This window comes from Microcebus murinus, chromosome 13 (assembly GCF_040939455.1).
Source record: "Microcebus murinus isolate Inina chromosome 13, M.murinus_Inina_mat1.0, whole genome shotgun sequence".
Classification (NCBI taxonomy): domain Eukaryota; kingdom Metazoa; phylum Chordata; class Mammalia; order Primates; family Cheirogaleidae; genus Microcebus; species Microcebus murinus.
In genome coordinates, this window is record NC_134116.1 from 80,451,616 (window position 1) to 80,722,980 (window position 271,365).

The 271,365-nt window shown below is 39.0% G+C and overlaps 4 protein-coding genes and 1 non-coding gene across 10 annotated transcripts; 2 read left to right on the forward strand and 3 right to left on the reverse strand.

Moving 5' to 3' along the window:
* The first annotated feature begins 10,150 nt into the window (after window positions 1-10,150).
* XPO4 (exportin 4) lies at window positions 10,151-126,724 on the forward strand. Of its 3 annotated transcripts, none has more exons than XM_076009559.1 (23): window positions 10,151-10,276; window positions 38,279-38,384; window positions 43,805-43,946; window positions 50,936-51,074; window positions 61,593-61,709; window positions 62,430-62,583; window positions 79,503-79,615; window positions 84,387-84,544; window positions 84,791-84,965; window positions 100,406-100,582; window positions 101,142-101,284; window positions 101,784-101,929; window positions 102,745-102,922; window positions 108,068-108,227; window positions 108,734-108,903; window positions 109,736-109,910; window positions 111,963-112,256; window positions 112,666-112,846; window positions 117,062-117,180; window positions 118,659-118,789; window positions 119,356-119,473; window positions 119,901-119,993; window positions 122,055-126,724. In XM_076009559.1, exons 1-23 carry the CDS (start codon window positions 10,208-10,210, stop codon window positions 122,250-122,252), a joined length of 3,456 nt encoding a protein of 1,151 aa, XP_075865674.1. In that variant the 5' UTR covers window positions 10,151-10,207; the 3' UTR covers window positions 122,253-126,724. The 3 variants fall into 3 exon arrangements, with proteins under 3 accessions (XP_075865674.1, XP_075865675.1, XP_075865676.1); XM_076009560.1 differs by lacking the exon at window positions 10,151-10,276 and adding an exon at window positions 43,540-43,694; XM_076009561.1 differs by lacking the exon at window positions 10,151-10,276 and adding an exon at window positions 43,524-43,694 and having other exon boundaries at window positions 38,298-38,384.
* A 4,416-nt stretch (window positions 126,725-131,140) lies between these two features.
* Window positions 131,141-148,659, forward strand: EEF1AKMT1 (EEF1A lysine methyltransferase 1). Its single transcript, XM_012778679.3, has 5 exons — window positions 131,141-131,175; window positions 139,709-139,869; window positions 142,260-142,342; window positions 146,178-146,458; window positions 148,479-148,659. Exons 2-5 carry the CDS (start codon window positions 139,726-139,728, stop codon window positions 148,613-148,615), a joined length of 645 nt encoding a protein of 214 aa, XP_012634133.1. The 5' UTR covers window positions 131,141-131,175; window positions 139,709-139,725; the 3' UTR covers window positions 148,616-148,659.
* A 3,019-nt stretch (window positions 148,660-151,678) lies between these two features.
* Window positions 151,679-171,808, reverse strand: IL17D (interleukin 17D). 2 transcript variants are annotated; one of them, XM_020290482.2, is made up of 3 exons: window positions 171,695-171,808; window positions 170,760-171,055; window positions 151,679-155,312 (listed from the first exon to the last, which is right to left on the reverse strand). In XM_020290482.2, exons 1-3 carry the CDS (start codon window positions 171,707-171,709, stop codon window positions 154,994-154,996), a joined length of 630 nt encoding a protein of 209 aa, XP_020146071.2. In that variant the 5' UTR covers window positions 171,710-171,808; the 3' UTR covers window positions 151,679-154,993. The 2 variants fall into 2 exon arrangements, with proteins under 2 accessions (XP_020146071.2, XP_075865677.1); XM_076009562.1 differs by lacking the exon at window positions 171,695-171,808 and adding an exon at window positions 171,425-171,528.
* A 6,882-nt stretch (window positions 171,809-178,690) lies between these two features.
* IFT88 (intraflagellar transport 88) lies at window positions 178,691-260,390 on the reverse strand. Of its 3 annotated transcripts, XM_012778654.3 has the most exons (26): window positions 260,235-260,390; window positions 252,541-252,636; window positions 248,066-248,128; window positions 241,338-241,394; window positions 240,129-240,182; window positions 239,458-239,521; window positions 238,635-238,704; window positions 235,456-235,546; window positions 233,863-233,967; window positions 232,331-232,433; window positions 231,477-231,591; window positions 228,282-228,513; window positions 226,486-226,556; window positions 222,283-222,369; window positions 221,433-221,532; window positions 216,219-216,305; window positions 212,655-212,841; window positions 210,416-210,524; window positions 208,578-208,728; window positions 207,978-208,093; window positions 201,648-201,700; window positions 198,871-198,936; window positions 193,467-193,573; window positions 188,997-189,063; window positions 179,250-179,360; window positions 178,691-179,003 (listed from the first exon to the last, which is right to left on the reverse strand). In XM_012778654.3, exons 2-26 carry the CDS (start codon window positions 252,628-252,630, stop codon window positions 178,882-178,884), a joined length of 2,478 nt encoding a protein of 825 aa, XP_012634108.1. In that variant the 5' UTR covers window positions 252,631-252,636; window positions 260,235-260,390; the 3' UTR covers window positions 178,691-178,881. The 3 variants fall into 3 exon arrangements, with proteins under 3 accessions (XP_012634108.1, XP_075865678.1, XP_075865679.1); XM_076009563.1 differs by lacking the exon at window positions 241,338-241,394; XM_076009564.1 differs by lacking the exon at window positions 179,250-179,360.
* Window positions 225,236-225,425, reverse strand: LOC142875248 (U2 spliceosomal RNA). The gene has a single exon (XR_012922652.1). It is a non-coding gene; the product is annotated as a U2 spliceosomal RNA (small nuclear RNA).
* Window positions 260,391-271,365: the final 10,975 nt, after the last annotated feature.

The window sequence follows — 271,365 nt, forward strand, 5'->3', positions numbered from 1 at the left end:
TACTTTGTGTTTGTTTCTTACTGCTCTGTGCCAGGCCCCGTGCTCCGCACTGGGGATGCCCGTGAAGAAGGCAGACCTGCTTCTTACGCCCGCGACTCACAGTGGAGCAAAGCAGTTAGGAGTCATGATGCAAGTGTAGCTTGACTGTCTACTCAACGGTATGATGGGGAAGTGGAGGACGCTGCCAGCGCTCCCAGGGCAGGACCAGATCCAGACTGGGAGGCCCGGGGCTGACCAGGAGAGGTGCGGGCCGGGTGCAGCGTGGCCGGAGCTTCACGCGGGAGAACTGCGGGAGGGAGACCTGCGGCTAGAGACACAGGCAGGGGCTGGGTCCTGAAGAGCCTCCTGAGTCTTATTAAGGAAACTGGGCAAGGTTAGCCAGCGCTGGTTGCTGTTGCTCGCAACCAAAGAACTCTCGTGGATTCAAATTGAAGCCCAGAGCCACACATCTCAAAGCTAGCAGGGAACCCCGGAGACAGTCCTGCCTGGACCAAGCCTCTGGCAGATCAGGTATTACTGGCCCTATCTCATGGGCGGGGCGGCTCACTCAGGCTAGCGAGCGCGAGTGACCCTCAGTGTCACGGTGAGTGACACAGTGCGCCAGAGCGAAGCAAAAACTCAGGGCCCCGTCTCACAGGGTGGAGGGGCTCCTCCCTGGCACCTCTTTTTAATCCCATGTGGTTTCCAGCAAAATGCCTAGCTTTGAGGGAATCATTTCAGTAGAGATAGTGACACGCAATTTAAGTACGTCAGTTAAATACAATAAGAGAAGGGAAAAGCCACATCAGCTGGTGAGACAGTGAAGGTGCCAAACCACGTCTTCCAATACTCAGAACAACTTTCTTGGTTGTTTCTTGGTTGTTTTTTTAAAACAACCTCCTGTGTTAAGACATAGTTTTGTTTTTTCTTAACTTCCCTTTTCCTTGACTTAATCCTCCCCTTACCTGACTCTTCTTGTGTTGAACGAACTGATTTGAGCAACTAGCGCTCCATCCAGGCAACAGATCCTTCGAGAAACGGCGGGGGGCGGGCGCCACCTGGTGGCCAGAGTTGTGCAGACCGCAACTGCGTAATGAGGCAAATGCCTGCTTCGGTTTGAAAAAGGAGCAGGCTGCAGAACCGAGATATTTTTCAAAGTAATAAAAATGTATGGCCAGGGGCGCGGTGGCTCAGTCCTGTAATCCTAGCACTGTGGGAGGCAGAGGCGGGAGGATGGCTTGAGCTCAGGAGTTGCCTGGGTACTGTATTCACAGGGTCACAGTGGGCCATTTCAAATATTTCAGGGAAACATAACTCTGTCTGTTAGATGCCACTCTACAGTGTTAGCTCAAGGTAGTTCACAGTTTCAGCATCAGGACACAATACATTCCTTGCATTTACGTGTATCTCTGCAATGCTGGGATGTTGTGGTTATCACAATTCAAAGCGAGTACCCTGTGAAAGAGAATCAATTTGGGATAGAACTGAGGGTGGTGGCAGTGGCCAGTTCTGTTCCAGTGCTTACGGGCTTCTGCAGTGCCCGAGGCACATTTGTCCCATTAGCAACTGTGGTTACTTAAGAATGAAATAAAAACAGCAAGTTTTCTTTCAATTTATATGAGCTTTTTTTTTTTTTTTTTTGAGACAGAGTCTCGCTTTGTTGCCCAGGCTAGAGTGAGTGCCGTGGCATCCTAGCTCACAGCAACCTCAAACTCCTGGGCTCGAGTGATCCTTCTGCCTCAGCCTCCCGGGTAGCTGGGACTACAGGCATGCGCCACCATGCCCGGCTAATTTTTTATATATATATCAGTTGGCCAATTAATTTCTTTCTATTTATAGTAGAGACGGGGTCTCACTCTTGCTCAGGCTGGTTTTGAACTCCTGACCTTGAGCAATCCGCCCGCCTCGGCCTCCCAAGAGCTAGGATTACAGGCGTGAGCCACAGCGCCCGGCCTTATATGAGCTTTTAAACAAAATGGCTATGAGGTTTTCAGACACAAATACTCAAGTGGTCTGGAATACTTAAGTTGCAGTGGGAACTAGCTATATGATATCGGAATGTAGCTAGGTAGATGGCGCTTTTGGTCTTGGGGCAATGGGGGAATATTCCTGAGACACTGAGAAGGATTGGGAAGCTAGCGCGTGCCGGAGTCAGTAGGTCTCCATCCGCTTGGTAGGAAGAAATTTCTCAGTGAGCCCAGGGGTCTCAACGGCTCCAGAATATAGAATGTAGAGTTCTTAACACCTTTTGTCCAGGGCTTTGGGTGTCAGCCACAATTCTGGAACATGAAAAGAAAGAAAACCTGCATGAATCATTTGTTGTACATTTATGCAAAATACAGAAGTGAAATAATCAAAGAATAAAATAAAGATAACATTTTCCCATCCTCTGAGGCAGCCATGCGTACCAGTTTCTCGTGTGTCCTAGAGAAATATAACATTTACTTTGTGTCGAGCCCTGTTCTGAATACTTTGCACTTATTATTGAATTTAACCCTCTGTGGTATCAGTATTGTTCTTCTTCTCACTCCTCAGAGGCTCAGGGAGGCTGAGCAGTGGCCCAGATCCTCACAGATCGTGATGGCTTCAGGGTCTGAGCTCTTAAACTCACTCTGTTACCTGTCCACCCAAATAAGTGCGGAGGCAAAGATCTTAATCCATAGAGTTTGTTAAGCCAAAGTTGAGGAGGCGCCTGGGAAAAAATGAGAACCACAGGCAGACCTGTGCTTGTCTGGCTGAAGGGGAATTTGGAAGCGTCAGCATTTGACGTCATACAGAGGGGCCGTGGTGACATGTACAGGCGAAATGGTTACATGCTTGGGAGGCCTGGGAAATCTAAATTTTTTTTTTTTTTTTTTTTTTTTTGAGACAGAGTCTCGCTTTGTTGTCCAGGCTAGAGTGAGTGCCGTGGCGTCAGCCTAGCTCACAGCAACCTCAAACTCCTGGGCTCGAGTGATCCTTCTGCCTCAGCCTCCCGAGTAGCTGGGACTACAGGCATGCGCCACCATGCCCGGCTAATTTTTTCTATATATATCAGTTGGCCAATTAATTTCTTTCTATTTATAGTAGAGACGGGGTCTCGCTCTTGCTCAGGCTGGTTTTGAACTCCTGACCTTGAGCAATCCGCCCGCCTCGGCCTCCCAAGAGCTAGGATTACAGGCGTGAGCCACCGCGCCCGGCCGGGAAATCTAAATTTTACAAAAAAATACGGGAAATGTGAGAAGAGAAAACAGGAAGTAAAGGAAGCATCGGTTATGCACGCATCCCTGGGTAGGTGGAGGAAGGTCAGATCCTGTCGTCTGCTCTGTCACCTGCTGATATAAACCTGCAATCCACCATTGGTGTGGAGCGGAACAGATTGTAGTTTTAGGAGCTAGGCGTGGCCTGTGGACCTGAAGTTACATAGGCACGTCCTTGCCTATGGGAGGCCAGGAAGGAACTTCCTTAAGGAGGGCTGTGTGGCCAGCTCTGCAGAGGTGCCTGCAGCCTTTGCCTTTCTTTTGGCATAGGAGTTGGGGCTGTGGCCCTGAGATTTTGATTTTCTTTTTACTTACCTTTTTTTTTTTTTTTTTTTTTTGAGACAGAGTCTCACTTTTGTTGCCCTGGCTAGAGTGAGTGCCATGGCGTCAGCCTAGCTCACAGCAACCTCAAACTCCTGGGCTCAAGCGATCCTCCTGCCTCAGCCTCCCAAGTAGCTGGGACTACAGGCATGCGCCACCATGCCCGGCTAATTTTTTGTATATATATATTTTTAGTTGGTCAATTAATTTCTTTCTATTTTTAGTAGAGACGGGGTCTCGCTCAGGATGGTTTCGAACTCCCAACCTCGAGCAATCCGCCCGCCTCGGCCTCCCAGAGTGCTAGGATTACAGGCGTGAGCCACCGCGCCCGGCCTCTTTTTACTTACCTTTGTGTAGGCTTTGGGTCTTGTCTTCTAAGACACGTCAATCTGATAGGAATAAAATGTCAGCTGTGTTGATATTAGTGAAGTTGAACAGTTTCTGTATGCTTACTGGTCATTTGTAAATGCTTATTCTTTCCATGGCTTTCCTTCTGTGTGAACATTCGAAAGCTTTTAAAATGTCACCATTCTGGCCGGGCGCGGTGGCTCACGCCTGTAATCCTAGCACTCTGGGAGGCCGAGGAGGGCGGATTGCTCGAGGTCAGGAGTTCGAAGCCAGCCTGAGCAAGAGCGAGACCTCGTCTCTACTATAAATAGAAATTAATTGGCCAACTAATACATATATAGAAAAAATTAGCCGGGCATGGTGGCACATGCCTGTAGTCCCAGCTACTTGGGAGGCTGAGGCAGGAGGATTGCTTGAGCCCAGGAGATTGAGGTTGCTGTGAGCTAAGCTGACGCCACGGCACTCATTCTAGCCTGGGCAACAAAGTGAGACTCTGTCTCAAAAAAAAAAAAAAAAAAAAAACAAAAATGTCACCATTCTCTAGCCTCGTCTCTAAAAAATTAATGTGTTCATTATTTTGAACTACCCAATCAGTCAGAAAAGCTAACTACTGGGACAAACTGGAATCTTCTAAATTTCAGTGGGTCAAATCCCTTTTTTAAAAATTAGAATTCTAATTTCCGGAGACTGAAAACCATTCTCAAGCTTTCCCTTCTTCACTTCTAGATGACAATGGTTATTTGAGAAAAATAAAAAGAGAAGAACCTCCCTACCTCTTCAAAAAACCTTAAAACATTTAGTCTTTTGATAATCAGATTGTGAGTGCTGCAGGAATCACTTAATGCTACTTGGCTTTTTGTTGACAAATGATTGTTTTTTTCAACTCCTAGCTTACAGCCAACAGCTGGGAACCCGAAATGTATGCATAGGACGCAGTACTTAGCGATCATAAAGCCTGGGAAACAAAAGCTACGGGAGCCCAAAGAGTCCAAGGTTGCAAATCTAACTTGGACCACAGGCAGCTGCAGCGCGGGCACCCCTATCCCCCGTGTCAAGGACAAAGCTGCCCCTCCCCTGTCTCTGCAGGAGTTGCTCACTCCCCCTGAGAAACCCTCTGTAAAACCCAAGGCTTTCCCCGCCCTCATGGTGGATGCTCTTTGGCCTCCACCCATCTGCACCCAGATGTTCAAAATAAAACAGCATTTTGCTACACAGGAGGCTTCGTGTGTCTCGGCTCCGAACTTTACACTGGCCTCCATGATCCTCCCATCTCAGCCTCCCAAATGCTGAGATCACAGGCGTGAGCCACCGCGTCCAGCCGAGTTTTTTTCAAAGTGTGAGGAAGAAACAAATGTTAAGTGACGTTTTCTTGTCTAAGGATCCGTGATGTTTGTAACTTAACTTTGCTGATTATTTCTCCATATGGGGACCTTGCTCCGTGCCTTACTGAACTGAGAGAATTTTGAATTGATACTGCCAAGGCATAGATTTAGTCTATCCCACCCAGCCCATCTGAGTTCTGGTAGATAAAGTGAGCAAATGCAGAACCCAACAACTGTTGCTTTACCTAAAGATAAAAATAACTTAAATAGGGCAGGTGTGGTGGCTCATGCCTATAATCCCAGGACTCTGGGAGGCTGCAGCAGGAGGATTGCTTGAGGTCAGGAGTTTGAGACCAGCCTGAGTAAGAGTGAGACCCCATCTCTACATAAAATACAAAATTTAGCCAGGCATGGTGGTGTGCGCCTATAGTCCCAGGTACTGGAGAGGCTAAGGCAGGAGGATCCCTTGAGCTCAGGAATTTGAGGCTGCAGTGGGCTATGACGACTCCACTGCACCCTAGCCAGGGTGACAGAGCCAGATTGTCTAAAAAAAAAGAATTAAACAAATTCTCCTCAAAATACTTTTTTTTTTTTTTTTTTTTTTTTTTTGAGACAGAGTCTGACTCTGTTGCCTGGGCTAGAGTGCCATGGCGTCAGCCAAGCTCCCAACAACCTCGAATTCCTGGGTCCAAGCGATCCTTCTGCCTCAGCCTCCCGAGTAGCTGGGACTACAGGCATGCGCCACCATGCTCAGCTAATTTATAATATATATACTTTTAGTTGTCCAGCTAATTTCTTTCTATGTTTTTAGTAGAGACGGAGTCTTGCTCTTGCTCAGGCCGGTCTCGAATTCCTAAGCTCAAATGATCCACCTACCTTGGCCTCCCAGAGTGCTAGGATTACAGGCGTGAGCCACTACGCCTGGACAAAATACTATTTTTAAACTATCTAATGGACACCCATTTTTCATGTAATAGTTTCCTTTTATTTTAATACTGATCTGTCCAAATAACTAACTTGCAGCATTAACAATTACATATTGGCTATGGGCCAGACTTTCAAGAAGAGATTATTCTCACAGAGCAAGTTTTTTCATAGATAACCTTGCTCTCTCTCCTGGAATATGACTGCAGGTTTTCTTCCTAACTGAATTAGTGTGTGTGTTTCAGAATTTGGAATTTTTTTTAAACATTGAAAACAATTTTTTTGTTGTTAAGACAGAGTCTTGCTCTCCTGCCTGGGCTAGAGTGCCATGGCATCAGCCTAGCTCACAGCAACCTCAAACTCCTGGGCTCAAGCGATCCTTCTGCCTCAGCCTCCGGAGTAGCTGGGACTACAGGCATGCGTCACCTTAGCAAGGCTGATGGATGCATTTACAGAGATCTATCAGGATTCTTGTCTGTTTTCCTCTCGTGACTTGCAGCATTGCATTGGCAAGGCGCATGGCTGGATTTAGTGTGTAGACTGTGGCTGCAGACACAGCAAGGTGGATAACACAAGCTGGATGGCTCCTGACACGGTGACGTGCACACGGCAGGGCTCACAATCACAGTGGCTGTGGGTCTGCTGATGGCAGCTGGCAGCCAGTCCAGAGTGGCCTTTCTCAGGTTTCTCCTGCACTTGGGAACACTTGAAGTGTTCAGTTCCTGATACTCTTTATTTTTCAAGAGAGCATGTTAGACTAATGTTTTGTTTTGATCATTTGAAAATGTGGCATTTTAATTACTAGTAGAGAATCCTTAACGTATTTTTAGTTGCAAAGTCTTAAGATTCTATCACCTCAACATTCTCTTCTAGCTTTAAAGTATCATTATCTGTTATGCACAATAGTTGGCTTTTCCTTCTTTGTACTGTGATGTCAGCAGCAGAGATAGTAACTATATTTTTGTTTAACAAATGTTCCCAGAGAGCCACTAGTTTAGGAAAGACAGGAAATATAGTAAAGTTGGCTATAAAGCAAATCCCATGAGTTTCAATTTAAAAAACAAAAATACCCCAAACAAGCAAATAATCCTATATTTCCAAGGAAAAGTGTATATGATACTCAACTAATCACTTTTGGTGGAGAGTAAGTAGGAATGATTTTGGAGCCCATGGTATCATAGTTGTATAAGGAATACTCTGAAAATAGAGAAGATGTTATTTGCGAAACATGCCTGATTTCAGGAACCTTTTAACGCGAGGCATCTACACTTTTCTAGACTATAAACATTTTTCTCATGTCTAGTGAGAAATTATTTGAATTTGAACAACTTTCTCCTTCTCTTCTATTTTAGGATATGAAGAACATATGGCTATGCTGGAATACTACCCCCTCCACCCCCACCCCAGGAGAGTGTTCTTATTGAATAATAAATCAAGGAATAACAAGTCAGGCATTGAAGGGGAGTTAACTAGTAGGCAAATTCTAAAGTGCTTCTAATATTGAGATTCTACAACGTCAATTTTTTCCCTGAAATCCATGGCTCCCAGTTATAACCCACTTTATTTATTTATTTTGAGACAGAGTCTCGCTTTGTTGTCCAGGCTAGAGTGAGTGCTGTGGCGTCAGCCTAGCTCACAGCAACCTCAAACTCCTGGGCTCAAGCAATCCTCCTGACTCAGCCTCCCAAGTAGCTGGGACTACAGGCATGCGCCACCATGCCCGGCTAATTTTTTCTATATATATTAGTTGGCCAATTAATTTCCTTCTATTTATAGTAGAGACAGGGTCTTGCTCTTGCTCAGGCTGGTTTTTTTTTTTTTTTTTTGAGACAGAGTCTCAGTTTGTTGCCCAGGCTAGAGTGAGTGCCATGGCGTCAGCCTCGCTCACAGCAACCTCAATCTCCTGGGCTCAAGCGATCCTCCTGCCTCAGCCTCCCGAGTAGCTGGGACTACAGGCATGCACCACCATGCCCGGCCAATTTTTTGTATATATATTTTTAGTTGGTCAATTAATTTCTTTCTATTTTTGGTAGAGACGGGGTCTCGCTCAGGCTGGTTTTGAACTCCTGACCTTGAGCAATCTGCCGCCTCGGCCTCCCCGAGTGCTAGGATTACAGGTGTGAGCCACCGCGCCTGGCCTGTAACCCACTTTATAAAGCCTCAAAATTCAAAATACTGTTAATTTGAAAGGAAGCATACTCATCCTCACAATTGATAGCATTTTTTTTTTTTTTTTTTGAGACAATGTCTCACTCTTTGTGGCCTGGCTAGAGTGCAGTGGCATCATCATAAATCACTGGAACCTCTAGCCTCAGCCTTCCAAGTAGCTGGGGCTACAGGTGCATGCCAACCACTCCTGGTGAATTAAAACTTTTTTTTTTTTTTTTGTAGACAGGGGTCTTGCTGTGTTGCTCAGCTGGTCTTGAACTCCTGGCTTCAAGTGATCCTCCCACCTTGGCTTCCTAAAGTGCTAGGATTATAGGCATGAGCCACTGTATTAGCCCCTTTTCTTTTTTAAAGGGGTCTAGTTACAAAGTTCTTATGTAATTGCACAAAACAAATGCTTTGGAACTCAAGGCCTAGTCTGAAGCTTTATAAGCCTCAAACATTTAATGTCACAAACTATTCATTTATCTACACTTTTGCAGATATATCACTAACCTTTGGTAATTACTCTTTGTCTCAGCTAGAGTCATTTTGTAATCTTTTTGCAGAATGCTGTACTTAGTTGACTATTAAGTGTCTATGTTAGGCACTATGATTACTCACTTAGTTTCTAAAAAGAACCACTAACTGCATTTTGGCTCATTTTACCCACTGGTGATAAAAGGTACTTCCTTTGTTTCTCAAGCAATAAAAATCTTGTTAATTCACTTTCTCAACTTCGGGTTGTAGAGATGTCAAATACAAGAAACAGCATGTTTTTCAATGGCTTACTTACAAGTAGGCTGAAGAAACATAGGAAGATTTCAACAGAAGAAACTTAAAACACTGAAATAAATTTGACTCTCTGTGTCATTTCAGAAAGCAGAACAAGCACCAAAAGGTAGAAGTCACAGAAATGTAGATGGCAGTTCAAAACAAAACAAACTCCTGACCCAAACAACTTAACAGTTGCAGCTGGTTTGAATACTGCTGTCAGGACCACTGGCCTGGAATGTGGTGAAGGCAACGGAAGCCTTGGAGGTAAGGCTGGATTACTAGAAAGGCACATTCTAAATAATGTACCTTTCAACACGGATTCCATAATTGGCATTACTATTATGAATTCCTTAAACTCGACCAAACTGATCTTACAGGATTCAAGGAGCCAGGTAGTCAAGGTGAGGGTTTTCTGTCCCTGTTTTCTCCCTCTCCTGTGTGAAACAGCCCTTGGGAAGTGAAAAAGGCGAGAGACAAAGTGGGACTTTTCTGCCATAGTGTCGCAGCGGCCCGCTGTCCAGATGCATGTGGACAGCTCTCCTGCAGAAGGCCCTCCGTCAAGCAAACGAAGCGTCCCATCCAGAAATGCCCTCTCCCTGCGTCAGGAAGGCACCGAGAAGCAGGAGGCAGAGATGTTCTGAAAGCAGGGGCGCTCCCAGGAGGAGGAAGGGGGAACGTCCCACGTCTCAGAGATCCGGCGCGGCGCTGGAGCGAGGAGGGCTAGCAGGGGTGCGGGGAGGCGGTGTGGAGGGCGGAGAACCGAGTGAGAGGCTGGCGTCCGGGCCGCGCCGGCGTGCGCGAGCGGGTGGCTGGGCGCGGGCCGCGAGGCAGCGCCACCGTATAGCACGCATGCGCGGGGCCCGGAGCCGAGCGGGACGCGCGGCGACCGCCGTCGGGGCCAACCGCCAGGGTTTCGCCCGGCGCCGGCTGCAGCCGCCCCCGCCCCAGCGTGGCGGCCCGGCTCCCTCTAGTCCCGTCGCCGCCGCCCAGAACCCAGCGGCCCGGCCAGAGCCGCGGACGCCGCGACGCCGGCGTTGACGGCGGCTGCGACAGCCTCGGGAGCGCGTGAGGCTCCGGGGTCGCGGCGGCGATTGGCCGGCCGCGGCGCCCGCTCCCAGAATGCAGCGCATGGCGCGTCATTGAAGAGAGACCATGATGGCGGCGGCGCTGGGGCCCCCAGAAGTGATCGCTCAGCTGGAGAACGCGGCCAAAGTTCTGATGGTGAGGACGCTGCGCCCCCGGGGCCCCGGGATCCGCGGGCCTCGGGCTGGCTCTCCCACGCCAGGCCTTGCTGCCCGCTGGGCTGGCGACCGGGAAGGCCCTCCAGGGAGCCCTGGAAGTGGAGGAGGAGGCGGCGGTGGCGTGGCGCAGGATTCTCCATCCTACTTTACCTTCTGTCTTCGTACCCTCCTTCCTGGGGCTGTCCGATTATCCTGACTGCCCAGTACCGCAGCCGGGTGTCGGAATATAGTGGTGTAGGAAAGAGGGTTTCCTGTGCCACGGGCTTCACCCTGCACCTTTCTCCGTAGACCAGGTCGCAGATCTAGGCGCGGGGCGGGAGGTCAGGTTTGTCCCGCTGGGCTTGGTGTGGGGAAGGGCTGTGTGCGCGCTCCTGGGGGGTTGGTGTCGAGAGGCGAGGGATGGCACGGCCCGCGTGCTGTTAGCAACCCCTGCTCCCTTCGTGCATTCGGGTCCCCTAGAGCTTCCCTGACATGCTGCCACCTCTGGGGTAACCGCAGCCGGCAGCACGTGGATGGACCAGCAGGAGGGAGGGAGGGGAATCTTTGAGACCAAGGTCATTGGGGCAAAACTTAGTCCAGTACCGAGTTCTCTTCGCGTATTTTGGAGAACCAAATCTACAGTACTCTTTGATTTTCTTCTTACACTACAGTAAAGAGTTTGATTTGGTTGTTTACTTAGGGAGTTTGAGAAATCCGAGTCAAAGGATGAAAGTATTCCTTGCTGGGAGTAGAAAATAACGATAAACTACATTCAGTGTTTGTATTTGCTGGCTCAGCTTTGTTTTTGTAAATAATGACTTCCGTGTTTGTAGATATTTTTGGAAGTTAGAGGTTCATTTGATTACTTGAGTTGATTCAGACTAAGAATTGTATGCAGCCAGCTTTGTTGCCTTTTTGAACTTTTCTTTTCCTTTTGGTTTGGTGTGTGTTCGAGTGTCACATTTAAGAATATTTGAATTAATTCTAGCATAGTTTATAATTCTGTTAATCAGATTTTGTTTTCACACAGCACCAGATATTTCAACTTCTTTAAAAATCACAGTCTAATAAAATCAGGGTTTATTAATTTTGCTTTGTTTATGAGTGAAGTCAATGTATCATTTTGTCACAAAACTGAGGAGTAACGTTTTCAAATTCTTAATCAAGTCCAGAAATAACTTGCTAGTATCCCCATTAATACAAGGTTCTTAAAAATCCCTTATATACAGCGTTTCCTGAAATTTTCCTAGGAGCTAGGGGCCACATTTTCATTAGATTCTAGAAAAAGTATGTGACCCCAAAAACACCACCTTAGTTCTTACATTGATCAGATAAAATTAGTGTCCTTCATCATTGGTGTGATATAAATGAAGTATTTGTGCTTGCCAGTACATTCCCTCTCCCTGGGCAAAGCTGGTTTTATCACCTATAAGGGGACAGGTGAGAAGAATAACAATACTGTTTATTGAGTGCCAGATATTGGGCTTGATGCTTTACATACTTTAAATATTTTATTAATCCTTGCAGCAGCTTTACAAAGTTGAGAAAGAGTTTGAGTGACCTGGGTTACATAATTACTAAGTGGCTGAATTCGGTCTTGAACTCTTCTGTTTGGCTCTAAAGCTGGGTGTCTTTCCACTCTCCTCCACCATCTCTCATATATGTCTTATAGATAATCTGTTTACATGCTTTATATCTTTTCAGAGGAGAGTAGTGTTGAAAAAAATGTTATGAAAAGTAGGAAATTACTTTTTGGAAATTTCCACTTACTGTTCAAAAATGTATACCAAAGATGTATAAGAGTAGCAGTTACTATATTATTTCTCAGTACGAACACTGTATTCCAATTTATTATTAATAATGGCTAACATTTGTTGAGTATTTATTATGTTCAAGGAACTATGCCAACAACTTTACATATATTAGCATATTTAATTCTCAGTAACTCTATGAGATCATTATTATTGTTTTCGTTTTCATTTTATAGACTAAGGAACTCACACATGTGGATCTAAGTAATCTATCCAAATTTACATGAGAAGTAAAGCTCAAGTTTGTTACAAGTTTGTAGTTCTTAACATAGAGGATAGTGGGACCAGAAAGGAGGTAGTTTAATCCATTTGGGGATACTTAAAATTGTTAATACTCCTTCGATTATTAAGCATTAAAATATATATCTAAAAAAGTGATTTTAGCATGGATAAATAAATCTGTGGGTCTGAGGAAATCTTCTTTATAGAAAATTGCTATATTTTAATTGTTAATATATTTAACAATGTTTAAATGTTAATATGTTTTGAGATTCAAAGTATTAGTAATGTATTTTAAAATTTTTTTTGCTTAGTTTTTTTATTAGGTAATATAGTTTTTTTATGAAAATTGGCATAGTTTAGTGCACAGGACAATCTTCACAGATCTTTGATTACAGAGGTCTTAACTGACAGAGGCTAGGATGAATATCAGGAGGAAATTATATCAAATTTTTTTAGTGCAAACATACATTTTTGCTAATGGGATGTATAGCTTCTGTCGGCGTCTGTCAGGGACTAGGGACCCTGAAAAATAAGAGCCTCATCTAAGCATTCTCCCTTCCATTCTGCAAATGGGGAAACAGGTTCAAAAAGGTAGAAGTGACTTTTGCCCAAGGTAGATCACAGAGCAAATTAGTGATATAACTGATTCAGAACATAGATGACCAGACTTTCATTTCAGAACTTTTACTTTTTTTCTTATAATTTTTTTACTCTAGCATTTGCTTCTTAAAGTTCATATAATACCATAAATGTTACATTTTATTACTTAGTGGAAAACTTCTGAATGTGGTATATCTATATTCAGGCCTATTAGGTTATCAGATAAGCTACCAAATAAAGTAGTCCAGTCATCCCTTCGCATTGGTGAGGGATTAGTTTCCTGACCCTCCCCCAACACCTGCAGATACCAATACTTGCAGATGCTTGTCTCTTATATGCAATGGCATGGTATTTGCATATAACCTATGCACATCTTCACATATACTAAAATGTAGTAGGTGTTTTGATTTTGGAGACACCATTATTGAAAGACTTACTGTTCCTATAGTATTAATACTACATTCATTTGAAACATAAACCCAAAGAATGCTTTGTTTGTTTATGGTCCTGCATTTCCTTGGTTTTATTCCCCTGTTTCTATTAGGTTGTTTTGGATTGTCTGTAGTGATTGTGTGCAGTGATAATGTAAGATAGTGCACGTATGTTAACTGATAGTAATACATTATAGAAAAGTAGTTTCATATATATGTTTTAAAACCAGAATGGATTTAGTAGGCCTAAATCCAACTCTAATGAAAGGGATTCATGACTGGTTTTTGTAGATTTTATTATAGTGGAGTTTGGTTAATATCCATAAAAATATGTGCAAATTTGTAGTGCTATACAAAATTTCTTACTTGATTCTTACCTCAGTCCTGTAAAATAAATAGAGTGACGAGATATTCTTAAACCTTATAAATGAGAAAATTCTATATTCGGAGACGGTTTTGCCTGTGATCATATAGCTAGCTGGGTTCTGGAATTCAACCTCTGGCCATTCATTTATTTTAGAACATTTCTTGGTATGTATAGGTTATGCACTATGCCATGTATGCTGAGGAGACAGGAGAAGGACCTTCTTTTCAGGGAGTACATAATCTAATGAGGGAGAAAGCCAAAAAATATTAGCCATTGTTGGTTCGTTGGTAATGTTATGATGGAAGTATGTGCTAGTGTTCTGTGAAAGTATAGAGGACAAACATCTATACTGATGTGGGGATCTAGAAAGGGCTTCTTGGAATAAGTTACCCTTAACTGAGTCATGAAGGCTGAATTGGAGTTTTCCAGTTGCATAAGGGATATCCCAGGTGGAAGGCTGTATTTGTACGAATGCCCGAGAGAATAGTGTTTGGGGAAATACAGTGTGTTTGGGGAATATTTGAGCATTCAGATTTTTTGTTTATGAGTAGATATTTCCTGAGCCCCTCTTGTGTATAAGAAGGTATACTGCTTTTATTTTTTTGTAACCAAATGCACATATCATAAAATTTTTAATTGAAACAATTTATTTTTCCTATCGGAAAGATTCATTACATTGAGTGAGCATCTTTATTTCAACTGTCTTGTCTTTTTTTTTTTCTTTTTTAAGATGGAGTCTCACCTTGTTGCATAGGCTAGAGTGCCGTGGTGTCAGCCTAGCTCACAGCAACCTCAAACTCCTGGGCTTAAGCGATCCTCCTGCCCCAGCCTCCCATGTAGCTGGGATTATATGTGCATAACACCACACCTGACTAATTTTTTTATTTTTTGTAGAGACAAGGTCTGGTGTTGCTTAGGCTGGTCTCGAGCTCCTGACCTCAAGCAGTCCTCCTGCCTCAGCCTCCCAGAGTGCGAGGATTACAGGAATGAGCCACTGTGCCCAGCCAAAATTTGTGGTTTTGCATTTATAAATCAGGTCATTCTATTTCCACAGATTTATTTAATCATTGCTAGCTAAGCATAACCTTGTTAACAAATAAAAGGAAGAATGTCTTTTGAGTGAGAAAGAGCTAATAAAAAAACAATAAACTTTATTTTGGAGAAGAGAGTGGGATTTACTCTTTATTCATTTGTAATTGTAGAAAAAATTGGGTCTACTATAAAGTGACAGGATATTTTAGAGTAGGGACTTTCAAAATTTAATACATGGGTAATCAATTTTATGGTGATTTTTAAAACTGCAGATGCCTTTGCTTTAACTATAAAGGTTCTGATCTAGTAGGGTGTGTTTTGTTCCATTCCCTCGTCTTAAAGGGCTGAGTAGGTCTGAAAAGGCACCAGACTTGTTGGCCTCTGTCTCATATCCCACCTGTGAAGCTGTTCCTACGCACTGTCTTTGTTTTCCAGCCCGGACTGACTACATAATTTGCAGGGCCCAGTGAAAATGAAAATGTGAAGCCCCTTATTCAAAAAGCAGGAAAAAAATGCCATTAAAAGTTATAAAATATAAAGCATTTTTCTTTAAAAATATTGTATTACTTACAAAGTGTAGTAAAGGTAATAGTGATTTATAAATAACAACAAACTTATAAGTTATAAAAATATTTTTTGGTGTCAATTTTATATAATACAATAAATAATATTTTGTGTGTTGACAGATGATACAGTATTTCTGGTTTGCTTTTCTTTTTTTTTTTTTTTTTTTTTTTTTTCTGTGTGCTAGTCCTTATATCTGGTTTGCTTTTCAATAGGTCATCTATGGTATAGGTCATCTATGGTATAGGTCATTTATTAGGTCATCAACATTTTTTACTTGTAACAAGTGTATTTTTAGTCGGTATAATTGGAAGTGACGTCAGTTGCTCTTGCCAAATGCAAGATTGCTAATAATTTTTGATAATTTTAGCTTTTGAGAAGGATCTTTCTGCTAATGCAACTATTACTACAGTTGTTATAGTTTATAGGTTGTAAAAACACTATGATAAATTTTTGATTATTTTAAAATATAAATTTTATGCATTTAGAGCCGATGATTCTTGCAGAACATTTTTCTAAAAAGATTTGACGGTGGCTCACGCCTGTAATCCTAGCACTCTGGGAGGCCGAGGCGGGCGGATTGCTTGAGGTCAGGAGTTTGAAACCAGCCTGAGCAAGAGCGAGACCCCGTCTCTACTATAAATAGAAAGAAATTAATTGGCCAACTGATATATATAGAAAAAATTAGCCGGGCATGGTGGCACATGCCTGTAGTCCCAGCTACTCGGGAAGCTGAGACAGCAGGATTGCTTGACCCCAGGAGTTTGAGGTTGCTGTGAGCTAAACTGACGCCATGGCGGCACTCACTCTAGCCTGGACAACAAAGTTAGACTCTGTCTCAAAAAAAAAAAAAAGATTTGACTTTTCATCCAGATCAATTTCATATAAATTTGAATTTAATTTTAGATGTAAATTTTTTTTTTTTTTTTGAGACAGAGTCTTACTCTGTTGCCCAGGCTAGAGTGCGGTGGCGTTAGCCTAGCTCACAGCAACCTCAAATTCCTGAGCTCAAGCAATACTCCTGCCTCAGCCTCCTGAGTAGCTGGGCCTACAGGTACATGCCACCATGTCCGGCTGATTTTTTCTGTTTTTTGTGGAGATGGGGTCTTGCTCTTGCTCAGGCTGGTCTTGAACTCCTGACCTCAAGCAATCCTCCTGTCTCTGTCTCCCAGAGTGCTAGGATTACAGATGTGAGCCACCATGCCTGGCCTAGACGTAAATTTATATGATATTTTTAATGTTTCCTCTGACAATTCTTGTTACTTGTAGAGGTCTTATTAGACACCAAAAGTAGGAGCCAGGTGTGGTGGTGTGTGCCTCTAGTCCCAGCTACTTTGGAGGCTGAAGCAGGAGGATCACTTGAGGCCAGAAGTTTGAGACCAGCCTGGGCAACATAGCCAGACCACATCTCTTAAAAAAAAAAAAAAAGGAAAATTAGCTAGGCATGGTGGCACATGCCTGTAGTTTCAGCTACTCAGGAGACGGGCAGTAGGATTACTTGAGCACAGAAATTCAAGGCTGCAGTGAGCTGTGTTTGCACTATTGCACTCCAGGCTGGGTGACAGAGTAAGACCGACCCCATCTCTAAACAAACAACAAACAAAAAGAATCCAAAGGCCAGGTGCGGTGGCTCACGCCTGTAATCAATCCTAGGAGTCTGGGAGGCCAAGGCGGGCAGATTGCTCGAGGTCAGGAGTTTGAAACCAGCCTGAGCAAGAGTGAGACCCTGTCTCTACTATAAATAGAAAGAAATTAATTGGCCAAATAATATATATAGAACAAAAAATTAGCCAGGCATGGTGGCGCATGCCTGTAGTCCCAGCTACTCGGGAGGCTGAGGCAGCAGGATTGCTTGAGCCCAGGAGTTTGAGGTTGCTGTGAGCTAGGCTGACGCCATGGCACTCACTCTAGCCTGGGCAACAAAGTAAGACTCTGTCTCAAAAAAAAAAAAAAATTAAATAATAATAAAAAAAAGAATCCAAAAGTAGCTTCATGATTTGTATATACTTAAAAATGCCACTTCATTCCTCTTGCTGCTGTATCTTTAATTATAAGGAAAAAGTATTTAAAAATTGTTTTTCTTATTAATAATTGGTTCATCCAAAGCTTTGTATTACAATAGTATTCTTTTCTGTTGAATGTGATGATCTTTAAACCTAATTTCTATTTCTAAGCATGTAGAGCAGTTTTCAAAACCAGAGATTCTAAACTCTTTGAAGAATTCGAATAACTCCCTAAAGTGCTTTATTGCAGTGTCCCTGTATACATGTTTATTCTGTAATTCATTGGCAAAGTTCACTGCCTGCTTATGGCAGTTTCTCCTGTGGTGCTCAGGCCAGGAGAGTTATATTTGTGCAGGTGCCTCAGTGGCAGGCTCTGCAGATGGACAGGCAAGCAGGCCTCCCACTGTGGGTCCCAGCACTGTCCCCATATGCAACACTTTCTCCCTTTGCTTCTGCCAATCCGGGCCCAGATCCCATCCCAGCCAAGGACAGGGGGGACTGTGGTGACCCAGATTGCCCTGAGGCATGTGTGTGCACCTGGCCACCAGCCTGTCTTCACTACTCACACATATGCTGCATTGTCCGACGGGCTTCACTTAAAACACAAATTCAAAGATAAAATTCTTATGAATTCCATGTCGGTGACAGTAGAACATCACATTAAGCATGGGGCCCTTTTGAGAGTAGGGCCCCTACATGACTGCACATGTTGCATAGCCATGGAACTCACCCTGGGCTCCAGTATAGTGGGCTTTCTTCAGTCTGTCACGCTGGGTCTGCACCTTCCTTTCAGAACCTTTCACGTATGCATTCTGTTGGCATGGAACCCTACTCCCGTCTTTGCCTAGTTAGCTTCAGTTCTTCAGATCTCACTGTAGTTGTTTACTTTGTCAGAAAAGCCTCACTACTCTGAACTAGCATAAATTCCTGTTTTGTAGTCCCATTTGCTTTGGTAGCATTTATTATACCTGCAGTTTTACACTATTTGTGTAATCATCTGATAGTCCTCTACTAAATTGTAAACTCCTTGAATGTGGAGATTCTCTTTGTTTTTTGCATGTCACTGACTCGAATTTGTGTCCAAAGCATCTAACACATTGCCTGGCTCATCGTGGGCATTTGATAGTAATTTGTAGATTGAAATATACAAGCAGAAGGCATGCAGTATAGTGGTGGGGTCTACAGACAGATTACCCAGGTGTGAACTGAGGTTTTATTACTGCTTGCTCCTTGTGAGGCTTTAGATAAGTTATTACCTTTCCAGTTTCTTGTAACTTTTCTTCCATTGCTTTTTCTCTGCATCAGCCACACCAGCTTTCTGTCGATTCTTCTTCCTCCTGTCCTCTACCCTGCCACAGGGCCTTTCATGTACTCTTCCTTCTGCTTGGAATGCCCCTTTTCACTTTTATGTAGTCCTGCAGGCCTCTTAGTCACTTTCTCAGGAAAGCCTTCCTTAGCCTCCCTGAACAAGGTGAAATTCCCAGTCCTGTACTCAGATAACTGTGTAGATTTTTTATAACATCTATTACATTTAGAATCCTATGTTCATTTGTGTGATTGATCAATGACTCTTGGCCCCCTTCCTAGGTCCTAATAGATATTATAATACTTTAGGGACTTTGTTTGCTTTTCCTTGATTGTGTGTACCTAGCATGCAGCACAGGGCTTTGACACATAGTAGTTGCTCAGTAGTATCTGTTGAATGAAAAAAATGAGTGAATAAATGAGGAATGGAGTAATGTGAAATGAGCCCTGGGAAATAGCCAGAGCTGAGTTATCTTAAGGTCTTCTTAAAATATTTTAAAGTTTTTTGAGACAGCGTCTCGTCCATCACCCAGGCTGGAGTACAGTGGCACCATCATAGCTCACTGCAACCTCAACCTCCTGGGCTCAAGTGATCCTCCTGCCTCAGCCTTCCAAGTAGCTGGGCCTACAGGAATGTGCCACCACACTTGGCTAATTTTTCTATTTTTGGTAGAGATGGGGCCCTGTTCTTGCTCAGGCTGGTTTTGAACACCTGGCCTTAAGTGGTCTTCCCTCCTTGGCCTCCCAGAGTGCTAGGATTATCGGGTGAGCCACTGTGCCCAGTCTATCTGGAGATCTTATTTACCCTAATAATTTCCTTGAATTCATGCAGTCTACAACTTGTCAGATTTGTGGTTTCCATGTTTGACTGGCAGCGGTGTGAAAAATCTCATCTGAGAGAGGTAATACATGAGGTAGGAAGACCAGTTAGAGCTGTTGAAGTTGTTCAGCATAGAGATGATGAGATTTTGACAAGACCATGGTAGGAAGGAATATATTAATCTTCTTAATTTTTTTAAATGCTAAAGTAACTTTGGTGAAGGAGGATGAATTTGTATTTGAAGGGAGCTGAGGAGTACCCCCAAAACAGCTTGTATACATTCAAAATTTATTTTCTCAACTTTTATCATAAAAATTTATAGAAATTTCATTCTAATCTATAACATATCTATGTTTTAATATAAAATTATTTGCCCCAAAGTTTGAACAGGATTAATAATTTCAGAAAGCTGATCTATCTTTATTTTGTGGCTTTGTGGCAGGGATTAAAGAACTAATTAGAAAACAAATCAACAGTAAGATAATGACCTAATCAGGTGAGATTTTAGAAAAAAAGTCACTCATGCTATATCAGTACACACACATGGAAAAAACATGACAACTTTAGGAATTGAAAGGTAATGTAACAGCGGATCTGGACTGTCTTGACTCTTCTTGGCTCCACCAGTGACAAGCTGTGTGACATTTGGCAAGTTATGTAACCTTCCTGTGTCTGTTTCTTCATTTTTGAAGTAGGGGAGTGAGCCGGGCATGGTGGCCCACACCTGTAGTTCCAGCAACTCTGGAGGCTGAGGCTGGAGGATTGCTTGAACCCAGGAGCTCGACTTCAAACTGGGCAACATCGCGAGCCTCTGTCACTAATAAAATAAATAAAATAATAATTCTAAACTACCTCAGGGGGTTAATGTGAAGATTAAATGATTTAATTTACACTAAAAGTAAAGTGTTTAGCATAGTGCCTGGCATATAGTAAGTGCTTTATAAATGTTAGTTCTTATTTTGTACTTTAATGTTGCATCAAAGCACATAAATCAAAATAACCTTATAGTAAGCACTCAAATATTTGTTGAGTTAATTAGATTTTTTTCTAGACGGCTGTCTGATAGAACTGTTTGCACTCATGGGAATGTTCTCTATCTACTCTCTGCAATAGGGTCGCCACTAGCTACGTGTGTCTGTGGAACCACTTGCGACAGTGGCTACTGTATTGGACAGCACAAGTCTAGAGTACGGCTGTATGTCTTTTTGTTTCATCTTTTGATTTGTAAATACTGATTCCGCATTTCAAATATTTCTCATAGATTCTGGCGTATTACTTCTGGTTGTTGTATTTCCACCGTCAAAGTGCAATACTGATTCTAGATATTAAATGCATCTTTAACAGGTTCTAGCTTCTTACTTCTGGTTCTTTTCCTTGCTCTAGCATCATTAAAACATAATACTTTGGAAAACATTGATGGCATGCAATATTGATGAAGAGAGGATGGATATATTCTTTGTTTCATAATTACAAATAATTTTCATTTTTTGATTTATAAATTAATCTAAAATTAGAATGATGAAAACAATGAATTTTTTCATAACCTTTATGTACACCTACTTTTTTTTTTTTTTTTTTTTTTTGAGACAGAGTCTCGCTTGTTGCCCAGGCTAGAGTGAGTGCCGTGGCGTCAGCCTAGCTCACAGCAACCTCAAACTCCTGGGCTCAAGCAATCCTGCTGCCTCGGCCTCCCGAGTAGCTGGGACTACAGGCATGAGCCACCATGCCCGGCTAATTTTTTTTTTATATATATATTAGTTGGTCAATTAATTTCTTTCTATTTATAGTAGAGACGGGGTCTCGCTCTTGCTCAGGCTGGTTTCGAACTCCTGACCTCGAGCAATCCGCCCGCCTCAGCCTCCCAGAGTGCTAGGATCACAGGCGTGAGCCACCGCGCCCGGCTTGTACACCTACTTTTAGCATTTGACCACATAAGAACTGTGTCAAGTAATTTTTTTTTACACAGATATCGTAAAAGATGAAAGAATACTGCCATATATCCTTTTAACAGAACAGATTGGTTCAGATTCTTGTCATAGAATATTGGGTATTGAAGTAATTCTTGTGTAATGGCTCTGAATGAGAATACTGTATTTCCGTTTTGTCCTTGGAAGTATAATGTTCACTCATTGATTCCTGAGTTTGAGAAAATTCATGTAGGGCAGGATTTGTCAACCTTGTCACTACTGGCATTCGGGGGTGGATAATTGTTTGCTGTTGAGGGCTAGGCTGTGCACTGCCGCATGTTCAGCAGCATCCCTACCTTCTATCCACTGGTTGCCAGTAGCACTCCCCAGTTGTGGCAACCAAAGATGTTTCCAGATACTGCCAGGTGTCCCCTAGGGAACAAAATTACCTTAATTAAGAACCACTGATCTAAGATATCATCATCTGAAGACTCGAGGTCTAAGAATACACTTACATTTTACTATCGTCAATTTTGTTATCATTCATAGACTCTAGAGCAGCTGTGTCCCTAAGAACTTTCTGCAGGTATGTTGTACATCTGTGTTGTCTAATGTGATAGTTACTAGCCATGTGAAGTGCTTGAAATGTGGCTAGTACATCTGATGAACTAAAATTTTAATTTAGTTCTAATTAATTTAAATAGCCTCATGGCTAGTGGCTACTGCATTGGACAGCACAGGGAATGTCATTTACATTCATCTTCTGATTTGCCTCATGATTATAAGACATTTTCCGTTGTCAGTTTCTTCTCTTTGTCATTATGGTGGGAAGTGAAAAATTCCTAATTCTTAACATTATTCAATGAAATCTTTTAAAAAAAGACCACAAAGGCCAGGTGCAGTGGCTCATACCTGTAATCCTAGCACTCTGGGAGGCCGAGGCTGGTGGATCGCTCAAGGTCAGGAGTTCAAAACCAGCCTGAACAAGAGCGAGACCCCCGTCTCTACTGAAAATAGAAAGAAATTAATTGGCCAACTAAAAATATATAGAAAAATTAGTTGGGCATAGTGGCACATGCCTATAGTCCCAGCTACTTGGGAGGCAGAGGCAGGAGGATTGCTTGAGCCCAGGAGTTTGAGGTTGCTGTGAGCTAGGCTGATGCCACCGCATCTTGTGCACTCTAGCCTGCGCAAGAGTGAGACTCTGTCTCAAAAAAAAAAAAAAAAAAAGACCACAAAGATGGTATCTCCAGGTTTCTTTTTATACCTTCTTGAAAGATCATGGTATACTTTGGGCAATGTAATAAAAAAAAAATTGAAGATAATGTAATAGAGCTGATTTATTTAATTATTGCTTCCCTCTTCTAGTGATGTTGTCATTCTTCCATTTTATTATTATTTTAGTCTTTTCTTAGCATAGTTGGGAATAACTGATGAGTCTGATTAAATAATTCCTTGGTTCCTTCACCTGTCTAGTGACTGAAAAGAAAATAAACAAAACAAAACAAAAGAGAAATAATTCCTTGGATCATGAAATAGCAATATATTTCAAGATATAGAAAAAATAAAATCACTAAGATCCTGTTGTATATATTAAGCTTATAAAAGGGTCCAGTGGACCTGTAAGGTAACTTTAAGATAAGAGTTTTATTTTTTAATTAAAAAATAAAATATTTTAAAATTTTATTAAAAAAATTATTTTCTCTTTATTCTTTGGAAGACCTCTAAGAAAAAATAAAAGTCATGCATTACATGTTGTAATGCTTGATAAAAATATCAGATAGTTAGAAAAATATAGTTAGTTAGAACTGCCAAAAAAAAAAACAGCTTCAAAAATTAAAAAAATTTGAGGTTAGTGGACCCTGATAAACTGACAGTTAAGGGAATGCCTTTACTGTATCAACATTAGTAATATGTTTGCTATAGGATTTTTTTTTGAGACAGAGTCTCACTCTGTTGCCCTGCATAGAGTGTCATGGCATCAGCCTAGCTCACAGCAACCTCAAACACCAGGGCTCAAGCGATCCTCCTGCCTCAGCCTCCCAAGTAGCTGGGACTACAGGCACACGCCACCATGCCTGGCTAATTTTTTTAATATATATTTTTAGTTGGCCAATTAATTTCTTTCTATTTTTAGTAGAGATGGGGTCTCGCTCTTACTCAGGCTGGTTTTGAACTCCTGACCTTGAGCGATCCGCCTGCCTCGGCCTCCCAGAGTGCTGGGATTACTACAGTGTGAGCCACCGCGGCCGGCCCTATAGGTTTTTTATAAATTCTTTTTTATCAGGTTAGGGAAGTTTCCATCCATTCCAGCTTTGCCACAAGTTTGGTTAAGTATCTTAAACATGTTTGTTTAACATGTTTAGCATTTTTTTAAGCATTTTTATGATAACATAATCTCCTATACTATGTTAATATAATGAGATATTAGTTAATTTTTTATTGTTAACCCAACTTTGGCACAGGGCACATTATTATCTTTATTTAAAAAGTCCATTGTTGTATTTGGCTTATGACATATATCTTTATTATTAATATTTTAATTGACAACTCATAATTGTATGCATTTATAGGGCACAATGTAATGTTTTAATATACATATATAATGTGGAATGATTAAATAAAGCTAATTAACATATCCGTCACCTCACTCCTGTGAAATATCTTTAAGATTTTTTCATCTGTATTCACAAGTAAGATTGCCTCATACGTTTCTTTTCCTCCACTGTCCTCATCTGGTTTTGGTATTGGCATGTTTATGATATGTGAACCTCCTAAAGTGGCTTGAAGAGTGTTCCCACTTTGTAGCCTCTTGAACAAATCTGTGTAGGATTGTAATTATTAGTTACATTTATCATCAAAAATTTGTTTGCTATTCTTTTACTTTTTATTTTCTGAGACATCTGTAGGTTCCTTTTCTTTCAATTCTTGCTTATTTATGTATTTGTGTTCTTCCTCTCCTACTTTCCTCCCTTGATTAATCTTGCAAAAGTTTATCAATTTTTTAGTTATTCTAGAGAAGCAGCTTTTGGCTTTTTTGTTTATCTCTATTGTGTATTTATTAATAATTTATTTTGACAATTCTGCTCTTCTTTCATTCCATTTTCTTTGGGTAGATTCTGCTGTCACTAAGTTCTTAGGTTGGATGTTTTGCTTATTTATTTTACTGTCTTAATTTCTGATGTAAGCATTCATTTATCTCTATCTAGTACTCTATTAGTATTCTACAGATTTTTGATATGAAGTATTTTCAGTCAATTCTAGACATTTTCTAATTTTCATTATTTCTTTTTGCACCCTTGAATTTTTCTATTTTTTTGTTGTTAAGTCAATTTCTAATTTAATTTCTTTTGGTCAGAGAATGTATCATGTGCATACCAGTTATTTAATTTTTTTGGATATGTCTTATGGCCTAGTATGTTGTCAGTTTTTGTTCAGTGTGTGTTTGAAAAGAATATGTGTTATCTAGTTAAAGGTGCAATGTATTTATGCCCATTAAATTAAAATTGTTAAATTCTTTTGTCTATGTAACTAGCAGTTACCAAGAGACATGTTATGTTATTCTTCCATTTTAGCAGATTTGTTGGCAGTTTTGTCAGTTTTTTGTTTTATATATATTTGAGGCTGTGTATTATTATATACTATTTAGCTGACCCTTTTATAATTAATTATGAGATGGTCCACTTCTCTTTAGTAACCTTTTATCTTAAATTCTGTTTTTTTTCCCTGATAGCTACATCAATTTCATTAACTTTTTTCCTCTTCTTTTTGTTTTTTTAAGAGACAAAGCCTTACTCTGTCACCCAGGCTAGAGTGCTGTGGTGTTATCGTAGCTCACTGTAGCCTCCAACTCCTGGGCTCAAGCCATCTTACCTGGCTCAGCCTCCTTAGTAGCTGGGACTATAGGTGTGTGCTACCACACCTGGCTAATTTTTCTTATTTTTTGTAGAGATGGGGTTTTGCTGTGTTGCCTAGGCTGGTCTTAAACTCTTGAGCTCACGCAATCCTCCTGCCCAAGCCTCCAAAAGTGCTTGGATTACAGGTGTGAGCCACTCTACCTGGCCATTTCATTAACTTTCTTTTGATTAGAATGTTTGTCTTTTTCCATCTTTTTACTTTCAGCCTTTCTATGCCCTTGTGCTTTATATGCATTTTTTATGAACACATACATTTGGATTTTCTCTTTTATCCAGCCTTATAATCTTTGTTTTTTATCTAGAACATTCAGTTTATTTTTTTGTGATTACTGATAAATTCTAATTTATTTCTATTATTATTGTGTGTGTGATTTTTTTTCTTCTTTTGGGGTTTGATATTTTAGTTTCTTTTTTTTTTTTTTTTTTTTGAGACAGAGTCTCGCTTTGTTGCCCAGGCTAGAGTGAGTGCCGTGGCGTCAGCCTAGCTCACAGCAACCTCAAACTCCTGGGCTCGAGTGATCCTTCTGCCTCGGCCTCCCGAGTAGCTGGGACTACAGGCATGCGCCACCATGCCCGGCTAATTTTTTTATATATATATCAGTTGGCCAATTAATTTCTTTCTATTTATAGTAGAGACGGGGTCTCGCTCTTGCTCAGGCTGGTTTTTTTTTTTTTTTTTTTTTTTTTGAGACAGAGTCTCGCTTTGTTGCCCAGGCTAGAGTGAGTGCCGTGGCGTCAGCCTAGCTCACAGCAACCTCAAACTCCTGGGCTCAAGCGATCCTTCTGCCTCAGCCTCCCAAGTGGCTGGGACTACAGGCATGCGCCACCATGCCCGGCTAATTTTTTCTATATATATTATTTGGCCAATTAATTTCTTTCTATTTATAGTAGAGACGGGGTCTCACTCTTGCTCAGGCTGGTTTCGAACTCCTGACCTCGAGCAATCCGCCCGCCTCGGCCTCCCAAGAGCTAGGATTACAGGCGTGAGCCACCGCGCCCGGCCCTCAGGCTGGTTTTGAACTCCTGACCTTGAGCAATCCGCCCGCCTCGGCCTCCCAAGAGCTAGGATTACAGGCGTGAGCCACAGCGCCCGGCCGATATTTTAGTTTCTGATTACATAGTTTGGATGTCATAAACTACATTCTTAATTTTAATTTTTATTCTTTTATTGACCATGGTAGACATTTTAACATCCATACTCACTTTAGTCTATCTGTATATTCTATCTAAGCCAGAATTGAACAAAGACTTAAAAACATATCTCTCCTGACTTAATGTGCTATTACTGTCCAGAGTTTTAATTATCTTTTTTCAATTTCACAAATTAATCATTTGAAAATATAATCAGTATCTGTTTATACTTAGTCAACATATTTACCAGTTTCTTTACTCCTTCATTGTCCTTTGTGTTCAAGACCTTTCATCTGGGATCACTTTACTTCTTGAAGTATTTTCTTTAGGAATTTGTTTAAGGAAGAGTGTGTTAGTGGTATACTCTCTTGGTTTTTATTTGCAGTAGCATGTCTTTATCACTCTAATCCTTGAAAGTCATTTCCCTGGATATACATTTCTAAGTTAATCGTTATTTTCTTAGTACCCTGAAAATATTATTCTGCTCTCTCTGGTCTGGCTTCTCTTCTTGCTTTAAGAAATCCATTTCAATCTGTTATACCCTTTGAGGGTAAATATCTTTTTTCTTTGGCTGCTTTTAAGATCTCTGTGATTGTTGAATTCTTCAGTTTCAGTGTGATATCAGTACTATGATTTTCCCCCTTTTTATTCAGTTTGGGATTCACTGGGCTTTCTGATTTCTAGTTTTAGTGTTTCTCTTCAATTTTGAAATACTTCCTGTTATTGGGTTTTGAATCTTCATCTTTCCCCTTTTTTCCTCTTCTCCCATTGGAACGTCATGCTGTGTCAGGCCAGATCCTGGCACAGAACGCTGAAGGGGGCAAATGAAGAGAGTTAACGAGACTGTTGGCAGAGGTTTGGGGAGGGGTAAGGTGAAGGGGACCACGCAGGATGGTGAAGCCATTCTTGGGGCCTGCAAGGGCAGTGAGGGGGAACAGAGGATTTGAGAGAGCTGTAGCTGTGTGAGAGGGCAGCCTTGCAGGAATTGTGGCTTTCTCTGGGCTTTCCAGGAAGAGAGTGAGGTGGCCTGGGGGAGCCCAGGACACTCTGCAGAGAGCAGAGAATAGACCTTCACTTTATTCTCTAGGACTCTTCACATTTGTGCCTTTCTACATGTATAATAATTTTTTATATCTGTCTTCAGTTTTCCCAGTTATCTTTTCAGTGTGTCTAATCTGACTTTTCATCTATTGAAGTTTTTTTTTTTTTGGAGACAGAGTCTCATTCTGTTGCCCTGAGTAGAGTGCCATGGTGTCAGCCTAGCTCACAGCAACCTCAAACTCCTGGGCTCGAGCGATCCTCCTGCCTCAGCCTCCCAAGGAGCTGGGACTACAGATGTGTGCCACCATGCCTGGCTAATTTTTTCTATTTTTAGTAGAGACGGAGTCTCACTTTTGCTTAGGCTGGTCTCGGTCTCCTGACCTCAAGCTGTCCTTTCTCCTTGGCTTCCCAGAATGGTAGGATTATAGGTGTGAGCCACGGCGCCTGGTCTGTCTATTGAGTTTTAAACATATATTTGTATTGAAGTATGTTAACATACAATAAAATTCACAAATCTCAATGTCCACTTGGATGATGGTGTGTGATCATATATATCTCTGTAACTACCATCCAAACAAAACATGTCTATTGATATTTATATTTCTCTTATTGCTTGTAAAAGTTCTGTTGTGATATCTTGCTCCTTTTTTAAAAGAAATTATTATGGTAAAGTACAACACAAAATTTACCATTTTAAGTATTTTCACATTGCACAACTATCACCAGAATTTATCACTATCTCTAGAATTTTCCTGTTATCCCACACTGAAACTCTGTACCCATTAAATAGTAACGCTCCATTTCCTTCCCCAGCCCCTGGTGACTACCATTCTGCTTTCTATGAATTTTACTATTTTAGGGACTTCAGATAAGTGGGATCATACAGTATTTTTCCTTTTGCGTATGGCTGTGTTCCTTAACATAATGTTTTCCAGGTTCATCCACATTGTAATGTGTCTCAGTACTTTATTCTTTTTTATGACTGTATAGTATTCCATTGTATGAATAGCATGTTTTGTTTATCCTTTCATTTGTTGAACATTGTGTATAGTGTGTTAAAGTCTTGCTTTCAGTTCTTTTGGATGTGTACCTAGAAGTAAAATTGCTGGATTATATGATAATTTTGTTTAATTTTTGGAGGAACTGCCATACTGTCTTCCACAGTGGCTGCACTATTTTTGTTTGGCCTATATCATTTTATATTCCCACCAGGAGTGCATGAGGGTTCTAGTTTTTCCACATCCTCACCAACACTTGTTATTTTCTGTTTTTTTCTTATGGTATCCTTTTGGATGTGAATTGGTATCTTGTTTTGATTTGCATTTTCCTAATGATTAGTGATGTTGGGCATCTTTTCATGTGCTTATTGGTCATTTGTATATCTTTGGAGAAATGTCTATTCAAGTCCTTTGCCTGCTTTTCAATCAGCTTATTTTTTTGTTTTTTTTTAAAGAGTATATTTTATTTTATTTCAAAATATTATGGGGGTATAAATGTTTTTGGTTACATGGATCACTTTTGTACTGCTTGAGTCAGGGCTATAAGTGTGCTCATCACCCAGATAGTGTTCATTGTCCCCCTTAGGTGAGTTTTCGCGTATCCCCTCCCCTGCTGGTTTCTTGCTGAATTGTAGGGGTTTTTTTAATAGATTTTGGATATTTTCTCCCAGATTCCCTTTTTTGGATAGTCCCATTTGATGTACAAAAGTTTTTAACTTCGAGTCTCCTTTTTACATTTTTAGTTCCTCTTTTAAACATACTTTATATTCTGTTCCTGACATTTCCAATATTTGAGTTTTGTTCGTCTGATTCTTTAATTTGTTGTTCTGCAAACTCATAGTGGCCTGTTTCCTTGCGTGTTTAGTAAAATTTGTATATCAGCACTTGGAAGTATTTCTGGGAGACTCTAAAGCCTGGATTAAGATGCGTTCCTCCAAGTGCCTAGGTACATGAACAGCACAGAACTGCTTTAATTCTGTTGGCTTGAAGATTAGGATCACACGGGTCCTGTTGTAATTGGGCAAGAAAGTTATTTGTGGGCCTGCTGTGGTTATTAATCGTCAGAATAACTTGCCCTCTTTCGTTGGTCATTAAAGTGTAAACTGGCAAGTCCCTCTCTCCTTCTTTCGCTCCTCCCTTGTCCTTCCTCTGTTCCTCCTTCCTTGGTTGGTTATTAATTTAGTTTATTTTTATTTTTTTTTTGAGACAGTGTCTTAGTCTGTGAACTTGAGTACAGTGAAGTGGCGTCATCGTAGCCCATAGCAATCTCAAACTCCTCTGCTCAGGTAATCCTCTTGCCTCAGTTTCCCAAGTAGCTGGGACTACAGGTGCGTCCCACCACATCCAGCTAATTTTTCTGTTTTTGTTCAGACATGGGGTTTTGCTCTTGCTCAGGCTGGTCCTGAACTCCTGACTCAAGCAATCCTCCTACCTTGGCCTCCCAGAGTGCTAGGATTACAGGCTTGATCCTTATTTGGTTTTGATACAGTTTACTCTTGGGCTGAGGATCCCAGCTGTATGTAGAAGGGTATCTTGTTTGATCCCCACCTTACATGGGCCCTTGGCTTTATCTCCTGGGTCATACCTTAGGCAGCTATCAAAATGGAAATTCAAGGTTACTAGGAGCTGACAGTGTCTCCAGAATAAATGCATGAGTACTTGCTTTCATCTCTGGATCCCTGCTTTTGCTTCTGTTTTAGCTTCTCATGACTCCTTAATTTCTTGTAAGCTCAGCAATGCATTTAGAATAGAATTAAAAAAAATATTTTATCCACCATTTTTATTTGGTTTTACCACAAGAGTTCAGGGTATCTGGTCAGCTTGTACCATCCAGAATCAGAGGACCACTTATTTAAAGAAACACAATGTTTCAAATTTACAGAAAATTGCATAGAGTAATAGAAATAATACCTATTTGCCTACCTCTTAGATTAACAAATGTTAATATAGCCATCTTATAATCTTTTTGGAAAAATAATATATCATAGATATATAATTGAACCGCCTTTAAGTCCTTTTAGGCACCATTCTCCAGCCTCTGCTTCTTCCTCCACGAAGGTAATCAATCAGCCTTAAAGTTGGTTATCCTTCCCTTCCATGTTTTCATACTCTTCCTCCAAAGGTAAATAATATACTATTGAGCTTTTAAAATTTTATATATATATTTGTACATGTCTTGTCATTTGCCACTTTTGTTCAGAATAATTTTCAGTGTTTATCCAGGTTGGTAAATATTACTCTAGTTCAATCACTTAACTGCTTTATAAACCGCTGTATATACTCATTGTATTCTCTATTAGTGGAAATTCACATTGTTTCTCTCTCTCTCTCTCTCTCCTCCTCCTTTTTTTTTTTTTCTTGCTATTTTATGCTGTAGGAACATCTCTGTGGCCTTTATATGTATGTGGGAGAAGTACTCTAGGAAATAAATGGCTAGAAGTGGACTTATACATATCTTGCTGGTCAGGACTATCAACTTTTTCTAGATAATTGAATTCCAAGTGACAGTTCTGTTTTATAATGGTGCAGCAGTTTATAATGGTGCCCAAACTTCCCAAATACTTGTTTTTGTACTTAATTTTTTCCTAACCAATCAAATGATAGCCCCTTGTTTTAATTTGCACTTCTGTGGTTTCTAGTGAGGTTGAGTATGTTTTCACATTTATTATCTATTTTTCTTTTCTACTCAGTGAATTGTCTACTTTGTTGTTCATTGGCCACTTTTCTATTGCATTTTGTATTTGCTTTGGATTGGATTTGGCAGCATATAACAAAAATTCAGCAGTGCTTTTAAAAAGACAGATTTATTTTCTCTCACATAAGGTATGGAGCTATATGGTCCAGAGATGGTTTAGTGGCTCCAGGATGTCATGAGAGGCTCACAATTCTTTTATTTTTGTGTTTTACTATTCTTAGGGGGTGCCTACCATCTTCTAGATCTTCTTATGGTCCAAGATGACTAGTAGAACTACAGCCATCATGTCCATTTCTAGGGAGCAGGAAAGAAGATCCAAGGAAAGAAGATGCCTTTCTAGCTGAATCATCTCCCTTTTAGGGAATCCCACCCAAAACTTTGCTAACATCTTATTGGCCAGAATATATCCCACCGGGGCTGCTAGCTAGAAAGGGGACCAGGAAATGTCATTTAGCTAGGCACATTGCTTTGTAAATAGAATTAAGACTTTGTTACTAAGGAAGAAGGGGAGAGTGAAGCCTTGATTGTCAGTTTCTGCTATAAGTTGTCTTTTTCTTACTTTTTTTGTGAGTGTTTTTATGTTATTAATATTAATCCTGAATATCAATCCTTTGTTAATTATATGCAATGCAGTTATTGTCTTTTCATCTGTGACTAATCTTTCACTTTACTGTGGTGCCTTTAAATTCAGGAGGGTATAGTTTTAATATAGTTGAATGTACTAATTTTTTATTTTTAGAGACAGGGTCTTGCTCTGTCCCCCAGGCTGGAGTGCATTGGTGCAGTTGTAGTTCACTGTATACTATACTACAGGGGCACGTCACCACGCCTGGCTAATTTTTAATTTTTTTTGTTGCGATGGGGAGGTCTCACTATGTTGCCCAGGGTAGTCTCTAAGTTCCGGCCTCAAGTGCTCCTCCTGCCGCAGGCATAAGCCACTATACCTGGCCTGAATTTATTAATTTTTAAAAAGGAGTTTTGCTTTTTATTTATTACGAAATTCTTCCCTACTTTGACATTTTAGTCTCCTATGTTTTCTTCCTAGTGTTTTGTTAAAGTTTTGGTTTTCATTTTTAATGTTAAATAATATTAAATTAAATAATATTAAATTCATCTAGGCTTTATTATATTAATGTGAATAAAGATCTAACTTTATGTTTTTCTTTAGAAATGTCATGGGTCTTTTTCTGGGAATTGTCTCTGCTGCATTGTTTTTTCCTGTTTTAATACTGTCCTTTAAAATTATTATATCTTCATAAATGTTCATATTTAATTGGGTATGATCCCCTTTTAGCATTCTTTTTTAAAATTAATTTGACCTTCTTGGGCCTTTACTTATATGTGTGTTAGGATCACCTTGTTATATGAACTTTTAGGATTTTAATTGGAATTATATTAATTGTTATAGATTAATTTTGGTGAGACCTGTAGGTACATTTTTAAGTGTAGTTCTCCTGTCAATTATGAGATGAATTCATTAGCACATTTTGCAGAGGGGAGCCTGAAGTGCAGAGAGGTATCTTTGCTTGAGGTTTTCCAACTAGTGTACTGCAGAGATGGGATTAGAAACCAGGTCTTTCTGATTCTCTATCCTGTTTTTGTCATTAATGTGAGCTGTGAGATTGCTTTTGAAATAGGGCAGACCTGTTTGTAAACAGAAATAAGGGAGCCACTGCTAAGGACAACTTTAAGATAAGATAAAATAGAGAAGGGGGGGGAGAGAGAGAGAAGAGACAGAAGGAACTGAGGTTGTGTATGCAAGAGAGGAGGATGTAGATTTAAGAGACAGTTATGGGAGAGGGAATATTTTGCAATAAATTGGAGGTGATAGAAGGAGAACAATGGGATGTAGAGAGATTTTGAAAAGGAAGATATGTAGAGGAACTCATTATACTGGAAGGCTTTTTTATTTTTTTTTGAGACAGAGTCTCACTTTGTTGCCCAGGCTAGAGTGAGTGCCGTAGTGTCAGCCTAACTCACAGCAACCTCAAACTCCTGGGCTCAAGCAATCCTCCTGCCTTAGCTTCCCAAGTAGCTGGGACTATGGGCATGCGCCACTGTGCACAGCTAATTTTTTCTATACATATGTATATTAGTTGGCCAATTAATTTGTTTCTATTTATAGTAGAGTCTGGGGAGAGGGGGGTCTTGCTCTGGCTGCTTTCGAACTCCTGACCTCGAGCAATCCGCCCGCCTTGGCCTCCCAGAGTGCTAGGATTACAGGCTTGAGCCACTGCGCCCAGCCTGTAAGGCTTTTTTAAAAAACGACAGCTTTCAGATTTGAAAGAACAACTTTGAGGTATATATTAGTGAACACAAGAGATTAATTAGGGCAGTTACTCTTAAATTTGTTTAACTGGTAAGACCTAGTACCTGACACTTATAGTACTTTTTGTGGAATATCATGAAATATTGTTATGATAACTTTAAAGTAACAAAGTATTTCATTTTTGTGTTAGTTGATTTGAATTTAGATAGAAGCAGTGATACATTTCAAAGGTTTAAGAAAAGATTATGGAGGGAAAACTGGAAGTTGAACAAATTCTTATCATTAACTTAAAATTTTTAGTGAATGAGTCAAAGGCTACCAATATTCATGTTTTTTGGGTGGCACATCTGTCATTTTCTAATTGGACTATTAAACCATCTGAGTTCATTTTCTGCTGATGTAACAGAGTACCACAGACTGGGTGGCTCACAGTTCTGGAGGCTGGGAAGTCCAAGAGCGTGGTGCTGGCCAAGTCCAGGGTCCTCAGATGAGGGCCCTCTAGCTGTGTTATCCCATGCAGAAGGGCAAGTGAGCATGAGGAGTGAGCAGGGAGAGGGGAAGGAGGAGAGAGAGAAAGAAATGGGATTGAACTTAACCTTTTATCAGGATCCCACTTCCAGTTAATGATATTAATTCATTGATGAGGGCCAAGCCCTCATGACCTAGTCACCTCTTAAAGGCCCCACCTGTCAATACCATTACAATGGCAGTTATATTTCAATGTGAGTTTTGGCAAAAACATTGAAACCTAAGAAATCCTTAATATGAGCTCTGTGGTATGGTTTGCAAACATATTTTCATTTTACTTTTGTAGCTTATTTCACATCTACAATTAGTGCCTTATTTTCAATCTGACTTTATTTTTTTCCATTTTTACCCTATAATAGTTATAGTAAGCCAAGAATATTATTCAGATTTCTCCACTAGATGTCTGAGAGATTAGTCTGCCCAACTGTGTGTCCTCATCAGTAATACTTGAGGTTCAAATTATTAACTTTGTAATCTTGGGCATACCACAGTTTCTGAATCTTACTTTCTTCATATGTAAAAGAGGTGATATAATTCCTACAGGGATGTTGCTGGGATTAAGTGAGGTGATGTATGGAAAGCATTTAGCACTCTGCCTGGCAAATAAATAGTGCACGATGTTGTTAATGGTAATAAAAGTTATAATTATTGCTGCTCAGGGAAAGGAAAAGTCTAAAGGTCCTATAGGATTTGATAATTAGGATACCTGACTTTTTTGAGGAAAGGGTTAGTAACATGATGGGGCAAGAAACCAGAATGAGTCACTGTCGACAGAAATTACAGACTCATAGTTCTATATTTGTGTGACTGCTTAATGCCTGTATTTTCTAATAGAATTTCATAAGGGCAGGGACTGTTTTCCTTCCTTCAGATTCCCTAGCTTCTGGCATGGTGCTTTGGCATATAGTCAGCCCTCAAATGTACTTTTTGAACAGAAACCATTTAGGTACTTTGGTGTCTCTCTCCATCTTTCTCTCAAAAATATGTCTTAATCTGTTCATCAGTGAATAATCTTCAGAGTTCTAATTTTGGATGCCCCTGGCTCTGAGCCAGTGATTGTGTTCCTTAGGAGATTTTGTAAGCTGAAGGCAGCTGTGCCCAGCCAGTAACATGGTGAAGATTGGTGCTAGAAACCTTATTGTATTGAGTTAGGAATTTGTGAGCTCCAGGTCTAGAAACACATCTAAGTTTCTCCCCATTTCTTTCCTTTATTTTCCTGAATATACCCAGGATTCGTCATTGCTCTCTACTACCACCTCCTGTTGCTCATTGAACTCTTCTCATTTTTTGGATTCCATCTGTGAAGTGTGAACCCTTTTAAAGCTTTTAGTGACAATAGTGAGAACATAAACAGGGAATACAAAAAGGCCCCCTGGCTGGTTTGGTGGCTCACACCTGTAATCCTAGTACTTTGGGAAGGTGAGGCTGGAGGATCGCTTGAGCCCAGGAGTTTGAGACCAGCCTGGGCAATATAGCCATATCCCGTCCCTAAAAAAAATAAGGAAAATTAGCCAGGCTTGGTGGCACATGCTTGTAGTCTCAGCTACTTGGAGGCTGAGGCAGAGGAGGATGGCTTGAGCCCAGGAGTTAGAGGCTGCAGCGAGCTGTGATCACACCATTACACTCAACCCCCTGCACAAAGGAAGACGCTGACCCCCCCACCCCAAAAAAAGGCCCCTTTGTAATTATTTCTTTACTGAAGCCTGACAGGCTATGTAAAATACCCCAATGTCTATGTTGGGTCTCAGAGGAAGACTTTTAGGGGGAGATTTGCTTCCTTTCTACCTGCAAGCCTTAAGAATGATGAGTCTTACATAAATTTGAGCCATGTAAGTATAGTTTCTTTTAAGAGTTAGGACCCTACACGGGTTTAATTTCCAGCTCTGCTTCTTACTAATGTGTTACTTAATCTCTGTACCTCAATTTCTTCATCTATAAAATGGGGGTAATATACTTTCTTCATAGCGTTGTTGTTAGGATTAATGAGATAACCTTCCTTCCTCTCTTCTTCCTTTCCTTCATTCCTTTTTTCCAATGTATATATCTATCTAAAATTATGCTTTGCAGTGCTAAGTACTCAACAAATGTTAGTTGTTATCATTAAGTGCCTCACCCTTTTGTATGTGGCCCTAGGAATTTAGAGGTGAATAACATAAAGTCCCTGGTGTCAGAGAACTAATAAAAAGGGAAGGAGAGCAGATGCAGACTTGAAGCCCATCGTGCTGAGATGGGTGGTGGAGGTGGACAGGCGATCACGCGAGGTGGGGGATAGATAGGCAGTTGTGCTCAGTGCTCAGGCTGACTGGGGAAAGATCAGGGGAAGTTAACAAAGGGAGGAGAGATTGAAGCAGATTTTTGAAGGCCAAGTTCTGATTTCTGAAGGGTAAGTTTGATAGGTGAGGATTTCTGAAGGTTAGTACTCCCTGGGGAACTTTGAGGGGAAAATGCATATTTTTGGTTTTGACTCCCAGGCTATTGAGTCTTTGGGTGCTGGAAATCTGTTTGTTTTTAAAGTTTTTCAGGACTTTCTTAGGCAGATAACTTGCTATTTGGAAACTATTGCCAGTTAATTTCAAGAAGGAATTTAAAATTTTGGTTTTAGGAAACTAAAGTGAATACTAACCTATTTAATGTATTGACTTGATAATTTTATTATTTATATGATAATATTTAACTAGGTAGTTAATATAAACTAACTTTTAGATTATATTTCATTTATAAAATCTAAGTTTATAAATGGAATATCATTCTTTATTATAGTAACATTATAGCCAGACCTGTACTTTTTAGTGGATTAAGTATATGTAGATATGAGAGGATCTTTTGGATTATTAACTTTAGAAACAATTTTTGTTTATAGACATAACTAGCATATTAAATTGCATAATATGCATGTATATAGTGCTTTTCAGGGATGATGAAAGATAGAATGTATGATTCAGAAATTGCTTGGGTAATCCATAGTTGGTTTGTATTTGTAGCCTTGTAACATGGGTAGTAGTGTTTACTAATATGCCACATATGCAGAGTCAGAAATGTCAGTAGACATTAATGATGAGCTATCTTTTAAAAATACAAACTCACCTTGTTCAACTATAGAAAGTGGTGGGAATAAAGAATTTGAAAATGGAAGGGCAAAAATATTTACTTCTAGGATATAGCCACTGTTCATAATAATTTATTAGTAAAGGCTTTCATAGAAAGTATTAGAGAATTTAACACAATTCTTAAATGGAAATATTTTCAGTTTTATCTAGAGAACTGTAGAGGGTGCTATATCATAAGGAATTGTAGTCTGACCTAGCTTTAGCTAACTAAGAATTCTCTTAAGCTAGAGTTTCATAGGAGTTAGTTTTTCTTTGGTGTAAACCTTTGTTTTTATTATTTTGACTGAAATTAGAGTGACTAATGTTGCATAATGGATATAATTTATAGTGAATATTGAACTTGTTTACAATGTTTTTCATCTTCCAGGTTCTTTGATATAGTTGAAATTGTGATTTGTTCCCTTTATATTGGTTTGAATAATAAAGGTTTATTTTCTCATCATCCACTCCCACCCTCCCGTCCCAAATTAAGGATTTGTAGGTCTTAATAGGTCAAAAGACAACCAAACTATATAAGAGTAATATATTTTAGGTGGGTCTGGTTCCAAAGAGTATGATCTTTAGAACAAAGATTGTTACACCAAAATGGAGTTGTAGAAACCTGGGAAGACTTTGTTTTTGTTAAGATGGAATTATGGCTTTTTTGACTGATTAATATATTATTCAGAGAGGAGTTCTATAAATTTTAAACCTTTTAACTGTTACCTAATTTTTCTGGTTAAATGGTGATTTTAGAAAATTTGAGGTAGAATTATTTGATCCTCTATCTTAAAAGATTGCTTTTAGTAACTTAGATTCAATTTCACCAGTACTGAAGAATTTAGGAATTATTTGCACTAGGTTAAGTTAGACTGAGCGGTACGTCTTGAAATAAAAGGTGATGATAAGTTAGCTATGTTTTAAAAAATACAAAAAGTGTTAGATAAGGATCTCTTTTTCTTTTTTTTTTTTTTTATTTTTATTTTTTTAAAAACATGGAACATCACAGAACTGAAAGGATCTCTTTTTCTAAAATGCAAGCAACTTTAAAGGATTCTGACCCTAACTGTGCCAGGAATGCCTTCCTTTTTCCTGAAACCATATTTTAAATATTTAGTATCAAGTTTTATACAGTAGTTGCTTAAAAAAAGTAAGAATTTTTCCCTAATATCTCCCAAAAGTGAAACTATTTTCTCCTCTTGTGGATAAAAAGCTTGCTGTTACTCAAGCTTTTTCATTAAATAAGCATACTTTGTTTTTGTTTTTAATTCTCAAGGCACCACCTTCCATGGTCAATAATGAACAACGCCAGCATGCAGAGCACATATTCTTATCATTTAGGAAATCAAAATCACCATTTGCAGTTTGTAAGCATATTTTGGGTAAGTATTCACTTAAAAAATATTTTGGCATAATCAGATTTGGTGTTTCTGTCTTGAACGTTAGCTATTTTAAATTACCTATAAAAGTAAGCAGATCCATACAGCTGAAAATTTTCATTAATAATAATTCTACTGCAGTGGCTTTAAAGATGTGGCAGACAGGAAGCTTTGTTTTATTTTGGATTTCCCCCCCCAGACATAGTGTTCAATAATTTTTTTTATTATTGACCATAACATGACGGTGTTAATGGTGGTGGGAAAATTTAATGTTTTTTTCAGCTGTTTTCAAATGTCATTTAATGTAGAAAATGTACTATATCTCTTATCCCAGTGTTAGTTTTAAAATTAAGGTTGTTTTTGAAGGTGTCTGCATTTTCTTTCTTCTAGTTTGTTTCTCCATGGTGCATTAAAAAAAAACCATTTAGTTCATACTTGGCTTGCTTAGCGAATATTAGTCATTTCCGGGTAGGTTATCACTATATATACTAAAATAAAGCACTGATTTTTACTTTTGTACAATATGTTTTGTGAGTACCTTTTATCTGACACATGTACAGAAATGATCTTTTCTAAAACAATCATAAGAAATATAGCTCTCTTGTCCAAAGATGGCATTTTCTAAAAGTTATATATGATGTTTATCTTTGCCCCTTAGATATTTTTCAATGTTAGTAACAGAGATTTAATTGGTCATTGTTATTTTATAGCTTGATTACTGTTGGCTGTTTTTCTTAGTTGGAGCCATCTTTTATAACCAATATTAACGCTCCACAAGGCTGTTTGAGTCATTCACAACCATAAAATTGGTTAGTTGAGTATTAGGAACTAAAACATCAGACCTTTTATTCTTATGGTTTCATTTAATAGTAAGACTTACCTGTTACCCACCACCAGTACACTGGTTTCCAGATTGAAATAAACTACAAAGTTACGTGTTAAAAATGCTATACATATCAGGGCTTATATGAATGAGAGTTGCTCAATTGTAGCAGCAAGAGTGAACTATCAGATCTAGGTGCCAGTGGTGCCTGCCCCATGTTGTTCACTTGAGTAAATTGCATAACCTCTCTGGGCCTCTTTTTCATCTGCCATGTGGGAATGATGTACCATTTGCCTTCATGGACTTGCTATCTTAAGTTGTTGTGAGGTGCAAATGTAATTATGTAAGTAAAAGCACTTTGTGAATAGGTATGGTAAATGTCATGGCAACATTACCTAATTTTAAATAGCTTTAAAAAAATACGACCAGCTGAAATGCTATGTTCTGTGTTTGCAAGGAGGCTAGTACCAGTGGTGAAGGCTGTCTCATTCAGGAGTTAGAGGAATAGCTTTAACAATTACCTTTTAAATTCTCAATGAGGCCATTTAAATTAATTAACTTATTTGATTGGTCAGCTTTTATTCTTGGATCAATTTGTTTCTGGCACTAAGACAATTTATGTTATGTATGTGGAGGATATTTAACTCAATGTTAAATTGAAAGAAGCAAAACTAAGCATCAGCATAAGGAGTTTAAAAGAGCATTAACTCATCCTTACTGCCTTTAAATTGTTCAGCATTGATAGATTTAGAGAACCATTGTGTTAAACTATAAACCTAAAATAATTTCAGTCTAGTTTTCATGGCATATGCCGTAATTACTTTGACTAGGCATCAAACATCAGTGTTTCATCTGACTTTCTATTATAATTCAGTTGTCATTCCATACTAGTTGGGAAATAGTTGATCTGTGTTGTAAGTATTTTATTAGAGCTTATTTGTTTATATCACTCTTTCTTTTTTAGAGTATATTTTATGAAGTACTGATTACTTTGTTATGATTGAGCTTGTTTTGGAATACTTTTGTTTTCTTGATAAAAATTTTCTAAAGAGTAGTATTGCTAGTTCTGGCCATGCTTTTAAAATCAGTTTGGGTTTTGGGACATTGACTATTTAAAAGGTGGAGTGCATGTATTACAAGCATAATCATTAATGTACTGCAAAGCTCTGTGTTACATTAATGTTTACATCTAAACTTCACAGAAAATCTTTTAACTCCTTACTCAGTTGCCACCAGCACAGAAGGGTAAATTCCTCTAAGAAGACTTCTCATACAAGTGGCAGTCAATCGCAATTCAGAATTTTCACATTCTTATTTAGGGATTAAATGTCATTTTTATAGAACGTCTGGGTAATATATTCTAATAAAGGGGAGACTTTCTCTTTGATGCTTCCCTTAAGATTCTGGCCTCTTAAAATTCTTCCTTCTCACTTCTACCTCTTCAGTTTTATATGTTGCTGATTTTTCCTCGTTTCTTTCTCTTCTTATCCTTTTATTTTCATTCTAGTTTTAATTTTCTTTGCTCTTTTCTGTGTGTGTGTGTGGTGTACGTGTCTGTGTGTGCATGTTGCATTTGTGTGCATTTTGTCAGAAGAGTACTTTAGACTTCTTCACCTCAGAAGTCTTTGGCACTTAGGAATTTACTAGTTTTTTAGGGTCAAATCTTCCTTCCGAGAGACCTATGAGTTCTGTTCTTGTTAAGGAAATAGCCACGAACCATGAGGGATTGGTTTTGCCTCTTCTGGAGCTAACTTTGTGGCATTCTTTTGTCCTTCTCTCAGAGAGCAATGGATTTCATTCACTTCTGATCTCAGAAGTAGCCAAAACAAAACCAAGTAAGAAATCTCCCAAAAGTTGGTTATCTCTGGATATGGAAAATTGTTTTCTTAGGAGTTCTGTCAATTATTGGGAATTGATAGATCATCTTTCACCTGAGACTTTTTATTATTAGTTGGTGGGCATAGGTACCATTATGTCAAAAGAGCAGACTTTTGGAACTTATATTGCCTATGCTTTGGACAGAAATCTTTAAGGCCAGAGAGGAGATTGTAGTAGTTATACATCTGTGGCTTGGCTACTAGGGTTTTCTTTTCTTTCTTTTTTTTTAAATTTTCTTTCTTGATCAGAATGTAGTGGTTTTTCTCTCTTGTTATTTATTTTACTTTAACTTTTGTCTTCATGATTCTGGCTAGTATCAGATGGCTGACAAGATACAAATGAATTTTATTTATATAGTTATTATTAAAGAAAGTTACTATAGTAGCAAGTACTACAGTGGCCTAAAGTAGTTTATTATCTGGACAGTGTCCTAGTCAGTGGCAGATTTTCATAAATTGTGAATTCTTCATGAAGACCTTGCAGTTTCAAGCATCTTTATAGCAAAAGCAAGAATGAGACTTATGTGTACATGTGAAGTTCTAATCACATACTGTTAGGCTTCTAGAGTCCTTTCTAGCATCTCCTGCACACTTATATATAAATTAAGTTTATGGAGGCTAATAATCGTTTTCATGGAGAAAATATAATTTATTAGCTTAGGAAAATTCTTTCTTTTAAATTTGGAATTTGTCTCTTTTTTTTTTTTTGGATTGTTCCATTTTTAGACACAGCTTCTTATGGGAGTAGTAATTTAGAGATTGTTATTTAATACCACCTAGAGGTATTTAAGAAAAAGAGTGTGAAACTTCTTTGTCTCTTGAAAACTTTTGAACATTCATCTTCTGTAATTGTTCCCTCACCCCGCATCCCCCCACAAAGGGCAGAAAAAAGGCGAGAATACAAGCACAAGTGGATATGAGAAGGTAGTCTTTGCTCATGAGCATTGGAGGCCCTTATTTGGTCTTATCTTCAGTGGCATATGCAAAGGGGGCATATTAGTATTGCTCAAGGAACATTTACAATACATGTGACCTTGAATTTCCTTTCTTTATCTCTTAGGGAATCAGTTTCTTCAATTCCTGTAAAATGCATGAATTAATTTAGATGATCTTTGGAGTTCTATTTCTAAAATTCTGAGAGTCCCACAGATTTTGCTTCATTTTTAAAATCCACGGTTAAGGATTTTGGGTTTCTTGTCCTTAAATTTTTTACTATTGCAGTAGAAAATAAAGACAAGCAAACAGCTATCCTTTTCTTCAAGAAGAGGTTTATAATGAGTGATTGTTTGAATTACCTTTATGAGATAGTATATTTCTCCTTAAATGACCTATATAGATGTATGTAGCTGGTTTCTGTTTCAAATCCTCTTCCTTTTTATATACTCCCAGAACTTTAAACACATCTTTTATAATAGGTTTGCATTTTTAGAAGCTATTGTTTTATTTTAATTATTTATTTTAAGATTTCGAAATTTTTGTGAATTCTGATTATCATCTGATTAGAATTCATGATAAGATAGCATAGAATGATAAAAAACTTTTTTTTAAAAAGGTCCAGATTGATTCCTCTTATTACTTTTGGTACGTTCAAAATGCCTATGTAGTAGTCTAATGTGAAAGGAATTTGTGTAGGTTACACTTTGTCCCCTACATTTTTATAGCTAATTGTATCAAGACCATTTTTAGGATTTTTAAATGACCTGAGCTTGAATGGGAGAGAAAACAGTGCTCTCTTCTGATAAATTCTTGAAGGTGCCATTCTATGCCTAGAGTTAATTTCTCATGGCTTTCAGATACTCATGTCCAGTGATCTTGGCAAATAATTTGGAGTCTAATCATAGACTTTTCATGGATTTCACATGATGGTTATTTTTTAGTGCTTCAGAAAATTTCTACTTTTTCTTTACTTCATTTTGACTGTTCTCCCTATTGATAATGCTGTTTGGAAACTGATTGTAGTGGTATTGGTGAATAAAAGAAAAAATAGAAAATTAATATAAAATTTTTCTTAGGTGTGTTAATTTTCTATTTTTTCCCCTCAATTCAGTTTTTAGTTCAGATACTATAACTTGCTAGTTAAGGCTGGTTCTTTCTACATGTAGCTTTGGGATTTTACTCAGTTTGATCAGTATTGCAATCAGAAAATTCACAAGAACTTCTCACCTTGTGTAAATGTGACGTGTTTTGTTTTACATTTTGAGAAAAATAACCTAGACATGATTGTGTTTATTTCTGAACTTGCTATTGGAGATGGGTCATCCTGCTGAAAGTTTAATTACTTAAAAACCAAAATATTTTAACAGCATGGCTCATCACAAATGGTAATGTTCAAAGACTAGTTTCTTAAGATATTTTTCAGATACAAAGTTCTGTTTTGCACAGGGTGAGACTCTTAGGAAATTTTCTGATTGCTTTCTATTTTTATTTTTATTTTTTTTAAAGCTGTGTTATTTTTTAGTTCTTCATGCTTTGGAAGTAACAGTTGAAGAGAGGTGAGGAAAGTTTGTGAAAATTGTGATCGGTGATTAGCTGCCACCTGCCTGAGGTGTCTTCTGAGAGGAACTAACCTCTTTGTGGTGCTAGAGCAAGGTCACTGGATAAAAAAAAGAACAGGTAATCATCTTATTCCTTGTCTGAAAAGTTCTGTTTTAAAATTAATAAATGCAAAATGTTCAGCATAAAGTGAACTACTGTGTAAAGAAAGTTTTTAATTTTCTCCTCAGAAACTAGTAAAGTGGACTATGTCCTTTTTCAAGCTGCCACAGCCATAATGGAAGCAGTTGTCCGAGAGTGGATTCTCTTGGAAAAAGGTAGCATCGAGTCGCTGAGAACATTCCTTTTAACCTATGTCTTACAAAGGCCCAAGTAAGTATACATGGAGGAGGTACTGCTAAAATAATTTTGCTGGCTCCTGTGTATCATTTTAGAGCTTTTTAAATTTGCATTTTTAAAAGAAAATTTTAAATAATAGACATTGGTGGTTAAGCTTTATGTGGGCTTAAACTTTAAAAACTCATATACATGATCGTAGGTTATTTTGATGCTTAATGAAATAATACCTTTTATTTAAGGTTTTATGATACTAAGTTTTATTTCTTTGAAAAGATTGTGCTGGATATTAGAGGTTTTTTTTTATTGTTGAGTTTTGAAGAATTTGGTTATAAATAAAAGTTGATCTTAGACTCAGTTAAAAATCCTTTATCTTTACTTGTTCTTCTTTTGTTGCTTGTATGGGTGGTTCTTTCTTTCAACATGTTTTAAATTTAGAATGGTAAGTATTATAAGACATAGATGAGTATCCCAAAACAGGGTCGAGGGAAGAAATTAGGTACCATTAACAAACCAAATGTTATGTATATATGTACATAGAAATGTACATAGAAAAAGTTCTATAAGAAAAATTACCAAGTTCTTTAAAGAGGGGATCAAGTTTGAGGAATGGGGTGAAAGTGAATTTTCTTATTACATTATACACATCTGTATTGTTTTAGCATTTTATGAGATTGTGTACATTTATTACTTGAATGATTTAAAAAAATCTGAGGAAAATTATCAGCTATATAACTTTTGGGGAAGAAATTACTACTTTTGGGGAAGAATTACTACTTAACATTTTTTTAAAGTTCTCTAAATACCAAGTATTCTTTTGATTATAGGGAATGCACTTGTATATTTGCTGTTTGTGTAACTGAATACTTTAGACGTTCACTACCAAATTCATTGAAGAAAAAATGTGTTATGTAATCAGAAATGCTTATACTTAGGAATGGTAATTAATGACAATAAGCACGTATATAAAACTTTAAATCTAGTTCAGAGCATAATGTCATGCATTTGTTCTACTGGTAGTTCATAGTATTTAATAATAATTACTCTTGTGTCTACAGCTCTTTGTTAAAGGCTGTTTTACATATAGAAAAATGTGTGAGAGAAAAAAAGCCAAGGTTTACTTAGCCTATTAGTGTTACAAGTTTAGTGGATAATGTGTCTTACAGATAGGTGGATATACGTGTGCATGTGTGTGTGTGGGAGAGAGAGAGAGGAAGGCAGGGCTAATTTTTTCCAGTTTTCTTAGAATAAGGAAGACTTGATCCTGCTTTTAAGCCTTTGTTGTCTTCATGCTGGATTGATGCATTGATTTTTTTTTTTTTTTTTTTTTTTTGGGTGAGGTCATTTGGATGTGATACTAGCTTTCCTTTTTCTTGTTTCCATTTTACCATATTTGCTAGACCTGACGGGACTGTTTTTCTTTTGATTCCTGTGTACATAAGGTAAACATAAATACATGAGAATAGAACTCTTGAAACTGTCAGTATTCGTCGCATTATTTTGCGTATGCTGTAACTCACAAATATCAAAATTTTTATTACAGGTTGCAACCATGGAAGAGATATATTTTTTGTTGAATTTTACTAAAAATGATATTTTTTAACTTTTTTTCTTTTTTGGAGATAGGGTCTGACTGTTTTTCCGGGGTTAGAGTGCAGTGGCGTTATCATCATAGTTCACTGCAACCTCCAACTCCTGGGCTCAAGTGATCCTCCTGTTTCAGCCTCCCAGAGTGCTAGGATTACACGTGTGAGCCACCGAGCTGGCCTTGTTTTGATCTTTACCATAGTAAAGTAATTAGAAATCAATAAGATAATATGTGCTTATTGTTGAACAGAGGTTGAGAAAACCTTCATATTTATATAATGAAAGAAAATAAACCTTAAGGCCTCTGTGTTTATAGGAGTTTATGTGTGGGAAGGTTTTTTTAAAAAAAATACATTGGCCGGGCGCTGTGGCTCACGCTTGTAATCCTAGCTCTCTGGGAGGCCGAGGCGGGCGGATTGCTCGAGGTCAGGAGTTCGAAACCAGCCTGAGCAAGAGCGAGACCCCGTCTCTACTATAAATAGAAATAAATTAATTGGCCAAATAATATATATAGAAAAAATTAGCCGGGCATGGTGGCGCATGCCTGTAGTCCCAGCTACTCAGGAGGCTGAGGTAGAAGGATCACTTGAGCCCAGGAGTTTGAGGTTGCTGTGAGCTAGGCTGACGCCATGGCACTCATTCTAGCCTGGGCAACAAAGCGAGACTCTGTCTCAAAAAAAAAAAAAAAAAAAATACATTGGCCCCTAGGCCTAAAACATTAAAAAGAGTTTTCTAAGGGCAGGCATGATGGCTCATGTCTGTAATCCTACCACTCTGGGAGGATGGGAGGATTGCTTAAGGCCAGGAGTTCAAGACCATCTTAAGCAAGAGTGAGACCTAGTCTCTACAAAAAATAGAAAAATTGGTCAAGTGTAGTGGTGTGTGCTTGTAGTCCCAGCTAATCAGGAGGCTGGGGCAGGAGAATTGCTTGAGCCTAGGAGTTTGAGGTTTCAGTGAGCTGTGATGATGCCACTGTACTCTGGTCAAGGCAACAGAGTGAGACTGTCTCAAAAAAAAAAAAAGAGAGAGAGAGAAAAAGTTTCCTAAAGAGCAGTCCATTTATGTGATCTTGGGAAACGATCAAGAACAGGGACTTGGTACCTACCTTATAGGGTTGCTGTTAGGATTACATGAGATAGTTGTGAACACGGTGCCCAGTGGGGAGTAAGAGCTCTGGCTACCACAACCATCGCCATCTGGGCAGCCTTCTTTAAGGACTCAGGGTCAGCAGGAGAGCTTTTGGCCAAATAGATAGGTTCTGGAGCTGCTTATTTATCAAAACCTTTTCCCTCCTTAAACTTGGAACCTCTAAACTCTGGAGAGCTGGGAAGACTTAGATGTGTGACAAAATTTCATTGGGTATATGTGTCTGATTTCTTGCTTTATCCAAAAAAGTCTCATTCTTAAATATTAATGATTTTGATTAGTTTCAGAAGCTATTTCAGAGTTGATTGTAGGATTCCACATTGAAATAGTTCACTTATGTATTTTCTCCGAAATGCTTATTTTGAAAAATGTAAAAACCTTTTGGTAAAGTTGAAAGAATAGTACAATGAACATGAACATACCCTTTTCCCAGAATAGGCCCAGTTGACATTTTGTCCCACTTGATTTCTGTCACGTATCTATGCATCTTCTTCCTTGAACCATTTGAGCTTGTCCTCAGACATCTTGATACTTCAACCTTAGATACTTCAACATGTCTTTTCTAAGAGTATAATCTCAGTACTATTGATATAATTGGTATACTTATATTATCTAATATAACTCTGATTCCATATTCTGAGTTCCCTAATTGTCTGAATAATGTTATTTATAGTCTTTTTCTTCTTTATAGGTTACTTTTTTTATTTCAGTCTTTCTCTCCTTTCAGGTCTATTAATATTTGCCTTATATGTTTAGGTACAATAGGTTATTATTTTTTAATCCAGGATTTGGCCAGAGATTATACATTGTATTTAGTTGTCATGTCCCTATTAATCCCTGTTAGTTTTTCTCTCTCTTTTATTTATTTATTTTGAGATAGAGTACAGTGGTATCATCCTAACTCACTGAAACCTCAAAAATCTGGGCTCACGTGATCCTCCTGCCCCAGCCTCCTGAGTAGCTGGGACTACAGGCATGAACCACCATGCCTGGCTAATTTTTCTATTTTTTTTGTAGAAATTGGGTCTCGTTCTTGCTTGGGCTGGTTTCAAACTCCTAACCTCAAGGGATCCTCCCACCTCAGCCTCCCAGAGTGCTAGGATTACAGGCATAAGCCACCATGCCTGGCCTTTGTTAGACTCTCTTAACCTAGAATAATTTTGTTTTATTTTGCCTTTTATGACATTTATTGATTGATTGATTGATTGATTGATTCATGGATTGACAGTCTCGCTCTCTTGCCCAGGCTAGAGTGCCGTGGCGTCAGCCTAGCTCACAGCAACCTCAAACACCTGGGCTAAGGAAATCCTCCTGCCTCGGCCTCCCAAGTAGCTGGAACTACAGGCACTCACCACCACGCTGGGCAAATTTTTTATTTCCATTTTGAGTGGGCAGGCTAATTTTCTTTCTATTTTTAGTAGAGATGGGGTCTCGCTGTTGCTCAGGCTGGTCTCCAACTCCTGTTCTCAAGTGATCCTCCCGCCTGGGCCTCCCAGAGTGCTAGGATTACTGGCATGAGCCACTGCGTCCAGTGACACAGTTATTTTTATCTTATAGAATGCCCTACAATGTGGATTAGAGTCACGTTACAAATTTTTGGCATACTGCATACGTAGAATACTACAGCTTATGTAAATAGTATAGACTACTACATAAATAACTTTGTGTACTTCCCATTTACATGCACAGAATTTTTTCTTTCCTATTTTTTTCTCCTAATTGAGGTAAAATTTATATAGAGTGAAATGTACAATGCCCTCCTTTTTAAAAAAGAAGCATGAGAAAGGGACTTGCTCCCCACTTCTGCTACTTAGCTCTGTGACCTTGGGCAAATTACTTAACTTCTTTGTGTGTTAATTTTCTGTTTCTTAAATGAGGTGAATAATAGTACTGAAGATTATCATGAGGATTGAATGTGTTAATATTTGTGAAGTTATTTTATATAAAGTCTTGCATATTATAAGCACTTAGATGTTAGCTATTTGTTTTCCTAATTTCTAATTCTTGCTAGTAAAAATATTTAAAATTAGCTTTATGTATTTGTATATCTTCAGTTTTATGTACATTTCCTGGTAGTGGTCAGTATATATGAAGCTATTCTTATCTCCCCCAAAATACAAAAATTCCTTTGGGTCAACTAACATTCTTGTGCATAATAGGATCTCTGCATTTATTTGCTTAGTGAACGAAGGATGAATGGCTCGAGTCTATGTTTGGAAGGAGTGTTTTTCACTTCAGTCTTGACGTAGGGAGACATGTTCATTTGTATAAATGTCTAGTAAATGCCTGTTATGTGATGGGCCATGTCCTTGCATGTGTAAGTGTGCTTAGAGTGAGCGCTGATCTGGGAGATAAACAGGAGTAACAGGTGTGTCATGTTATGCGAGGGTGCTGTGGGAGCCCTTAGTAATAACTTTCTGGAGAAAGCGACATCACATTCTTGACAGAGGGAATAAAAATTAAGAGGCCCAGAAATGTGAGCTCGTGGAGCCAGGAACTGACAGAAGTTCAATTTATGTCCAAACTGGGATGGCCGCTTTTGAGAGTGAGAGGAAGCACTCTTAATAATTCTGCGGCAGCTTCTGGGGCCCCTGCTCTTGGGGCCCCAGAACCTCGTCCACGAGTGTATAATAAAGCCACGTGGTTTGGCCCCCCACTCTTAAAAAAAAAAAATAAATAAAAAAAAAATAATAATTCTGTTAGAAAGCCATGATGGGTCCAGCTGCTTAGGGGCCGTGTTAAGGAGTTCGAGTTTATCCTAAGGGCACATGGTGGTTGCATCTTTGTGGCATTCTGGAGGCTACATTATAAAATTCAGGGTTATGTTTTCTGAGCCTTACTTTTCAGAAAAGTTTATGAAAGGGCAAGTAAGTAAGTCCCTATGCTCTTGTGGTTGAATAGGCTCTGTAGAAGGCCTGGACTTGGGACGAGTGCATCTTTCATCACATTGAGGACTGGAACCTAGATAGGACATTTTTTAAAGTTTTTTTTTACAGTTTGTATCTTGCTGTAATATTGTATATTGGATAGTTAGCATCTTGCTTTTTCATGTTAAAAGGAAATGGGATTTACGATTAGGCTACTGGTTGGAGATGGAGGTGAGATCAAAATTTATCTCCAGGCCGGGCGCTGTGGCTCACGCCTGTTATCCTAGCTCTTGGGAGGCCGAGGCGGGCGGATTGCTCAAGGTCAGGAGTTCAAAACCAGCCTGAGCAAGAGCGAGACCCCGTCTCTACTATAAATAGAAAGAAATTAATTGGCCAACTGATATATATATATATAAAAAAAAAAAAATTAGCCGGGCATGGTGGCGCATGCCTGTAGTCCCAGCTACTCGGGAGGCTGAGGCAGGAGGATTGCTTGAGCCCAGGAGTTTGAGGTTGCTGTGAGCTAGGCTGACGCCACGGCACTCACTCTAGCCTGGACAACAAAGTGAGACTCTGTCTCAAAAAAAAAAAAAAAAATTTATCTCCAAATCAGTGGACTCTGAATATTAGTGATTTTTCTTTCCCCCACAAGTATTTAACAGGGAGCTGATTTATATCTATTAAACACTGCCTGAAGCAGCTAACACTTATAGTGCTTAGTATGTACTGGGCACAGTTATAGGAACATTTAATCCTTATAGTAACTCTGTTAGTATGACCCCCATTTTACAGATAGGAAAACTGAGGCACTTAGTGTTAACTGTTTTGCCCAGGGCTACACAGCCAGTAAATTATGGAGCCTGGATTTGAACCTAGGTCTCTGGCTTTGGTGTCTATACATAACCAGTGGGCTATATACTACTCTCAAATGTAAGCAGTGAGGCCGGGCATGGTGGCTCACACCTGTAATCCTAGCACTCTGGGAGGCTGAGGTGGGCGGATTGCTCGAGGTCAGGAGTTCGAAACCAGCCTGAGCAAGAGTGAGACCCCGTCTCTACTATAAATAGAAAGAAATTAATTGGTCAACTAATATATATGGAAAAAATTAGCCAGGCATGGTGGCACGTGCCTGTAGTCCCAGCTACTCGGGAGGCTGAGGCAGCAGGATTGCTTGAGCCCAGGAGTTTGAGGTTGCTGTGAGCTAGGCTGACGCCAGGGCACTCATTCTAGCCTGGGCAACAAAGTGAGACTCTGTCTCAAAAAAAAAAAAAGCACCTATAGCCAAAGTTCATGAAAGGTAACAAAAACAAACAAACAAAAAATGTAAGCAGTGTTATTAGTAGCTTCAGGCATAGTGAGAAATTTGAGAGTGTTTTTATATTAGATTTAGGTAAATGTTTTCACAATGACTTTTATGTTTTACAGCCTCCAAAAGTATGTTCGGGAACAGATTCTACTAGCAGTAGCAGTAATTGTAAAGCGAGGATCATTAGATAAATCAATTGACTGCAAAAGCATTTTTCATGAAGTCAGCCAGTTGATAAGTAGTGGCAATCCCACTGTGGTAAGTGTACTGTTTGTGTTTATAAATATTAAGAATTTATGTTTTGTATTACACAAATAGCATTATGACAACAATAATGGATAGATACATAAAAGAAAAAGTGCTCAAGTTAAAATCGAGCAATATTCATTTGTTCAGATGTTCTAGATTTTTTAAGTATGTGTAGGTAATATGGATATAGCGTACCTTGCCTTTTCGTTTGATTCTGTGTTTTTCATGTTGCCTTAGTGTTCATAATCATTTTAATGGTGGTAAAATATTATAAGCGAATATACCATAATATTCTTAACCATTTCTTTTGAACATTTTTTTTTCTATTTTTTTTTTTTTTTTTTATCTCTGAATATTTCAGTAATTTTTTATTGATTTTTTTAACTGATGAGTAATAATTAATTGTACATACACTATGTACCATGAGGTACATAGTGATGTTTGGATAGATATAATGTACAATGATCAGATCAGGGTAATTAGCATCCATCATCTCCAACATTTATCATTTCTTTGTGTTGGGAATGTTCAATACCCTAGCTATTATTCTAGAATAAATACTCAACATTCTAGATATTTGAAACTACAATGTCATCCTACAATTATTTAGAATTTATTCCTCCTATTTAGCCATAATAATGTTTCCTTTAACAAATCCTTTCCTTCCCCATACCTTTTCTAGCCTCTAGTATCCTCTCTTCTACTTTTTACTTCTTTTTTTTTTTTTTTTTTTTTTTAATTATTTTTTTTATTTTGGCATATTATGGGGGTACAGATTTTAAGGTTTCAATAAATGCCCATTTCCCCCCCTCCCCCCAAAAGTCTGAGTCTCCATCATGACCATCCCCCAGATGGTGCACATCTCACTCACTATGTATGTATATACCCACCCCCCTCCCCCCTCCCACCTGCCCAATACCCTATTACTGTAGCACCTATGTGTCCACTTAGGTGCCACTCAGTCAATACCAGTTTGCTGGAGATTTTTTTTTTTTTCTATTTTTAATAAACCTTTGGCAACTACTAGTGATTACAGAAATGTTTGAATAAAATATAAACTGATATCTGACATTACAAAAATCATTAAATGTTGCTGTCCTAATAGGTCGAGGTATACATGGCTTCCAGGAGTTACTGTCTGGGGAACAAATCCAAGGCCATTGTTCTTGACTGAATTACTTTGAGGACTATGATTCTCCCTCCCTGCCCTCCCGTCCAGATTCCTGTCCACCTTGTAGAGAGCTAGAGTCGTACCTGGAGAGTGGCTGTTTGTTTGTAATCACTCTATTGGAGGCAGGAGAAACTAGAGTTGTGTTAATGAGCAGCTATGATCCTTGAGCTGTTGACTTATATCAGCTGAATGATACTTTAACTTATGTAGAATTGTGATTGGTAATATCTGGCCATTCTCATTCTCGGTATTGAATCTTTAAATATTTTGGGTAGCTTTTTCACTTTTACAATTTCTTTTCCTTAGTCATTTGAAAGATATCTGTGTGAGACTATCCATATACCTTATAACTCTTTATGAATCTCTTTATATCTTCAGTGGCCCGTCAGTAGGGGGTGTGATTTTAATGACAGTTGATGCTTTGCAGTTAAAATGCAGTGGTACATTTTGGGAGGGCCATGTACATTGTCCGTTGCTTTCTGCTGGCTCGAATCTCTTCTCAGTTCCCCGCCCAACCTTTTTCCATACGTGGCTATGCACTCGCCTCACCGCATCAGCCGTCGGCCTCCACTCTGCCGGAACTTACTGTATATACCCAAAGTATTTGCTTTCCTTTAGAATTATCAGTGGTCATGTGTTTATGCTTCTTTCTTATTAACTTTATTGAGGTATAATTTACATGCATTACTGCATCTGTCTAAACTGTATACCTTGTTAAGTTGTGAGTTATGTAAACCAGTGAACTACCACCACAGTCAAGATATAGAACGTTTCTATGTCTTGATTCTTGATTGTATGATTCTTTTTTATGCCATTTTTGTGGCAAATTTTTTCAAGAATAGCACTGTCTAATATAACTTTCTGTGTTGACATAAATATTCTGTACCCGTACTTTTCAGTATATAGCCATGGCACTAGCCACATGTGCTTTTGAGCACGTGAAATATGGCTATGTGATTGAGGAACAGTTTTAAATTTTTTAAATTTTAATTAATTTAAATTCAAGTGGCCACATGTTGTTAGTGGCAACTGTATTGGATGTGTAGTTTTGGGGAGTAGGTCTAACTTTATACCCTTTTTACTTAATTTTGTGAAATTTAATTGTTTATATAAAACTACAAACTTCAAAAATGTACAAGTTTGAATTATTACATTTTTTAAGTCATGGTATTGTTTTATATAGTGAGATGTTTTCTTGAAAGTAATTCCCTAAATAAGAGTCCATTTAAAATTTTTGAGGTGAAAATTATTGGAAAGCTACTTTTTACTTATACTGCTCTTTATGGTTTCAGCGTTCTCTCTATTGGTACGCAGGCATGGTCTCCATTTCTGATGATGTGCTTTGCTTTTGACATGCTGATGCGTTGGGATGCCTGCATTAGATGGATAGTGGTGGATTTGTCATTTACGTGGGTTCTGTTAGTTTTTGCTTTCAGACTAATGGCTGTGTGCACAATCCAATGTGGGCTGTTATTGATGACCCAGGGAAAAAGAATTGGTGGATATAAGATGCTGCAACTAGTGTTGAGAAGGTTTGCAACTGAGGCTGTTTCTTGGAAATATTATCTTATTTAGCCCCTAATGCTCTGAATCAAGTTACTCTTCATATTTTAGATTTTATTTTTTTATTTTTATGTTTTTTAAGACAGAGTCTCACTCTGTTGTCTGGCCTAGAGTACCGTGGCGTCAGCCTAGCTCACAGCAACCTCAAACTCCTGGGCTCAAGCAATCCTACTGCCTCAGCCTCCTGAGTAGCTAGGGCTACAGGCGTGTGCCACCATGCCCGGCTAATTTTTTCTATTTTAGTTGCCTGGCTAATTTCTTTCTATTTTTAGTAGAGACAGGTTCTCACTCTTCCTGAGGCAGGTCTCGAACTCCTGACCTCAAGCGATCCTCCCGTCTTGGCTTCCCTGAGTGCTAGGATTACAGGTGTAAGCCACTACACCTGGCCTATATTTTAGATTTTAGATGTTAAGAACATCTTGTTTTATTTTGACAATCTGCAATAAAGGAGTCCAGCTCATTGTGATAGACAGGATTTAAACTTGAGAAACATTACTGATAACTCTGAGATATATTTATGACTAATGCCTTTCCCTTATTTGTTTGGTTATCATTCCAGCTGGGATTTCAGTATTGAGGTAGAATTTCTGCATTCTGCCCTCACTCCCCACAAGAAGCCTCATGGCACTGGGATACTATAGGCAACGGATCAATAGTCCCTTGCCTCACTCAGGAAGGAGCACGTACTCATTGATTGAGTTCTCTGTTTCTTTTCCCCTTGGGAAATTTGATCCAGCACAAAAAGTAGTCCCACTGCAACCTGGCAATTGGGGATTTTGAGCCACTGAAATAACTGATGTTCTGAGAATGATTGGAACAGGTGTAGCTATTTAGTTAGAGATTTGCTCTATTCATAGTGTGTATACTTTGTGAATAATGGATAGATTTAATATTCTTATGAAATAAAGATTTCTTAAAAGTCAAATGGCCAATAACAGGGCCAAACACTTTTGTAGTAGCAGGGAATCAATAGTGGAAGGCAGCATTTAGTTTCAAGATTGCAGGCTGAATTTATTTTGGTGACCACATTAAAAACATTAAACTTGGAAAAAGTGTTCTTTACATTTATACGGCAAGTTAAGCACACACACTGTGGCCATCCCTGTTTGTCCTTGCTGAGTAGCTTGACACTACCTCATTAGGCAGGTCTAAAAAAATGAGGTTAAGACATTTTTATATGTCTTCCTCTCTTATCTTCCTCTTGGACTGTTAAGAATTTGTGAGAGTGGTTCAAGAATTTCCTTAAGATGTTGTTAGTCAGCCCGGTGCGGTAGCTGATGCCTGTAATCCTAGCACTCTGGGAGGCCAAGGTGGGAGTATCACTTGAGCTTGGGAGTTCTAGACCAGCCTGAGCAAGAGTGAGACCCTATCTTTACTAAAAATAGAAAAAATTAGCCCAGGAACTAAAAACAGAAACAAAAGAGTAGCTGGGTGTAGTGGTGAGCACCTGTAGTCCCCAGTAGCTACTGGGGAGGTCGAAGCTGGAGGATTGCTTGAGCCCAGGAGTTTGAGGTTGCTGTGAGCTAGGCTGATACCACAGCACTCTATCCCGGGCAACAGAGTGAGACTCTGTCTCAGAAAAAAAAAGATAGTCTTGGAGACATGAATAGTAGTAGAAGAGAGTATTAAAATCTCAAGAAAGTAGAATGATAAAAAGATCAGAACATTCATTTAGTATTAGCTAGAAACTTTCTTTATAAAGGTGATTTGATTACATGAAATTTGAAAAGAAAAGAAAATTAACTAATGACTTTCTATAGATGAAGAAGTGTAACTTTTCTTCATACCTTATCTGTAATAGAATGGCGCTCCATCGAGAGCTTCATTGGCCAGAAGCTGCATGTAGCCTGGTTCTCTCCCAGCACTCTCAGAGAGTGTGGGCCTTCCCTGTGCTTGTCTCAGGCGTGCGTTTATGCAGGCTTAGGGGCAGTGTAGTATAGTCGAACGCTGATTTTGGATTCAGATTTGGATTTAAGTCCCACCTCTGCTATTTTCTAGCTACCTAACTTGAACAAATCGTGTAACTTCTCTAGGCATTAATTCACTAATATGTAAAGCAATGTGATGATAGTCATTTCAGGGGCTGCCTTTTCAGCAAGTGTTTGTGCTGTCTCCCCAGTAGCCTCTTCTTTATAGTCTTGGGAAGTGAACTGTAGTAAATCATCGTTTTCTGTCAAACAATATTTTAAGTATTGAAAAGCAAGAGAAGGTATTTATGCTCTTATCCACGAGTGAAAACTAATTATTTGTGTATTTAAAAAAATATAGATAACCAACATACTAGCTTTCCTTTAAATGCTTTAAGGACTATTGTATGGGATAGTTTTGGTTTTCTACAGATAGTTTTATGGAAAGATTATATCTAATTCATATAAAAATTTTTTGAAGGAGAGGATAATTTTTAGATATACAGTCTTCCATGTATCATGATATATTCTTAGTGTAATCATGCTTGCGTGATTATTAAATAGTGTCATTTCATTCCTGTCTTTGTGGGCAGGTAAAATGTTTTTCTTCCATGATTATGAAGGTTACCGTGGTTATTTTATCTCAGTTTGTTTAGTATCAGACCTGCTCTCAATACTAATTTGAGAGGGATATGGAAACTCTCCTTCCTAGGAAAGTAGTTAAATTTTTAATTTTAAGCTAATATTTAAGCTAAACTTCTAATCTTCTTCATGTTTGTCTTATTTCCTTTGAAAAATGGTAGGCTTAGGTTAAATCACGGTTAAAGCTGTTTAATTTAGTATTTAAGCTTCCTTTCCTCCTCTTTGCCATTCTAGAGAGAAGTGGGTGAGAAATTCACTTGTCTACAGCAGCCCTGCCCCTGGATGTGATAGCCAAGTTAATCTCTCTTATCACAAGTCTCATTGATGTTTGCTTAGAAGAGCAGCTGGAAGTCTGCTTTATGTATGGCAACCTTTCATAAAGTTTATTCTTGGTAATAAAGCCCCTGGGGTAAGAGCCAGGCTATTATAAGAGACAATCCTCTCTCTGAACAAGAGTATTTTATTTTGTCAGCTGGAATTAGTGTTTGAGTATCTTGTGCTTGTGACAGTAAGCTGGTGAGTAAGGCAAAGTTATCTCTGAAGGGCATTTTTTCACTAGCTTGAAATTAATGGCTTTTACTGGAAATGAAAATGCTGCTGTAAAACTTAATGTGAAGGCAGTTACTTAAATTGTTAACCAGTGAATTAACTTGTGAATTTCCAGTGCTTCAGTGAGAAAATGAGACAAATGCATTGTCTCATTTTGTTTTATGTATTTCTTGTTGAAATTTATAAACAGCTAAAGAAAATTGGGAACACATCATGTATTTATTTTTCACTTATCCTTTTGTTAACATAGTGCTGGGCATAGAAGTTAAGCATTGATTCATTGATCTAAGTAATGTTTACTAAGCATCTACTGTAGTACTTTAGTGATGGCTCTTTTTTTAAGCGATAAGGAAATAGGACCAAAAAGCCAAAATAGGTGATTTGTTATTTTTTATGATAATAAAAAAATACTGTTGCTACTTTACCTTGTCTTACCAAAACCTGCTACATTTAGATAGTACTTTTACATGTATTATCTAATTTAAACTTTAGGGAGTCCTGTAAATTAGGTCCGTTTTATAGATGAGAAAGCTGAGGCCAAGATCAATGCAGGGCTTTGCCCAAAGTTATCTGAAGTAGGAAATCTTGGACTGTTAGAACCCAGATTTTCTAACTGGTTCAAACAATAGGATTCTTGTACTGGACTCCTTCCTAAAAGAATCCTGCAGAGTGTTTTTTTTAATAATTTATTTTAGATATAATTTTAATAAATTTTGTTATTTGATTTCTAACTTGTTGGCAAATGAAAATAGTCCATTTAGAACTACCTGCTAGTGGTAGTCAAATGGCCAGCAGCAGTATCTGGTAGACAACAACAGAGGGTGACTGTGAAAAGCTGTGAAGGGAACACAAATCAGCAAGCATTGGGATCTGGCACTGATGTTGCCAAAGGGTCTTATGTTTTAGTAACTTCCCAGTAATCACTTCATTATAACATCATATAATAATTGCCATAGAAATAATTATTTTAGAAATACGTACAAGAAGTTTCATTAGAATACTTGCTGCATTTAGAAAATTAACAGATATTAACTTAATTCTTTATTATCTTGGATAAATGAAGCATTGTTGTGTTAACCTTTTAGAAGTCTGAGATTTGTAGTATTGTGGTATTTTATACCGGTCAAATCCCTGTTAACTTTAGTATGACAAACTCACATACTGCTTATCAGTCAGTCAGTCAACTTTGATCTGATTTCACTGAAATTATTTACAACAGCTTTTGTTTCTAACTCTGTTAAGTATCAGAGCCATTGTCTCTAACAGGGAATAATAGCTAGCCCAACTCTCACAAAGACCAGAGAGGCAGTGCTTGAAGGTAGTGGTCAGTGGAAGGAGAGCTAAGAGGTAATGCACTAGGGGTGGCCGTTGAGACCTAAAAGTCTGAAGCAAGCTCATAGAACCTTCTACAAGGGAAGAATCTTTCCAAGACAGATTTGATGCCCTCCCCACCTTCTCTGTCCTGAGAAGGAGCTGTCCTCTGTTCTCCCTTGGGAGTTTATTTTTGGCTTGCTTCCCTAGCTGTCTTCATTTTAAAGGGATTTAATTGATAATTAGATACTGAAAATGAGTAAACATATTTGGAAATGAGTGGTAGACATTTTATAATATGTTTAGTTCCCTTATGAATAGGGAGAAATAATTTGTTGATATGTGTGGAAGTACTTTGCTCTCTTAATGTATAATCAATGCTTAATTATTCATCATTCTCCAGTAATCACTTTTTATTTGGTATCTTCGAGCCAGACCAGTATAATATAATCAATGTTTCTGATACTAATCTCATATCCTTACAGGACTTCCAAATTAAGGAGAGATTAAACTGATACCTTTTAAGGATGATAGTACATTACTGAATTTTAGTTCTTTGAAAGCTGATAATTTTAGGCATGGTTAAAACCAGAATATTTTATTTCTGGTAAAAATATATAACCATGATGTATGATAATTTATTTTTATGTATTAAGTGGTATATTTGAATAGAACACACTTGTTTTTAAAGATTTCTTTTTATTTCATAGGTACAAAGTAGAAAAGTAGAATATAATACAATACATATGGATTGATAGCAGGGGTATATACAGAATATATATCTAGGCATTAAAAATTAGAAAGCTGTAAATAACTGTTACAATAATAACCCCTGGATGGTAGGATTGTAGACAGTCTTATTTTCCTATGCTTTTCTATACTTTCTAGTTTTTCTCAAATGAAGGTATATTATTTTTACAGGATAAAGAAATTATTTAAGAATAAAAGATTCTTTTATGGTCAGGGAGCTAAGTCTGTAATAATGCATTTTGTTCTTAATTCTTATCTATTAAGAATGTGCTTGCCTTTATGGGTGAATTTGTATTTCATTAATGTGAAAGTTTGCTGTTTTGGAGGGATACATTTATTACTACAACTTAAAAGCAATTTCGTGTGACTGGGTCTCCGTGTTTGTCTGATGAAGTTTATAGATAAAGAAGACTTAAAAATCCTTCATTTTTCTGAGCAGGAGTAGCCTCAGCAAGGCTGTCCCCTTTCATTTCTGTGCCTCTTTCCTTCGCTCATTTGTGTCACATCTTAACCATAAATATATGTATGCAATCTTGGGAAATGTTTATTTCAGATGAAATTAAAACTGTATGTAAGTGCATTTTTAAAATAATTGATTAAAGATGTGTTACTGAAATTTTGAATATGGTCATGGTTTTAAAATATGGCATTTTGTGGTGAATGCACTAAAATCTGGCAAATTATAAATTACTTATGGAAAATTATTGTAGATTATTTGTAAGAATGATAGCAGTTTGTGTTTAATTAGCACCTCTGGGTTCTTTTTAGTTTGCAGGTTTTTGTATAAGTTGTGCATGAATTCTTTTTTTTTTTTAATTCTGTTTTCAATAGATTGATTATCTTGTCTGAGATTCTGCAATTTCCTTATTTTAGTAAAACAAATTTTCTCAAACATTTAGGTACCTGTTTATAATGTTTTGTTGGCTGACGTCCAATTTAGAAAAGATAAGTGAAAAGCCAAGGCTAAGACTTGTAAAAATTGTTTTCAGAATTCTAAGACCTTGGAATTCATCTTGTTAGATCATTGTGAGTTAACTTTTTCCTCTGAATTTCATTAATTTGATTTAATACCTACTTTTCCCATCTTGATGTTGTTTCAGTATGTCTGTGAAGTGTTGATTACTGATACTTAAATCATTAGTCACCATTCTAAAGGAAAGCCACTTTTAAGAACTATGATTTTGTTAACTAAAAAATAAAGGGATTGTACTTGCTGAGTTTCTAAGATCCCTTTAAACAGTAAAATGACAGGAGCATGTGATAAACTGTTTTTTCTCTGAGTGCCTGCTTTCTCAGAGCATGTTCCTTCCTCTCCATGTGCCTGGAGCCATACAAAGGCAGTTAAACAGACACACATTTTTTGAAGATTTAGGGAGGAGTGGACATTTTTATGTTAAAGCAAATGTACATTTTGGAGTAAAATTACAAAGTGTGTATATGTAAGCTAAACCAGGAGCATTCAGAAAACTTTTGTCCTTGTAGCAGACATATTCCATTGATATGCAACAGAATTTTCATTTACTTTCTGTTGTGAAAAGTCTGGGAAGCAGCGTTAATGTATGGAGTAGTTTGTCTCCCATAAATATCAGCCATACAGTCATGCTTATTTTAGTTGAGATTAAGAGGCAAGTAGGAATTTAATTCTTTTTTTTTTTTTTTAACTTTTCTTAAAGGAAAATTTCAGACATATGTAATCACAGACACATAGTATATTGGTCACCGACAGAACCATCACTGTCACCTTCAACAGATATCTCATGCCAATCTTTAGGAATTTAATTTTATGTATATTTGCTAAGATTTGCCAAGATAAGCATCTGTAAGGTCAAGGTACTGACATCAGAAGCATTTCTGAACAAAGATGTTGCAGTTGGTGGGTGGGTATGACTGTGCTCAGCTGTTGTATAAGCTTGCATAAATAGTATCATCTTGACTTTAATCTTTCGGTTGTTCAGAGGTAGTGTGCATATTTCTGTGTAACTCCTGGAAACGTGCCAAAATAATTTGTATCCTCTCTTCATCCTTGGTACCTTGAGTCTAAATAGTCTGTGAATAAAATCAATGAGTTGACAGTAGGAGCTTGTTGGATAGAAACAATGAGAAGGAATATCTTCATATTTTATTTAAAAAACCTTTGGGTACTACCTGGTTAATATTTTGGAGACTGCAAAATCTGTTTCACTTTTCATCTGTTTGGGAATGCATTTCACAAACATCAGAGTCAGACAGACCTAGGTTCAAATCTTAGCTGTCTTTCAGTAATAACTTACCCTCTCCAAGTCTGTTCTCTCAAGTGTAAAATGGTGACATGGATTGTTGTGTGAATTAAATGAAATAATACATTCAGTGCTTATTATTTTAAAATATCATTTGAATTCTACGATTAAACAAGAGGAGTATGTCCTGAGTTCAAGTTTCAGATAGATTTGTATTGCTGTAATCAAGGACATATAGAAAGGAGAGCCAATCTTTATCTTGTCATTTCTAATTTTCTGACTGGTAGTTATAAGATCTAAAAATATAATGAATGAGATATCTAAAGATAGAAAATGTTCCTTATGTTTGAACAAATGTATTGAAACAAAGCACTGAAAAAATAATGTCTCACAATCATTTCTTATCAAATAATTACAGCAAACTCTGGCCTGTTCTATTCTAACTGCACTATTAAGTGAATTTTCAAGTTCAAGTAAAACTAGCAACATTGGATTGAGTATGGAATTCCATGGTAACTGCAAAAGAGTTTTTCAGGTATTGGCATTTTTGTTCTTGTGTTTTAATTATTGTATCATTCACTTTTTATTCAATCTGTTCCTAATGGGTGAGAACAGTTATTTTAGGTAGTTGAGGATTCATTTTGTGATTTCAGAGGATGTAGTAAAGTGATAGGTTTGGTGAACATAGTGGACAGTTTAAAATTACTTAATTCTAGTCTTAAAACAAAAGAGGAGTGCTACCATAAAGATCCTTATTTATTATTTATTTCTTATTATTTATTATTTATTCCTTAATTGTGTTTAGATATAACTAATTCAATTGATGGGACTCTGCTGGCCTTAAAAATAGGACTGGAAGAATGCCAAAGAGGGCCGTGTATTTAAAATGTTATTGCAGATGGTGTGGGCTCTTTGTCTCGTCTGTATTGTTTGGCTCCGGAGGAAAGTTATGTGAAGGCATTGGCTTAAATCCTGGGGCTCTGCACCGACTCTCCAGCTCTGCAGTAGTTGTCAAAGGCTCTCTTTTTTGTGGACTAGCATTTGTATCACAGTAAATATTCAAACTGGTGTCACTCGAAAGCATAGTGTGATGTAAATTATGAGTAGAGGCCTAAAAATGGAAGATATTCCTAAGGAAATAGTGTTTTCCGCTGGAAATATTAAGGTTTTTGTTGATTATATCTTATGGGTCTAAAAGGGAATACGCTTTGGGTAAGTTTTCCGTACAAAAACATTTGTGATTTATTGACTATAGGAAGAAGACCTTCGTCAGATCTTCATGTTAACTGTTGAAGTTCTGCAGGAGTTTAGCAGGCGGGAAAACCTGAATGCACAGATGTCTTCAGTATTTCAGCGTTACCTTGCACTCGCCAATCAAGTCTTGAGCTGGAACTTTCTTCCTCCAAATTATATCCTTTTAACAAGTGAATAGTTTATTTGTCATAATTTTCATTAAGATGACTTAATTATGGCTGAAAGTGTTTTTTATCTCCGCAGGTTTTATAATACACAATGTTGAAAGAAAATAAGAATTTTTAAAAAAAGAAATAGAATTTAATTTCTTTTATTTTATAATGCCACAATATAGTAGACTAATTAAAAGATTTCAGATTCCATTTACTGCATTGTGGAAGAAATTTGAATTATATGGAACCATTCAATGGATAATGGGGCCACTGCTAACTTAGGAATAGCAGTGTTCCTTGAGAAGGAAAAGGAAAAAGGTGGAAACTACATTTTTATTAAGAAACTGTAAATCATTTTCTTCTTGGACATATAATTACATTGGATTTTTTCCACTTATATTCCTTAAAGCTAGTTCGGCATACTCTAATCTTTATGGTCGGCAGTATTGTTCAAATGTATTTAATAAGCTAGTAATATGTTTATTCTTCAAAGGCCTTTACCAGTATAAAGAGATGAAAATTTCATTTTTAGGAAATTATTAATGCGAAGTAAGTTTGAATGGGTATATTATAGACACATATGTCTGCTTTTTTTTATCAGTTACTAAATTGGAGAAATTTGTAGCTTAGAAAGCAGTTTCTTGAAGATTATGGTTTACTTTCCAAGAGCGTTGCTGTCTTTTTTTTCTTTTCCCTTTTTCTGCTCAGACCTTGCAGGGATGACAGTAGTAGCCCCTAACCAACTTCTTTGTTGCATAGTTAAGTCAGGCAGACCCGCACTTATGCATATTATCTAACTTTTCCGAATCTCAATTTTTCCAAATGTAAAATGGGGATACGGATTGTTGTGTGAATTAAATGAAACAATACATTTAAAACCCCAGTTTTAGATTGTTTTAAATTTAAAACAATACATTTAAAACACTTTGTAATAACTGCTATTTATGGAGCTCTTAATAGCCTCCTTGAATAAAGTAGTTCATCATATAGCTAGCCATCTGTGTCATACTCTTCTTTCTTGATCTGATACCCTCCTGTATGGTATAGGAAATGTAACATATTCTAGATATCTTTAATCTGGGGGCTCTACTTTCTATTTAGGAGAAAAAGACTAATGATAAGCAAATAGGAAATAGATATTGAGCCATATCAGAGATTTACGGTAAGATACATCTTTATTCCTACATTTACATACATAGATGTTTATTAATTGTGGCTGATAAATTGTGCGATTTAAAAGGGTGTGGTGGGTTGCAGCTTTTCCTTCTATTTTCAACTAATTGCATTCATGCAGTAGAAAATTAACTGTAGAAGGATAAAGAGGATAAAGTGAGTCTGGCTCCCCAAAGCACAAATTCTCTGGTTTTCTTTCCCAAGGGTAGTCACAGTAAGCTGCTGCTCTATGGGTGAAGCTACAGTGAGGTTAATCACTTTTTCCTTTTTTTCCTTTTCTATAATCATCTTTTTCCTAATTAACCACCTTTATGTCTTCAATATATTAATTTAGTTATTCTTGGTTGTAAAGAGGTACATATTTTCTTAGGTTCGCTTTTTAAAAAATTTCTCCTGTGAGTGTTGCAATATTATTTTTGCTCCAGTTTGTTTGTTTATTATTTTTTTTAAGATAGTAAGGCAGAAAGATAGTAAGGCAGATTTATACAAGGGGCCCATGGCAATAGTGACCACTGCAATGGGATCTTACAGTGAAGGAGACAGACTGGACTAACTCCCTGCTCCAGTTTTTTTAGTTAAAAAAAAAAATACGGGGGGGCGGGTATATACATACATAATGAGTGAGATGTGCACCATCTGGGGGATGGTCATGATGGAGACTCAGACTTTTGGGGGGAGAGGGGAAATAGGCATTTATTGAAACCTTAAAATCTGTACCCCCATCATATGCCGAAATAAAAAAAAAATACGTTGAAAAGCCTTGAGAGATTTTAAAGTATCAGGCCATATGGAGCTATCAAAACATTAATTATATATGTAGGGAAAATCAATAAAAGTTACACTGAATATATTGTATCCAATTTTGAAGTTTCTGTTTTAGGGGAAAATACAGTTGGCGGAGAGTGACTATTTCACAGAGAAGCAGCTCTCTGGGCGTTTGCAAACAAAATTTGTCTGAAAGATACACACACATAAAATATTTTATAAAGTATTTAGATAAAGCTTTGGAAACCTGTCATCTGAAAATGATAAGCACTACTGTGGTGTTGTCAAAGGAAATAATCCCTTGTTTAAAGAAAGTATATTTTGGTCTTGACTTGAGGCTATTCTACTTCATGGCTTAAAAGTGAGTTCTTTTGTGACGATAGACGTTTGTATAGTGCCATTTGCTGGCTCACTGAACTACACCTAAATATTTCTTCCTTTGAGTGCATCAGCTTTAAGTGTAGGAGAAAGAACTTGGCAGTGGAATTAAACTAGACTACAGTTTTAGCACTAGTTAGGGAAACCATTTTCAAGGAACTCAATTCTCACTAATTTCTAATTTTGGCAATTATCTGAATATCTACCATTCAATCAGTAGGGAGAGAATTGAGTAATTATTCAGCTTTATACCAGGGAGAGGATCTAATAATAAAATTTAACTTAGTCAAAATGTGTTGAGTTGGTGGCTTCTTTTTTTTGTTTGTTTTAAGGCTGATCAAGTGAAGCAGTGGGAGTGGAGAAAGAAGAGTCGGTGGCATCTTAAAAGATGATTTACCTTGAGGATAGACAAATGAATAACAAGACCATGTAAAATGCGTTTATATCTTTTGTGTCTAATATATTTGATAATTTAGAATGGTATCATGTTAGATTAGGCTGTGTTAAACTGTCAGTAATTCCCATTCATAATTTTTTATAATCTGCTTTCTTTTTTATATCTTTTTAGTGCAATTTCAGACAAAGATATACTGAAAGAATAGCTCAGAGAACTCTCATATGCCCTTTGCCAATCGTTAATATTTTCCCCATTTATTTTCTCTCTCTCCCCACATGCATGTACAAGAACACATACATGTACATGTATTTATATATGTGTATATTTAGACTCATTTCTTTTCCTTGGAATCCTTTGGAAGTAGTCGTAGAAATTATACCTCTTTACCTCTGAGTACTTCATTTCATATTTTCCTAAGATCAAGAATTTTGAATTCACACTGTGGTTCTTATAAGAGATTGTCTTGCAAAACCATAGTATGATTTTGAAAATCAAGAAATTTAATATTGATACAATATTATCATCTAATCTACAATCTATCTTCAAATTTTGGCAGTTGTCTCAGTAATATCCTTAGTAATTCTGTCCCCTTCTCAAAATCCAGGAAACAAAACATTGTTATTGGCCGGGTGTGGTGACTCACGCCTGTAATCCTAGCTCTGTGGGAGGCCGAGGCGGGCGGATTGCTCGAGGTCAGGAGTTCGAAAACAGCCTCAGCAAGAGCGAGACCCCATCTCTACCATAAATAGAAAGAAATTAACTGATATATATAGAAAAAATTAGCCAGGCATGGTGGCGCATGCCTGTAGTCCCAGCTTCTCGGGAGGCTGAGGCAAGAGGATTGCTTGAGCCCAGGAGTTTGAGGTTCCTGTGAGCTAGACTGATGCCACGGCACTCACTCTAGCCTGGACAACAAAACGAGACTGTCTCAAACAAAACAAAACAAAAAGCATTGTTATTAGTTATTATATCGTCTAAATCTTTTTTGATCTAGAATAGAAAATCATAATGAAGAGAAAATATTCTTCATTAAGTGGAAGTGAATCAACATAAAGGGTGTCATCTTCATTGTTTTCACATTGTCTAGGCAGAGGAGGAGGAGGAAGAAGAGAGTTGGTCTTGCTGTCTTAGGGATAGCAGAGGTGGAAGAGGTGAGGAAGTGGGAAGGGGAGGCAGAGTCTGGCACACTTAGTGTAACTTTTATTGAAAAAAATCCACATGTAAATGGACCCACATGGTTCAAACCTGTCTTGTTAAAGGATCAACTATCTAGATAATGTACAGAGCATTGGCTATGATAGCCCAAGGGAGTAGGAGTTTGTGCCAGTGGAAGGTTATGTTTTGTACTTTCCCCCTAAGTTCTGGAGAGATGAACCTGTTTATTGCCTGAGGGGAGAAATCAGGATTTAGGAAAGAAAATATGATATTGTAGTACTAGGCCAAGGATATAGACATTGAGATAGCCCAGGGCTTAGTTGAGGTAGTGAGGAAGACAGGAAGGAAGCCCTGTTAGTTAATATGAGTTGCCTGCCTTGATGATCCAAGTTTCTTAGCTTTTGAACAATGATTTGATCAGCTTTGTCTAGGATTGTTCTGAAATGGAGGAAGAAAGTGGTAGAAATCAGTATCTGATGGAATTTTAAAGTATATACATGTAAAGCCATTGTGAAGTATTTTCTTTAATCCTCTCTTTTTTGAGCAATCAGTATTTCCTCCAATTATTGTCTCTCTTTATACCCAGTATTGTGCACTTTAAAAAAGAAAGAAGGCCCAGTGTGATGACTCACACCTGTAATCCTAGCACTTTGGGAGGCCAAGGCAGGAGGATCACTTAAGGGCAGGAGTTCAAAACCAGCCTGAGCAATATAACGAGACCCTGTCTCTACACAAAAATAGAAAAATTACTTGGACATGGTGGTGCGGCCTGTAGTACCAGCTGCTCAGGAGGATTGCTTGACCTGAGGAGTTTGTGGTTGCAGTGAGCTTTGATGATGTCACTGCAATCCAGCCTGGGTGATAGAGTGAGACACTGTCTCAAAAAAAAACCAAAAAACAAAAATGAAAATAGATCAGGACTTCAGGAGGCTGATGCGAGAGGATCCCTGGAGGCCAGGAGTTCAAGACTAGCCTGAGCAAGAGTGAATGAGACCCCATCTCTACAAAAAAAATTGAACTATAAAGTTATTAATCAGTGTTTGAAGTAGTTCACGTATTATCCCTTCCAGGGATATTTCTACTTTATAAGGAAGCTATCCAAAAAAACCAGTATGAAGAATTTTTTACTTTGAGCCATTAGGAGGAAAGGGTATTTGGGGAGCGGTTTCTTCAGTCTTAGGTCATAGTTGACTGTTTATGCTCTACCTACCTGTGTCATATTTTTACAAGTATTTTGTTTAACTTGGTAGTTCTTATATCTGTTCTGTGTCTCCTGTCCCTCTTCTCTTGCTTGTGGTATGCACCTACTCTGCCTATAGTTACACATCTCACTGTGCTACGCTGCAGTTACACGTAAGTGCTATAGGTGGTAGGCCTTTAGAAGGTAGGAGGGGAGAAATGAAACTGTTTTTCTGATGTTGCATTGCAGCTGGTTAGAGAGCAGAGAAAGGAAGATCTGCTAAGTAGTTTGCTGTTGCCTGACCTGTGATGCGACAGTTTTATTTTCTCTTTCTAAACCCACAGATTTTTTTACTTATTATATTACATAGTTTAAATTAGTGCAGGAGCAGGGTGGAATGGATTGAACATTAGAAAAAAGTCTCCCTAATGAGAAACTTGATTTCACACTTCTTAACTCTGAATCGTTCAGTAATTTTAGGGCAAAGGCAGCTTAGGAGCTGAACCTCACATGTCAGTGGCAACATCATTAGGTGCCCCTCACCTTTTGGCTAGTAAATTATGTCATTTATTCAGGTATCAGTTTGGGCAAGTCTGATTTAAATACTTTAAATATAATGTTTCTCACTAGAAAATGATTTGTTTAAAATGATCTAAATACTTGAAAATATTCTTAATTTCACAAACCAGTCTAGATTATTTCAGTTCAGTAAATCTTAACGAATGCCACTGTTTATGAGACACGGACTGTGCTCCGAAGCTGAGAGTTTAATATTGTAGTATTTGGGAAATGATACTGACGGGAAGATGGTAAGGGAGCTGCCTGCCAAATTTACGTGTTTTTCTACCATGTTAGGTTTGAGTGAGATGTGAATCCTCAAGAAATTACAATTGTATAGAGAGTTTTAGTTTATTAATAGCTAAAATGAATTCTTGAAGATTTTCCTATACATTTTAATTTTGACAGTAGGATCTTTTTTTTGGTTAGAAAGCTGCTATTGAGAGAGCATCGTGACCACGTGAGTTTAATCCTTTTGTGGATTAAATAAATTTTGCTTTTGTCATGGGGAGAACTGTACCTCCTACTCTGATTGTTGGTTTTAGCATATTTTGGTGATTGTGCATACCAGGGAAAATTGTGTAAATTTATTTATTTTTTGAGACTGAGTCTCATTCTGTTGCCTAGGCTAGCGTGCCGTGGCGTCAGCCTAGCTCACAGCAATCTCAAACTCCTGGACTCAAGCAATCCTTCTGCCTCAGCCTCCCAAGTAGCTGGGACTGCAGGCATGCGCCACCATGCCCGGCTAATTTTTTCTATATAATTTTAGTTGGCCAATTAATTTCTTTCTATTTTTAGTAGGGATGCTCTCTCGCTCTTGCTCAGGCTGGTCTTGAACTCCTGAGCTCAAGCGATCTACCACGCCCTCCCAGAGTGCTAGGATTATAGGCATAAGCCACTGCACATGGCCAATTGTGTAAATTTATTACCATTCATGCACAGTCAGTGTTGTAAATAGAGTGGTCTGGTAGCATTATCGTGATAATATTAACATATTACGATCAGCCACCAGAGCAGTGTCCAGTTGTCATAAACACCTAAATATGTAGAGTTTAACTGAATAAAAGTAAATGGAAATATAATCTAATTGGGATAAATATACTTGAGGTAGCCTTTTGAATATTTAGTTTCTCTATTTTTTAAATCCACATAGGATGGTAAATATTCTTTACTATGTATCAGTTTTACCGCACAAAGCAGAATATAGTCAGAATTGTCATATACAGAAGACCTTTATTTTTAAAATTTAATTTAATGTTTAACATTTTTTGTAGAGATGGGGGCTCACCATGTTGTCCAGGTTGGGTCTTGCACTCCTAGTCTCAAGCAGTTCTCTTGCCTTGGCTTCCCAAAGTGCTATGATTACAGGTGTGAGCCACTGTGCCCAGCCAAGACCTTTATTAAGTTTTTAAAATATGTCATTTTTAGATTAAGTTAAATAAAAGGTGTACTTGATGCATTGTCGTACCTCTTTTCATTAAAACATCAGTTATTCTTAATTGATAATTCATGTTCAAAAACCTATTTGGCATTGTTAAAGCACATGGACAGAATAAAATTTTAGAAACAAGAAAGCACTATTTTTTCCTTTTTTATAAAAAAGAAAAACATTATTGAGATATAATTCTCATACCATACAAATCATACATTTAAAATGTGCAATTAAGTGTTTTTTGGTTTATTCAGAGAGTTGTACAACCTTCACCACCATCAGTTTTTAGGAAGTATTTGTCATCCCCCAAAAACCTCACAGTCTTTAATAGTCACCCCCTTAGACTCCCCATTCCACACCCATCCATGACAACTACTAAATCTACTCTCTATCTCTATAGATTTGCCTATTCTGGGTATTTTATGTAAATGTAATCATACAATATGGGGTCTCTTTTGTGACTTCTTTCACATGGCATAATATTTTCAAGGTTTGTCCATGTTTGTATCATTTATCAGTGATTTATTCCTTTTTTTGCTGAATAATATTCTATTATGGAGATACCACATTTTATTTATCTGTTCATCTGCTGATCAATTGATGGGCTTCTGAGTTTTTCCTACTTTTTGAAAACAATATTTAATATACATGCATGCCTTCTTTTATTGTGCTTTGCTTCATTGTGTGTGTGTTTTTGTTTTTTATTTTTTAGTAAATTGAAGGTTTGTGGCAACCCTGTGTTGAGCAGGTCTGTTGGCTTCATTTTCCCAACAGCATGTGCTCTCTTTGTGTCTCTGTGTCAGCGTACTTTAGCAATAGTGTATTTTTAAATTAAGGTGTATATATTGTTTTTTAGATGCAATGCTGTTGTACACTTAATATACTACTGTATAGTATAAACATAACTTTTGTATGTACTGGAAAACAAAAAAATTTTTGTGTCTCACTGTATTGCAATGGTCTGGAAACGAACCAGCAGTATATCCGAGGTATTCCTGTAGAGTAATCCTGCGGTGAACACTCACGTACAAGTTTTTGCATGGAAGTATGTTTTCATTTCTCTTGGGTATATACCTAGGAAAGGAACTGCTGGGTCATATAGTAACTCTACATTTATCATTTTAAGTAACTGCCAGACTGTTTTCCACAGCAGATGCACTATTTTACATTAACATTGCAATGTATGAGGATTCCATTTTGTCTACATTTTCAACACTTGTCTTTCTTTTTTGTTTATAGCCATTGCATTGGATATGAATGGTATCTCCTTGTGGTTTTGATATGCATTACCCTAATGGTAAATGCTTTTGAACATCTTTTCATGTGATTATTGGCCATTTGTGTATCTTTGTAGAAATGTGTATTCAAATCGTTTGCCTAATTTCTAACTGGGTTATTTGTCTTTTTTAAATTATTAAGTTGTAAGAGTTTTTTATATATTCTAGATAAAAGTCTTTTAACCGATATTTGATTTTCAAATATTTTCTTCTATTCTGTGGGCTAATTTTTATGATGTCCTTTGAAGCGCAGAAATTTTTAATATTAATGATGTCTAATTTACCTATTTTTGGGGGGGAGAAGGGTTGCTTATGCTTTTGTGTTGTATTTAAGATGGCTTTGCCTAACTCAAGGTCACAAAGATTTCATTCTATATTTTCTTCTAAGAGTTTCATAATTTTAAGCCTTACATTTAAGTCTGTCATCCATTTTTGAGTTAATTTTTGCATATGGTATAAGGTAGGGGTCTAATTTCATTAGTTTGTATGTGAATATCCTGGTTTTCCAACACCATTTATTGAATAGAATATTCTTTTCCCATTGAATTGTCTTGGCCCCCTTGTGGAAAATTACTTGCGTATAAATGTGAGGGTTTATTTCTGGCCTCTCAATTCAATCTAGTGGTCTATAAGTCTGTTCTTATGCCAGTACCACACTGTCTTGATTATTGTAGCTGTGTAGTAAGTTTTGAAATGTGTGTCTTTTAACTTTGTACTTCTATTTCAAGATTGTTTTATCTATTGTGTGTTCTTTTACATTTCCATATGAAATTTAGGATCAGTTTATCAATTTTTACAAAAAAGGAAACTTGGGATTTTGGTGAGATTGTGTCAAATCTGTTGATCACTTTGTGGAGTATTGCTATGTTGACAATATTAAGTTTTCTGATCCATTTATTAGGATCTTTAATTTCTTTCAACACTTGTAGTTTTCAGAGTAGAGGGTTCATACTTTTGTCAAATTTATTCATAAGTATTTTATTTTTAATTCAGTTGTAAATTTTTTAAAATTTCATTTTCATATTTGTTGCTAGTTTATAGAAATAAATACAAATGATTTTTGTGTGTTGATCATACATTCTATAACCTTGATGAACTCATTTATTATCTCAATGGATTGTTTTTTGGATTTTGTATATACATGATCATGCCATTTGCAAACCATTCGTTTTTTAAAGGATCATTATGTAGGTTTCCTATGTGCAAAAGATGATTTGTGAAAATATCTACATACCCAGGTGTGGGTGGTGCAGTGTCCACGGCTCCTGGTATTTGATAAATGTTAAAATCACTCTGTGGCCCATTTAGCTAATTGCTCTGCCCATTGTGCCTGCATCTCGGTCTCTTGAAAGAGACTATTGAAATGAAACCCACTTGCTTCTCATCTATCTTAGAGCACTGTTGTACAAAGAAAGTGTCTTGGTCCTATGATTCTCTGTTATGCCATCATACCCATTTGAAAATGGACATTGATATCCTGAGTGATCTTATTTCCACCTCCCTCTCACCATTCTCCTCCATGTTCTTTCAGGTAGAGATGCACTCACGGGCCAGTGTTCCTTCTGCCCGGTGCTTTTGCACATGCTGTTTCTTTGCCTGGTCACCTCCTGTTATACTTGAGCTGTATACCCTAGATTACTTGTATTATGGCTTTCCATATGTATATTATATATTATCTCTTCCCATTTGGCTCACTTCTGAGTTGTAATTTTTCATTCCTTAGATTATTTAAGTACAGTTGACCTTTCTGTATTTGAGGGTTCTACGTCTTCAGATTCAACTAACTGCGGTTTAAAAATATTCAAAATAAACAAAAAATAACAATACAACAATAAAAATAATACATATTAAAAACATTAAAAATACTATTTACATATTATTTACATTGTGTTAGGTATTGTAAGTAATCTAGAGGTGATTTATAGGGTACAGGAGTATGTGTGTAGGTTTTACACAAATACCATGTCATTTTATATCAGGGATTTGAGCATCTATGGAATTTGGTATCCAAGGGAGGTCCTGCAATGAATCTCCTTAGATACTGAGGATGACAATAACGTCTGTTTACCCCTCCACAAAGCTCCATGAAAGCATGGACCGTGTTTTTTTTGCTGACTGCATCGTTAGCACCCAGTATAGATGATGCTCAAAAACTATTTATTATTTAATTAGTAAGGAAGGAAGCTAGTTCAAAAGTATTAGCTCAGTTCTTGAATGTTTGTTTACTGCTAATATGGTTCAGCTAGTAGTTCACCTGGTGTCCACAAATGCTTAAGGGTTTTGGCAACGCTAATCATAAATGACAATATCATTTTGTAATAAGAATGTTTGGCAGATATGTGTGGTATGTTGGCTTCAGTAATATTTCTTTTTTTAGTTTGGTTACACTGTCTTTTATTGGTATTCTATTTTCGTGGATCTGATTTGGTTTTGGTAAACTTTTTTTAACTTAATCTCTTGGGGGAAAGCTAACTGGATCGTAAAGTAGTGACGGGATGCAGAAGCTTTCACCTACGTTGGATTTCCAGTAAAGCCAACCTTACTGTTTGGAGACAAGACTTGGGGAAAAATTCAGGTGAGGCCAGTTTTCCTGTATTTCAAAGGATTTGCAGTTGCTCTGATTTCAGTGCCAAGTATGAGACTAGGCTCATTGGTTCTGTGCTGTGCCAGAAAGAGAATTAGCAGTTTTTGTTGTTAGAAAAATTAATAGTGCAAGAGATTAAATTTTTAAGAAGAAAAATGAGGCTTCCTCTTGCTCCTGCACTTGTTTTACTAATGAAGTGGGGTAAAAAAGAACATGGGAAAATGTAGAGAGTATTACTTTAGTAAAAATATCCATTGTTGCTACAGACCTTCCTATGTTGTAAAATACAAGAACAGGCAGTGGATATCTTCAGACTGTCTACATTTACTTGACAATAAGGTGTAGCTACTGTGTGCCTCATTTAATTTTTTTTTACGATCAGTCACCATTACAAATTGATATCCTTACTGAAGGTGTTAATAGATGAACAAGAACTTATTTGCTTTTTTAAGGACCTATGTGTTTCCAAAGATAGCTTTGTATTAAAATGTATGTACTTTCTGAAAATACTGTTTGTTGTACGAGAACTCAAGACATAAGACTTAGTAGTAGTATGCAGTGACAGTCAGTAGCAGGGTGCAATTAAGCTCTGTCCTTCTGGCTTTTAGCTTAGTGTGTTTGTCTCTGGTCGTGCAGTTATAGAAGAGGGCAGGTGGTACACTTATATATGCCTTTGATTTCTCAGAAGTTGATGAGCTTTCCTAAGCAGAGAATTTTAGAGCTAGATAGGATTGTTGTGGGAGAAGGGGCAAGGACTGGAGAGGTAATTCTTCACTGTTCTTTAGTGCAGTTGAATTTACATGTGGCTGTAATTGATTTTTCAGGGGATTAGGATGGCGTTGAGTTTAGAAGACTGGTTGGGTTTTAGCACTTCAGAATTGGATCTCTTGCTGGAACCCTTGCTAAGAGGAAGTGGACTTGTGTTTGGTACAGTGACAGAAAAATCATTCTACTGTTAACTCTTGGTTGTTTAATTTGATGAAAACATGGAAAGGAAGATTAGATTCAGATGAAAATTTTTCTTTCTTCCTTTTTTTTTTTTTAACTTTTTGTTTTTTAGGGACAGGATCTTGCTCTGTCACATAGGCTGGAGTGCAGTGGCACGATCATAGCTCACTGTAGCCTCACATTCCTAGGCTCAGGTGATCCTCCTGCCTCAGCCTCATGAGTATCTGGGGTTGTAGAGTTGCAACACCACACCTGGCTTTTTGGGGGAGGGGCAGGTAGAGATGGGTCTTGCTGTGTTGCCTAGGCTGATCATGAACTCCTGGCCTCAAATGATTCTCCTGCCTTGGCCTTCCAAAGTGCTGGGATTACAGGGCAGGAACCACTGCTTCTAGCTGACAAAGTTTTTTAGAAGATAAAGGATTATTAAAAGACTGAAACCAGCTCTATTTGCTTTTCTTATTGGTGGAATTGTGTTTTGTTCGGTTACAAATGAATTATTTTGATAAAAAATATACACGTTCAGTATTTAATTTAGAAAAAAATATAAAGTCATAGCCCAAGAAAAATTTTGAATTACATTCTTATTTGGGCTTTGGAAAAATGATACCTACTTAACTAGTGCCAATCTGTTGCTAGTCATAAAATCTGGCTAGCATGTAGTACATGTCATAAAAGATTGTCTAGTAAATAATGCGTTCATTGTCAGACTGTTTTTATTGGTGACATATTTAAGAAAGATAAAGCAATGTAATGTCCAGATATTATAAAATATTAGTGACTATAAACCAAAACTTTTGAAACTTTTAACAAGGAAACTATTTTATTAAAATTACTACTTTTTAAGTGAAACTATTGCTTTATTTAATCTTAAATCATTTTTAAAATATTGTTTTAAGAATATGAGTGCTGCATTTCTGCATTCTGGTGATAGTGGTTTTGTTTGGTTTTTATAGTATTCTACATTAAGAATTTCAGGAGTAGAAATGATATTTTTGGATTTCTTATACCTACAGACAGAAATAGTTGTTTATCTGAGAATACCAGATTTAGAATGAATTACCTTCATGCTTTACATTATTTAAAATATAAATATATGGTTGAGATCTGTATATAGCTATTCTACTCACATTGTGATAGCTCTTCTAGTTTTTGAAAACTGAAAGATATAATACATATACATTGAAAATAACAGTATTTCAGGTAATACTAAATACCATGCAATGAATTGTAAGCCTCCCTCTCACGTAAGAGCCTGTGTAGTCTCCTATTCAGAGGCAACAACTTCAGCAGTTTCACAGTAAAGTCTGGTAACTGAAACACATATTTCTTGTCAAAACAGCATCATTCTTAAAAATTTGTTCTGTTTGTCATTACAGTGTTCTTTTTGTAGTTTTTATGTTTAACTTTTTATTTAAATGCTTTTGGGGATAGTTAAATGTTCTTTTAGTAGAGTGGGATATTATTTGTAGCTATCGGATTGTGTCTTATCATAAAAACTATAGTATATATGCATTCTTATTATGAAAACATGGTATTATTAATGGTACTGCCAGACTTGGTGATTAAAACAGAGGTAGTTAAGTCTACAGTGTTGTAGATTGGTTCTTTTTTTTTTTTTTTTTTTTTTTTTTTAGAGACAGAGTCTCACTTTGTTGCCCAGGCTAGAGTGAGTGCCTTGGTATCAGCCTAGCTCACAGCAACCTCAAACTCCTGGGCTCAAAGCGATCCTACTGCCTCAGCCTCCCGAGTAGCCGGGACTACAGGCATGCACCACCATGCCCGGCTAATTTTTTGTATATATATCTTAGTTAGCCAATTAATTTCTTTTTATTTATAGTATAGACGGGGTTTTGCTCTTGCTCAGGCTGGTTTTGAACTCCTGACCTTGAGCAATCCTCCCGCCTTGGCCTCCCAGAGAGCTAGGATTACAGGCGTGAGCCACCACGCCCAGCCTGTAGATTGGTTCTTGAATGGAGAATAAGGGTAGCCTCTTTGAATTACAGCAGTGCTTTCTTAATAGAAGGCAAACATCATGCCAGAGATAAAAATCCTTTCCAGATTTGGAGTTAGAAAATGAAACTCACGTGGACTTTTAAAATAATTATGGGGAACAGTTATTTTGTGAAAGGCATTACATACTAAACTCACACATCTCCCTATGCTATTGGCTATGTGTAAGAAATTCAAATCTTAACAGTATTCTGGTTATCAGCTTTTTAGAGAAATTTGGGCACACAGTTGGGCACCAGAGACAGTGTACTTAAAAAAAGACTACTGTCAAAGGAGGGGAAAACCAATATTAAAAATAGAAAACTTGGGGATTATTTTGAACCTGATGTTTAGGTGAGCAATTGCAATTAATTCCATCTCATATCTGGAAAAGGCCGTCTCTTAAATTCATATTCGTTTTCCCTTAAATAATTGATCTCCATACATATGGAGTATATACTTTTTATAATTAAAAAAAGGTAAAGGAGAGAATTATACAAGAATCTTGACTTAGGTTTGTTTAGTTTCCTTTTGTAAGATTTATTTTTCTTTTGTACTTTTCTACTGATACTTTTGTAAGATTAGTAAAATCTTTAAAGTTATCATCTCCTATTTAATAAAAAACATTGTTACTCCCCTTGCTGTATTATAGCTGGCAGGCCTTGTTAGAATGGGAGACACTCTTCATTCACTTGGAATAAGATTTTCCATTTCCCAAAGTAGTGAAATTTATAAATATTATTCCCTTTGCTTCTGCCACCTATATTATTTCTCTTTGCTTGAACTGTCTGGAGGTCTTGGAGGGAAGTTTCAGCTTTTTCTTGCAGTTGCAGCAGCTGAAGTGCTTCCCTTCTTACCCAGAGGGAGCGTGCATCTACGAGCTACTGAAATGGCAGATCATCTGCTTTGAGACCAGTCATTATATTATGGTTATGTGAACCCATTTGTGTCTCATTTCCCACCTAATTTAAAAATAAAATCATGATACTTTTTATGAACATATAAAGTATTATTAATAAGTTGTTATTTTCCTGGTTAAAAATGTTTAGTAATTGTATACATATATTTTGTTAGATTTGGATAGCTAAAAAATAAACAATTTAGTATTTTAATCTCAGATTGTAAACTAAAATGTGGAATTACATTGTCATAATTTGTTCATTTTTGCGCAACACAGTATACAATGTAGCCATTTATTAATAAATACATTTTATTATCGAACAGTTTATATACCAAAAATTACTTTTCAATTGAATAAATGTCATAATCAAAATAAAGAGAAATAAAACTAGAAAAGAATAAATGGGATATTTTTCTATTTTTATGAATTACAAAGAATTAATTGCCTTACTCAGATGATTTATTTCATATGCTATACTTCCCCCCCCTTCCCATTGTGGGAAATCTCAAAGATTTACAGAAGTAGAGAAGATACCCAGCTTTGTCAGCAATCAGTTCACAACCAGCCTTCTTTCATCTATACTCTGTCATCCCCAGACTATTTTGAAGCAAATCCGAGATGTCAGATCTAAGTTTCATTCATAAATATTTCAGTTTTTTTCTATGAAAGATAATCAAGCCTTCATTTTTTTTTTTTTTTCTTTTTTCTTTTTTCTTCTGAACACGGTGGTGGAGAATAAGCCTTCATTTTTAAACCACAATCAAAAGATCTGGTATTGAATCAGTATATTGTATTGAATAAAGAATACAGCATTAACTTTAGGCCAGAATAATTGCCGAGTAAGAAAATGAGCCTAGGTTATATTGATAACTCTTGGTATTCACTGGCTGATTTTTTCCTCTTCTTTTTAAAATTCAGGCTTTGAATTCCAGTAGCTCTTGTTTTTTTTTGGGGGGGGGGCTTTCTACTCTTCCCCTGTACCTCCACAAGAGGGCAGATAAGGAAGAAAGATGTGAAGTTTAAATGAATCTGACTTGAGTTTCACATTTGTTAATCTAAGGGAATTGTGGAACATTTTTGAGGTGACTTTTCAAAAACAAGCTTTTTAGCTTCTTTCCTTGAAACAACTCACAGTGAGACAAAATACGATCAGCTATTTTAAAGGGGGGTAAGCAATAATCTTTTTAAAAAATGGTTTCCAAAGCATTATCACAGCTTTTAATTTTCTCTGTGATTAATAATTTCTCTTTAAAAATAATGATTTGGGCTTTAATGAAAATATAGCATTTTAATTTCTATCTAATTTTTGTAAACTATGGTTTTGGACAGCTATTATGAAGATTTCTCATTTAGTGATGTGAATGTTGCCTAGTTGAGGTATTTTAGCTATGCATTTGATTAGCAATGAAAGAGACATAACTTTATCCCCAATTTTCTCATTTATTAAAAGCCTTAATTACTATGGCAGTGTCACTGAATGAATTATATTCATAAACACCTAAAAATATATGTTAGTTACTTTATGTCAAAAGCAGTATTCTATTTGAAGTATGTTTGACATTGAATGCCTGTACGCCATGTAAATTGCTATTTAATCTGTGGGAATTTTGAATAAGCATCCATGAAGTTTTTTGTTAATGGGTTTTTTTTTTTGTTGGACTTGGTATTTGGATACTGTGATCTGTGGTAGTTTTTGTTCTTTGATATGATTTATGTTTACTCTTCTTGGGGTTTTGCCCCCTGATTTTCCCAGTGAATATATTTCTTTTGGAAAAATGCTATTTTGTATTTGTGCTTTCAGCTGTTATAAGACATTGGGGGAATGATGAGATAAACTTGCCGAAATTGATTCTTCTTTTTGTATACATTTTGGCACGTCTTTTGCAATTAGTGTTTTTCCTTCTGTTGCCACCATTGAGATCTCTGATTACCAAAGTTTCTATATCCCTACAGCATGACACATAATTACAAAGAAACTGTTATCCTGCATTCCTATAGCATTGTTTTTTTTCAGCACTTAATGTCTTTTATTCCTTAGCTTCATGCATGAATTAGGTTACATATGTGAAGAGGCTTAAACTGTTACCATTACATTCTTTCTGGATGGCTCCTGTTATATTTAGGATATACTTATACTTTAGACAAAGTAAGAATGTTATTGTTATTGACCTTGACACCAGATAACTGGGCAGACATTATATAGCTATGTTTGAATCCTCACAAAATGTGCTATTGAAGCCAACAGAGTCCTGGCGGGAGACTCTTCTGGACAGCAGAGTTATGGAGCTTTTCTTCACAGTAAGTCTTCGTCTTCATCTCTAGTAGCCAGGGCCACAGAAAAGAGGAAATGCCTTTGTATCTTTTTAAAGTAAAACAGGAAAGGTTGCTTTTCTCCCCAAAGGCTTCTCTTCTGAAATATATATTTGCTTGAACAGAAATTATATAAGAATAAAATGCATCTCCTGATTAAAAAAAAAAAGAAATTCTATAAGAAGATTCTTGCTATTTTGTAAAAAGCATTATTTAGTTATGAAAGATTCAATATCTTAGAGCAGAAGTTCTCTAACTTCTTATTTCAGGACTCCTTTATACTCTTAAAAATTATTAAGAACTCTTACTCGAAGAGGGAAGGGGGCATGGGCAATATATGTAACCTTAACACTTGTACCCCCATAATACGCTTAAAAAAATTATTGAGGACCTCAAAGAACTTTTGTTTATGTGGATTATAGCTATAATATTTATCCTATTAAAAATTCAAAATGAGAACCCTAAAAATAATTTATTCATTAAAATAACAATAATTTATTTTCATTAAAAATAACAATAAGAAACCATTGTATATTAACATAAATAGCATTTTAGTGAACAACTAACTATGTTTTTGAAAACAAAGTTTTCGAAAACTTTGTTTCAAAAACAACTAACTATATTTTTGAAAACAAGTTTTGTGAGAAGAGTGGCATCGTTTTACGTTTCTGCAAATCTCTGTAATGTCGGGCTTACTAGAAGACGGCCAGATACTGTTACCTGCTGCTCGCTACCTTTCATTGGTTGCAGTATTGCACATCATGTGGCCTCAGGGAAACTCCACTGTATACATGTATGACAGTGAGAATGGAAAACGCAGATACTATCTCAGTATTACTATGAAAATGGTTTTGCCCTCACACACATCCTTACAGGGTCTTAGGAAGCTCTAGGAGGTCCCTGGACCACATTTTGAGAACTGCTATTCTAGAGCAGTATGTTTATTATGTACTGATTATATTTACCAGTCATGGGTTAAGTTAGTATTATTGAATAGAAATTGATTTCAAGTATAACTTTAAGCAGTCCTTTTTATTACTGGCTAAATGTCAGGAGGTAAGCAGTATGTTCTCCCATTTGCCAATGAATTTCACCAATGGAATAGTTAAAACCTGGGGGAAAGAGTGTGTGTGTGTGTGTGTGTGTGTGTGTGTGTGTGTGTGTGTGTGTGTGTGTTGGATGCTAATTTGCATTTATAGGGTGAATATACAAGTTAGTTATATATAGTGAATTGGACAAAAGCCCAAATGAAGACCAATTAAAAAGAAAAAGATTATTTTGCTTAATCCCAATCATTAATTATAGTTTCTTTTCATGTTTTAAAAATATTATGTGTGAGCCTTACAAATGCCTTTTTTTTTTTTTTATTTCAACACAGGTGTGGTTGATACAAATGCCTTTTTTGATGGACCCATTAAAGTATTGTAGTTATGTGGTTAAATATTTAAAAGTACCTAGAATGAGGCTACCCATCCACAGGTGTCCATAAAAGATATCTTCTATAGAAATGTGTCAGACTGAGCATTAATCACCTTGCATTTTCTTTTTAAAATCAGAGAAATGACTAAAAACACTATCAAGATGAAAGAGACAATTGTAACTAAATTTTAAAATTCTGTTGACTGCCTCGTGTGATAGGAATTGTTTTGATAGGAATCCAAGTTCAAGTCTTTGTATTATGCACTTGACTGAAAGTAGATCCTGCTCCAGCAGTTTTTGAAAAGGTGAAAAACTTGTTGGCAGTGCTGGAAACAACTCCACCAGATCTGAACAGCTGTCTAGACAAACCAGACAGCTGCTTCTGTCAGCTGTGAACTACCACATGCAAATAACCTCTGAATTTGCAAGTTAACCCTTTTTACTTTATTTTAACAGTTTTATATTTGTGGCTAGTTATTTTCATTTAAGCAGTTTATAAACAATTTTATAAATTTATTTGTTACAAGATTTATAATGGCTAATCTTTTAATTTAATTTTTGTCAACTTTATTTTCTCATGTGAATTCATTGCCTAATTTAAAGATTTTTTCCACTGGATATCACTATTTTGCTAGATTTGAATAGATACATATAAACATACTGTTGCCTCAGATCAAGACTTTAAATATGTTGATCATAAGACTATAAGTATGTTGGAAGGCTTTTGGTTGTATTGTACCCTTCAGAAGTTTACAGACTTCTCTATTTTTCCATAAGGGTTTTAAAAAACCACTCTTATTAGGTTTTCCTACTACCTTTTTGACAGATTCTTCTTGATCTCACTTATGGTCCCTTCTTTCTTTGCTCATCGCATAAATATTGGCATTCCTGTCTTAATTCTCAACTTTGCTGACTGTGTACACTTTCCTGGGGCTATCTCTTCCACACGTAGGACTTCAGGCACCAGTTCACCAATGACTCCTAAATCTATATTCAGCACAGGCTGCTCAAAAGTTCCAGAGCCTTATAATCCAAGTGCTTACTGAATGTTTTAATTTGGATAGCCCACAGACATCTCACATTTAACATGTTCCAGTAGAATTTGTCATCTTACTAACTTGCTTCTCCTTTTTATTCCTTGTCTTGATGAATATCCTCACCATTCACCTCAGTGGGCGTCCTGCTAGACTTTACTTCCTCCTATTCCTCTGCCTCTTTTCCCGTATTCAGGTGGTGAATTCAGTTTTTTATTGTATAATACAGTTTATATTGAAATACATGTTCAGATATGATGGAACTCTTGTTAATGCTGACATTGGAAGAAGGGCAAGAATCTATATTCTGTAAGAATGATGAGTTTTATGTTCATATTTCATGGAACACAAATTAAACTTGAATAATATAGGCAGTTGCTAAGGACAGTTATTTATTTTTATTTTATTACAGTGTCAACATTAGATATTTCATTGAGGGTATTCTTTCATTTGATTCTTTACTTCTAGACCAGGAACAAGCAACCATCTGGCTCTCTGAGTAGATAAGACTGTGAGATGGGTTTCTGTTGTTCCAGATTACATTGCATCTGTTGATAGAATGTATCCCTGGATGTCATCATGCTTAAATGTTGATTAAGTTCCAAGGCATGATGATAAAAATTTAGTTAAGGATTTCAGATAAAGAATTTATGAGTTGAGTTCAAAAGTTCATGAACTAGATAATGTGCATATATAGATTTGTCAATTGTACTTTGAATTTACTATATAAAACTTAAAATACATTGGAATATAGTTTGAAAAACATTTGTATTCTAGGTCTGTGTAGGGCTGGATAATAAATAATTTAGGCTTTGCAGGTCACAGGGTTATATTCAACTCTGCCCTTGTAGTGCAGAACAACCATACATGATGACATAAAAACAAACAAGCATGGTGGTGTTCCATTAAAATTTTACTGATAGTTGTTAAAATGTGAATTTTGTAGAATTGTCACAGGTCACAAAATGTTATTCTTTTGATTTCTGCCCAAATGAAAATATTTAGCTTGTAGCCATATAAAAATAGGCAGGAGGCCAGATTTGGCTTATGGGCTGTTGTTTTGCCAATGCCTGTACTACTCCAAAGAGTGTAACGTATTTTAAGCATATCAGTAGATACATTAACTTTGTAGTTTTTAGAGTCTTTTAGTATTTTAAATTTCATTACTAGAACCTTAAGAAATTTAAGGATTAAGTATTAATGGAGTCTTTCAGTGAACAAGGATTTACTGGGTGGTCATTTCGCCCCAGCATACCAGTGAGTACTTGAAAGAAATGTTCTAACCTCAAGCCATTGATAAATGATCTGCAGAGTCAAAGTGGACATAATCTGAAACAAATAGTGAATAAATGGTCGGTATTACATAACATTTGCAAAGTAGATAACTTTGTGTAGGAAAGAAAAGGGCTGGGGTAGTTAGGTAAGTGCTTATGGAAAGTAGGAAAGGGTTACAGTAAATGTTGGGTAGATTTAGATTAATAATTATACTTCACGAAATTTTTCTTGGTTATTTTAATTATGTCAGATCACACAAATGAAACCTTTAACATCTGAGAATGTTAATACTGTGCAATTAGGGAGCAATATTTTGAGAGCACTTCCATCCTATAGAGCACTGGGCACCAGGTGTTTCACAAGCATATTACATCATTGAAATAAAATCTAGGTGAGCTTTTACATGGATTTAAGTATAATTTATATAAAGTTTTTATTTAAAAAGTTTTTAGCATTTATTAATGGCAATGATGTAGGGTAAAATGAGGTTCAAACAAATTGTAGACAATCTGAGAATTAATGAAAGTGTGCTTATGTGTTGGTTGAATGAATGAGTGATTGTCTAAGGATTTAGCAATATATTGGTTTTCTAAGTGTGCAACTGTTTACTTCACTAAAGCAGCATCTATATACTCTTGATTGAACTTGTCTGCTAACTTTAGCAAGAAGCTGTAGCTAGGCATAGTTAGCATAATACAGATGACTGTCGTTGCTGTTTTTAGAAGAAGCAGTATGTCTGACTGGCTGGCATCTGTTTCTCTCTTTGTCATAACATGCTGGAGACAGTTCAATTTTCAAAATGTAGGTAGCCCTCAATTGAGAATTAATTGATATGTTTAAAATCACAGCCTATGATATAAAGCAGACCGAGGGACAATTTAGTTTAATTCAAATTTAGTTTAATTCAGGAATTAATTTTCTAGAAATAACCAGCTACAGTGAATTTTTCTCTTGCCTCATTTGGCATGGTAGACACGTGACCCTTAAAAAAGAAGAATTCATTTTTATGGATTAGTAATTCTTTCTAACAGGTACATCGAAAAATCAGAGAAGATTCAGATATGGCACAAGATTCTCTGCAGTGCCTTGCCCAGTTAGCTTCTCTCCACGGACCCATCTTCCCTGATGAAGGATCACAAATTGATTATCTAGCACACTTCATTGAGGGATTACTGAATACTATCAATGGGTAGGTATACTTGCCCTTTCTAACTGAAAAATGAACTCTTCATTTTTTCTTTGTGTTTAACAATAGAGGAAAAAAAGAAACAAGTGATTTATTTTTTTCCCTTTCTTATAGTTTGAAGTAAAGTATGGGTAGTTTGAAATTAATGCACAGAGACATATCATTTAAAATGAGTAAGAATATTTGCATGTTTGGAAATGAGTTATTGTAACTTCTATCACTTAAAAATACTCATTATTTGGTTTGTAGAATTGAAATAGAAGATTCTGAAGCTGTGGGAATCTCCAGCATTATAAGCAACTTGATAACTGTGTTCCCTCGAAATGTTTTAACTGCCATTCCAAATGAACTTTTCTCCTCCTTTGTTAACTGCCTCACACACCTCACTTGTTCTTTTGGGCGAAGTGCTGCGTTGGAAGAAGTGGTGAGTGACTATTCTAAAATGAATTTGTGTTGTTCACAGGGAAATTTGCTGTGCTGTTGGAGCCTTTCTCATGACAAGTAATTATTTAATTGAGTGCTAGCTATTGTTAAAATTACGTTTTTGTTTACATGTGCAAATTATTTGGCAACATGTGTTGGATAACATGACCTTTAAATATGTGTTGATTAAAATTACTGTAGTGGGTGATATTTATTGCTTTTAAGATTTTAATTTTGAGAGAATTTAGTACCTGAATGTAGAAAATGGAATGAAATGCTTATGTGTTAAAAATTACGTGACTCTTAAATGCAGCTGATAAAAAATTTTTAAAAATTACGTTGAAAGCCTGTTTTAATAATGAAAACTTTGATTAATTAAGTTTAGTGGGTGCTGCTGTGGTATGGTGGTAATTATGTGTAATTTTTTTTTGAGAATTTTTAATTTGGACTTATTTGGAAATTAAGCATAATTTGGTTCAAATCACTGTAACATGCATATTTTGATTATAGTGTGCTCTTTATTTGGTGGTATGGTTTAATAATATATCTTGATAGAATTTAATTTACATTAAAATTAAGGCCAATACCAATACTAAAGGTGTTTTTTGGTACAAATTTGATACCATATTTGGTACCATACAAATTTGGTACCAATTTGGTACAATACAAATTTGTACCATATTTGGTACAAATTTTATACTTAAATTTAGAAAACATGTGCTAAAGCCCCTTGACAGCAAAGCTGCTTTTGTAACAATTACTGTGAACACCTACATTAATCATAGAAAATTCCTGATTTTTTCCTACAAAATAGTTATCAAATTGTTGAAACTAATTTTTCTTTTTATGAATCAAAAATGTGGAACTTTTTCAAAGATTTTAGAGTCAAAATATTTGTAGATACCAGTTACAATTTCATGTTAAATCCTAAGTTGTGTGATGGGGGTCTGGCGACACGTATATGCCTTTTTTATATCCCTTCAGATGTGTTCTGAGAGTAAAGAACTCAGGAATGATTGTGTATGTCATTGAGCATGTCAGCGACTTGATGAGGAAAGGAACTGGGTCAGGGAAGTATTTACATGGTAGAAGAAATGTAGGTAAAGGAATAGAAGTTTAAAGTTATCATATGTCAGGTTTGAATGATTTTTCAGGGAGATAATTTATATTCTAAACATAAAAATCCAGGGAAATTTTAAGTAGTTAAACTTTACTCAGAGCCCTGTCAGATGATCACAGATTCTGAACTAGTCAGCTTTCATTTGACATGGTTCTTTGTAGTTTCCCTTTCTCCCTTGGTTTATTTTCTATCTACACTAAGTGGATTAAAGAGCATGTGGGTCGCATATTTAGGAACTCAGCTGCCTTTTAGTTTCTGTTTGTAAGTTAAAGAGTGTTCCTAGACATTTTAAAGAAGAATTGCTAGAAGATGTATGACATTCTTGCTTTGCAAATTTTAAGTTCAGAATTCATTTATTTTGATTAGGACATTGACAGCTTGGGAAATGACAGTTTTTCTGTCAGGGGTTGACAAAGGAGTATTGGAATATGGGAAGCTTAGACACATTTTCAGAGGAGTAGATGCATATTGTGTTTGTTTCACAAGAAGGCATGCTCTAGTTATGATATACCTAATAGGTTTCATTTAAGAAAAGTGTTATTTCTTTTAATCAATTTTTTAAATTGATCTGTTTATGATATTTAAAGATTCTTTTTAAAAATAATTGGTCACCTATTGAAAAGGACAGAGGGAAAAGATTTGTCTAAAGTTTTGCATTAATCATAGAAGCTAGGTCATGGAGTTTGATGAAGTTGAGGGCTGCAGGGGGGTGCTGCATGGTGACTTCCCTCAAGACTAAACAAATCCTCCCAAATGTCATCTCAGCCTCAAGCAGCTTTCATTGCATCTCGTGTGTGCTGGGGGAGGGGGCCTAGGGAGTGTGCAGCTGATACTGGAAGTACGGGAGCAAGTCTAGCCTGACTGGATTAGACCTTCTGGGACAGAGAACCGTCATCTTTTGTAATACTAGTACATAGCATGTAGTTGTCCAAGATGGAAAGATACGTAAAGACATGTCTCTTAAGCAAAATTCATCGAGGCATATAAAAAACAGCTTTGGGATTGAGCATGGTGTGGAAAGATCAAACTTTGGAGGGAGACGGTACAGTCATGGGCCGGGCAGTAAGAAAGCGCAGGAGCTTGGCCAGGCCACTGCACTTTTCCTGAGCATGCTTCCTCACTGCTAAAGTCAGGATGATAATTCCTTCTGCTCCTTTATGGCATGGAAAGTTCCTACATGAAAGGTCCTATACAGTGTGTACATTAAAATGTAGAATATTAATTTTTAAAATGAACCCTTATAATGGCATTTATTGAATGCCTGTGTTATATGTACTGTCTTACACTACTTGTTGAGTTTTGTTGTTTTATGCAAATGAATTGTAATTTTTAAAAATTTTTATAGTTTTAGTTTTGTGAAATATTTTCTGTTTTCCTTTAGTATTGAAAGTTTCTTTTCCCAGTAGGAAAACAGGTTCCACATATGAACTTTGTTTTATTTTGATAATACTTTTTTCAGAACTATGTTTGTTTAAGATTACATACAGCTTATCTTTTTAAAAATAGCAATTCATGTCTTTGCTGGTGATTATGTTGCTATAGCAAGAATAAAAAAGAGCATCTTGGGAAGAAACCTTCTTGGTAGTAATGGTGATTTTGAAGTATGTCCTTGCCTAGTGGCTTTAACTTGTGAGTGAAGAGACTATTTATGAACCCCCTGACTTGTAGTTACTTGAGTCTGTGTTCACAGAGAGCAATGCTAGCCTTTAGCCAAGTTGTTCTGTGGCTGTTAAAGTTTCTTGATATTTTTTGAAGCTTCCCAAAGCCAAGAATTTTTCATTATACCCCAGAAATCAAATTATTATCTGTTGCTGTACTGAAGAGGTGAGAGTGATTGTAGAGATAAAACAATATTGCCTTAAAGATAAAAATCCTAACAATAACTTCATATTAATGTATCAACTATTTTATAAAATATTTGTACTACTAGAACATGCATTTGAATTGGTTCAGAGAAATTTGAGGAGAATGTGCTCTGAACTCTGTATTCTACTTTCTTCCTTGGTTTCTTTAGTCAGTGGAAAATTTGAGTTCTGCCCATGAGTAGGATCATCAGAGTGAAGCCATGCCAACATGTTGAGTTACCTGAACAGAGAAGCCGTCATGGCAGTGAATTGTTTTGTATGTGCATTGTGTGTGTGTGTGTGTGTGTGTGTGTAGTGGTAGATTGTTTATAAAGGAATAACTTTACATTTAATTTTAGTTAATTGTAGCCCCATCTCAAGACCAGCAAGACAAGGTGGTAAAGAAAAAGGCACTTGATACAACTGTTAGGAAATTCATTATGGAGTGCAATGCAGTGTAATAATTTTGCAATTTGTGGAGTGAGTGAGTGAGTGAGTGCATTTAAAGTGCATTCCTGGCTTGTTGGGTAATTACTTTGTAGAGAGGAGATGTGGTGAAAGGAATACATTGAAGCCAAATTACAGATTGAGAAATGGGAGCAGAAATTTTGGGGTATCAGTAAGGAGAGGGAAAATAGTACTCTCTGGAATGGTGGTATTAGTACAATTACAGTGTAACTGAGGAGCCCATCTCGTGCCTTCACTCATGAAAGGATGAGTTGTTTGAAAATCCCTGTCAGCCTCCTCCCCACAAGGTTCTGACAGCTAGAAAATAATAGATTGATGATGATACCAGAGAGAGCAAGACGGCTGTCAGTCCCCTGCCTACCCACCATGCTTGTTTGTTAATGTCCTCGGTTTATAAGAGTGAAGAAAAACATGAAGTGAAATGCATGAGTATTTTTTAAACCATGCACGTTAAAAGTATGCTTCTTTTTAATAATAACAATAGCTTTAGCTAATACTAAGATAGTTTGAAAAAAACTCGTTATTACACCTTAAATACAGATTCTTCCTAAAAGAAGTATTTTCAGTTAGTTCAGTGTTTTAATTCTAGTTGGATCATAATTTTACCACACCTTGTTTTATAACTTGTATATCAGTCATCTCTGATTGTTTAAATCTGTTACACCAATCCTAGTGTAGAACCAGTGTTTCACAGAATTCTAAGACTTGCAATATAGAGGATTTAGAATAAAGCTTACTTACTGTCATTACTATTACTCTATGTAGTATCCCTTATATTGTTTATAATGCTAGCATTAGAAGCATAACCAGATCCAGTGGGTCTGGGGTTTAAAAATGAGTGCTAGAGTGAGATAGAAAAAAAGGATTGTTCTTCTATCCCATGTAATTTGGGTGAGTCTCTGAGACAATCCCAATATTCAATTATGTAAGTGTGTATTGAGCACCTTCCACATACTATGGAGTCTAATACATATGTATTCCTTTGCATTAAGAATTTAGAAATTCAGGTTGGGCACAGTGGCTCACACCTGTAATCCCAGCAGTTTGGGAGGCCGAGGAGGAGGATTGTTTGATACCAGGAGTTTGAGACTAGCCTGGGCAGCAAAGCAAGACCCCATCTCTACAAAAAGTAAAAAAAAAAAAATTAGCTGAGTGTGGTGGCGCATATCTGTAGTCCCAGCTATATAGGAGGCTGAGGAGGAAGGATCCCTTGAGCCCAGGAGTTTGAAGTTACAGTGAGCTATGATCACACCACAGCACTCTAGCCTGGGTCACAGAAGCAAAACCTTGTCACTTAAAAAGAAAAAAAGAATTTGGAAACTGGAAGAAAGTATGTTAATTCAGGAGTGCAACAATTGAAAATCTTTATGTAAACTACAACTTGGATTCTTGGTGTTTTTGTGGAGGTAGCTTGCTTGCTTGCTTGCTTGCTTGCTTGCTTGCTTGCTTGCTTGCTTGCTTTCTTTCTTTCTTTCTTTCTTTCTTTCTTTCTTTCTTTCTTTCTTTCTTTCTTTCTTTCTTTCTTTCTTTCTTTCTTTCTTTCTTTCTTTTTTTAAGTGATCTATCTATAGGATTCTTCTAACAGCTGCAATACTTGTCTACTAAATCAATTTCTCTTGGGGGAATTCAGAAGCCAAGAATACTGTCAGCTGCATAGGTAGTCTGAAGTTAAATTAATTCCGTACTTGAAGGACTAGCTAGAAAAAGATAAAAATAACTAGATAATAAATTAACTTCTTTTGCATTTGACATTAAAAGACTTCTAAATTCATATATTTTTAAACAGAGTTCACTAAGTTTTATTTGACATTTCTGTTGCTTCTATTATTGCTATATTGACCTTAAATGAAATTATACTAGGAAAGAATCTACAGTAACTAATAGTATAGCTCTTTCAGTTTCTAATCTTTCATGTCCTTGTTCATGTTTTACACTGTGCAATACGAATATTATTTGCAATCTGTCATTGGACATGGAGGTTGTGCCAGTGTCTATAAGTTTTAAACTTATTATGAAATTATTTCATATAAAGTACTTATTTTATATGTTATAAAAATATAAAGAATAATAAAGTGAACAACTGTGTATCAACTGCCCAGAATAAGAAACAATACAGTATGTTGATAGATCCTCCCTCCCCATATTTACCTGTGGCTTTTTTCTTCTGTTATTGCAAGCAAAGTTTTTGTTGCATAACTTATTCCTGCCAAATGAGGTTTTTATCATGCCTACAAGCAGACACTGCTAGTGAACTTCCCAGCCAGTGTTCCTGGCACTTTGTCATCAGTGTCTGTAGTATCTGATAGTTGAATTTGTTTTCACTCGCAAATTCTTTGGAAGAATAACATAGTACATCAGCCCCAAGCTGGAAATATGGAACTCGAAGTTCTTAAAGGTTATTCCTTAGAAATAAAATTTTCTGTGAAAATTAATTGCCCATACCCATCTCATTACATTCTTTAAATTACCTATGAATTGTATACTTTTCTTATCTAACTCATGTTATTTGTGTTCACATGGAGATAGTTTCGATGATCAACAGAAAGAATGTTGTAGTTTCATGGAAAAGGTTTGGAGTTGTCATGATGATTATTTGCTGTTCATGAGGGAAAAATCTAAAGTAATGGGATGGTTTAAGAAATATCTGATAGTAACCATAGTAGTATCTTTGTTAGGAGTAACTGATTTGGGATTGTTTGCAGTATATAATCAAACTTATTAATATAATTGCCCTAGCATGAGGTTTATCTCATATACTTTTATAATATCTGATACTAGATTTATACAGTAGATCAATATATAGACTTTATTTATTTGTTATTTTTGAGTCTCGCTCTGTTGCTGCTGTCAGCCCAGGTAGAGTGCAGTGGCATCATTGTAGCTCAACAGCAACCCTCAAATTTCTGGGCTCAAATGATCCTCCTGCCTCAGTCTCTTGAGTAGCTGATACTACAGACATGCGCCAGGACACCCTGCTAATTTTTCTATTATTAGTAGAGATAGGGTCTTGCTCTTGCTCAGGCTGGTCTTGAACTCCTGACCTCAAGCAATCCTCCTGCCTCAGCCTCCCAGAGTGCTAGGATTACAGGCGTGAGCCACCATGCCTGGTGGGCTCATAGCATAAACTGAGTGAAAATCAGAGTTTCCGTACTCCCCCATTCTCCAAGCATGTAGTCCCTCACATCAACATCCCATCCCACACAAGAGTGGTACTTTTGTTAAAATTGATGAATCTGCTTTGTCACATCATTATCACCCACAGACCATAGTTTCCATTAGGGTTCATTCTTGGTGTTGTATGTTTATGGGTTTGGGCAGATATATAACATTCCCCATTGTGGTGTCCTACAGAGTAGATTCACTATCCTGAAAATCCCCTGTGCTCTGCCTATTCGCCCCTGCCCCCAACCTCTGACAACCACTGATGTTTTAATTGTCTCTATAGTTTTGCCTTTTACAGAATGTCATATAGTTGGAATCATAGATTTTTAGATTTTAATCTCTGGAATTTGATTCAGTGTCAAAGGTGGGGGCAGATTTATATACTGAAAGTTGTCTTTCAGAAGCTTTGTGGGACAGTATTTTCATAAACAAAATTAACCTCTATTTTGGAATTATATATTCAACGTAAGTTCTAAAACATAAAAGCAGATTTTTTTCTGTGACTGAATGGTTGCAGATCTGCTCATCTACACTTCCAAGCTAATTATGGGCATTGAAAGATAAGTGCTGATATCATATTTTGATTACTTTCTCCACCCTCCATTTCCAAACGGAGTAAAGTGGGGTCAAGTAGTCTCATAAGCTCTAAGCCCCTCTCCAAAGCCTGTCTGGCAGCAGGCCTGGCTACCCAGGTCATGAGCACATAGTGTCTCGCTTGGTCTCCTTAGTCATCTCTGCGCACGTGCTACTGTCTTTGCTGCTGGGTTTTAGCCAGAGTGGCCGTGGAGCAGCGCCAGGGTATTATGAAAAAGCGCTAGGTTAGGTTTCAGTGCTCTGTGGTTAGACTGGAAGATTTAGTTGCCAATTGTCACCAACCGAATTTCTCACACTTTGCTCAATGAGCTGCTTGTATTGGTGTCCAAAAGAAACCAGAAGCCCTTTCAGAAGCCCATAGTTTTTATTTCAAATTGCCATAAAAGGAGTTGAGGCTCTTATGGCTTACATGGGATCTTCTGTTTTATCTAATTTCAGGGCTTTATATAAAGGAGGGATTATTGAAAGCTCTTTCAATAATAGAAAGGCATATAAGACATTTACTTTTTATTTATACTTTTCTGTATGTGAATAATTAAACTATGATAGAATGTATTAGATATATACTAAAAAACAACAAAGATGGGTCTTAGAGACTACCCTGATTTTTTTCCCTTTTGATTCTGCGTAGGTCAGAGGATACTATTCCTAAATTCCTCTTAAGATATGTTACCAGTGTGTTTATTTTGGCAAGATAAACTGTTAAGACTTAACAAATGATGTCTGCAAAGCACATGCTTTGTTAAGTATATAAACAGGCCACAGATGTTTCTATGGGAAGAAAGTATCTTATTCATCTCCATATTCCAGTGCTTAGCTCTTGGCATTCGATAAATTTTATTAAATGAAAGCCACCTTCTCCTGCTGCTAATAAATTGAACACTGTGTTTAATCATTTTATTTATATCCTGTCTTTAACCTTAAAACCACCATAGATATTGTATAATGTTATATATAGTATATATGTAGTTATAAAATATAATAAAATGACCATGCATGAACCCATTGAAGAGCATTTCCGGTACCTTGTTGCTATTGCTAGTATATTCTTCCCAGTTCCATCTCCCTTGCTGCTCCCTTCCCCAACAGAGATGACTATTGTTCTGAAGTTGACCATTGCCTTGCTTTAAAATGTTTAATCATACATATGTATCCCTATAAGATTATTGTGTCAATATTATAGGACAATTTGTTTTTCTATTGTGTTGTAAGTGAACTTTTGAGTTTCCCTTGTTTGCCTTATAAACAGTGTTGCAGTAAACATTCTTTTTCCTAGTATACATCTGTTAGAGTTTTTCTAAGGTACAAAAACCTAGGAATGGAATTTTTGGATCATAGGATATGTAAATGTTCACATGTACAAGATGGTGTCAAATTGTTTGCTGAAGTGAGTAGACCAGTGTACATATTCACTAGTGGTGTGTATGAGTTCTCATTGATCCGTGCCCTCACCAACACTTACTATCAAACTAGCAAGTATAAAATATGGTCTTAATTTGCTTTTCTCAAGTACCGATAATACTGAGTATCTTTTCATATATATAAATATATATTAATAATTCCCATGATTCCTCTTTTGAAATACTTGTTCATATCCATTGCTCATTTTCTTATTGTGCAACCAGGGTACTTTTTTCTTCTTCTTCTTCTGTTAGAGATAGGGTCTTGCCCTGTCGCACCCAGGCTGGAGAGCAGTGGTACAATCATAGCTCGCTGTAACCTCAAACTCCTGGGCTCAAGCTATTCTCCTGCCTCAGCTTCCCAAAGTGCTGGGGTTACAGGCATGAGCCACTGTGCCTGGCCTACATTTGTTAGAACTAAGAAATTAACATTGGTATGTTATTAGTATCTAAACTATAGGCTTTATTTGGATTTAACCATTTTTCCATGAATGTCTTCTTTCTGTTTCAGGATCCATTCGTGGATATCACACTGGGTTTGAGTTCATGGTGTTTTTTGATGAACAAATGTTCATTTTTGAAATTGGTGGGGTTTTTTTTAATGATTTCTAATTTTGGTTCCTTGTTTAAGACACCTACCCTTCCTGTGCCTTTAAAATTTGCCTTTCAAGACTTTACCATCTTAGAATTTAATCAAGTAGGGATCCAATTTTGGTTTTTTCCATATGAATAACAGGTTTTACTTGCCACATTTATTGAATAGTCCTTCATTTCTCAGTGATCTATTATAGTTTTCACATATGAGTGGGTCTTTCCTAAGCTCTCTGGTCACTTCACTGATAAATTTGTCTGTTTCTGTGCCTGTCTATTACATTGTCCCAGGGGAAATATAGATAGGTGGTAGGACATTTCCTTACCTTATGCTTCTTCAAGAAGAGTCTTGGATATATTTGACTCTTTATTCTTCCATATAAATTTTGTGAGCTGCTCATGGTGGATTATGGTTAGAATTATAGTGAATCTTTACTTTATGAAGAGTGGACATCTCTATTATATTAACTTTCCCTATCTATAAATGTGGTATTTCTTTATTTAGGTCTTATTTATTATCTTTCAATAAAGGAACAGGCTTTTTTCTATGTACCTTGTATTTTTGTTGCTATTATAATAGTATCTTTTTTAAACTTTAATTTTCAGATTGCTGCTGGCATAGAGAAATGCATTTAGTATTTATAAATTGAGCTGATGTTTACTACTAACCTTTCATGATTCTTATTGATTCTGATGATTTTTCTTTGAAATATTTGGTTTTTATGGATAATCATATCATCTGTGAATAATGACAGTTATGCATCTTTTTTTCACTCTTTATTGTTTGTATTTCTTTCTCTTACTGTGTACATTGTACACAGTAAGAGAATATTTTGAGAGAAAATACATTGTACATTTGTTTGATCATCTATCTTATTATCTCTTGATCCATACATAGAACTATATGATGACTCTTTTCTAATTATAGAAATTTAATTCTTGTTCATTGTTTTTCTAAAAATTTTTAAAGAGCAAAAAATTAGAAGCAAACCAAATCACCATAGTTTTACCTTCTGAAACTTATTAATATTTTGATGTATACTTTTTTCAGATTTTAAGGCATAAATTATATTTAAATAAAGACAAAGTCATTGCTAATATTATGAGCATTTTCTCGGGTGCTTAATTATGTCAGAAATCATGGTTTTTAATGTAAAACGAAGGAGAAGTGGTTCATTAAATTTATTTGCATTATTTTAAGTAATAAAGCATTAAACATTCTTACATATAAATCACCGTGTGACTCTCCTATTTAAGTAGACATCCTTAAGGAAGTAAGCTTCAATTTTGATGAACTCTTCCTTATGGTATCATATTCCACATAAGCCACTCTTCATATGTGCTCTTCCATGAATCGGGCAGGCCATGGAAGAGTTGCTGTATCCTAGAAAGAAGGAAGAAAAGTAAATGGGCATAGCAGTGAAACAATATTAGCGATGACTTTAGTTTTTGCTAACCATCTTTGTTGCATACAATATTTTTGGTGGCTTGTAAAAAGAACATTTAAAATGAATCTTTTAAAGATTGCAAAAGAGAATAAGGATTAAGTCAGAGTAGAAAGTGAAGACTAGAGAAAAGAACAGCGCTGATATACAGGATATAAGTTTATTTATGGATAATAATAAGTTTGATTTTCAGATATGGATTTGAAGGTCTTGATGTGGGAAGGAAAATACAGTTCCTTAATAGGCTCTCATGCAAAAAGAGGAAGTGCACCTGCTTCCCAGAGGAATTTTTATATAAGTAAAATAAAAATAGAAAAATATCTCTTGCAAACAAAGCTTCTTATAGGAGACAGTAAATAATACGGAATCCTCAACCCAATGGCAACAGATGATGCTTGAACAGATTTTATTTGGCTGTTCCTTATAGCATTCCTTACTCCTCAGGGGCTAGTTTTTGACTTTTTCTGTATTGTTCTGTTAATGAACATTGACTTGTTTTTATGCCTTTTATTTTTTCTTACCGATCTTAGAACAAAAAGGACATTTATTTTAAACAAAATAGAATAAAACTCATTCTTTCTTATAATTAGCTTACAGATACACTGGACTCATACATATAAAATACACTATGGAATCATAGTGATCTGTTTTCTTCTTATCTTGAAGCATCTTGTTATTTCATCATCTTAGGAAGTATTTCACCATTACTCATCGATTATTCCCACCTATAATTTAGAAAAGACTAAAATAATAAGAAAATAGAAGAATGGTGGAATCACCTGGAAGGATAATAATGAAGTAAATCACTGGCAAGTGAAATAAACAACAACTGTTTATTTTTCAGTTTTCTAATTGAATTTCTAAAAGGTATGGCATGATCTTTCAATAAGCTAAAAAAGAAGCCTGGAGATAACATCTTTTAGGTCTTTTTCTTTTTTTAAATATTATTAGTCAATATTTAGAATTCAGAATTTTCCATTCTCTGCCCATAAAAACAAAGAGAAGGAAATTGACAGAATAAGACATATAGTGATTAAACGAATCAGGGGATGAATGCAGAGACAGCAATACCGTAGGCTCTAACAATGATGGTAAAATTGACACTGTAGGTGAAATCTCATGCTGAGTCTTAGCTGGTGATGTCATAGATAAATTTTCTCAAAGTCAACAATTGCATGAGCAAACGATACATTTTTAAGGACATTTTTGTGCTAAATGGAGTGTTCCAAAGTCTTGCCACAAGTTATTGAAGTTTTTTCTGTGCAGTGACTGACTGGTTGACTTCACTGTTTAAAATGTTCCCCAAGTGTAGTGCTAAAGTGCTGTCCATCATTGCTAATGACAGGAAGGCTGTGACATGCCCCATGGTGGAAGTATGTGTGTCAGACGCTTTCTCAGGCATGAGTATGGTGCTGTCGGTCATGAATTCAATGCTAACGGCTCAACAGTGTATGTCAAATAACGCATCTTTAAACAGAAACACACATGAAACAAGGTTATGTATTCATTGATTCATGGGTACATGTGAAAAATGTGACCAGGGGTCCGCAGTCTAACCCTGTTTTTCCCCTAGGAGCAGTGGTTGAGAATTTACTAGTTCAGTATTTATGGCAACTTACAGAACATAACTACCACAGACAACAAAAATTGACTGTATATACAAGATGAATATGTTTCTGGTTAGCTGCATTAAAAAACTGTTGCCCATTTTTAGTATATATAGTTACAAGGCTAAGAATATATGGAAAAAGTTCATTTGCTATGTTTAAATTCTTATTAGAATTATCTAATAAGTCTTTTTACTGCCCCTTAAAGGTCCATTGGACCCAGATTATGACTGTTTTTTTTTGGGGGGGGGTTATATCGTTGGTTCATAAAAACTGAAGGTCTGAGAAAGCACCATTCGATGAGCACAGGTCACCTAGGTGTTTAGATATTGTGATCTGCTACTATTCTGGTGATCCAGCTCAGTGTAGCTCTTCTATCACTTTTCTTTGTGGAGTCATTGACAGATTGGTAGAATAACAGTTTGAGATGGTGCTCTCTGATGAAGGTTCCAAAGTTCTGTATTTTGCAGGATTTGGGTCTGTCTGTTTGCTTTAGAAACCAGAAAACAAGTTGTAAATGGTTTCTGTAGACCTCTAGTATTCTTGGATTTATTATTAACAGAATATCAGTGATTGTGGGGTGCACAAAACCCTTTTCAGAGTGAATACATAGTTCAAAAACTCTGCTACTTTATTTGTAAGCGATTACTTATGATAGATACCACCATGGAAAATGGACCCTGAAGTGTATGCTTTCTCTTATGGCCCTTAATGTGTTTTCTGGAATTTTTTGTTTGCTTCTCATTCTTCCCCATTGGAATGAGCTCAGAAGCATGAGTGGTACATTATTTATGTCTTTGAACTAAGCATAGTGCACGACACATCCTAAATACTTGGAGTTTCCCTGATGAGTAATGTGACGGAGTGAATTTATAGATAAAGACATTGATAGATTAAATTATGTATCCAGATTAGTAATTAATGGCAAAATTAGGAAAAACGGCTTGTATTAGAGAGTGAGGAGATTAATCAGACTACATATAGAATCTACCTTGGAATTAATTTAGGTCGTCCTAAATTAACTTAACATCCGAGCCAATGTGATTGTTACTTTCCCTTCACACTCTATTGCTGCTATCTGCTTGGCTCGCCCAGTGTCTCTCTGTGCAGTTTGGCTTCTGTGACACCACACTCTCCTTCAGCTCAGCACCTTCCCTGGGTTCATGTGTGGGCCCTGTCTTCATCCTTATTCTTTATCAACACCTTCTTTCTAGGTGAATACTTTTGGTTTTGCAACTTTAAAAATAAATACTTAGATATCTTTATGTTGATGATGCCCAGATTTGTATTTCCACCCTTGACCTCTTCCCTAAACCCCAGATGTACATCGGTTTTTTGAACATTCCTACTTGGATTCCTAATTTGCACCTCAAACTTAGCATGTCCCAAAGAGAAGCTTTCTTGTCCCCATGCATGTCATCTCACATTCCACCCTCTGCACCTTGGTCTTCTGCATTTTAGGAAATAGACTGCCTTCTTCCCAGTTGCTCAGGATAAGAATCCAAGTGCCGCCCTTGCTTTCTCTCTCTCCTCAGGTCATACTTGCAGTCCCATCAGTTTCCTGTTAGCTCTTCCTCCAAATCAGCACACGATTAGGCTGCTTGGCAACACGCCCCCCCATCCCATGCCACCCATACTTGAAAGTGCAAGCCATGTGATTTTCTTTTAAAGAGCCATATCATGTGGTATCACCTATGCTTCAGGTATCGCAGGGGCTTCTTGCTGCAATTAGAAGAAAACCCAGCATCCTAGTCACAGCCTGGCGAGGCCCTCTTTGATGCTCTGGTCCTCACCTGCCACCCCCCATCCTCACCCCTCGTTATGTCAGGAGGACCTGTCACTCAGCTCCAGGTACAGTGGCATTCTCTGTGGTGTGAATGTGCCAAGCTCATTCCTGCCCCCTAGCCTTTGCAGCTTTTTAAAGTAGAATAACCTTTTAGGAAAATGTCAGCTCCATTCAGGGAGATTTTGGGCTACAAATAACTCTGTCAAATAGCTTGGCGATGTACATCCTATTTCTTGCCTTTTTCTCCAAGAATTTATCCCTTATTCCTCAGTGGTTTAGTTTTGGTGTAAAACTTTAATTCAGTCATAGCAGCTAAATGAACAAGATAGATGAGGAAGAAGGAAAATTAAGAATAACAAGCTAAATAATTTTGCTAATCCTATACTGAAGTGCGTGTGTAGCACAGTGGTCTTGTTAATGGGGTCATGTACAGATATGGCTATCACCTATATGCTCACAGAGAGGCCGAATTTAGGTAGAGCCTTGGGCAAGGAAAGACCTGGCTTTCCCTACACTTCTTATTTACTTGTCCTTTCTTCTAAGTTTTCCACATGTTTCTTTGTAAGAAAAAAATAACTAATAAAAAAAGAGATAGGTATTCATTTCTACATTCATAAAGGGTTTGTGCTTTAATAAACTTTTGATTTTTCTCTAAGGAAAGGACACTTGGTATGTATTATGAATTGAGTCAGTGGATATTAAATTTTTTGAAGACAGTCAATACTTTTCTACTGTACGGAATTTTCTTTTTTATTGTAAAATGAGTTATCATTTATTAAGGAGCATCTGTTCTCCCCAAGGATGTACATATTTTATCTTTTTGTTCTGAATAAGTGTCTTTTTCACTGCAGAAAAATGTTAACGTTATTTTCATTTGAAAAATACATGTTCCACAAAACAATGAACAGCTACTTTTACAAATAAACATTATTTCAGATTGCTGAGGCTGGGTGTGGTGGCTGTTGCCTGTAATCCTAGCACTCTGGGAGGCTGAGGTGGGAGGACTGCTTGAACTCAGGGGTTTGAGACCAGCCTGAGTAAGAGTGAGACTCCATCTCTACTAAAAATAGAAAAAACTAGCTGGGTGTAGTGGTATGTGCCTGTAGTCCCAGCCACTCAGGAAGCTGAGGCAGGAGGATCGCTTGAGCCCAGGAGTTTGATGTTGCCGTGAGCTAGGCTAATGCCACGGCACTCTAGCCCGGGCAGCAGAGTGAGACTCTGTCTCCAAAAAAAAAATTGCGATTGCCTAAGAATTATTTAGATTGATGTTAGAAAGATTTTAGAAGTTTAATAGAAAATAATAATAGGGAACCTTTGTTAAAGGAAAAACTTAGAAAACTATTTCTATGAGTAGCCATGTGACTTGTTATAATGCCCATTTTAGTTTTCTGGATATTTGTTTTATGAATGTTCTTTTCTTTTAGCTTGATAAAGATGACATGGTATACATGGAAGCATATGATAAATTGCTGGAGTCCTGGCTAACTTTGGTCCAAGATGACAAACATTTCCATAAAGGCTTTTTTACCCAACATGCAGTTCAAGTTTTCAATTCCTATATTCAGTGCCACCTAGCAGCTCCAGATGGCACAAGGAATTTGGTAAGTTTTAAGTTGGATAGTAATTAAAAATCTATTTCATTATAGGCTGTACTTCATCATATTATATAATACTAGAAATTTAGGATGGTCTCACTTAGAGTCCTCATTGTCTAAATGAGTTCTTGTTATGTGGTATGTTGCTTATAGTTACCTCCTTCTTAGTTTTCAGTTACCCACCGCTTGTCTTTCTAGTTGGCAAGAGAATATGAAGGACTTGGACCATGGATCCTAAAGATGTCAGGTCTTTTCAGTGACAGGTTAAATTCTCCAGTGTGGGAGACGGATTGTGGGTGTGCAGTTAGCTGTTTCCCATGTGCACCATGGGGCAAGACCTCTGCTTCCTTCTCTTCTGTGTTTCCCACTTCTTTTGATAATCACCAGGGCTGTCATAGTTAGAAATGAGCTCCTAGATAGCTGCACTCGAAGCTTGGCTCTGCCTCTGCCCAGCTCTCTTTTTCATATGCAGTGCTGAAGCTATTTTGTAGTGTGCCACAGAAATTCATGTTTTATTGAACAGGTAATGCAGTTTCTCATTGTTTATTTCTTTCCTCTTTGATAGACTGCCAATGGTGTGGCCTCTCGGGAGGAAGAAGAAATAAGTGAACTTCAAGAGGATGATCGAGACCAGTTTTCTGATCAACTAGCCAGTGTAGGAATGCTAGGAAGAATTGCTGCAGAACACTGTATACCTCTTCTGACAAGGTACACACAGTCCAAAGAAACCCCATGGAGCAAATACTCTCTGTTCACAATTCCCTGGAGAGCACTTAAAGTGTTTAAAGACTTTAAACACCCCTACCCCGTATCCCAGCACACTGGAACAAATGGACAGAAACATACTCATGATTGCATTCCTTGGCTTATACATTTGGAGCCCAGGCACTACAGCATAGATGGCAGAGAGATTATGGAAAACATGGTATGAGAAATGATTTGACCCGTATCAGTAAAAACTTGGAATAACCAGTTTTCAAATGCCTGTTGTAAACCTTGATTGTGTGTAAAGCAATGTTTTAATTCTATGTCATATACAATAAATCATAATTTCTATAGTTCTATGAGAACAGTTGTGTACAATAATGTTTTTATATGTGTTTTTGTGTTAACAATTTATGTTGTCTAATATGTAGAAGTTTATGTTGTTCGAGGTCTTTGCTTATTGAACTTTATTTATGAAGCTATTATTTTTTTCCTCTTTTAGTTTATTAGAAGAAAGAGTAACAAGACTCCATGGTCAGTTACAACGACATCAGCAACAACTACTTGCTTCACCTGGGTCAAGCACTATTGATAACAAAATGCTTGATGATCTCTATGAAGATATTCACTGGCTTATTTTAGTTACAGGTTGGTTGGTTTCTTCTTAAAAGTAATTGCCAACGGAGGAGTTAAAACCTTAAAAGAAGCTTTAAATATTAAAAACAACAGTTCATATATAGTATCGGATGAAATTTGGATATAGCTGTTGTCTGTTATAGAGCTATGGATGCATTTTTAAAAAATACTGGCTAAGATTTATGCAGTGCCTACTGCACACCAGGTGTTTTATATGGATCTTTTTGTAGCCCACAGAGTTCTGTTAGGTGTTGTTACTACTATCATCACCATCATCATTATCCCCATCTAATAGATGAAAAAGCTGAGACTTAGGGAATATAAGAAACTAGCCCATAGTCAGTCACACTGCTGTTAATTTTTCAATACAGAATGTCGATCTAGGCAGTCTGACTTTTGAGTCTTCTTCCTTAACCACCATACTCTTAGTGTTTGTGTATTTTAAATAATCAGGAAAAAAAAATCTTGCCTTTGGAAAGGCATTCCCCAATATAGATTTCTGATATAGATAATAGCAGAATTCCTATTAACTTTACAGAATATATTACTGAAAATAATTAAAAGGTAGTAGATTAAAAAGCGTATTTCCCTATGAATTATAAACTTGATGAATAAAACATTTGTCCTTTTCTGTATTTTTGAGGGTTACTTATCTGAGAAATAGAAAGTTTCTTATCAACTTGAAATTAACAGGTTAACATTTATAATTTACTTTTACATCAATTTATATGATGTATATAAATCAAATAAAACTGAAAACATTTATAGTACAATTTGATAAATGTAGATTTGTTAAGTGTTCATTTTTAATTTTTTTTAAACTAAAGGCTACCTCTTAGCTGATGATACTCAGGGAGAGACTCCGCTAATACCTCCAGAAATAATGGAATATTCCATTAAGCATTCATCTGAAGTTGACATTAATACAACACTTCAAATTTTGGGATCTCCAGGAGAAAAGGCTTCTTCCATCCCAGGGTACAACAGAACAGATTCTGTGATTAGGTAATATGAACTCTATAGCTGTGCTCTTGTAATTTATACTGTTTTATAAATTCTGAGTTGATGGGTAGATGACTGGAGTGATAGGCGTGTTGTAAATCGAATATATGAAAAAAAGACAACTTGGAAAAGCCTTGAAATACATAAGGATGGCAAGTGTTCAGTATATTTAGCCATGCCACTTTAGTGAGAATTGACAGCTATATCCAGTACTGAAGAATGCAAATATAAAATTATTATGAATACAATGAGACTTGGAAGGGACATTTGATCTAATGTACTAGGAACATAACGCTTGTCCATCAGAAAGCAGAACTGACGCGTGTATAGGTGCCCTGAATAAGGAAACTAGGTGAACATTAACAAGTATTTACTGTTCATAAAAGCTAAAGCCACATTTTAGTGGCTTTCTTAAAGAGAACTATAATCTGTATCTCACAAAATGGAAGTATTTATCCTGAATATGTGAGACATAAGAGACCTGTCGGACAGCGGAGTGCCTCAAACGAGAGCATTCATATTAATCTTCCTAAGGCTGATGGCAAAATCTTCATTAATTCTCAGTGGTGAAAGTAGGGAGGGCTAAACCTGGACTAAATGTGCTCCTAAAAGTGGATTGAAAGTAGCATTTTCAATTTCAGTATCTATAAATTTAGATTGTAGGCAGAGATGTCAGTAATGATAATAACATTGGTTTTTGTCATTTGCAAAATCAGTAACTTAAACAGGGTGCTGTCCCTTTCATTCTTTTTTTAATGCAAAAATATATGGATATCATTTAAACCTATACAATAGAAAATATGATTTTTTTAAAGTTGTAATATTAATATTAAGATGGTATCAAGGAAATGTTTGAGAATTTTATTCCTTTGTTGCATTCTCTTGCTTGAAATAAAATATCAAAACTTTATTGAAAAAGTTTTGTTTTTATCTTCCTTTGGGGATTACCGTAGTCATTAGATTTAGTGTACGGAATCATTGCTTTTGTTTGGTTCGTGATGAATGTTAAGTTAAAGGCAGTTCATTTCAGGGTGCTGTCATATTATATATTCTTTGTTATACTTCCAACCTGGGCAGTATTATCAGGAATGCTTTCCATGTATTTTAAGTGCTTTTTCAATTTTTGTCAGTCCCAGGTGTCAGTATGGAAGCAAGACATTTTGGTATCTGAGAGCACAGACTATGGAGGGATAGACCCTCCCCTTCCCTGGAAAAAAAAATCACCATTTTTTTAATCCAGAGAATTAAGATGAAATTTAATTCCTTGTTTGACTAAAAAGGTAGTTCACATTTCTTGAAGAAAGTATCATTTAACAAATAATTATTGAGTACTTACTGTTTACCAGGCTCTCTTCTAGGTGTTTGGGATTTATCAGTGAGCAAAACAGACAAAAATCACTACCCTTTTAGAGTTCCTTATAAGGGAGACAGAGCTAGTAAGTAAACGATGCGGTATGTTACAGGATAGCAAGTGCTGGGGGTGAAAAGCCAAACAGGGTCAGACCATCATGAGCAGACTCTAGGGATTGTTGTATTAATAGTTGTCAACGGTGTGATCAGTGTAGGCTTTATTTAGAAGGTGACTTGTGAGCAGAGACTTGAGGTTGGTAAGGGAGGTCATGAAGGTGTCTGGGAAACTCTGTCCACGCAGAGTAAACAGTGGATGCAAAGGCCCTGTGCATGCCTGGCATGTTCAAGAACAGCAAGAATGCTGTGGTGGGTCAGGGTGGGTTAGGTGGAATTTTGTAGGAGATGAAATTAGGAAAATAGAAGGAAATCAAATAAGGTCTTAGGCCTTAGTAACATCCTTGGCTTTAGCTCCGCATGAAGTGGGGTGCTATGGTAGGGTTCAGAGCAGAAGAGTAACTTACAAGTTAAAAAGACTGCTTCGATGTGAGTAAGTGATGGAGGCAGGGAAACCGTGAGGCGGCGAATTGCGGTAATCCAGAGAAAGGTGATGGTGTCCAGACCAGGGCAATATTGCTGGAGGTTGTGAAAAGGTAGAGAAAGCTCTGTTTGAGTTATTGTGCTGGCTTCTGGTTTATGAGATGCAAATGTAATCAAGGATTGATTTGGAAAATATGACCAACTGTGATGTTGTCTGGAATATGAAGTATTTTTATATAGCATGCTTAAGAAAGTGAAGTAGGGCTGGGCGTGGCATCTCTCAGGCCTGTAATCCTAGCACCCTGGGAGGCCGAGGGGGGCAGATTATTAAGCTCAGGAGTTCGAGACCTGTCTGAACAAGAGTGAGACCCCATCTCTACTAAAAAAATAGAAAGAAATTAGCAGGAAAACTAAAATATAATATATTTATATATATATAAACAAATAAATAAATAATTGGCTGGGCATGGTGGCATGTGCCTGTAGTCCCAGCTACTTGGGAGGCTGATACAGGAGGATCACTTGAGCCCAGGAGTTCGAGATTGCTGTGAGCTAGGCTGATGCCATGGCACTCACTCTAGCCTGGACAACAAAGCGAGACTCTGTCTCAAAAAAAAAAAAAGTGAAATAGAATGTATGATTGGGTATTAATCTTGGAATATCAACAATTAAAACATATTTTGACGTTTTTATAGGGTGTATCTTCAACTCCTCTTTGTGCCAGGATCTGAGGATACAGCAGAAGTGTGATAGAGTGGTAGAGGAGCACCCAGGTCCACCTAATCCACTTGCAGAGGAGGGCCAGCGAGGGGGCTTCTTGGAAGAGATGGCATTTAAACTGATACCTGAAGAATGAGTAGAAATTTGCAAAAAATAGGGAAAAAGGCGCAGAGTGTGTCAGACAGGGACAGTAGCATGGGCAGCAAATTACAAGTGAGGTTCTAAGTGAGAGGAAGTCAGGTGTGGCAGGTGCGTGGCCGTGGGCGGAGGGCATAGCCGAGGTTGGCGTGTGGGGGGGCGTGCATGGGGCTGGTGGCATGGGAGTGAAGTGAACTGATCAAATTGCTGAAGAGCTGTTATTCCACGGAAGATCAGTTTAAAGGATGGTAAGGCAGACTAGGAAGTATTTTCATTAGCAGTCTCGGAGGGAAGATGGAGAGAGGCTCGTGGGTGTGAGAGGCGTTTCTGAGGTGGAAGAAAGTCCTCTGGGTCTGTCGGGCTCTGCATTAACCTTTCTCCCACTTTAGGAAAGGAAGGCCAAAGCTCACTCCTTCTGCGTCTGACTGTGGACTGGCAGGTGTATAAAAACCCTGTGGACTAAGGGGCAGTTCCAAATAGTGTGGTGTTGACAGAGTGAATACCAGCAGGGCACCAGTGAGTGCACTGCCAGGAGGGTTCAGGCCTTTGCATTAAATAACATGAAGGCCTAATATAGTTATTGGCTAAGAGATTATTAAAAATAATTTTTGATGGTAGATCTCTGTGAGTTTTGGCATATAACTTGAAAGAAATTCAAACATTTGGGTGACCCTGCTATTTAAAAAATATCTTCTGTTTATTTAAGTAACTCAGTTTTCTTAGTGCTTACATCTATTATAATAAAAAATAGGAATCAAATTATGTTCAACTCTGGCTCATCTGACAATAGGTAATATTTATTCAAAGATGTATGAACTAGTGGGAAAGACAAAAAACCCTACTATATTCATCTCATTGAAATGCATACAATTTTGTTTAATAATTTATTTAAATTTGTTTTTGCTCTATTGTGTATTTTTAAGTATTATAATAATAACTCAATCTAGAAGAGATTTTTAAACACTTAGTCTTTTCATTATTGGAAATTTAAAAATAGTTATCTTTTAATGTGTAGATGTTTGTATCAGGGTATGTAGTATGATCAATAAAATAATGGAGCATAAAATTATATTAGGCTCATGTTCTATGAGAAATGAAATAAAAAACATTTGTTTTATGTTTCGAATGGATTATGGTAGATATCAGAACACCATGATAATTGAATTCAAGCACATGTAATTAAAGTGTTAATGTAGCCATTTTATTTCAAATTCTGTTAGGTTAGAAATGATATTTAAAACTAAACTTAGGGGGAAATTTGATACATTTATAACTTAAATGTACTGGGATGTTGTTGGGGTTTTTTGTTGTTGTTTACATACCTCCTAAAATAAATTTTAAAAGTTTGAGCCCTGGTGGTATAAGGAGTATGTGGAGAGTGAAAGAAGAGGTTCTGAGGTAGAACCTGCCAAACCTCCTGACTTCCCAGTCAGGGAAGCCGCAGACAGCAGCTCGGGCACACGTGCCAGGGGCTGAAGGGAGGACAGGGCAGAGTGGTCAGCCGGCCACGTGCTTCTGAGCCATCCAGGAGGATAAAGACCGGAAATGTGTCTGTGCCCTTTCATTGCGAGGAGCTTGTTTCTGTCTTCTGGAGAGTGCTGAGGAAAGGAGCAGAAGCCAGATGTTAGTGATTTCGCTGTCCTGCTAGTGATACTCACTAGATAGTGTTATAATGCGATCTTTCTATTGTATCCTTTGCTTCCTTGCCTTTTGGCTAAAGTCATATTAAATATTTATTGCTTCTGATTATGTGCCTCCCTGCCGACAGAAACACGGTGCTTGTCCACGTGTCATGCTGCCATTGACACACCGTGTAATGTAGGAAAGGGCGGTATGTGTACTTGCGTAGGTAATCTTTCTAGCAAGATTTTTATTATAAAATACCATTAAGAATCAAGTTTATTAGAAGATAAGTAGGATTCAGATTTAGAGACAAGGCTCAATATTGAAAACATTCTAGATAAATCAGTTCCCAGATCTCATACCATAACATGACCATGATGTAAAAACACAAACTGGACTAACCAGGGGAGATTTAAGCAGTGATGGAGTGCTGGAAGAACTTGGCATGTACTCTGAGTGTTTACTTTGATGTATTTCTGCATTTTCAATCTGAAAATTCTCTTTAGACAGTAATGCTGAGATTCACATATGCAATTACACTTCAACAGAAGGATGTCTTTAGTTTTGATTCTCTTCCTTTTCTTTGTCTTGTGTCCTTCTTCCTGAAAGACCAGAAATAATATGGGACTTTGTCTACAACTCTGTTGATGAAATTTTCAAATATAGCTTGGCTTAAATCCAGAGTTGAAAAACAAAAATGGACTTTTAAGGAAAAAAAAATATGGTTAGACAACCACTAAATAAATAAAAGAATAAATTACTTTTGTTTTATACCTACAGGCTGTTATCTGCCATTCTGAGAGTTTCAGAAGTTGAATCTCGTGCAATAAGAGCAGATCTCACACATCTACTAAGCCCCCAAATGGGCAAAGATATTGTTTGGTTTTTAAAACGCTGGGCAAAGACTTATCTTCTGGTGGATGAAAAACTATATGATCAGGTCAGAATGTAAAACTGTTAAACTTCATTTGGATTCATGTTGATGGCAATTATAGAAGCAGGAACATTTTTCGTGCTGACTTTTTTCATCAAAATGTAACTGCTTTAAGAGCAGTTTAACATCTTCCACGTTGAACAGAACTGTTGAATGGAATGCTGTTTTAATAGCTTTTCTTAGAGCACATCGTTTGATTAAGTTTATTTTAACCACATGTAGAGGTACAGATTATTATTTGGGACTAGATTAATTTATGTTCTTTATATTTGGTTTAAATATTACATTAGTGTGTTAATAATATGAAAATAATGAAAATTGACCAGAAAATGACAACATTGGAAAATGTGAGTGGATTGAGGGATCTCTTTTTGGATTTATGAAGATGAATACATTTATGAAATTGATGTGAAGTAAGCACTACTTAGATTTAGATGCTAATTTCAGTTTGATTTTTTTTCAATTGATCTCTCTCTCTCTCTGACCTTAAAAAATATGCTTTCTCTTTTAAGATAAGTCTGCCATTCAGTACAGCATTTGGAGCAGATACGGAGGGTTCTCAGTGGATTATTGGCTACCTCTTACAAAAAGTCATCAGTAACCTCTCGGTCTGGAGCAGTGAGCAGGACCTGGCAAATGACACTGTGCAGCTCCTTGTGACTTTGGTGGAAAGAAGGGAAAGGTGAGCCCCTTGCTGGAGGCAGGCTGTGTGGGGGCTGGGGGCGGGGACTGCTCTCTAGTGTTGTCTCTGACTGGCAGACAGTTACGCAGGCCTCATTCCAAATCAAGCCTACATTTTGGGAGTAGTGTGTTTTTAAAACTATATCTCACTACTGTTAGAGATGCAGATGGGGCTTTCCCGTGTTATAAGTGAGGATTGCATTGACTAGTCAACGATCTGGCATGGAAGAACTGTATGAGTAACACATAAGTCTTATTTAGTAATATATTAACATAATTTTAAAAACACTTCCATATGGAATATGTTCATTTGATTTTTCAGACAGCCTGTTAGTATTATCCTCATTTTAAAGATGGGGAAATATGATATTTAAACTCTAATGTTGCGAATTAAAATTTTTAGTGATTTCTACAACAAATTCTGGAAATGTTTTCATTTTTATTACTATATAGGGATGTCATTATTGTTATTACTATTATCAATTGGCTACTATTTATTAAATCCTTATACAATGCTAAGTACTTGATATGTAGTATCTCATTTAATCATTATATCAGTCTCAGCCATGAGATTTAGGGCTGTTGGTATTACTCTTGTTATCCACATTTTGCAGATTATAGAAAACTGATGATTAAGAGAAATTAAATGAATTTTGTATTGTCAGACCATAGTGGGATTTAAATGCAAGCCTGTGTGACTCCCAAGTCTATACTGAGTTTACTGTACTATGCTTTAAAAATTAATTAAATATAGTTATTTTCACTTTTTGTTTCCTTAGTGGGTATGTATAATAACAGTAATATGTCTTATGTTTTTTTATTTCTTCCTGTAGGGCAAACTTAGTAATTCAGTGTGAAAACTGGTGGAACTTAGCTAAACAGTTTGCAAGCCGAAGCCCACCTCTTAATTTCTTGTCAAGTCCCGTGCAGAGAACACTGATGAAGGCTCTAGTCTTAGGAGGTTTCGCACATATGGACACAGAAACGAAACAACAGTATTGGACAGAGGTAACAGTGTCTCCTATTTCGATTGGGTCCTCTGTGTAATCCTGTAGCTGCTTTATTTGTGTGGTGCCATGAGATAGTCTGTGGAGACAGACATAAACATTTCAGTTATAGCTTTTCTGATATTTTTTCCTCCTAATGAATAGATTAAAGCTTCTTATTTTACAAATATTATCTTAGGATTTGTCCATACCTGCTTATGTGATGACATTAAATATTATAACGTGTTGTGCACTTTAGGCACACTTTCCCCCACTCTTATTAAATCTTCAGTAAGAATCAGTGAAACATTCCCCTGTCTTAAACATGGACGTGCAGACTAAACACTGTATTTGTTTCCTATGGCTGCTGTAACAAAATACCACAAACATGATAACTTAAATGGTGCAAATTTATTGTTACCCACTTCTGGAGGCTAAAAGTCCAAGATAAGGTTTCAGCAAGATTAGTTCCTTCTGAGGGCAGTGAGGGGAAATTTGTAGCTTCTGGGGGTATATTGACAATCTTTGACATTCCTTAATTTGTAAGTGCGTCACCCTGAACCTTCGTGTTCATGTGGTGGTGTTCTGCCATAGGGGTCTGCACCCAAAATTCCTCTTTTTATAAGACACCAGTTATATTGGATGAGGGATCCACCTGATTCCTATATGACTTCATCTTAACTAATCACATCTACAGCAACCCTGTTTTCAATTAAGATCACATTCTGAGGTGCTAGGGGTTCAAATTTTATGAATTTTGGGGGGACATAACTCAACCCAGAAGAGCCACCACGTACACATTATATTATAAGCTTTAAATCAGGAATCAAGAGTTACCAGTATATGAGTAGGCTGGCAGCCTATAGTCCTTCTGTCTAGAATACTCTTAATGTTTGAGAAGGGGCATAGTAACAGAATTAGGCAATCATTTGTGACTTCAGAACCAGGAGAAACCAGGCTGTATATTCTTACTTTAAATAACTATATGATCATATGGACAGCTTTGAATAGAATTAAGGCCAAGTATGCTGGCTCACACCTGTGATCCTGGCACCTTGGGAAGCCAAGGTGGGAGGATCACTTGAGGCTAAGAATTCAAGACCAGCCTGGGCAACATAGCAAGACTTCATCTCTAAAAAAAAATAAAAAGTTAGCTATGCATGGTGATGTGCACCTATAGTCCCAGCTACTTGAGAGGCTAAGGTAGGAGGATCACTTGAGCCCAGGAGTTCAATGTTGCAGTGAACTATGATGGCACCACTGCACTCCAACCTGGATGACAAAGTAAGACCTTGTCTATAAATAAATAGATGAAAGGAAGGAAGGAAAAAGAGAAAGAAAGAAAGAGAGAAAGAAAGAAAAGGAAGGAAAGGAAGAAGATACTATCCTTATGAGCACTCACCGTTATATACAGGGCAGAGTAGATGATCTGAAGTTATGTTTTATGCCAGGAGAAGTTTGGGAAAAAGATAAAAACAGCTGAGAGCTTTGTGTTAGTCTTGACCCTGTAGAGCAGAGGTTGGTATACTGCAGCCTATGGGCCAAATGTGGCCTGCTGTCTGTCTTTGTAAATAAAGTTTTATCGAAACACGATCATGCTTGATCGTTTGCTTCTTGTATATGGCTTCGTCCGTACTAAAGTGCAGTTGCAGTCTAGTAGTTTGTCCAGAGATAATTTAATTTGCAAAGTCTAAAATATTTACTCTTTGGCTTTTTATAAGAAAAAGTTTGTTGACCCCCCTACTGTGAAGGCTTAATTTCTTATCTCCTCCCACCCCCACTTTTTTTGATTAATCACTTAGAAAGAGATGGAAGGAAGTGGCAAGTGGCAGAATTCTATAAATGGCTTTAAGAAAGTCATGTTCCCTGACTGGTGTGTAATTTCTTTACATGTGCCAAAAGTTATGATGACCATGAAATGAGGAATGTAATGTGTGGTTCAGATATTCTTTGTTTTCTCTGCTTTTCCTGCCCCCAATAATTAGAAATGTTTTGAAAAGTGAATATTTGTCCAAGTTGAGGAGATAAATCATGTGAATTGAACTTTTAGAGAATTCATGCTTTACTTTTATAGGTCCTTCAGCCACTTCAGCAGCGATTCTTAAGAGTGATAAACCAAGAAAACTTTCAGCAGATGTGTCAGCAAGAAGAAGTCAAGCAGGAAATCACCGCCACACTGGAGGCGCTGTGTGGCATTGCCGAGGCCACCCAGATCGATAACGTAGCAATCCTTTTCAATTTTTTAATGGACTTTCTTACCAATTGCATTGGGTTGATGGAAGTTTACAAAAATACCCCAGAGACTGTCAATCTCATTATAGAAGTTTTTGTTGAAGTTGCACATAAACAGATATGTTATCTTGGAGAGGTAAGCACTTCTGATCCCTTCAGGATTAAAACTCCTTAAGGCAATAATAAAATAATAGACTCTTTCTTCAAATTTTATCAGTATTATCTGAAATAATATTTTTGCTCTTCCAAAAGATTTTTCAAAAAGACTTCTACAAAGAACTCATAATTCAGAGAAAGTCATATTGAATGAATATGAATTCTTGTCCTAAAATTTATTGGTAAAAAAGGGCTAATATTTTAAACATAACTGTACCCTTATGCTTTTTTAAAATCATTGTTAATGTTTTCATATAGCTTAAAACAAGTATGAAACTAGGGGAATTCAGAGTAAATTTCCCTAGATATTTTAAAATTTCTTTAATATCTGTATTTGTTTCCCAACTGGATTCTACCAAGTAGCATAATTTATGCATATTTTCTTACAGTCCAAAGCTATGAACTTATATGAAGCCTGCCTTACTTTGTTGCAAGTATATTCTAAGAATAATTTAGGGCGGCAAAGAATAGATGTTACAGCGGAAGAAGAGCAATACCAAGACCTACTTCTCATTATGGAACTTCTTACTAATCTTCTGTCAAAAGAATTCATAGATTTCAGTGACACAGGTAAAGTGTACTGTGGTGGTTTTTAATCTTTGTTGTTATTGTTATTGTCATTTTTATTAAAGCAAAGGATTGCTTTAAGTGAAATCTCTTGAGGAAGTTTAGTTTACAAAACAAGTGAAAGAAGATCTGTTTGGTTGAAGGAGGATAGGGACAGTTCTGCTTAGGTTTCCTCTTACAGGAGTAACAGTAATTCCATTACTAAATGCTAAGCACTGTGCTCCTCACGATGGCATAAAGTAGATGTCATTGTTATTCTCATATTATGGGTGAGGAAACAAGCACAGAGAGCTTAAGTCACTTGCCCACAGATACTTGCCAGTAAGTGGGAGGACTGGGATTCAAATCCTCGCACGTGACTCCAGATGACTCCTCCAGATTATCACAGGTGGCCACCCCAGCAAACCCTGGCCCTTTCCTGAGTACAGCTGCGGAGGGCTGGTGGGGTGGGGAGCTCTGGCCCCTCCCTTGACGGGCCGCACTCGGAAGACCCAGCCCTAGTGGCTCATGAGCAGCCTGGGGTAGGGGGTCAGTTAGCTGCTGGTGCCTTTGCTAACAGGTAAAATGGTGTGATAATAAATACCTTTGCAAATGTTTTAAAGATCAGCTATAAAGTGTCTTTGGTGCCTAGCACTGTTCCTGGCAGTCAGTAGGTAAAAGATAGCTGTAGTTATAGGCAAGAGCCTAACCAGTAATTAAGACCTAATTTATTTGTATAGTTTTAATGCTATATAGTACTCCTTCACTTCCCTCTTACCCCACTGCCAACCTTGCCTTCAAATAAAATAGATCCTTTTTTGTAAGAGAAAAACAGTCATATCTAGCATCTCCTAGTGTACATTGTGCAGATATTTGTAGTAACGGACAGTTTTTACTTCTTCCTTGCAAGATTCTCCTTTGTAGGCTGGGTGCTGTAATATCCCACTTTATGTATTATTCCCAATCCTTGAGATTGTTCTTTTTTTCTTTCCTTTATTGCTTCATTTTCCTTATTCACTGAACCATGGCTTTTTCAATGTCTGCCCTGTGCTAGGCTCCATCAACTTCATAGTCTAGAAGGTTCACTTTCCTTTGCAGTTAACTAGGGATAACAAGGTGAAATGCTTTGAAAAGCGCTGTCCAAACTTGCCACTAGTGAATTGTTTTTAGTCCGTTTTCAGTCCCATCCTCTCATTGAAATGCCATTCTCATGTCTCTTAATTCTTTTGGATCATGCTTCTTAATCCAGGAGTTCTTAACCTTTTCTAGTTCATGTGTGTCTTTCCCTTGAAAAGTGTACATTATGCCATCCCACGGAATTTCACAAATGGTATTAATTGGTTCATGGACTCTCAGAAACTCTTCTACAGACTTTTCAGGCATGTCAGGACCCCAGGTTAAGAAACATGTACTCAAAGGAATGTGTGACTCAGTGAGAAGACCCAGAGCCAAAACATAATGTGCATTTAGTAGATTAACTGTCACTTTACCCTAGTGTATCGTAAATCAGCTCATTGTTTCCAATTTCTCATTTCTAGAAATAGTATCATCATTTTCTTGGGTCTTTGTTCTATGCCTAAAACACTCAGACCTACTAACTCTAGAAATCTCTATTTTAACAAAGTTTCCTAGATGCTTCTGATATACTGCCAGATCTGGAAGATGATACTATGTGCTATGCTCAGAATAATTTCCTAAAATAAAAATTCCATTATGTTTCCTACCTACTTAAGTACTACAATAGATCCCAGCACCGGCCAGCTTATAACAAAAGAAAGGAGAGAGGGCAGTTACATTTTCAGAGTATTCCAAAATCCTTTTACAAAGAGAGAGTATAACAAAAGTTAACATTTAGAGACAGTATGAGGGGTCTCAGGCCAGTTTATAGAGTCTCCCTTCTTCCTACATTGAAGGCCTCTTTAGGACATGAAGACTGCCTCCTTGTTTCCTCTTCGCAGTCTGGATGGAGGCTCCTCCCCTAGTGCAGCCTTCCCGAGCTTTGCTTTGTGTAGCGTACTTTCTGTACTGTTTACCCTGGATCCAGTGGGACTTGTACCCCAGTAAAGGGGTAGCTGTTAGTTTTTTGCAAATGTTTTTGACTTGAGTGAGAATCTTCTAGGATTAATAAGGGTGCTATATTTTGAATCACTTAGATTAAAAGGACTAGGAGAGCTGTTAAAGGCATTTGGAAGAGAATCTCTCGGGTTTATGGTACAGCTGTACTTCCTCCTGTCAGTCTAAGAACAAATTATAGAGCAGACAATAAAGCTAAGCAATTGAGGGAGAGATTTTCAAAATCAAAGCAGTAAAAAGGGCTGGGTATAGTGGCCCATGGCTGTAATCTTAGCACTTTGGGAGGCTGAGGCGGGAGGATCACTTGAGCTCAGGTATTCAAGACCAGCCTGATCAAGAGAGACCCTGTCTCTATTAAAAATAGAAAAATTAGGCATCCTGGTGCACACCTACAGTCCCAGCTACTTAGGAGGCTTAGGCAGGAGGATCCTAAGAGTTGGAGGTTGCAGTGAGCTGTCATGATGCGACTACATTCTACCCAGGATGACAGAGTGAGACTTTGACTCAAAAATAAAAATAAAAAAAGTAAACGGAACCCCTCTCCTTACTCCCCCACTTCATATTTTTAAAAAAGGCAGTAAAAAGATTAAAATCACAATAAAAGGTTAAGAAATTGACACTAAAATACTCGTGGTAGACAGAACAAAATAAGGGTAAGGGGATATAGAATTTAAATTTAGAAGAAATGAAAATGAAGACAAAGTAGGAAATTATAAAGAAATAGCATTAGCTGATAAATAGGAAGATATTATATTTAAAATAAAGATAATAGCTGAGATAAAATATAAAATATTTTAAAGATTATAAAGCAAAATTAATATACTAGGTGAGATATTAAAAGCGTAACAAGAAATTAGCATGACATTACTCTCTAATGTGGTACTCTGAGCTGTATTCCTCCCTCCTTAGCAGAGCACATGGCTGGAGAGCCAAGTCTGCAAAGCTGATGACAGGTCAGCCGGAGCAGGCTCCGGGACCTGCCTTCCGTGCCAGGGCAGGGGGCCCTTGGATGCCATCCAAGTTTACCAGTCTGATGTTCAGACTACAGTTGCTGACCCCTGCTTTGGAAAATGGGATTCTTTCAAACTGAGACTACTAGGGAGATGGTTAGAATTAGGCTGAAAAGGTGGTCTTTAAGTAGAAGAACCCATTTTATCCTTTTGTTATAAAAGAAATATGCTCCTAATAGAAAATATTTTAAGCATAGTGAAGAAAAATCACCTATACTTTTCTACACCATCCAGCATCAACAATCCATTGCATTTTGGGAGTTTTGTTTTTGGTTATTTCTATTTGTGATCATCCTCTAAATACAATTTTATATTCTGCCTTTTTGATTAATGTAGTGTTAACCTTTTCCTTGTCATTACCATTTTTCATGACATTTTTAATGGCTATGTGATAGTCCCAATTTTGGAATTTAATCTGTTTTCGTAATATTAGACATCTGGAATATTTATATTTTTGCTGTTACAAATGGTGATACATTGATCATTTCTGTGGACAATTCTGAATTTCTGATTATAGGTTTAGTAGATACAGTGCTCAAAAGGATCTTAATTTATTGCTCAGCAGTATCTTTTTAAAATTTTCATTGCTTGATTAATACAATGAATTGTTTTTCATTGAAGACTTATTAAATATTTGCTTATAGGTGTTACTTATCTATTTAGGTCTTAGCATTCTTTTTAGTTTATATGTATTAAGAATAGTAACCCTTTGTCATATTGGTTGTTCTTTTTCTTAACTATTTTTTATATAACATTTTAATTTCTACATTTCCCCCATTCCTTTAAAATTTAGAAATATTTCACACACTTAAGGGATCAAACAGATACTAACACAGGAATTTTTATTTAACTCAGTATGGCTAGAACCTGAGTAGAATAGATTTTATGTTTCAAAACATTGATTAAGCTTTAGTTTTATTTCTATACTGTCCCTTGCCTTCACCCTCCATAATACTGCTACAGTGAGTACTCAAATCCCCTAACAAAATACAAAAGGATGACACAGAGTTACCAGATTTCTTTCTTATCCTCTCATTGATTTATTTAGGGCAGCTTTAGGGCTCAAATTTATTTTTATTTTCATAAGGGTAGTATATAAACTTTGGTAATTTGTTGACATTACAACCTTAAGACTGCAATATTTTTATTTTACTAGATGAAGTGTTTAGAGGACATGAGCCGGGTCAAACAGCAAACAGATCCGTATCAGCAGCGGATGTAGTTTTATATGGAGTAAATCTAATTCTGCCCTTGATGTCACAAGATCTTCTGAAGGTAATTACAGAAAGCGAATGTGAACATTATAACTATATATGCTCGAAGTTCAAAGATATTTCAGACAAGAATATATCTCTGATTTAATTAAGGAGTTGTATCTGTTAAGTGCACATGAAAATAAGCTTTTTGTGTTTCTCTTACAGTTTCTTGTGCATGCTTTTAGTAGCATAGACCGTCACTTAATTCTATGTTTCTGCCCCACAGGATATGTCAGTAACTCATTTTGTCAGGGAGGGCTACAGAAAACAATCTGTCCTTTTAGCAACTGAGCTGTGTTAGCAGTTTCAAGGCCCTTATGATTTGTCATTAAGAGAATGAAAGTTACATGTTTAGGTGTGTTCCTCTGATACCTTGTGAGCATTGTTCTCAGGCTTAGGGATTGAGCAAAGGAAGGCATTTTCCAGGCCCCACTCTAGGTAGAAATGGGATGCTAAGAAACCAAGACTAAAGCGGTTTTACCAATTTTTACACATTCCGACTACGCTGTGCCTTGCTTTCTCCAGTCAGTACCAAGGGGGTGGTGGTGAGGCTGCCGTTTCCCTCCTCCCTAAGTACCATAGAGGAGGGGAGGTTTCTTGTCGCAAGTGGTCATAGGGGGATAAGGGTGGGGACAAGGACATGGATGCAGAGGAAGAGGGGTGGGAGGGTGTGTGTGTGTGTGTGTGTGTGTGTGTGCGTGTGTGTGTGCGCGCGCGCATGCGTGAGGTAAAGCGGGCAGGGGAGAGGCAGTAGGAAGGAAGAGTGGAGGCTGCGGACCGCGGGGAGGCGAGTGTGGGAAGCGCGAGAGCTGTTAGATCCCCAGCACAGGAGCCGCCTGCCTCCCTCCTTGGGCAATGTCTCCCTCTCCCGCTGTCCCCATCAAAACAGCGCTGATGACAGAGCCCGTGCGCATGCTCTGTGTATTGATTTGACTTTAGGGTTTGTTTGATTAAATAAATTAAACATTTAGTTATGTTTTTTTCTTAAGTGTGGTTAAACCAGATTACCTACCTTTAATTCAGGTCTCCAGGACTATCTAACTAGAAAATAGCCTTTGGAAGTGTAAAAAGCTGAATACTCTGCCCTGTGCTTGGTCTTAACAGTGTGTATTGCCACCTCATATTTTCCCAGCATGCTTGAATGGTAATAAATACATGTACAAAAGGGTTTTTATTCCCAAGTCATTTAATAATTTTAGATTTGGCTGACTTGCTTATTTTTTCAAAGTGAACATAGAATATCTAGACTCAACTGTGGCTTTTATTAACCATCCAGAAGATCATCGTTCCTGCTGTATATTACCTTCTTTCAGAGTAGTTACTAAAATATGCCCTTTATTGTAACTTATTTTTTACATTTAATTGGGTCTTCATATTTTCTACATCTTGTGCATGTGTTAATCATTATACTTAGAAGTCTGTCCGTTACTTTATTACATTAATAAACATAAAAATTAGATACTATTGAACATCTAAATATTAACATTTCTTTTTCAGTTTCCAACTCTTTGTAATCAATACTACAAATTAATCACATTTATCTGTGAGATTTTTCCTGAAAAAATACCGCAGCTTCCTGAGGATCTGTTCAAAAGTCTGATGTACTCCCTAGAATTAGGAATGACATCGTATCCTTTAAATGAACATCATTGTCACTTGTGTTGTGGGAAGAGATCTTAAAGAAAAGTTTTTTAAATTTGTACTTTTTTCTTTTGTGGTTCACCTTTATTTCTTCAAAAAGCTGTCATCTCCATAACTGCTCTAATTCTGTGTTTCTGTTTTGAGTTTGCCTCGTCCTGTCATCCTTTCACAGATCCCTGAGGCATTTGGCCCCTGGCCTCAAAGTCACTTTTTCTTTAGGGCCCCAATTAGTAATGTCATATGCTGGTGCTGGGTCTGGTTTTAGCTCCCTGAGAGTAGGTAATTGTATGACTTTTCATCAGTTGTGTGCATCATAAGTAGAAACAAGGTACAAATCACCAGTCCCAAACCCAAAATTTTTATAGGTCTTCTGAAAAACCACTGGACATCTTTTTCCTTACACAACTCAGTAAAGATAAATTGTATACAAATCTACTCATGTATCTGTTTTCATTTCTAGAAACAGTCATCCATTTGATACTAGCTATACTTTTTTGATCTTTTATAAGTCAAGTATATCCAATTCAGTTTGCTCTTTGACCTTGGTGATCAGAATGAGTTCGGAGGTTTGCCAGCTTTGCCTGGAGGCCTTGACACCGTTAGCTGAACAGTGTGCAAAAGCACAGGAAACAGATTCACCACTTTTTCTAGCAACACGGCACTTTCTTAAGGTAAGATGTTTGGGTCGTAGGCTGAAAAATCATCTACTTTAAGTACAGTCAGTGCACATAATTCTGCATTCAGATGAAATGCTTTCATTTTTTCATAGAGAAGGAAATAATTTCTATTCTCTGTTTTTTTCTGGAGAATAACTCTTCATGGACACATTCTTATCCGTTTTTATTTTGTGTTCTTGAAAATTGATATGGTAAATATAATGGGGAATTTGATAATTTGATTATTCAGATACCACAGCAAATAACTATAACTGTTAGGTTATCCTTGGATTTAAAAAAATATTTTTCTTTAATGTTTGTATTGATTTAATAAATAGAGTAACTACCAACCCTGTTTTTTTCTTTTTTGGACTGGGGAAGGGCTAAAGAATTAAATGATCATTCCATATTTTTATTTAGAAGTCTTATTGTGTAATTTCAGCTGGTTTTTGATATGCTGGTTTTGCAAAAGCACAACACAGAGATGACCACTGCGGCCGGCGAAGCTTTCTACACATTGGTGTGTTTGCACCAGGTACTGGACACACCTCTCTTCAGGGGATTCTTCTCATTCCATTTTGCAAAGAGACTGTTCAGAGATGGTGGGACATTAATGGTCATTAATACCCCAGTTCTCACAGGCTCTGTGACTCAGTGCTTCAGTTCTATTTCAGTGAGGCAGTATTTCTTAGATTCTTTATTAGCTCTAACTTTTTATTTTGTTTATATCTGACAGCTGTTTGTCAGTTCAAAAGCATTTGTTTTCCCTCCTCCACCATTATGAGGCATCTTTTCCAAAGAACACTGCCCCAAAGGTTGTCCTTGGACAACTGTGCTAAGAACCAGTAACGCAAACATGAGTGAATAATGGGTACTTGGTTTCTGTCCTTGTGGAACTCACGGTTTTGTAAGAGAGACAACATGATTAAGATTGAGGACCAGGAGGAGTCTGCCTTCAGAAAGCATGGAAGACAGTATATTATTTCATATTATATTATAGAAAACAGCATATTTCATTTTGTTGATCTTTTAAAGACTCCTGAGGCATCACAGAATCACTGATAACAGGGTTACTGTAACAGAAGAGCCCACCTGTTTCCCCTATTCTGATAGAATTGGCTCCTGTCAAATATCTTAGAAGAACCATTATTGGATCTTTGCTACCTCAGTTTCCCTCCCCCATGCATATGTACACCTGTCAGCATGGCCAAGCAATTGGCTACAGAAGCTTTGGTATTTCATTTCCCTTTCAAAAAAGACAGAGTTTTGAGGAGGTCTTCCATACTACTTGAAGACCCCCTTCCTACAGACTTCCTGTACCTTCCGTGCCCTGAGCTGCGGTGCTCTGGCATTTCATGTCTTGCTTTCTGCTAGAGGCAGCCACTTCTGCAGATGGTACACACACTCCTGTGGCCTTTCTCTGTCATTTGACTTCCTTGTTGCTTACTAAGAAGGTAGGCTTCTTGTCCCCACATGTTTAAACCATTACATTCTGATTGCCTTTTTTTCCTTTTTGTCATAACGTACTTACATACTGTAGAAGAGAGAACTGGGTCTTGGGAATGGCCAGCGTGATGAACTCTGCTGGCCTGGCCCCACAGGCACTGCCATTGCTTGTGAGTAGGGAAATGATGGGAGATTATCCTTGGTTCTTGTGAGCAGCCTGTCCCTTGGATGGGGCAGTTAGGGCAGCCACCCTGGCTCCATGATTGAGGGTCAGGAGTTGGGATGCTGCACCCTACTCCTCTTTTCCGATTATAACTAACATTTGGTTTCACCCTTTTGGTCTATCATGATATCCCAAGAAACTAAACGGCAGACCAGGTTTTTTTCAAGAGAGTTTATCTCTGTTCCGGTTGAGTTTCCCTTACACCCACACCCACTCCCCCTCCCCTGTGTGAGGCTTTATGGCAGAGGGTATTAAAAATAGAAATCTCCATCCCCATGTTACGTTATTTATTAAAGTCCTTTTCCTGCCCTTTCTCCAAGTAGAGTGTGGTCCTGGCTTGGAGCTTTCCGAGTGCTCCTCCTCTACGTCAAGAAAGCGCTGAAATACACTCTTCCCTTCCTCCTCCCAGACCGCTCCCACCTGTCCTGTGGGCACCTGCTGTCCTCAGAACAAAGTGGACAGGATGTTCCTAGAAACCTTTGGGGAACTATCGAAAGCCATGCTCTAGACTTAGGTTATGTATAGAATGCGAAATAAAGTGAATAGTGTGCTTTGAAAACACAGAAGAGGCAACACAACAAAGTTAACAATCACATGCATCCTGGAGCCAAACTGCCTGGACCCTGGTTTCCAGGTGGTGTGATCTTGGACGTACCGCTTCACCGCACCGAATGTCAAACCCTTCCTCTCTAAAACGGGAATATAAACAGTACCTGTCTCATAGCATTATAATACTCGATAAATGAATGAATTCATGTAAAAGTTGAGAACTGTAGTACCTGAAATAAACATTTAGTAAATGTTAACTCTTAAAAAGAGTCATCAGCCTCTGTCTTTCAGAACCCCACAATCCGATAACCAATGCTATCTACTTGTGTGATGGTCTGTAGAAGATATATTCTTACATATACCTTATCTCGTCACCAGGCTGAATATTCCGAACTAGTCGAAACATTACTGTCAAGTCAACAAGACCCTGTTATTTACCAGAGATTAGCAGATGCCTTCAACAAGCTCACTGCAAGTAGCACTCCTCCTACGCTGGATCGGAAGCAGAAGATGGCCTTCCTGAAGAGTTTAGAAGAATTTATGGCAAATGTTGGTGGTCTCCTTTGTGTAAAATAAACAACAAAACTTTATGCTTAATTTAGATCCTTTCTGCAAAGTGCACTGAATTGCTGAAAGTTGACTTGAGTCTTGTCCTGTTCCTCAGTTCATTTGGCCATTTTAGATTTTGGAGAGCCTGAAACTTCGATATATAATACAGTGAAACAGGAGAGGCCAACCAACTTTGAGTCAGCTGTTAGTGTTAGCCACAGTCTGTCATATGTATGTCTCCTTTGTTTTGAATGGTGATTTAAAATTTTCAAAATGATATTCCATATATATGTGCAGATATGGGCACCATGAAATACATATTCAGTGCCTTTCCCCCTTTTATCAAAACATAGGTGGCTAGCCAAAGTTTAGAATTTTTGTCATTAAATATTAGGTGGATATATGCTAGGCAATGTTTCTTGAAATGTTGTCCATAGATCACCTGCATCACCTGAGGAGCTGATTGAAAAGGTAGAGTCCTAGGCCCAACTGTAGACCTTCAGAGTCAGAGTTTCTAGTTGTTGGACCCTGGAGTCTTCATTTTAATAAGCTGCTCCCTTCCATCACCCCAAACGTTTTGCATCAACACAAGAGACATTGAAAAGTCTTAGGAGCTTTTATGCTTTCTAGCTTTTCTTCTCTGATGATTACATTTATAATTCAGCAGGAAGAAACAACATCACCAGGGGTTTATTGGCTTTTTCTTAGTGTTCTGCCTCTCCCTCTCCCTTCCTCCCTCTCTCCCTCTCTCTCTCTCATTCATATCAACCTAGTGTTGCAGGTTTTATGTATACAAGTCTCTAATCATACTCTGATGCCTGAACTTGAGGAGGGAAATATGTGTATATTTTTGTTCCATAAAAATAACTTTAGGAACTGTAGCCATTTCATTGCCTTAATTTTAAGAGGAAAATACAAAAAAGGAACAGATTTGTTTGAGTGAGAAATCAAATCTTGATGCTTCAGAGTTGGTTTAGGGTGTTAGCTGCTATGAACCTGTTGCCCATTTGGTCGTGTATTTATGTAGGTTTATGAGAGGAATGAAAAGCTCATTCCTGTGCAGTCTAACTTTTTGAGTGTGTTTCTTTCCAGCCACATAGACCATATCTACTCTGAATGGCTTACTTAAGCAATAAACAATTTTAAAGGATGTGAATTACAGATTCACACAGACTATTGCACGTTGGGGCACTAGGGGCAATAATTATGCTAGAGTGGATGTCATCTTCATGTCACGGGAGCCACGTGAATTTAATTTCAGAGATTAAAAAATTCACTTTAGGATCCTCTAGTTTGATCTTTCTAATCAGGACTTTTATACTGCTGCCATACTCCCCTAATTCTGTGTGCCAGCTTAAATAGTGGAAGTGAAAGCTAATTTATAAACTGCAGACATGTGAAACTCTGCCCACTGCAATAACAGACTCACGCCAACACGGTGACAGGTGAGGGCTCTGGCACAGGGATGCTCTGAAACTCTGCTCTCGCTGTGTTCTGCTGCACCATGCTGCGAATACAGTTTTAAACCTGAATCGCATACAGTATATACATCTTCACCTGTGTTGCTGTGCAAAACTTTGAGTGACTTGTGTTATTAAGTTATAGTTAACAAAATCAGAGCATCTAAATTACATCCAACCTGTGCACGTGGCGTTAGATGTGAGTAAATGCAGGGCCTAGGGCCATAACTTTTTAAGGAACATTTAATTTGATCACCATTGAATAACAAGGGGAAACAAAATAAGTCTTTAAAGACTGCTAGAAAGAAAACTAATATCACTCTTCATGAAATACACGTTTTGTATTTTAAAAATATTTTGAATGATGCATTTATTTTTCGAAATTTTTTTCCTTAAAGAACTTAAAGTGTTGTGCAGCATTAACAGATTTCTTTTGCATTGTTCCTGGCGTTCTGTGTTTCCTGTGTCCCCCAAGCATTCTCAGTAGCTGTGAGATACGTGTGTCTGTCTGTGTGATAAGTACAGCCTTTATCACGGGCACTGAAACACGCATCTGACTGAATCAGTCCACTGGCCATGACAAAACTATAATCAAGTTATTATTTAAAATAAAGATGATAGGAAAGTAATGCCTTGGTAAGTAAAAAGGCATCTATCTGTATTTAATAATTTTTACCCAGATGGAAACATATTTGCTAAATTTGCCCAGATACAATTATGAGCATGCAATTTTGTTAGGCCAGTTTTAATTAAAACAAGATTTACTTCAGATTGGACCAAATAATACTTAACAGATCACCAGAGTGACTATGAGTTTTTAGGTAATGGAGATGCCACTTAATTGCAGCCTCTTCAGGGTATTTGTGTATATTTTTGCCTGATTGGATATTTGTTTAGTTTGGGTCTCCTTTTGTTTATTTTGTCCAGTTTTGTCTTTACCTATGTTTATTAACTTTCCAGACAAGTTTTGTTTTGTTTTAATGCTCTTGCCCCAGTGAGTATCAAGAACATTGTCTTAATTCTAGTAAATTGATTTTTTTCCTATTAAAACTGACTGTTAAGTTGTCAAAAGATTTTTAAAAACAAAAACATTATTTGTGCCCTTTTTTATATATGTTAAAGGGACACTGTCAAATATTGATTGAGATTTTTGTGTTTTATACAATTTCTGTTGTTCACATACCGGTAGTATCCTTTAAACTCTAGTTTTCCATACATCCATTGTTCTATTTCTTTCTTATTTTCCTTGACTCATTTGTTTCTCAAGGCACAATCTCTAAAGACTTTGTACTTTCACAATTTGAACTAACAGAACAGCACCTGTATTCTTGTTGCTCTGTTGAAAGGGTCGGTTTGCTTTTATGATTCTTGTGCTGGATCAGTGGCTGTCTGAGTAGCAAAACTATTTGGCAATATTTGACAGTGTCCTTTCCAACACAGTTATATGGGTCTTTCTGCCTGACTGTCTCTTACTCTGTTGGAATACAGTGGCATGTTAACATCACTGCATTGAGTTTTTATCTAGTATAAAGTGTGATGTTCTATATAAACAAACTTTGCAATTTTTTTCAAACTAATTTTAAGAATTCAGCCTTATTTCATTGTAAGCTGTATATCTAATTACATTACTCTGCCCAGATGAGATGGTTACTACTTTTTTTCCCACAATTTTCATTTCAACACCAAGCATCTGTATCATTTCCCCCAATCAGCATTATTTAAACTTCTCTTACTGTCTTTGAACTTCCTCTTTTACCACAAATGTCAAGTCTTTATAGGTCTAATATCACCATGTTTCCCATTTCTGTTAATAATTCTGTGAACCCCTCAAGTATTGAAGGGAGCTAGCTGTCAGTTTCAAGGATTTCAAGTTTGAGTCTCCAGTATATAGTGTCAATTGAACCCTGAAAATACTATTTTTCTGTTACAATATTATCTGTTTGCCACCTCTGTTGTTAGAGGTGATTGTCATTAGACTTTACTAAGTTAGCTGTCTCTGACAGGTAATTGTTATTATTGGTTCCTGAATAAAATATTAACCTTTAAGTCAGAAGGAACCTCAGTACTTCTTGGTATTTTTTTAAACCAGAGAATAAGGAACTGATTTGAATATGAGGTTTAACATTATAATTTTCTGTAAATTTCCCCACAAAACAACAGTTGATTTGAGGATATAATAATGGTTTAAATTATTTTTACATGTAAGTAGATATTCTCTGACTTGGTAATTACTATGTTCTGAAAACACTGCATTTAAGAATTCTTTAAAATTTGATTTTCTAAAATTGTCCAAATTAGGCATATTGCTAAGCTCAAATTGATTTGAAGTGCCATGGTTCAAGTTGAACTTTAGATGTATTTTAATTTAGATGTAAGAAATGTCGAGTATGCCGATTGATTATAATGAGAAACTCATGACATAGTTAGCCAAAGAATATATTTGGTTCAGGCAAAGATACAAGCTTAATAATGGGATTTCTGGCCTCTTGTGCTCTATGCGGAAGTCTTTGCAAAGACCAGAATGGTCTAAGCGGGCTTTGGTGATTCCCTCCTAGGAATTGGGAGGTGTGGCTTGCCCATTACACCCTTGAGGCTCATGTCACCAACCCAACCATCTTTACCCCCCCTCACCCACTGTGGTTTGCCCTTCACCTATTGCTAGGCCTTCCCAGCGGTGGGAGAGGTGTCATTTTCTTCTTGTCAGTCTACATTTTTAGTCCTCTTAGCTGTTAGGAGCTGTCAGATATGTACTAGTAGCTAATTTGCCTAGCCTGAGATTAAATACCGCATCTGCACTATGTACCTACTGGGGATCTGACCTCAAGTGTGTTCTGAGCCCAGGCTTCCTAGTGTGGTATCTTTTACCACATAAAATTATGACAGATTGCAAATATTGGTATTGTGATTTGATTCTGTGTACAAAGAAAGAAGCTCTATGCAGTGAGTTTGTGGTTTAATGGTCACAAAATGTTAGCACTGCTACCACTCAGCACGTGTAAAATTTTTTAAATTTATAAATATTAAAATTTTAAACTTAAACTAAGGCTTTTTAGTTTTTTTTAAGAAGCCCAGGGATGAGTGTACTATTTAAATATTTACCTCTGTTAACATTAATGAAGGTATAAAGTTGCATTTAATTTTTCAAAGGATGCTGCAGTATGATTTTAGGAAATAAATCACAGCTATGTATAGAGCTAGTTACAAGTTGAATATCAAGTTGATAAAATTTTATTTGTATTTTTAAAATCCATAAATGGGAGTTAAAATGTCTTTTCACTAAATATTTTTGTTACATTTTTGTTTTGACCATGTGTGATTTGTTCATGGGTATTTAGCTAGACTATTTTATGAAACTTTTTTAAATGGTGCTAGTTCATTACCCATCATAGATGATCGACACAGGGGACATTACACAGTCCTGAAATCATTTTAAATTAAAAAAGACATCAACACAGATAAAAATCAAGATTTGCATTACCTTCTGGGATAACCCGAAACCCTCATAGAATACTCAGTATTCAGAAAGAATATGAATTTTGTTTATATTCTGTAACGTTTATCTCAGCCCATAGCCTTAGAAACAATTTCAGTGTTATTAGTTAAATCATTAGATTCAGTGCATATTTGCAGTAAATATTTTTAATAGTTAGAGCCATTCTTTTTGGCCTTTTAGGAGAAGAATTACCATTCTGCTGTGTGCTAGACAGACTTTAACTCTTTGCCCAATTTTAAATCTTGTAAACATACAGTGAAAAGTTACCTTTTTAAAGAAAGAAAATGCATTTTGAAATATATTAATCTTTAACTTGATATGCTTGGAATATTATTTGATTTATAATGTTGTTTCTTAGGTTATGCTGAGAATGGATTCCACTCAAAGGGTAGGTAAAGAAAAACTAAGTTGTTAAAGAAAACTAAGTAGAGTGTATTTTGAACTCTTGTTCCCCCTCTTTCTTTACTAAGGGTGGGACCACAGATACAGGTTACTCATCTGTTATTTAGGAGTCATGGATGATTTCAGAGATCCCAAATTTGTTATTTTTTTAAAGACATCTTTAAAATAATGGTGCTTTCCAAAAATAGTCATTTTATAGAGTGGCTTGTGAGTCATGCCTTTGGTATATTGATTAGAGTATAAACAGTTTCGTTTGTTTTTTAAACATAGGATCCCTGATTGGGTCTTGTGCATTCTATGTAATCTCAAATGGCTGTTCACTTTAACTCTTTTTTTAAAACCTAAGTAGAAACAAAGAGCTTATTTGGTGAAGCTAATGAAAGAATCCTTTGCTGGGAAATTCCACACAGCACTACTGGCAGCATTCTGTCCCAGTTCTGGCACATAAATCAACTCCTGAGCACTTTCCCTGTAAATTATTTTTTAATATCTAGCATGAGAGTGAACTGGGTAAGTTGCTGATGTTTCCCAGAGCTGATGAATGAAAAACTGAAGCAACTGGAGGTTAAAGAGGACTGTGCCAAATATTTTTGTTCCCATAATAGTATTAGCAGTTTTGTTCTAAAGTTTTGATAATGTTCACTTCTGCCTATTTTACCATGTTAGGCTTCAAATATTCCTTTTAGTAATAAGCCCAAGATATATTGAGTAGTGGAAATTTTCATTTGTACACCTACTTACCACTGCACTGCCCTAGATGTTGGTCTTTTCTAAGCACCTACCTGGTACAGGTACAGGCAGAGAGACCTAGATTCCATTCCAAACTAAGCTACTTAGGATTTACATCAGTTTCCACAGGTTTGTTATCTGTATCTTGAGATTATAAATGCTGTTCTTCTTCCCAAAGAAAAATTTTAAAACAATGATGGAGAAAATGTAATAGTACATGTTCAATAAATTCCATTATATTTAAAGATTACTTCTGAGAACACATTTGCTTCTTATATAAATGTATCCTAATATGAAGTCTAATACCTAGTAGTCAGTTACTTCTAAGTACATACTGTTACATCTTCACATCAACACAATGTGATCTTAAAGCCCTAAACAATCACCACTGTGATAATTGTGATAGAGTTCATCATACTATTTACTCTGTCTTTTTTTAAAATTGGGAAAATCAATCTCTTTAAGTCAGCTATCCTAATCTGCTTGAGTTGCTGCAACAGAATACCTGAGACTGGGTAATTTATAAAGAACAGAAATTTATTTCTTACATTTCTGGATGCTGAGAAGTCCAAGACGAAGACATAGGCATCTGGTGAGGGCTTTCCTGCTCTGTCCTCACATCATGGAAGCTGGAAGAGCAAGAGAGAACCAACTCCCTCCCTCCAGCCCCTTAATAAGGGGAGCTGATTTCATTCCTGAAGGAGGAATCCTCTTGGCTTAATCATCTCTTAAAGGCCCCACCTCTTAGTACTATCAAACTGGCAACACCTGAATTTTGCAGGGGATGTGTTCAAACCATAGCAACAATGACTTCAATTTCTGCTAAATATGCTCCTATTGTTTCTACAAAAAAAAATTCTAACACTAACAGTGATTCCCAAAGCAAGTTTCATGTTATTACTAGTTTTTTGTAATTTATTATCAAATAAGTTTGAGAAATAAACCAAGTTTCTTTAGTGTGTGAAGTGAAAAGCTTTAATACATTAATGCCTATTGTGAAGTTTAAAAAGATCTTGATTTGATTTTCCTCATCATATTTAATACAGTCTTTTCTCAAAGTACCTTTTGGGACTAGAATTCTAAGGAACACCCTTTGCAACATGTTTAGGATAGTTTGAGTAATTTAGGGATAAAGCACTCAATGGAAGAAAAACACCTGAATCTGTGTTTTTTGTATTTATAGGTAATTAGTGATTTTTGTTTTTTCAAAAAGGAGAACTGAGTTTAATTTTATCTTTAAGAGATCTTTCCAGAGTGAACTTCATTTCTTATTGGCACCATTCTAAAGAGTAGTAGAAATCTTTTGTTCTAAAGAAAACAAAAAATCATTGCCGAATATACAAAAAGAATAATTCCCGAATTGAAATTGATTTGAAAGCATGTTTCAGGTCCAATTTAACTACACAAGTTAATTTTACTTAATGAGAATCAGTTTGCCTTTGATATTTTAAATTTTTATGATTTCTGAAAACCATTACATTACAGTGCATAGGTTTCACCAGGGAAATATTAATCTTCATGTATTACATGCTGTCTGAGCAATCAGCACTAGTGGTGGAGGTATAAAGGTTTAAACTCTGATGTCTACGGTCACTTTAATAGTAAAAGTAGCCTACTGTAAAATACATGGAGGTAACTACTGTCTTTCATTCTTTCAAAGTAATGGAAACTTTGAAAGCTTAAAACGATGTTTAAGACCAAAACTAATTTGTTTTTACATAAACTTTGATTTTAAATTATAAGCCAAGGCAGTCTCTTATGTATGAACCACTACCTCTGTATAAAAACAGTCATAAAAGTTGGTTATTGTTTCTTTGTTCATGTTAATTGGTTTCTTTTAGTTTGTTTTATGTATTTTCTTCCTGCTCCATTGCCAAGTTACACCTGGTCTTGAAATAATTTGGTTTAATAGACTTGTCATCAGCTCAAAACAAAGTGAAAATGAAGCATGGGTTATTACAGACTGGAAACAGTACTTAAATTAGAAATTGTAGTACGTCCAAAGTTATGTTTCATGAACTACTTACTGAATAGCATCATTTGGCAGCTGAACAATTCATTTATATCCTCACCTTATACCAGATAGGATTTAAAGCTGCTCAGCAGAATATATAAAACTTAGCAAGATCATGAAGTTGGTAAAGAAAATGCAGGGAGGTAGAAATATAATATAGATTGAGGAATGGAAAACAAATATTGTATATCATTTATGATTTAGCCAAAGGGAACCTTACTTTTAATAGGTGCCTGTATGTGCCAGGTACTATGCTAGATGTTAAGGTTTTAAAATTATTAAGGTAAGGTATACTTACCTTAAAATTATTAAGGTAAGTATATATAAAAATATATACTTTTGTAAATATATACAAAAGTATATATTTACAATGCTAGATGTTTTGATACATATTGATCAATGCACTCAGCACTGAAGGCTCTGAAAGACGAGTTTTAAAAGTGGTTTTCCCCCTAATACTATCAATATTACCAAAACTTCAATTTAATGTCAACATTTAAAGTCAACGTTTCAATTTTAAGACTGACTACACTGCAAACAAACAAATGAAGACTTGATTGTGGAAACCTACACGTCTCACTACAAAGCAGTGGGTTTAATTTATCTCTAAGCAAAACCTTGAACTTTTTTTTTTGCCACCACTCCTGGAGGCAACTGATGAAACAGAAAAACGTGAGGGGACGATTCCCGGCAGGAGTCAACCCCGCTGGGCTGTAAAGGCGGGATCTAGACGCTTCCGGAAGACCGGCTCCCTGGCGGAAGCGCCCTCGGCCGGAGGGTCTGCGCCTGCGCGAGTTCGGCTCTGCCTGGCCCCGCCTGCAGCTCGCCGGGGCGACTGCGCACGCGCGGCTGGTGAGTGGCGGGGTCTGGCGCGTCGGCGGGCTTGCCTCGCGCTGCTGACGGGGCTTGGAGTCCCTTCCGCGTCTTTTGTTTCTCACCTCTGTCCAGCACAGTAGTGGAGGAGGGTTTGGTTGGCGGTGGCTGGCGGGTGGCGGGCGCGCTGGAACCGAGCTAAGAGGGGGAGTGTGGGTGCTGAGCGCGCGTCCCGGGCTGTGGCGGCGGGCCGCACGTGGCCGCCTCCCTCCGTCCGCCCGAGGGGAAGCGGCCGGGCCTGCGTCCTGCCGCCTTTGCCCCGGCGTTCGCTGAGGCAGCGTGAGAACCTTAAGTCAGGCTCAGCTGTCTGCTGCGGGGCGGTGTAGTCCTCGGAGGACTGAACCCCGATCCTTGCTTTGCCCCCAAAGTTCCTTTCTAAGAGGGCCTGGTGAGTCTTGCCTGCAAATGCTAAAATCTCAGTAAACCGGTTTTTTTGATGTGGTTTACCTCCCAACCTGCTTCCGGTATAGCATCCCATGAAGGATGGAAGACTCTTACCTTAACTCGAGCGCTCCTTTCCACCGATTCCTGGCCTTTTGGACAAAGGCCTAACTCTTTCAGCCAATTGTCAGCTAAAGAATTCCTGAATCCACCTATGACTTGTAAGCTTCCGCTTTGAGATGTCCCACCTTTTTTGGCCCAAACCAGCTTATGCCTTCCATGTATTGGTTTATAGACTTTACCTGTAATTCCTGTCTCCCCGAAATGTATAAAACCCAGCTGCGAGCCAACCACAGCGAGCCCACTTGCTCAAGGTTTCTTGGGCGTGGCTCCGGGCCATGGTCCTCAAATTTGGCTCAGAATAAACCTCCTTAAATTATTTTACAGAGTTTTTCTTCTTATCCGTTGACACCTCTCAGCACCTGCGGTGGAGGACATCTGAGGCAGGTCCCCTGCTAGGTGTGGTGTGTGAAGTTAGATAGACGGTGGCATGGGCAACTTAACTGGGCAAGCGGGGTTGTATTTTAGGTGGTGCAGGCTCAGTGATGTTACTGGTGAAGTACCGGGTCCAGTCGGGTAGTAGGGGGCCCTATCCTGGGTCGGGAACAGGTCAGGGAAGACTTCCCGGAGGAGGCCGTGTATAAGACCAAGATAACTTGATAGGGGTTGTGGTTAAAAACAACGGCATTGTACATTTATGATCTTCATTTCACTGTATGTTTTACTTTCTTTTTTTTTGTTAATTTAAAAATAACAAGCCAAATAGAATTTTAGAAAGCATGAGGGAAGGAACTTTTTGAGGCAGAGGAACTGTATATACAAAGATATATGAAAAGAAAATGAAAGATTTTGGCCCTTTTCTGGAAGTAAGTTGAGTTAAGGGTAGAATCATACAGCAATACTGAAAAACTAGAGAACATCTAGACCTTTCCCATTCATAGAGAGAGCCTCATAGACTAGCCCAGGTACCCTCCCTTTCCTTGTGAACTTTACTAGAAGTCTGGTATAAAGCCTAGGTTAGTGCTTTTTCAGCTGGATCACAATGTCTTGACCTAAATGTTTTGCAGAAGGTAGTATGATACTGTGTGACATTGTAGTTTGGTGGTTTTGCTTTAAGCACATTTGATACATGGAAATTGAAATGTTTTATACAAATAGAGGCTGACCACAGCCCATTAGGTGCCTGCTAATAATCCCTGCTGCTGCTGCACTTTCATGTCCACTGCTTTGCTCTTGCTGTTCCATCTTTCTATAACCCTCAGTCTTCCTCCTTTCCTCTTCCTCGGGCCAACTTAAAAGGCCTGCTGCTTTTTCACTTCTCTCCTCTCCCCACTCAGGCTTTTCACTGTGATCCCATGGCACTGATTGGTACTTCTTTGATAGAGAACATCCACGTTACCACTGTTATTTCTGTGTCTCTAACGTAGGCTTTCTCAGCCTCAGCACTATTGACATTTCAGGCCAGATAATTCTTTCTTCTGTCCTGTGGATTGTAGGAAGTTCAGCAGGATCCCTGGCCTCTGCCCACTGGATGCCGGTAACACCATCCCTGGTTAGGACAACCAAAAATATCTCCAGACATTGCCAAATCTTACTCTGAGTAGCCAAATGGCTCCTGGTTCTCCTGTGAGAACCACTGGTGTAGAGTATGAGCCACGTAAGGCCCAGGGCAAGTGAAATAATAATATAACAGTACTTCCCAACTCTTTTGGACTTGACTGTCTCTTTCATGGCAATTTCACAAACCTTAGAAATTTTTAAAATAATAAAGATAGGAAATGGTGGCTTAAGCTTTTTTAAAGTATATTAATAGGTTCATTTAATTTAAATCTTTGGTAATGTTTATTTTGTAAACAGATTTTAATTTTTCCTATTGAACAAGTGATGCACTTTTGAACTCACTTTAATAATGTAGGAAACTGTATGATTGCTAAAATTGCAACCTCCTACACTCTCTGTGTTCCTCCATTGATCTTACTGTCATCGAACATTTATTTCACTTATATTGTTTTAGTCTCTCTTTGCCTCTCTAGAATGTAAGTTCCAGGAGAACAGGAAATTTAAGTCTCATCACCAAGAATGGTGCTTAGTACATGGTAGTGCCTTGATAAATTATTATCAAAGAAATGAATTTGATAAACTGTAAACTTTTATTTTGGGGCTAAATTAATGTAAAATATAGATTGAAATTTAATTGTTTTTTACAGCCATGAAAGTATACAATTTTATTAAACTGCTCTTTGGAATTCTTTATTTTCCACTTTAAGTCAACTGGTTTCTTTTTTATAGTTTTCATGGTTTTTTTCTAATTGATTACTCACAAGTTTCAGGCTGCTATTTGAAAGCCCTTCACCAGAGATGCAAAGTGTTTAGTACTAACAAAAATTGGAAATATTTCTGCCTGTATCAAGGATAAACATATATACATATGTGTGCATCTGTGTATGCACATGTACACACTCATATATATATGTACACACACACACTCTTTTATTTTTGTCTCAGCTCTCCTAGGCAATGTCGTGGTACAGCTCTGAGTAGGAACTGGTTATACCCTTCAGCTCTGCCAGGAAACATTGGATTTAAATAGCTGCCTGATTCTTTTCCAAAATGAAAAGAACTCTGAATCATGAAATACCTAACCAAAGTGAACCCTTTTAGTAGTGTGCAGATCAGTTTGCCACGCTTTCTCTGTCTTTCTCAGTTCATTGTGCACACAAGCCAATCTTTGGGATTTCCGATTGGAAATTCTCCAACCCGATAGCTCCTAGTATGCTTTCCTGAAAATGTGTTCTCTGTGCTTACTGCAGTAAACTAAAACTACTCATTTCAAGCATTCATACCGTTCTTTAGTGAGACTGCTATAGACACCCCATGTTGACCTAAATTATTTTTGTTTTAATTCTAAATATATAACCTCTAAAGTAGATAATTCACTTTTCTTTTGATTCAGACATAACTGTAGAACTAAACACATTCTCCAATTAATGGCAAATAAAACTATCACACAATAAAATTCATATTAACAGTTTATTGTGAATGTTTTGCTCCTGAGTTAGTAGACATTCTTTTGAGATTAGTATTCCCAATCTACCTTGAACTGTATAATTCACTTCATTTACCACTTGTCACAAGTGCTGTTATCTCTGCCTTGAATGTTCTTTCCCCTTTCTTTGTCTAAGTGAGAACTTATTCTTTCGATCCCAGTGTAAATATTACTTCTTCAAGGAAACCTTGCCTCACCACCAGAGTCATGACAACAAGTAACTTAACTGTGTTCCAGTACAAGTCTACAGAATACTTACAGGAGTAAAAATATATATATAACATCCAACAAGTTAAAATTCATAATTGTCCTGCATTTAATAAAAAAAAATTACAAAGAAGCAAGAATATGCAGCCTTTAAGAGAAAAATCAATGTATTGAAACTGGCTCAGAACACAGAATTAGTAGACAAGCACAGTAAAATAGTTAAAATTTTGTTCTGTGCTTTCACAAAGCTAAGGAAAGAGTGAACATCTTAACTAGAAATACAAAAAATATAAAAAAGACTCAAGTATAACTTTTGGAGATGCCAGAGATGAAAATTACATTGTGTGGAATTAACAGAGTAGACATCGAAGAATAAAAGATTAGTAAACCTGAAGAATAGAAATAAGCACAGCTATTACAAATGAAGTACAAAGAGAAAAACCTTAAGATGAAGAAAGCATCAGAGAACTATGGGACAATTTCAAGCTACCTAATATATGTGTAACTGGAGTCCATGAAAGGGAAGGACAGCAGAAAAATACTTGAGAAATAGCGGCCAAATTTTTCCAAATTTGATGAAGAACTTTAAACCGACAGATCCAAGAAGCTCAATAAACCCAAAGTGCAAGAAACATGTAGAAAATCACACGAAGGCACATCATAATCAAATGCTCGAAAGCAGTAATAAATAACATCAGGAAAGAAAGACACAAAGGAAGAAAAATAAGAATTGCAGCAGATGTTATGTCGGAAGCAATACAGTGAATAGACAGTGGAGGAGTATCTTTAAAGTACTGAAAGAAAAAGACACTGTCAACTTCTAATTCTGTGCCTGCCCACAGTGAAATTGACATTTTCAGACACAAAATCTGAGAGAATATGTCACCAGCATTCTCTGTCTCATTTTCCTTCTGTAATTCAGGAAATACTAATAATATTAAGAAATACTATCAGCTGGAAGTACCAACCTATAAAACAGACTGAAGAGTACTAAAATTGGTTACTATGTAGGTAAATGTATGGATTTTTAACTTAACAATGTAGTGTGGAGTTTATGACAACTGTGAAAGTAAGATGTATGACAACAACAACACAAAGTCTTTGAGAAGAAAAACGGATGTAGATACACTATCCAAAACCTTATACAGTACACAAAGTGGCATAATACCATTTGAAGGTAGACTGTGATACGTTAAAGAATTATATTGTAACCCTTAAACAATAAAAAAATACTTAAATAACAAAGAGTCACAGTAAGCCAATAATGTAGAAAAAATGGAATCATAAAATGTTTTCACTACTGTGCAATGAATATATATACTGTAGGAATATACAACAATAATGTCTAGTGGACATTTTCATTAATTTTGATTTTTGCCATTACACATTTCTGATTTGAGCATCTTTTACATGTCTATTCATGTGAATTGTAGGAGTTACACATATTTAGATGCCTAGAAATAGAATTGCTGAGTTGATTTTCCAAAGTGTTTGCTTCAATTTACATTTCAACCAGCAGAGCAGGCAATTTTTATTACTCCAAATTCTTAAAAACACTTGGTATTGTCGGTCCTCTTAATTTTGTCAGTCTGGTAGGTGTGTGGTAGTATCTCATGATTACAATTTGCATTTCCTGATGGCTAACAAAAGGTTAAACACCTTTTCATATGATTTTTTACTTTTTGTATGTCATCTTTTAGGAAGTGCCTGTTCCTGTGTTTTGCCTATTTGTCTTTTGGTATAAATGGAATTCTAAAAAATGTTCACGTAACATACAGGAAGACTAGAAAATGAAATAGGACTGAAAACAGAGAACAAACAGAAAGCAAATAATATGGCAGGCATAAGCACAATATGTCAATAATATTAAACGTAAAAGGTCAAAATACACCAATTAAAAGAGCTTAGCAGAATGGGTTTAAAAAAAAACCTAACTATATACTGTCTACAAGAAACTTCAAAAATTTTGTGTAAATATATATGTATGTATGTGTACATGTGTGAAGAATATATATGTATGTGCTATGAATGTTGAAAATAAAAGGAAGGAAAATATATTTCATAGAAACATCTTTTTAGAAAGGGATGAGTACCTTTTTTTAATATCAGGAAAACATAGACATGAGAGCAAAGAAATCACCAGCAACAAAGAGAGATGTTACATAATGATATAAAGGATTAATTCATCAGGAACACATGGCAGTTCTAAATATGCATGGACCAGGTGAGAGCAGTTTACATGAAGAATGAAGGAAGAACTGATAGAACTGAAAGAAGAAATATGCAAATCCACAGTTACAGCTGGGGATTTCAGTTCTCTCTCGCAACACCTGGCAGAAGGTGTTGGGAAGATGGGAAGTCAGCAAGGATATAAGAGAATTTATCACCATTAACCAAAAGGATCTGTTCACATTTATAGAACCCTCCAACCAACAAGAACAAAATACAAGTGTCCATGGAACACTCACCAACACAGACCATATCCTAGGCCATAACACAAACTGCAGCACTTTTTAAAGAATTGAAATTATACACGCTGGAAAAGAAGTAACAGGAAAATCTCCAGACACTTGGAAATTAAACAACATACTTCTAAATAATATATGGGCCAAAGAGAAATTCTCAATAGAAATTTAAAAATACATTGAATTGGGCCGGGTGTTGTGTCTCATGCCTGTAATTCTAGCACTCTGGGAGGCCGAGGCGGGCGCATTGCTCAAGGTCAGGAGTTCCAAACCAGCCTGAGCAAAAGCGAAACCCTGTCTCTACTATAAATAGAAAGAAATTAATTGGCCAACTAATATATATATAGAAAAAATTAGCTGGGCATGGTGGTGCATGCCTGTAGTCCCAGGTACTTGGGCGGCTGAGGCAGGAGAATTGCTTGAGCCCAGGAGTTTGAGGTTGCTGTGAGCTAGGCTGATGCCATGGCACTCACTCTAGCCTGGGCAACAAAGTGAGACTCTGTCTCAAAAAAAAAAAAAAAAAAAAAACATTGAATTGGGTGAAAAGAAGCAAAAAAGCATACGGATTGGGTGGGATGTCACTAAAAGGGAAATTTATAGCACTAAACACTTAAGAAAGTTCTCAAATCAATATTGTAAATTCCCTCATCAAAAAAGTAATTAAAGAACAAAATAAATGCACAGAAGGCAGAAGGAAGGAAATGAGCAGAAATCAATGAGAATTGTCAGCTGGTGATTGACAGGTTTTTGTATTAGGTTTATGCTGGCTTCATAAAACAAGTTGGGAATTATTCCTTTCTCTTCTGCTTTCTGGAAGAGTTTACATAAAATTACCATCATTTCTTCTTTAAATGTTTGATAGAATTCACCAGTGAATCTTCTCAGCCTGGATTTTTCTATTTGGGGAGGTTTTTGATAACAAAATCCACATTCTAAGCCCTGCTTTCCCGGCCTCCCTTTTAGGGGTGGTGCAGGCCCAGGCCCTAGACCCTGCCAGTCAGACCCACACAGGTCTACTCTGGGAAGAAAGTAGCTGGAGGAAGCTCTTGGATAATTTTTGCTGATTTTCAGCACATCACTCACTATAAAACTTAGACACACTATTTTAAAAAGGAAACAAGATGCTGATTTTTGCTTTTAGATAACTTCTGGTTTAGTAATTTGCTTGATACCTGGTTAGTAAGGAATTTGACCTCACCCAAAGAAAGGCCTGCTGGTCTTTGTCTTGGCTCCTAGCTGGTAACCTCTAAATGCTTGGAATTCACCAAGTGATAGGAGGGTTTTTGTTATTCAGGGTGGGCACGTATGACGATTTATGCTAACAAAGTGACTCATGAAGGGCCCCTGAGCCCAGACTCCAGGAGGCCACAGCTGTGGAGACTGACTTCACCTAGTTATAGTTATCCCATCAGCAATGCAACCGCAGTAAGAACTGGACACGGAAGCTCCGGTGAGCTTCCTGGGTTGGCAGTACTCCATGTCATCAAACATCAACGCCAGAAGGATAACGTGTCCTGAGGACGATGGAGTCTTCAAGTTCGGAACTCTCATGGACTCCTCCCCACGTCTCTTCCTTTGGCTGGTTCTAAATCGTGTCTTTTCCCTGCAGTAAATGTAACGCTGAATATAATTGCTCTCAGTGAGTTCTGTGAGTCTTTCCGGCAAATTATTGAACCCGAGTGTGGTTTTGGGAAACCCCTGAACTTGCGGTTGTTGTCAAGAGCCTTGGCAGGCTTGGCCAGCTAGAGGGGACTGTACCCTAACCTCACTGTATAGCTCCCTCTGGGTAGTGTCCCCAAAAGAAGTAATTATGCCTGCCATCAGTGTCTACAAAAATATCTTAGTTTTCTCTATTTCTCATTTTATTTTTCTTCCCCTTCTCATTGTCCCTTTTATTTTTCACATCTCTTTTAATACCCCTTGTGTTTTACTGATCCTTCACACCCACTAGTGACACTCATGAGCCTTGGCTCACATAACCGGTGACGGTCAAGCATAGAAAGATCCCTGAGAGATTCTACTGTGAAATGTCTGCATGTAGCCATTGGGTACCGGAAGAAAGCAAAATGTCTTCAGGTATTTATGGTAAACATTTCCTTCTGCAAGGAATCATAAAAATGAGGAAATGATATTTATAAAAACCGGACACATTTAAAAGAAACGTCTGCACTGGTCGAACTGTAGTTGGTAGAAGCCCTCTGTAGATATTTGATCTCAGAAGTTTTAAATATGTATATTTCCTATATAAAACTCACTTTGGGTCCTTGCTATGAAATAAAAAAATTTTTTTAATTATTATTTGATAAGAACAGGAAACAAAATCCACATAGAACATTTACCGCTTGATTTGCAGGTTAGAGGCAAGGTGAAATGAGTGACCTGGAAGATGATGAGAGCCCCCAGCTTTCTGCCCACACCTTAGCAGCTCTCCAGGAGTTTTACGCTGAACAAAAGCAGCAGACTGACCTAGGTGGGGATGATAAATATAACATTGGAATAATAGAAGAGAACTGGGTGAGTAATGCATTCCATATCCAGCAGAACACACTGATGTGGTTCTGCATCCCACCTAATACCGAAATCCCCGTCACTGTCACTGTGATCTGATAATCTCTGTGGGGGACCATGAAAGCAGTCCCTGATCATTTTAAGACAGTACACACTGAGCTCTCCCTGGTTCTGACGGCCAGGCTGGTTGGCCATCAGAGGAGGGGGCCTTTCGGATAGGGGGTGATGTGATGTCCAACACAAACCTGTGCTTCAGCCTTGGATAGAGATATACACTATTAGCTTTTGTGGGCCCAGAAATCCTGGTGGAACGAGAAAAACATATCATTGTCATAAATGGTAGAACAGAACTTAAACATTTAATGAAAAATTGATGAGAGGGAGTTTTTAAGAAAATACTAAATAGTTTTTGGTCTATAATATATACTCAGTTGTGTTTTACAGCTCAAATAAAAATAGAGATTAAAAAAGAAAAAGTGCGGGAAACTCCTCAGATAGACTGGAACCTAGAAATTTAAATTTTTTAATGGAGATACTTGAGAAACAGACAAGCCTCAAATGTAGTCTGTGGCTGCCCCTCGGTAGGAGGTCTGTCTTCATCGCTTTGCCATTGGAAGGAAGCTTTTATCTTTTACATTTTGTGTCCAGTTTGGATGTCGTTTTTAAGTTATATAAATTTTGCCTGTTCACTCTGTGTTTAAAACTAACCGTGGTTAAAATGTGGCCAGAAATTTCAAGGGAGTTTGGAAGAAAGAAAGTGGGAATTAGACGGTCTGTGAACAGCAGAGTAAAGTGCCACCCTGGGTGGGAACGGTGGCAGAGACGAGAGCCTTTCTTCCAGCGGAGGACACACAGACTCCGGCTTCCGAACTCAGCCTGCGGAACACAGCGGGTGAAAGTGGCACCTTGCCTGCTTTCCTGTGACTGATTAATTAGCAGCGTGGCCTGCTACCATAGTTGGGCCAGTTGGTCTCTTACCCACCTAATCACATCCAGATGTCAAACATAGCATGGGAGGTACGCACCTCCAGGCCCAATCTCAGAGGATTTCTCACTAAGCAAAGTGGAGAATCTGCTTCGGGAATGCCCTAACTTGGGTAGGACACATGGAAAGAGACACAGAATAGAATGTAAGGTAGCTCCAGAGCTCTGCCACAGACAAAAGGGAAAAGGCAGTTTCATTTAGGAAGGGACTATACAAAATTCCTCCATACTCAAGAGTAAAGATCTCCCTATTTGATCAGATTTCAGCTTTGTTGAGATGTAATTCACATACTATATGGTTCACCTTTTTAAAGTGTGTAATTCAGTGGTTTTAGTCAGTTTACAGATAGGTGCGACCATCATCATGAGAACATTTTCATTGCCTCACAAAGAAACCTTACACCCATCAGCTGTCACCTCCCAATCCCACAATTCCCCTAAGCCCTGGCAACCACCAGCCACTTTTGTCTCTGTGGGTGTGCCACTTCTGGTTGTTTCCTATAAATGGAGTCATATAATACATGATCTTTTGTGTCTGTTTTCTTTCACTTAGCATGTTTCCAGTATTCGTCCATGTTATAGCATGTATCAGTGCCTCATTCCTTTTTATGAGTCAATAATATTCGATTGTGCAATGTACTCCATCTTGTCTGTCCATCCATCAGTTGATAGGCATTTGAGTTGTTTCCACACCGAGCACATTTTTAAAGTGAGAATCCCGTGTACGTGGCCCGTGCAGCAGGCGGCCTCAGCCCTGTCACTCAGTGGGCAGTGAGGCCAGTTGGAGAGATGAGTCTATGCTATTACAGAGGGAAAAAAAGCTATTTTTTTTTCATTAAAATCATCCTTAATTTGTAAATATGAATAGATAATCAAGGATCACTAGAAATTTTTTAAAAATCATCCATCAGCATGAAACAGAAAGAGCAAGATGAAAAACAACTTTTCCCCCGAGGGAAAAACAAGTAATTCCAGGAAACATGCCCAAGGTAAAGATGAAGCCACAGAAAAGTAGCACAGTCTGGATTTCGCTGATTGCATCCTACGGCATCATTTAACGTGTTCTTCCACTCTGTGTTTGTAATTCTGTTCGTTGCTAGTTGAATCTAGAAGCTTAATCAGATTCAAGTTCGATTTTTTTTTGGCAAGACTAATACAAAGGTTGGGATGTGTTCTTCCATCAGGAGAAACATTGACTATAAACCATCCTTTTGTGATGTTAGCAGCCATTGACACTCAGTGCATAGATTCCATTAATTCATTAGAGGCTTGTATTAATTTAAAATAGTTTCAAATAAAAATTAATTTTCAAAAGAAAATTTTTTAAATATATGCATGCTGACATAGTAGATATAAAAGAACAAAGTTTGTGCCAATTCTAAAAATGATACTGACCCATTCCTCTGTCACAGCAACTGAGCCAGTTTTGGTATAGTCAGGAGACTGCTTTGCGACTCGCACAGGAAGCCATTGCCGCTGCTGGCGAAGGTGGCAGGTGAGATTCAAATGTCATTTCTCCTTTTGTCTTCTAATCCAAAGTAATATTTTGAATGTCCTTCCTAGGGAAGGGACAGTTTGCAAGAAGTGTGAACTATAATGTGAAAAAATTGTCCATCCTGGTTTGCAGCACATGACAAATTAAGACTCACTTCAGCACCCCTCACAGATCTATTCCTTATAGGTTTTCTTATTTTCTTATTTCTTTTCTTTTCTTTTTCTTTTTCTTTTTTTTTTTTTTTTTGAGACAGAGTCTCGCTTTGTTGCCCAGGCTAGAGTGAGTGCCATGGCGTCAGCCTAGCTCACAGCAACCTCAAACTCCTGGGCTCAAGCAATCCTGCTGCCTCAGCCTCCCGAGTAGCTGGGACTACAGGCATGTGCCACCATGCTCGGCTGATTTTTTCTATATATATTAGTTGGCCAATTACTTTCTTTTTATTTATAGTAGAGACAGGGTCTTGCTCTTTCTCAGGCTGGTTTGGAACTCCTGACCTCGAGCAATCCGCCCGCCTTGGCCTCTCAGAGTGCTGGGATTACAGGTGTGAGCCACCATGCCTGGCCTGTTTCTGTTCTTTATTTTAACATTTTCTAACCTGTTTCTTACCTTTATGCTTCTAGAGTTTGCTTTAAAAGAGAAAATCCTGATGTTTGATGTTTCTGAAGTTTTAAGAATATAGGTTTTCATATTTTTATTTTTACCAAAACTTTGCATGCATATAATGTAAAGAGTGAAATTGTTCTAGCAGATTTATTCAAAAAAATCCATTTCTAATATCCCCCATAACTGCCCCCACTTTCCTCTCCCTTTCAGTTGATTCCTTGGTATTTACAGTGAGATTTTCAAATAACATGTTGATAGTGCCACTTCTTGATTTATTACTTTTAGACATTATTTCTTGACTCCTCACCATAAAGAATGAGGATTTAGTTCTTTGATGCTATACTGTTATCACATGACATGCATGCTTTCCGTGTACCCTACAGAGTTATTAATATATCTTAATTTTGGTTATAACAGGGTTTATATTGTTATGACTACATATGTGTTCTTTTTCTTTTTTTTTTTCTTTTTTTTTTCTTTTTTATTTATTTATTTATTTATTTTTTTTTAGTGACTGCAATCATCTGGCATACATATGTGTTCTTTACAGTTGAGCTTTTTCATTCTCCTTTCTGTACTTTTCATTTTCCCTGAAAAAATAATTCTTTTATTTTTTATGTATCCTATATTCATATCATAATTAATCCCCAAATTCTGTGTCTACATCTCCTATCAATAAGTTAAGCCACTTCAACTTCTTGAAAAAAGTTACTCCCAGGGCTTTGCAACCTGTTCGTTTGCACTGGTTGCTTTCTAGCTTTGCTCAGCTCTTATCTTGGTATCTCCCCTCACTGTCATGCTCCCTTTTACCTCTTTTGTTCTAGACTCCCTGTTTCCCAAAGCCTGATTCTTAGTTTACAGCCTTGTGATGGAGGCATGCATCCTGCCAGAGCTCCCACAGAAAAGGCGCACGGGATTGAACTTCCATGTCTGCAGATGCTGTTGTCCTGCCCTTGCTCTTGACTGTGACAGTTTTGTTGGATAGCTCATTCCAGGTTTTGAAGGCATTGCTCCATTGTCTCCAGGCTTTCATAGTTGCTAGTAAGAAGTCAAGTGTCATTCTGATTTCTTGTAGGAAACCTGCTTTTTTTTTTTTTATTGCGTATGTTCTGTAACAGAAACCTGCTTTTTGCATCTCTGCCTACTGCAAGTTTAGGATTTTTTTCTCTCAAGCCCCAGCATTCAATGTGTCTTGGTGTAGGGCTTTCATCTACTATCCCAGGCACTGGGAAGCCCTTCATCTTCATCATTCATTTCCCTCAGTTTGAGAAAATTATCTTGAATTAGTTCTTTGATTCCTTTGCCCACTGGTGTTTCTTTGTTTGTTTGTTTTTTCAGTTCCTCTTTCTGGAACTTCTATTATTTGAATATTAGACCTGATCTTTTTTTTTTTGAGACAGAGCCTCACTTTGTTGCTGGAGCTGGAGTGCCATGGCATCAGCCTAGCTCACAGCAACCTCAAACTCCTGGGCTCAAGCAATCCTGCTGCCTCAGCCTCCCAAGTAGCTGGGACTACAGGCATGTGCCACCATGCCAGGCTAATTTTTTCTGTATATATTTAATTTCTGTATATATTTAATTTAATTTATTATATTTAATTAATTTCTTTCTATGTTTAGTAGAGATGGGGTCTCGCTCTTGCTCAGGCTGGTTTTGAACTCCTGACCTTGAGTGATCCTCCTGCCTCAGCCTCCCAGAGTGCTAGGATTACAGGCGTGAGCCACTGCGCCCGGCCTAGACCTGATCTTCTAATTTTCTTTTTTTTCTATCTATTGCCTCTTTACCTTACTTTCTGGAGAATTCCTCAGCTTTATCATCTAAATTTCCTACTGAGTTTATCATATTTGTAATTGTCTATAGTTCTTTTTGGCCTCTGAATATTTCTTTATTAGTGTGTCTTGTTCATCCTTCTGAGGATATTATAGGATCTTCTAAAAAGTATTCTTCTTCCTGCATAGTCTCTGTTTTCTGTTTATTTAATATTAGATATTTATCTAAGATGCCTCCTTGTCTGCTGACCCCCAGCTGTCCATTCTTATTTAAGGGGAGAGTACTCAAAAGCTGGAAGGTTGGACACATGGGTGGACTTATCTACCTTGGTCCCTACAGTTGGGGGGTCTGGATGAGCTGTCTCCTAGGGAACCCTCAGTGTCAGTACGTTCCTTATCAGCATATAGAGGGGAGCTTTAGTCTTTAAAGTGGCTACAGGCCGGGCGCGGTGGCTCACGCCTGTAACCCTAGCACTCTGGGAGGCCGAGGTGGGCGTATTGCTCAAGGTCAGGAGTTCAAAACCAGCCTGAGCGAGACCCCGTCTCTACTAAAAATAGAAAGAAATTAATTGACCAACTAAAAATATATATACAAAAAATTAGCCGGGCATGGTGACCCATGTCTGTAGTCCCAGCTACTCGGGAGGCTGAGGCAGGAGGATCACTTGATCCTAGAAGTTTGAGGTTGCTGTGAGCTAGGCTGACGCCATGGCACTCACTCTAACCTGGGCAACAAAGTGAGACTCTGTCTCTAAAATAAATAAATAAATAAATAAAGTGGCTCCAACAAAACATTTCATTGTAACAGATTTACCATAGTCAATAATTCAATTATTTAGGTTATGTCTAGCTTTTTCAGCAGCTAGTTTTAAAAATTAACTCTTGGAACACTACCCATTCATAAAACTGTGGACTGCCTGTAATGAAACAGATTTTTTAATTTCCTTATACAAAAAAGAAGCATAAATTCAAAATAGCTTGTCTGCAGTGAATGTATTTTTAATGTATCTTTTTGGAAACTGGAGTAATTTGAGGATTGTCTTTTAACATCATGAGTATTACAAAATGACTTCAAAATATTGAGTTGGGACTAAAAGCATTTGAAATAAATATTAAAGGCCCAACATGAAAATAAAAGGTAAATTTAGGCTTTGGGCTAACCACATCTAACTTTTGTTATAATGTGTTCCTCACGTTTACATTTCTTACTATAGAAAGCACATTTATCCTTTCATACCTCAAAATTATGAGTTGTAGATTTTTAAGTACCAAATTCTTTTAACTGTAACTTTTTTTTTTACCCAAAATTTACTATCTCATTAGTTTGCACTATTACTTCCTTTAAGAAAATCTGAATGCTAGGACCTAATTTTTTTTTTTTTTTTTTTTTTGCGAAACAGTTATTTAATGCCATGAGCTATCTGTTAAGGCTCTGTCATGAGTGTGTTTGTTTTGTCTTCTAGAATAGCGTGTGTGAGTGCCCCCAGCGTGTACCAGAAACTCAGAGAGCTGCACAGAGAAGACTTTTCAGTATACATCTTTGAATATGACAAAAGATTTACCATATATGGAGAGGAGTTTATCTTCTACGATTATAATAAGCCATTGGATTTACCTGAAGAAATTTCTGCACATAGTTTTGATATTGTAATAGCGGATCCTCCCTATCTTTCTGAGGAATGTCTCAGAAAAACGTCAGAAACCATCAAGTACCTGACTCGGGGCAAGATCCTGCTGTGCACTGGTAGGTACCACATTGCATGTCTCACAAAAGCCAGTGACAGTGGATATACTCTTCAAATCTTTGGTTTGAAGAGTTGGAAGAAATTTGAAACTCAAGTCCCAGGCCGGGTGCAGTGGCTCACACCTGTAACCCCAGCACTTGGGGAGGCGGGAGGATCACTTGAGGCCAGGAATTTGGGACCAGGCTGGGCAACATAGTGAGACCCTATCCCTACAAAAAATAAGGAAAATTAGCCGCATGTGGTCGTGTATACTCCTGAGTCCCAGCCACTCTGGAGGCTGAGGCGGGAGGATCACTTGAGCCCAGGAGTTCCGGGTTTACAGTGAGCTGTGATTGTGCCACTGCACTCCAGCCTGGGTGACAGGGGGAGACTCTGTCTCAAAAAAACCCCTCAAATCCTGAATCCACCACTTTCTGTGTGACCCTAAACAAGTTATTTAACCTCTCTGTTCCCAGTTTCCTTATCTGTAAACTAGAACTAATAATACTAGGGTTGTGGAGAATTCAGTGACACAATACACATTAAGTACTTATCTCAGGTCTGGCTGTGCGCATAGCGACGGCTTGATGCATGTTAGCCGTTGTTTTTAATCAATCATCATCGCCATCAGTAGTAGTTGTAGTCTGTGATCAGCCTCTCTGCTCGATGAAAGAGAAATCCAGAATCTGCAGAGTTAGAGTGAGTTGCCTGTGGTTATAGAGCCACACATTAGATGAGGTGTGTTGAAGTAGAAGAATTTAATATACTTTCTTAAGGTGAACATAGTAAAATTCAACATAGTAAAATTTGGGGACTAAAACGTTACCACCCAGTCTCTTGACCTCTGGGCAGCCCGGGAGTCCAGCCCACGGGCGCTGTTCCCGGCCGGCCGCGGGCCTGGGCTCTCAGGGCGCAGGGCCGCGCCTCTCCGCCCCAGCACGCAGCTCCAAGCAGGGCTGAGCTGCAGGGAGTCTGTTCTTTGGTGTCGTGGAACAGGCTATTTGGTCAAGAATGCTGCTCTTCGATCATACAAACAGTAATTTATTTAGCGCATTAACTCAGCTGCTCACTAACACAGGCAGCGCTCCGGCCTCACGGAGCACACATTTCAGATTTAGGAGACAGGTTTAAAAAGACGACAAACATACCCAAGAAGCGCATTCTAATCGTGACAAGTGTCATGAAAGAAGCAGAGCCTGGCGGGGCTGGCACAGCGGGTCTTGAGGGCCTCAGAGCCAGCCCGGGCACAGGGCCGGGCAAGAGGCCCCCCTCAGGTGACAGCGGGAGTTGGGGTTTTCTTTTCTAAAGTGCTCAGAGTGTGGCCCAAAAGCGACAGGATCCAATTTGTCTAAAGAAGTTGGCTTTAATTTTGTACGGAAGAGGTTCCATGGGGCAGGTGGGTGCAGGCACCGCGTGGGCTGTGGCAACGTCCAGGTGAGAGACGACAGCGGTCCGGACAAGGTCACGGCAGTAGGAGGGGAGGCAGGGGATGCATTAGAGAGATGCTGTGAGGATGAAACTGGAAGAGCTCGCTGTGCTCTGAGTGTGGGGGAAGAAAGGGCCAGGACTGGGGCTGTCCTGGGTTTCCGGCCCGTGAGGGCTGCTGAGGCCACCTCCTGCCAGGGGACTGGCTGAGGGAGCTAGCCACGTTGGGCCAGGTGTAGAAACTGGGAGCAGTCAGTGAAAAGGTAGCAATGTACTCGTACCGGTCTGTACAATTAAGTATTACTGAAAAACCCTAGCTTTTAGCAATGATTTTTGTTCTCCTTATGTTCGTTTGTGGGATATAATCCACTTCTAAATTTCTAAGTGTTTCAGCTTTGCAAAAGTAGGAAAATTATTTATTACATAAAAAGGAAATGGAGAAAAATAGGTAATTTGCAAAAATGTTGAAGAAGGTGCAGACCCTCCCCCACGCTTCTGGGGCTGTGTGGTCCAGTTTGCTCTCGGGACTTTGGAAGCCCTTCTCCGGGGCTGCTTTGGCGCCGAGCTCTCGGCCGGCCATTCACTCTTTGGATTCATTTACTTTGCTCTCCTCAGGTGCCATCATGGAAGAACTGGCAGCAGAACTCCTTGGAGTGAAGATGTGCAAGTTTATTCCAAAACATACCCGAAACTTGGCAAATGAGTTTTGCTGTTATGTGAATTATGAATCTGGGCTAGACTGTGGTCTCTAAATACAGACAGTAACATAACACAGTAAAAGACCCCTGACACATTTCTCCTCTGTTTTTATTTTCTTAGTACATTGAAAAGTTATAACCTCCTGCCCTCCCCACCAGACAGGAGCTGTCCCTGGCCTGAGTTTCAAAATAAGGACACCATCTCTCATTATTGTTTCCTTAAGGACATTATTGTGTCCCTAGAGCTGCTTCTGCCAACCCGAATCCATGGAATTAGAGTTGGAAGAAATCTTAGAACCTGCCTAATCCACTCCCCTCATTTAATGTATGTAAAAACAGAAGAACAAATAGCTTAGTGGCTTGCCCAGGGCCTCCTGAATCAGACAGGACCTTGGCCTCTGCCTCAGGTCATAAGTTCCCTTAACGTGGGCCCCTTCTGCCATCTGGCACAGTCGAGTGGCGTCCTGGGGCTCGTGAGGCCCCACCCCATCCTGCCCTAGCCCTGCTAGGAGACGTGGCTTCCCTCCCTGAGAGGAGCTGCTATCCTGGGGCCTCTGGAATTCTCCTCTTCCCAGTTCTGGGAGGGCTGAGAGGGTGACGAGAAGGGAACCCAGGGGCCCCGTTCTGAATTGCTTGAGCAGATGAAGGTGCCCTCTGTAAACCACAGCCCAGAGCCAAAGTGGCGTCTCTCTGTTCGAAGCTCATTTGTCACACCCACACCCCAGAGGGCCTCAGTGGCCAGAAGGATGAGCTGTTGCTACATGCAGCTGGGACGGACCTCAGGGACATCAAACTGAGTGAAGAAAATCCCCAAAGATCACACACTAGACGTTTCCAGTTACAACCTTCTTGAGGACAGGTCAGTGGTTGGTAGAGTCAGGACGGGCGCAGGGGGGGTCCTCTCGTGCTTGCGTGGTGGTCTGTCTTGTCTGGGGCGGTGGTTCCATGCACCTGCACATGTGGCAGCGTTACACAGAGCCGCACACACAAATGAGCGCGTGTACAACTGGTTGTGACATTGCACTACAGTTAGGTCAGATGTTCCCATCAGGGGAAACTGGGTAAAGGGTACATAAGACCTATCAGTTTCCTGAGAACTACATTTTAGAATAAAAACTTTCCAAAAAATTAACACCCTCTCTCTGGGAAAGGACTATACTTCCCCACCTCCTGTGACTTGCTTTGGCCAACACAGTGTGAAAGGAAGTGACATATGTCACTTCTCTCTGCCTTGTCCAGTCCTCGAGTGGGGCAGGGCTACAGTCCCCTGCAGGGGACGTAGGGGGCAGAGAAAGGACCACGTGCAGTTGGACATCAGAGACCCTGCGCTCATTACTGGGAAAAACCCAGCCTGTCCTGGCCGGCCGGGGAGGGCCAGGCACACCCAGCCGTGCCCGGGAAGCCGGGGGACCTGCCCCTTCCTGCTGGTTCTCAGACCTCAGCTGTCTTACTTCTGAGCGACTTTTAGTTTACTTTAAAAATCACTGTTTTTATGAAACCTTGGTGTTTTTATCAGTACTACCTGGCACACGTTCAGTATAAATGTCTGTTCTTTAAAAAGTAACCCCAACTTTATTATTTCCCTGTGAATCAGTTTGGTAAGAATTACCTGGTCAATAGCTAATTACTGAGAGGAACGCAGTGTCTAACTTAGGAATTGCAGGAGAACAGCAGCCTAGAAATAACAGAATTGTAGTCCTATAAATCTAGTATCTAGTTGAAGAGAAACATTATTTCTTCGCAGGTGTCAGGGGAGAGAAGGTTAACCTTGACTCATTTCAAAAATGTCCACAAGTCTTAGGCTTACGAAATGAGGTCACTGCGTTTGTGTTTAATAAGCAGCCAAGGTGTTTCGTGGCATTGGGACCCTGATGGGATTTCGATTTTAGCATATCTGTGTCCGTATGTAATCTACTGGATTTCATAAAGAGCTGCAGCTATACCTCTGCAACCTTTAAAAAGACTCATCAGGCCCGGTGCGCTCCTCGGGTCTGTCTAATCGGGCGGGAGGCACTGGGGGCAGGAGGCACTGGGGGCAGGAGCCCGCGGATGCCCTCGCTCTGTCTGTGTCCGTGCGTGGTGAATGCAGACGTGGAACGAGCTTCGTGGCTCTCACGAGGCCCCCTTGCCTCTTACACCTTACCTACAGACCTCAAAGGCTGAAAGAATGGTTTCGTAAACATCTTTGTAAGTCCCTTCTGATTCAGACAGCTGCAGTGAGAGACAAAGGAGCCTTCACGTGAGTGGGAAGGGACAGGATAATTCCGTCTTGCTAACAAAAGCGACACGTTTCCCTGTAACTGCTCAGCTGTGTGCTGGGGACGAGGGGGTGCCTGCACAGCACAAACCCAGGGACTGCACGGGGAACCCTAAAACTGCAGTTCACACAGGAATATGTGCTCGTTCCCCTTCCATTCTTTTGTCAACGGAAAAAAGCTAAACTTTGTAAAATAATTTTGAAGAGATTTATTCTAAGCCAAATTTGAGGACCATAACCCGGAGCCACTGCCAAGAGGCCTTGGGCAAGTGGACTAGCTGTGGCTGGGTTACAGTTCAGTTTTATACATTTCAGAGAGAAGGGTTACAGGCAAAGTCACAAATCAGTACATTGATTTGGCCCAAAAAGGTGGGACATTTTGAGGGGGGGGGTGCTTACAGGTTATAGGTGGGTTTAAAGATTCTTTGGCTGGCAATTGGCCAAGAGAGTTAGACTTTATCTAGAAGGCCAAAAAGGATATGCTTATTTTAAGATAAGGCTCATGCCTGTAATCCTAGCACTCTGGGAGGCCGAGGTGGGCGGATTGCTTGAGGTCAGGAGCTCGAAACTAGCTTGAGCAAGAGCGAGACCCCGTCTCTACTATAAATAGAAAGAAATTAATTGGCCAACTAATATATATATAGAAAAAATTAGCCCGGCATGGTGGTGCATGCCTGTAGTCCCAGCTGCTGGGGAGGCTGAGACAGGATTGGATTGCTTGAGCCCAAGAGTTTGAGGTTGCTGTGAGCTAGGTTGACGTCACGGCATTCACTCTAGCTTGGGCAACAAAGCAAGACTCTGTCTCAAAAAAAAAAAAAAAGATAAGGGTGTGAGCACTCTGGGAGGTCCAGACAGGAGGATGTTTTAAATTTATGATAGGTGCCTGGTAGGATGCTTTAAGATGCTTTAAATTTATGATAGGGATCTGCTAGGATGCCTGAGTTAAGACAGGGGCTTCTTATCTTTTAGGTGATGTTAATGCTATACCGGAATCAGGTTGGGAAGTAAATCACGGCTTTATTTGGTTAACAAAAGCTACTTAGTGGGAATTTACGTTTGTCAGCCTGACCCAGCTGGCCTCCTTACCATTTGCCAGCCTGACTCAGCTGGCCTCCTTAGGAAGGAGTTTTTAGCAAAAGAAAAAGATCAGAATTCAGTCCTCACTTTTCTAAGATCAGAGCTGGAGCCAGTTACTGAAAATGGCCATGCCCCTGCCCCCTTTGCCCTTCTGAAAGATGCAGTAAAACAAGAAGTGTGGGTAATTGGCACCTGGACGTGGAACTGTTGGCATTTGCAGAATGTTTTTGGATGGCTATTCCCAAATGAGTCCATGTTTATAGAACAAGTATACAATCGAAATACTGTCAGTTGGTTGGAAAAGATCCTCAGTAACCAGCAAAGCACCTCTATTCCAAGGGTTGCCACCCAATCCTCAAGATAGAATTCATTTGATGGAAACTTGCACTTTTCTGGGAGGAGGGGACGCAGCTCTGAAATGTACAAGGTTGCACGTCCGGAAAGCCTAGGAATGAGTGGTGCCCATGCGGGTGAGCCCAGGCTGTGTTAACTGCGGCATGAAGAACTCAGCCAAGTGGGACTCAGGGCAGGGAGGTGCCATAGAACTTCGGCTAGCATAGTTTCTCCAGAGTGTAACCTTCCCTGTTTGTTTGATAAAACACGATACCAACACGTCCCCAGTCCCCCCTTTAAAAAGTTTAATTTTAATAAGAGAACAAAATTCTGCTCAATAAAATCTTGTTCATTGAAACAGCACCTCTCCAGACTTAGCCACCACCTCTAATTTCAACACATCTCTAATTGTGGCTGCCTACAGATTTCATTTTAAACTTTTAGACAAAAAAGTCACTTCTAAGTGACAGATGCCTGCTAAAGCAATAAACATAACATGGAGACTGCTTAGCTTGATATTTATTTTAAATGCAGCTTATAAATGATTGGGGCGATGTGTTTTAATGCCTGCTGCATGCCAGGTACTGTGCCAGGTGCTTTTCCAACCTCATGACCTCGTTTCATAAATGAGGAAAATGCAGCTCATTGAGACAAAGGAATGCAGATTCTTAAGGCAGCCCCAGCGTGTGAGCAGCTGGCACACGTAAACCTCTGATTCTGCTCTGACAGCTTCTGCCTTCTATTCGTTTTAGCTGAAGAAAGAGATTGTATGTTGTCAACAGTTTTCTTGCAAGAGCTCGGTAACTGGAACCAGGGAGGTGCCCATTAGGTATTTGCTAAGTGGATGAATAGGCCAGTTAGAGAAAAAACACAAATAAAGGCTGTTTTTCTAGCTCACAAAATGGAAAGCTAATTTCTTCATTGAGAATGTGGTACCTTTTAACAAGCTGAGTATAAAGTAATGATTAATACAATAAATAAAATCGTGACATTTTCCACATGCAAATAGTTTGCTCTCCTGAATGCACCTTCCTCTGAGCTTGCACTATTTGTTTGAGGAGTGGCCTGGAAACTGTTACATAACAGCAGAAATGACTGGAACAACATCCACATCACTGGCTTGAAAAGCAGTTTTTCCTTTCAATTTGTGTATTTGTTGTTGCTTTAAACCTTCTGTTTTCTGGACAGGAATGTATTCTAGACATACCACCACCAGAGGTACCATTTTTCCCCCCAGAGGTAGAATGGGGAAGTAAAATTTCCCAAAGTCTACAGAGCTATTGCTTTCCATTTTGAATTTTTTATTTGGACAATGTGAATTTTACCCAGTGATGTTTTTCATACACAGTTTCTATCAGTGTTTAGTAGGAGCTGAAAGTTCTCTGAGTGACCCTTCTGTCTGGATCAAACTAAAGCTGATAGTGGTAAGGGAGGGAAGGCAACTCTTCTTTCTGTGGTAGACAAAGCTTAGGTGTGAAATACTTATAAATAAAGGACACTTCTTGGTCTTGGTTGAGGGTATCACAAAAGATCAAAGAGATTGTCATGACTAGTTGATCTTTCTTAGGACCAAATCAAATTTTGATGAACTTGAACCTCAACCATAAGATGTTAAAGTGAAGGCTTTACTTAACAACGTATTTCCTCTAAAAATCAGCCCAGCCCATTTCTAAGCAGAATTCACAGAGAAATGCACACAACCAGCACATCTTTCACCTGTAATTGTTTAATGATTTAAAAAGAACTTCTAGTAATTTTACAAATAATTGTGTTTAGGGACAGACTTTCAACCTAAAGAAAAGAGTAAGGACTTAGCTCATGTTGCAGTTCATAGAAAAAGCAGCAGCAGCAGTATTGATCTCTGGAAATTCCAAATTGGCCCATTTTTTCCTCATATTTGGCCTGATCCCAAAGCCCTTAGAACCAAGCCATTACTTGGGTTGTTCCCAAGAATTGGCAAAGAAGTCACATTCCACCTCTTATTTATCTTACCACCTTATTCACAAATTGGCCCCAGTGACCTTCAAAAAGTGAAAAAACCAAAAATTTAGATTATGTAAGATTGAGACCATTTATATACTGATAACTAAAACCAAGTTTGAGATTTCTGGAATTCTTAGTCCATCCTGGGATCATATGAGCTGCCTGTGCAGCCCTTTTGTTCCCCTGGTAGCCTGTGAAGACCTGCAGTGGAAATAATCGTAAGTGCCATTCACATGTGCCCATTTCGGTGTCATCAGCCACGGTGAGAGGCTGAATTCACAGACCCAGGCCACAGTGCCAGCTAAAAAGAGTTTATCGAGGATTCCAATGATGCTTCTAAAAATTTCTACCACAGGAAGTGAAAGCTGAATGCTTATAAAATGTTTATATGGCAAGTAAAAAGTTTTAATATAGTTGCTCTAAATTGCTAATATAAAAATAGTTTCTGCCCCTATTCAAAACAGTTGACTTAAAAGGTAGCTATAGTTGCTCTACTTAAAAAAAAAAAATTTCGTTAAAAAGCACACACGTCTGTGTCTCCCTCCCAGAGCGCGCCGTCGTGGGGGCCGCACAGCCGGGTCTGCGGCCGGGAGCGCGGAGGACTGTTCCGGGGCCGCGCGGGCCGCGCCCGTCACTTCCCACCAGCTGGCAACGCCTCCACCCACGTTAGCCTAAAAAGCAAGCCAGGGACGCGCCCCGTCGGCGGTCCCCAACGACCCCAGGGGGAAAGCCGGGCCTCCAGCGCGGTGCGACCCCGCGGGCGCCCTTCGGGCCGGGCGGGCTCAGGGCCGGGCCGGCTCGTCGTTGGGGCCGAGCAGGAGCTTGGCGGCCTGCTTGTCCATGCTGGAGTTGATGCTGTCCGCGTCCTTCTCGGGCTCGGGCACGCAGGTGCAGCCCACCGGCACGGTGACGTAGTCCTCGGCGTAGACGGCGCGGCCCCCGGCGCACGCGGCCGTGCGGCGCAGCACGACGGCGGGCACGTACACCGGCGCGCTCCGGAAGCGGAAGTCCTCCTCGCCGAACAGCCCGGTGAGGCAGCCGCGGCACAGGCAGTAGGCCTCGGGCAGGTACTTGGGGTACCGGGCGGGGTCGTAGGAGATCCTGCGGGAGAGAGCACGCGTTGAGCTCGTGCCGTGCGCGGCTGCGACACCCACCGCGGGCGGGGAGGCGGCTCGGAGGTCTTGGCTTCTGAGACCAAGAAGACACGGCGGGAGCGACCTGTGGGTCGCGGGTTGAGGGGGACGGGACGAGGGCTGGGCCTGGCGCCCCTGCCTGCCCCTCGGGTGGGCGTCCTTGCGAAGCCCTGATCTGAGCACCGACTGCTGGACGTCGCACGGCGAGGACAGCGCTGTCAGCCGCGCTTGAGCCGCCCCCGAAACTGCTTTCAGAGCCTCTGCTGCTCTGGGTGGGCGATGACACCTTTGCAACCCGCGTGTGCACGACAGGTGGCCACCGAGCAGAGCCGGACCCCGTGGGCTCGCAGCCCCGGCCGCCGCCGCAGAGCCACCAGCAAAGCCAGCCGCGGGCACGCGTGCAGAAAGCCACACGTGGCCGAGGCCGCCTGCCCCAGGGTGCACGTGCCTTCCCCCGCGAAGGGCCGCGGCCGCCCGGGTACTGGAAGAATGCGCGGCGGTCTGAGCTCGGGCGGGCTAGGCCTCCCCCGTCTGCCTGCCCTCGGGTCTGGTGCCAAAAACCCGGGGTCTGCGCCCCCTCGCCGCCTGCGGCCACAGTGCCCGCGAGTCCTGGGGCCAGGGGCTCCTGGGAGGAGGTGACCGCGCCCCCCGCAGGACGCGGCCCTCCGCCACAGCCCCGCAAAGCCAGCGGGCCTTGGGGAACCCAGGGCCCCGGCCGAGTGTGCCCTTTCTCGTGGGGCTCATTAGTCTGTCCACTGTGACGCGTGCAGTCCTCGGACCAACCTGCTTCTCCGCGGCGGAGCCCCACAGACCTCACAGCTGAGTCCCCCCCGCGGGAGAAGCCGGCCGAGCGGCGGGCGCACATGTGCAGGCGCGTGCCATGCCAGCCCGGGAGGGACCCGCGCGGGCCGGCCCCACGGGAGCCGCCCGGCCCACCGAGCAAAAACGGAGACGGCTTAGGCTCTACGCCCTAGAACTGGAGGAGCGCGGATCCCGCGGGTTGGGGCCAGCAGAAGTCCTTGGCCTGGGGCTACGGGCGGGGACGGGGGCAGCGACGGGCTGGTCTGCAGAAGGGGGAGCCGGCGACAGTGCTGTCTGGAGGGGGGTACCGCAGGACAACCCCACGGGAGGACGGGACAAACCGTTAGATCAGACCAGGAGCTTCCTCCACGGGAGACTGTCAGCGAGTCGAGTCAGCCTCCTGGCCGGCGAGGCCGGGAGGCGCGGTGGCCTCAGGAGGGCGCAGCGTGCCCCCGTTTGGGAGAAGATGCCTGGGCGGGGAGGCCTAGACATGGTGCTTCCCTCCGGGAGTTTCTGCAGCGCCAGCTCCATGCCAGGGCGGCCGCAGGGAGGACCCAGGAGGGTTTCCTGAAAAGGTGTTGTTGGCCCAGGAAGCCTGTGGGGCACCCCCGCTGGGACACCGGAGGACCAGGCCCAGCCGCCCCTTCGCACACTGAACCAGAGGGGCATTTCCAAGTACTCGGCCACTGTTTGAATGTGGGCATGAGGGCAGAGGAGCCAGCAATGACTCCAAGGCCTCCAGTCCGGGTGCCCAGGCGAGGGAGGCGGCAGGGGAGCGGGAGCCTGGGCTGGGGTCCTGCGGGAAGCACTGTCCCTTGGACTTCCTTCCCGCCCGCTCCACAGAGGCAGGGCGCAGGGCCCAGGCTAATGCATCGCGGAGCGTGTAGGGACCGCCTGCAAACGCACACGCTGTCTCCAAAGCAAAAGCTGATTTTGACCATTCAGGCCTCCCTCGACGTGCACACAGGTAGCTGAAAAAATGCTTTTCAAGCTCCTCGCGGCTACCGTTCCCTCAGCCCAGCACCGGGCGCCTTGGAAGCACGGGGAGCCTAAGCCGCCCACCCTGCCTTCCCGGCGCCGCGTCCCGAGTGCGGCCCGCTCACGCCGGCGGGAAAAGCCCGGGCGGCCGCAGCGCCCCGCTCGCCCTCTGTCCCCGCGCCCGGCACCGCGACGGGGACGGCCCTGCACGCCCCACAGCCAGGCTTGCTCGGAGGCCTCTTCTCCAGGCCGACGCCGAGTCAGAGAAGCCCTGCCACAGTATAGGGTCCGCTCAAGTCATTATCTTAGTCGTTCTCTGGTATTAAATTGTCGAATTTCCTCAGATCCGCCCCCTGCCGCCGTGTGCTCCAACCGGTGAACTGCATGCGGTCCAAGGCCGCCCTGCGAGGGGAGGGTGAGGCCAGGGTTGACGCCCCCTCAGGCCCCGACATACCCTTCCAGAGCCTTCCACAGAGAGGAGCAGGAGCTGGGCGGAGAGGCCGGCCTACTCGAGCTCCCTGCCCTTCGCGCCTGAGCTCAAGATAAGCCCCGGATGGGATTTGTTTGCAGTCACTTTCAACGTCCAGCACACGCGAGCGAGCGCTGCTCCAGGCGACGGGGACGTGAGGACACGCAGCTCCGGCCGGGGACCCCCTCCGGGCGGGCGCGCACGTGAACACCGCCGCCGCCCCGGGCCGGGGCCGCCGGGGAGCCCGCTGGCGGAGGTGGACGCTGGCCAGGCTGGTCGAGGCGAAGAAGGACGGAGGCCGCTGCGGCAGAGGTCGAGGCCCAGGCAGGGACCGCGTGGCAGCCGGGAGGGAAGGCCGCGCGCAGACGGGGAGCCGGCCACGAGGCTGGACGCTTGCACCGGACCGGGGCCTGGCCCTGGCCTGAAGGAAACGGGCACGGACTCGGTCAGACGGAATCTTAGAAAAAGGGCGGAAGAAGGTCGCAGCCCCAGGGAGAGATGGTGGCGGAAGGTAGAGGGTTTCCATGTCAGGACACACGGCGGTCCCGAGGGAGCGTGTGGCGGGAGAGGAAGGGGCGAGGCAGGCGGGGCACACCAGCCTTCAGGAGGAGCGGGGCGCCTGCTGGAGACTGCCGGACACAGGGCGTCCCGCGGGCTGGACCCCTGCTATCCTGGGACAGTAATGGCAGATCAAGCGCCCTCCACTTCCAGGTGTCTACGCCTGGACGATCAATTATGTCGTTGCTTAAAAAACATTTCAACGGCCAGGCGCGGTGGCTCACGCCTGTAATCCTAGCACTGTGGGAGGCCGAGGCGGGCGGATTGCTCAAAGTCAGGAGTTCGATACCAGCCTGAGCAAGAGTGAGACCCTGTCTCTACTAAAAATAGAAATTAATTGGCCAACTAAAAATATATATTAGCTGGGCGTGGTGGCGCATGCCTATAGTCCAAGCTACTCGGGAGGCTGAGGCAGGAGGATCGCTTGAGCCCAGGAGTTTGAGGTTGCTGTGGGCTAGGCTGACTCCACGGCACTCACTCCTGGGCAACACAGTGAGAGTCTGTCTCAAAAAAAAAAAAAAAAAAAAAGAACAAAAAAACCCTCAGACATTTCAAACCCAAACCGCGGGACATTCCGCAACATCACCGGCCTCTTGAGGCGACGTGTGACCTGTGCTGGATCCTGCGGCAGAACAGGGGCGTCTGTGGCCGCTCTGATTCGTGAGGTTTGGGGAACCTGGGTGAAGGGTATACAGGGATTCCTTGTCCTAATTTCACAACAGTTTTGTTAGTCTGAAATTATTTCTAAACGAAGAGTTAAAGATAAAACAGAGAAAATAAAGGGGAAAAATTTAAGTTTCGGAAATCAACTGCCAGTCGGTCTTTGCAGCCCGAGCGTGTGAATGTGAGCGTGAGAGCATGCCTGCGTGTGAGCACGTGAGCTGTGAGTGTGCGCGCGCGCCTGCGCAGATTGGGCCGCCCCCCGCGCTGCGCAGGCGCCTGGCGGCCAGGGCAGGGCAGAGTCTGGATTTGACCTTCAGCTCCCGGGACCGCGAGGGCGGGAGCGGCCACCTCCTGAGGGTCCCACTTGGATAGCGGCTTCCCAAGCAGCACAAGGAACGAGGGCGGGCACGTGGGTCCAGCCCGGCCTCGCGGGACTCAGTTTCCTCACTGGCACTGTGAGCTCGAGCTGAGGGCGCCGCCGAGCCCCTCCGTTCCCCTCAGCTGGGGCCTGTCCTCCTGTGGCAGCGGCCACGCCGAGTGACGGGGCTCCCACCAGCCCGTGACGTTCGCAACAGGCGTCGCCCCGCCGGTTGTGCAGGCGAAACTCACAGGCGCTTGGCTTCCGACTGAAGAGGTCGCCCAGCCCTCCAGCCGGCCCGACTGGCACCTCTAACGGCTCCGCCGCCCCCTGGGCCACGGCCTCCAACAGAGACCCTGCCCGTCTCTGCCCGGCGCGGGTGACCGTGAAGGCGTGAGCGGGCGAAGGGCGGGGCTGAGACCAGGTTCCTCTCGCGACAGGGACGTGCTCCCAGGGCAGGTACAGCACCTGCCACCCGGCGCCCAGGGTGCCCCAGAGAACAGAAAGACGGGCCGCGCAGGCCCAGGGCCGGGAGGGACCGCAGCGTCACTCCAGCCTCCTGCGCGCCACAGGCGTGGGGGGACATCAGCTAGGAAAGCTGCCACGGAAAGGAAACAGCAGAAACTCCAGCTGGGAACCTTTTCTCTTACCAAACATGGAAATGCAACTGAGTAAGAGCTCGGCACGGCCCCTTGCCTCCTGCGAGCAATAATTCTTTTGTCTTCACATTTTCTGCATGCTGCCCTGTGGAAGCTTGGCACGGGGACATGCTTGAAACACATCAAGTTTTCCCCTCTGACAGATCTCAGAAGCGTCCCAGCCACGTGGGAAGCTTGGCTTGAGTGAGTGACAGGTGGCTTAATCCAAGAACAAAGGACAAAGTCCTCTAGGGATGATTAGAGGTGATGGAAACCGAGCTCCTGGAGGAATGTAAGTGACAGCAGAGACAGAAAAAGAGCCCTGCCCCTGGGGCCCGGACGTGGTAGGAAACAATTCCAAGCTGTTCCGGAGCTCAGAAAACAATGAGCACATTCCGAGGGAGGCATCGGCCACCTGATGTGTTTTCTCTGATGCCCAAGTATAGCTGGGGCACTTGCTGGCACAGACTCCTGGATGGGCCTCTCGCCCTCCCACTCTGCAAAAGCTGAAATTAATTTCACAGCAGCAGAGGCTGGAGGCAGGATTGTTTGTCTCTTACTGCAACTGGAAGACCCCAACCCCGTGAACAAAGTAGGGGGAAATGCCTTCCCCATTCCTGCCTGGAAACCCACAAGAGTTACAGTGGAGACAAATCTGCCTGAAAAGCATGGTTCTCCTGAAGGAACCATGAAGGCCAACGAGTTCAAACCCGCAGACTTGCTTAAAAAGGTGGGATGGAGCCAACAAGAGTCCTGGGCCTAATCTTTTGGTCCAACTTAGTCACCAACCAGTGACCTTGGGCAAACCACCCTCCATGCCTGGTTCTTCTCACAGTGCAGGAGATGGGCGTGACAGCTAGGACACCTCCCCTAACTTCCTGAGGGCAGGACTGGTGAGGTGACATTTTAATCAATGTTTTATGCTCAGAAAAGACACTGGCATCGAGCCTCTAAGGTCTTAGAAAATTACTCCAATTAATCTATAAAGTCAGTGCAATTCTAGCCAAATCACAGATTTCTCTGAGAATTTGGCAAGCTCATCCTCAAATTCGTAGAGAGAAAAGGGCCAAGAATAGTCAAGGCAATTTTGAAGAATGAGGGGGTGGACTCACTCCAGCTGATCTCAAGACATTACACAACTATGGTAACACCAAGATGCCCGGCAGGCCACCGGGGACGCTGAGGGACACGCAGCCTCCCTTCCCAAGAGCTGAGACTGTGCTGAAAATCACAAGTAGGCGGCATAAACCAGATTTCCAAAGCTTGGGTCTGGCCACCTGCGTCAGAACCATGCAGAGTTTTTGTCAAAAATGCAGGTTCTGAGACTTCACACCACACCCACTGAGCAACAAGCTCTGAATGCTACTAAGGAGTGGTCCAGGCCACCCGTTGTGCTCACTGAAATGGGGACTCACTGATTCAGATGCGTCAACAGAAACCCATTCCTGGCTGCACAGTCAACATTGGGCATCATCTCTACAGGGCAGGGGGCCCTGGGTTAGTCTGCACTGACTGCGGCTGATGGCAACGGGGTGCTTGCATTTTCCCAGGTACATGTGAATGTCATGACCATGCTAGCCCAGGACTTTCCTAGCTCCTCTATCTGATTAGTGCAGAAAGCCATTAATAAAGTAACAAGCAATTAGCATTGCTAATAGAAAAGCTTCCTTCAAGGCACACAAGTGAGCTTTTAAAATACAGTGATCCCTGTTCCCCCATCGCCAGAGATTCTGAATGATACTGCTCTAGAGTGTGTGTGTGTGTGGGAGGGGCTGTTAAAACTTCTCCAGATAACTCGTATAGACAGTCTTGGTACAGGCCAGTTGGTCTCTACATTTCAGAGAAGTAACGAGTCACTAAGACAGGGGTTTGTGTTAACCTTCTGATCTCTCCTTTTCCCTTTGGAACAAGCCGTGCAGCTGGGAGGGGACCAGCTCTGAGACTGCAGGGAAAGGCAGGGCCCGTGCACCATGCTCAGCAGCAAGGCCTGGGTAGAGGGCTCTGTTGGCCGACCAGGGAGTAACTGGAGCCCACAAACAGCTTCCCTCTGCTGGAAAGCCCTGGCCAGCAGGCCCATCAGCTCCACCCTCCTTCCATTTGCTAAGGCCACAGGGAGCCAAAGATCTTCGATATGTGCTGCCAACACGCTCTGAAAAATGCTTTTCTGGCCCCTACAAGAAAACATCAGTCGTGCATTTCTCATGAGAGAGGACATGGAAAAATCAGCCCGGGATTGCAGCGAGGCCTGACCTGCTCTGATCCCCGCCGCTTCCCTGACCAAGGAGAACTAGGGGTCAGTCCTGCTGCCATCGGGGGACTAAGGTTGACTTTGGTGTGATCCTGAACTTGGCATCAAGGTCAGTCCTGAAGCTGAGCCATGGGGAAAGGCTCCAGAACCATCCCGGCTCTCCTGCCAACTAAGCCAGCTCAGGGATACTGGGAGCAAGAGGGCTCAGCCTGCCTGCCCTCCTCTCACTTCGGGGAAATGGAGGCAGCAGCAGGGCAGGGGCTTGCCCAGCCGGGGCCTGCACTGCCCTGCGCAGTGACAACAGACTCAGGGCTGTGGGTTGTGGCTATTTAGCAACTAGCCAGGGCTTGGTAAGTGGTGAAGCTACAACCAGGAATCCATTTATCCCGTGAAAAATCTGTTCATCTTGGAGATCCGGGAAGAGGAAAGAATGATGCTTTGGAACAGAATTTGGAGGATAGTTCAGAAAAAAAAGTTTTGAAAGGGAAAAAGAGAAAGAAAAATGAGAATGAGAGCCCAAATTTCTCAAAGGGTTTTAAATTTTTGTCATAGCAAATGCCACACATTCAGTGCAGCTGGGAAGCATCTCTTCAAAGGAAAACAACTCAGCCCCCGGGGTGGCGGAACTCTGTCCCAGGGAAGCTGCTCTGCGGTGGCCATCCTTGGGGCGGTGAGCCCACCTGGTCCCCAGCGGGTCAGCTGTCGCCACACTCCGGGTGTGAGGAATAGTTGCCATCACATTAGCCTAGATTCTTTAATTCCAGAAGGGTTCCTGGTAGGTTATTTTCTCTTTGACCTCTTATTAATTTGGTGAGCGGTGTACTCATTGCCAATTTTTCATGTGCCATTTCTGTATCATTTCTGGAAGACAGACACACAAGGAATTTCACCTCATGGCACGGGGGAAACTTCCTGACCTGGCACAAAGCCCTGTGCTGGCATGCAGGCGCACACAGTGTTCAGGTGAGGACTCTGAAAGAGGTGCTGATGGAATGAAGGAGTGTCATCGTGCCTGGCTACTCTAAGAATGCTGAAGTAAAACCCAGGCAGTTAGGGAAAATCACCATCAAAGCGAGGCTAATGTATCTATTTTCAGAAGAGAGACTTTAATCCCATGACAATGCTCCACGACAATGCTTTTATTTTTGCCTCGGGGAACAGTGATAGGTGCAGTAGAGCCTGCTCTATTTTGAGAAGTTGGGGACAGGAGGTGAGTCTGTGCAGGGATCTGGCCAATTCAAGGTCACCTATACATGAAAATATGTTTGGGGGAAATACCAACACTTCTAAAATAAGCTGCTCTAAACAGTGGATGCCAGTGAACAACGTCCCACCCGCCACGCTGAGACTGAGCCAGGCGGCCCTTCACCTCCTCTCCTTTTCTCTCTTCATGTCCCTTTCTCCACCTCTGCCTTGTTTTCTCAGCAGAGCACTGTCACATCCTGGGATGACACAGAAAGGACACCACAGCCGTGCTAACCTACTGGCTCCAGACACAGCCCTTGAAAACACAGAGGTTTGTTTGCCTTAAAGTCATCAGAAGGACCCACAGGGTGCAGGCGGGGGCCCAGGAAAAAGCGAGCTTACCACGGAAAGGCGTTATAAAAAGAAAGAGAACGGAAGCCGCGCCCCCAGTCCCCAAGACCGCGTGGGTCCCGCGCGGGCGCGGCGGGAAGGGGACGCCGGCGCGGCGCTGCCCCCTGTCGGCCAGGCCGGGCCGGGCCTGGGGCGCGCGTTCTCTGCCGCCGTGCCCCAACCTCTCCTTGTCGCCGCGGCGTTCCTCTGGCCATGCTGTTTAAAGACGGGCCGGAGGGTCGGCGATGGGGGCGCGCCCCGCGGTCGCAGGCGGCGCGCCCGGGCCGCGGCTCCCGGCGGTGTTCCGGGGGCTGCGCGCCGGCCCTGGTGCCCGCGTCGGGGAAATGGGGTCATGCTTGGGCAGCCACCCGGAAAACGGGAAGTGTGGGGTAGCTGCACTTCCCAGCAGGACGAAGGGTTTGCAAAGCACCCCTCTTAGCAACCCAACTTCCTGACGGCGGCGCGGTGCTGACCACAGCGTCGCTAGATGGCAGGTGACGGATCTGTCACAGCGGGAGGGTCACTCTGCGCAAGGGCCGTCCGACTGGCCCACAGGAAGCCGGAAGTGGTGCTTAGGTCAGGGTAGAGCTGCCCCCGTCTTCTTCGCAGCTGTGTAGTGTTTCACCTGGCTAGCCGCCTACCTGAGCGTGTTCAGGTGACTGTCAGTCCCTCGCTACTACGGACTTGCGTCCGAACCCTGCTGCTGTGCAGAGTTTCAAATGCAATCCCCGAAGGGAACTTCTTTTCCTCTAATTTCCCCTCTTCCCAAACGTCACCTGCGGAAAGTCCCGGTAGCTCGGGTTCCCCTCAGCCCTGCGCCCGCTCTGGTCTGACCCTCCTGCGGGCACCCGCCTGCCCCGCACCCGCCTGCTGGCGGTGGCCTCCCGCCGCCTCACCCCCAGCGGCCTACCGCGTCTGCGGGTAAGTCCTTCGACCTCCCGCCCCCATCCTCCTCCTCTCCTACGTTCCCGCAGTGGTTTGAATGTGTCCCTCCAAAACGCTAGAGTTGAAAACTTAATTGCTGTTGTCGCAGCGTGGGGAGGCGGGGCCTTGAAGAAGTGACTGGGCCATCAGGGCTCTACCCTCCTGGGTGGGTTAAAGCTGGTGTCCCGGCAGTGGGCTCAAAGGTGAGACTGTCCCGTCCCCTCTCTGTCTCTTGCACTCACTGTGACCTTTTGCCTTCCAGCCCGGGGCGACCCTCACTCTCGGACTTTCCAGCCTCCACGGCTGTGAGCCAAACACATTTCTGTTCTTTATAATTTGCCCCATCTGTGGCTTTCTGTCACAGCAGCAGAAAACGAAAGAAGCCACCCCATCCTGTTTCTTTGACATCCTTGCCATTTGCACCCTTGTCCTCACAGCTATCCATGGAGCTGTTTATTGCAAAATAAACTGAGGTATAGCCTCTTAAATTCTGTGGCAGAAAAGAGTTAAATAAAAAAGTAACCAAGAAAGCCTAAAAAGAGAATTTTGTGCACTATTCACATCCTAAATTTATCCTTTGACTGTGACCAAAAACTGAAAAATATAAACCATTAAAGATTATTATTTTAGAGTTCTGGTAGGTGTTTATCTTTGAGGTTTCATCAAAAATGAGTGCTGTGTATCTTGAAACTTTAATAAACCTCCGTTCTTACAATAAATTTCTTAATATATCAATTTGGCTTTAAAAAACTTACTAAGCAATCCAATTGATTTTATTTTTGGCATTTTTGTTTTTAAAACTAAAGAGAAACAAACATTATGCCACAAAGTAAATGAGAAAATATTTTTATATTCTGGAAGGTGAATGTTGCTTTTCTAACGGCACACTGGGCTGGAGCGAGGCCAGCCAGCGTCAGGGAGGCCCGAGATTACATCCTGACTCTGCCACTTTCTGCCAGTCACCCAGGCCAGTGCCATGATCTCTCCAGGCCGGGGCTCTTCGCCTGTGGCCCAGTGTGCTGCAGAGTCAGGGGGGCTCTGAACACGCCGCCCAGAGGTCTACGCGGCCTCTTCTGGACGTCTGACGGCCTTTCAGAGCAAGCGGTCCCCTTCACACCTGTGCTCCTGGTGTGTCCGTGGCTGCTGTTACAAGCGGAAGCTTCATTTCTTCAGCAGCTGCCTTTTCTCATTGTTGGGGGATTTCGCTGTCTGCTTTCAACTTAAAAATTAACATGTCTTTGAAAAAAGTAATACATGCACAGGGCAGAAAACTCAAAAGATACAAGAGTGAAAAGTAGGTCCCCTCCCCAACCCCATCCCAGCCTCCCAGACCCCGACACAGAAGGCGCCACGATAACCACGTTCCAAAGTTGTCCATGTGCGCACATGTGTAGACATTTAAAATACCATGTTATCATATGTAATCATGTCATCGTTTCTCTCTAGCACAGAAATGGCAGCCTGCTGCACACACCTTCCGTTTCCGTTGGTGACTGATCTACTCGGGTGCCTGCAGAGCTGCCTCACTGCCCTCACAGCTGTGTGTTTTGTCCACCGCACTGCCTGTTGGTGGGTGTTCGGGCGGCTCCCGATCCCTGGCTGTCACAGCAATGGGCACATATCCTGATACACATCCCATTTGGCACATGGGCAAGTGTCTGTAGAAGAAATACTGGTGAGAGGATGTGCTGGGTCAAAAGGTATGTGAACTTAGAATTTTGACAGTCAATACCTAATTGCCTGCCAGGCACGGTGGCTCACGCCTGTAATCCTAGCTCTCTGGGAGGCTGAGGCAGGTGGATCGCTCAAGGTCAGGAGTTCGAAACCAGCCTGAGCAAGAGCGAGACCCCGTCTCTACTAAAAATAGAAAGAAATTAATTGGCCAACTAAAATATATAGAAAAAATTAGCCGGGCATGGTGGTGCATGCCTGTAGTCCCAGCTACTTGGGAGGCTGAGGCAGTAGGATCGCTTGAGCCCAGGAGTTTGAGGTTGCTGTGAGCTAGGCTTACACCATGGCACTCTAGCCCAGGCAACAGAGTGAGACTCTGTCTCAAAAAAAAAAAACCAAACAAAAAAACACCCAATTGCCCTCCATAAAAGTTATGCTGATTCACACCCCTCTACTGGTTGAAAATGCCTTTTCCCTCACACCTTTGCCCTAGACTGCTAGATGCCAAAAAAGGGGGGGGGGGTGTTCAGTAGAGTCTTAACACACATTTCGCTTATGCCTTTAGCGTCTCGTCACCTGTCAAGCATCTGAGTCACTTGACCTTTCCCGGAAAAGGTCCCTGACTTTAGCTCATCTTTCCAACACTTTTTCTGACTGGTTTGTAGGAGCTCTTTAGGAAATGAGCCCTGAACCCTTTGTGACAGGAGTTGCAAACATTGTTTCCCAGTCTGCTCTTGTATTTTCCTGATTTTGCCAAGAAGAAATGGTGTATAATTACATAATTGCATTTCTCGATCTTGTCTTTTATGACTTTTGGGGACTGTGAGTTGCTAAATAGGCCTCCTCCACTCCAAGATTATAAATATCATTGCTTGTGTTTCTCTCTGGTTTTGTGGTTTTATTTTTTACATTTAAACCTTTAAATCATCTGGAATTTATTTTCATATAGGAGTGAGGTCGAGGCTGTTCCAACACCATGTACTGAATGATCCAACTCTTCCCCCCGAGATGTGGACAGCCTACATATCCCATTGTCGACTGGAAAGCCTACCTCATCCACCTACAGTGATGCTCTGTGCCGGCAGCACTCCTCCCCTGCCACCCATTTCCCGTCCATCCTGCCCAGAGCCCGTGACTGTCGTGCCTTCGGAAACGGCACCTGAACCCTGCGCTGGCCAGCCTGGTGGTGAGCGCTCTTCCACCCGGGCTGCGTTTCCACGGGCCTCGCTTTTTCTAATCTTTCCAATAACCCAGGAGGTGGTGAGGGGTGATCAGAGGGATGAGGGGACGAGGGCAGCGAGGGATCTCCTGGCAAGAGACGAGGCAGGGCCGGCTTCAGTGGCCAGTGGTCTGGAGTCCTGGCCCAGCACCTGTCCCCTGAAGGCCGTCTTTCCTTCAGGGAGTGCAAGCCACCCGGCCTCCGTTTGCCTACAGGGAGCAATCTCATCACTCATATTGCTAAACAATATGAGAAATGACACACATGACACCTTAAGCCACCTGATGCAGCTGCAGCTGCTGCTCCTGGGCCCACCCAGCACGGTGGCTCCACACCTGGCAGAGCCGGGCAGCCCAGACTGGGTGCCCCCTGACCCCAACCCTGCATGTCCTTCTCCTCTGTAACCTCCCTCTGTCACTCCCTCTGCCTGCGGCTCCCAGGTCCTGCCTGGGGAGCACAGGTGTCAGTCTGCAGCAAAGGAAACTCACTTAAACCTCCTGCTGCAGCTCCCATGTGCCCTCCAGCCCGCACTGTCCTGAGCTCTCACTCCCACTTCCATGGGCGGCCGGTCTCTATCACCTGTAGCCTCTCAGCAGGCTCCATACTGTAACAACTCAGTCTCCCCTTCCACACACCTGCACCCAATTCTCTTTCCCCATTTTGCTTAACTGCCATCTCAACGACCATGCCAGAAACACGGGAGACACGCACAATGGGGGCCTGGAGCTCACTGCTGTGTGGCACTCTGTGCCTCCGCTCTCGCTCTAGCGGGGGGGGGGGGGGGGGGGGGGGTGACGCCTGGACCTGTCCGGAGAGGTGAGATTTTGCTACAGAGAGATCAGGAGCAGCTTCTGTCCAGGGAGGCCAGACTGTAGTCCTGAGAGTCCCGAGAGCTTTCATGCTCCGTAGCGCGTCAGAGGCACACCAGGAGGTGGGAGGAAGGAGGACGATACCACGGCCCACGCTCTGGGGTCCTGGGAATGGTGTGAAGAGGGAGGAAGAGCAAGAGAATGAAGCCACCAGGATGAAGAGTCCCACGGTGTGTCCTGAGGCACCAGCTGAAGGAGAGGAGCGAGAGGGGCAGGAGGGGTCCGAGCCTGACATGCCCGTGGCCGGGGCTTTGAGGGCTCAGCCACGTCAAACCCAGTCCTCTGCAGAGTGGCCACGTGGAGGGAGGCCCTAGGCGTCTGCTCGCAGGGCAGGCCTGGCACTGAGGAGAAGGAAACCCTTTACTCACAGCCAAAGCTGGAGCCTTAGGGGAGCCCAGATGAATTTTAGGCAGAATCTGTGCACTTTCTCTGACTGTCCCTTTAGCAGTGTGGCTAAAGCTTTGACCCATGACATGTTTTGTTGTTTTGTGTCCCTCTTCCCTCGCTCCAACACAGAATCAGTCACCCGCTAAATCCTGTCCCTGTCTTTTTTTTTTTTTTTCTTGAGACAGGGTCTCGTCACCCCAGCTAGAGTGCAGTGGCGTCATCATAGCTCACTGCAACTTTTGTAGAAACAGGGTCTCGCTCTTGCTCAGGCTGGTCTCGAACTCCTGAGCTCAAGCGATCATCCCACCTCAGCCTCCCAGAGTGCTAGGATGACAGGTGTGAGCCACCGTGCTGGCCTTGTACTACTTTTTTTTAAAAAAAAAAAAAACAAGAGTAGGGGATTTAATGCAGTCCCTGAAAGCTTGCTTAACAAATAAAGTAAAATTCTTAATTATAGTATACTTTTTTGTTTTGTTTTGTTTACACAGATTGCTTTTATGATACTGCCCATCAATTTATGAGTGGATTAACAAAATGTGGCATATGTATACCATGGAATTCTACTCAGCCACAAAGGATGATGACAATGCCTTTTGCCTGTGGTCCCCAACCCCCGGCATGCAGACTGTTAAGGACCAGGACGCAGAGCCCCAGCCCCTCCCTTTCAAAAAACTGTCTTCTGTGAAACTTAGGAACCAGGCACACAGCAAGAGGTGAGCAGTGAGTGAAACTTCATCTGTATATTGGCCGCTCCCCATCGCTCGTATCACCGCCTGAGCTCCAGCCCCAAGTGCCCACCCCCTGTCCTTGGGAAAACTGTCTTCCTTGAATACTGGTCCCTGGTGCCAAAAAGGTTGGGGACTGCGGTCTTTTGCAACAATTTGGATGGAACTGGAGACCATTATCCTAAGTGAAGTATTTAAAGAGTGAAAAAAAAACCCTGTACTTCTTTAATTCGTATCTTTCACACTGAGCGGAGCCCCCTTTCTCCACAGCACCGCCTGAGTCGAGGCTGGGTTGAGACCGTCTCTCCGAACACTGCACGATCCAGCCCATCCCCCATCCCAAACACCCTCCCCAAATGCAAAGTGGCCTCACACAGCTTCCTGGATCAAAAAGCATCCACTGGATAAACTGTGAGCACCGCAGACCAGACGAGGCCCTGATCAGCTCCTGGGCTTGCCTCCAGCCTGGGCTCACCCCCTCACCACAGGCAAACACCCGGCTTCCTTCCCGTGCCATAAGCTGTCCCTTCCCTCAGGACTGCCCTTGTCCTTGACTCTCTGAGGTAGCCGGCTGGCTCCTCAGGTGCCCCTGCTAGCCTGCGCCCTTCCCTCAGGCGCAGGGACGGGCAGTGCGCCTGCTGAGGACACTCCCAACCGTCCCTGCTGGCGGGCGGGTCCTTTCCTCTGAAGGGACCTCTCCGCCGCCCATTGGCCACAGCGCATTTCGAACGCCATCTCGTGCCTCCGGAACGCTACCTCCCACCCCAGCTTTCAGCCACCACACACTGGAACTTCGCCCGCCGCGTTCCGCCTGGCATTAGTTTCCTTGCCAAGTATCCCACTCCTCCCCTGGCCCGGAAGCCACGCAGGCTCAGAGGGCTTGCTCCCCGCTCCGTGCCCCGCACGCTCTGGCCACACGGCGCCCGACAACGGCGCTGCCGCCCACGAGCGCGTGCCGCCCAGAGCGCGGCAGACCTCCGCGGGCGTCGGGCGAGACGCCGCAGGAATACTACAAGATCCCTTGGCCGGAGCCCGTGTGGGCCACCTGGCCCGCCAGAGAATGGGTGCTCCCGACGTCGGCGCCCTGAGATAACGGAAGGGGAGCAGCAGTCCTTCAGGGGGGTCATGGAGGTGACCTTTGGGTCACCAGCGGCCCCCAACTCCCAGCTCAGGCTCTCCACCCACCCGCCCCGCCCCCTCACACTGCTACCCGCCCCCTCACACTGCTACCCGCCCACCAGGCCGCCCCGCCCCGGCTCGCCCCGCCCACCTCCCCGCGTCGCCCCGCCCACCTCCTGCCCCGCCCTCCCGCGGCCCGCGCGCCCCGCTCACCTGTAGGCCCAGGGCGACACGCTGCGCAGGTTGGTGGGCGGCCGGAAGCGGCGGTCGGCGGGCCTGCCCCCTGCCGGGCAGCTCGCGTTGCGCGCCTGCTCGCGCGGCCCCAGCTGCAGCGTGTGGTGGAAGGCGCCGAGCACGCCGGCCGCCAGCCGCCCGTACAGCTGCTCCAGGAGCTCCTCGGGCCGGTCCGCGCAGCCCCGCGGCCGCGCCGGGCGCCTGCCCGCCCTCAGGGCGCCCGCGGCCCGGCCGGGCGGCAGCGCCAGCAGGAAGCCGGCCACCAGCATCCAGACCTGCGGGACAGGCCGCGCTCAGCGCCCGCGCGCCGGAGGACCCCGCCCGCGCCCCGCGCCCCGCGTCCCGCCCGCGGCGTCTGGAGCCGGCGGCCGCCTCCCATCGCCTCGCAGCCCGTGCGGCCGGCCCGGAGGATGGGTGCCGCGCGGACGGGCCCCCGAGCGCCCTCCCCGCCGGCCCGCCGCCCGCGGGGGACCCGGGGCCCCGCTCGGCGCCGGCCCGCGCGCCCCCGGCCCCCGCCGCCGCCACCGCCCCGAGCCGGGGGGCGTGCTTGGGGCGGGTGCGGGGCGCGCGTGCACGTGTGCGTGTGCCTGCCGGGCTGCTGCGCGGCTGGCTGCGAGTGCCCGTGACGCCGCCGCGCCGCTTACCCCCGGGCGCGCCATGCCCGCGCCCGCCTGCGAGGAGCCCGCGGAGCCCGCCGTGCCGGCGCCGCTCGGACCCGCCGCCTCGCAGACGCACGCCCCCGCGCCTCGTCATCCGCCCGCCCCCGCCGCGCCCGGCCCCGGCCCCGGCCCCCGGCCTTAGCGCGAGACGCCCCGGCGGCGTCCTCCGCCGACCGCGCCCCCGGTCCCCGAGCGGCCCTTCGCACGCGTCGCCTCCGGGACCGAAACAGCCTGTCACTGGCGACGCGCACTCACCAGGGGCCCCAGCATCTCCGCGACGCGCCTTCGGACGTGCGTGCAGGCGGCGCCGCGGCGGAGCTTTGGCGGAGTGAATGGAAGCGCCGCTCGCCCCGGGGCTCCCGTGGGGGCGCGTCGCCGGGGAGGAGGAGGAGGAGAAGGCTCCGCCGCGCCGGTGCGGCCTGACTGGCTGGAGGAGGAGGTGGCGACTGCCCGGAGCTCCGGAGCGGCGAGGCCGACAGGACGGGTGGGGGCAGGCTTTGGCTCAGGAGAAAGGCTTCTCTCACAGCGGAGCCCATCCGGGAACGCAGTGGGCCACCTGGAGAGGGAACGCGCTCGAACGAAACCCAGAAGGATTCTCCGCCTATGGCCACTTCCTCTTGGGATTCCCTAGTTCAAAGAAATATACTGGAGATTTTTTTTAAAAAATCTCTATTTTTAATAAGGTGAGAGGAGGCTGTTTCTCCTTTCTCCCGAACGCCGGTGAAATGATCCTGTGCCTCTCTCTCAAACAACTTTGAAAGTACTAAGTACTCCCCCAGCTGACACTTACGGCTGGAAGTGGGCCTCACTTGGTCTATTATTACAATGTTAGAGAACTCCTACTCCGTGATGATAAATTCTAAGTGCAAGCAGTCATAGAAAATGAGCCTGATATTCTGTGAATAAATTAAAGGAAATATACTTAAATGAAGGACCATATTGTACTTCATAACATCAGAAAACTTGCTCATTTGTTCATTCTACAAATAAACGCTTAATGCTTTCTAGATGGCAGGCTAATGGATATGATCATTTAAAAGCAGTCATGCTTTGAAAATAAATTATCCCAGCTGAAATCTTTTTGAGCGTGTACAAATATGTAATTTGTGATCCCCTAAATGGTTTGCAGCTTTGGTATTTGAATTGTAAACCATTGGTTACATTACAGTTATGCTGTGTAGAAACACACTTTTATATGCCTTGAATGTTCTGTAAGGAGTTTAGTAATTTATTTACTGCTAAAAATCCCACTGAAATCTGCAGTAATTTATAGCTCTTAGTGAGTAAACACTTGTTTTGAGTTATAGAACACTGTTTTTCTGACTAATAGGTAAATTGTTCATGTTCTTTGTTTCCTTTCTAGTAAAATGGGAATAAAGGCCTACCAGTTCTCAAATAGTGCTTATTTTTTATTTGAAAAGAAGAAAAGTGTGGGAAGCCTTTAGGAGAAAGATTATTGTTACAAGAGTTGCATAGACATACTCATGTCTCATTATGTCATACTCAGACATACTCAGTATGTCTCATTTTCTCATTTCAGCATCCATTTATATGGAAGGTGCCGCAGTGCCAGACTTAATTGTGTATATTATGCAACAAAATATTCCATTGTCTGGTAACATGGCAAGTTCTCTCTTCTCTGATTATCTTGAAGTGGGAAAGAAAATATTTACTTTCCAATAATTTTCATTTTGTGAAAGATCACAAATTACTGAAAATGTTCACCTATTTGGTAGAACATAAAATTCATCTTTGTGAGACTAAACAGTTCAGAAAAAGTCTTATTAACAGGGGCAAATGTTTTAGTTCTCTAATCTATAATGAATTCTCTTCAAATTTCAACCATTTTTGAAGATGCAAAATAAACATGTTAGTAGTTAAGTCTAAATTTAAGACATACAAGTGAGAAAAAGGCAACAGAATACTCAAAAGCAAGCTCATACGCTCCCTTAGAAACTAATGCATCTGCAGTGCTCTCTACTGAAGATGTTTCCATCACTGTAGACACACAAGCTTGATTTTAAGTCATCTCTCTTCCCTTTTGTCATCCCCTGGTTTACTCAGCCACCCTCGTACCAGCACAGAGACAGCTGCAACACTCCTTAGCATGGACCAAGCTGTTGGGGACAATCTTTTAAAACATTGTTAGGCACCATAACTCCAAAAGCCAATGTGTGGTTGGCTACTTCCATGCTTATCTTCTTGGGTTACTGATGTGCATATATATTCAAACCTCTTGCTCTCATTTAAAGGACTGTGTTCAGATATTCCCATCACTCCTTTTATGCATTGATGATTTTAGCATCTATCATTCCTGTTGATCATTCCTGGTAACTTTAACTTGCACACAGTTGATTTAACACCCTGATTTCTAAATGACTATGTTAGTTCCAGTTGTCTTTTCTGTCTCAACTATCAAATCATATGGTCATCTCCAAGTTATTGTCATCACCAGTAACTGTACCACATCCAAACATCTGATTTCAAATATCCTGTTCCCTGATATAATCACCTTCTATCCTTACTGACTCCTGCAATTCTCTGATCTCATCCAGACTTCTAACGCTATCACTTTTCTAATCATTCCACTCAAGTTCTTATTTCCTTTTTGGTTGAGTTTAGATTTCCCAGTTCTTTCATGGCTTTGACATTTTTGAAAAGTACAGGACAGGTATTTTGTAGAACATTCCTCAATGTAGAATACTTCCTCATGATTAGATTTAGATTATTTTTTGGCAGGAATATTAACTAGGTAATCTAGTGTCCTCTCAGTGTATCAGTAATTTGTGGGGAAAAAACTCTGAGGCCATGTAAATATACTGTTCTCATCAAACTTTCCTTCATCTGCTTTAGCATCCATTAATGATTCTTGCTTGAATTAATTACTATTGAGATGGTTGCAAAATGGTGATTTTCTACTCTATTCTGTATTTATTAGTTGTACTATTAGCTTTTAAAATATACATTCTTTTTTCCCCACTGGGGTTGGGGGAAAAACTAGAGACTTCAATATGTATCTTTGACTTATTAGAGTCTAGCACTGTCTGAATGAACCTTATAGCAGTTTAACAGCCAATCCCGATCTTTGGGCTAATATTGTCACATTTTATTTCTATGTATGTTAATAACCCCACATGGCATTATTATATTATTGTTTTAAATAGTCAACATTCTTTTATATATTCCCATACCATTCTGGTGCTTTTCATTCTTTCTGTCATTTCATGCTTTCTTCCAGGATCATTTTCCTTCAGTCTGTAGAACGTTTAGTATTTTCTGTAAAGCTTGTCTTCTAGTAATTTTCTCAGATTTTGTCTGAAAAGTCTTTAACCTGAAAGTATATAGTCACTGGAATATAATTCTAGGATGGTAGAGTTTTTTTACTTTTGATTTTCAGCACCTCAGGGATGTAATTCTATTGTCTTTTGGTTCCATAGTTTCTATAGAAAAGTCAGCCATTAGTCTTATTAATGTGCTTCTGAAACTAGTATGTCCTTTTTTATTCTGATTAAAGAATTTCTTTGTCTTTCATTTTCAATACTTTGAGCATAATATATCCAGGGTGTAGTTTTCTTTGTATCTATTCCCCTTGGTGTTTCACTGAGCTTCCTAAATGTGTGGGTTGATGTCTTTCATCCATTTGGGAAAATTCTAGACACTATCCTCTCCAAATGTTACTTCTACCCTGTTCTCTCTTTCTGAGATTCCTATTTTATTTACCCTTGACTATGTCCCAAATGTCTTTTATCATCTGCTTTGTTTTTCCATACTTATTTCTCTCTGTGCTTCAGTTTGGATATTTTCTATTGACCTATTCTCTAGTTCTGACTGCTGCTGTGTCCAGTACATTGTTCAATCCATCCAAATAAGTTAATTTCAGATATGGCATCTTTTAGTTCTAGGTTATTCACTTTATTCTTTTCATAGATTCTAATATTCTATTGACATTCTCCATCTTTTTATCCATTTTGTCCATCTTTTCTCTATTTTATTTAATACACTAATCATAGTTAAACTTCTTGTTTGTTAAATCCATTATCTAGATTATCTAGGGGTCTGCTTCTATGTTTTCTCTTATTTGTCATATTTTTCTTGCATTTTAGTTATTTTTTGTTGTATGCCAAGCATCATTATTACAAGAACCATAGATACTACAAATGATAGTTATCAGAGAAAGATCCTCATTCCTCTGCTAGGCAGAGAGATTTGGGGACTGATTACCTCAATTCAATCAGAAATTGAGCCAGGGTGCAATTTTGTAGAATCAGTACATCTATGCTTCATGTGTTTTCAGGCTTTTGACTAAGAGCCTAGAAGATCTGTCTCCTCAGCTGAGAAAAATGGAGAGTCAAGTCAGCCCCTGGAGGTTTTTAATTTAGATCATTATCCTCCTGCGCCATACAGATTCATAAAATAGCATGTCTTGAGGGTAGATTAATTGCGTGTTTGTGAAAAGTCCTTCCTGCTAGCAGGACTTTGTCCCTAAGGACTATGAGAGGTTTAACTAAGCCTTTAAAAGGCTCCATCTCAGTTTTTTAGCTTCCAGCATTACCCCAGCAGGGGCATCACTCCAGCAAGTGCCCCATGGTGGAACACCAGCCATATGTTTGGGGCTTCTCTACGTTTCCAACTTGTGCCCATCCCACATGACCATGAAAACCTCTGCTAGTTTCTCTTCCCCCTTACGTGAACCCTTTCCCCTGGGTAGAGCCCAATTCTCAGCCCATACGCCCATACCCAGAATTGGCAAATATCTCCAGAGATTAAAATAGCCAAGATCATCAGCTCATCTAGAAATGGCTCTTTCCTCTCTGGAATTTTAATTTATTCTCATTGCTTCCACAGTTCTCCCATGACTTTGAATATGATTTTTGCAGTGATCCCCTTCACCGCAGTTGTGACAGAGTAGCATTGGCCTGCCATGACCTACTGCATCCTCCTTAGAACTGGAAATACCACTCTCTCAATTTTGAAACGTCCTACATCACTTGTTGCTCTTCTTAGTCTCTTTTGCTGGGCCATCTTTTTCCTCCTGACCTCCATATATAGTTGAGGGCACATTGCTTAGACAACTTCTTTTCTTTATCCTCACTCTCAGAGCTTAATGATCTCATCCAGTCTCATGGTATTAAATACTGTGAGTACACTGATGGGTCCTAAATCTGTATCTGTAGCCCTTACCGCTTTTGTCAACTCCAGATTTTTAACTATAACTGCATTTTTTTGTATCTCAAGTTGGATGTTTCAGAGATTGAATTTAGCATGGTTAAAACATGACTACTTATGCCCCCCAAATCTAATCCTATCTCAGTAAAAGGTAACACTAGCCAATCAGTTCCTCAGCTGCAAATTTTGTCATCATCCTTTCCTCTTCCTCTCACAATCCATACCAAATCCATCAGTAAGTCTTCTCAGCTCTGCCTTCAAATACATGCTGAATCTGACCAACTATTACAATTTACATTGCTAAAAATCTGCTCTCAATTGCCTTCACCTCTTACCAAGGTTACTGCTAGTAGTTTCAACCCTTCCTTTCCACCCCACTCGCCCACCTCAATTCATCTTTATGGCAACCAGTGTGATTGCTTGTTTCTAAAGGTTAAATGAAAGCACATTACTCACCTCCTTCACATAAAACCTTCTAAGGGTTTCTCATTATCATAACTAGAATAAGATCCAAACTCTTTTTATAAGGCTATGTGATCTGGACCCTGCCTGCCTTTTGCATGTCATCTCCTTTCCCTTTGCTGCTGTTTGGTACAACACCCACACTGCAGGGCTCCAGACCCTCTAATTCACTATCACTGCAACTCAATAACTAGCCCTCTAATACATCTGGATTATTCTTTTTTCAGTGTGTTGGCACTTGTTGTTCCTTCTGCCTAGAATGTTGCTTTCTTTTCACCCTTCTAGTGTTAATGCAAAGGACACCTCTTAGAGACCGCCCTCCACTACAATCACTGCCTATTGCATTACTCCATTTCACTTTATAACTGTACTTAACAATATCTAAGGTCCTTTTAAAAATACATTTATTGTCTATCGTCCCCATGAGAATTTAAGCTGAGTGCAGGGTATAGTTCTGTCTTGTTCACTACTGTATCCCCAGAATCTTGAATAATTATCTGCACATACTTGATGTTTAGTGTATTTGTTGGATGTCTCCTTCATTAGATCATAACCTACCTTGAAAGCAGGGAATGTGGTCTAGTTTTGATTTTCCTGCTCCTGTACCTAACAGCATGCACATTGTAGAGGTAATGTTAAATAAGATGGAGGGTTCCATTCTCTCTAGTGTACTGTTAAAGGTGAACCACTCTGATTGCCCCATCATTGTAATTCTTCCAGAGAGTCTAGACCAGCCAAACACACTGCTAAAGAAAAATGCAGGTACTTTTTGCCTTTACCCCATGCCCTAAGTCACAAATGGGAAAAGCAATTTTAGGGTTGTCCTTGCTCTGTGTTATGGGTACATACCACTGGGCTGAAAGTGGAAAGGAACTACAGAAAAGAGCAATAGGGTTATGGTTTGGTATTTTCTCTCATTAAACTTTACATTGCTTCCAAAACATAATTGTTTTTATAGTGTTAGAATCCCCATGAGGTGAAACTTCCAAAGACTTAAAGTTTTTGAACTCCAAACAATTTAGCTTGAATATTCATCATGCATATATCCTAACACAGTATTTTTCAAATTGCAAGCCATGAAATCAATGTAGTGATTTCACTACCAGTATCTTTTTTTTTTCTTTTTGAGTCACAGTCTCACTCTGTTGCCCAGGCTAGAGTGCTGTGGCATCAACCCAGCTCACGGCAAACTCAAACTCCTGGGCTCAAGTGATCCTATTGCCTCAGTCTCCCGAGTAGCTGGCCCTACAGGCACATGCCACCATGCCTGGCTAATTTTTTCTATATATTTTTAGTTGGCCAATTAATTTCTATTTTTAGTAGAGACGGGGTCTCGCTCTTGCTCAGGCTGGTTTTGAACTCCTGACCTTGAGCAATCCTCCCGGCTCAGCCTCCTAGAGTTCTAGGATTACAGGTGTGAGCCACTGTGCCCGGCCTCCAGTACTTTATTTTTAATGAAATTATAGAAAATATCAGGGTGCACTGCAATAATAAAGGCAAATTTCTGTGAATACATATACATATTTATATACGGGTATGTAGGTACTAGGTCATGCTACAAAATTCATTTCTTCATGTGGATCAATGTTCTCAAAAAGATAAGGAAGTCACTAGCCTAAAGTATGAGTTTCACATGTTTTTATTCCATAAAAAAAAAAAAAAACTTAAATACAAACTCATAGAACAGAATACACTTATTTAAAGTTTTGACACTGTATACAATTGAAATTTGAATATTTTATCCAAAGTTTAACATGAGTATTATCTTGCAAGGTGATTTCTTTCTTTTAATGAAGAACATATTAAAGTGTATATTATTCTGGAAGCAAATCATCTCCCAACTCTTCATCAGCAAAATCATCCTCGTCAATTCTTTTTTTGGCTGCAGTTTTTGGTCTTTCTATTTGAGGGCCAAGTGGATCCACATAGGAGGCATCTAGGTTTCAAAACAGATGGTTACATTAGAGTTACATAGAAAAATGAAACAAATATGAAACCAATTAGTCTCATCATCAACACTGAACAACTCAGAGTGAACAGAAATGGTCTCCCAAGTCATTTAAAATTTTGTCTGTGAATACCAAATTTTTAATAATTCCCAATCACACATTTTTGCCATCTCACCAGTCTTCTTCAGACCTGCTACACCTGTAGGAACTGGGTGGGGAGTACCAGCACTTGCCTATTTCTTTGTTACTGCTACTTTCATAAGGTTCATTTGTCCCAGGTAAAGCTCTGAGTCTGGCACTTAGTCGTTCACCTTTACTACTGGCACTACAGTTCTGGCCACTATCTGAAAACACAAAAATAAAAATGCATTTGTTTAATACGTTGAGAAAACATAACACTATATTATGCATCTTAAAGCATACTTATTTGCCAAGAAATAGGCAGGTTGCTTCATTTGGAAGCCAACTTCTTAGGGATGTCATTCTTGATTTCTGAAATTTAAAAGAAATCTCTTGTAGGAAATCTCTAATATAGATAAAACATCATGTAAGAGTAGTCTTTATATGTATTCTTTCAAATGTGTGCATATAGGTTTCAACTTTATAGAAGAATTTATGAGAAGTTAGAAGACTACCCTAACTAGTATAACCTAGCAAAGACCAAAGAGCATCTGAAGAAAGAATGAATGGGAAGTCATAAAGATCAGTCTGAGCTGTATCTTCAACCTCATGTCAAGGCTGATGAGAGGCCCTAAAACCACATCATAAGAAAAATAGCAGAAGAGGCTAGGTAAGCTTAACCTGGATGGCAGAGAACCTAGATCACACAATCACTTTATTCAAACATTTGAAGAGTGTTCATATAGAAGAGGATTAGATTTCCCCTGTATAGTAGGATAGATTTTGACTCAATAAGGAAAAACTTAAAAAGAATTACAGCTGCCAAAATATGGAATGGCTGCCTTGGTAAAGAATGCAATCTGCACCACTGAAGATGTTTCGATAGGTGTGAACACTAATGTTAGTGGGAGACATCAGTGGTACTTTTTAACTCTAAATTTCTAGCATTATATTTTCTAAAAGAACCAATCTTCTGGTTTTTATTTCTTCCCCTTAAAATTCCTACAATTGTATTTAAAAAAATATATCACGTAAGCTTTGCTTTTAATGACAGCTGTCCACCAATATATACTGATCATTTCCTTTTGGAGGATACTTCATATTTTAGTTTACTGGTAATGTCTCGGGGAATAAATTTGAACAAGACAGTCTTTAAAATTCCCACATTTTAAGATTAGCCAGCTGACCCAATATTGTAAGTCCTCTCTGGGTTCTTATCCAAAACATTATCATGTCTCCTACTATTGATGTTACTAGAAAATAAAATGCCTCAATTTAATGCATTAAGTCTATATGCTTTAGTATGTTTTTAATTATTTTGTTCCTCTCTAATTTTTTGTTAACATAAGGTCATTTTTTTCCACCCAGAAATGTATATGGGTGTCTTTCAAACCTCCCAAGTGAGCACTCAGGTCAATAAAGTCTGAAAAACATTTCTCTAGGCAATATATCTTTTACCTCACTTTTTTTTTTCTTTTTTGAGACAAACTCTCACTCTGTTGCCGGGGCTAGAGTGCCGTGGCGTCAGCCTACCTCACAGCAACCTCAAACTCCTGGGCTCAAGCGATCCTCCTGCCTCAGCCTCCTGAGTAGCTGGGACTACAGGCATTCGCCACCATGCTCGGCTGATTTTTATATATATATATATTAGTTGGCCAATTAATTTCTTTCTATTTTTATGGTAGAGACGGGGTCTCGCTCAGGCTGGTTTTGAACTCCTGACCTTGAGCAATCCGCCCGCCTCGGCCTCCCAGAGGAGAGAACAGTTTATATCCTCTTCTCTACCTCCCTGCAACTCATTTACTTTTTAAATCATTGGTATCTGAATTTTGTTTCTAACAGTGTTCCTAGACTGCTTTATTTAGGGCTATCAACACTGTCTTGGTTGAAAAATCTAATTTCCCTTTGTAGTCTTCAAGGCCTAATAAATCAATACATATTCAATAATTCTTCAACATTTCCCTCTTCCCTTAAAGCTAGGAAGCCTATCAACTGTCCTCCATGGTTTCTTATTTTTTAAAAGTGCTATTTAAAGTCAAACTTTCTAAAAAATTCTCCCCATTCTTCTGAATGTTACAAACATGTGGCCCTTACACTTTCGAATCTCTTCTTAAACGATTCTCTTTTGGTGAGCTACCAACTGATTTCATTAACCATTAGACATTTTTTTAAAGTTAGTTTTCGTCTCTTTCTCTCCCATCCCCAAGATCACATTCAATTTAGCCCCAAGATGCAATCATTAAATCTATTCTCATTCCTTAAGTATGATGAAATTTTTGTTTATAACCAAAAATACTGAAGAAAGTCAGAAACACCTTTGAGACCTTCAGCCAGAATCTACCGTCCAACTTACTTTTAGGTACTCTGTAATCTGATTTGCAAGTGACCTATCCTCTTGTTATGAGGAGCTGATCTTCCATTGCTCCTGTCCCTTTCCAAAGTAAAGGGGTGGCAGAGCACACCTATGAATCCGAAGTGTCCTCCCAACCACCACCATCTAAGAAAATAATGGCATCACCAGCTTAGACGACATAACTCACATAATTTTATAAGGACCACTGCTTGGGTCTAGCCTCACTCCGAGAATTCCAGCTCATTCTTACATTGCTACAACTGTGATTCTCAGTTTGATGCCACCCTTCACCCTCTACTCCTACTGATCCGATAACATTATTATCCAACAAAACAGATAACAGGGATATATCAAAATTGGAAAAGTTGACCCTGATAGCTACTGTAATAGATAGGAAAGTGAGAGGGAGCCTATGGAGGGACTCAGTGAAGATGCAAGCAAAGGAGGTAACTGATTTACTGTTGTTATTATATTGTGCAACTTAAATGCTTAACCCAATAGCTGGCAAGTAAAGGAGAAGCTAGAAGGATGTTGGTATTTACTGAGCACCTACCATGGTCACAGACTTGATAAATGTTTATTTGTTGACAGAAATGCAGAAAAGTAGGAAGGGCAACAGAAGGAAAAAAACCTGATAAAATGTGTGTTTGTGTATATGTGTGTGCACACACACATATATGCAAGATATACGTGTGTGTATATTTCACAGATAGATATATGCATGAATATGTGTCTATTTGTATATATATATGTGTACATACTTTTTTTGGTAAAATTTCTAAACTGGATTCCCTGTGCTTTTTGTAATTTGCCTCTGATGGCAATTAATTACAAAAAAAAATTCACAAACGTTTTGATTATTGGCAGCATTACTGGAATAAATGTCCAGCTTTATAAATTGGTAACTTCAAAAACCAACACTCATTTTTATACATAATTTCTAGGATTTTTGTTTTAAAAAAACAAAATTAAACTCTATAGTAAGCCAGAGGGACACTTGTTTACCTTTACCTTCAAGCACGGATAAACGTGACACTGCAGTGGTGGGAAAAACACTGGCGGCAGCACGCTCCGAGGTCCCCCACGGCTGCAGTACGAGCACGGATGCTGGAGGTGGCGTGGCCACTAGTGTGCCAGGCACCGCCATGCGCGCCTTTTGTCAGACAGGAATCATGGCAACCACACTCACCCTTACAAGTGCTTCCCTATGTCAGGAATTATTTTAGGAGCTTTCCACGTATGACCTCATCTCTTCTTTTCAACAATCTTTTTAGGTAGGTCCTATTTGCACTCTCATTTTACTGATGAGGAAACTGTAACAAAGAGACTACGTAACTTGCCCAAGGTCACATAAGATGCGGAAGGTTGAGAAAGGGGGTCCATGGATGTTGAATGAATGCCAAGACTGAGGAATTACTTACAATGACCTCAAACTCAGGACAACAGGCTAAGGCCAGAGGAAAGAAGCATGTTCTGTTGAAGACATAAAGCCTCACAGACTCTGTTTTGTGTGTATGGACATACTTGAAGGTGGCTGAACTATAAACGGCTAAGACAGTTTTAAGAAGAAAGTTTCACTGATACAGAATCTGATTGTTCAAGTTGCACACTCAGACTGGAGGCTTAGCGCTTTGCCCAAAAGGATAGTTCCTAGGCTCCACCTGTCACTACCAAGAATATTCATGGAGAGTATGGCTTAGAGCAGAGATTAGCAGACTGTAGTCTGTGGGCCAAATCTGGCCCATCTTGTTTTTACACATCCAGCAAGCTAAGAATGGTTTGCACATTTTTAAATGGTTGAGAAGAAAAGCAAAGAAGAATGATATTTCATGACACATGAAAATTATGACATTTAAATTTCAGTGTCCAACAATTAAGTTTTATAGGACGCCTTCACACCCACTTACATACTGTTTGCAGCTGCTTTTGAGATATAATGGCAGAGTGCCGCAGTGCCCACCGAGGAGATGTAGCCCACAAGCCCCAACTGTTTATCATCTGGCCCTTTACAGATAGAGTATGCCAACCCCAGCTTAGAGAATTACTCTACCAGAACACAGGGGACTCGTTAGCAGACTGGACCAGCAGGGACACTAGCATATGCAAATTTCTTCTGGAACTGTAACAGGAGACAACTTTATACTACAGTGCTGTTAATATTAATTACTCATCAAGCTACCCCAAAGTCACCGGATACGAGGGGGTCCAGCAAGACTGCAATCTAAGTCTCTAGGGTGAAGGGTGCTCAAGTTGGGACTGAAGCTAACAGGAGTGATCCTCAGAGAAATGACAGCACCTGCTCTCAGCCTCTCAAGACTGACTCCTCCCCGTGGGCTGTGTTTTGTTGCCTGGTCCCTTCGTGTTCGGGTGTATACGCCTCCTGCGAGTGCACGCTCCTTGACAGTAATCTCCGTGTCTCTCCGTCCCTGGTGGGCACTGAGCATGACTTGCTCACTCTCTGTGCACCATCGAGGCCCAGCGAAACCGTGGAAAGGTGTTCTAGCCAAGCTCACCCTTGGTCTATAATTTTAAAATACAACTTCAGGTTTTTAAAAATAAAATACAACATGGTTACAATGTACCTTATAAAAGATATGTTCCTCAAAAAGTGACCATAAAGTGAATTTCTGTTCACTGAGTCATATTATCCTGATTTTCATTATAAAATTATTTTCACTGTAAAATTGATACATTTTCATAGGAAATGTTCACACCTAAGACACAATCAAAATCAAACTCAAAAGATACAGCAAGCCATTAAAAAATACACAGAGGAAGCAAAAAAGCAATTTAAAAATGAAACCTTAATAACACCGTACTCAAAGTAAGTCACAAAATGCCACTATCATGCAAAAATAGAAAATGCCATATGAGAAGGCATTCTTGTGTCTTGAGGACAGCTACACATGAGAAGCAGATGTGTTCTGTGAATTTCCTGCCCTTTTAAATGCAGCCAACACAATAGGCAGGCATATGGTTATTCTCTTCATCAGTTTATCCGTGGAGAATATAAATAACATTAACTATCAAGACTTTGAAATCATAGAAAATAGCTTTGCTTTTGGAAGCTGACTTTCAGTGTGACTTAATTTTTTTTCTGAATTGATGTTTTGGCACTGAGTTGCTAAAACCTTACCCTCAAATTTTGCATTTAAAAAAGTAACGCATTTTTACTTCAAGTAGTTAAAATAAGTTCATTTCACATTAATTCTATAAAAACAAAGTACTGAAAATCTTGTGGTATCAAAAAGTCTAAACCAAACCCTATTCTTTTCAATGCAGTTTGTACCAAGTAATGACAATAATAGCAGCTACCATTACTAAGCCTCCGGGACATGCCAGGCAGTGTGTGGGCTAGTGCCATGGGTTGTACATACAATGCTCATGCCACCTTATTGAAGCTCCCCAAGGTGACACCCTTGGAGGGACAGCGCCAGGGTGTGAGGCTGTAGGCTGGATGACCAAAGACTGTCACACACTGGGAATTTGGCTGTGTTGGTAATAGCAGTAGTGACCTTTATTTAGCCACTCTAGCACATTGGGTCTTAGCACTATCTCTTTTAATACAGCCCTGTGGTTCTCTCGGTGTGGTTCCAGGGCCAGCAGCACCTGGGAGCTTGTTAGATGTTCATATTCCTGGGCCCCAGCACAGGCCGACTGAGTCTGAAACTCTGGGGGTGGGATTCAGCAGTCTGTTTAACCAGGCTTCCAGGTGATTCTGATACACATTAGAGTTTGAGAACCGCTGAAGAAGGGCACTAAAGTTCACTATGCAAATTATTAGCAATAATGAAGTGGCAATGAGACTGGTCTGATCCACAAAACAAAAACCCACAACAGTTTACAAGGGCCCTTAAACATTTCAAAAACAGCTATATAGCATAAATCAATAATTCAGATACACTAGATAAAGTTTCTTATGGTCCTCTATCCTAGGCAATACTTAAAAAATTTAGGGGAGGCGCTGCATTAGTTTTAACAGATTATACTTAAACTGGCTTCAGGCAGGCCTCCTGTGGGTTCATATAAAAACTGTTCCTTCCCTGATCTGAACTATGAATCTAATGCAGGCAGAGGGGTGACTATTTCCATTCTAATACGTACAGGCACACTCTAGGTTTCACAGGTTAGAGGTGGAAGATACGTGAGATCGGGCTCCTTTTTACCTGTAGGTTTGTCCTGGGGATTCCTAACCGGAGAATGAGAATGGATAAGGGACACTGCGCACAGAGTGCCCAGGGAGGTGGTTGCAGTGAGGATGGGGTGCATCCACAGTGGGCTACAGGTACCCTGGGAGGGCCCCCCCAGGCAAAAGGAAGGAGAAAGGGAGAGAGGCATCCACAGCCTGGTTTATTCTGACTTCAAAGCCAGGCCCAGCCTTGGAGCGTGGCCTGTGCTGAAAACTGGAGAAGGAAACCGAAAATATGATTCCTAAAAAAGTGTAAGGGTGGACACAGCACAACCACCACAAGAGGCGTCCAAAGTAGGCTGCAGGATGAAGTGAAGTCTAGGGTGATATGTAACTCATGGTGTCAGGGGCAAAAGGGCAAATGATAGGAGGAAAAAGCACCCCGAAAGGGACTGTCTAGTGCTTTAAACTTGTGCCAAGAGAACCAAGTAACATGAAACCTTGCTGGTAAAATGCCTCACGAGCACAGAGTTTCTACTCTGAAAGTCCCTCATCTGAGAATAAAGCTTATTTGTGCACCAGAACTATTTGTGTTGGACTGGATGACAGAGAGGAAAATTGATTAAAAATGAAAAAGCAGCAGCAGGGGGTCAGGATGAGGAGATGACTTTTCGACAAGAAGGCCTCTCTCTTTTTGCACACAGGTATCAGATCTGGGCGGCCAGCCCTGCTTTCCTTCCTCGGCCCCTCTTCACTGCCCTAACCTTGACCAGAGGAGGTCCCAGGACGGACGCAGCCCTCTCCTGTTCCGAGCCCAGCAGGACTGAAGGAGCACTGCGGGAAAGGTCGCCAGGGAGGCCAAGCGATTCCTCACCCCAGAGGATCTGGAATGCATCTGATGTTTCCAAGAGATAGCCGCCAGTCTTCCCAGGGATACTTTCTTGGAGTGGGACCCTGTACACCATCCTCTGGACTTGGGGGCAGGGCCACACTATTCAGCAGTGACTAAGGCATGCTCTAGCATGCTCTGGGAGGTCCTGCTGTCTGAGACAGATTATCAGAGTGAAGACATCGGGAAACTGAGGCTCAGGTTTAAGGGAGAGATTTCATAAGCTTATGGTTTAAGGGAGAGATTTCATAAGCTTATGAACTATGAGGGACAGCTCTGAGAACTTAACATTAGTTTGCTAATGTTTAGAAGGAACTGGTTGCTTATTAAGAACTTAAGATTTTCAGAGGAAAGTGTAGGATCCTGAGGGGTAGTGAACTGCTCCTAGAATTTTAATAAATAATTAGTACTTCCTGAGGGGTTAAGACAATTACTCCTTAAAGGGGACGCTCAATTTCAAGAGAGCTCATATCACATATTTCCTGGCTCCGAAGAGCAAGTAGCATCAAGTTGGTTTGGTGAACCTTCTAGAGTTTCTTTTAGCTGATGCACAATGCCTTGTCTTCTGACTTTTTGGCTGTTAAGAACATTTCTGGTATAGATTCATGATCCCTCATCTACAATTCCAAACTCCAAAGAGCTCTGCACTTAGTCTTAGCCAAAAGGCCAAGAAGCAATTCCAAAGAGCTCTGAAAGCCAAGTTTTCAGGTGGCAATACATGAATTTCTTGGGCATAAAACTTGACTTGAATGAAGGTATTTTTAGTTTTCATTTATCCTTAGTTTAAATATTCATGTTTCACTGCATTAACAAGGAACGACGTTTCACTACGAGATGCTTTACATGGATAACGTGATACATGGCTAATACATCATAACTCCAAAAAGTTCTGATTCTACAGCACACCCAGCCTCAGAGGTTTTAGGTAAGGGGTTGTGGGTCTATATAGCTGTCTTTGGCTTATGAAGAATTGCTGGGGCCAGATGTCTCAGATTTAATGTAACCTCAGATGGTCAAATGGATCTAGTCAAGCATGAGTTTGGGGGAGGTGTGTATGTGGCAGAAGAAGATACCTGGGGTCAGGGGACAGCAAGAAGACAGCAGCGTCCAGCAAGACCACACAGGCTGAAGAGGTAGAAGTGACTGCTCCTTGATGTGGCAGACACCCTTTGGCACTCGGACTCAATGCCGCTTTTACGAAGTTCTCAAGCCCTGGGTAATGCCTCCTGTGCCTAAGTAAACAGGACAGGACTACGAGGTTCAGACGCAGATGCTGGACTGACCCTTGGGGAATCAAGCGGTCTGGCTAAAACTACATGCCGTTGATGCCTCTAACTGCCTACACATGCCCAGCAAAGCAGATCCCTGAATTCAAGAAAGAGTCTTTGTCTCAGCTGCAGTTTCCATCCGTAGGGAAGTTAGAAAACACACGTGCATTTCTCTATCATGGCAGCACTCACAGCAGCATTGGAAACATGTGTGTCTTTCCAACTAGATTCTAACTTTCTGAAGCATGGGAACCACGCTGTATTTGTCCCCACGTCCTTGGCACTTGGCACAGTGTTTGGCACACACAGTGTACATCTAATAAACGTGTAAATGAAAGAAAGGCTTACCTAAACTAAGAGCTAATTTGTCTTTGTCCTGACTCCTAGATCACAAAGAGATAAGACAGAGTGCAGCTGGGTAGTCACGTGGAGCTGGATGATAGATGCATGAGAGTGCTAGTATGGATAGGAGAGATGTAGGTGTATTTATAGATCCCAATTTGGCCTTTATTTTTTCAATCAGCTTCTTTAAAATCACCAAATTTCTACTAAGTTTAATTTATACAATCTGCCTGTAGTAGAGAAAGAAAGTAGATTTTTGTTCATGGGGAGAAGGGGCAGAAAACTAAATAAAATGTATTACGTAATGATATCACAAGAAGTCACAGAGCGAAGGAATTTTAGAGATGTAAAGAACTTTAGAATCACTGAAAGCCCACAGCATTGTGCGCCCAAAGACATATATATGTTGTCATGATCAAGACTGGGACTTGCACCATGTCTCCTAACTCCTAGATTGGCACTATTGCTACACTAAAAGTCAGACTAAAGATTTGGGGCCGTCAATGTTCTAGAAGACCATCCTACTTCTCATGGTACTTCCTTCAAATGGAAAATTTAAAAGTGTAACACAGTAAAACCACATCAGTATGCCCATCAATGATAATGTGTCCAACCTGACAGGCTGATTAATAAACAAAAAACTCATGAATTAACCAATTCACAGAAACAGGCATGGTTATTTATAAACTGAAATCTGCTTAACATTTATACTCATTTACATATCAGATTGCTTACCAAATTAATTAGAGTAAGTGAAGTTTTACTGTGTATAAAACAGACAGACAAAGGACACTTTTAGATTATTTCAAGATGTTTCTAGAAGCCCGTGGGCCAGAAATCTGTCAGACCCAGCCTTTTAGGGAACCGAGAGACACTTACCACTGCTGGCACTCCCCTCTCTTTTGCCTCGGGAGCCTCCGCTGCCGTCTCTGCCCGACTTTATGCGCTAGAGCAGTAAGAAGACAAGTTTAGAAGAATAAACAATATTCCTTCAAAGTTGAATATAACTAGAGGTTGATTTTTAAAATTAACATTACCATGTGACCCTTAGGACAAATTCATCAGACCTGAGAGTTGATTCTACAGAAAAACAGACTGAGTTGTTTTGTAAGCAAAGGATTCAAAGCTTGCCCTCCAAGACTCTTGAGAATACCAAAGTGGCACTTTAATTTAAAAGTACAGTTACCTTTGCTTACACAAACAACTCAAAAACCAAACAGTATTTTCTTGACATGAAGGTTTAGGGCTTAAACAAAATACTTAATTTAAGGGAGGAGTGCATGAGAAGGGGAATCTAAAAATGGCCATTTCCTGCACTAGCCCTAATCTATAATAGTTGGACCTGAACTATTAATATTTGAGGGTTAGGGAAAAGGTAAACTGGCTTTTGAAATTCAACTTCTAAACTAAAGGCCTTATTAAATCTCACAAAACCCCTAAGATCTGTCCAACAGCCTAGTTTCTTAGATCCAAACCCACCCTCAAAGCATAAGAAATATCTCTATGCTGTGATATTCTCCAATTTCTTTTTACCTTTTAGGGTTCTTTTGTGTTTTGCTTAAGTGTGAGAATTTTTGTATCAACAATGAATCTGCCTCAAGTCACACTGAATATGGAACAAAAAAAAAAGACACAAATCTGTATTACTGACATGGAAAGCTGTCCATATTGTTTTGCTAAATGGAAGGAAAAGGCTATAAGACAGGATTTTTGTAAAAATCCCATTTTTGTTGAAAAAGTCTCATTTCAAAAATATACATATCAATATATGTTTGCATGTATTTGGATAAGATGCTAAAAGCAATGTCTAAGTGGTAAAATGACCACATTTAATGGTAAATTTTTATTTGAATTAAAAATTATTTATAAAAATGACCTGCCTGAATTTTTAAAAGAAGATTTATTTTAATAACATTTTTAAAAGATGGTATTGCTATTCTGAAAAATATATGATGTCATTCCCACTTTGGAAAAAGATGAGAGAAGAAGTTATAGAATAGAGAAGCAAAGTAGATACAAGTAAAATAGTGAAACAAATTAAATAAATAAATGTTGGCAGAGAGAAAATAAACATTTTTTTCCCTTTAAGCCTACTCTTAAATATGAACATATGATCATACATGTCACAAACTACTCTTCTGGAACTGAAATAACAACCAAGCACAATGGAAAGAACAATCTTCCTTTCTATAATAGTTCCAGAAAGAGAACTAGTTTCTCTCAAAAATCTGTTTATATAAAACTTTTAACATTTTTAAACTAAGAGTTGGGAGCTCAGGGAGATACAATTATCCTGACCCACATAAACCTGAATGGGTTTATCTTCCTCTCTTAAGTCTACACAAATCTTTTTCCATTTTTAAACAATTAAAAAAAAATCCATAGCCTGATTTATTTCATGTCTACTTTTCCCTCTTAAGTCAGAACCTATATCCTGAGCTGGTATTTGATCAAAGTGACCCTTTGGGGGTATAAAGTTTAAATGCTTCTCAAATTTTGGCAACCTATAAAAATCATCTAGAAAACTTGTTAACACACACACAGATTCCTGGTCCAGACACCAAACGTTGTAATCTGGGGTGGGTTTGGGTAAGTCTGGGGTGGGGCTAAAAGCTTTCAACACTAAGAAACTCTCAGGTGATTCCGAGGCTGTACTGGTCCACAGACCACACTTTGGCGCTATTCTCACACCCTACCCTTCACTCCAATTATCACAGGCTGATGGCAAGGAACATTTTAATTCCTGGTAGGAGTTACTAACCTGTCTGGATGCAGATTAAATAAGGATTTATATCAACAGAAAATCACTATCATCAACCCTCCATATCTGTAGGGTTCTGCATCTGCAAATTCAACCAACTGTGAATCAAAAATATTTGGAAAAAAGCTAATAAAAGTAACAATGGCCCGGGCGCTGTGGCTCACGCCTGTAATCCTAGCTCTTGGGAGGCCGAGGCGGGCGGATTGCTCAAGGTCAGGAGTTCAAAACCAGCCTGAGCAAGAGCGAGACCCCGTCTCTACTATAAATAGAAAGAAATTAATTGGCCAACTGATATATATATAAAAAAAAATTAGCCGGGCATGGTGGCGCATGCTTGTAGTCCCAGCTACTCGGGAGGCTGAGACAGAAGGATCACTCGAGCCCAGGAGTTTGAGGTTGCTGTGAGCTAGGCTGACGCCACGGCACTCACTCTAGCCTGGACAACAAAGCGAGACTCTGTCTCAAAAAAAAAAAAAAAAAAAAGTAACAATGCAACAATAAAAAATAAATAAAATTAGAGTATAATAGCTATTTACATAGCATTTACATAGTATTAGGTAGTATAAAAAATCTAGAGATGATTTAAGGTACATGGGAGAATGTGCATGCAAATATGACTCTATTTGGTATCAGGACTTGAGCATCCTTGGATTTTTGACATGGGGGGAGTTCCTGGAACAACCAAGAATGAAGAAATTAAATTAATAGTAAAGAAGAAATTAAATTAATAGTAAACTACAAAAAAATTATGAAAATTGTGAATCTCTTTAAGAGGGGATGTTTTGGTCTTTATCCCTTCAAGTGTATTTCCCAGGAATTCCGAGGAATCAATATTTCCTAAAGCTTTATGCTCAATTTGGCAGCACATACACTAAAAAAGTGTTTCCTAAAGCTTGAGCTAAGATCCTTTGTGAACTGGCTTCAAGGAAGCTCTCCGGGGAGTTTTAAACTTCTTATTGTTTAAAAGGGGTCAACACTGGAAATCTAATAAATCTGATGTGCTAACGTATACATCATCTTAAGACTGTAAGTTGCAAGAAGCAAATTATGCAAGATCCATATTTGCAGTAGTTTTGTGTTCACTGTTTAGTATAACTAACTTAAACTGCTGATGCTTAAACTTGTGAAGTGTGAAGAATTTGACTTTTTACTGTAATTTACATAATGAATTGAGTTCCAAAGAATATTCTTGGTTTGAAATATATACTTCTTTTTGAATCTTTATAATGAAACACATTTAATAGTGATTATGATGACAATTATGATCATTTGAACTTCCATTTATACCAGTTTACATTTTGCAAAGTTTTCATACAAGTTACCTAATTCAATTAGTATTTGATACATGGTATTAAATTGGTCATTACAGTAGGTTTTACCTATATATGCTAGCATGGGATTTTATTTATTTTTATTTTTTTGAGACAGAGTCTCACTCTCTTGCCTGGGCTAGAGTGCCATGGTGTCAGCTTAGCTCACAGCAACCTCAAACTCCTGGGGTCAAGCAATCCTTCTGCCTCAGCCTCCCGAGTAGCTGGGACTACAGGTACACACCACCATGCCCAGCTAATTTTTTTAATATATATTTTCAGTTGGCCAATTATTTTCTTTCTATTTTTAGTAGAGACAGGGTCTCGCTCTTGCTCAGGCTGGTTTCGAACTCCTGACCTTGAGCCATCCGCCCACCTCGGCCTCCCAGAGTGCTAGGATTACAGGCATGGGTCAATGTGCCCGGCTAGCATGGCATTTTCATTCCAACTTGATATTTTACAGGTCTTTCAAAGTAAAAGCCTACCTTTTCTCATGTCCTTTTACAACTGATACTTTTAAGAGAATAACCAAGACACATTTTACAAGTAAAAATAAGATAACCACATTTTGAAAGCAAATAGTGAGTTCAGATTTTTTCTATATTCAAGATAATTAAATTCTTGACAAAGTACTTTGTCACTATATTTGCACAATGTAATAAGAAAAAGAACCAATTTAATTCCTCACTCCGAATTGTTATTTCCAATATAGCAACATAAGCTTCAACAACATATTTTCTTTTTATGAAAGGCAGGTAATCATATTAAATTTTTAAACAGTGTAGGCTCAAACTTAGGAAAGGTTATTTTTTTAAAGAAGTAAAAATAACATTGTTATTCTACATATTGCATGAAACATTGAAATGTCATATTATTAATATTAACCATGTTCTACTATATTAGGAAATAGCTTAAAAAAAAAAGGACTACTGTTGTAGACAAATAATTGCCTCTCATGGGCCACAGGAATCTCCAATTAAAATTAAGTCTTCAAATTAACCTGTAATTATTTCAAGTTCTGGAAAATTATAATTATTTGCCTGTTAGTAGCTACCTAATAAAGACTACAGAATCTATTGCACTTCCTCCTACTGGGAACCCATTTTTACCAGAATTTTATCCTAAAACTAGAATTTTAGTTATTCCTCTCATTATGCCAGAGCAGAAAAAAATTCCGACTGTGTTTTCTGACAGAAGATCCTAACATCATGCATTTGAGGTATAGAAGGCAACGTTTTGAAAATTAACAGATAGCAGTTTGGGGCCCATATGAGATACCTGTTCCCTTATTTCTTTCATCTTTTCCAACCTCTTGAGTTTTGTGGCATATTCTTGAACTTCTTTTAATCCAATATCTGTGCAGAGACGAACCAAGAAACGCAAACCTAAATTGTGAAAAATACATTTAGGAACAAATATATGCACAGTGTTGAAAGTTCAGCAAATCAATGAACTCAGTCTTTTGGGACACAGGTAGGAATGCTGCTCACAAATAGCGTTTCTCTTCTGACAAATAATTGCACTTTGCAATCTCTAGACCTGGGTGAACTGATTTCCTTGGAAGGGGCTTTGAAGAAAATCTCTCTACATGTCTGTCCTCACACTGCCAGATCCTAGAAGGAACATGGCATAGGACACTGCTGGGAAAGAACATAAAATTCAGATGCAACATTTGTTAATGTTCTGTGATAGTTTTATAAATACATATTAATACAAAGAGTTGTAAGGGAGACTAGGTTTAAAAAAATGTAGATAGTCTGTACATATTATAATAATAAATATTTTTACTGTTAGTAAATTCATTTTAATAACTATTATCCACACTATATGCAAAGCATTGGGAATGTAAAAAAAGATATATTTTACAGTCATTGGGCTTGCAGTTGACACCAAATATATATAAAATAATTACAACAAAGGGTGGAAATGAACACCTATGAATCACCATCTGGGTTACAAACTAGAACATTTCAATACCCTACCTCTCTCTGCCTATGCGTTCCTTCTATCCATTCCCATACTTCCACCCCTCAATTTTTCACATTCATCATTTCCTTGCACAAAATAACAACAAAAACCCTTTTATCACTTATATACATATCACCAAATAACATATTGTTTAGTTTTGCTTGCCATGGGTTCTTATAAAAATGGTATTATTCTACATACAGTCTTTTGGAATTTGCTTTTTTGTTCAAGACAGTATTGCTATAATTAGCAAACTTTTAAAAACATACAGTGGATGCTACAAACCATAATAATTCTGTTTTTACATTTATGAGAATGGCCTCTGCCATTTGTGGTCTAAATTACTTTAAAAATGTTTTTATAAGCTCATTTTAAAATGATTTGTTTCCCTCAATACAACAGCACTGCAGGTCATGTAAAACATGTAAAGGTACAAAGAAAAAATAAAAGTTACTCATTAACCTTCCACCCAGAGACAAAAATTAAACATTTTTATATATTTCTTTCTACATTTTTCTTTTATATATTTCTTTCTACATTTTTTCTTTTCAAGAGAATAATCACAGGTTAAATTCAAAGAATAGTTTCTAATGCTTGCAAAATATTTTGCAAGATGCCATCATTTTATTTATTTTATTGAACATTAAAGTTGTTTCTAAATATGTGTGTGCCTCTTTATATCCTTGGGATAAATGACTTAATAGTAGAATCGTTGGACCCAAACAATATGATCATCTTGAGGCTCTTGATATGTATTAAATATCTGCCCTCCAGGAACATTAGTGCATTAGTTTACACTCCCAGCAGAAGTTTATAAGAAGTCTCACAGCTTTCTTTTCCTTAAGGGTAGAATGCTGCTCACACAATAGGGAAAATTGGTATTATAATTTTTTTTCCTACCAGCATCAAGATTAAATGGTATTTTTTCACACCCCACATCACAAGTACCACTTAAATTAGACTTTATAATTATTTAGAATTAACTTCATGTTAAATTAATTTCTACTCTCTCTACTTGTTCTGACATAAAAACATTTTCCTGTTTAAGTGCTAAAGTTTGATTCAATTTTCCATTGAACTTCCAAATTAAGTTTTCAAGTCAACTTTTTGTTTCCCCAAGAAGAGGAAATACGTGTATTTTCTAAGCCCTTATATATCTAAGAATATCTTTATGTTTTTTTACATGCAGAAGTAAAGAAATTCTTGAAACTGTAGAGACACTGTTTCACTGCCTTTGGTATTTAGTGTTCGGTGTTCAGTATTGCTGTTAACTGTCCAATTTTTCTTCCTTTGCCGGTAACAGGGTTTTATCTCTGTTCTAGAATGTTTGCTTCTACTATGTCTTTCATTTTTTATTTTATTGCAAGTATTGCGGTTTATTCCCTGGCAACATTTATAATTCTTAGTTGTATCTCTCTTATCTTCTTTATATATCAAATTTTCTTCTTCAATTTTTGTTCTCTTCTCTGAATTCTGGAAGAACTAACCAGTTTTCTAATTACTAATTTGATTTTCTGCTCTTTTAGTGTCTTCAGGTAGATTTTAATTCTGCTATATATTTTTAGTTTCCCTATAATCTTTTCTTATTTATCATCCTATTATAATCCCCCCCTTATTTTATATTATCCTAATATCTTTTCATCTCAGCTTGTGACTTTCTGCCTCTGAGGCAGAGATCATCATGTGTTCTCTGATTCTTACAGAAGGGGCCAAATAGTTCTGTACATTTTCTTCTGGTTCCTACAATAATTTTTTTGGACTATTCTATTTCTCTGGGTCATAAAAATTATTTATATTTCCTTGTGAAACAGCATTTTTTCATAACTCCATGCTGACTTTTTTCCTCTTACTTAGGCTAAAATGAGGAGAGATCTATCCAGACCTTGTATTTGCCAAGAGAGAAGTGTGTGGCTTGCCTTTGGTACTGTTCTTGGTCTAAAACGATGTTGATAAAATGTCCTTCACTTGCTTTCCTAGGCTAATTTTTTTCTTTCTTTTTTTTCCTTTTTTTTTTTTTTTTTTTTGAGACAGAGTCTCACTCTGTTGCTTGGGCTAGAGTGCCGTGGCGTTAGCTTAGTTCACAGCAATCTCAAACTCCTGGGCTCAAGCAATCCTTCTGCCTCAGCCTCCCAAGTAGCTGGGACTACAGGCAGGTGCCACCATGCCCAGCTAATTTTTTTCTATATATTTTTAGTTGGTCAATTAATTTCTTTCTATTTTTTAGTAGAGACGGGGTCTCGCTCTTGCTCAGGCTGGTTTTAAATATCATCTTATCAGAGAAATATCCCAGCACTTTTCAAATGTTAAGCTACCCACCCTGTCCTGTTAATTCCATTCCCTTAAACCTTCTTCCATCAATATTTCTTCTCTGGCATATTTTCAATTTCTCCCTTTTTTCTAGATCATTCTCATTAGGTAGCAGAAATGTTCACATCTTCTCATCCTTAAAAAACAAGTTTCCCCCTAGCACTCTGGGAGGCCGAGGCGGGCGGATTGCTCAAGGTCAGGAGTTCGAAACCAGCCTGAGCAAAATCGAGACCCCGTCTCTACTATAAATAGAAACAAATTAATTGGCCAACTAATATATATAGAAAAAATTAGCCGGGCATGGTGGCGCATGCCTGTAGTCCCAGCTACTCGGGAGGCTGAGGCAGGAGGATTGCTTGAGCCCAGGAGTTTGAGGTTGCTGTGAGCTAGGCTGACGCCACGGCACTCGCTCTAGCCTGGGTAACAAAGCGAGACTCTGTCTCAAAAAAAAAACACAAAAAAAAAACCAAGTTTCCCTAGACCCTGCTACATTCTTCAGATGTCACCTCCCTTCTCCTTCCTTAAACTACAAATTCTACAAAAGTGGCCCATTTCTTCACCTTCCATTCACATTTCAAACCCATTGCAATTCTGCCTCCACTATTTCCCCGGGGACCTTCCAAAGTCAATGGCTTTCTTCCAATTCTTAACTTTTATACAGTTTTCACTTCACAAACTATCATATCTTTCTTTAAATTCTCCCTTGGTTTCTGGGACATCATTTTTCTTATTTCCCTGATCTTCCTTCTCTGTCTCTTTACTGTTTCTTCTATTCCAATTAAACATTAGCATACTGCATGGTTATACTCCTGGCCCTTCTACTTACCTTATAAACTTCCCTGAGATAGTTCATCCTTTTGCAAACTTCAACTAGTCTGTTTTCTGATAATTTAAAATTAGTATATAACTCCAAACTCTTTACTAGAGAGAGTAAAGGAACATGACTTTCTTTTTTTTTTTGAGACAGAGTCTCACTTTATTGCCCAGGCTAGAGTGAGTGCCGTGGCGTCAGCCTAGCTCACAGCAAGCTCAAACTCCTGCGCTCAAGTGATCCTCCTGCCTCAGCCTCCTGAGTAGCTGGGACTACAGGCATGTGCCACCATGCCCGGCTAAGTTTTTGTATATATATTGTTAGTTGTCCAATTAATTTCTTTCTATATTTAGTAGAGACTGGGTCTCGATCAGGCTGGTTTTGAACTCCTGACCTTGAGCAATCTGCCTGCCTTGGCCTCTCAGAGTGCTAGGATTACAGGCGTGAGCCACTGCGCCCGGCCGGAACATGACTTTCTATGCATTATGGCAGCTTTGCTAAAATAGACTGACTGGATATTTCTACCAGACATCCATGGTATCTCAAAGAAAATCTACCCAAAACTGACATCATTTCCTCCAAATTCTTTCTCCTGTATTTTCTCTCTCACTTTATCCTGAAATTATATCCAATTAATTAAATATCCAAGTTATTATTCTCTTTTTCCTACCTTTACAATTAACCAAATCTCTCTCTCCATGTCATCTACCAACATCATCATTGCATTTTGCCTAAATTCCTGCAGTACAGTTTAGGTAGGTGATTTGGAAATCTAGCTGTTCCTTATACAGAGTTTCAGCCAACCCTTTTCTTTTCAGCACTGGTCAGCACACCTACAATTTCTGATACCTTCAATTCCTGAGCTTTTAAAATTTTTTTTGTAGAGATGGGGTCTCACTCTGTCTCCCAGGTTGGAGTGCAGTGGCATGATCACAGCTCACTGTAACCTCAAATTTCTGGGCTCAAGCCATCCTCCTGCCTCAGCCTCTCGCATAGCTGGAACTACAGGTGCATGCCACCTCATCTTGCTGATTCTTTTATTTTAAATTTTTTATAGAGATGTGGTTTCTACTAGGTTGCCAAGGCTGGTCTCGAACTCCTGGCCTCAAGCGATCCTAACGCCTGGGCCTCCAAAGTAGCTGGGATTACAGGCATGAGCCACTGTGCTGAGCCCCCTCCTGTGGCTCTATGTTAGGAATTGTTTTGCTTCCTGTTGACTTATCCATTACCTACACCTGCAGTTTTTTCTAATCTGCTAAGCAAAAAGTTTCTCAAATTTAATCATCTCTTTGTTCTTGTACATTTGTACTTCTTATAAAATGTCTTTCTGTTTGTAGTATAAGAAAACACATGTTCAATCTGTTACATTTTTCAAAACAGAATTTAGTGGTACATTTAAATCCATTAACGATTAGTACTATAAAAATGTGCACTTACTAGTCAAATTTTCTGATCATATAAACATTTAAAAATATATACCACAAATTACAGGTTGGCATTTATGTATGCAAGTACAGTTGCAATTATAATTATATATTAGAACATAAAATGTGAGAAATCTATAACTTCAAAGTTTTAAAATATAATGTCACTTACATTCGACATTTTCTGGAAATTTTCTATGAATATCTTTATAAGTATCTAATGCTTTCTGATAGTTACCTATAAGTAAAAAAGAAAAATATAAAACATTAGTAAAATATGGAAACTAATAGGATTCAGAAAAATATTAGTTTTAATTCAATATAATGGTACACTTAAGAGTTTAGTAGAAAGATTTCATGTTTGCCAGAAGCATATATACACCATTCTCAATATGTATTCTGGAAGAAAAATAAGATAAAAATAAATTTGAAAAAGGATTAGAGCAGAAGTAAAAGGGTGATGGCTGAAACTTAGTTTCACTTCTTTCCTTCCTTCCTTCCTTCCTTCCTTCCTTCCTTCCTTCCTTCCTTCCTCCCTCCCTCCCTCCCTCCCTCCCTCCCTCCCTCCCTTCCTTCCTTCCTTCCTTCCTTCCTTCCTTCCTTCCTTCCTTCCTTCCGAGATGGAGTCTTGCTGTGTTACCCAGGGAGTGCAGTGGCTATTCACAGGTGTGATCATAGCGCACTACAGCCTCAAACTCCTGGGCAATCTTCTTGCCTCAGTCTCCTGAGTAGCTGGGACAGCAGATGTGAACTACTGTGCTTGGCTCATTTCTTTTTTTTCTTTTTTTTTTTTGAGACAGAGTCTCACTTTGTTGCCTGGGCTAGAGTGCCATGGTGTCAGCCTAGCTCACAGCAACCTCAAACTCCTGGGCTCAAGCAATCCTTCTGCCTCAGCCTCCCAAGTAGCTGGAACTACAGGCATGCACCACCATGCCCAGCTAATTTTTTCTATATATTTTTAGTTGGCCAATTAATTTCTTTCTATTTTTAGTAGAGACAAGATCTCCCTCTTGCTCAGGCTGGTCTCAAACTCCTGACCTTGAGCGATCCTCCCACCTCGGCCTCAAAGATTACTAGGATTACAGGTGTGAGCCACCGCGCCTGGCCTTGGCTCATTTCTTAAAATAAACATTTTAGTGGCAAAAATTAAGAACCATTCAATTTCCTAAAAAAAGATTATTCCAGATGAACAACTGACACATTTAAAATAATTTAAGTAATATACTAGTAGTAATTTCAATGTCATCCATTTGGAAAATATGAAATTATTTACTTAACAGTTTTTTTGAACATTAAAAAGTTTATAGGAAGCAATTTGTTTTGTATTAATAACAAAATAATTTTAGTTTCACATAGTGCCAAAAAATAGAAAAAATGAGTTTGGGTTAAAGATCTTTGCTAAAATCTCAGCAAACAAGTTATTATATCTCTGGACCTCGCTGTACAAGAGGGACAGCTATTCTAATCCTTCAAAGAGTTGTTGTGAGACCTAAATGAAATAGAGATAGGAAGCACCTACCACCCGACAGGTGCTGCTTCTAATCTGCACTTCCATAACTCAAGCAGGCCATGTTTTTAAACCATGAGAATAACTCATATATATGTACATTTTACATATATGACTGATATAGAAATGAACACAGAGAATTAAGAACTCATGTTGATATAAATAAAATGTATATGGTATAGTCATGTTGTATATCCAACAGGAATTATTGTAATGGTAAAGATCACCCCTAAAATGATTTGAGGACTACACTGAGTATGTATTCAAACACTTCTGATGCCATTCTGAAGATGCTCACAGAGATAAAGAAAGAAACCTCCTACAAGACTGGGTGAGAACACACTGTCAACATTTTCAAAATTTGTGCTTCCCTTAGAATTTCTTTTCCTGGGTCATTTTGGTGTGCTACAAGACAAATTATAAGTTTTTTAGCATCTATCTCCTAGCTTAATCTCTGACACTGCAAGCATATCATTCGCTTCACAGTTCCTCTAAAACTAACAGCATCTCTATCCTCCAGGACATGTGCCATCAGTACAGAATGTAATAAAAACAGTAACAAAAACACAAACCAAGATAATCTAGTGATCGTTGATATAAAAAACATAAAGTCCCAATTGTCCTAGTCTGAGCTTTTCTTAGGCTTTTCAGGTGTGAGCTAGTTTCATCAATTTGGCTGAGCACACAGGACATTTATAAACAAGTGAGTAGAAAATAGAAAAACAGTATATATACAGAAGGCCTCTATATACATTTTTCTGTGGTAAATTTGTACAAATAATTACATGTTAACTTTGGAAAATAATGAAACTGTTTTTTTTTTTATTTCAGCATATTATGGGGGTACAAATGTTAATGTTATGTATATTACCACATGAATCTGTTTTTAAGAGAGGGATGGGAATACATTAATTAATACCTAATTTGTAAGCATAACTTTTTGGGTATAGTAATTACGTTTTTCATGTAATGCTTCATATATTTATAGTTATCAAAAGTTAATGTTTTTTTTTTTTTTGAGACAGAGTCTCACTTTGTTGCCCAGGCTAGAGTGAGTGCCGTGGCGTCAGCCTGGCTCACAGCAACCTCAATCTCCGGGGCTCAGCGATCCTACTGCCTCAGCCTCCCGAGTAGCTGGGACTACAGGCATGCGCCACCATGCTCGGCTAATTTTTTGTATATATATTTTTAGTTGGTCAATTCATTTATTTCTATTTTTGGTAGAGACGGGGTCTTGCTCAGGCTGGTTTCGAACTCCTGACCTTGAGCAATCCGCCCGCCTCGGCCTCCCAAAGTGCTAGGATTACAGGCGTGAGCCACTGCGCCCGGCCAAAAGTTAATGTTTTAATAAATAGGCAACTGGAACACAGTTATATGCATAATTACCTAAAAGAAGGAAAGAGGCAAAATATCTTAAAAATGAATAAAATTAAAGCACTTACCACTTCTTCTAAAACAACTAGCTACCATCAGCTGCCATTTCACTTGTGTAGGCCTATAAAAGAAATTAATCAGATGAAATTAGAAATGAAACAAAAATAATCTGTGATGTTCAAACAGTTTTATAAAGCTGTATATCTATCCTATTTTTCAATTATTTTCTGACCTTCTGTTAGATCATTTTTATTATTGAAAATAGCAAATATATAATTTCCTTCACTATTACTTGTTATAGTTACACTTAAATTTAAGAGTCCTTCAAAGTTCATCTGGTTCATGCATTTACTTAGATATTTTTATGAGACCCACTTAACCTGTTTGGTTAAAAACCACTGCATTCTGTTTCAAACATGGTCTTTACTTTTGCCATAATCTTTAATGATAATTCTTAGGCTTGCAAATTTAGTGCCTGAGCAGCAACTTTTGATCCTGCATTTGAACAAACAGGCTTCAACTAAAGAGAAAGTAAAAAAAATTCTTTTTTCCCCTTAAAAAGAAATCAAATTCTTTTCTAAACTAAAAAAACCATAATCAGAACTTCTAAAGACTTCTGTTAAAAGCAAGATGAATAGCAAGATTTGAAGAAAGAAACACCTAAGGAACAATTTAATACTTTTCTCATTTTTTTGAATCTCCCTTCTAAGTAGAAACCTTATGGTTTCAAAGAAAGCCTGAGTTTCTATTCTACTTAATGGAAAATTTAGCTTTGGAATCAGACAGATTTGGCTTTAAATCACAGCCCTGCTACTTGGGCAAGTTACTTAACTTTAAATCCATTGCCTACACGGCCACCCACTGTGATCTAAATAAAATATCTAACCACATTACTTCCCTCCTTAACATCTGTCACCTCTCCTCCACCTACATGCCACATCCAATATTCCAACCCAGTTTATCTACTTTCTAGTGCTTTTCTACCTCTCCAACTCATCTTCCATCATGCCTTGCTTAACATGTCATGTTATGGTGAACTCAAACAGGAACAGGAATGTCCCTGTATTCACAACACTTGCTAGACTCCTGATTTTGGCATACACCAGTGCCTCTGCTTGGAGGCTCATTCTAATCTCTTTACACTCTTCTATGCCAGACTGCATTAGACTGTTGGAATCTCTTAGCACTGTACTTTCCATATGCTGTTATTACTTAGTTATGTTTCTGAATACCAATATTACCCTCCTTCCTCTATAAAGAAAACTACTATACTGATTGCTAACACTGTCAATCTAGCCTGTTTTTGAACTTTAATGAATGAAATCATACAGGTATCCTTTTTATTAACAGTTGAATTATTGAGATATCATTCACATACCATACAATTCACTCAAAGTATACAATAGTTTTTAGTATATTAATTTCTTAAAATTATAAAATATATATAATATTTGGCATTTTAACCATTTTTAAGTGTACAGTTCAGTGCCATTAATTATATTCACAATGTTGTGCAACCATCACCACCATGTATTCCCAAAACATTTTTATGACACCAATCAAAAAACCCTGCAACCATTAAACAATAACTCTTTATTTCTCTCCCCTAAATTCCTGGTAACCTCTAATCTACTTTCTATCTCTATGAATTTACCCATTTTAGACTCTCCATATAAATGAAATCATATGATATTTGTTCTTTTGTGTCTGGTTTCTTTCTCTTAGTATAATGTTTTCAAGGTCTCTCCATGTTGCAGCATGTCTCAGAACTTCCTTTTTATAGAGGAATAATATTTCATTGCAGGTATATACAGCAGTCCTCCCTTATCTATGGGGGATATGTTCCAAGATCCCCCCCCCCATGGATACCTGAAACCACAGATAGTACCAACCTCTATGTTTTTTTCCTATACAAACATACTTGTGATAAACTTTAATTTATAAATTAGGCATGGTAAGAGATTAACAACAATAAAATAGGTCAATTATAATATACTGTAATAAAAGTTATATGAATGTGGTCCCTCTCTCTTGAAATATCTTACTGTACTGTGCCTGTGGGTAACTGAAACCAGGGACAGCAAAACAGCGAATAAGGGAAACTACTGTACCACTTTTTTGTGTGTCCATTCATTGATGATGAACACTTGGGTTGCTTCCACCTTTTGGCTATTGTAAATAATGCTGCTATGAATGCCTAACTGCATGTAAGTATTGGTTTGAGTCTCAGCTTTCAATTTCTTTGGGTATGTACCTAGAAGTAAAATTGCTGCATCATAATTATAAATTTAGCTTTTTGAGTAACTTCCTGTTTTCCATAAAATACATTTTTTTTTTTTTTTTTTTTTGAGACAGGGTCTCATCCTTACTCTGTTGCTTGGTCTAGAGTTCAGTGGTGTCATCATAGCTCACAGCAACCTCAAACTCCTATGCTCAAGGGATCCTCCTGCCCCATGCCCAGTCTCCTGAGTATCTGGGACTACAGGTGTGCATCACCACACCCCGCTAATTGTTCTATTTTTTTGTAGAGATGGGTTCTTGTTCTTGCTTAGGTTGGCCTCGAACTCCTGGCCTCAGGCAATCCTCCTGCCAGGCAATCCTCCTGCTAGAATTACAGGCATGAGCCATAAGCCCGGCCGCATAAAACACCATTTTACATTCCTGCCAGCAATGCACAAAGCTTCCAATTTCTCCATGTCCTCATCAACAGCTTATTTTTTTTTTAAACAGCTATCCTAAAAGATGTGAAGTAGTATCTCATTGTGGTTTTCATTTGCATTTACCAAATTACTAATGATGGTGAGCATCTTTTCATGTATTTACTAGCCATTTATATATCTTCTTTGGAGAAATGTCTATTCGAATTCTTTTCTACAATAAATAACCATAACCAGGACTTCTAATGACTTCTGTTAAAAATATCTAAGAATAACAAGATTTGAAGGAAGGAAAGCCTAGGGAACAAGTTAATACTCTTCTGGGTTTTTTTTTTTTCTGGATCTCCCTTCTAAGTAGAAGCCTCATGGCTTCAAAGACAGCCTCAATTTCTACTCAATTTGAATTGGGTTGGGGATTTTTTGTTGTTGAGGAGTCATAGAATTTCTTTATATACTTTAGATATGAATCCATTGTCAAATGTATGATTTGTAAGTATTTTTCCCACTCTGTGGGTTGTCTTTTCACTCTTCTGTTACCTTTGCTAAGCAGAAGTTTTTAAGTTTGATGAAGTATAATTTATCTATTTATTTCTTGTACTTTCAAGTGTCATATTCAAGACATCATTGCAAAATCCAATGCCATCAAGATTTTCCCCTATGTTTTCCTAATATATGTCTTACATTTAGGTCTTTAATCCATTTTGAGTTAATGTTTTGCATAAGTAATGGATAAGGGTCCAACTTCATTCTTTTGCATATGGGTATCTTGTTTTCCATTCACTTTTTTTTTTGAGACAGAGTCTCACTTTGTTGCCCAGGCTAGAGTGAGTGCCGTGGCATCAGCCTAGCTCACAGCAACCTCAAACTCCTGGGCTCAAGCAATCCTACTGCCTTAGCCTCCCAAGTAGTTGGGACTACAGGCATGTGCCACCATGCCCAGCTAATTTTTTTTTATATATATTAGTTGGCCAATTAATTTCTTTCTATTTTTAGTAGAGATGGGGTCTCACTCTTGCTTAGGCTGGTTTCGAACTCCTGACCTCAAGCAATCTGCCTGCCTCAGCTTCCCAGAGTGCTAGGATTACAGGCGTGAGCCACTGCATCCAACCTGCTCTTCTCTTTCTAATTCCTTAGGTTATTGACTTGAGCTCTTTCTTCTTTTAAAATGTCTTTACAGCTATAAATTTCCCTCTTAGGACTGCTTTCGCTGCATCTCATAAGTTTTAGTACGTTGTAGATCCATGTCTTTCCTCAAATTTGGGAAGTTTGGCCACTATTCAAATAGTCTCTCTCTTCCTTGTTTTGTCTCTTCCCCTTCTGGAATTCCCATAATGCATATGTTAGTCTGATTGATGGTGACTTATAATAATAATTATTATAAATATTAAAGAATATTCTCTAATGCTGCACAATAATGGAATTACACTAAATGCACCAGTTAGGACTAGGATTTCTTGAAGTCTTTTGACATGATTTATGAATATACAGAATATACAAAACAATAGTATAGGTTTAAATCGATTACAAAAATATAAGATTACTAAGAACCATAAAAATCTAAGAGATACAGCAAGGTGAGGAGTTTCTATAGTAAAAAAATATCATAAAAGGAAATTTAACTTAATTCAACTATATGCCACATAGAATATGTAAAGAATATTTAAAGAACTATGTGACCTCAAAACTAACATTCCCATCCTCAAAGAGCTTACATCTTTATATTAGAGGTAAAACTTACATAACAAAGACTTAGCATATATTAATAAAAAAGAGAAAAAGTGAAAATTAAGATATACGGTACAGAAAACAAATGCTCAAAAGAGGGCTGGTAATGTAATTAATGTATATTAAATATTTCTGCAACTGAGATAGAAGGCAAAAACAGGTACAAGTGAAAGTAAATTCATAGGAAAGTAGGGAGAAAGAAATGTTAGGAGAGTTTCTACAAAAGGCTTCTATTTTCTAGGAAGTTGAAGCATAAAATAGGGAGAAGAACTGAGTAGATTTGAGAGGGAAATAGGAGAGGAAGAAACACTTAAGACTGATGAGCTGTGTTCACCTAACACAGATTTGTGTGGCATCAATTTGCCTGGTCACATAATTTATCTCTGTTAGTGCTTCACAGACTGTGTATAGAAATGGAATGAATGAATGGATTAACCCAAGAACTGAATTTTTAGGAACAATTTGGGTAGCAAAGCAAGAGAGAAAAAGGAATTGAGGATGTCAGCAAGAAAGGAAATAGAAGTGATAAATTAAGTAGTTGAGTAGGAACAGGCTTAGAATGAAAGCCAGAAGGAGGCTGAGACTACAAGAGAAGAGGTGGGTCAAGAGGTTAGAGATCTCAATATTACCAAAGAAAAACGTACTGGAAATTAGGGAGTATGAAAGTTGGAAAGAGAGGAGGTTATACTCTGATAACTTGATATCATAATGTAAAATTTTATTAGTGTAAATGTGCTAGTGATAATCAGAATCAGGTGGATCTAGGTGACCGAACTCCAGAGAGGGTAGATTAAATTAGTTATCGAGGTCAAAACTTATGAGTCTAGAATACTGGTGGGATGGAGAGAAAGAACATAATGTAGACTAGGCAAAGGGATGACTGTTGTATCAACATATGACATCCACAAATAGAAGTCAAGGATGGAACAGTGGTGGACTGAGCCTCAAAGAAGGAAGGGTCTTACATGAGCTAATTAATGGCTAAGTTTAAGAGAGTATTAAGTGTAATAAAAAAGCTTAAGATGTATTATCTAAGTAGCTTTAATCTTAAAGATGTAATTAAGCTAAAACTATCCTCCTATCCTTGGTAATTAGTTTTTTTTTTTTTGAGACAGGGTCTCACTCTGTCACCTGGGCTAGAGTGCAGCGGCATCATCATAGCTCACTGCAACCTCAAACTCCTGGGTTCAAGTGATCCTACTGCCCCAAGCTCCCAATTAGCTGGGACTACAGATGCGTGCTACCTTACCCGGCTATTTTTCTATTTTTTTTGTAGAGACAGGTCTCCCTTTTGCTCAGGTTGGTCTCGAACTCTTGCTCTCAAGCAATCTTCCCAAAGTGCTAGGATTATAGGCATGAGCCACGAAACCAGGCTGCTAATTATTAATAGTTTTATAATTCTCAAAACATTTATGTGAAACCCATGTCATAAAAATTAATTGTCTAATACAAATCCCACAAAGAGATCATTTAAATATGTATTCCTTTATCATTCAAATAATTCTAAGTTATATTTCATCTTAAAATTCAATATAGCTAAATACGAAACAGAAAATGATATATTCCAATACTTTTTAATCAGACATGTATGAAAGAGTTTGAAAAGTGCTTAAAGACACTTAAAACAGGTTAATTTTTAATATATAATATATCAATTGTACATTAAAACAAACACAACATTTTTCTATTAGGACTCTTCCAGAAATAAAACTTTGTCCTAGGACTGAGATAGTCATTTTCTGATTAATAAAGAAATAATAATTGTTTTCTGAGATGTGAATAAGAATAATACATAAAGAAAAGTACCTTTAAAAAGGTATTTAAAAAATTCTATGCAAAGGGAAACATTGATCACAACAAAGACCAAGTAAAATAAAACAAAATGTAAGAAAATAATTCATAAATGTTCATTAATATCTGTTCTTGAATTTACTAGGTCTACCAGATACTAATTCTAGGGATAAAAAAAATTCTCAACATAAGACATTAACTGAACATAAAATCCTAGTTACTTACTGTATAAGAGAAGCTCTTTCAAAGTACTGAATGGCTTTTTCACAAAATTGGGTGTCAATGTAATAGGCTCCAAGCCACTCAATGACTTCAATATTAGAGGGGAAATACCTATATGACTGAGAAAAATAGGGAACATGACAATGACAATACAACTTTAAAGGCAACATATAATTTACTTCTTGAATACTTTACCTATTGAATGGATTAATTTATCCAATGTAAAATTTTTTAATGAAAAAGTATGAACTGTTATAAGTAATTATACATTTTGAAACTATACAAGATTTAGAAAACCTGTACTTTGTTTGACACATTTTTCAATTATCTATGAATATTTCTGATATATTTACATATATCTGTGTCAAATTAAATATTTAAAAGAATCAAAAAGGGATGCAAATCATGAAAAGAAAAAGGAATTTATACTCTTTTGTTTTTTATTAAAATTAATCAAAAACTAACTTCATATTCTAAGAATGTTTTATTTTAAATAAATTATTATTCATTTAAAAACTAATAAGATTTTCTAAATTTTTAAAGACCCGCTATTGTTTTACAACAATTCATAAAATATTAAAACATAGAAAAAAACACACCTACCTCACAGTAATATTGAAATGCCTGGGATTTATCTCCTTCACTATCATATAATTCTCCTAGTTTAGATAAAGCTCTAGAATCAGTTGGAACAACACTGATCAGTTGCATTAGCCATTCAATGGCTTGATTGGGATCTTCCATTAATTCATATCTTTGGGAATGTCAGTTAAGGATAACAAAATTTTTCTAAATTTATTAATCAATAAGCAAACCTAAAAACAACATTCCAATAAAAATATTTCTTATCCTACAGGAAACATGCTATTTTATACTGGTTGCTCTGGCTTTCTTCAGGGGTGAAGATGGGAAATGGATCAGTACTGTATATAACACTCTTGTTCCCTATATATACCTTGCTTTCCCTTTTGCTTCATTATTATCCACTAAGATCAACTCCCAAATTTCTAGTGGAATTATTCAAAGTATTGCCGAAAATTTGTCCTTATCTCTCCTAATATACTCAGCATATTAAGGGAACAGTTTTCATGTATTTTTCTTATGAGTTTTCTCTAAATTATAAGCCTAACGATAGGGAGGTTTTTTTTAACTTCCTCTAGTACCTAGTAAGTCATATGAATTTATTCAAATAATTGATTCATACCAATACTTACTGACTACTACTTATTTTTATATTAGTCTCAATGAAATGAAAATTTCCAAAGTTCTATTGAAAAAAAGGGTGTCTCCTGTTTTTAATGATAAATGTGATGCCATGAGAAAAAAATAAAATATATTCAAACAGCCTTAAGCATATCAATTGCCTGACTAGATCTGAACTGATCATGAACTAGGTAGTATAAGATCATGATACTGGCAGTTTCATAGAAATTAAATAAACAAAACAAAATAAAAGGAATAACTATGCCATCTGCTCTAAACCTAAGTTTCTTTTATAAAAAAATTTTAATCTCTATCAAAAGTACTGCAGATAGTAACTTAAAATTATTGAAGGTATACCTCACAATATATGTTTTTCTAAACATATTTTTATAAAATTTATATCAAGATGATAGATAACTTAAAAACCTACCTATGATTCTAACCTTTCCCAATGTTATGGTCAAAATTTACTAAAATAAAGAGAGAAATTAAAGTGCTTTTTAATTAATGTGAAATTAAAATTAAAAACATTAACAAATTTCTGCTTTTCTATTTGAAGGTGAGGGTGAAGTGGTGGTGGGGGAAACTGAAGAAAGCTAAGAGTTGAAGTAACTGACCTGAGAGCAATGTTTTATTGTTCTACATTCCCCAGAGTTCTAAACATAACATTGGCATACACTGTATACATTGAATAAATGACTAGTGAATGAATGGAATTAATGAGTGGGCTCATATAAAGTACTGCACAATTTTGGAGGGTAAGGATCTTTGGAGAGTTACCTACATGTCAGCTAAAACAAATAAGAGGACTTATCCAAACTCAGTCAGTAGCACTAATCAGTAATGAATAATATTTTCCTATTAATTAGTAAGTTAGTGCTTCAGTGATACCCTTCCACAAGCCTCAGAATTAATACAGTGGCTTAAAGCATCTAATGGACTTTCAATAAATGACATGAGTACTAAAATTTCATACTCCATTACTTCAATTATTTTTTCCAAAAATTCATAAATAATAGCTTTAGCCTTTAACTAATTCCTCTTACAGTGCAAATGATCTTCTAAAACAGGATCACTCAAATGATATTTTATCACGTTACTCTGCTAGTTAGATTATCCTCATCACTTACTTCAAATATTATCTTCATCAATTACTTCACTAAACTTATTTAATAATTAATCCTCAATCACCAATTGAATGAATCAATAACTGTCCTTAAGTTTTTCAAATAAGATACACATTTGCTATCTGGTAAAGAACTTGGGCGCTGTTTCGCAGGATTGCATGAAGTTTCAGGAAACAGTCCAAAGCCTCATCTAACCGGTTTAGCTTCTTATAGGTAAGGCCTTAAAAAAAGAAAAAGAAAAAGAAAAAAAAGCCTATAAGCATTATTATTGATATTAATTTACTCAAAGTAACAGAATGAATCTTTAAATATATGTAAATATTCATCCAGAAGAGAAAATAAAGATGAACTGAGGATTTTTAAAAAGAATAATGGGGGTGGGGTTATAAAGCTTCAGTGGTTTTAAAAGTGTGGTGGGACAGGAATAGACAAACCGATCCAAAGAATAGAATAAAGAGTTCGGAAATGGACTCAGTTATAAAATTAAGTTCATGGATATTTAAACCAGTGAGGAGAAGGGACTAGCAATAAATGGTGCCAGGACAACTGAGTATACATAAAGGAAAAAATGTAGATTCTGATTTCATAAAAAATGAATTCAAAGTATATTTTAAAACTAAATAGAAAAAACAAAGCTACAAGAATATGAAAAGAAAATATAGAAAAATGATTTTATAATCTGAGGGTAAGAAAAGGGGTTCATAAAGCAATAAATCAAGTCATAATTTTTTTTAAAAGCAAATTTGACTATATTAATAGAAAAACTGTTTGATAAAAGAAATTATAAACAAAGTTAAAAGTCAAGCAATGGAGTAGGGAAAAATATTTAAAACTTTCAAAACAAATAAAAAAGAATCTGCGTAGGAAGCAAGTGCTCTTCTCCCCACTGTGCCAGTACTGCTCTCTTCCCAGATGCCCAAATGGTCACACCCTCCCTTTCTTTCAACATGACAGGAAACACCACATTCTCAGTGAGGCTTTCCCAGATTCCATCTAAAATTGCTAATCTCTCCCTGCCTCCCCTATTTTCCAAGGTGGGTAGCAGGCCCGCCTTCCTCCAAGACTGAAGAGTCTTCTCCAGGAAGACAGATCTGGTTGACTGATGGGCAGGTCCCCAACTGAACAAGCCAGATAGATGGGCTTATGGCATAGTGGCAACCCATCATCCTCACTCATGAGCCCAGAGACTCCATTCAGCTTTTTTTTTTTTTTTTTTTTTTTTTTTTTTTTGAGACAGAGTCTCGCTTTGTTGCCCAGGCTAGAGTGAGTGCCGTGGCGTCAACCTAGCTCACAGCAACCTCAAACTCCTGGGCTCGAGTGATCCTTCTGCCTCAGCCTCCCGGGTAGCTGGGACTACAGGCATGCGCCACCATGCCCGGCTAATTTTATATATATATATCAGTTGGCCAATTAATTTCTTTCTATTTATAGTAGAGACGGGGTCTCGCTCAGGCTGGTTTTGAACTCCTGACCTTGAGCAATCCGCCCGCCTCGGCCTCCCAAGAGCTAGGATTACAGGCGTGAGCCACAGCGCCCGGCCTTCCATTCAGCTTTTAGCTGCAAACTCCTGAATACCAGGAGACAGCCCAAGATCATAAAATCATCAGATATCTGAGGAAAGGCCATATCATGAAAAAGGGAATAAAATAAGCAAACCAAAAAGTACAAAACACCTATGCACTGAAAAGAAAGCTTCAAAAGAAACTTCAGTAATAACTCAAGAGACAAAATGGAGTAGTGCATGGACATGTGCTTGCAAGACTGCAAACTCACGCCCAGGTCTTACTTTAGGAGACCTCCAAAAGCCAGGGAAGAGAATGTGATGGTAATGAGCCTTCACAGTTTATAATATTTTATTAAAAACAAAATGTGAAGTAAACATGGCAAAATGGAGTGGTAGGTACATGGGTATTTATTTTTCCTGTGCACTTTTTTATATGTTTAAATTGTTCATAATTTAAAAGAATGAAAATTAGATTTTTTTCCACCTAGTAGTTTGGCAGAAGTTTAAAAGAATGATAATATTCAATATCATCAGGAATTTGGGGAATCAGTCTTATATACTGTGGTAGAAATAGAAATTGGAAAAGCCTTTTAGGAGGGCAGTATGGCAATCCTGATCCAAATATTACATGTGCATATCTTTTGAATAATTAATTCCACTTAAAATAATCTATAATCTGAGAAGTAGTAGTCTTCTTTTTAATTTTATGTTAGAAAAAAGTCAACCCCTAATGCACTGCAGCTCTTTAAGCAAAACAAAACTAAAACAAAACACACACACACATACACAAAGCAAAAACTAAATAAACAAATAATGCAAAAAGCAATTTTGCCTCGTTTCACTTACCAATATTATAAAGTGCTTCAGTACAAGAAGAATCATTTCTTAGAGCCTCTTTATAGAATTCAGCTGCCTTCTCAAAATCACCGTTTGCAAAAATTGTATTCCCTTTATTAGTAAGAGCCGATGGATTATATCTATCAGAGTTCACAGCTAAATCTGCATAGCTGCTGGCTTGTGCAAATTCATTTTCCTAAATAAAGTAAAAATGTATACAAATTATTTAAATCTCATCAAATATCAGTTTCTGACTATTCTGACATTATAGATATGAACAGAAACAAATATTTTACGTATCTTGGTCTTGATAAACTGCTTCTACGAAAGATTTTTAATCATCAAGATCAACTACCCAAGTTTCTTATGATTGACTTCTCCACAACCTCATGGTTTGAATCACAACACTATTTATATGTAGGTGGTTCCATGTTCAACGCCCAAATCCATGTCATCATTTACCGCAGCACTCCCCTTCCCACCTGAAGCCCTGAAATAGCTGTCAAGGCAGCACTACCCTCCCTGTCCCTAGCGCACCGCTTGCTTCACCTACTAGGCCTCTGCACTTCTAGCAATCCATTGTTTTATCTCCCTCTCCACTGCTGAACACTTGGTCAGGACCTTGTCACCTATCACGCGAGCTACAGGAACCTCTCTATTCTTAAATACTGTGGCCAATTGTGCCAGGGCAGCTTCGTTACACCAGGAACTACATTTCCTAGAAGCCCCTTCCCTGCACGGCTCTAATCTAGACTTGGCCAAAAGGGAAACTTGTGTGGCATGTGGAATGCTCTCTGAAGGCCTTTTTCTTGTCATCAGATGCAGGCCAGATACAGAAATGTCCATGGGTGCCAGCCTTTCCTCACTCACCTCTCTTCCATGTCCAGCTCTTCCTCCCAACTGTGGCCCTGCCCCATGACAGGGCTTGGCTGTGGACCCACCAGGAGGCAGCTATACAGAGGCACCTGTTTCCCACAGACCTCCCCATGGAGGCTCTCTAGGTTCCGTTGTGGCAGCTGGCCATGAGTGGCTGGTCTCTGACTGACAGTGACTCTTCCTCAGACCCCCCTCCCCGTGCACCTGCCCCGCCATGGCTCCTCCTCAACTGTATGAGATCTAATTCCCATATCCTTTCTCCCATAACACTCATGGTCACAGTCCCCTGGTTAAACTCTTTAAAAACTGAGATATAACTCACATAGAATAAAATTGACCCTTTTAAAATGTACAATTCAGTGGCATTTAGTACAGTTGTGCAATTATCACTGTGTCTATTTACAGAACATTTTTCCCCAACCCTGTATCCATCAGCAGTCACTCCCCATCCTCCCATGGCCCAGCCCTGACAACCACTAGTCTGCTTTCTGTCTCCACGCCTATGCTGGACATTGCATATAAACAGAATCATACAATATGTAGCCTTTTGTGTCTGGCTTCTTCATTCGGCATGGTATTTTTGAGGTTCATCCACATTGTAGTGTGTATTAGTACTTCATTCCTTTTTATGGCTGAATGTATTCCATTGTGTGGCCACACCACATTGTTTTTATCTGTTCATTGCTGATGGACACTTGCGTTGCTTCCTCTCACCTTCCTGGTTACTATGAATAATGGTGCTATGAACACTCATACGCAAGTTTTTGTGTGAATTCTGATACAAAAACTGGTAAAAGTCGTGAGGGGCTGCTGTTAGGGACTGGAGAAGACAGTGAACCATGAGTGGAGCCTGAAAAGGCAGGAAAGAATTGTTTTCAGAAGCTGGATAAAGGGCAAGCCATATTGTAATGGTGAAAGGCTGTTCAAAGTGGCACCTATGGGTAGCTTAGAGACAGAAAGTATACCTAATGAATGTGTGCATGTGGCCAAGGAGATTTCTAGGCAGGATGTGAAGGAGCCAATTAACTTATTTTAACTGGGTATGACAGGATACAGAAGAGAAAGATGAGCTAAGGAGAGAACTGCTCAGTTTGCAGGTAAAATTTAGAGGAAATACAGAAGAACCAGCACATCCAGTAGATGCTGGAAAATAAAATTATTTCATGTCTCTACTAGTTTCTTTTGGTGGCAAAAGATTATCAAAGTAGGAAATGCTTGCAGGGTAAGGATCAATTCATGGATGTGGTTGTAACACATTTTATAAATGTCTCTAAAGATTTAAGGTCATATCTTGCAGACCTTCTCTCTCAGGTTAAAAAAAAAAAAAAAAAGGAGGGGCTTCTAAGACTCTTCAGTGCTCTGTTTCATAGCACACCTAAGTGGAAAGGGGACTGTCCTGAAAAGAATTATGGATGTGGATTTTGGGGCATGAAGGAAATACCAATGAGATTCAGAGAAAATCCTCCAAGTTTTTAAGGGAGTTGGATCAACAAAAGTGTTACTAATTTGGATTAAATGGACAGATACAGATACAGCCCCAAATGAAAAAAACCCTCTGAGCTCTACCAGCAACAGCAGTTCAGCACAGCAGTGATTCCTTTTTTTTCTTTTGTTTTTTTGTTTTTTTTTGAGACAGAGTCTCACTCTGTTGCCTGGGCCAGAGTGCCATGGTGTCAGCCTAGCTCACAGCAACCTCAAACTCCTGGGCTCAAGCAATCCTTCTGCCTCAGCCTCCCGAGTAGCTGGGACTATGGGCATGCACCACCATGCCAGGCTAATTTTTTCTATATATGTTTTCAGTTGGCCAATTCATTTCTTTCTATTTTTAGTAGAGACGGGGTCTCGCTCTTGCTCAGGCTGGTCTCAAACTCCTGAGCTCAAATGATCTGCCTGCCTTGGCCTCCCAGAGTGCTAGGATTACAGGCGTGAGCCACCGCACCCGGCCACAGCAGTGATTCTTAATGGTGGTTTAACAAACCACAATGACTCTTATATACACCTCTCCTCCAAATACTTTCTCACCTCTGTGTGTTTGTTTCTTCTGTTAGTCTGCCCACAAATGCCCCTTTCTCTCTTATCTACATTCTGACCTTCGAGATCCAACCTCTCTACAAAATCTTTCCTAAAAGCCCTAAATTAAAATATTATTTGCCTCCTCTGAATTTTTGAAGCACTTATCTATGTTAATTTATTGTTCTCTACTTTGAACCTTCCTTCCTAGTCTACCCACCTGCCTCCTTTGTTCCAAATTAAGAAAGCTCCCTTTTAAGGAGCTTTTAGACTTCTGGTATTCCCAATGATTGGCATCCAGTAGATGCTCAATGAATGCTTGTGAAAGATAATACCCTGCAACCTTATATAAATCGTTTAACCTAAGATATCACTTCCTTTATTACTAACACAGAGAAGTTAAAATACATCTCTAGCTCATCTTCCAGTGGTACACTCCACAATTCTATAGTATGATGCTTACCACATTTTTCTCCTCTTCTCCTTTGGAGATGGTCTTCTCACTTATTTTGGCAAACTCAACCTTTGACCTGGCACTTGTCATGATCAGATCCACTATAGCCCTCATTCTGCTTACATTCTCTACCAGTATTCTTTGGCCTCTCCTTAGTCATGATCCTCAGGCAGAAATTTAGCAATATAGAAAGCCTACATGGTCAAATCTTAGTTGTAAAAAACAAAACTTACCAAATAATACAGGAATGAGAGGTTGGTTGCAGCTGCACTTTTCACTCTACTGTCCTTTTTTTCAAACATTTTTAAGGTCTCTACAGCCTAGAAATAGAGTATTTCAAGGTTACTACCATTGTAATATGACAGTACTCAAGCTATGGCTGGAGAAAAGATCAGATTTGTATGAAGGGTAAGTAAGACATGGGAAGGGCACAAAAGGGGTAGATTGATATGTTCAAGAAAACAAATGACAAGAGAGAATTTCATTCAAGAATTAGAATTTATAAAAAAGAATAAAATGGAAATTCTGGAACTCAAAATATAATAACTGAAATTAAGAACATAGAGATAGGTCTAACAGCAGATTAGATCTAGCTGAAGAGAGGACTGGTGACTGGAAGAAAGGTCAGTAGCAAATACTGAGTCTTAGGAGTCAGGTGATACAATTTAGTGTTTATCCTGTACAACGGAGTAGGGAATAGGAGTTGAAAGGTTTTGCAAATTTGCCTTTTACAGAATAATCCTGGGATTTCTGCCTCTGGCTTTAATAGATTAGTCTATAGAAGGCCATTTTCTCACAGAGAACAACTAGAAAAGTTATATAAAATATTAAAAATATTTTTTAAGACACTGGAGAGCTACCAAGGCAACCAAGACTTGAAGGCCAAGATCCCAGAAAGTGTTCAGACTAAGTACAGCACAGTAAAAGAAAAGGCCAAAAATACATTCTTAGAAAAGAACATAAGAGACACAGGAACACAGTGAAAAGGTCTAATATAAACGTAATTGGAGTTCCAGAAAGGGAAGAAAGAAAATGGCTGAGAATTTTCCAAAATCCAATAACTAAAAATAATTCTGGGAATATTATCAAAAATGATCTAAAGTAGATCTGAATATAATTACATTTTCAAGTCATGAGAAATGAAAAGTACATTTTTAACCACCTGGAAGGTCTAAGATAATTCTAACCAAGTAAGATATGTGGATAACCTTGCATGAAAGGCGAATGAGTACTCCACCTAGAAATGACTTCAGAATATCAGAAAGAATAAAAATGTACAGAAAGGCAGTGGGCTTTCCTTAGTTCCTTCTTTTAAAATACATTTACTGAATAAAAGATGCTCGGCCTCCTGCTCCTGAAAAGTAGTTGTGTCCAAGCAAAAGTTGTGTCACAATAGTGTCAGCTACAGTTATTGCAAATATCTGAAAATTTTGAGATGTGTGCTGAGCAGGGTTTGACCTCAAATGAAGTACCAGAAAGTATGTTGACTCAATTTTTTTTGAAGGGTAGAAGATTTTAAAATACCAGATACAGATCCTTGGATTACAATGTGAATAAATTATTATATATTTTATTTATTTTTATATAATGAAGTATCGAGCAAGTTATTCTTTGAAAGGGTTTCTGATGACTTTAAAGAAAAATGTTGGAATTTTTTAGGCCAGTAATTTATAATTCCACAAAGTAAACACTAGAAAAGAAAAACTCAACATCACATCCTCTCTTTTGAGATTCTATTTCTCATTTACTTTCTTGAAAGGATTTATCTTATGAAACCACCAGAAAGTTCCTTAAACATACCTCAAAAATCATTGCTGCTCTTATTGTTCATTCTGTAGAAACTAGCTCATTGATTCTTTACACAACCTTCACAGCTATTAATGTAGAAGCCACTGCTGTTTTGAATCTCTAAGTTTTATAAGCTGCATTTAACTTTGAATAAGAATTGAGATGTTTTAATCTTCACTTTTAGATTGTGTCACAATAAATGTATGTGTTACTTCAAAAAGGCACTTGAATAGGTTTCTCGTATATTCATTAAACTCTCTGAAGTAAAGCATACAGGGAAAGAAAGCTGTTCTCTAATGTTTATGACATTCATAAAACAGAATACAAAAAGGAAAGCTACCAAGCAACAGCAATAATTGTTTTAATAAAAGGAATGCTACAGTAGTTTATATCATTCCTTTCACAAGCAGCCATTCAAATTACAGTCAATGAAATGTTTTAAAATTTAAAATTTTGATATTTACTGCTTTGTAGCTCATTAATAAAAGCAGTAACAACACTTTAAGGCTACATTTAACATCAAATCTGTTTTCTCCCCAAATGGTTACTATGAATCCAAATAACATGCAGAAAGCAATGCAATCCAAAGTTATTACTTAAAAGAATCAACAAAGGTATTCAGAACTTAAAACTTACATTTAAAAACATCTGACAGAGTAAAAACATTTCATATTATATGTTTCTAAATTATGAGCTATTCTAAAAGGCTATGTAATTATTCTAATAAAAGGAACACTCTCAGGTACATTTTGGCTCAGAATTTTGTTCTGAAATTAGGCTGTTTTCATAACTATCCTTTGCATGTCCATGAATGTATACCCAATATTTCTATTTTTAAAAGTAAAATATTATAAGTTAATTTATAAATGAAGCTGATAAAATTGCAAATTTAAATCTAGCTGTAAATGGCAAAACAAATAATGAGAATAAACATTGTTAGCTTGGGTTTTTTTCTTTATCCTAAAAACAATTAGGAAAATAGCTATATTTCTGTTTTTGTTTCTTTTCCAGCTGATGCCATCCGTCTACTCCTGGCTTCAGCATTCCACCACATCTGTTTTCTATATCCTCACTGGCCTTCGGATCAACTACTTCATCTCATCCATCTCTGGATTTTTGGCAGAGTTTTTTTCTATTACAAAAGTGGCCACAAACACCACCATTATCAATAAAGAACCATATTCTGTGATTTCTGCATCTTTTCTTTTCTTTTCTTTTTTTTTTTTTTTTTTTGAGACAGAGTCTTGCTTTGTTGCCCAGGCTAGAGTGAGTGCCGTGGTGTCAGCCTAGCTCACAGCAACCTCAAACTCCTGGGCTCAAGCAATCCTTCTGCCTCAGCCTCCCGAGTAGCTGGGACTACAGGCATGTGCCACCATGCCCGGCTAACTTTTTCTATATATATTAGTTGGCCAATTAATTTCTGTCTATTTATAGTAGAGACGGGGTCTCACTCTTGCTCAGGCTGGTTTCGAACTCCTGACCTTGAGCAATCCGCCCGCCTCGGCCTCCCAGAGTGCTAGGATTACAGGCGTGAGCCACCACACCCGGCCTGCATCTTTTCTTTTAAAAAGTATTTAGAGAGCTAACTGTAGAACTATATCCTTATAGAAGAAACTGTAATTTTTTCTCTATTACTTTGAATTGTAAATAAAGTAGTCTTCATCAAATGGTCATGAGATATGTCAATCTAATCCTTTTTAACCTAATAGCATTCCTTTCAAACTATAATACGATTGTATTATACCCACCTCGTCATACTTACAAAATACAAACAAAAGAAATACAAAGTGAAAGCAGCAATGTTGGAAAGAAAGCAGAAATGGCATTTAACAAATATTGGCAAACTAATTGATATTAGGAACTTGAAAATGCAAATGGAACAAAAGATATTTTGAATGAGAAAGCTAGGAAAGCAACAGACACTAAGATCTGAGTTAAGTGAATTTTAATATGAAAAACTTAGAGCTTATTTCTTAATGGACATAGTTTTACAACATAAACTATGGCAATGCATTATTAGTCCTTTCTAAAAAGATCATTTAAAAATAAAATGTCAAGATAAAACTGGCAACATGATTTTTGTCCATTTGGTCATTTATAACAGTATATCTCATATACACAAAAATATTTTTTGGTGATATGTCACTTCAGCAAGATAATAAACACCAATTTGCCTCACTCTGTTTCCATTGGAAAGGCATGACAACAATGTTAAAGTATTATTAGTAGCATTTTTCGTGACGAAGGGTGTGATGATAAATGAAAATACAGATAGAAAGATACTTTGAAAAGTGTTTTTCAAATGGTTTGTAAATGCTAAAAATTAAGCTCAGTAATATAAATTAACATATACAATGGGACCACTCCACAGTATTGTATTATATTAATCATATAATTATTTCATGAACACTGGGTGGTCGTTTTTTTCTACTCTCACATTCTTTGAGTGGATGGTGTTCTCCCCACTCCCTTAGTCTTTTCTGTTGTCTCCTGGACAAGAGGACGGTCCTTAAACAGGAAGAAAGTGGAAGCACAGGCTGGGGATTGGCTGTGGGAAAGATGCAGTGGTTTTCTCTGGCCCTTGCTCTTTGGGTTTCACATGGAGGGGCTGAGTTTTTTAGTTGCTGAAACACTAACCACTGGTGTTACGGACTAGGACATAAAATTCACTCTATTCACTCTCTTTCGCTGTCCCCTCTTTTTCTTACAGCTGTCTAAAACTCTTGGTCTTGCGTCAGCTCTGTCCCAAGAGACTACTGAAGAACAGCACCCTCCACCTCCACCCAAGTCAGCAAGGTAGCAGCATAGCCAATGAAAGATCTACAAGATGCAAAAACCATGTCTAGCAACAAGACTCTCTCTTTCCCAATGCCATGTCAATAAGGAAACAAAACACACAAAACGGACAACGGGAAAGCTGCATGGTGAGGACAGCAGGATGGAAGCACATCAGGCTGCTATTCCAGCTCCTAGCCTTCCTTGTCCCCGTGCACAGACATGCTAATCTTTTTTTTTTTTTTTTTTTTTTGAGACAGAGTCTCGCTTTGTTGCCCAGGCTAGAATGAGTGCCATGGCATCAGCCTAGCTCACAGCAACCTCAAACTCCTGGGCTCAAGCGATCCTTCTGCCTCAGCCTCCCAAGTGGCTGGGACTACAGGCATGCGCCACCATGCCCGGCTAATTTTTTCTATATATATTATTTGGCCAATTAATTTCTTTCTATTTATAGTAGAGACGGGGTCTCACTCTTGCTCAGGCTGGTTTCGAACTCCTGACCTCGAGCAATCCGCCCGCCTCGGCCTCCCAGAGAGCTAGGATTACAGGCGTGAGCCACCGCGCCCGGCCGACATGCTAATCTTGAAAGCCTTATTGCTTTAGGTAAATTTTGAAAACCTGGAAAGTTAATCTCTGGACTAAAATATGGTTTGGTAATTTAGCACCCATGATATACAAAGAATGTATTTACATTATAAGAAACAGGCCAAACAGGTAAAAATTAATCAAAGTTTAAAATTATATTAATGGAAAATTTGTTAAAATACAATTAATATTACCCAACTTCAGAATAATCACAGGTAACATTCTAGAAGGGCACTTCCCTGTTTTTATTGCTTTGACCAATTAAGATATGAAATTCCATCTATTTTTTAAAAACTTACTTGGTTAAAGTCCTTTTGTCTCAAGTATGTAATTGCTTTATTTATTTCCAGATCATTGGCTAGCTCTACATATTGAGAAGCTTTCACTACTTCCACACACCTATAAAGAAAAGCATAAAAAAAGGTTACTTGATTTTGTTTTAGTACATTTCTGTTGTTGGTTTTTTTAAATGTGACTTTTCAAAGATTTTTCCAAAGATCCCCAGTGCTTTGTAAGGTTAAGGACTTGATTTCCTCCAATATAGGCTTTAAGTTACTAAAGTCTTCAGTTCTAAACAAGTTTTCTTATCCAATTTTTCATCAGCCTATTGTCAATTCTAATTATTTATGGTACTTTAAATAAAAATTGGATTGATATCTGCATTCTCATTTTTTAATTAACGACTAAAACAATTCCAATTTTTTCAGTGAGTGATTGTAAAGGTCTAGGTGGGATATTACTGTACAATTCTATATGACTGGCAGCTTAGGTTTGTTTACACCAGTGTCTCCACAAACGAGTGAATAATGTATAATGCTATGATGTCATGACACCTATGGTATCTCTAGGTGATAGAAATTTTTCAGGTGCATTACAATCTTATGAGACCACTGCTGTGGTCTGTCATTTACTGAATCATTGTTAGGTGACACGTGACTACTTAATTTACAAAATGACATTAGTAATAAGAAAAATACCTTAGAACTTTTATAACAGCTTATATTAATCTTAACATATATGATCTGCTTGATAAATACAAATCAACATACATAATTATTCACTTTTCTGATAATATTAATTTTCAATCAAAAATATAAATTACAAAAAGAAATACTTTATCCATGCAGTTTTACTGAATTTCTCTCTTACCAATCATAACCTACAGCAAAAGATGTTTCAATTACAGGAGCAATGAGTTTTGCAGCTGTCATGATGTATTTTTCTGCCATGGCTTTCCTATAGCAAACAAACAAATAGGTTATATTTTAAAATGTGGTATAGGAACAGTTTGGATTTATTTCTTAAAATTTAAGTGTAAACATTATCTATCGTGTTTCTCCAAAAATAAGACAGGGTCTTATATTTATTTTTCCTCAAGAAGATACGCTAGGGGTTATTTTCAGGGGATGTGTAATTTTCCCCTCAAAGCCTCAGCCTGCAGCACGCACAGGATGGCCGGGACCTGACAGGGAGCCGACCTTGTTGGTGGGGCTGCCCGCACCTTTCCAGTCACCTCTGGGGTAGTAACTGTCACAATGGGGCAGATGAGAAGGGCTGCTCATCTTCTTTACCGCTTGGCTATGAAATGCATGGGTTGTGCAGATATGCTGCGTAGCCACGCCCATCACTAGGTCTTATTTTTGGGGTAGGGCTTATATTGCGCAAATGCTTAGAAATCCTGCTAGGGCTTATTTTATGGTGGGTCTTATTTTCGGGGAAACACCGTATCTATCAAAGCTAACATACCACAAAAGCCTACTAAACGATGGACTAGAAATCTATTTATAAGTCAGGCTAAAAACCATGACTTGGAAATGTGATTAGCAAGCCATGACTGCCTTCTGAGTCAACAGTGTCCATTTTTTTTTCTTTTTGGCTTTATGATGCCTTCTGATAAACTGAAGAAAGAAAGAGATACTGGAGAAACACAAGGCTCTAAGGTAGAAGTATACTGTGGGCATGAAAGTAAAGACTGAAATGGCCACTGAAGAAATAGGGTGTGATAAACAGTAAAACTGAATTACATGTTGCTTTTGTATGTGGTATATGTATACATGTCTATACATATGTGTATGTATATGTATTGTATACACATGAAATATATATTTATATATTGTATACATATAAAACGTACATCATCACCATTGGTGAAAAATGCCAAACTGCTTTCCAAGAGGATATACCAATTTATGGTGGTAGATGAAATTTCTCTTAGCCATTTCTGCTTGGATTTATACACACAATTCTTAAAATATACTCAAAATGTACACACTATCTTATAACCTGCTCTTCATACTTAATATGCTGTATTAATATAGAAATACCATCTTTCCCAGTCATTAAACATTCATTTTATAATAGTTATTCTTGCTTTTAAACTTTTTGAGACAATTGCAGATTCTCAAACATTTGTAAAAAATAATAGAGATCCCATGTACCCTTTAGCCAGTTTCCCCCAACAGTAACAGCTTTCAAAACTACAGTACAATACTATATTATAATGAGGTTACTGGCTTTTCAAGATACAGAATATTTTGATCATATTTCCATGCCCGTATCCCACATTTCCAATTCCTGATAATATAAACCTGATCACAATTTCTATAATTTTATCACTTTAAGAATGTTATATAAATGGAATCATTTAGCATATCTTTTGGGATTGGCTATTTTCATGAGGTACAATTCTCTTTAGATCTATCCAAATTGTTGCATGTATCAATAGTTTATTCCTTTTTGTTGCTGAGTAATATCCATGTTATATATAAGGGATGCAGAAAGAGCATTTGACAAAATTCAACACCCATGCATCATAAAAACATAAAAAGAAACAAAAAAGATTCACCTTTTTTGAATCATGATTTTTCTTCTTTGTTAGTATGGTGGATTACGTTGACTTATTTTCTAATAATGAACCAGCCTTGCATCCTTGAAACTAATCCGAAGGGTTTTTTTCTGGATTCTCAGTTCAATTCTTTTGATTTACATGTCTGTTTTTATGCTAGTACCAAACAGTCTTGATTAGTGTAGCTTTATAGTTTGAATCCTCCAACTTTGCTATTTTCTTTCAACACTGTTTGGGTTATTCAGTGTCCCTCACATTTTCCTATCAGTTTTAGGGTCAACTTGTTGCTTTCTGCAAAAACACTGCTAGAATTTTTTGATAAGGATTGCACTGAATCTGTAAATCAATTTGGGAATACTACCACCTTACATTATTAACTGCCTATCCATAAACATGAGATATCATTTATTTAGCTTTTTTCTGTTCTTTCAACAATGTTTTATAGTTTTCAGAGTATAAGTTTTACAATTCTTTCATTAAATTTATTCCTAATAATTTTTTTAAACTTCAGAATATTACCAGAGTATGTTTTGGTTACATGGATTGCTTTTGTATAGCTTGAGTCAAAGTTGTAAGTGTGCCCATCAGGCAGATAGTGTACACTGTACCCATTAGGTGTGATTTCCCCCATACCCTTTTCCCCCTCCCACATGCTTGCTTTCCATTGGGTTTTACTTCTGTACGTGCTATGAGAGCTGATCAGTTAGTTCCAATTTAATAGTGAATACATGTGGTGTTTGTTTTTCCATTCTTTCAATACTTCATTTAGAAGAATCCAGTTCCATCTAGGTTGTTAATTCATCCTGTTAATTCTAGGTATTAATTCATCATTTTTTATGGCTGAGTAGTACTCCATGGTATACATATACCACATTTTATTAATCCACTCATGGACTGACGGGCACTTGGGTTGATTCCACATCTTTGCAATTGTGAATTGTGTTGCAATAACATTCAAGTGCAAGTGTCTTTTTGGTAAAATAGATTTTTTTCCTTTGGGTAAATATCCAGTAATGGGCTTGCTGGATCAGAGTTAGGTCTGCTTTTAGTTCTTTGAGGAATCTCCATACTATTTTCCATAGAGGTTGTACTAGTCTGCACTCCTACCACACTGTGTAAGTGTTCCTTTCTCTCAGCATCCATGCCAGCATCTGTTGTTTTGGGACTTCTTAAATATCCCTAATAATTTTTATGCTATTGTAAATTGTTAATTTCATTTTTGAATAGTTCATTGGTAGTACATATATTTTTTTTCTGAGGGGGTGCATCATTTCTGGAAGATTGCAATACCAGGTTGATGCATAAAATGGATGGAACAAGCTCTTATTCCATCTCCCTGCTCCAAAAATCCATTTAATAGATCGTCCTCGGAAAAAAGAAGTATCAGATATTAAATTGTTAAGGACAGATACTACACTTGATCTTAGTCAAAAGGCCAAGAAGCCACTAGTAAATTTCTATACTATTGATTTTTTACTCTGCAACCTTGCTGAAATCATTTATTGTTCTAATAGTTTTTGAGTTGAGTCCTCGAGGATTTTCTATATACAAGATCATGCCACCTATAAACAAATGGTTTTACTTGTTCCTTTCCAATTTGAGTCTTTTATTTTTTTTCCTTAACTGCCAAAGCTCCAGTACAATGATGAAAAGAACTGATGCAAGTGGATGTCCTTATCTCATTCCTGATCTTAGGTGGAAAGCATTGAGTCTTTCACCATTAAGAGGTATGTTAACTGTGGGTTTTTCTTACATGCACTTTATCAAATTGAGGAACCTTCTTTCTACTCCTATCTTTTTGAGCTTTTTGTTTTTTATCATGAAAGCATTTTGCCGATTTTGTTTTGTTTCTACTGAGACCATCATGTAGTTTGTGTCCTTCATTCTACTGATTTCCTGTATTATATTAATTGATTTTTATGTGTTAAACCAATTTCACATTCCTGGGAAAAATCCCACTTGATCATGGTGTGTAATTTTCTCTACATTTTGTTAATATTTTGATCTGCTAGTATTTCTCTCTGGACACCCGAGCTCCTGGTGTCTGCAGTGTTGGATAATTAATTGGTGGTTGGTGTGGGAAAACTGCACATTTGGTGTCAGAAGTGTTCTAGGTAGAAATAAGTCATAGTAACTACTATATTAGAGGAAGGAAGAAATGAAATAAATAGAATTTTGTCTCTCAGAATGATATTTAATTTGGAGGTAGAACAAAAATAGAAAAGCATAATTTTTTAAATAAGGGTAAAATAAACTTTCAGTATTGCACCAAATGCAGAAGGAAACAAGTTCCAGAATAACTAAGTAAGAATAATTGAGATTAGCATGAGAACTGAGATGATTTGAAGGAAAAAAGAGAATTGAGTAAAGTACAGAAATGGTGAAACAGCATTATTCAAGAAATATACTGAATATAATAAGTTTTATAAGAAACAGAATGCACATTCAACCTTTTATAAAAATTAAAACTACATTATTAAGTTTTAATTAAGTGCCGATGATATTACCTGTCACGCTCCATTTGCCTGAGATTATCATTTTTTATAGCTTCAATCACCAAGTTAGTGTGGGGATCATCCTGGGAAAATAACATTGAAAAAAATGAATAATTGTGAAGTAAATACCAAGAACTTAGATTTCTTTTTATTTAAAAAAAATTTTTTTTGAGACAGAGTCTTACTCTGTTGCCCAGGCTAGAGTGCTATGGCATCAGCCTAGCTCATAGCAACCTCAAACTCCTGGGCTCAAGCAATCCTCCTGCCTCAGCCTCCCGAGTAGCTGGGACTACAGGCATGCGCCACCATGCCCGGCTAATTTTTTCTATTTATATTTTTAGTTGGCCAATTAATTTCTTTCTATCTTTAGTAGAGACGGGGTCTCGCTCTTGCTCAGGCTAGTTTCGAACTCCTGACCTTGAGTGATCCGCCCACCTCAGCCTCCCAGAGTGCTAGGATTACAGGGGTGAACCACCATGCCCAGCCAAGAACTTGGATTTCTAATCAACCTCTCCACTAACTAGTTGTGTAAAATGGAGAGTAAATTAATCCTTCTATTTTCTCATGTAAAGTAGAACTTGTTTTCTCAGATTTTTGATTACCTACCACATTCACTAACCTAGATTCTAAGAAACTGATAAAACAGTCGGGCTGGAAAAATTAAGACCAAACGCACAGAAGCTGTGGCTGTTTGTACAAATGTGTGATATTTTAATTCTAAACTCAAATAAAAGTGCTTTAATGATCATCAATTGCTTGGTATGATCCATATCTCCACTCCCCATTAAGAACATAGATGATTTTTCACAACATACATTATTTTTTCTCAATATGAAAAAAATATATTATTCATATTTACCCAGCACTTAACTATGTTCCAGGTACTATTTTATGCCTTGCACATGCATTAACTCATTTAATCTTGACAACCCTATAGGGGAAGTTATTATAATTAGTCCCATTTTATATATACAGGAACTGAGGCACAAGAGAGTAAGAACTGAGTAGTGGGGCCAGGTGTCCAGCTTCAGAGCCTATACTCTGTAACTATAATGCTACAATACCCTTATAATCTATTAGGAAAATCTATTAAGTTCAATTCTAGGAAGTTGAAAATATACCATTTTTATCTATCAACACAGGTGATTTCATATAGTTTGACTTAATATAATATACAATATATCAATATTTTATGTGTAAAAATCTAGAAAATGTTTTAAAAGCATTAAGAAGAAAAATAATCTCATAGCCTAGAAAGTACTGTTTCTATTTTGGTATATATTCTTCCAGTTTATGTTCACATATAGGTATGTATATGTATTTTTTCACTTAACATTATATAATGTTTCTCTAGGTCATAGAAAATATGACTTTTGGTAGTTGTATTATGAGCCACTCTATGAATGAGGATAAGGAATTACTTTATTTTACTCTTGATATAGTCAGTATACACGGTTTAGGTTCTCTCTGCTCACAATGACTCCTAAAAGGTAAAAAAAAAAAAAAGAATTTGGGGGTTCCTTGGTCAAGACATTACCCTTAATGAATGACATGAAATCTTATATTTAATAAGATTCTTTTTTTGACTGAAATTGTACAGTGTATTTTAACCAAAATCTCTACCCAATTTCAATAGGGTTGCAGTCTCAACCTATTTTAAATAAGATATGAAATATATCAATGATACACCACATTAATATAGACCTGTGAGAAACCCAAGAAGTCATCTATTCCAACCTTCTCATTCTGAAAACAGAAAAACACAAATAATTGGGAGGCAGCTACATAACTGTCTTTTTCATACTCACACTTGGTGATATATACTTATCATCTTCATCAATTTCTAATGGAACAGCAATCAATTTTTGGAATGCCTTCTTCATTTTCTCTCGGTCTCCAATGGCAAAATAACTGAGAATTAGGTTGAAACCTGCCTTCAGGTTTGGTGCCATGCCCATTATATGCTCAAATGAATTAATGGCATCTGAATACTGACCAGTCCTAATAAATGTAACTCCAATGTTTTGCATTATTTTAATCCTAAAAAAAAAACATGGATTAGCTTTAAATTTCTAAACTTTTTAGTATGGCATTTAAGCCACTCTGCAAATAGTTTCCTTTTTACTTTTGCCACTGCTTTTTTGCATTTTTAAAGATTTACATGTATATACATGTATGTGTGTGTATATATACCATAAGATTTACTTATTTTCTTTTTCAGTTTTTTTTTTTTTTTTTTTTTTTTTTTGAGACAGAGTCTCGCTTTGTTGTCCAGGCTAGAATGAGTGCCGTGGCGTCAGCCTAGCTCACAGCAACCTCAAACTCCTGGGCTTGAGTGATCCTTCTGCCTCAGCCTCCCGAGTAGCTGGGACTACAGGCATGCGCCACCATGCCCGGCTAATTTTTTTTTTTATATATATATCAGTTGGCCAATTAATTTCCTTCTATTTATAGTAGAGACGGGGTCTCGCTCTTGCTCAGGCTGGTTTTGAACTCCTGACCTTGAGCAATCCGCCCGCCTCGGCCTCCCAAGAGCTAGGATTACAGGCGTGAGCCACAGCGCCCGGCCAGATTTACTTATTTTAAGTATATGATACAATAATTATTGCTACATTTATACAGTTGTGGAACTATAACCATATCCTTATTTTAAGTCATTTCTATTACCCTAAAAGGAAAACCTGTGCTGATTAACAATCATTCCACATTCCCACCTCCAGCCCTAGGCAACCACTAATCTATGTTATGTTTCTCTGCCTTTTCTAGATGTTGCATATAAGTGGAATCATACAATATGTGACATTTTGTATCTGGCTTATTTCCCTTAGCATAGTATTTCTGAGGTTCCTCCATATGATAACATGTATCAGTTGCCTCCTTCCTTTTCTTTATTGCCAAATAGCATTCCATAGGATGGATATATACCATATTTTATTTATCCATTGCCTACTTGATGGACATTTGGGTTGTTTCCACTTTTTGGTTATTATGAATAATGTTCTCATGAACATTCCCATACAAGCCTTTGTGACAACATATGTTTTCATTTCTCTTTGGTATATATAGCTAAAAGTAGAATTGCTGGTCATATGGTAAATTCATGTTTGTCTTTTTTAAGAAACTGCCTATTTTACTTCAGAAAATAGGCACCATTTTATGTCTCCAGTGAATGATGTTTCCAGTTTCTCTATACCTTCACCAAAACTTGTTACTGTCTTTTTGATTAAAGCCATTTTAGTGGATGTGATCATCCCATATTTCTAATCACTCCTCAACATAATCCTGTAGGGGACTGACATTATGTTTTCCTGGTTTAAGAATTAAATTTAGTAATATACATGCTCTGCCCAGAGCATTTAAAAGTAATGTGTTCCGGACAAGGTCCCTGTGATAAACAAGGCTGTTGCCTAGAGGCATAACAAAGGACCTGAGCTGCAAGTAAGCAAGAGTTGCCCAGCCTCATGGCAGTGGGGGTCTGGAGGCCACACGATAAACACATTGTTCATGTGATTGCTGCTTAAGCCCCATAAGATGGCTGGTTAGTCAATGACGGATAAGACCCCATAAGATGGCTGGTTAGTCAATGACGGGTAAGACCCCTCAAGGGAGGGGTGACCTAAGCCAGGGAAAGCCGCTGGGGATCAGCCTAAGAGAAACTGGGGATGATAAATGCCCCCTGTGGCTGCCTTGCCCATCCTTGCTAATCTCGGTCCGTGATCTATGCCTGGCACCTAGAGCAACCACCTGGAAACTTTGAGTCAGGGGACATCTGTGTCCTTAAGGCTACGTGTTCTGGAATTTATGGCCATTGCTGAAATGCCTGGGCGGTTACGTACAGAGAACTAACTTTAATTTTTTAGAGTATAAAATAAAAATGACCGGTGCATTGGACACTTGAGTCAACTGTCTTTGTATGTGCGTCTGTGTTTTCTTGTGTGTTCTGTGTTCATCCTCCATCCTGTAAACGGGCCACAGCATAATCCTTGTGTTTCAACTAAATAAGTTTATTCGTAATTCTCTGATCAGATCATGGACACTGTTGTTTCCCTGACTGGTCTCAAGGTGTTCCCTTTGTCACAAATATTTATCCCTTTTCTTCTCTTCACTTAAGGAACCCAGCTCAAATACACCCCCTTCATAAAGCCTTTCTTGACCATTGTTGTTCTCAATAATGATTCCCACAACTGAATTATTATAGCACCCATTATCTAGATTACTGATTATTAGTTACTTAATATCTGCTACCTAATATCATTATCTTTTTCTAAAAAGCTCAAATTCTTGGCCTCACTGTGTTTAAAAGTACCTCAAGGGCATGTGTTCTACATGCTAGATAATATTTGCTGATGATAATGAGCTATCATGCAAAATTCAAAAACAAATGATCAAGAAAGGTAGCATTACAAATAAACTTTCACAAAGGAACTGTACTGTGCCTGGGGGAATTATGACCAGTAAATATCCTGAAACTTTCTATATTTCCACAGTTACTACTAGAGGATCAGGTAATTTACTATTTCTACTCCTGAATATTATAGGAATAGAAACTATCCCAGCTTCCCCCTCTTCTGAGACTCAGATGTAATCCCTTCCTCTCATTATTTTAATCTCAAGATATAACAAGAACACAAGGGGGGTTTAATTTCTAGCCTTGTGTTCTAGGGTTTAATATATTCTGGAGGACTGCTATTGTGATTCTGTGTTGGCATGAAGTTGTATCATGGTACTAATGGCCTGTAGGGTTGACCCTTACACTGGTCGGTTAGCTGAGTTTTATTTCCCTTGATCACATACAATGACTTTAACCTTTAACCTGTCATTATACAAATGTGTGCAAGTAGTAACAAGGGAATAGATCAAAATACTACACATATAACATAAATCTAATATCTTTCATGTACAAACACTTCAAAATGTTCAACCCACTGAAAATAGTTTAGGAGAGTTATTTCGTTTTGGAAAAACAACACTTAAATTTCACAGTTATCATGGTATAAACTTACCTCATTTCTTTATGGACACTTGGAATTTGATCTAATGCCATTCGGTAGAATTTAATGGCTTTGGAATAATTTCTTTGCTTTAAATAAATATTTCCCATGTTCACTTTCAATCTTCCTAATTAAAAAAATTTAATGAATGTATAATATTCTCATTTTTTTCATCTTTTCTATTTTAGATGACATTAATTTGTATTCTCTAAAGCTTTTCTCAAGTTGTGAAGCTTCAGACATTACCTAAAATTCTAACTTTAAAACACTTATACTATTTTCACACTAATCTTGTCTGAGGAAATGGAACTTCCTCAGATAGAGATAGATTACTGAAAATATGGCTGGAAAACAATTGATCTACATTATAAAACAGGAGGTGTATTCTTTTAAGAAAAACATGAGACTTAAAAAATATAAGACATTTTAAAATTAGACTCAATAATGCCACACACATTTTAATATCATGTTAAAGGAAATGATATCCTGATAAACATTAACACTGCTACTAAAAATATTACACAATATAAATGTCAAATATAAACTCTAAATTCTAGTCTCTTGGGGATAAGTTTATATTAGGGAAAGCATGTTCTATGAGGTTGCCATGGCTCATTCTACTTATGATAATAGGATATATTTTTTGTTTCCTATAAGGCAGTATACCTCATAGCAACCATATGTCTTCATTTGTATTTGTACAAATGTTTATATAAATAGTATCATTAAGCAAGACACCCCTATCATAAATACAAATTTGCTTAGAGCAGAGATCATTTCATTATAAGGAAGCATAAAGTAAGGAGATGTAAATTAACACTACAAAAGAAATATGCCTGTTGGAAAAACTGATTATATATACCCACCTGCATTGCTAAACATCTTATTTTTCACTATAACTTGATATGTGTTTAGTGCTTCAGCATACATTTCATTAGCTGAATATTGACTGGCCAAGTTGAAAAGAACCTAAGGAAGAAAATATTGCAAAAAGACACAAAATGATCATTTTAAGCCACTTTCACCTATACACTTTCTAGAGTTTAAAATCCTATAAACAAGGTTAGCTGTTTATATCATGATACCCAACCAGTTAGGAAATTAAATAAACAAAAGAAATATCTTACATTCCAAATGAACTATTACTACATGAAGACTGATCCCCTAAATTTCACTTTAATTTTCTATAATATTCTATTTAATTCTATAATATTCTATTTAACACTATAATATTCTATTTAATTACATGGTATTTGCCATCCATTAATCTCTGGAAGATCTACAAAGAATAACTGTATCATTAATGCTGCTGGTGATAAAAGAAATCAGCAAGATAGTAGACTAAATTCTATGTGTAAGCTGGGTGCTGGGTACGGCTCTTGCCTGTAATCCCGGCTACTTGGGCAGCTGAGACAGGAGGATCACTTGAGCCCAGAAGTTCAAGGCTGCAGTACGCTATGACCATAACACTGCACTCCATCCTGAGTAATAGAGTGAGACCCCCATCTCAAAAAAAAATTAATAAAATTTTTTAAAAATTAAAAAAATCATGCAAGTATCTTAAACCTCAAAGTATATCAGGGAAGAATTTTTTGTATAGTAAAAGCTCCATATGCTAAGTTATAATTTAAGTCATTAACTTACAGCAAATTATGTTTCTAGATGTAAAATATGATCATAGATTATCCCTGTAAGATTTCATGGAATTTTAAAATATTAGCTCTAAACAGTAAACATCTAACATTTTTAAGTTTGAAATCACCTTTTTTCCCATTTGTTTAGTACATGAAGACTTTACCTACTGAAAATACACCCTGTAAACAGCAGTATAAACATCAAGGAAGTGTATTTTCAGAATTAAAAAATTCTGCTGAAATTAGAGCCATTAACTTTTTTTCCCACTACCCTCATAGAACATCATCTTATTTGCCTAGTTTGAACCCCTTGAAAATCACTGACTCAAAAGTCTGTATTACTATCTCATCAAAATAACTGCCCTAGATAGAGCATAAATATTAGCATTCTTCAAGAAACAGAGCTTAAAGACTCTACCATCAAAAAAAAAAAAGAAAAGAAAAAGAAAAATGAAAACAAAGAAATAGCCATTGGGTGGTGGGTTTGCAAATACTTACTAAGTTATTAAAAACAGCTGATTAAATAACTAAATAAAAGAGCTCTTAGCACAAACCAAAGATAAGAGTGTCTCATGAAGTAAAGATTATTATTATACTTGATCTTAGCCAAAAGGCTAAGAAGTAGTAAAGATTGTTATTCAAATTCTGTGCATCTGAGGACCAATAAGATTTTTAAAATAAAAGAAAACAAGAAAGAAAAGGACTCTGGAATCCACAAATCCTAGCCAAAATAATTTCATTCAGCAGGCATTTCCAATACTTACTGAGTAAGTTAAATCCAAATTGATATTTTCTGGAGTTGTAATTTGTTCTCGTTGTCTCACCAGGACTCTCTCTTTTCTTCCTGCATCTTTTGCCTTTTCTAAGGCCTGAAATCAGATTTATACTTTGTAAATCCCTTTGAGCATTCATCAACTTTTATGCATTTGGGAAAAATCTACATGAAGCTCAGCTGAATTCATTTTCTATCCCTGGATTCCCCAGGATGCCCCTCTGTAACTCTTACCATAAACTTCCCTTGAAAACAAAAGAACCCAGAGTATTTGTTTAAACCGAAGCTCACGAGCACAGAAGTGTCTGTGTGTTCTCTCTGGAAAAGGAGAAAGCGTGGGGGGATGCAATCTGCAGTACGTTTGTCCCAAGTCCAGTTTCTTTGTCACATGACTTCACCACCCTGGGGTTGGTCTTGCTTACCTACCTTTTTTTCTCCTAACTCCTGAATCTTTGGGTATTTTAATTCAATCTTGCAAAGCAGAAATTTAGATGAATTTTGTTTGGCTTCTGGGATGTTCAGAATGCAGACAAGTCAAGGGGTGACTACTGCCCAGTATTACAACAGATGCTTAGCTTGGCCCATACCCTATTCAGAATGCTGAGAACCTTTCACTGATTCCCACTGAGTCTAACCACAAATTCACCATGGGGCTATTTGTTTAGAACTAGAAAAAAAAGCACCAGTTCTATAAGTAATAAAAGTAGCTTTTTAGACTGAATTTTTCAGTATTCATTAATCCTATAAGTCACAGAAATTAAATTTATATGCTATGACAAAGTAATGTGAACAAAACAAATAAAAAAATTGAATTTTAAAAAGCAGAGTTGGATAGCCAGGAAGCAAACTGTGGTTTTTTAGTTTACTTAAGAAAGAATATTTCAGGGTATTGAGTCTTCAATAATAAAACAGCACTTAGTATGGCTAAAGAGAGCTATGCTTTTCAGCAGCACATTGGAATCTAACTCAATAGCTCACCAGGCTGCAAAATTAAGTCAACCAATACATTAGAATTTTTTCCTACTGAAAGACCAACATCAAAAACTATAAAATCAGGCTGGGTGTGGTGGCTCACACCTATAATCCTAGCACTCTGGGAGGCTGAGGCAGGAGGATCACTTAAGGTCAGGAGTTTGAAAGCAGCCTGAGCAAGAGTGAGACCCCATCTCTACTAAAAATAGAAAGAAATTAATTGGTCAACTAAAAATATATAGAAAAAATTAGCCAGGCATGGTGGCATGTGCCTGTAGTCCCAGCTACTTGGGAGGCTGAGGCAGGAGGATCACTTGAACCCAGGAGTTTGAGGTTGCTGTGAGCTAGGCTGATGCCACAGCACTCTAGCCAGGGCAACAGAGAGAGACTCTATCTCAAACAACAACAACAACTATAAAATCAGCCAATTATTTTGATATCAGAACTTATGAAACAGAGTTACAATTCCCAGTTCTCAAAATAATCGCTTCATTCAAAATCCTAAGACCATTCAATGGCAAAACAATTTATCCATACATGTGCATGTATAAAAGCAGACATACATATCTATACACATTTCATAATCATGAATCCTATTAGTTTGTAAACTTACCAATTTTAAGTCTCCACAACTGTTGGCAATACAGCTTTCTTCTACCAACTCATTTACTTTCTTCTCTAATTGTCTAATCTTTTCTTCTGGACTATTAAAGAAAAAAGTAGGTATAATTTAAATCACTCAACTACTAATAATCTATACTAAAACTTAATTTACTTTTACCGTTGTCCATTATGTTCTTTTAAACTTTACAAATAAGTCACAGATAAGACAAATCTATAAATGGTATTAAAAAGCAAATGCACTATTGTTTTTAATAACTATATCCGGTAATTATTCATAATAACAGTAAAAACAGATAACATATATTTAGCACAAGAGTAATTTAACACTGAGCTTTAAGCTAATTATTTCATTTGATCCTTAGAATATTAATAACATTGTATACAAGTACTATCATCATTCCCATCTTACCAAAAGAGAAAATGAAGTTTAGAAAATTAAGTATTATGCCTGAGATCACAAAGTTAGTAAGTTATGGAACCAGGATTTAAACCAAACTAGTGTATTCTAGGACCCAGGCTATTATATTAGCACCCCAAAAAGGAAGTAGATTTTTTTTTTCTAGATCCAAAGGCAAATGAAACTTTATCCTGTGGCTAGGAAAACTGAAGCCCCAATAAAGGAGATAGAAGTTTTATTTACTAATAGATTCTATAGAGAAAATTATTACTTTAAAAAAATTTTTTTTAGAGATAGGGTCTCCTTATGTTGCCTAGGCTGGAGTGCAGTGCAGTGGTTATTTATAAGTATAATCAGAGGGGACTAGAGCCTTAAACTCTTAAGCTCAAGCAATCCTCCTGCCTCAGCCTCCGGAGCAGCTGGGACTACAGGTGCACCACACTGGCCATCCAGAAAGTTTCTAACAAGGTAAAGAAGTTTAAAAATCTTGGCTCCATTAATAGCAAATAAAGTATTCCCCAAGTCAGTCACAATTCAAAATAACATTAATGCTGTTTTGCTACCACTTTATTCCAACAAAATACCACAATACTCAATGTACATCAGTGCCTAAATAAATTTTTACTATGCATATATTGGAATAGATAGTAGTTCTCTTAATTTTCTACAAATGGACTTTATAAAAGTATACAAGAATAAATTCAACTGCATAACTTTGTCCATAGAATCATATTCTTGGGGAAAATTGGGGCTGAGACTACAAATTCTGTTTTATTTTGTTTCGAGACAGAGTCTCACTCTGTTGCCCAGGCTAAAGCGCCATGGCATCAGCCTAGCTCACAGCAACCTCAAAGTCCTGGGCTCAAGCAATCCTCCTGTCTCAGCCTCCCGAGTAGCTGGGACTACAGGTGCTCACCACAATGCCTGGCTAATTTTTTGTTTCTATTTTTAGCTGCCCGGCTAATTTTTTCTACTTTTAGTAGAGACAGGGTCTTGATCTTGCTCTGGCTGGTCTCAAACGCCTGGCCTCAAGCGATCCTCCTGCCTTGGCCTCCTGGAGTGCTAGGATTACAGGCATGAGCCACTGCGCCCAGCCTATACATTTTATTAGTTTATAAAGATCTGTAAAATTCTAACTGAGCAATTAGCATAAATAGATGGCAGCTTTATAAAGGTTACATGAAGTACAGAATTCTATTTTCTAGTTGTCTGAAACACTCACATTTCTTAAATGCTTACAGATTATTATCATTAAACCTAAAATATCAATATATTAATAAAAATTTAAACTTAAAAATCTATAAGAGAACTTTATGAACATACTTAAACCAAATACCCTGTCCCTATTGGAAGCCAGGAAAATGCAATCCATATGCAGACACAGTTGGATACCTGCCACACAGAGTCTGCCACCCGCCCTGCCCTTTGCACGCAGACTCTAAACCAGTCAAGAGACCCTCGTTCCCTTTGCCAAGCATCTGGTTCGGCCATGGCCATGTGATGCATTCTTCACTGAGAAAAGAGGGCACATCTGCTTGGAGGTGAGGGCTGCTAGAAAGATTTTCTTCGCTTTTTAAAAAGGACCTAAGACTAGGAATGTTCTGCCTCTAGACTTTATCAACTACATGAAGATTCTGAACTCTCGCCACTCTCTTGGCATCATAATGCTGGGCAGGGTCTTGGGAAAAGCCAAGAGAAACAAAGAGAAGCTGATCCAGGGATTATGATATTGGGCAGTAAAGTTAACCATCCCCAGAACTGCCCTTCCTTCAGGCTTCCTATCATGAAAGATAATAAATGTTCTTACTAATTATGTGTGTGTCTTTTTTTGACATGTCTTCTGTTATTAGCAGCTAAAAGGATCTTAGGGACATAATATTTAAATAAAAAAACATGCTTTTATTAGCAAACATGCTGGCATTAAGATACAAAGCTTCCTTGTTAGCCAAAAGGGGAAATTATGTAATTTATATAATAGCCAAAATCCTGGGTTTTAAAATTACAATTTTAAAATATGTATCATACAGAAGCAAACCAGCGTGGCGGTTAATAGCATGAGCTCTGGAATGAGACAAACTGGGTTTGAATCTCAGCAGCGCCATTTATTGGCCTTGACAAGTTAAGATCTCTGTGCTTCAGATCCTCTCCCAGGAATAGCTCCATCTTCACAGGTAAAGCCCCTGGAACAGAGCCTGGCACACGGCAAGTACCCAGTAAACGTTAGCTTCTACTACTGTTTGTAAAATGTACACATCAAGGTACTTTGATTACAGTAGATATATATAACTGGATGTATACCATAGCTGTCTGGCTTCTGTCTAGCCACTAGCACAAAACTAAGTTCATTTTATAAAGAATTAAATGCCTCGATAATATGACAAACTAACTTCCTATGCATTCTATTAATTTTTTTCTTCGAAATGTCCTTTTAAAATGAGCATATCTTGTTAACATTTTACAATCTCATTTGGCCTTCAAGAGAATCAATATTGATTGATACCCATAAAAATTAGCCTGTATCTTCAAGTCAAATAATATTACAATAAATTCCACAGAACACACATGGCTATTCTTCTTAGACTTGATTCCTTTGTTAGTTCCAGCACCTAAAGATGATGTTTTGATTACTATCCCGTTGGTGCAAACTTTTAAAATATTTAAGAATTATAAAAAAAAAGAATTATGTATTTACAAAACAAAGAATTATGTATTTACAAAACAAAAATAAAAAATATTCAACAACAACAAACAACAGATAAGGACTTACATACCTATCTTCGTTTTTGGCTTCCAAAGGAGGAGCAGGGCCCCTTGACTGACCCAGGGGGTCAAATGCAGAGCCTGAGACACAATTCAAGAGTTCATATTTAATATGTAACCCAGCAAAATTGAATAAAAAATAAAAATATAAAAGCTTAGTTATTTCATTTACCTATTTATTAAATGGTTTAGGTTATGTCTTTATTAAATAGAGACAACATTGTATCTACATAACCATTTCATATATTGGGAAATTGGTAAGATAATTTTAACATAAATATGTAACTGTGTAAACTATGTAAAAATTATGTAAATAAAACTTGTTAAAACATATACAACAAAAGCAACATACTCTGTCAGCATTTACTTTCTCCCCCACAGTGATCTATCCCTATTATGACCTCTACATTATCAAGTACATCACTTATAACCTGGTACTGGCTTTCTAATTTTCCTTATTGGTATACTAACAATAATTTTTATAATTTTATTTTAAAATTATCATTTAACTTATCACATACTTAAATACTATTTTTACCTTTCATTTTAAAAATTGAGTTCTAACTTATATAAGATAAAATGTAGATATTTTAAGTGTATAGTTAAAGTATATAGTCTTGACAAATTACATACTGGTGTAATTACCACCTCAACTGAGATGTGGGAGGTTTTCATCACCCTTTTCCTTTCTTAATGGTACCTAAAATAATGGTCTACCTTATAATCAATGGCATGTTAGATTTTATTAAAAATAGTAGTAATATTTAAACTCACAAAACAGTAAAAAATTAAAATATCTGAAAAAGATTATTAGTAGAAATAGTATAAACAAACCTCTCAAAGCTGCTTTGGTAAAACCAGCTGCTCTCACTGCTGTCATGGGTCTAGAAACTCCATCCTTCAAAGAACAGGAATCATTTAAAAAATATTTTTAAATAAGATTAAACTCCTCTTTACAGTTCCGTACATGACACATATCTCAATATGGCTCCAAGATTTAACAGTGATTTTTAGTCACTATCTGCTTACTCCTTCTTTCTGCCTCCTCATGTATTAATCCTTTCTCTTTCCCCTATAAAATTTCAATTCCTTGATCTAACTGGGCTTATCTCAGTTTGAAAAGAAAAAAACGAATTAGCATATTAGCTAGCTACTCCCTTACTTTTCTTTGGTCCCCTATACACCTATGAGAGAAACCAAAGAAATTCCTTTAAATGGTTACATAGGAAAAATGGGTCTCAGAAAATATCATATAAACAAACTATCAGTCCTATGTCCACTCCCCAAAGGGATTTCATTTGAGACCTAAGTAAACAAATCCAAAAAGATCTTGCCTCCAAAAATTTAAAAGAGTTCAACCCTTAATCTACATTTTAAATAATCAAGGTAACTATGTAAGTAACATCTTAACATTGTAAAATGATATAATAAAGAAAAAAAAACTTTGGTCATAAATTTCAAGTCACAAGAAATGTACAAAATAAACAACCATATGATAGAGATACCTGAATAGCCCCTGTCATTGGTCTTCCCATTGATGATGCCAGTGATGTCTTAGACTAGTAAACAGAAAAGTAAGTTAAAAGGATTCCTAAAAACATCTGCCTTTAATTTTATAAACCAAGTTATATAAGTCTTCTTAGTAACTATTTTCATTAACCTATTTTGTAAGTAAACAAACATAATTTTTTCCATTTGCCACCTGAGGGTATAAGATCAAACTATGAAACTCTAAAACAGGGGTTAGCAAACCACAACTCACAGCCTTTGTAAATAAAGTTTTATTAGAACACAGCCATGTCCCATTCCTACATATATTGTCTGTGGCAGCTTTTGCATTCCAAATGCGGAGTTGGATAGCTGTAACAGAGCCTATATGACCCGCAAAGCCTAAAATGCTTGGCCTTTCACAGAAAAAGTTTGCTGCCTCTTATTGTGAACCACCACCAAAAATCGGGTTTATGAGTAACACATGCTCAGGCTGATTAATAAATGCATATTTCATATGACACACAGTTATATTACGTAGAAGGCTACTTTCTTCACACATACAAAGGAACATATGAAGGCAAGTTCTCTGAACCTCTAGGTTTTGAAGCCATTTTTCTGAACCCTAAGAAAATATTACTATAAGGACTAGGAAATGCTCTTCCACCTCATTCTTCCATTTTTCTCATCCCTCTATTATTTCATGTAAGTTAAAATGTCCAAATTGTAGGTAATTTGGGGACGATTAAAAGTTTTATTACTTTCATGGAGTTTTATATAATCCCTTTCCTTCAAAGATCTTTAATATAATATCCAAATATACACCTCTGAATATTTTTCTTAAATTTTATTTTGTATTTATTAGATAGTTTTTTACAATAATAAACACTATTACACTTACATAACATTTAACTTCACATAAAATAAATGAATGAAATACACATGAGACTTGGTTATATTATGTAGAAAATGAAAGAAAGTCAATCAACAAACATAAGGTTTACAAATGGAAAAAGGCAACAAAATATTTTCTGACATATTTACAAATCAAAATGACTAGAATATTCAAAGCTATTAATCAAATTAGACTTTCATAATGTTCATAACTATCCAAAATGGATATCTGGGTCATGAACTGGAAGATAATTAAAATTATTTAAAACTGCCTAAAGTAAGCTATGTTATGACAAAAAGCATCTTAATATTTTCACCTTATAAAAACCTACCCCATATCCAGTAGCTATAGGTCTAGTAACTGCAGTGCTTGGTATTTTAGCAGTTATCTTCGGAAGGAAAAAGAACATAGTTAACAGGATTCAGATTAAACTATATAATAGAAAACTGAAAAAAGAAATGGAAAATATAGACTCATCAATAAAGAAATATTTCCATAATATTTAGATTTCTTTTAAATTATCTTAAATATTAGGGAGCTCAGGTATTTTAAGCATTTGAGAAGGAGACTCATTCTGGAATTCATTTTAAAGGAGAAAGGGGACTTTAGAATGACCTGAGATGCCAGTAAGAAAGCTTTCACTTTATACTTTGTATCTGTCATGCGTTAAACATTTACTTCATACATATTACTGCCGGCCACTAGGTCAAACAGACACAAGATGTGGAGTCTGAGAACCTAGGTTTGAACCTCAGCTCTCAATCAACTAGTTGTGTTTCTTAATCTCTTTGAACCTAAATTTTCTCTTTTATCTATTTATTTTTAGAGACAGAGTCTGACTCTGTCACCTGTGGCTCACTGTAATGTCCAACTCCTGGGTTCAACCTATCTTCCTATCTCAGCCTCCCAAGTAGCAGGGACTACAGGTGCATACTATCACACCCAGATAATTTTTAAAAATTTTTTTGTAGAGACAAGGTCTCACTATGTTGCCCAGGCTGGTCTTGAATCCTGGGCTCAAGCAATCCTCCCACCTCTGCATCCTAAGTAGCAGGGACTACAGGTGCATACCACCACACACACCTAATTTTTAAGAAAATTTTTTTGTAAAAACAGGGTCTCATTATGTTGCCTAGGCTGGTCTTTAACTCCTGGCCTCAAGTGATCCTCCCTCTCTGCCTCCCAAAGTGCTGAAATTACAGGCTTGAGCCACCATGCCAGGCCTCATCTTTAAAATAAGGATACAAAGTATACTGATCACAGAATTGTAGTTAGAATCAAATGGAGCCATTGGTGGAAGTATAATAAACACGTTAACTGTTAGGCAGATTTGTTTAAAATATTTGATTAAATATCATTCATGGAGGAATTCTCCTTTGGGCTATGATGGACTACTGTTTTAAAAACTTTCCCACTAAGAACAGTTAAAAAGGCTAGAGACATTTTTAAAAAATATATCAATGTGAATACATTAGAGAACCAACGAGACGTGAAAAATTACAAGTTCTCAAAATAAAAAGGGAAGAGAAGGCTAGAGAGGTTAGCCCACGTTTGGGCCTGCTTCCCTCCCAGAGGCATCTGTTAATTCCGAAGGCATGGCTGAGAAACTGGGCCCAGCTTCTGACAAACTCAGAGTCTGAGGGGGCAAACATGGGAGTTGAGGGCCTGCCAAGGAGGCAGCCCTAGTAATCCTCGAGGCTTTAGACTGTAAACTCAAAAGGCTACACCCTAAGACAAAATGGAAAATAGAAGTATACCAGCCCCTGTAAGGGCTGAAGTCCAATTTAGGATCATCTCAAACCCAAGTAGATTAAGGTAATCAGGGATTCCTAGTGCCTCTAGGGCCATAAGAAAAAGTAAATTCTCTATAGTGAAAGATAAGATCCTCTAGAGCTGTGCTATCCAACAGAACTTTCTGCAGTGATGGAAAGGTTCTATATCCGCTCTTTCTGATAAGATAGCCACTGTCCACATTTGAAATGAGCATTTGAAATGTAGGCAGTTCAACAAGGATATGGATGTTTTATCTTAATTTTAACTAATTTAAATGTAAATAGTTACTTGTGGCTAGTGGCTCTCATACTGAATAGCACAGATAATAGAGACATAAATTACCTCTAAAATTTTTCACTTACCATGTCTGTCATTTAATCAAAACCAACCACACACATAGAAGGCAAGGCTACCTAACCAAAAGCCGTGAGAAACAAAAGAATGGAAAGAAACTCAGAAGGGAACACATAGAATGGAAATATCAGACACAGACTTTAACATATAAATAACTATGCTTAATATGTTCGATGAATGAAAAGACAAGATTGGCAATTTCAGCAAAGAACTGAAAAATATAAAAAAGGAATACATATAAATTCTAGAACTAGAATATAAAAAATACATGAAATTCTGGCATTGTCCAGGCAGTAGTAAAACTACTAATTTAATACTAGACTTTAATAAGTTAAAGAATAGTGTTATAATCTTTAGTTCAACAGTAAAAGAATGGTCAGAGAATATAAACTACTAAGATAACAGAGGAAGGAAACAGAATAATAAAAAACAAAAGAAGTCAAGAAAAGAAAAAAAATGAAACATAAAAGAGGCAGGAGAAAACAAATAGTAAGAAAGCAAATTTTAAACCAAATCAACAATTTCATTAAACATAAATGAAACAAAAGAATAAAATTGTCAAACCAATTATTAAAAAAACAAAACCCAACTATATGCTGCTAATAAAGACTTTTTTAAATGGATATGGAAAAGTTGGAAATAAAAAAATGGGAAATTGACTTCTAAGAAGCGTCTAAAAAAAAAGAAAGATAAATAATATAAAAAAATGGGAAAGATAAATAATGCAAATGTTAGATAAAAGAGAGCTTTCATAGCTATATTAATACATTAATGTCTGACAAAATAGACAAAAAACATTACTATAGATAATTCATAATAATAAAAGGCTCATTTTACTTTGAAAATATAACAATTCTAAATATCTTTGCTCCGCATAATATGAAGCAAAAAACCTACAAAAAATATGCTAATCCGCAATCACAGTACAAGATTTGATCATACTTTCTCATTAATAGAATCAGTAGACAAAAAAAGAAATCAGTAAAAATATAGAACATCTGAACAAAACCATTAACACACTTCATCTAACTGACATATAACATTGTACCTGCCAATTGCAGAACATATATTCTTTAAAAATGCACTTGGAATATTAACAAATTTCAAAGAATTGAAATCATACAGATTATGTTTCCCATCAAAGAATAAAGCTAGAAATCAGTAACACAAAGATAACAAGAGAATTTTAATATGTTTGGAAATTAAGAAATACATTTCTAAATAACCCATGGGTCAAAGAAATTAACCTGGAAATTAGAAAATATTTTGAACTGAATAATAATGAAAACATCATTAGAGGGAAAGTATGGAAAAAACACACACAACAGTTAATTTTGTAGAAAACCAGTTGCCTGAATTATAGATGTTAACATATAAAGTTGTTAGGTGAACTTTAATCATTGATTCTTTGCCGTATTATGGGAAGATATTTTAATTTTATACATATTCTAGGGCTTAAAACTCATGCTTGATAAGGTTGGCTCCAGGTCTTAGAAAAAGCTGAAAAAGAGAGATGGATTCTCATAGAAATTCCTTCTATGAGAACAAACTGAGGAAAAGAAATCATTATTCTTTTTTACTGCTACCTAATGACTAGATCTGTTTTTTTTGTTTGCTTGTTTGTTGTGGTTTTTGCTGTCAGCATTGGGCGGCTCCTACACTCTCTTCCCTTATTCACCTTGCACCCTACCTGCAAAGCCCTTCCTCCTGTATCTCAAGGTCAGTCTCAATTCTACATATCCTTTTTAATATTCAAATCTAAATTTATCTTCTAAGCAGTCTCTTATGGTTGTCCCAACTAGCAGTAAATAACCTCTCTTTATGGTCTCATAGCCATTTATGTCTTTTTTTTTTTTTTACAATGAATTGCATTATGCCTTGTAATATCCACTTGTGTCCATTTAATTTTCACTCTGAAGATTATAAGTTCCTTGGGATAAACCTAGAATTTTATCCCTCTTAAGTGAAACTAGGACCTGTTTGCTGGTCCTAAAACTTTTTCCTATTTAATATAGTAAGTAGAGTGTGATGAAAATATCATTCAATAGAGGATCAAGAGACCCAAACTCTATCCCAGTTACAGATAGCTGGGAGATGTTGGCTTTTCCAGGCTTCAGATTCTTCATCTATAAAATGAGGATCTCTGAAATCACTTCTAAAGATCTTTGAAGGGCCAGCCTGGCAAAACTATCACCTTCTGTCTAATATCTAAAATCACTTAACTGAAAACAAAGTTAACTGATTTACTAAGTTATTCAATAAAGGTTTATGGAGCACCTATAGTATATAAAGAATAATGGAAAAGAATAATGAATAAGAATCTGCCTCTTCAAACAGCTTACCATCTAGTCACTAGCCTACTGGAAGAATTCAGAGCCTATGAAATCTCTTTCCATAATGAAGATAACCTTATAATTAAAATATGGGTTACAGAATGTGTAATGAAGAGTTAACTTTACCCAAAGAGAGGTCTGGTCTTTGGTACTGGCTACTGAGAGGTGATTTCTATGCCCCTGGAATGTTCTGCCTGATAGGAGTATTTCTGTTTGCCTTGGCTATGGCCACTGGACAGTCTAACAACATGATTTACAATGGGGACTTTGGGACCTATCAACTTTCAGAGTATGAGCCCAAATCTCTGGGCAGGCCTGGAGACTATAGGTCAGCCACATGAGCAGTATGTGATTGAGCTCCTGTAAAACTCTGCATACTGAAGTCTTGGGTGGGATTGCATGGTTGGCAATACTCTCTGAGTACTGTCACACACAGTGACCAGGAAAAGTTACTGCCAACCTTGGACTCACAGGGAAAGAATGACCAGAAGCCCCATGTTTTGACTGATCCTAGACTCTGCAATTCTTCCTTTTCATGATTTTAACTGGTATCTTTCCCCTGTAATAAACTGTGAGTATAGTAGATTTTAGTGAGTTCTGTGAGTCCTTCCAGAGAATTATCAAACCTGAGGGTAATTCAGGAAGCCCCAGAACTTGCAGTTGGTGTGAGAAGTGTGAGCAGTTTTATGGAGGACTGTGTCCTCTACCTATGCAGTAGTTTAGCCAAACTCATTGCAGGGAATCCCACTAAATTCACTTACACTAAATGAGATGGGCAAGCTATTCCCAAGATCCTTCCCCATGTTAAGTGGTTTAATGTTTGCTAAATAAGTATGCGTGGCAGAAAGGGAGGGAGAAAGTGACAAAGTGAGGGAAGGTAAAAGCAGGAAGACACTTCACCTAAAGCAGAGGAGGTTGGCCTGGATAATTCTTTATTACTGGGGGTTGGCCTGTGCATCGTAAAATGTTTAGCAGCAGCATCTCCGACTGCTACCAACTCAATGCCAGCAACACCCACTCAAGTGTGACAACCAAAAATATCTTCAGGCATTGCCAGGTTTCCTCCCCCTAGGGGGTTAAGTAAACTGCCCTCAGGTAAGAACCACTGACATATGGTATTAGATGGTGGGGAGATGCAGTATTTTTAAAAACAAATATTAAGCATAGAACATTAGGGATAGAATTTTCTATACTTCACTGTTTTATTTAGTGCCAATCTTGTTTATTTTCAACTACAAACAAATCTTGGCAGATTTCATACACTGTAGAAGGCAGGTATCTATGCTTTGTATAATACAGATAAAAATTTGAATAGTAATTCAAAAAACTACTCTAGCAATTTATGTACCAGCAGAAGAATTATTGGAGAGTATTAATTAATATAAGGGAGCAGTAATTTGTAAATTAAGCCCCAATGTTTTGAAGAATCAATATTTATGTTACTTTAAAAATTAGAAAGGCAAATATTTTTAAAATAATGAATTCGTTAGGTAAACATAATTCCAATGCTTTATATAAATAATATTTATCTTTTCAAAAACATAAGGAAATTCTCTTATCTAGAATACTTTAAAATTCACTTATTAGGTACACTAAAAACTATAAAACATTGCTGAAAGAAACTAAAGATGATACAAATAAATAATAAGATATCCCATGTTCATGGGTTGGAAGATTTCACATTAACATGTCGATACTATTCAAGTGACCTACAGACTCAATGCAGTCCCTATCAAAATCCCAATGTCATTTTTTGCATAACCTGAAAGATTTATCAATAAATTCATAAGGAATATCAAGGGATCTTGAATAGCTAAAGCAATTTTGAAAAAGAACAAAGTTGGCAGGCTCCCACTTTTTGATTTCAAAACATATTACAAAGCCACAGTAATCAAAACAGTGTGTTACTGGCATATAGACAGACATAAAGGCCAACAGAACAGAATAGAGAGCCCAGAAAGAAACCCTTGCATGTATGGTCACATGATCTTTGACAAAGGTGCCAAGACCACTCAGTGGAGGAAAGGACAGTCTGTTTAACAAATAGTGTTGGGAAAACCAGAATGGGAGAAAATATCTATCTGCAAATCATATATCTGATAAGAATTTAATATCCAGAATATAGAGAGAATTCTTACAACTCGGTAACAAAAATGGACAAGTGCCCACTGACTAATGAATAAATAAACAAAATATGGCACATAGGTACAATGGAATACTATTCACACATAAAAAAGAAGGAAATTCTGTCACATGCTATGACACAGATGAACCTTGAGGACATTATACTAAGTGAAATAAGCCATTCATAAAAAACAAATACTCTTATGATTCCACTTATGTAAAGTAGTCAAATTGATAAAAATAGAAAGTAAAACAGTGATTACAAGGGGTTTTGGGGGTGGGGGCAAATGGGGGAGTTTTTGTTTAATGGGTACAGAGTATCAGATTTTACAAGGCGAAAAATTTCTGAAAATCTGTTTCACAACCATGTGAACTTAACACTACTAAACTATACAGGTAAAAATGGTTAAGATATAAATGTAATATGTGATGTGCTTTTTTAAAATCATAATAAAAAAATTTTGTTTTCACTTACTGGAGGTCTTCTGCCATGACTAGTTCTCACGGCTTGCTGAAAAGCTGTGTCATTCTCCAATTCCTAAAATAAAAAGGCAAATTCAACAGGAAGTGAGAATTGGGTGGGAGGGGGCAGAAAGTTTAAACTCCTGTTTGGTATTCAAGATCCTCTATAATTCACTTTACCCCAAGTGTTGACATTTGGGTAGGGGCTCAAGGACTCTGTCATCAAATCTCCCCTCTTCATACTACCCAAAATATCAAAGCTCCTTCCTTTCCTAGGAAGAGGGGTAGCAATTATGTTAGTCAATTTTAAGGACATCTTATTGGTCACAGTTGAAATGGATGGTATTATAATACCTGGATAAAAGATCAAGTAGGGTCAGGAGTGGTGGCTCATGCCTATAATCCCAGTACTTTGGGAGGCCAAGGCGGTGAGGACCACTTGAGCCCAGGGGTTTGAGGTTACAGTGAGCTGTGATCATGCCACTGATCAGGTATGCAAGGAGATGGCCTTTCTTCTGTTTCTTTCTTCCTCGTGGCCAGAACAGTAAGAAGTGAGGTTCACACCTCTTTCTCTCTTTTTCTCTCTCTGCTCCCACGCCTCCCTCCCTCTCTGTCCTTGCCTCTCTTCTTCTCCCATATGCTGGGACCACGCTAGAACCCTACCTGAGAAAGCCTCAGGACAGAAAAGGCCATATTCTCTACAAGCAATGAATGGGACACTACTTCTTGTTCCATTTCCATTTGCCCAAATGAAAAGGACCTTTTGTCACTGGAGAGGTAAAGTCTGAGACTCAGACTGGAGCTATTCTAGGCAAATGGAGGGCTCCACCAACCTGCCTTGGATTGCCATTTGGAATCAATGTCTCAGTTGAAATAAAATGTTATATTGCTTTGCTGATTCCTGACCTGTACTTATATTCCCCCTCTGGGAATTTGACGAAAAGAACATTAGTCAATGGCAGGATAAAAGTGATCTGGGCTTTCCTGGACAAAATGCCATTTTTTATAGTCACCTAAAAGCACCCAGTATTAACCATCCACCAATCTTCTAACCAGCCTTTATTTCCTACTTCTTCCTCAACACACACTTTGGCTCTAACCCTTCAGACACACTTTATGCACAGTTCTCATACTTGCCTCTGATTTGTTTCGATCTACTTCCCACAAAAATATGCATTGCAATTATTTAAAAATAAATATAATACATAAAAAGAGTCACTATCAATTAACTTTTTAAAAAATTTGCAGATAATCAAAATAAAACATTTATATAATAAGAATGCTAATATAAGAATTTTATTTATTTTATTTTATTTTTGAGACAGGGTCTCACTCTGTCACCCAGGCTGGAGTGCAATGGTGAGATCATAGCTCATTGTAACCTCAACCTTCTGGGCTCAAGAGATTCCCCTGCCTCAGTCTCCAAAGTAGCTGAAACTATAGGCATACGCCACCACACCTGGCTATTTTTGAAATTTTTCTTGTAGAAAAATATTTTTCTTGCTATGTTGTCCAGGTTTGTCTTAAACTCCCAGTCACAAGCAATCCTCCCACCTCGGCCTCCCAAAGTGCTGGAATTATAGGTGTAAGCCACCACACCCAGCCACAACACACCTTAAAGCATAATTTTATTACATACAATCATTTTTCTTTAACTTTTACTTTAAATTATCTATATAACCTTTCACATTAACTACATAAAATTTAATAAGTAAACAATTCTCCGTCAGCCATAGCACCTGAAAACTTATGTATAAAATATAAAGCCAAAGGCATACGTAATGTTTGGCATAATTAATTATACTTTTCATTTGGCAGATATTTTGGTAAAATGATGTCTACTAACATTCTTAAATTATTAGTAAAATTTGACTAATCAGCTCAATAAATTCTAACTAAAGGACAAACTAAAAAGAACAGTTAACAAATTCTCCAGTTACAAACACCAAACTAACACAACTTTTGTAATTTTTTTTTGTGACTTGATTAACAAATTACATATTCTATTAACATCTTAAGCAATTATTTCAAATATTTCAATTATATATTGAACTTATTAGCTAATTAAGATCAAAAGAAAACCAGGCATAAACCAAACATTATTTCTATTTCACTGTATATTTATTTTTGAGTCTGATATTCTGAGTATTTGTTCCAGACTAAATCATGCAGCCACACTGTGACAACCTAATGAGATTGGAAGTTTCTAAGGTGCTTTAAAAGTGATCATCTTCACAATCCATTAATTCCACTTCTGGGACTCTATCCCAGGAAATGTTTCATCAAAACACAGAAAATTATTTATGCATAAAACTATTCATCACTATGTAATTTACAACAGTGGAAAACTAGAAAAAATCCTAACATGAGAAAATACTTCTTATCAACTATGTATTTTCAGTATTATGTAGCCACTAAAATCATATTATTTAAATATTTAGTATGAGACATTGCTTATGATGTAGCTGAATGTAAAAAAGCAAACAGAAAAGTAAATGTTTGCTGAATTCCAAGCACATTAAAAAATCCCAAGCACGTAAAATTGTATACGTATATACATCAAGGAAAGACAAAGCAACAAAATGTTATAGTAGTTATTTCTGAGTGATAAGATTGATTACTGGTAACTCTATATTCAAGAATGAGCATGTCTTATTTTTATAATTGGGAGAATGGGGAGATCTCAATGGTTTTCATGATTTATACTAACTTCAGAAAATGCTTATGTTACAATGTAAATTTTACAAAAGAGATTATATAATCATTTGTGTGTGTTTGGAAATATTTATGTATATTAAAAGAAAAGGGAATACAGCAAAACATCAGGTAGTACATCCAACATAGATGTGATCTTTGGGTGACAAGATTGACATCACTTTATTTCTTTTTTCTCCAATTTTCTAGGCCTTTCAAATTTTCTATAATAATCAGTATCACCTAGATTCCATCCCCCTCGCTTTTTTTATAGAGACAGAGTCTTGCTATGTTGCCCAGGCTGCAGTGCAGCAGCTATTCACGGGCACGGGGTCTTGGCACACTACAGCCTCAAACTCCTGGGCTCAAGTGATCCCTGCGCCATAGCATTCCAAGTTGCTGGGACTACAGGCCCACCTGGATTTTGCCTAGATTTTTATTTTACATAGAAAAAGTGAATGGTTTCTATTTTTGTTCTTGTTTTCTTTTTAGTTCTCAAATTCACAGACCACCATTTTACTCCAAAGGGGGAAAAAAACTTCAAAAATTACTATTACAAAAGCTCTAAGAAAAACTCTAGAAAGAATGAGATTTCCTAAATTAACATGGTATAAATGCTAATATAGTTGTCCCTTGGTATCCATGAGGGCTTAGTTCCCGGACCCCACCACCACCAAAATTTGTCCGTGCTCAAGTCCCTGATATAACATGGTATAGTATTTGCACATAACCTACGCACATCCTCCCATATATTTTAAATCATCCCTAGATTACTTAAAATACCTAATATAATGTCACACATTGTGCATTCAACATAGTACTCAGCATGACAAATTCAAGTTTTGTTTTTGGAACTTTGTGGAATTTTTTTTCTGAATATTTTCAATCCAAGGTTGGTTGAATCCATGAATGCAGAACCCATGGATACAAAGGGCTGGCTGTATTTGGTTCTTAGATATTTGTAAGTAAATTAACAACCACATTTTTCATCCTTACTTTTTTTTCCCCACACAAGTTTAAGGTAACTTTATAAAGAGATTTTTTTGGCTTTCGTGTGTATGTGTGTGTGTGTGTGCATGTGGTTTCTTTTTTACAATTCAGAAACTGTAACTCTCACAAGAGACATAAACAGATTTAAAACATCCAAATTTGTCTTAGTAACAATTTCATCTTTTAAATTACCATATCATTAAATATTAAGCAGATACAGACTTACTGAAATAAATGGATATTCATGAAATACAAAAAGCAGGTTACAAAATACTACACAGAGTATGATCCCATTTTATCTAAAAATATGGAAGCATACATATATGTCCATAGGAAAATGTTTAGCAAGGTGCAAGTTAGTTAATGGTTATCCCTGGGTGACTGGTGGTGACAGTTTCTATGATTTTAATTGTTTTATATCTATTTCCTATTTTCTATAAAATACTCTAACTAACTAAATTAAAAGAAGAAAAAACTACATGACATTTCAAGTTCAGAGCATTAAAAAAACTGATTTCAGGTACCTTCAGGTGATCTAAGTCACACATTTGGATAGCAAGCGCTGAGGAATACAAGTAGATAAGTCATCTTAATTCATTTCCATACCTGTCTCATGATCTTCCTCTCCGCTGCAATTATTTTTTGGGTAGAAGTTAGCAGAATCTTCAGTAACAGCATTTTTCTAGGTTTATTACTCAGCTTATTTAATTTAAATCATAATAAAGCAGAACTCTCAAACCCTAAGTCTTCATAAATCAGCTTAACAAAGACCAATGTAAAACAAAAAAAATTTTTTTTGTTTACCTCAGTATCATAGGTTGGATTGTAGTCATTATAACCAGAATAAAGATCATCTTCATCTGTCTCTGGAGCCAGGTGCACATTTTGCATCATTTGTACCTATGAAAAATTGGCAGTATAAATATCTTCTTGGTTTAAGAAATAATTCTTAATTCAAACAAAGGATAGATGGTTAACAACCTTTCTGGTCAAATCTATCTACACAAATTTTTATGCCTTGAATGTTTTTTCACATCAAATTCCCCAAACTGTCAAAACACTCATTCATTACCCTGGTTTCACATTTATTCCACACCTACAACATTGAAAGAACAGTGACAGGAACTAGAGGGGGTACAGTTGATTGTCCTGATTTTCATGGAGCTTAGTGGCAAGTGCAGAAGAAAGGTATGCAATAGTCAATTAAAATGCAAGGCAAAAACCACACATACCCATCGGAATGGCTAAAATTAAAAAGACCAAAAACACATCATGTCCTCAAGGATGTGGGGCAACCAGAGTAACCATACATTGTTGGTGAAGTGTAAAATGGTACAATTTTGGGAAAAGGTCTAACAGTTTCATAAAATTGACATACACCTTTTACAACCCAGCAATTCCACTCAAAAGCATTTACCCAGGAGAAATGAAAGCATATGTCACAAAAAGATTTGTATAAGAATGTTCACAGCAGCTGTCAACCTAAAGAAAGAAACTGAGGCAAAAATTATTGTTTATTTGAGCCAAGATAAGTTCAGTTGCCTGGAAGACTCAAACCCAAGTAACCTTGGATGTGAGCTCCGTTTGGCCTCTGTTCAAAAACATTTTTAAAGGTAAAAAAGGGGGGCAAGGAGTGGGATGATACAAAGTTATTTGTCAGGAAGTCTTGTTGGTTTATAGAAATAACATTGATTATGACTGGCTGTACACTGTAAGGGTTACAGCACCTCGCCTGCAGCATGGTTAGGTTAATTTATAGGTACTTGTGGCCATAGCAAGCAGTTTTAAGAGACAATTACTTAGCCCCAGAAGGAAAGTGGGATATGACTGCTGTTTCATTGCCATGCCCTTTTGGGCCTGATAATTTAGAGGAGGCTCTCATTTCTAAGATAAAAGTTTTCTTTTCTTTCTCATAGCCTTATTCACAATAGCTAAAAATGAGAAACAGGCCAAGTGCCCATCAATAAAATGGATAAGCAAAATGTGGCATATTTATGCAATGAAGTACTATTCAGCAGTAAAAAAGAATGCACTAATGACATATTAGGTTGGTGCAAAGGGGGGTATTGCAGTTTTAACATTGTTGAAATTTGACAATACATACTTAAATAAATGTGGTTATGTTATACATCATTTTAATGCACATTTCTTGCTTTATGTTTTTTTGCTAATGACCTATAACTTGCTGTTTATTTTATATTTATTTTAGACTATGGAGATGATGTTAGACAAAAAGCAAATCTGAGCAATTTTCTTGTTTGATTTCAAGATGGGTTGTAAAGCAGCAGAGACAATTTGCAACATCAACGACGCATTTGGCCCAGGAACTGCTAATGAATGTACGGTGCAGTGGTGGGATATAAGAAGTTTTGCAAAGCAGACGAGAGCCGTGAAGATGAGGAGTGCAGTGGCCAGTCACTGGAAGTTGACAATGACTAATTGAGAGCAATCATCGAAGCTGATCCTCTTACAACTACACAAGAAGTTGCTGAAGAACTCAAGGTCGACCATTCTATAGTCGTTCAGCATTTGAAGCAAATTGCTAGGCGAAAAAGCTCAATGAGTGAGTGCCTCAAGAGGTGACCAAAAAAAAAAAATCATCATTTTGAAGTGTCATCTTCTCTTACTGCAGCAGCAAATCATTTCTTGATTGGACTATGACGGACAAAAAGTGGATTTTATACAACAGGTGACAACCAGCTCAGTGGTTGGACTGAGAAGAAGCTTCAAGGCATTTCCCAAAGCCAAACTTGAACCCAAAAAAGATCACTGTGACTGTTTGGTGGTCTGCTTCCAGTCTGATCCACTACAGCATTCTGAATCCCAGCGAAACCATTACATCTGAGAAGTACGCTCAGCAAATCCACAATCCACTGAAAACTACAATGCCAGCAGCCGGCATTGGTCAACAGAAAGGGCCCAATTCTCCATGACAAGGCAAGTGAATGTCATACAACCAACACTTGAAAAGCTGAATGAATTGGGCTATGAAGTTTTACCTTATCCGCCATGTTCACCTGACCTCTTGCCAACCGACTACCACTTCTTCAAGCACCTCAACAACTTTTGCAGGGAAAACACTTCCACAACCAGCAGGATGCAGAAAATGCCTTACAAGAGAGTTCGCTGAATCCTGAAGCATGAATTTTTAAGCTACAGGAATAAACAAACTTTTTTTCATTGGCAAAAATGTGTTGATTGTAATGGTTCCTATTTTGATTAATAAAGATGCGTTTGAGCCTAGTTACAATGATTTAAAATTCATGGTCCAAAAACACGATTACTTTTGCACCAACCTAATAACATGAAAGAATCTCAATTATGCCAAGTGAAAGCAGCTTCACATAAAACTGTACATTATGTACCGTTTCATATATATGAAGTTATTGAAAAGGCAAAGCTAATCTAAGATAGAAAACAATCAGGGGGTGAGAGATTGCATGCAAAAGGGCATGAGAGAATTTTCTGGGGTGATGATGAATGTTCTATATCTTGGCAGAGGTTTGGGTTACACAGGTGTATGCATTCGTGAAAACTCAGCAAATAAGTGAGATTTCTGCTTTGTAAATTTTATCTCAAAATAAAAAACTGCAAAAAATATCAAACTATAATTAACATGCACACTGAAGCATTTAAGGAAAACTCAATATTTTTAATTTACCTTGAAATGCCCAAAATAAGATGGATTAATAGAGGGGATGGAGGGATAGATAAATGGACAGATATGTGACAAAGCAAGTGTAGAAAAACACTAATGGTGGAATCCAGGGGCAGGTATAACATTCATTGTAAAATTCTTTATGCTGCACATTTGAAAATTTTTGTAATGAAATGTTGAGAAACAATGCAAGACAGAATAAAATAGATGTCAAAGTAAAGTAAAATAGAAGTGTGAAAATTGATCATACCAACTGGGTGATTCTTGTCATACTCAATTAAAACAGAGTCAAGAAGCCAGGGGAAAAAGCACTCAGGACACACAACTGCTCCAAGAATGAAATTCTCTGCAAGTCCAGCTGCTAACACTGCCTATTGCACCCTGACACCAGTTTTATCTACAGCTGCTAATATAACTTGCTGCAACTCTAGGACTACTTTAGCCCACCTCCATCACCCACCAATTGGAACCTGCCTCAGTTTCCCAGAAACTCACTAGTGCCAATGAACTTTCACAAAGAGCACTAGGTAACATTTCTCCTTTTGATAAAAATTTCAACCTCCTCTTTGTTCTTTGGACATACTGAAGATGACCTAGTCTGTGGGTACCCTGAATTGCAATCCTTTCTTCCCAAATAAAACATTAAATTTAGAAATTTTTCTGTATGCTTTTTAAAAATTTATTTTTATGTATTTCTTTTTTAGAGACAGGGTCTTGCTCTGTTGCCCAGGCTGCAGTACACTACTGTGATCATAGCTCACTGCAGCCTCAAACTTCCGTGCTCAAGCAATCCTCCTGCCTCCCAAATAGATGTTAATACAGGTGTGCACCACCACGCCCAGCTAATTTTAAATTTTTGTTTTAGAGACAGGGTCTCACTATGTTGCCCAGGCTAGTCTTTGAACTCCTGACTTCAAGAAATCCTCCAACTTCAGCCTCCAAAAGTGCTGGGATTGAGCCACCATATCTAGGCTCTACATTTTATTTTGACTACAACAGAAGCATGGGAGAAATGTAATTACTGTATATATATATATACTGTAAATGTAATAATTATTAGAGAATCTGGCAAGAATCCCCAGAAGTATCATTCAAATCAAGTCAATATTTTAGGTAATTTGGGGGGGTGGAAGATGGGGGAGTGGTTGTTATCCAAGAAATGTGGTATTGAATTACTTTGTCTATCTTAAAATATTAATATATACATGTATTTTATTTATTTATTTTATTTTTTTGGAGACAGAGTCTCGCTCTGTTGCCTGGGCTAGAGTGCCATGGCGTCAGCCTAGCTCACAGCAACCTCAAACTCCTGGGCTCAAACAATCCTGCTGCCTCAGCCTCCCGAGTAGCTGGGACTACAGGCATGTGCCACCATGGCCGGCTAATTTTATATATATATATATATATATATATATTAGTTGGCCAATTAATTTCTTTCTATTCATAGTAGAGATGGGGTCTCTCTCTTGCTCAGGCTGGTCTCGAACTCCCGAGCTCAAACGATCCCTGCCTTGGCCTCCCAGAGAGCTACGATTACAGGTGTGAGCCATTGCGCCCGCCTGTATTTTAAAGGTTGTACATTTTATGTGTGCTAGTAAATTGCTAAGAAAGTTTCAACATAGTAGCAAATATGTGGCTTCTATAATTCCTATCTATGTTTTCTCATAACCTGTAAAAAACTATTTATGTATATTTATAATACTAATAAAATTACTTTTTTGAGCTTTTGGTCAGGAAAGTGAAAAAAAATTACTTTTTTGAGATATAATTCACATACCATGATATTCACCCTTTTAAGGTACACAATTGAATGGTTTATAGTATATTACCAAGGTTGTGCCACCATCACCAGTATCTAATTCCAGAATATTTTCATCATCCTATAAAGAAACCTGGGGTCCTTTAGCAGTCTACTCTCTGTTCCTCCCTTCCCCTAGTCCCTGACAACCATTAATCTACTTTCTGTCTCTATGGATTTGCCAATTCTGAACATTCCATATTCATGGAATCATATATATGTGGGTTTTGTGCCTGGCCTCTCTCAGCATGATGTTTTCAAGATTCATCTATGCTGTAATATATATCAGTACTTAATTCCCTTTTATGGCTAAATATTAAAAATACATCTACATTTTACTTATCCATGTATTAATTAATGGACATCTGGATTGTTTCCACTCTTTGGCTTTAATGAACAATACTGCTATGAACATTTGTGTACAAATTTTAACATGGATATCTATTTTCAATTCCATTGGGTATATACCTAGGAATGGAATTGCTGGGTCATGTTTAACTTTTGGAGCATCTGACAGACTGTTTTCCAAAGTGGCTACACCATTTTATACCCACCTGCAATGTGTAAAAGTTTCAGTTTCTCCATGTTCTAGCCAACATTTGTTATTGTTCCTTTTTGATATAGCCATTCTAGTATATATGAAATATATATTTCATATATCTCACTGTGGTATTTATTTGCATTGCCCTGATGACTAATGATGCTGAGCATCTTTTTGTGTGCTTATTGGCTATATATCTCTTTGGAGCAATGTATGTTTAGGTCTTTTGCCCATTTTTAAAACCTAGGTTGTCTTATATAACAGGATCCATTATACATTCTGGATACTAGACCCTATATATATGATTTGCAAATATTTTCTCCCATCTGTGCCTTGTCTTTTCACATTCTTGGTCATATCCTTTGAAGCACCAAATTTTTTAATTTTGATGGTGTATAATTTATCTATTTTTTTTTTTTTTGGTTACTTGTACTTTTGGTATCACATCTAAGAAACAACTGTCTAGTCTAATGTCAAGAAGATATACACATATGTTTTCTTCTAAGAGTTTTTTAGGGGGCCGGGCGTGGTGGCTCACGCCTGTAATCCTAGCTCTCTGGGAGGCTGAGGCGGGCAGATTGCTCAAGGTCAGGAGTCTGAGACCAGCCTGAGCAAGAGCAAGACCCCTGTCTCTACTATAAATAGAAATAAATTAATTGGCCAACTAATATACATAGAAAAAACTACCCGGGCATGGTGGTGCATGCCTGTAGTCCCAGCTACTCGGGAGGCTGAGGCAGGAGGATTGCTTGAGCTCAGGAGATTGAGGTTGCTGTGAGCTAGGCTGACGCCACGGCACTCACTCTAGCCTGGGCAACAAAGAGAGACTCTGTCTCAGAACTAAATAAATAAATAAATAAGAGTTTTTTGGTGTTAGTTCTTACATTTAGATCTTTGATCCATTTTCAGTTAATTTCTCATTACTTTTTGAAGATGAAAATTCCCTAGTATGAGAACAAATGTCAATCAGATAGAAATGGTCATTCCAAAATACCTCCAAAAGGTATTAAATGTTATTCATAGAAGAACTATAAAATATTTTTAATTAAAAGCTTTAGCTCAGATAATACTAAACCAGTGGTTCTCAAACTTTAGCATACATCAGAAACCTAAAGGTTTATTATATTCATATTGCTGCTCCCCAGCCACCAGTGTTTCTTATTCAATAAGACTTGAATGGGGGGACACAATCATCACCACTTGCATCCCTTACAATGTCGATTTTGGTTTATTTACCTTAGAGACTGGGTCTCATTCTGTTGCCCTGGCTGGAGTACAGTGGCAGGATCATAGCTCACTGCAGCCTTGAACTCCTACGCTCAAGCAATCCTCCTTCCTCAGCCTCCCCAGTCACTGGGATCACAGCCCGGAGCTACTACATAAGGCTAGAATGTGGATTTCTAACAAGTTTGTAAATAATGCTGATGCTGCTGGTGTGGGGTTCACACTTTGAGAACCACTATGCTACACAAGAACTTCCCGATTATGAGCCCTATTTAAGTCAGTTTAGCATATAATGAGTTGTAAAAACAAGCAACTTTTAGAATTAGAGATCCTTTCAGCTAGTCTGTAAACAGATTTTAAAAAGGTTTTACCCGCAAGAGACTTTAGCTGAACAGACATCTGTTGGAACATACAATTTTAAAGATGTGGAAAGTGAAGCCAAGAAAGGTGAAGGGAATCACCCATGGCTAACAGCTATGCTATGGGCGGCAGAACAAATGTTACAACACAGGTTTCTGGATTCTCTAAGCTATTAATATTCGAACAGCAGCTTCTATGCATAACAAGCCTCTCACGTTGAAATAATTTGGGGATGATGCCACCTATATTTAACATAAACGTCAGCAAAATCTTTTTTAAATGCCAAAGTTACTTTTTTATACTCTTCTGCTGTGTGTGATGTAGTCTACTTCCAAAATGCCTATTGTACTTTCTCAAAAGTTCACGATCAGATAATCAGACTGGCAAAAGAACACAGGTAATTTGAGGCTTAGAAAGAATCTTGGGAGAAGAGTACTTCATGTTTTTGGATTTCTCCATCTTTGTGCGGCTAAGTACGTCCGTGCTTTATGCATTCCGCTGTGTACTTTTACCATCACTTTCTGATTCCGCCTTTTGTCCGCCACTTTCAAGTGCTTCACCTAACAAAACCGCAAGAGCAACGCGCACCCCATCTGCGGCGACCCTCGAGAGCCGGTGCGAGGGTCTGACTGGGTCTGGAGGTCCCGCCGAGGGCTGTGATTCGGGACAGCCAGGCCAGGGGAGCAGCAACGCCCACCCGCGCCCCGAGCGCAAGAACAGCCCGCCGGCCGGGAGACCGCCGAGCGAGAGACGACGCCCGCCTCCCGGAGCGGACCGGCCCGGGCCCCTCCAGTTCGCGTCCAGCCACAGGAGCCGGGGACGGGGCGGCGGGCGGGTCCCCTCGCGGCCCGCCGACACAGGCGGCGGGCGGGTGACGGTCGGAAGGGACCAGCCCCGGCCCCGGCCCCTTCTCCTACCTCGCGCTGAGGGGAGCAGGGCGACCACGAGTCGCCCCCGGGGAAGACGCGGCGTTTGACGGAATCTGCCCGGAGCCTCCGTAGGCCCGAGCGCGACGCCGCAGCCGTTGCCAAGCGCGCATCCAAGGAAGCCGCTCCCACAGTCCCCCGCGCGGGGCGGGCGGGGCCGGAAGCGCGGGGGGCGGGGCGTTGCGAGGCGGGGCGGGGCCTGCGCGGGAGGGACGGAGGGGCCCGGAGCGGGGCTCAGGGGGGCCTCCGGGGAGAGGGAGGAGGAGGCTGACGAACTCACCCGCAGGGCTGCGGCCCAGGGTGCGAGCTGGCTGCTATGAAATGGCTCCCGCGGCCGCTACACCAACCGCATGAGCCTCGAACCCGCTTTCCGTGCGGTCACTACCTCGCCTGCTCACTCTGCACCTTTGTGCGCAGAGGGTGCGGCCTGGGGAGTCTCCCGCTGCCCGCCCGCGCGCCTGTGAGCGCCGTGTTTGCAGCCCTCGGTCCCGTCGGTTTCCCTCCCGGTTCGGCGGCGCGCGCCTTGGAAGGCAGGGGCCGGACCGCCGTGCCAACCACCTAGAACCAGGGCAACGCTTAATAAACGCAGGGTGAATGAAGAATTAAATTCATAATCGTTTAATCGCTCATTAAGTTGTATCTTAAATTTTAAAGGCAAATGTGGGCCGGGCGCGGTGGCTCACGCCTGTAATCCCAGCACTCTGGGAGGCCGAGGCGGGCGGATTGCTCGAGGTCAGGAGTTCGAAACCAGCCTGAGTAAGAGCGAGACCCCGTCTCTACTATAAATAGAAATTAATTGGCCAACTAATATATATATATAAAATTAGCCAGGCGTGGTGGCGCATGCCTGTAGTCCCAGCTACTCGGGAGGCTGAGGCAGCAGAATTGCTTGAGCCCAGGAGTTTGAGGTTGCTGTGAGCTCTGACGCCCCGGCACTCACTCTAGCCTGGACAACAAGCGAGACTCTGTCTCAAAAAAAAAAAAAAAAAAATAAGTACGTGTTGGGGCCCGGTGCGGTGATTTTTTTTAAAAGAAAAGTGCTTGTTGAGAGACGATTTTCCAGGGGTCTCGCACTTTCCCAGGTCTTGTAAGTAGAAGCACTGACTGCCTTTGTTCTGGACTATGGCGATGTGTTTTTTTTTTCGGTTTTGTGTTGTGTTTTGTTTTGTTTTGAGACAGTGTCTCACTCTGTTGCCCAGGCTGGAGTGCAGTTGCCTAGTTGCCTCACCATAGCTCACTGCATCCTGGAACTCCTGGGCTCAGCCTCAGCCTCCCCAGTAGCTGAGACCAGACACCTGCTACCACGCCCTGCTAATTTCTGGAGGGTAGAGATGGGGTCGTGCTATGTTGCTTAGGTTAGTCTCCAACTGCTAGCTTCAAGTGATCCTCCCACCTCCGCCAACTAAAGTGCTAGGATTACAGGAGTGTGCCACAGTGCCCAGGGTCTGTGATGATTAATTTTATGTGTGCACTGGGTACTTTATTTTTGGTCAGAACACTACGCTAGATGTCTCTATGGAGGTTTTTTTTCAGATGTGATTAACAGTTAAATCAGTAGACTTTGAGTAAAGCAGATGACCCTGCATAACGTGGGTAGGCCTTGTCCAATCAGTAGACGGTCATAAAAGAAAAGACGGATGTCCTCTGAGGAAAAGGAATTTGCCCCCAGACTGCCTTCAGACTCTTAACTGAATCATCAGCTCTCTCCTGGGTTTCTAGACTGACCTGCAGATTTTGGAGTTGGAAAACTGCACAGGCCAGTTCTCGAAAAGAATTGTTTGTCTCCTATTGGTTCTGTTTCTGCAGAGAACCCTGACTAATACAACTGTCTTTTCAAAGATGTATAGGAAACAGCTTTGTAAGATTAAGGTAATTGTCTCCCTCTGGATCAAAAGACAGGTTTTTGCTGTCAAGTATAATGAAGATAATGTCGCCCTCAGGAGCAAATGACTTGCAGCCCATTATTAAAGAGTGGGATTTCCTAAACTTGGGGTTCCTATGCTCTAACACAGACCAATCACATGTGCAGCATCCACCTGGGCTGCCCCTGTAGTCCTGGGGTGAGCCAGTGGGGGAACCACAGGGAAGATGCTGTGCTTGAATAACAAAGTCCTTTGACTCTTACCTGGGTCTTTCCTGCCAGCTGGCAAGTAGGGTAAAATCTTAACACAATTCTGGCTAGAATCTATCTACAGTGCCCAGCTTACAGCAGATGTTCAATAAATAGTTGAATTACTTAGGGAATACTGTAGAGCCTCTCTTTAAAGTTACTGCACTTTGCTAGAGAAAATTTTCATTATATCTTTGGGTCTCCAGGCTCTAAATTTCCAGTCCCTCTCTCTCTCTCTCTCTCTCTCTCTCTCTCTCTCTCTCTCTCTCTCTCTCTATATATATATATATATATATATATATATATATGTATATATATACATATATATATGTGTATATGTATATATATATACATATACATATACACATATACATATGTATATATATATACATATATATATATATATAAATTCAAGTTCTTTCAACTTGGTTTCTCTTTAAGCATAATACAGTTACTTAGCCAGGGAGATGTCAATCACCTTTATTTTAAATGTTGCAATGCAGTTAACATTTATTGAACACATGCCTATTATTGCCAGACAAACTGTTAGGGTCACATAACTTGCATTACTAAAATATAAGCTCCATAGAAAACAGAAATTTTTGTCTTTTTTGTTCTCAGCTGTATCTCCAGTTCTTAGAAAAGTACCTAAAATTGTTGGCTCTCAATAATTATTGATTGAATTGTCAGGGCTTTTAATTAATTATATGTAGAGTTGGGGTGAAGGGGAAGGAAGCAACAAGCATGAACGCTGAGTTTGGTATGAGTACTGGGAGGAAAGCTCGTGCCATTTATTAATATGAAGAATGCTAGAGAAGAAGCAGGTTTGAGTGACAAAATTAGTTTTGAACATGTCTCAGATGCCTGTAAAATATGCACACAGAGATGTTGAGTAGGCAATTGTATGTAAAGCTCAGAGAAAAGATTCCATTGGTGTTGTACACTTGGGATTCACTGGCTCCTAAAATAGATGGATTTGAAGCCTAGGAGTGAGTGAGATTGCTAGCAAGGGGGAGGACATAGACAAAAAAAAAGGGAGCCTAGAACTGAGCCTTGGATACTTAATATTTAAAGGTTTTGCAAAAGAGGAAACCTTCATGGAAGATATTCAAGCATGGTTTAATACTGATGGAAATAATCCAGTAGAAAGAGGTAAGGAATGCAAGAGAGGTGGCTGAGAGTGAGGGGAATGGAGGAGGTTCCAAGGTTTCAGAAAAGTGGAGGTGTTGAATAAGCGGAGAGGAGGAGAGACATTAACTATGGAAACACAGTAACCTTAACCACGGCCACTAACAAGTTAGAATTAATATGTAGTGTATAGAAAGCCTGAGGCATTTCAAGTTGTACCTATACTATCAGAGGCCCCAAAGATAGCGTCTAATCTAAATCATAGTTTTATCTAAGAAATTCCATTATAAAAGAGGGAGCACTCACTGAAGTGCAACCATTAATTTTATAGCATATTGCTTGTCCAAGAGGAATTAGGCAAGATAGATAAGGACTTAGCACCATTCACAACTTAAAGGACGGAAGGGCAAGCTCTTGCCCTTGTTCATAAAGTGACCCAAGTCAAAGGCACTTACAAAAATAAACTTGACATTGATTACAAGTCAGCCCCGGATGCTAGTCACGCCGTCAGCACAAAGCGGTCACTGCTCCTGCCTCTTCTTTCTGCGTTTCATCTTGGTTTCTGTCCTGGATCATTCTTTCCACTTCAATCTAAAATGCCACAATTGTGCTCTTAGCCTTGTTACTACCCCAAATTCTTAATGTCTACAACAAAGAAGAGCCCGATAATTGAGTTGATTTGTGTCGCATCTAGAATTATCTACATATTTATCATAACTCTCAATTTTTTTAAATTTCCCATCCCCAAATGATAATTTTTCAGTAAAAAATGTCTCCATTAGCTGGATATTTCAGAGGGATTTCTAACACTTGAGTCTACCACTTTCTAGGTATAAGCGAACTTCAGTTTCTATTCCTATCAGTTTTGTCAAGATCTCGCAGGTGTTTACTCCACCTGCATTCAAAGCTCTCCATATACTGAACCCCGCCTGCCTTGCCAATCTTATTTTCTTCTGTTAAGGAGAAATAAAGACTCTGGGAGCAAAGATGAAGTTCTGAGAAAAGGTTGCCTTTCAAGCAAAGAACCTGATCCAAAGCAGAGGGTCAGCTCTGGGGGAAGCCCCGTCTGTGGCTTCTGGGCTGACAGGCTGAGGGGCAGCCCTGTGTAAGCGTCGTGCCACAGGCGTCAGGGAGCTGTTGTCTCTGCACGTGAAGTGCTCGTGTCGGTACACTGGCACCTCGGTTGTCCTCGCTGGTTCCAGATGCTGGGACCCATACAGTCATTTTAGGAGAAATCGAGTCTGCATTGCCTCCCGCCTCTCAGGAGACATCATCCTGGTCATTGTCATCACTAATATTATCCTAAGCCTCTGGAGACAAGCTCATGCCTTCTATTTCTCTTCCAGCCTCCATGGACCTGTAGAATAAATCTTCCCTCTGATCTTAGCTTTATCAAGTGTAAGAAGAACATGAGAAGACTGAAAAAACCTTTTATCAGTGGAATGTTAAGTTTGGAGGGGTCTCCTCCTGGCCCAAGGTGGGAAATGCGTTCCTCCTGCCCCGCCGTAGGGGTCCTGAAGTAGGAAACACCGGCCCAGGAGACCTTCCCTTTGCAAGAGTCAGGGACCCTGGGTTCTCTCTCCAGGATTGCTCCTGAATCATCCTGTGACTTTGGGCAAGTTCCTTTCTTCTCTAGGACTGTCTTGCCACTTGTGAAGGGGGGGCTGGGCGTGGCTTTTCCCAGCTTTGCCTGCTTGTGAGTCTTTGGCCTCCTCCAGCTTCATTCCTTTGTCAGGACAAGTGCTCTACCCCAGCCCTTTATTGCTGATTTGACCCAGGTTCACAATGAAAGGGATCTTAACTACATAAAGGAGATTTCCTTAGCATTTATTGACGTTTTAGTTCAGGTGCAAAAGCCAGATTCCTCTTCACACAAATCTCTCACTTTTAAGAATCAGTAGAGTGCTGTAGATTTAAGGTAACAAATCTGTATTCAAAGATCACTGGTTACAGAGGGGAATAGGGCAGCGGGCAAAAAAGAAAAGTGGAAAAATACTCTAATAAATGTTCAAGCTACTTTATGGAAGGAAAATAGTAAAAGCTGGCCTCAGTACACTCTAATTGCAGTCCACGTGGCCTGTTGTGCTGGGAGCAGAGCAGGCCCACGTGAAAGGTTTCTTCCAAAAGCAGCACACGTTGGCTCTTTCATAAACTTCACACACTGCACTGTTGTTGCAGCCAAGGCTTTCGTGCTGCGCCAAAGCCGATGTCTGAAAGGGCAGTTGTGCGCTGTGTGTGCAGAGTAAGTTTCCATCACTTTGGCTTTCCTTTTGCTGCTTTCAGAAGAGCTGGTTAATAAAAAGCCTTTTTCCCTCATATAATGTGCTCACTTTTTTCTCCTTGCTTGAGCCTGTAATTAAATGTTTCATAATAACAGATGTGAATTTAGCTTTTCAACTTGAGAGTAGGATCAGTGAAGACTGGAGTGTGGTTTGAAAAGAAACCAGTAAGTCCTTTCCAATCTCAAATCACCCAAAACAAGAACGTTCAAATAACCAAATGAATATTGTATAAAGATATTTGATGACAAGAAACAGTGAAATTAAGTGCATTATACTTTTCAGCATTAATAATTATCTTTGATCCATGTCAGCTGTATACGGAGCTTATGCTGACACGTTCACTCACTCATTCATTCATCCATTCATTCATTTGTGGGAGCCTCACAAATGGATAAGGTGGAAAGAAGGCATTCCTGGCAGAAGAGCATATAATATACAAGCTGTGACACCTAACATGGTAGGGGCTGGCCACAGATGGCTGTTTAAAATTAAAATAATTCAATTAAATCAAATTAAAAATTGAGTTCCTGGATCACAGGCCACATTCCAAGTGCTCAATAGGTACATGGGGCTAGCGGCTACTCCGCTGGAGAGCGTGATTTCATCATCGCGGAAGGTTCTACTGGACAGTGCTGCAAGGGTGGAGGGAATATTCAAATCACCAGACTGCAATTTAAAAACAATGTTGAATCAACTGCCTTTGTTTGTGATCCCCAAAGCATGGTCCAACGAATCATAGTGACCTGACAGCATAGCTGCCCCTTGAAGAGCATTGGCTTGAGCTGCGGGTCCACTTACACTAGGGTTGTCGGCTGGGGGGGGTGCCCCAATCTGAGGGCGGTTCAAAGGTCACCTGTATTTTTTTAAAAGATGGTGAGGTAGTGTCCTCTAAATATTTTTATGGTGTTACAATACAGAATGTTGGGGGATGAATTAATGTTATACTTACCTGCGCTTTTCAATTTTTTCCTTGTGAGGAACTAGATGTCACTCCACTGAAATGTTATGTTCATTCTGACGGGTGAATTCGTTAAACGCTAGGGGAAAGTGGGAATGGTTTGGGAAGATGGTAGGTTTTGTCTTTTTGAGACGGTTTACTTACTTTGAGAATCATCATGCTCTATTTTTAAAACCAAGGCTTGTCTATAAAATTATTGAACTGTGAGAAAAAGCAAAGAGAATCTTTCTTTCTCATTGCCAATGTGTGGATGAAGATCCAGTGATGACTTTGAATGGAGCATTGAAGTACTTTCTCTGAAACCCCCACCTCAGCCTCCCATGTAGCTGGGACTCCAGACACATGCTGCTGCACTTGGCGTTGTGACAGTTTAAAGGTTGTCAAGAAGTGGCGTGGAGGAGAAGGACATATGACCAGGATGTTTAGATAGAGACAGGGCAATATGTAGGCAGCAATGTGTGCATGAATTGGTTTTATGAAATAGTTTGCTATGAACTTGCAATGCCTTTGCATGTTCCTGGAGACTAGGCCTGAGTTTTCAAATTCATCTTTTGAGAAACATTGTTCAAGATGTTAAGTTGGGGGTTACAGCTGAGACCCCAAGACAACAGGTATCAGATGTAAACATGAACTTCCAGAGCGATGGGCATTTTTTCGAAGTAGGTGGTCAAGAATGTTTTAAAACTTTTTGATCCCTGACTAGTATCCAGGTAAAGGATGGAGAATTGAGATTTCACTTTCAAAGTCCTTCCCCCCCACCCCCATCACCCGACCCCTCTCCCCCTCCTCCCCTACCCCAGGTTGGTCTTAGCTGGCCTGAGGGGAGATTTAATTACCTAATTAAGACCGTATTTGCAACTTAATTGCCTTTATTTCCCTGAGGTGGCCAGAAAAACCAGGGGCGGCCTGAGCTTTCTTTTTTTTTTTTTTTTTTTGAGACAGTCTCACTTTGTTGCCCAGGCTAGAGTGAGTGCCTTGGCGTCAGCCCAGCTCACAGCAACCTCAAACTCCTGGGCTCAAGCAATCCTCCTGCCTCAGCCTCCCGAGTAGCTGGGACTACAGGCATGCGCCACCATGCCCGGCTAATTTTTTCTCTATATATATTGGTTGGCCAATTAATTTCTTTCTATTTATAGTAGAGATGGGGTCTCGCTCTTGCTCAGGCTGGTTTCGAACTCCTGACCTTGAGCAATCCGCCCACCTCAGCCTCCCAGAGTGCTAGGATTACAGGCGTGAGCCACCGCGCCCGGCCCTGAGCTTTCTTTAATGAAGGACAGGGGAGGCACTCCCTCCACTGGCCAATTTTTAACCGGGGAGAGGGAGGCGAAAATAAAGTGGTTTGGATGACATCCCACGAGTTGTTCTCGCTCAGCGTAGCTCGTGTGTGCTGCACGGAGTTCTTTCTCCTTCTCCATGAACGAGCGCTGCGGTTCACTCGCGCAAATGGCGCAGCGCGGCGCTCGGAGCGCTCGCCCTGCCCGGGGTCGCCGCGGGGCGGCGCAGGCTCGGCGGGAGGACTGTTCACTCGCGCAAATGGCGCAGCGCGGCGCTCGGAGCGCTCGCCCTGCCCGGGGTCGCCGCCGGGCGGCGCAGGCTCGGCGGGAGGACTGTTCACTCGCGCAAATGGCGCAGCAGGGCGCTCGGAGCGCTCTCCCTGCCCCGGGTCGCCGCGGGGCGGCGCAGGCTCGGCGGGAGGACTGTTCACTCGCGCAAATGGCGCAGCAGGGCGCTCGGAGCGCTCTCCCTGCCCCGGGTCGCCGCGGGGCGGCGCAGGCTCGGCGGGAGAACCGGGCGCTCTCACCCGAGCGAGTCACTGATTCGTTTCTTCAGTTTGTGGCCGCGCCCCGCAAAATCGGGGTACACAGAAGGGGACGATGCCAGGCTGGCGCCAGGCGCGACCGCCGGGGCTCCCCCGAGATACCCCACGAGAATTTCCCTCAGGCGGTGCCGGCGTCTCCTCAGCGGCCCCGGCGCGGCGGCGGCGGCGTCTACACGGCCAGCTCGTTCCCGGGAGGACGACCGGCCGCCTCGCCTCACAGAGGGGGACGAGGCGCGGCGCTCGGGGACCGCAGACGAGGAAAACGTCAGACGTATTGATCTGTGGCACGGAAGGTCGCGTCTGAATTCCCGCGCGGGGTGCTCCGGCGACAGTGCGGACGCGCTTCCTCCTCGCTCAGCCGGGCCCGGCGCCTGCGAGAGGGAAGGACGCGCCCGGTGCGGGACTCCTGGCCCGCGGGAGCCGGGGACAGACGGGCGCCCGGGGGACAGGGCGTGGCACATCGCAGGACCGGAGTCCGCGCCCACACGGCGCGCGCTGAAGGGGAAATAGCGCGGGTTTCCACTGTCCCCAAAGGATCTGCAGAGTCAGTGCTTTCCCACAGGCGTCCACTCATGAAAATCTGGAAGTTCTGAGATGTACATGGACACGTAATGACTTAGAATGTGGGAGACTTACTCGAAAGCCGCGGTTATTAAGATAGTCTGGCAGAAGAGGGAATCCAGAAATAGACCTATGCATCATGCATGTTTGTCAATTGGTTTCAATAAATATGCCAAAGTGACTCAATGGAGAAAGTGCAATTATTTTCAAGAAAGGGTGCTGGACAACTGAATATTCATATACAAAAATTAACTCAGAATCCGTGTTTGACCCACATATAAGAGTTAAAATTTATAAAATTTGTAGAGGAAGAAAAACATAGAAGAAAATCTTTGTGAGCTTTGTTTAGGCAAAAGCTTTTCAGATAGAACACAAAAAACATGGATCATAAAAGCAATAATAAATTGGATTTTGTTAAAACTACAAACCGGTCTTCAAAAGACACTGTTAGGAAAAATAAAAATACCAGCCGCACACTGGGAGAAACTATGGGCAAAACACTTACCTGTCCAGGATATATAAAGAAATGTTGCAACTCAATGATAAGGAGAAAAACAACCCAATTAAAAAGTGGGCAAAATATTTAAAAAGACAGTCCACCAAAGAAGATATATTAATGGTTAATAACCAATGAAAAGATGCTTACTAGTTATCATTAAAATGCAAATGAGGGTGAGCATAGTGAATCACACATGTAATCCTAGCACTCTGGGAGGCCCAGGGAGGAAGAAAGAAAAAGAAGAGTAGTAGAGGGAGGAAGATGATAATTTCTGAAGTGAATGAAACATAGAGAAATGTTACCATGGTAAAACTGCTCCCCAAGTAAAATGTGTTGTATTAACTGTAGTTGCCCAAGCCAGAAAGCTCATAGTTGTGAATGAGGAAAAAAAATAATTTAAACATGCCACAATGTGAATCGGGAATTTCTTTATAACTATACACTTAAAAAATGGTTAAGATGGTAACCATTTTATGTTATGTCTATTTTACCACAATTTTTTTAAATGGCCAAAAGACTTGAGCAGACATTTCACCAAAGAAGATATGTGGTTGGCAAGTAAGCATGAAAATATGCTTAATATCACTTGTCACTAGGGGAGTGCTAATTAGAACCATAATGAGATAACTACCACAGGCCTAACAGAACAGCTAAAATTTAAACAAACAAAACGGAGGACTGCACGTGCTGGTGAGGATCTGGGGCAACCAAGACGCTCCTGCACTTTGGAAAGCAGTTTGGCAGTTTCTTGCAAAACAAAACATACACATACCACAGGACCCAGAATTCCTATTCTTAAGTATTTACCCAAATGAAATGAAAACTTAGTTCCACAAAAATTGTTTATAATCCAAACAATGGTCGCCAAACAATGCCAACATCCCTTCAATTGGCAAATAGAAAAATGATCAGTGGCACATCCACCAAATGGACGACAAAAGGGAACAAACTCTGCAATAACAGGAATGAACTCCTGAGGTACACAATGTGGATGAATCCAAATGAGGTGCACAAAATGAAAGAAGCCGGACTCAAAGGCTGTATACTATGTGATTCCATTTATGTGGATTTCTGGAAGAGGCAAAGCTATTGGGATAGGGAATGGAGCGGGAGCCGGGGTGTGGGGAGGGGTTACATACAAATGAGGAGGGGTGGGGGAACTGTTCTGTTTCTTCACTGTAGTGTGTGATGACAAAAGTCCTAGAATTGTATGTAAATTTAAAAATAAATACATAAATTTTAAAATTAAATTGTGGGATGTAGCTGTACAGTTCTTACTGCACCATTAAATGCCAATATTAGGAAAAAAGAAAGCTCTCAAATTCATGATGAAAATTTCCACCTTATGAAACTAGAGAAAAGAAAAGCAATTAGTTCCATACAAAAAATTATTTTTATTTTGTTTTGACCTCTGTCTTGAGAGGAGGTCCAGTGACTGGTAACACTATATTTAAGAAAGAGGCAGTGAAAACTATATGGAATTTAAGAAAGAGGCAGTGAAAACTATATGGAATTTAAGAAAGAGGCAGTGAAAACTATATGGAATTTATGTGTATGGACAGGGTTTGCTAATCCTGGACATAGAGTGATGGCAGAGACACACCTTCTTTACTGAGATTTTCAAGTATCAGTATCTGTGTGTCTCTTTTCTCTGATTTTTCTGTTTTTCCAGAATAGAATTTGCCAATCTCTATCCAGCATGTCAGTTGCTGATCAGAAAAAAGGGCCTGGAGAGTTGTGGGCATGTGGTGCATGTTACAGTGTG

Bases quoted from the DNA above. Each gene is read 5' to 3' on its own strand.
- EEF1AKMT1 (XM_012778679.3), top strand. From the start codon at position 139,726: ATGAGTGACCTGGAAGATGATGAGAGCCCCCAGCTTTCTGCCCACACC. The intron at 139,870-142,259 runs GTGAGTAATGCA...CCTCTGTCACAG, and splicing joins GAATAATAGAAGAGAACTGG to CAACTGAGCCAGTTTTGGTA. The intron at 146,459-148,478 runs GTAGGTACCACA...TGCTCTCCTCAG, and splicing joins CAAGATCCTGCTGTGCACTG to GTGCCATCATGGAAGAACTG.
- XPO4 (XM_076009559.1), top strand. From the start codon at position 10,208: ATGATGGCGGCGGCGCTGGGGCCCCCAGAAGTGATCGCTCAGCTGGAG. The intron at 38,385-43,804 runs GTAAGTATTCAC...TTTTCTCCTCAG, and splicing joins AGTTTGTAAGCATATTTTGG to AAACTAGTAAAGTGGACTAT. The intron at 109,911-111,962 runs GTAACAGTGTCT...TTACTTTTATAG, and splicing joins AACAACAGTATTGGACAGAG to GTCCTTCAGCCACTTCAGCA.
- IFT88 (XM_012778654.3), bottom strand. From the start codon at position 252,630: ATGATGCAAAATGTGCACCTGGCTCCAGAGACAGATGAAGATGATCTT. The intron at 212,842-216,218 runs GTAAGTTTTGTT...TACTTTATTTAG, and splicing joins TCTCATTCCTGTATTATTTG to GAAAATGAATTTGCACAAGC. The intron at 189,064-193,466 runs GTATCTCATATG...TTACTGCTCTAG, and splicing joins TGAAAGAAATAAGGGAACAG to CGCATAAAGTCGGGCAGAGA.
- IL17D (XM_020290482.2), bottom strand. The intron at 155,313-170,759 runs GTGAGCGGGGCG...TCTCTCCCGCAG, and splicing joins GTGTCGCCCTGGGCCTACAG to GATCTCCTACGACCCCGCCC.